The sequence below is a fragment of the Lonchura striata genome, chromosome 1A (genome assembly GCF_050655825.1).
Source record: "Lonchura striata isolate lonStrDom1 chromosome 1A, ASM5065582v1, whole genome shotgun sequence".
Classification (NCBI taxonomy): domain Eukaryota; kingdom Metazoa; phylum Chordata; class Aves; order Passeriformes; family Estrildidae; genus Lonchura; species Lonchura striata.
In genome coordinates, this window is record NC_140741.1 from 42,884,263 (window position 1) to 43,172,620 (window position 288,358).

Sequence of the window (288,358 nt, forward strand, 5' to 3'; positions counted from 1 at the left end):
ATATATATTTATGGCCTCTTTGAACTTCATCCCAGTGGAGAAGGTGACGGAGGAGCACATCTGCACTGTGCCAGATGTGTATGTGTTCCAACCATACCAAAAACAATGGGCTGGTAGCACTCTCTCATTTAGCATGTGAACAAATATTTCAGGGCTTGGGTCTGTGAGAGACTGAATGTCTTCCACCAGAGGACTGCACATGCTTCACAGCATTTCAAAAGACAGTGTAAATCTAACCCACTCTAGGGAAGGTACCTGGATGTTCCCACATACACTTGAACATGTATTAACCTGTTGAACCCCATGTTTTATGGGACCCCCACGATCAAGAAGACCTGAAGACCAGAGAGAACCAACAGGACACCTACTGGATCCACAGGTCTTGATACCTTTCTATTTAATTTGTCTCTCTGTCACTCTCTATTCACCCCCTGCTTTTTTTCCTGTTTCTTTGTGTCTCTGTCTCACATTTATTATTAAATAAAATCCTTATTATAGACTTCAGCATATTGTCTGTTTAACCTTAATTCAGGGGCATATTGATGGGAGGTCCTTCCTCTCTTACTAGAGAGCCATCTCTCTAATAAATAAAAGAATCTGATCTTAACACAGATCCTAATATGAGGGAAAATCTCCACGGTCTTCTTGGGGTTTTGGATCAACTCTCTGATGTCTGTTGGTGTATCCTTGGCAGATGTCATTGCCTCTCAAGACAGCAAGCCACCAGTTGTCAGCATCTGTGCCAACTCTCCTTCTGCTGCCAGGTTTCCATGGCAGGAGGTTCCTGTCAGAACTTGGTGCTTTTGACCCAAGCCAATACAGAGGATGTGGCTACACAACCAGCACCAGTGAGCACCTCCTGAAGACCTTGAGCCATAGCAGTGTGGCTGTCATGTGCTTGCCCCAACCCCACTGTAAGGAGGCCTGCAGAGGAGTCAGCTGTAGCTGAGCAAAGCAGGGGAGAGCAGCATCCCTAAACTGCTTCTCCACCACCACCTGACTGTGTTCAGGTGCCTTTAATCAATTGTGCAACATGTCTAAAGCTGAGCAGCAGGAGGTTTTCAGTCAAAGACATTTTTTACCTTGAGGAAGTTTTTTAACCATTGACCAATAGCTGCACTATTCGGTCAGTGCCATCTCAGATTACTCTGGTGTAGAACAGTACAGTACTCAGTAAATACACTAACTTCACAAGTAAATATAGTAAATACACTATAACTTCACCTCTAGGTTTTTCCCTGATCTTACTCTCAAAATCTAGCAAAAAAATTAATTACCTAATTCACTTGAAACCATTCCATATATTTGTTTTTGAACATGAAAAGCATGTTGGTGACAGTGAAAACTTTGCTTCTCTATTTTCTCACAAATGTCCACGTGTCTTAAGTTTTGATTCATACCAGGCAGGCAATGGCTGCAGTTTACCTTGTACTGATTGATTGTTCAGAATCCAGGTTTATACTTATAAAGTAGATTAATGCAAACCTGCTGGAACACAGCCCAAGAACACAATAAAACACAGAAACTATTTTAAATACTAGATCAAACACAGTTTTGCCTTCATTATTATGTGCATTGGGCCAAATTAATCTCTCTGTAGGATTTTCTTTTGCTGATCAGGTGTATATATTTCAAGAATATATTTCATATATGAACCTGAATTCTAATAGCTAAGAAAATTCAAATTCAACAGCTGAGAAGCTTTATGTGCAAAGGGATATTACCCACAAGAAGTGATTCAAATACATGAAGCATGCAAAAATCACTTGAAAGCTACACAAATGACAAAAACTTGCTATATAAGAAACAAAAAGATCACTTAAATGGGCCATATAAATGTCTGAATATCTATAGCTTTTCTGGGAATTGATGAAGCATTTTAAATTTCAGTATAGGAGGATTTAAGAAATTAGACCTCTGATTGTGAGGGTGCAAACTGGCCTTCTGAGCTTCAGATTTTGGAAACTGCTTCTGTTAAAAAAAAAAACAAAAAAAAAAAAACAACAGAAAAAGATTCTTGGTTTGCTTTAATCCTCATTCAAAAAGAAAACAAAGTTAATTAAAATTTCAGCAACCACATACTCAGTTTCATTCAATTTCCAGAGCAATAGAAAACACAGATGAACCTGAAATGTGAAAACTGGGACTAAGGTAAGAATTTGACTTGAATATTTATCCAAATTCAATGACCTTAATTGTACATTATATTAGGAACATGTAATATGTACAGTGGGAATCCATATTTTTTAGTTTTTGTAAAGGGATGGTTAACACTGGCTAAAGCCTCTAAATCAACATGAGTGATCTCTAGCCCAAGAAGTGATAAATTTCATGTAAGAAAGTTTGAAAATCTGGGAAATTAAAATCACCTGCTATGGAAACCATGCAGAGAGATGCCAACACTGAAAGTGATCTGCCAGGTACTGATACTGGAGGCCACAGAGCAGATGAGGGTGGGAATAAAACCACATAATTCCCATTATTGTGACAGGGATGTTAAAAGAAAGTGCTCTTGCTGCTGAGGCTAGAGATCACAACAGCAGCTGAGCAGCCTCACAAGCTTACCAAGAGAGGAAAGAATAATTTCTTCCTCACCTGCTGTGTTCTTCAAAGAAGCATCAGGACCCATCAAACTACCAAATGGAAATTTAAAATTAAAAAAGAGACTGATTTTAAAAAGATCATTAAAGTAATAGTATTATCCCTTCAGCTTGTCACCAGCAGTGCATGCAAGGCCAAATTTTAACACCTTCTTCATTAACTGACTTTGACATCCATTTGTCACCAGACTGACCTGTCTGGGCTGTGAGTTGCACATGTTGGGGTGATATGGAAGCTCTTAGGACAGCACCAACCCCACCCCTGCATCTCTTTGCACTGACAAACCATGTGACTTGCAAAATCCACATACAGCAACCAAAAGGGGAGGCTTTGCCTTGCAAGGCTGTAAGAGGAATCAGTCTGAGCTGGGTCATTGTGGTCACAGCTTATGTAGCACCCTACTACACAGAGGTGATAAAAACAGCAGGATTACATCTTTAGGTAGGGTGGTGCTCCACTCACCCTGGCTGGTTGGTACCTAAAACTGCCTTGGTCAGGATGCTCCAGCTGTGATACAGTGGAGGGCCTTCAAAGGAAGCCAGACAATCCTGCATTGGCCTTTTCAGGCATTTTTTACATTTTTACCAAACGCACTAAGAACATAAATAGGAAAATGCTGTCATTCTGTCAGTCAGATGAAATATTCAAAAGCAGCATCAGCTAAGGAGCTTCTTGTAAAAACTAAGGTAACCATGCACAAGGCTGCATCCTTCTTCTTGTTCAGAGCAGCAGTCATTAAAAGAGGACAGGACCAAGTTAACATCAGAGGGATTGGTTTTTTTTGGTTTGCTCCCCTCTCCCCTCAATGAAATTTCTTTCCCCACCATGAAATTTCACTGGAGTCTACTTTGTTTCTGTTGTTCTATTTAGATGGATACCCTCTACCTATAGTGATGCAATTCTAATTATTCTGGTTTTCATATATGACTCAGTCCTAAAATAAGCCCTTAAAAATTTATTTTATAATTCCAAGCAAAACTGATACATAAATGACACTGAGAGTTACATTTGAAGTCTTAAATGGTAACATGAAATTACTGAAAAAACAATAACTATGCTTCATCTCAAAATTTGAGTTTGGCTATCTTATGGATGAAAATTATGCGATCAATAGATTGTTATGGTTTGTAATAGTTAAAGTTGGAAGTTACAGAAATAATCTATGAACAGATTAGTAGGCTATAGGGTTGTCAATCTCCTGCAATAGTAAACAATGCTTGTTTGGCATTAGTGCAAGACCAACCTAGATGACTAATTTATTTTAACAGTTGATTTTTTATTTTTATCATTTTGCATTAGCACCTCACTGTCAAAAAAAGTTACATACACTGACATACTAGTGGCCATTCACAAGGCTGATAAATAGCCACAGAGAGATGAAAAACAGCTTTTAACACCACCTTTTTCTTTTCAGGCCCTCTCTATAATGCTTCTGCTTACCCAAAAATCCAGTGGCACACTTTATCTTTTTCTCCCAGGACAGAGGTTTGGCTACTATACTATATCAACAAGAAGCTTTTAATTTTTAATTGGAATTTAAAATAGCAACAGGAGACACAGCCAGGATTGTGACTTAATGAATATGACTGTGACTTGAATAGAACACATGACTGCAGTGGGTATTTTAGTGGTGCACTGAAGAAGAGACACAGGCCACCCTCTCAGAAGATGCCAGAGCTGCTCTAGCCCTCTTACTTGTACTACTCTGAAACATTTTCTTTGTAGAGTAGGCAAAAGCTAGCTAGCAATTTTTAGCTTAAATTATTAACTGCTTTGGGGACAAGTTAAACTGTGAGTAAGTTAAAGTATTAAAAAATAACTAGCAGAGCCCTACTTTGAAGCTGCTGCTATTTTTATCTGCCAAACCGAGGGAGTTCCCTCCTGTTGAGAGGGCATGTGAGCTCAGCACTGCCATTTGCTGCACTGGGAGCCTTCCTCACTTTGGAGAATCTATGGAGGGGAGATCCTACTGAATATACATTCTGCATTTGAAGCCAGCTCAAATGTGGCTCATGAGATTGTGCCTCTCTGAGGTGACCCAGGATGAACCTGCTGTAGGCCAGTGGAGACAAAAGCAAGATCCTGTGCTGGAAATGAAGGAGGGCACTTTTACAGCCCTCCATACATAAACACCTATTTTTAGGCATCCTATAAAAATGCAATGGCTAATAGTGCCCCTGGTAAATCTGTGGGTACTAGAAATTCACAAGTGCACAGTTAGGTCCCTTTTCAACAGTTTTATAAAGCTGCTGCATTTTGTCAACCTGTTTCACCATAGCACTGAATTCAGCATTATAACTGAAGACATCTCTGCCATTATTTCTGTAGGTCTATTAACTTAGGGCAATTACTCTGCAGAGAGGTGACAATTCCTTTATGGAAGTGACATAGTTATTGAATTTTGGTACTGCAAACAGTGCATCAATAACAAAAGACCAGTAAGACAGCACAATGTACCTGCATCATTCAGAATTGTTTTGGGGCTTTTTTATGGACTACATTGTTTAACAGATAATTTAGGCTTGGAAATGAGACATCAATTTTTAATCATATTTAAATTTACTTTTCAAGGAAAATTAAAAACAGGAGGTACTAATTACTGGCTGAACTGAACAGGAGGGAGATGGGGAAGAGGGGGTGAAAAGGAATGAAAATGAGGGGTCACCAATATGTCTTCTTGGAGTTTACTGACCTTTAGAAGAACTCCCAACTGATTAGTAACCTGAAGCATTGATAAATTAGACAATATTCACTGAACCCATTCTCATTTTTTTTATTTAGTAGAGACTTCCAACTTTGTTCAGTAGTATGACTTCTGCTCTTTACATACATGCAACACAGTGTCTCTCCAAGGATCAGATTCAAGTTTTAGCTATTACCTTATGTCTCAGTTTTTGGCTTTTTGGCCTATTGGTGTACTGCACTGTGATTGACAAACCCACAATAGCAGAAAGATCCTCCAACACTCAGGTCATGGTAGGCAAGAAAGAAAATGGATGCTTGTTTTTTATCTATACACCATTTCGGTTTTGATTACACTAGTATTGCTTTATTAGAAAAGGACTGAGAAAATATTTTGGAGATAATTTTCTTTAGAGTTCTCATATTTGTCATAGCTCTGCAACCGAAGTCAGAGGATGCACAGAAACAGATTAAGTTCAGAGACACTTGCCTAACCTGCAACTTTTCTATTCACTGCCAAAACAGGGATGCTTACAACATTACTTACAATGTTCTGTAGGGATCTACTCTACCACCTCCAGTGGTTCTCTTAAGAGCTTTGTACAGCCACTGCCAGAGCTCAAGGATTCTGCCCTTCAAAAATGTTCATTCTTTTCAAAAAAAGAACTCTGGTCTTCATGCATTTTCTATGTCTGTCTTGTACCTATTCTTGAAATAAATTGAAGTGCAGTTCTCAGAGGGCACACAACTTCTGCTAAACCTTCTCTCAGAAACAAGCATGCAGCAGCTCATGAAATCCACTGGAGATGTGCCTCAGAGTCTGAGGCGAAAACAAGACCTCCTAACAATTACTAGCAGGCAAGAAAACATTGAGAAAGCACCTTTTTTGGGGAGAGCAAACTCTCTTCTTATAAAATTGTGATTGCAGCTTGCCAGGAATAGGACAAAACGGGAAAAAAACCTGTTATTTATGGACTAGATGAGGAAAAGGTTATATTTGGTCTGGAAATCTTCATAACTTCGTTAGCGTTCAGGAACACACATAATCACGGGATATGTTTATATGCAGGTGCTTTTATTGAAGAGTTCTGGGAATCAGGGGTACAGACCCAAATCTGACTCCGACATGACTTTTGAGCTGAACATATTTTATATCCTATCATTATAAAACTTACATATTAATTATTGAACTTATATTTTTCTATTGTATACATTGACTTTATTCAAGAATGAGTTTCTCGTGATCTTTCTCAAGCCCCTCACCACAGTTTCTCATGATTATTCTTACAATTAAACAGTAATTAATTACAAAACAATCATCACATCTAACAATTATATCATTTATCATATTCTACCTTCACAGGTGCAGTTCTAGCAAGTACAAGGCCTACACTTTCCCAGGGCCTACTAAGCTTAATTTTCCTGCTAACCCCCAAATCCCCATTTTAAAACCCTTTTACTATCAACTTTATTCAATGTAAAATATCCATTTGAGACTTTTTTTTCTCTGATTTTTAGTTTCTTGGACTTGTTTAGATTATTAGCATTTGGTGGCCTACCATCTCCTGTGTTTCCTCATCCAAAAACATCCAAACCTCAGTAGACACTGAGGGTTCAAGGGAATTCCTACTGGATACATGTGGTTGCATGAGTATCCTTTGATCTCCTGCAGTACATGAAACTGAAGTAGCATCTGTTTTCAGGAAATTCTGTTTTGTAAAACCACATACATGGTCCTCCCTTCAAACTTCATATCACACAGGAGCAATATTATTGGAAGTTTTGCCTGTCCAGGTTTCATGACAATCTACTGAACTTGTAAGAGAGATGGTGAAGAGCAGCAAGGCACTTTGAAAAGAAAATGAGTACTAAAGCAGTATCTAAAGAATGCTGCCATCTTGGGCATCTTCCTCCTCTCCTGTTTTGTTTCCACTGTTTGTGATGCGTTCTTTAAAAATTCAGCCTTTTCAGCCTGCGGTTTGTAAGCATTGCTTTATTCTTTATTTTTCTTTGAGAATAGCATAGCTTTGGTCATGTAGCCTCCTTTATTTACTGTCCCAACAGAACAGTAGTGACAAAAGGGTTTGCATTTTGAACTAATCTCCATGCATTAAGACACTTCACACAAACAGTGAAAACAGCTGCAGAGCTTACAGAAGACAAACCAACCCTTGGCAGCTGGAGAGAGCAGGAACTTGGAGACGATCCCCTGTAAATCTGAACAGATCCAAGTCACACACAAAGGGTCTCTACTGACTCTGCGTGCCAACACCCCACTGGCACTTATGGGATCTTTAGGCCTGTGAATTTGCTGTTTAATCCACTGTAATGACTAATTATTTATGTGTATCTTAACAAAGATAAGACATGATAGACATGATAGGCATAAGGCTGTGCTGGGCATAAGCTCCCACATGTAGAGGAGCTACACAGGCAATACGTCACCGTATTGTCCAGATTCCCAGGAACACTGGGAGAACAAGTAACAGCATACATGAAAATTATGTCCTTGAAAAGGAAAGATGGCACAAACAGAAATTTAAGGTAAGAGAAATATTTATTTAAATTTGCACAATAACAAGCTTATACTGAACAAAGTCAATCAAGAAATAATAGTAAGTGCAGTAAAACAAGGAAATATTGATGACTTTTCCCATCAGAAAACATTAAGAAGCCATGCCTGTGCATCACGGGTTTTCTTTTTTTTCTTTTTTTTTTTTGGTTTTTTTTTTCTTGTTTTGTTTTTGTTTTTTACAATAACTTCTTTTTTTTTCAGCGCACATACTGTACATATCACATCTTAGCTGCTAGGTTCATTATTCCTGAAGGCTTCATCCTTTTATTCAAACATCTGCTAAGTTCTGCAGTAAGCAATCAAACACATTTGTGCAGTTCCAAATACGATTAGGTAAATCTGCTGCATCTGGCCAAGCGTTGGACTCTCAAAGCTCCGCAAGACCCTGTAAGAGCTCCTAGTTGATTTTAGATCTTGACATCATTATGTACAGCATTACAATGTGTCACTTTACACTAACCTAAACATTCTGCACAAGGATGCCAGACAGACAAATAGCCAGAAGAGCTGGGCCTAATCTCTGTATACAAAGGTTTACACATCTGAGCTTGTCTTGAGTCCCATAAATTTCACTCTGATTCGGGTAACTGAGTTCATCACATATCTGCACCTCAGATAGACAAAACCAACCTAATTTTAGTTTTAATTTTGAATAATTTTTGGTCTGAAGGTCTGTTTTTGTGAAGGAAAATTCTTAATCCAGAAACTGCTTGTGAGAGATAGTTGTTGGTGTCACAGTTCCTGAAGGCACTGTGGATCCACTGAGCAACAGACATGGCCATTCTAAAGGATGGAAAAACAGAAAGAAGAATTGAAATAATTTGCATTTTTTACAAAACAAGTAAATTTAACAAGCTCAGCTGTTTGCAAATACCTATCAGATTTGAACATACAGACTTGTAAAATACAAAACATGTACAGACTTGGATCAGATTCATTACATTGTCCTCATGTCCTTATGTTGCCCGAGGGAACAGGCTATTATGATTCCTCTAATTGCTTGGCTTGTTGTGGTCTGTGTCCCAGAGCTACAACACTCAAACTGAAAGAAGCTGGGAACAGTGGAAGGAATGCTCCCAGCATAAAGGTATCAGGCATCTGCTCAAGCTGTTGAACAATACAAGGAACTTGGGAATTTTATTTAGATCAGACAGAAGGGATTCTGGTTTTTACTTAGCCCTGAATGCTTCAACTTCAAGCATCCTGGCTGTAACACCAGCAAACATTAATCCACAAACTTTTTCCAAATAGTCCAGACATTCTTACAAGAATACTAAGGGCAATTAAGGGAACAGATTGCCTTTGGACATCATTAAATATTGGAAAAATAATTTCTGCATCTCTACTACTTCTTAAGTCTGATTCTTAACATGCAAATAAAAAAATGAGTATTATTCATAAATTAGTCCAAAAACATTCAGTTGACTAAAATGATGGGACTTATTAAAACCAAGGTCTGAATAGTTCAAGCATTTTCTTTCACTCCTTCTGTTACAGGAGGTTATAATCCTACTCTCCCCATTCTTGTGATTAGAATTGTTTTGTGGCTAAGTCTGCTTTAGCTGATGCCCAGGTTTCTAAATTCTTTAAGGATTTGTGTAAGCCTATTTTGCTATAGCTTGTTTAGAGAGGCTTAGACTGGAGATTTGACCTTCCACGAGATGCTTTACAAGAGAAGAGTGGGATGACACAGGATGAATGAGAAGGAACACTATACAAACTGGGAACACCACCACCCAGATCTGGAGGGACTGGGCTGCTTGTCTGCAGAGCTGCAATATTAAAATGCTGGCAATATGAGCAGATAGTGTATTTCAAAATCAACACTGCTCTGTAAGGAGAATTAAATAAGATTGGGCTTGTTTAGGGACAAGTTTAGGCAGTCACACCTGAGTCATTAAAATTATGGAGTTTGGCAGAGTATCTGTTTTAATCCTCACTATGTCCACATGGCAGCAATGGATTTGAGGAGTCTGTGTATGTATTTATACTGAATACCAATTAGTCAGTGCTTAAGGTTCATTCTGTGCTCAACACAAAAGGCCAGATGGGAGCAGCACTTAGGTGGCCATGTTGAAGCTGATACATGCCTTCTGCTTTGCCACTGATTAGCAGTTTGACAAGAGCACATTTCCCAGCAGTGAGTCTCAAAAGTGTATTAGGGAAGAACCATACACAACAGTTTCTTTTACAGATGGGGAACCAGATGCATAAGAACCTTAGCAACTTGCCTGAGCAAAGAGTAACTTTTAGCATTGAAGCTGGTGTATAGCACCAGCTATGGACCCCAAAAGTACAGGTTTCTGCCTGTAAGCCTGCTTTAACATCCTCAGGGAGCAGCTGGTTTTCTAACCATTAGCCAGTCTGTCAGATCTAACATTTTCTTCTAACCACTGACCCATTCTGACATCAGGACAAATGCTGACACTTACTTGTGTGCATACCACTGCCCTTGAAAAAGGACTATGCATTGACAGCAGCACCTATTGCACACAGTATTGAATCAAACAAAGCAGAGGAAGGAAGTGATGCTTGACAATTTCTACTACCTGATGACACAGAATTCTCCTAGAAGGAGGTGTTGAAGATAGATTTTTTTTGTATGATCACCTTTTCAAGTAGTTAATTGTACCATGTATTGTAGTTTGGGAAGCACCTTGCTTGGAAAGAACATAGAATAAAGCACAAAATCAACTGTGAATTTCAGTAGTAATTAAAGAACTGTACATGAATCCTGCTTCTTCTCCTTGGCTGCTGTGAAAACACATATTGTCACTATTCAGTATCAAGTGGCAAAAAACATTATTCACTTTATGGACTTATTTTGAATAGAAACACTATCTTAAACTTTTTTTTCTTTTCATCCTCAAAAAGAGATGCCAGAATTCACATATGCCCATAGCCATTAATTTTTCTTCTTGGACAATGTATTTCTTTGATTACAAAACCAGTAAATGTTCTAATTACGTTGATTAATTTAAAAGTACAAAAGATATATAACCATATAACTAGCCCTTTTATTCTGAAAACTATTCTTGAAAAGCAATTCAGTCAGTTTCAGTAACACTATAGTATCACACTGAACAAATTTCTTGTGCAAAGTCTAGGCTTACAGAGCCATAGTTGCATGTTTCCAAGATAGCATAGAGCTTAGAGCTCCATGATTAAACTCAAATTGAACTATCCTGGTGGAAAAGTGAAGCCCAGTACCTTGTCCACAGCATTCTAGCATGGGTGGCTGCTGTCCTGCTAGCACATCAAACTGTGCTTCTAGCACTTGCAAGAGTACAGTTAACTAAGATGAACCCTTTTACTGTCATCTCTGCTGCTTTAAAACAAGCGTAGACACCAACTGTTCACTGACCAGACTCAGTGCCACATTAACATTTATGTGCCACAGAACAAGCTGGGAAGAAGCATCTCAGCCTCATCTTTATAACCTTTATTACCTTGCACTGGCAGAGGGTGCACTCTGTGCCATGCTTGATCCAAGAAGATCCAGTGAAGCGAATGACATTGGTTTCATCCAGACATGTTTTAGTGATGTCGTTGCGGATGGTGTCGGCTTGGCAGGGGTCAGTGACACAGCGTGGGCAGCACTCGTTCTCAGGGAGGACACTGAATTCACAGTCCACCTCTGGGCATGGCAAGGGCCAGCAGTCAACTTCTCCTTGCTGTTTTCAGAAAGAACAAGATATTATTATTAGCCCTTATTTTGTTCCTCATCCATTCCTCTGAATCAGCATTATGTTTCCTAGCTGGCTATTTTTTCCCATCTGGTGCTGTTCAGAATTCAACATAGAAAACACTGATATTCACTGACTGTGGGACACACAGCAGATAAGATTGTTTTTTTTCTGTATGCCATTCAGAAAGTATATTAGATTTAACTTAGTTCAGTACACTCTCTATCAAGCTGCAGGCGAAAAATCTCCTTAAAATTATGCAATACAGGATTGTGGCCTGTCCTTGTTGGGCCCTACTTTTGCAAGAGACAGAAGTTGTAACATGACTGCAATGCAAAAGTGTACCAGAATTTTCAGTTTTGCCTAGTTCCTACAATTTGGACTGTTGGCTTGCCATAGAAAGCCCTCAAATTTATCTCTGCCATGGTTATAAATGCATTGGCTGGATTAAGGGTGTCAAACCACCAGCAGCTCAATATAACAGGGAACACCATTACATTTTCAATGAGAGGACCTCCACCCACTTACCATCCACTTAGGATATTATGAGCAGAATACCTGAAGTTCCAAACTTTATCACACCTTCTGCATGGTGGGTTTAGTACAGTCAAGATAAGAAAAGGTCTGAGCAGAGACTTGTGTTGGGCCAGAATATCCTTAGGAGAAGTTACTTTATGCTTGAACACAAATCTAAAGATGTTTAATGAATCATATCAGTTACTAGAATCTGGAATCAGCTTCCCTTCATTCCAGACAAAAGCCAAAGTTGCAGATATGCTGGTCAAAGAAAAGACTTCACAGAAGTCAATAATGTGCTTTGAGCAGGTCCATCTCTGATTTCCAATTTATTCAGCTCATTTGAGCACAGATTTAATAGTCTGGACTTAAGTGGAGCAAAAAGAACAACAGATATAATAGTCTGGACTTAAGGGCAGCAAAAAAGGAAATCAGTACATTCACAAAAAACACATCTAAGTCTTTGAGAAGGAATTTGCTATCTCCAAAGCAGAAGCTGAAAAAATATCACAGACACTTGTAATAGCTCCAAATTTCCTCCACTTGTTGCAGAAAGTATTGCAAAGTCAGTCTTTTAAAAAATTCTCATCTGGGTCAATTTTCTTCTTTTTGAATTGTGTGAGGGTAAGACTGAAAGCAATCTTTTAATCCAGTCATTGATCTTGACACTTCAATCTATTTTTTTGCAGTGATGGACAGTACAGGGAGTAGACAATACTTTGTCACCCCAAAAAATCCATGATCATTGAAAGAAAGCAGACTTTTGCTACAGAAGTAGAATCTTGAAAAAAAAGAAACATCTATTGAGATCCTAAATTGTAAGTTGGCCATTCTTTCATTTTTTAAGACATTTAATGAAGCACATGGTTATCTATTTCATTGAATTTTGGCAGTGGTAGCACTGTAAGCACAGTCTACAGAAATAGGCTTCTGGCTGTTATTCATGGTATCCTGACAAGCTAAAGCTGCTACATGGACCAGCCTTTATATTTGGAGATATCTTGTAATAAAAGCTAGTTGTTTTTACCTTGGAATTTTCTCAGTCACAAAAACTTCATGAGCAGAATTATGCAGAATACTTTTTGCTTAGACTCCAAAATACATGGTTAGGAAAAAGGTGACAAGCTTTAACAGATTTTTTTCAAACTTCATTTCAATATTTTGAAAAATGCAAGAAGTCTTATTATTTTTCTATTACTTGAAATGTCTGAATGAGTAAATATGTTTAAGTTTACCACCATCCTTGAAAATATCATGTGTGATAATAAATACATATTTAGAATTTCTTTATAGAGCTCGATCAGTCTCTGAATCAGTGAATGTGAGTGTTGCTGTGTAGATGCCATATTCAAATGACCTAAACTCTGCTGAAACCACCTTCATTATTAAGTAATTATATTATGTCTATTGTGTCAAAACATATTTTTGACAGAAACTGGACAATACTGACAAAACTCCAGGAAAACCAGATTTTAATTATACATGTACTTCAGGGAAAATTAAGTGAATGCTAATGCATGAAAATGAAACTGTTCACAGATCAGAACAGCTCATCTAGTTTTCCCTCCTGTCTCTGCTGCTGTAATCAGGAACCTTACCAGACAGCGGCACTGCTGACAGTTCTGTATCCAGGAATCACCGCTGTTATAGGAAAACTCCCCACTCTGATGTAAACACTGACTGCTGAGCCTTGGGTCACATTCAGGACAGCAGAAGAGGTCAACAGTGGGATTTTGGCAGTCGCAGACCATTCGCCGGCACATCACATATCCATTCTGTTTTTAGAAGAGAGACACACTGGTGGCAGAAATTTGTATAACTCTAGCCAAACTCCAGCCAAAATTTTATTTTTTACCGTGATTCTAAACAATTAGCAGCTCACTGGTTTTCCACTATACAGTATCTTTGGCAAAATACAACTCAAACCAAGCCAGAAACCCCCATACACACACACTAACAACCATAGAGTTCCCCTGTTGTCTAACATACACCCTTCATTCAACCAATCTCCAAATCTCCCCTAGGTGGTGAAATCCAAGGGCATCTTTCCCAAGGGTAAGACTTTAATGGATTGCCCTAAGTTTGTAATTCTATATTGTAATTCAATATAGATGCTTGATGAAACTTCCTTTAGATTTCATAGAATGTCATTTCACAGCATACCAGACTGGCTGGTGTCAAGGAACATCAACCCCTCTGTTCTGTAATGATTCACATAGGAAGATGATAGGTGATCTGAAACTAAACCATGTATGCCAAAGTCAAGCTGCTGAAATGTTCAGGATACTGTCAGCAGTGTTTTGGCCTTTCATTCTCCATCAGCATTTAGCCTGGGACCAAATTTCCCACAGCAAACATTTGAGTAAGTTAAGCTGAATTATTCTGCAGACACAGAACTTACTTCTATTTACAGACACCTGCTTGAGATACTGGCATCAGACTCCAGCCCCAATAGGTGTCTAGACAGTTTATTTGCATAAAAATGCTGTTACTCCCACCCAGACAACACAAGAGGCATCTCTGCTAACAAAACAGTACTATCATCCTTCTCCCATTACCATATAATAAACTTTCAATGAATGTTTTGCTCATGCAGGTTGGAGAGAGAAGCTACCTCCAAAACCCTGTGTAATAGATGATTTTACTTCTGTAGCTCCACACATGCACCTGAGAAGGCAGCTCCAACAGGAATTTTAGTTGGATCCCGATGCTCTGCCCTTCATCCCTACCACCACCTTGCAGAAGCAGCGACTTCCATTGGTACTGACCTGGCACGAGCAGACAGAGCATCTGTCATTCTCCAGCACCCAAATCTGACCATTGTGCTTGATTTTGCCTTCATGGATACAGTCTCCTGTGCAGTTCTTGCCATGGGGACACCGACAGTCATACCCGCCATCCAAGTTAAAGCAAACAGTATCATTGGCACAGCTATGCCTTCCAGTTCCACATTCATCAATGTCTGCAAAAACATGCCACGGAATGCTCTTAGACCACATTCAATTAACAAAAATTTTCTTGTGGCAGTCAATATAAATAATTCTTAGCCATTAAAGCCTTCAGCTGAAAATTAATTTGTAGTCCACCAGAGTGGGGAGAACTTAAAAAATAACAAAAAATATTTTACAAGTCACATCAGCTTTTTTGGATCCTGTTTTAACCTGGTATTTTGAGTTTTGCTAAACATATTTTCAAGTGAATGCTACTGAGTATGTTAGATAGAATGAAGAAACCACAAGAAACATGAGAAAAAGAATAATTCTTAGCTCCCTAAAGAGCCTTAGTTTGTGGCAACCAAACATGAGACATGCTATGTGAAACAAGAACAGCTTCAGAATTGTGTTCTTAAAGCCTTTTGCTGGCTGTCTAGCACATTTGAGTTCACTTGATGAGAATTTACTGTGAAAGGTGATGTCTGACCTGTAAGCTCATTTAAGTAAGCACACCATGCTTTAAATTTCATCATTTATTAGAAAGTAAAAACCAGAATATTTTAAATATTCAAGTCGCAGTGACTATAGCCCTTATGCCTAGAATAGAAAATAAAGAAAAAAATCATGTCTCGAGTGAATAAAAATAAATTACTTCAAAAGAAATATCTCTCAAAGAATTAAAAAGTACTTTAAAGGCCTATTTCATCAAGGCACACAGAACTATTTTGCAAAGGCAAGCTAGGAGCACACTCTACCTTCTACTCAAATAGTCTTTATTTAGCTTTTACAGCTGTTCAAATGGAGAAAAATGATCATGGAAAGAAGCTTAAAGGGGCATGAAGTAAATGGATATACGCCATAAAAATTGGAAAACAGAGTAAAGAGTAGAACTACAGTGATTTTAAATATTGAGATATTGAGTTCAACTCTAAATACAATTTTTCAACAGTATGGTCCAAGTTCTTGATTAAAATTCATTAAAATTACTGCTGTTATCATTAAATCTCCACCAGAGGAGTGAGATAAAATAAGCAATATGGTCATGCATATATCTTTCACCACCATCACAAAAACCTAAAATAAAACTCAGTTTTGGGTTCACAATGGAAATTAAAACTGCAATCCACCTCAAGCACATTCAGTTTAAAGCAAGGTAATTCAATTACCGTTTCAATTCCAAGTGTAGCTATGGTCAAAAACCAAAAAAAGTTAACAAGTTGCTAACATGAATATGAATTGGGATGAAAAACAGCAGGGAAATTATTAGAACTCCACTGTACAAATCAGCAGCATAGTGAACTTCCTTCAAATGCTTTGTGCAGTAACAGCAGCATAATCTTAAAAAAAATTACAAAATTACTAGGGCTTATGGGAAGATTGAGAGAAATACCATTTGAGAAGAAATAAAGACATGGATTGCTCATCTCTAAAAGAACACCAACAAGAAGGGATATAACCAAAAAAAGAATACTCCAAAGAAGTTGAGAGCTTTTTTTCTCCATATTGGCTAACACACTAGACAAGGGACAGTGAATGGAACTGAAAGACAACAAATTTATGCCTGATAAAAGGAAATACCTTTTTATACAATGCATAAGCATACTATGACACTCACTGCTACAGAATCCTAAGAGGCAAAAACCAATTGCATAGCCCGAAGTGTATAAAGCTAGCAAGAATATTTAATTTTCAGTGCTAACAGATTTTTGGAGAGAGAGATTGTGATTTTTTTGATACATTTCATGCATTAGGGCCCATGATACACTTATTTATGTATCAGATAATCCATAACAGTCAAATAATCTCAGAACTCTACATCTTCTACCACACTGCCTTCCAATGCATCTGGAGGCAGTCACTGCTGTAACAGCACAGATGATAACTGGGACCATGAACTTATTAATTCAGTGTGGCTGAACAGCTGAAACATCACTGGCACATCAGACAGGGAAACCCACCCCAAGAGTCAGGATACACGACCAGTGGAACAGGCAGCCCTGCAGAGGCTGTCCAGACTCTCAACTTGAAGGTCTTTAGAAAAGTAGCTAACAAGAATGGTTTGAGTGATGCCAGTTTATGCTCTCTCCTTCCTGTATTTTCTCTTAAATCCAGCCAGAAAATAAAATAATCTGGCAATTTAAAATTAAAGCATAGCCATTCTTAAGTCATGCAATAACAAGAACAGACACAAATTCAGTTTAAATGTAATGATTTGGATTAACAGCAAGATTATCTTTATTATAAAAGTAATTTTTAATAAATTACTGTCCAAAACTTGTATTCATTTGTTTACAGCACTCTTTTGTACATAATTTTCACATAGCTGTCATAAATTTATAATGTCACATCTCAGCAACCCATATACTTAACAGAAGGCAGAAATACTTAATGAGGTAACTGGACAAAGTTCAGCTGTCATGTAAATAACAAAGGTTTCCTTTAAACAACAAATGGTGATCCTTTAAACCCTTACTCTGTTTTCAGTACTTATATACAAGTCTATTTCACAATTTTCCAATGAGAAAAAGGATTCTGAGGTTTATTTTTCAGCACAGTCACAGTAACTGAAAATAACGGAGGTTTCATCATTGACTGTAGTATCGAGCCAAGCTTATCTGGCATTGAGAAATTCTGAAAATTCCCAATCTTTTTTTCAGTTGTTTGATTCATGAAAATAAATGTTCTGGATAGGGAAATTTCAATATCCCTAGTCACAGCAGGAGCTATTTACATTTTGATTCTAACCTAATCAGAAACAGCAGTGTGTTTATGATGCAGCAAGAGAAACACTAATTTTCACGCATGAAACTCTCATCTACATTATCCATCCACATCAAACTTCAGACATTATCAGCAAAGAACTTGCACACAAATCATCCATACCAAGCAAAACTTATTTCAGTTTTTTGTTTGTTTTTTTTTTTTTAGTTTAGACTTTTAATAGATGGTGAATCATGTTACTGAAATTGTGCTTACAGCCATAGCCAGCTATGGACAAGGGACACTGGATTCTGCATCTTTTGTGTTTGAAAAGGGAAGATGGTAAGGTTATAGATGACATATTCCACTATATCCAGCCACAAAGCCATTTTATGACTGCTCCCATGCTATTAACAAAACACACACACAAATGACCCCCAGCCCCCTCTCAAAAGAAACCAAAATCAAAACAAACCCCAAAGAGTCCCCCACAAACCACTCAAAAAACCCCCATACTCCTTAAGAATCAAGCAGCTTGAATGTTAGGACATTAGAACATTATGTCTTAAAAGACTTGGAGGTTTGCCTCAATAAAAAAGCCCAACAGAAATTAAATGCAACTAGTTATCCAGTGCTAAACTGAGTTCTTATTTAACTATCCTACATGAAAAATTACAGCAGCTTTCATGTCTCATTTTTAAGGATTTTCCTTTTCTTACCATCATCTCTAGGTGCAACTTAATGTTGCAATACCACAGAAGTATCATGGGAGAAGTAGTGATACATGTTACAGAAAACTAGGAGTTAATTATATTAGAAATAATTTACTGCCTACACAGGAAAAATACCAGACTAAAGCCATACAATATGGTGACAGTTCTTAGAATGACTAAACTCCATTTGCAGTATTTGTGAGACTGCAGACATAGAAAACTCCATAAAAATGGGAATTTCGATTGCTCCAGCTTGTGACCCAAGGTTGTATTTAAGAGATTCACTGTTTCTTGGAAGAGGTAGTCAAAGAAACACAGAGGGACAAAGAGCCCATTTCACTTGGCCCTGAGCAGCAAACAGACTCTGATTCAGAATGTCTCATCATTCTGATATTGGTTAGACTCTCATTTTTTAAAAGAAAAGGGGAACATTTATATCACTGAGAAATAATGGAGGAGATGGCTTAGGAAGGTGGACAGTTCCTTTGCTCTGAAGCAACTGAAGTTTCTCAGTTACCTTTGCTCTGAGGAATAGCATTAGCTCAGCAAAGTGAAAGTACCAGGATACATGAGAACTTTTTGCTCAAGGCAAAAAAGGAAGGAGTGTATTTGCTAGGGAACCCAAACTCTTCTGAGCAGAAAGTTCTATTTCTGTTCTTTTCTGTCCTGAGTAGATCTATTGACTGCTGTAATCATTCTTCAAAGAGTGAGTGAATTGTGAATAATTTATTTGTGAGTTCATGTAAGCCACCTGTGAGAGTGCTTACCAGATGTGGAAGATGAAGAGCGGAGACTTCAGATGTTGGTAACATCAGCTTGACAGAAATGTCATTTCCCTATACAGTAAATGTGTTCAAATTGCTGTCTTATAAAATATAGTGGTCAAGTTTCTGTTTTATCAGTCCTTTCATAAAAGACGAGAAACTCTGGAAATTTTGTTTTCTTCCCACACTCCAGAATATTGAAATACTAATGTGTCTCCATATCTGCCTTCTGTTTGGTGATAAACTTAAGTTGGGTTCCCAAATTCAATACTGAAGCCTTAATGCCTATAGCTCTATTTGGGGTAAATGGAAAAAACAAAGAAGTCACTTTATTTGCTGACCTTTAATGATCATGAATAAAAGCAAAAGGATTTTGATGGAGCTTTGTGAGTGCTACTAAGGTTTCCTGCTGAAGAATAATGATTCTTTATTTCCTGTTTCCCTTAATTGCTGTCAAAAATAAAGCTTCTGATAAAACTAAGTGTAGGACTCCAAACTTACAGTAGTTTTTCAACTTCAAGAAATCTCATGTACTAGTTAAAACACTGGATACAGTGTGAGATAAATTGATACTGGATACAGTGTGAGGTAAATTGAGACATCCTGACAACCAGCAATTCCTCTATCTTCCAGATCCAGAGACATAGATGTTGGAGTGACCATTTTGGACTTTGCTCAGTAAGGCTGGGGTGTATACTGAGGCTTGTACTGTGCCTCCATCCCTCATTATCCTGGATTGTTGAAAACAGACTTCAAGGCAAGCCTCAGCCTCTGAGCTGTCAGGCTGGCTGCTCTGTCACACAGAGAAGTAAGTGATTCTAATTCTGGAATCAGGATGGCAGAAAAAACCCATAAGATACTTCAGTACAGAAAATCCAAATGGGAGTTCACATATGGATAAACTCTTACAACCAAAAAAAGATTCTTTTATGAATTGGGCATTCTGGATTGATCTATCCAAACCTTTCATTTGCATCTGTCCCATTCAAAGAATGTAGTACCTGCTGAGAGTGAAGGTACATTGATCTCATATTCTATCCTAACAACAGCTGTTACCTGACAGATACTTCTGGTAAGTCCTAAGGGGCTGCCTTAATTAGGTGAGCTTTTTTTGGATGTGGATGTGTGCCAAACATCCAACAACTGCTGAGACATAACCTGCACTATTCTGGTACAAACCAATACAGCCTCCTTCTTCAACTGATTATGGAAGCTTTTAGACATTGAAAAGGACAAATTCAAAGGAATCAGGATGTTACACAGAACTGCAGGGCAAACATTAATGGGGCCTGAACTTTCTTATTTTAGGACTTTGCCCTCAGTTATTCTAGTTTTGTTTTTACTGCAATGAAGCCTGAGGATGCAATATCTACTCTCTTAGCCCAGCTCTCTTTATGAAATGGTACATAAGAGACAACCTTCAGAACCAATATAACTATTTAAAGAAACTATAAAGAAAAACTGTCAGCGACAAAGAGAAAGATAACAGTTAATATACCATACTGAATGCTATATTTACATATATAAAATGTAAGAATTTCCAAAGCCATACAGTCTCAAGAACTATATGGCTGATATTTCACTTTTCTGGAAATATAACAAGGCATACATAATTCTATTTCCAAGGGAAAAACAGCAAGTGCTGCTAAGAGATTGAAGCCCTACAGCTGCCTTTCCCGTAATTTCTCTTGATAATTTTTATAGACACCACACATCTACCTAGTGGTATAATGTGAATCAAAACTATTAGCAAAGGGATCTCTAGGTCTTCCATTGCCTCTAGGTACAATAAAATGGGATTATGAATTTTTGCATTCAAGTGCATTAGCCAAAATATTCAATATTCTCACTTGTGCCAAAGAAGCAGCAGTAGCCAAGGTCAATAAATGTGTAAAATAGGCAATTCACTAACTATTATTTCATTATCAAGCACTGACAAAGTATAGTGCTACCAAGGAGTCTGGCTCTACATGGGAATATTTAGTATGATGTCCTAAAACGGAGAGGTGCAGCATTGGAATTCTGTTAAAATAAGGCTTTTAAGAAAATGCTCCTGTGAATCTGTGATTTTAACAGAGGTGTTTCCACATAGATTTTTAAAATCAGAGGCTTTGTTGAAGGAAACAAAAACTGATTACACTGATCACTGAAAGGCAGGGGACACAAACAGACCCAGATTCAAGGAAGGCAGTGTAGAACAATCAAGAAATAAAATATTCCTTGGCTTTTAAAGGTTTTTTCCTCTAGAAGAAGGAACTTACTTCAAAGCAACTCTAAAATTTACAAAAAATTAGTCAAGTCAAGCCTATTACGAACTCTATATAAAACACTACTTTAAAGTAGTTTGCACTATTGCTTCTAAAGCTCTGAAAGCGGAAGCACTTGCACAAGACAGAAAGTTTCAGAAAATGCTGGTTCTAGATACAGTTGAAAGTGAGAATTGGAGAACTGTGATTTGAAATTTGAGATTAGTATAGCCTAGAAGCTGCAGCCCCATTAAAGTGACTGTCTAAAAGACCACCCACCAACAGCCCAATGTAATCACATCTAACTAGGGGTTACTGAACTATCAAAACCAATCCATTTTCTTTTGTCTTTAAACCCAGTAGGGAAATCTCTTACTGTGGAAAGATCTGACAGCAGAGAAGATGATTGCTTCTGCACTACTGTGTTGTGCTAGTACAAGTTCAACTTTCCACACTGCATTGGATTTTAGGCTGTCTCTTTATGCCCTTTCTGGTTTTATTTTTATCTGAGACAAGTCACAAGCTCCAATTCAATAAAAAGTGATGCGGCAAACTTATTCAAATATCCAACCTTCCTCCCCATCAAGGCCAGGCTGGATGGGGTCCTGAGCAACCTGGTCTAGGGGGATGTGTCCCTGCCCAGGAGGGCTGGAACTATGTGATCCTTAATGTACCTTCCAATCCAAGACATTCTATGACTCTGTGATCTCAAGTTGCTAAGGATCCCAATGTTTGGAGCTGCAATCAATCAAACTGGAAGTGTTCCACTGTTATTCACTAGGGTTATCAGCAATGAAGATAGTTTTCTGGCATCTGTGATTTAATTCTAATTACTTGTTATCCTCTGTGTGTGTTTAATAAAGAGCTGCTGGCTCTTTGTAGAAAAGGTCAAAACAGTCTAATAATTGCAGCTTCTGTACACATGTAGCAATCCCCACATTTCTTTTCCCTTGGCTTTCTTTCCATTTGTTTAGAATTTGCTGCTTAATTGATACTTGTTTGCACACATCATAACACACTCACTTTGTATCATGCATCTCTCTTGAGACAGCATGTGCCAAACCACTATCTTCAACCCACCAGGTACATGTTACACTGACACTGAAGATAAAACTTGAGATATTGAGAATATTTCCATAAATGCCCGGCTGGACTATTTATTTCCTGTACCATGAGTGACAGAAGTGCAATGTTATAATCAGAGGAATCACAACTTATTCTTTGCACCTTCCTGTCCTAACTCCTGACCAGCTAACACTGACATTTAGTTAGTTCTTGACACAAAGAAAGCTCGACTTATGAAAGCAGTGGTTGCCTTAAATTGCTGATTCCTCCTGGGAATACAGGCTTTCAGCTGTGATGAAAATGTGTTGAAATAAAGTATTGATGATGGGTATACCAGAAAGGTCATTCTCACTCCTGGAGAACTGTCTGTGTGTCTGCCTTAGAGAAATTAATTCAATTGCTTCCCTTTGGGACTCATGCAGCCCACCAATGTGAGTTTAAACAGCAATAAGAAAGCTTACACTGTGATCACTGAATATTTCAGCACTCATAGAAAGAAGGGAGAAAAGGTGGTAATTTTGCCCTGAGAAGTCCATGGCAAAAAAAAAAAACAAAAAAACAAACAAACAAAGAAAAAAACAAACAAACTGGCTTGCTTTGTTATTTAAGAGCAGTAGCATGAAGTATCTTAAGAGCTGAATAACATTCCATTCAGATCTGCATCTGAAAGTAACTGTGTTCTTATTAATCTGCTGTTCTCTCTAACATCATTCATGAACACAGAAAACCTTACCATCTCCTTGTCCCCCTTGTCACTCTTTTGTCCCCTACACCTTGCACCAGCCCTGCATCCACTGACCTCCCTAGTTTGTAAAGTAGGTCTGCAAATTGCTGCCTTCTAAGATGCAGTTAGCCATTACACAGGAGAAACACCACAGTATTATCCAAGGTATACGTAAGGGTCTCAGGGATGCATAATCATTTTCTGCAATGGGAAATATTTTTATCAAGAACTATTTCAGTGTATGAGGAAAACAAAGTGGAAGAAATAAGGTCTGGTTTGAGGCCCATTTCTATACACAAAGAATCTGACATATAAACAGATTACTGTGGAGTGACAGATTACAGTGCATGCTACCAGCCCGTGGGAAATCACTTATGCAAGGGACAAGCACAGAAGCAGATGCAGGGCCAGAGAAACTGCATTTTCATCACCATGCCTGCCTTTACATATTATGTTAGTAAAACACAGAAATGCTCCACTAACACTCCACATTATAGGAATATTCATATTGATATTATTTTGCCTTTGATGATGATGCTTATTTAGACTGTAATTCTTTTGGGTCAAGGTTTAAATTTCACTGCAGTTTTCAAGACAATGCTTGACCAGTACAATCTGAAACATTAGACATTTTCTGGAATTTCACTTTCATGTGAACCCTAACAGTACCCCACCTTTTTTAGATACTGACCTTCACAGGATTCTCCACTTGGTGAAAACATCCCATTGTCATGGTAGCCATCTCTGCATTCGCAGTGGTACCAACCGGGCAGGTTAATGCAGTTAGCACGGCTGTCACACTGAACAAAGCCATCCGAGCACTCATCAATGTCTGGTTATTGAGAACAAAAAAATAGAAGAAAATTCACACTGAGAAAATTGCTGTATTCATCCAAAGAAAGAACAATATCCCTGGTGTTTCTAGGTTTCACAGAATTATTTTCATTACTGATATTTGAATTTGCAGAAATAATTGCAGTGAAGTTTTGAATTGTTTCCATAAAACTACTTGGCTAATGATTTTGGGCCTAACAGCAGCAGAAGTATTGCTAATCCCAATTTACTGCCTACATAGTAACAACTCATTTTGTCACAATACATGACAGGTAATCTGACATCTGGTTAAACTGCCCCTATTATGAAGAATGTAATTAGGTCCCAGTCCATATAATAAGATATTAACTCTTTGAGTAGTGCAGGCTGCCTGATAAAATAAAGATTTTTTTTTTCCTAGGGGGTATAAAAAACATTAAATATTCACTCTGGTTCTTGCTTATGCTTTTGGTGACATCAATTTCAGCTTAGAAGGGCTTCCCTATCCTGTGGAGTTCCTATTGATTTATGCCAGCACCTCTGAATCTCAACGTAACTGACTGCAAGCTCCTCTCTAATCATCAAAGAAAACAGCTGGGTTTCCAAACAAATGCTTAAATCATGAGGGTGAAACACAACACATTCTCCTTCTCCTGGAAATTCCTTTGGGAAGTGTGTCTCTTAAACCAACTTCCACTGACTAAACTTTACAATAACAATTTATCATAGAATGTATTTTTTTAAAATACACTCACTAGATCAAAAATCTAACAAAGTATGTTCTAAAGACACCCAAACTCACAGATTAGCAGAGATGCAGGGAACTCTGTGAAATGTTCACTTCCAGTGCCTTCAGGTACAGAGTAAGCTGTGCTGAGGAACAGGTCCCAGAATATGAGTGCTCTTAACAGTTGGGGAATGCCAGGAGTATGGAGTCAAACAGGAGCAAAACTGTGTTGTTCCCTATCACATCACTGCCTTATCACTGTGTTTTATACCAGAAGTAGCATACTTATCTGAGCATCAAGCTGAGAGGTGCCTATGGAACCAACACAAAGGGAAGCACAACATGTGCAAACTGCCTTCAGAAACAAAAAGAAGCTCTAACCCCCCTCCACCATGAGTTTGAACAATGAATAAAGTCTCAGTGTACTGGCCACTCTGGCCAAAGTAACCTTTTCTTAAAGGTTGAATCTTTAAAACTAAGAACTGAAGTAACAAATTAAGACTCAAACTCTTAAAGTACATCAGCAGTTGACCTAGTATCCTCAAGGATGCAGATATGAAGGAGAGGTGTGATGTGGCCACTAAGATACATGTGAAATATGTTAAAATTCTGCCCACTATCTGTTACCTCCCATTTATGTCATTTGCTATTTTCATAGGAGATAGTATAAACTGGTAAAGAAAATAAACTGTGAGCTACAATAAAGTAAGCAATTACTTTTCTGAGAATAATAATATGTGGCTAGATAGACATACTCTTAGCAAGCATTTTGTGAAACCTATTTGAAGGCAAACTTTATAAAACCCTGAGACTTCCTCATCCATTGAGAATACTTTTCCACATTTCAAGGTAATAAAAATATTAGTGTGTGGGGAACACCTGCATAAAGTACAAGGTATAGCACAGTCACCCACATTTGGTTTTGAGTTGCGTTTTTCTTATACTCAACTCAAAACCAAATGTGGGTGACTGTGCTGTACCAGGGTATGTGGGCTGCACTCTGGGTATTTTATTTACATGCCATATAACTGTTTTAAAAATTTATTTGGAATAACTCTACAACTGTATAATGAGCGTATTGGTTTTTAAAAGCTTTACAGATCCTTGACAAAATCTCATTAGAAATTTTTGCTATGATGCATCAATCTGATTTTCTATAAACAGTATCTCTAGACAGGCAGCCCTGATGTACATTATCAGTATTTAGGATGATAAAAATTACCTATACTCCTGCTGCAATACTGCAGCAAGTGTATATTTTGCTGCTTTGTGCACCACAAATTAAGTTGTAAGTCTCAACTGAATTAAAAAGAAAATTTCAACTCCACTATGAATTCCAAAATAATCATCTGATAGTTGTGCTGCAGAACTGAGAAATGCCAAACCTTTACAATCTTCCACTGCTCAGTGTGTTCTTTCTAAATCAGTATAAACTCTGGCCTTTTTCTTGTGAGCAGCCAGGAGCCAGTGGGACCTCAGAGGTGTTTGAGAGATCAGAGGAAGATCAATGAAAATTATGTTACAGTAGTGAGAAAAGGTTGGCTTGCAGTCTGTGTCTTATCTACTGTTACTCGCTCAGAAAGCCACAGATAACTCATGAAAAAGGACAAGAGAAGAAGAAAAGACTGCAATGTGAAAGTTCCGTTACCGCTGGGGAATGTGCTGCCTGGCTGCCAGCTTGTCAGGCAGAAGAGAAGTGACCCTGCTAAGCACTGGGGATCACCTGGCCAGTACAACATAACTTGTGGTTGGCTAAAGCTACAAACCCCAGAGAACCAATAGTGCATGTCCACTCAGAGGCAGAAGGAGAAGAGCTGTTGCTAAGATTTGATGTTAATCCTCATACTGGCTACTTAATAATATTGCATTAAGACGCTGGATGGCATATACTTCTTTGGGAAAGTGGAATGTATTTATTGGTGACAAGCTGGAGAAACGAGTGTTATTTAGGTCAAAGTAACAGAAATGAATGAAAGAAAGACACTGTTCCTCTCTGCAGAAAAAATTATCTATAAGCCTTATAAGCGTAAGGGCAATATCACACACACATGTGGAATGCATTCAGATTAATGCATTAATTCAGGGAAAACATGCCATGAATGTCACATCAGTATTGGTAAAGTGACAACAAAAGCTTCTTCTCTGTATTTATTTGCAAACTAGCTGATCAATCTGTAACACAAGAAGTACTACTTGGGATGAAATGCTTTATTCAATGTCAATAAACCAAGTAATACATTCTTCTGGTTTTGTTATGACTGCATGCAAAGTTGGAGTGGAATTACATAAGAAAGCCTCATCGTAAGCATGTATGGAAGCACACTGCAGGTCTTGAAGAATGTCTTACTCCCCACAGATTGATTGCCATTGCATTGGAACCATTGCTGCATCCATGCTGAATAAGCCATTACTCCTTTCAGGATTTTGAAGCAAAGAAAAGAAATCCAAAACACTTCTTACCACTAACTTTTTAGGCCAATGACATCTTAAACATGTGCCAGCAGGTTTCAGAATATAGATGTTCCTTATGCACAGAATTTTGTTTTAATTCTCACCTAATGCTGTTTACTAATTCTAGTAGACACGTGCTCTGTAATGGCACAAAATATGACTGTTGCAACTCTGTAAAATAGGAAACCACAGCAGAAATGTGTCTTACAAAGCAAAAGTACCGAATTAATGGAAGAATTTCTTGACATTTGGATAAAAATATTTCTGTTTTCAAATAGACATAGAATGGCTCAGGAAGTGCTGCAAAAGTATCTACAACTGAAATTATCTTATTAGTATGGGAAAAGCAGACAGAAATAATTTCCCCCTGTCCAATGGTGAAATTTTCTTGGATGAATCATCTTGCAGCTGCTCAGTCAGAGGTGTGAGCTGACAAGAAAATAAAAACTTTTTGATTGAAGTTTTGCTTGGCCAGTGGCTATGGTCTATCAGTGGGCTATATGGAATACTATCAGTGGTAATGAAGTCCTGTTTGATGCTGTACTAGAAAAACATGGAAAATGAAATATTACTTTATAAAAGAAAGTTAGAAAAAGGCTTTATATTTTCACATATGCTAGTCAGCCTTTTTTTTTTCACATTTTGTAACCCATTTTTCAACTCAAAATTTTAAACTTTTTTTGCTGAGGCCTTACTCTAATAAAATAGACACAAAATCAAAGGCATTTTGAAAGTAAGAGCTGTATATCCCTAGCTCCCCTTGACATGACATTTGATCTCCCAAATATCTTCCTTATACCTCAGGATCACTCTCTTCCTTAACCGTGACAACAGTTTTGGCTATTATACCCTTTTCTCTTGGGAACACTGAGAAAACTCTGCTCCCTGAAGAGTAAAATAATATCATTAGCAAATTATCCACTGGTATAAAAAGAAGAAAAGGAGAACTAGCTGTCAGTTTCATATTATTAGAGAATTTCTGTATAATAGGGCTTTTTGAAGACTGAAAGTGGTATAAAATTGCCAATTAGAAAGATAGCAGTTCTCTTTTATTCAGCAACAGGACCAAGCTCTAATGTAGTCAAGCTGCACTCAACAAAGAACCATGGTGTAGGGGAGGGGTGTTGCTACCATTTTATATTACTCACTTCAAGACTTAAATGTTAATCACCAAATCCTTCTCTTAGAAAAGCCTGCATTACAAACTTAAGAGAGACAGAGCACAACACAGTCCATAAATATTTTCTGTCTTTAATTGCTTTATCCAGGTCAATACAAACCAAAGTCCTTTCTTGTCCAGAAGTCAACACCACAAATTGGAAGCTGTGTATATTTACAAGTCAGCTGTCTCCACACTGGAAGGTTTTTTGTGACAGAATAATATATGGCACATAGCTAAGACTGCCAATTAATAGAGACTCCCAATTGCAATATTCTTTCCCAGTGCTAACTGGGTTTTGTCATTGGATATGGTTACAAAGATTAATGAGCAGCCAGCATCTTCCAAAATGTTCAGTCACTCCTGACTCAGCCTAAATTTGTGATCTCATTTGAATGACAACAGCCTTTCCAGCCTAACACTGACCTCCTGAGCCATCCACATCCAGCCCCGTATATAGTATAAATACAGTGAAAACAACTGAAAGAAAAATAATTTCCGCAACAGATCACTGAAGAAGTGGTTTAGGAGACTTGGAAGCTGCTTAAACAGATATATCTTCAATACGTGGAGTCTTTTCATGGGTACATTTGGAATAGTCAGACTCTGATATGCCTTTGCATATGCCAATACAATTTCAAGGATATTATGTCTTGTATGTAAAAGGTTTCAACTATTCAGATTGATGCTCAGATAACAGAATATAGGATAAGGAGTATAAGGATAATGTCTGGGTTATCTATTTTTAGTAAATACATATGGAAGGAGGAAAAGGCCTTATTCAGTAGGACTAAATGAAAGTTCACTGTAGTACATGAAGTATTTGCTATCAGTTACTCAATTTTCTGGACTAGTCTTGAAAAGGGTTCATCTCTACTGCAAATTCTAGAGTCCCATTTCTCACTTTTAAGAATCAAAAAGTGTCTGCATTGGTTTTTTGTGGCAACAGATTTCTAATATGATGATACTTGAGAAGACTCTCCTGTTCAACCAGACCTTTTGATTCGAGATCTTTTGCAAAAAACATGCCAAGGTGGAGAAATGTAAAATCCTGAAAGTAGTTCAATATACTGGAGCTTTGCAACTGTTAAAACAAAACAGTAGGAATTTTGGGATTCCCATCCCACTACATTCTCATACACCATATGCATATAAATATCATAAAGAGGAATAAAACCCTCAAGAATGTAGTGGCTAAGAATGCTGCCATAATCCAGGAAGATATCAGTGACAACTTGTTTGGAATAACTTTTAAATTATTTTGTAAAGATTGATCAGCTCCTTTTTTTTTCTAACACTGCACCTGACTCCAAAAAGAACTTTCTTCCTTTGTCAGTCACAGTCCTAGAGCCTGATTTTGTTTACAATCTCACTCTGATTTGTCACGTTTGAGGAACACTTTAAAGATATGGTATCATATTTTGAGTACTAGGACATGTTTCTCACACCAAAAATGTCATTAAACCATAGAATATTCTTGATTTTAATTACAATTTCATCCTAACATTTTATTCAGTTACAAGTTTAAATCATAAAGGGCAAGATTACAGATGGCCCATGGGACACAGCAAGGAGAGGAGTCACCCACAATTCTATCCTACCATAACAGTTCCATGAGCAGAAGAACTTTCTCTACACAGCACTAGAAACACCAGTTATCTCAGATACAGCCTTCAGAGAAGAGTAAAGAATATGACACTTCCTTTCCCTGCTCCCCTGAATAATGAATAAGGCCCGTATTTGGAATGTCTTTGGAATTGCTGCTTCTATCTCAACACCTCCCAGATCTAGCAGAACTTATGGTTAAGTCATTTCAAAATTGATTCGACAGGTGGAGTCAGTGCTGCAGATGATATGTTCTTCACTAAAAATTTCCAACTGTCATGTTGCATGAAAAAATAGCTACTATTATAACAGGTCTCTTTTTTTTTTCATTTTAATCCCAGCAAGACCATGATTGCAGTTTATAAAGTACCCTGTCCATGGAAAACTAATTTAGTTACATTAATGAAAAGGAAGCAAAATGTGATTGAGAATGTAATACAGAATTATAGTTCATTAATTCTTCAAGTATGCAATTTTCCAGACTCCTGATCCCCCATTGATTTCTGCACACCCCCATAGGTCCTGCTAAATGCCAGCAATAAGAAATTCAATCGTGTTGGTATTTCATGTGTGGCAGTGGCAGTGCTCCAAAATTAGACAGAAACGTTATCAAAGGGAATTTTCCACTGACTGCTTCACCATGTGGCCCTGCTAACAATTCTTTGTTGTGAAAAATTGATCAATCACAGATCACACCAATAATTGAAACTATGCCTCCCATTGCATACTCTGTATCATCAAAGGAAGTGTACGTGTAGCAAATACAAATTGAAATTCAGAGCACCTAATTGGCCATGATGAACTAGGTGCATTCATGAATACTTTAAAATAAGAATAATTTATTTTTCAGCTCTATTGTGTGACACTGATCCTGCCAATCCTCATTAGAAAGACTAATTGAGAGGAATTGGGCCTCTATTTGTAGTTGTTGACAGAGATGGTTTTGTTTCCACAGAGTTCAACATTCTCAGTACAGCATCTCATGTTAACTGTAACACATGCTTCTGTTTTCTTATTAGCCCTAGCTTGAAAAAGAAAAGTACTTATTTTCTCCAAGATAGCAAAAACACTTTTATACCTTGACATACCTGTTTTAGATACCACTAGCATCTGAAAGTCACATCACTTCATCTGCTCATGAGAAACAGGACTAACACACTAGTTGGCAGCTGCCAAGAGTTCTAAACGAAAGGGAACTAATTTGAAAAGAGAAGAGCTAGGTTTGCCAAATGTTACTTTTTTTTTCCAGAGAGTGTGAAGGAAGCCTTCCCTTGCACAGTGTACTGACAAAAGGTCTTGGGTTTCCTCAAGTGAGGAGCCAAGTCAGTCATAACCATGAATTAGGATGTTTTCATGCAAAAGACTGATGCCACCAGCATATTCTTAGCCTTGTAAAAGGTTGTTTCAGATCAGCTCTGATCTGTTAAGAATTACAGTAAGTTTCTAAGCATTTAGTTCAGAGGCAAATTATGGAAAACAAACAAAAGAGCCCTCAAACAAACTCAGTTTGGGGAACTAGGAAGTGTTTTTGACACCCTGATTTGAGCTGGTCTCCTACCATAGTTCTCTACTCTTTAGTCAGGGTACTGCACATAGTATATGTGTGCTAAAGTTTAAGACATTCTTACCTATTTTTATTAGCAGTGGCTTCTTACCAGGACTCTTAGGCCACAGACAACTAAGTTCAGGCTACTCCTGAACTGTCAAAGCATGTGGAGATTTTACATAAGGTAAAATTGCTGAAGCACAAAAAAAAAGGGAAAAAACCCACACACATCATTCTTTCATCTACAGTTGACAACTCATCAAGAAAACAATAAATATTCTCAATATAAATATGCAAAAGCTGTAAAAACAGCTTAAAACTAAATCACTATTTCTCTGCTTGGCCTATAAACATATCATTGGCATGATATGTACAGACTGCAGATGTCCACATGTTGACAGCAAAAGGAAGAGCTCCATAGGGATACAGGACAATGACTGACAGTGTTATAGATTTTAATTCCGCTAATAGTTGAATGACTCATAATTCATGAGAGAGCTTACAGTGAGTGATGAAGGTCATCCCTATCTACCTTATATAACAGAAGAAAATTCTATTATAATGCTGCCCAGCTGCACTATTCACATTCTATATATAGCCCACTGTATTTTAAGAATGTAGCTGAAACTTTAGCTTTCATGTTTAATAAAGGACTTTTTTCCCCATAGCAAATAGCTAAGTAGTGGATTCATTTAGATTTTTTTTTTTTTTAAATAACAATAAAATCCTGTCTCCTTAGAGCTTTTTTGTACTATTCTGTCTTCCCTGGCTTCTTTCTCCCCTTTTCTTCTTTTTCTTAAGCTGCTACATATATGACCGTAGTTTTGCAACAAGCTAAAGAAAGATATAAAGAGAAAAAGGTAAGTATCAATACGTGACTCTTCAGCAAAGAAAAAAATATTTTGTGATTTAAAACTTGACACTGAGGGAGGAAAGAAATTATATGCACCCAAGAAACTGTCAGGCAAGGGATATGGAGAAAAAAACCACAGAAGAATGAAGCAGCAAGGCATCTTTAGCTATAAAACTGAAAGGATGAGGTAAGCAGGATTCATGCCTAAATCCAGAATGTGCATTAAATTCAATATGGGCATTTTTTGTTTAAATTCTGTCAAACATTTTCTTTGTGAATAATTATAAATAAAAATGTAAAGCAAAGTAAAGCAAACAAACATTCCAAGCTTCTAAAGTCCTTGTCTCACTGCTATTTTTGAGGTTCTTTTTCCTATCTGAGAAAAATTCAGGTGAGAACAGGAAGAGTGACCTTCCTTTCAAACACTGCAGCCAGGCAAAAGTATCTGATCTGCAGAATCCTGGCTTACCTCCTTGCTTGCTGCAGATCTCATTTGTTTACTCTCAAATACAAGTTTTAAACTTTTTTTTTCTATATAATGAGATAGACATTTTTGAATATGTCCTCCTTGAAGGTCAAAGGGATTTTTTTAGGTTTTACAAATTCACTGTACTTCCACTGACAAACAATATGCTATAAACCCCACGATGTTTTCTCTCAGCTATTGTAACACAGGGGCAAGGGGAGAAAAAAATGAGATTACTTACACTCTACCTGGACTTCTGCTACTGTCTTCTTATGGAAACTTTTTCACCTACTCAATTTTCCTCATGTGGCTTGATTCCAAATCTGAAATGAGGAGAAAGTGGGGCTCCATCTACCCCCCTTGCCCTTACTCTCCCACCTGCTTTATTTGGTAATACAAATAGAGCATAGAATTCACAAGGACACTCACTGGTAGTAATTGTCTGTATAGGGGCTGATGGTATTTCATGCCTTCAGAAATGACAGGGATGAAGGGATCGAGCTCTCCCTCAGCACATTTGCAGATGACAAGGAGCCAAGTGGTGCAGCTGACACACCTGAAGCACAGGATGCCGTCCAGAGGGACCTGGACAGGCCTGAGCAGTGAGCCCATGGGAATCTCATGGGGTTTGACAAGACCAAGTGCAAGGTGCTGCACCTGGACTGGGGCAGTCCCTGGTGTCAGCACAGGCTGGGGATGAACAGACCGAGGGCAGCCCTGCTGGGGGAGGAGAGGCTGGACATGACCTGGAGAACCAAAGCTGGGCATGGCCCAGAAAGCCAAACATATCCTGGGCTGCATCAAAAGAGATGTGATTAGACAGTCAAGGGAGGTGATTCTGCCCCTACTCTGCCCCTCTACTCCACTCTGGAGAGACCCCACCTGCAGTGCTGCAGCCAGCTATGGGGTCCCCACCACAAGGAGGACATTGGCCTGCTGGGGTGAATCCAGAGGAGATCCAGCAAAACGATTAGGGGGATGAAGCACTTCTCCTGCGAGGAAAGGCTGAGAGAATTGGAATTTTTCAACCAGGAAAAGAGAAGAATTCAGGATAACCTAATTGTGGCCTTCTACTACCTGAAGGGAACTTAAAGGAAAGATTGGAAAAGACTATTTACAAAGGGCATGTAGTGACAGAACAAAGGGAAATGGCTTGAAAACTGAGAGTTGGTGTAAATCAGATGTTAGGAAGAAGTTATTTACTATGAAGGTGGCAAGGCCCTGGAAGACGTTGCCCAGAGAAGCTGCCCAGAGATGCCCATTCCTGAAGGTGTTCAAGGCCAGGTTAGACAGAGCTCTGAGCAACCTGGTATAGGGAAAAGTGTCCCTGCCAATGGCAGGGGGGCTGGAACTAGATGGTCTTAAAGATCCCTTCTAATCTAAACCATTCTATGTTGTTTTTTTTTTTGATACTGTGATTCAAGTCTTGCATCATTTCACACAGATCTTACAATGTAGACCACAAGTGTTTTTTGTAGAAGTATAACAGCCCCCCTACTGTTCTGCTGGCCTCTAAGGATGTTTGATTTTTATGATACTTGAAATATTAGTTTGATATAGCACCAGCACTAGTCATTAACTTCATATTATTATACATTTTCAAGGAAAATATTTGGAAAAAGGGAAGAGCAGGAAGTTGTTTTGTACACAAACACAATGAGTTTCAGAATCTCACAAACAGCTTATCGATACCATTTATGTCAAGTTTGCAACCGACCCATTGGCTGTACATGTCTATTTTTCTGTAGCCTTAATTAACTTTTGGAATATTGTTAACATAGAGCATTCCTTGCAAGAAAGGCATACTCTCCAGCTGAACACAGTTTCTGAGATTGCCAACCACGTCTTCTTTTTCTGTTTTGAGCTTCCTCTTAATAGTAAATACAAAGACTTGGCTTTTATTGGAACATAGCTAGCTGATGTTTGCTGAAATTATAATAACAATTGAAATGACAATAATTTATGATTTGCTAGATTTTTATTAGTATTGAAGAATATGCAGTATTCTTTTTTCAGCAACTGTCCTTTCTGCATCTAAACTATAAACATCACAGACTCAGGTTTCTATGCTTATTTCTGAATAAAAATCTACAAATCTATTCATTTTTTCCATGAGGAAAAAAAAAAAAAAACTCATGGAGAAGGGTTTCAGCAGAAACTCTGTACTGTAGTTTCTGGTACGCTCTGTAAAGGATCTTGCAAATTCTTTTGAGCTGGAGAATAAACTTTAACCACTTTATGCCCTTCACACACTAATGAGTGGAGAATGTTCAGGCAAGACAAAGGTGCTATGTTGGGTTTGCAAGGCCAGGTTTTCTAAGGCAGACAGGCTACAGCAGTGGCTGCTATGAGAAGCTATCAGAAGCTTCCCCCATATCCAACAGAGCCAAAGCCAGCCCCCTCTACAATGGACCTGCCACCGGCCAAGCCTAAGCTGGGATAGTGTATTTAAGAAGGGGAAAAGGTACAACACAGTTACATACTGTATAGCTTATCAACAGAACAGAAGCTGGAAAGATGATGGCTCCTAACCTCATAATTTATGTAAGGTTTATCAAGAGGACTACAGGAAAAGCACTCTCTGTTCTAGAGCAGCCAAATGAGATTTTTCAGAAACTTTCTAAGAATATCAGATTTGACAGTACAAATTAGGCCTGTCTACCTGGAACAGTCACGCTCTGTGAGTGAGGCTATTTCTCCCTATTTATCTCTCCTGACTGGAGAGTCAGGAACAGATACAGATATTGTGCCCCATGCAGTACATCAGAAAACTACATTAACTAGAGGTATGTAAGCAGTGCAGAAATCCAAATTCCTAGAATTACTGTTCTGAGAAATTATTTCTTTGAAATTGAGGCAAGTAAAAAAAAAAAAATATATATATAATTTCCAAGTTCTGAAAGGACTCGGTGACACCACCAAGATATTGGATTACATAGTTCATGGGAGCCCAGTTCAGTATTTGAGTCATTGCTCTTATGCACATACAGTGCCTAAGTAGCTACTACATACAGTGGCTCAGAAAGTAAAATTTAATAGTTTTCACCCTGGGCAACACAAAAATTATAGTAAAGTGACTGTGCAAATCACTGTGTTGAGTTTAGTCTACTCCTTACAAGTTCTTTTTTAAATTTCAAAAGTCACTTTATATTTTGAAAGCATTAAAAAATTTTACAACCACAAGGAAAGCAGTAATATTATCACTCAGGTGACTGGTACATTCATATGCCTTTGTAAGGAAATACCTCATACAGCCATGTCCTGCTAACGTCTCTTCATGTCACCAAAAAAATTCTATCTGAAGATGCTTATTTCAAATTGCATAACAGTAATTCAGTGATAGGACTGAAGGACACAAATTACATATTCAAAAGTCATTATTAGGGTTCCATATAAACTGACTGGAAATTTATCATAGTGACATATTAGTCTAAATTAGAGATAGCCACTATACTTAAAGAAGACACAGAAGTTGATGTTATAGGATTCTTTCTGTAAGTTTGCTCATGATTCTATGATTTGCTTTTCCTACAGGCAACACTAAACACACTAGTTATGTGCCTTACTTCAATAAACCAAGGCTAGTTCTAGCTTCTGAAATAAGTAGCTGACATGCAACATAGCCATCTTTGAGAAGGGCAAGACTGTAATGCAGACTACTCATTACTCAGCCTGTGCAAGCTGAGTAGGAACTTTATGTAGCAGAGATGTAATTTATAAAGCATGTTTCAACATCCTCAGCAAAATCATTACATTATTTTTAGCAGTTGGGCCCTGTCTCTTTCTGCTGAAATGGAAACCACAGAAGATATTAATTAAATGAAAGTGTAATTCAGAAGGGTTTTCATTTCAGAGATTCAGCTTCCAAGGATAAAAAGCACAGTTAGATATTTACTGTTAAAGTTCAGCCTGTTTTAACAGGATGCTGAGAACTCTCTGTTTTTATCTACATTTCAGCTACAGCTGGAAAGGTGAAACCTCTCAACCCAACATGCCACATACCCAAATTTCAAAAGGGCAGGAAACTAGGAGACTTGCCAAGGAAATGGAGAGCACTTGGAAGTACTCAAAGAAGAAAAATGGCAGTGATTCCCCAAGGCTATAGCAACAAAGTCCAGCAATGACCTGGACATGTAGTAAAGGCAAAATTGAGTTTCTTTGGGCTCTGTTCTGGGTGGGTTTTTTTTGGTTGGTTGGTTTTTTATGCACCGAAGGAAAAGTTTAAAATAGCTCACAAACTTTGAAAATTGCTGTCATTGAAATGCCAGACTCCAAAACCTGACTTTCAGAACATAATGAATTCCTATGGCACACTGGTATCTATTAAAATGTTTTATGCTGCAAATCATGCTTAAGAACTATTTGTTTGTAGTTTTTTACAGACTCTATAGAGTAGCTCAACACTCCTCTTATTTGCACAAATTGAATTCAGATCATTAATGTAAATAAAACATTCCCTGACAAAAGTATCCAAGTATCCTCTAACTTCTATGTTTCAAACTTAGGAGCCCAAAACCAGGAGCCTGAATACTCAAGACAGCAAATTCCAAACAAGTCCAGTGGACTATGAAAATGAATGAAATAGGGGAGGTGTGCCTTCTTCCTACAACTTTTGCTTTGGACAGTCCATGCCTGCATTGCCTTTATGTTTATTCCATTCCTCTTGCTCTCTTCTTTTGTTTGTTCCTTCACTAAGCCCCCCAGCAATCCCCTCAGGATTTCAGAGAATGAAAATATTAACCCTAATATGCTTTCTGCTCAAAGAGTTTGTTGTTATCTAGCACAACTGGCTTCCCCTGCAAGACTATGAAGGGCATACATCTTACTCCAGCTTTGTGCATGATCTTGCATACTTACACCACAAATTTCAGCCTCTTGGTATTATTGTTATAAATCCCAATCTGCTATCAGTAATTTAAAACTGAGCAAATGGCAGAGAAAGTTTTTGACTGTGATACTCTCACAGTTTATGGATACTGTAGCTGAAGAATTCTGCCAAGAGTAATTTTGGTTCTTAAAGCCTTGGTTCAAACTCTATAGGCTTCAAATACTATTTGAGTCACAGCTTTACCTTCAGAACCTACCTAGCCACAAGATGATGGTGGTTGTTTTAGCTGAACACAAGCGATCAAGATCTTAAATGGAAGCAGTTCTCTCATTATGCTTCATTTTCTCATAAAACACTTCATTTTTGCAAACTCAGCCAATTCAACAAGCTTTCTGGTTACTTTGACAAAGTCTTCTTTTCCAATACCAATATAATACTTTTCCTAATAACTGGGAAACCATAATTAGAAGGTTTTCTCAAGCTTTCTTTGAAATATAAATAAAAATAGCCTTTAATAGCCTGAGGTCTGTTATTATTAGGGTCAGTGCACATGAAAAAACTAATTTGGTTTTGCTGAGAAGAGTAATAGTTATGTATATTAATTATTTAGCTTATATAGAAAGTAGCACAAAACTGACAAGATCTGATCTACAATAATTATTTATCAAAACCACTCATCTGAGTCATATTTCAGCATATTGAATTACAAATGTTGTAAGGATTTGTTTTAGCAACATCCCTTGAGGGGGAAGTTTTCCACACATGGAAAAGAAAAAAAATGCAGAGATCCAAATAATATATTTTCCTTGACTGGCTATTTCTGATAAGAGCTCAGGTGAGAGAGGGTCATCTCATCCTCATCCATTACCACCATTTTTTTCCATAAATTCAGTTACATCTTTAATTAAGCCAAATGTTAGTAATAATGTATGGCTGAATTAATGTAGAATCTCTAAGCTAAATTTTTTCTCAACTGTTGCTTTCAAAGGTAACAGCATTGTCTGCCAGCTTATTTACAGCAGCTTGAAATTGATTGTTTAGTAACAGGTGGGCATGATTCCTGCAATAACCAAGGAAAATTCATTAGCAGGAAATTCAAACAGCAGAAAATCACCAAAAAACTTGCAGCCACCTGTTAACAAAAACTACATCAAAACACTACTAGCAACAAACTCTGCTTTTTTATCTCATGCATAATTAAAAGCTGTCCATAGGAAAACTCAAAGCACAAAACAAGTGTGGAAACAAAAAAAGAAGCTGACAAGCAGCAAAAATGCAGTAATCTTGTATGCATACACTAGCAGATATGCATATATAGTAGGAGAGCAGGTCCACTCCTAAAGCTCTGTCACCAGATTAAAGGAGAGTTGCAGTAACATCAAGCAAATCTAACACAGTCATCCTGTTCTGAGTTCTAAATATAACACACTTCAAATACAATTTAAGACAGCACTTTAAAATGCCAATTGAAGAATTCATAAATTTCCAATCAAAGACAACAGTATTAAGTCAAGTATTTTGAAAAAGTTTACCAGACATAAATACATTTAGATTTACTTGTAGTCTTATTTCTGCATTGCAGAAAGCTGCTCTACTTGATAAACTGCTGGCGTACCTTATAAAACTTTTTTTTTAATATGTAAACCCTGCCTCCCTAAGCCAATGAATGTATCCCCAACATTAATAATGTCTCAATCGATATCCTTTGGGAGGAGACATAGAAATTCTCCCACTCCTTATTGTGACTTGATTACTTTTAGCCTAATTTTTACAGCTTAATACCAATTTTTTAAAGAGCTGGTATTAGCTGATATATCTGCATATGATTCTTCCACCTGCTGCCTCCTTCCACTGTCCATTTCCACATGGCACAGGTCATCATTAATCTAAAAGGCTCCCAACAGATCATTCAAAGGTGTTGAAACAGCTCTGTGCTCTGTTAACTGCAAGACAGTCCACAGTGAATATTGCACACTGAAATAGCCAGCCAGCAGTAAGAGTTGATTCTTCTTATTATATCTACAAAAGAAATGAGACTCCTACTGACGCCCCAAAAGTACCATTTTGGAATAAAAAAAATTTATGAAACCATTCTTACTTACACAGAACTTCACTTCTCTTTGCAAAAGCTGCACTGAGTTTAGGCTGCACAGGGAGGACCTAAGCATGGACAGCATCATCCCTCTCAGGCTTTGGGAGAAATATGGATACTGACTGAGTATGCAAGGATGAGTTTTGGAAAGGAAATTCTAAACAATGAGGTGCTCAACGCCTTCTTCACTTTGGTCTTTTTAGGTAAGATTTGCCTTCAGGTGTCCCAGGTCACCAAGACCAGTGGAAAATTGTGTCAAGACACATCTACCCATGGTGGAGAAGGATCAATATCTAAATAAACAGGAAAAAAACACAAGTCAATCAAACCTGATTTGATGCACCCAGGAGTGCTGAGGAAGCCGGACCATGTCACACTTGAGGCCAACCTGAACTGTCTTTGAAAGGTCAGGGTGACTGAAAGAAGCTCCTCAGAAATGGAAGAAAGCAAATGTCTTTCCTATCTTTGAAGAAGGCAAGGATCTAGGGAACTACAGATTAGTCAGCCCCACCTCCACCCCTGGGAAGATAATAGTATCCTCTGAACAGATTAAGGACAAGAAAGTAATTTGAAATAGTCAACGCCAATTTATGAAGAGGAAATCATGCCTGACCAACCTGATAACCTTCTAAAGTAGATGACTAGGTTTGGTAAACAGGAGAAGAGCAGTACATGTTGGTTATCTTAGCAAAGTCTTTGATACTCATATGACATCTTGAGACAAGCTAAAAAGTGCAGGCTAAATAAATGGACAGTGAGATAGACAGAAAATCTGAAGAGTCCCCAGCCTCAGAGAGCTCTGATCAGATGTACAACATCCATTTGGAAACAAGTAATTTATCAACATACACCCAGGTAAACAAGTGCTGGGCCAGGACTGCTTAACCTCTTCACAATAAGGCAGACAGCACCCTCAGGATGTTTTCAGATGATAGGAAACTTGGAGGATGAGTTAGTACACCAGATAGTTTTGGTGACATTAAGAGGGACCTAAACAGGCTGGAGAAACTGGCCACTGGGAATATCTTCAAGTTCAGACGGAAATGCAAAGTCCTACAACTATTAAGAAACAACTATTAAGAAACAACCTCAGGCACTAGAAGGGCAGTGGAAAAGCTACTTGATAGAAACCAATCTGGAGGTGCTGGTAGACATGAGCTGAACATGAGGCAGCATTGTGCACTTGCAGCAAAAGTGGACAACAGAGTTGCATTAGGAAGAGTATTGCCAGTAGGTCATGGGACATGATCATGGCCCCCTATTTCATGCTGGATCCTCTCTGGAGTGCTGGATCCTCTCTGGAGTGCTGGATCTTGCACTGCTTTCCGTAGTAGAGGAGAGACATGGAGGAAATCCAGTGCAGTGTAATGAAGATGATTAACGGAGCAGAGCATCTGTCATACCAGCAGAGGCTAATAGAGACTAGATGTTCAGCCTGGAAATGAAAAGGCTGAGGGGAAACTTATAATTGTGTATGAATACCTAACAGCATTAAGAGAAGCTAGAAACTCTCAGTCATGTCCAGAAAAGGGACTAGGGACATGGCAAATTTTATGTGAACATAATGAAAATAATTTTTTTGTACTCTGAGGGTGATTGAAAACTGGAATTGGCTTCCCAGAGAACTTGTGGAGTCTCCAATGCTGAAAACACTCAAAATCCAACAGGGCACAGTCCTGTAAGCCACCTGTAGAAGCCAGCTGTATTTGACCCTGCTCTCCAGAGGTCCCTTCCATCTTCATCCTTTCTTTTCTATGATTCTGAGAAATAATTTAAACAGAATTCTTAAACCACCTTTTACAGAAAGAAATGGTAAGAACTGATGATTGCATTTTCTAGGTTATTGTTGGGATGTGGACTCAGTCTCCTGCTAATTAATTCACAAGTTCAGCAGCTGCCAACAATGTCTACATAACTGTATATTTTAAGTTTAAAATCCCAAGATTCTTCAATAAGCAGTTTTAAAATAAGTGCATCATAAACAGAAGTATGTGATGTGAAATTTTAAAATTGATTTGGCAACTTTACATGAATCCTCCCCTTCTCTGTATGCGATCGCAATGGAAGACATCTGCCTAGAGAAGATTGCATCATCTTTGTAGATATAGACTGTTCAAAGGGAAGCTTCCAGCATAAATTATTTGTAGTAAAAAACATTTCAAGCCTAACGAGAAGTACCTTCAGCAAACTCTGCTACATTCACTATGAGTGTACTGTTTGAAGCTCCAGTTTTCTTTTAATAGCTGTATACAGCACCCTTTTTCTTACAGTGCTGTCTCAGAAAAAATCAGCTTTTACTATTTAGCCACCAGATATTTCTTCCATTTGCCACTCTCACCATATTTCAGACTGTATGTTTCAAAGCCACGCACAAGTAGATGGTAATCCTACTCTGCATATTAGTCTCCACATGAGGTGACCAGACCTGTGCTCCTGTGGCTGACTTTTAGCATTATTTATTTCTGCAGTAGGAAAAAAATACCATGAGCAAAAGAAATTAAACAGGAGAGAGGGTCTTCTCCTCGGAAAACTGAGCTATGAAACTGGGCTGGCAAATTGGCTCCACATCATAGCAATATTATCACTAGCTATGTGATTATCAGATCACCACCATACTAACCTGATGCTAAACATTGAGATCAAGTATTCAGAAAGGCACAAGATGTGCTCCAAGCCTGTGCCTGCCTCCCTATGTATTTCCTGAAGGGCAGGAAGGATGGGAAGTTAGGCTAGCAGTTCAGATTCTTTTGAAGGACATTTGGGGCTGAATGCAGTTAATCTAATTTAAGTTAGTTTAAGGTACTTGAATTTACTGAACTGGGGACTGAATGTCCCTGGATTGTCCTATAAAGAAGGGACTACAAACAGGACTTCCAGGGTCAATTCTAAAAAGCCAGTGAGATCTCTTTTTGACAGCGGCCATTAATATTTACTATTGAATGAGACTAAAGAGAATATGCTTCTAGTCTACACACTTCAGATAGGAGTATAAAGCTGCAAAAGATGATTATGCACTTTGAAACTATCCATGTTATATTTAGTTGAGAACAAGAGAGTGGTTCAAAGAGCATATAAGACAGCTATCACTAAAACACATTAACTGATTTAATACTTGAGCAGTATCTTAGCATACAATTTGTTCCAAGCAGTGTTACAATGGAGAGAACTTGGTACCCTGCACAATGGTATGTACAGGCTGTGAAATAGTGAGCAATACTTGAAAAATTGCTCTTTCAACATTGTTTTAGAAATAGATGAGCAATTAGGATACTGCTTTTCACACAGTATCCCTCATGTGCTCTGTGGGAATATCTGATCAAATACAGAAGAATGAAAACAACCACATTTCTCACCTCTCCAATAGACCAGATAATACAGAATTCAGACTGGCCTGTGTTTTTCATTAAACAAGATATGTTTACAAGTTAGATGAAAGCAATACTTGCTCAAATGACCTCTTTTCCACTGTTTGGAAGATTTATTGAAAGCAATATAGAACAGCAACAATAGTCAATCACAGGTGGCAGACTGCCCTTTTATTGGGCATACTGAAGCAAATTAATCTAAGAAAGCTTTCTCCCTTTACCTCCTGGAGGCAAGTATGCTTAGAATGCATTTTAAAATTCTGCAGCAATAAAGGTGCTGAAGCTATTAATTTGAACTTTGAAAAATTATTTACAGGCACTTGAAATGCTAAGAATTAACATTCTACATACTCTGCTGGGCAATATAATTTGATTAGATCCAAGACTTAAAGTTCTAAAACAAAGCCTTGTGGTACTGCCATCCTCAAGGGTAGCAGGGGAAGATAAAGGAATGCTTGTGAAAGGAGATAAAAGCAGTAGAAACACTGAAACTTGCTTTAACACTGAGTAAAGTGGGTTAATAACAAGTCTTCAAATAATGTCGCAAATGAAGGTGGATTACTGAACCAGGAACACATATACAGCACAAAAGTAATCAGTTACTCAAATTTATTTCCAGATGTCAGATTATCTGTTATTTATATGACACACCAAAGGCCATTTGAGGTGAAAAGCAAGTCCATAATAATCTTATTAATTATGAAACATCAAAACCCAAGATGTCTTAATTCATGTTCTAATTTTTGCAGTCCATGTGCTTCTAATTAGAATTGCTGTAATATATTCTCCTGGGAAGCATATAAGAAAAGTGAATAACGTTTTAGTGACAGCTTCCTCTTTTAGGGCATAACCTTAAATTCTCCTTTATTCTTGGATTACTTCAAATATCCTCCTTGGATTATCTTCATTGTAAATTAAATTATAATCTTACCAGTTTCACAGCTAGGCCCAGTGAAGCCTTGTGGACAGGCACACACATTGGAAGCAATACAGGCTCCTCCGTTCCTACACCCGTCTTTGCAAAATGCTGCAAAATGCAAAATACAATGTATGGGTAAGAGAATCACACTCAGCAATCCTGCAGGTGGACACAGTCTGCCAGCAGGCTGGCACAGAACGCCGCCTGTGTGGCACGGAGTGCGGAGACTGCCTTCTCCAAAGGATAGAGGTCACAAAGAGATGGTTTATGGCCCCCCTGCCTCACTGGCCAGATGGGCTGACAAGCTACAGAAGGAGATTAGAGTAAATCATCTGAAGACAACAGCTCCCATATGTGCTCCTTTGCATGCACTGGGAAGCAATGAAAGACAACATCTTCCCTTGGAACAGACCCTTCCTAGGGCAGTGCTGGTCTGTTCTGCCACCCAAATAAAGGCCTGAACATAATAGGCACAACTGAATATTAAACTGTCTGGTTACCTCAGTCCTTTATTAAGCAATTTAAGAGAAACAATAAAAATACTAATTTTGTCTCAAGGAATTCTGAAGAACTTTGAAACTTTTAGCATTTACAGCTTAAAGTCAATCCTTGGGTTTGTTCTTTGGCATGCTGCGCTTACATATTTTGATGTAGTGCTCTCCAGGAGTGCATGCCACTTCTTTGGACCCAGAAATGCAACAAGTTCTGCTTGAAAACATAGTAGCTGTTGTTCTGATTGTACCTGCAATATGGAATTGGAAATGCTCTGGCCAGAAGAAACTGTAGGTAAGACTAGGCATCTGGAACTTATAACCAACATAAAGAGTTGCTTCAGGGCACTGGTCTAGCCCTGCACTTGTAACCAGCCAGAGGTGCCAGGCTTTGCTTTGCAGCTGCTCTGTGTAACAGCACCATTGATGAAGTCTTCTCGCTCACCTGAGAGAAAACTGTTACAGATTTGAGCTATCCAGCTCTCAGTTTTGAGACACCAGCTTTGTGGTGCGAGACCATTGTCACAGAGACACCTAAGCTTCCCGATCCAGGACTGCATGGTGCACAGGACTGCAGCTGGCAGCACAGTGCATGAAAAGCTGCCAAAGACATGGGGGCAAGAGGAGTATCCAGGTCTCTTTGAAGGACACTGGTATGCAAGACAGGGCTGCAGAGAAGTGCATGTCTCACATTTCAATACACACTTTTAGAGCCTTCTCCTGCATACTGCCTTCCCAATATTGAGGAGGGATGGCAGGGATATACTTTTCTTTCACAGTGGGGCCAGGTGCATTCTGAACTGTCAGATCTGCAGTCAGAGCTCTTACTCAGAAGAGCTGAACACAGTGCTACAGGATTATGCACCTTCTCTTTGACCCAAAGAATCTTTTAGTAGCTGGCTCACCTCCAGCAGAAGAATTTAGGACTACTACCAAGCACAGCACAGGAGTGAGCTGTGTTCTTCTTAAAGAAGATGTTTTGGGTTTAAACCTCATCAGAATAAGACTTTCTTCTTATTCCCAAGGGAGCCCAGCACAAAAGGACATATTTGCTGACACACCTCCCTCTACTCATGTGTTTGACTGGAAGTGAACCAGGATGCCATGTTTTACTAAGAGCTTATCTTTAGTATATATAGAAAAATTGTACTGTTAATTAGGTGATTGAATAGCTAAGACCTTAATCAGACATATCAATTAAAGGAATTATTTGGCAATAGAGCAGCAGAAGGTATCTATGTGACATTACCAATGTTAACTCTGGACTCCTAGATTCTGACATCTAAAAGATCAAGAGCACTGAGGCCCAACCTCAAGGAACACTGGCTATGATAGTGCTGCATTTGTCCCACTTCCCACATCTGAGCTCATTCCCCTACAGCTACAATACTTTTATTTTCAAGCATTCTCTATATCCTGTAGTCAGAGCTTGAGAGATTCCAAGGATCTAGGCCCAGCTACCAAGTATAATTTCTTCTGATGTGAAATGCAATAGGAATAAAAGCAGCATTGTACCTCTGGGAAAGCATCTTTTTAACACTAGAAATTTTAGTTCTAATATTTAGCAGTGAACCGGAATGTTAGAAAACATGACACTGCCTCACTTGTAGTGAAAGTTTTGTATGCCCGTGTCTACTGCTTTTCTCACTTACGATATCAAAACATACCAAACAATTTTTAGCTCACCCAAATAAAATAGCAATCACTGACCATGGACAATGTAAATCTGACAATGTTTTCATAGATGTAAGTTTCTTGGTAACTTTGGGCTTCCTTGAATGGTATACCATATATAGAAACTGCTGACACAAAAAATGAAACATAACTACTTCAAATTTTAGAGCCTACTATCTATGCATCATCTTCAAATTACTGCAAAGTGCCAAATGCATAGTCAGTGTATATATGCCTGTGAAGATCATATAAGTGAAGGACCCAAGTGCCTAGCCTGGCATTTTGTCTGTCTTGTTCAAGGCAAATGACCAGCACTGCATCACCAATGACAGAGCATTTCATTCAGGTTTCCAGCAGCTTACCTTTGCAGATGGTACCATTTCCTGTGTAACCTGGCTTGCAGACGCAGTTGTGCCCGCCCACGGTGTTGAAACAGAGTGCATTTTCATCACAGTTGTGCTGGTTCGTTACACATTCGTCATGCTCTGAAAAGGGAAGCAAGAACGGGATGGTCCTGAATTTTTAAAACCACAACAAAATAGGAGCTTTGCATAGGTTTCCAGATTAAAAAGAGAGAAACACAGTAGTATTTACTGGCAATAGGGCTAGCTATGTGAACATGTAACCATAGGATAGCCAGGGTATCTATTTTTATCCCATACTAGTATGTGATAACAGCACTGCAGCATAATTCCACTTCCATTAACAGGGAGCCACCATCATTACACTTTCTATGTGGGCTACAGTATTCTCATAAACATTTACCGAAGAGCTGGCTAGCATACTGAAAAACCATATGCTACTTCTACTGTATAATTTATTCATGCAGGTTGATCTTATGTGGGATTCTACGGGTTTCCTTCAGAAAGCTGACTAATGGTGCGAGACGCACGCTCCCAACTGCAAACGCCATGGTTAGCAGAAGGCAGGTCTTCCAAGTGCAGCCCATTTTCCCTCCCCTCAGCCCATACAAAGCACTTTATTTAGATGAAAGAAACAACCTGGAATCAGAGGTCTGCCTGCTTTTCAAGGGGCTTCTAGCACAGCATGTCCTAACACTGGAGTGTGATGGATGAGACTCCTCAGTCTGGTGACTAGGACATATTAGGAAATATCCCTTTTGGGAATAAATTAACAGTCTGGAGAATGTGATTTTGTATTGGCTTGCAGTGCACTACTTAATCTGAAGAAAAAAGCATTGCTTAAGTATTTAGGTTACAGAACATCTTAATGTTTTAGTTTGTGGTTTTAAAGTAATGGTAAATGGAATTTTAAAATAAGATGCCTTAAAGTGTCATTCCAAAATGATACATGAAAAGCTCTATTATTTTCAAAATGAAGCATCTTAGTCTGTAGGAGTCAAAATAAAATGCTTCCATCTTCTGAAAATACTCCTTGCATTTTTGTTAAATCAACAGTATTAATCTATCCACATATAATTTCAGAGCCTGAAATTTAAATTTCAGGAAAAACAGCTGTTTGGGGAACATAAAGATATCCAATTTTAATCAGCACACGTAGACTAACCTGCATGTGAAGTTTTCATAGCTATCATTCTGCCTAGGTTTTAGTGAATTTTGTTAGTGCAGCTTAGACCAGTTCTGGCTTCTTAACACAAGTCTTAAGTCTGGAATCAGATGCTCTTTCTTCGCCCACTTTGATGGGGAATGCTGCTCTGAATCTTCCTCTTTATAAATAATGGCTGCACATACCCCACTGAGTTGTCAGGAAAATTAATTTCTTAACATTTGCAAATCACTATGGAAATTTTCAACATGCTATTTCAATAGCGGCCATAACCTGTAGGAGTATAAAACTGGCAGAGTGGCACATATCCAATCCATCAGTAGAAGCAAATTTTCCTTTAGTAATGGCAAAGACCTGTTGTTTAAAAGGAGGAAACATTCACCTCAATATAACTAATAAATTTTAAATGCTGCACAAGTTTAGTTTTATTTTTGTGGGATTGCTGTTGTTGAGTATTTGTTTGGTTTTTAATAATATTAATCTAATATGCCTCTTCTAAACAAGGACTTGTGTCTCATGTATCACCAATCATGCTCTCTTCAACCCTCACTGGATGCTGCAGAGCACAGGCTGCAGGCCTCTGCCCTCCAGCATGAGATTTAATTATTTTGCTCTCAGCATGAATAACTAAAATTGTTATTGTTCACCAAATGATCCAGCCTGCCTAAAATCCACTTAACAATATTTGACTCTGACCTCCTAACATAGTGAAATCTCTTATGCTGGCTGAAACAGTATTTATGTGAAACCACTCCATAGTAGAGAAATAAAGTAATGGTCATGCAAATTAGGTTCAAAAGTATAATCTATTTTGTAACAGTAACCTGGCTTTCTTACTTTATATTAATATTATTATATTGTTTAAATATGTTTTTAATTTAAATATTAAGTATTAACTATTTCGTAATTTTAAATAACACACAAGAAGAAAATAACTATGGGAAAGTGTGAAACTTATTCAGCAGGCCAAAATACCCTGCAAATCCATTATCTTGGTATCGAAGGAGAAAGAATACATCACACTGGTAAATTCAGCTTAAATAATTACATTTGACAAATTAAGCATCATGCTCGAAGAGGAAGCATAGTCATCCATCTTATGCCTTAGGAATGCAGAAGCACCCCTGGCATGTACAGCAACCCTAAGGAGGGAAAAGAGTATATTAGAGGGTAGCAGGTGATTGCAGGCTGCCACAGCAGCAGGAAGGGCTCTATGTGTGTGTCTGGAGCAGCTTTGAAAGCCCACTAAGGTTTACAGGAGCAGAGCCTTGAAGAGCATTTGCACAGATGGATATCCTTCATATAAAGAGATGACTGCCACATTTGAGTGTGCCTTCCTAACACTTGCTTTTTTGGGGGTAAGAAAAACTACTGAGTCTTTGAAGATGGATTTTTTTTTTTTTCCTCAAAGCATACAGTACCAATAAAATTAACTTTCCATCACCTAAATAGCAGGACTTGGATGCAGAGACAATATGCCTGGTATCCAACTCTGCATAAGCTTTGGGGTTTCTTATCCTCTTGTAACAAAGTTCATGGAGTATGCTTCTGTACAAACTGTATTGAAACAGCCATCACTACTTCTTCTGTGGTTATCTGCTCAAACTTTAGCTCTATTTTTATTGAAATCACGTATTACTGACTCATGAAAAATTCATGGTCTGATAAATGATTCCTGAATTGAAGTTTACATGTCATTTTTAGGAGGAAAATGTTTCAGAGAAATGTTTAGGACAAAATCTGTCATTCAATTAAAGGAGATTTTTATATTATTGGAATACAAACAAATCAGAAAAAAAAAAAAAAGGATCAGTGGGTTTTGCAATCCATCTAAATTTGTTTCTCTGTATCATCTGATCTTAGCTTCAATAACACAATTAAAAACCATTTGAACACGGTGTTTCTTCATATTGCTTTCTCCAGTGACATCGAACAGAGCAGACAGCTTACACTGAATGGCTCTTTCATGGACTGCTTACATCTGAAAAAATCCTGTACATAAACCATGTCACTACATCTTTCAGTACTTGGCATGCTATCCACACAAATTTAAAGAGACCACCAGAAACAGGGCTTATCACTACTGATAACAAGACAGATTGTTCAACTTTATTAAAACAGAAATACTTATTAATAAAAAGGGTGGTGGTCTGTTCATAACTCATTCATTCATGCTTATCACTTTGGTTTATTTTTTTATTCAAACACTTGGAAAGCCACCTTAAAAGAAACAGGAGATAATTGCAGAACCTGAGTTGAGCAATCTTAAATACCAAATCAGAAACTGCAGAAGCAGACAGGACCACACGTTACAAAGACACAAAAAAACAATTTATTGAAGAATCATTAAAAGATAACCTGCAATATGGTTTTTAAGTTCAAAAACCAGTCTAGAAAAAATATTTGCCTAATTTAGACATGTTAAAATTTTATTTCTCAAGGCCATTTATTTCAAAAATGTTTAGAAATCATGTGACACATTTATTGAACATTCTATACTTATTTAACTGCACACTATAATGGAGATAGGAACAGGCTCAGGACAATAGTATTACAGAGTCAAAAAAATATTTTTTTTTTTTTTCAGAGAAATTTTTATCATTTCCCAACCTGAACTTGCATAAACATATTTAGACCAAATGCACTGGTGTAAGTGAATTCTAAAGCTTTATTATCTAATATTTCTGAAATCAGTTTTGCACTGTCCAGGACTCATGCTCAACAGTGCTAAAATTCATAATATCTCTGTTCTGTGAATCAAACAAAGTTTTAAATACTCTATTTATATTGACTAAACTACCTCTGGAATGAGATCTTTCTAAATAGAGACAAAATTTTAACTCCAAAATTTGCTACAGTAATTTGCTACAAACAACAGTAAGTGCATAAAAACATCTCATTAAATAGTTTTTATGACACAGACAACTTAAAAAGGTAAAAATTATGTGTTGATGCAATTGATTTACTTTTGCATATTTGTGTGTGCAAATACATTATATACACAAAAATATATATACATGCATACATATACATATATGTGCATATATAGACATGTATATATGTATATACAGACATATATATCTATGTATATATATATATATAGGCACATACAGTAAAGGTGAAGAATTTTATTTTATTTTATTCAGATTTATTTTGAAATACTATTTCAAAATACTCCATGTAGCTTGTTTGAGAAAAACTTTACTTCAGAAGGGTATCTAGGGTGAAGTATTGCACCCTACAGAGTGAGACTGGTGACATAAACTGATCTGGACCCACTAGATGCTGTGATGCATCTCAATGCAGTGACAGCTGGGGACCTGTCTTACCAAATTTGTTATCTGTGCAGAGATTCTTGCTGAACTTAGTAAAATTTAATATGCTGTCCACAATGTGTGGCACCTGCCTCCTCATTCACACTATGCAACATCAGCATCTATCCTTCCTGTATTTTATGATTAAAAATAAATGTCTATATAGAATTTCCTACATGCATACTGCATGTCTTCCCAATATTTGCCTTGAGTATCCATATTCTGCAAAGATATAAGAAAAAAAAATCATAATCCAATCCAATAGCAAATAGGAAAAAATACTGAGTTGCATCCCTGACTTAGGGATGAAAAGTATTATGCTGGAAGTTTTCCTGAACCATCCACTAACAATACTGGAAAAGAAGAGCTGAGACCATCTTTAAGGTGCAGAAAAAGTTCCCAAAACTATAAATAGAATACATCCCTGCAATTGTTATCTTGTAACATGATGCAACAGATATTCATTGCTGGGCAAAGAACTTGTGAACCCAGATTAAATTAAAACAATTTCAATAAAGATAATATATTAGGTATTTTTCCCTTTTGATGTCTCTGCATTCAAAAATTGAAATTACTTTGGCCTTCTGTCTCCTGCTCATTGATTTGGTATAGAACTACAGAACCATGGTGACCGGCTGGCCATCTGATGAGACAATGACAACAGATAAGATTTACTTGAATTATCAATAGCCAGCCCACTTAAAGTTTATCTTAATTACAAGGGTTTTTCCCCCCACCTACAGTTCATGTACAAGACAAAAATTAGTAGCAATTATATGTGTAATATGGAAGACTTATTCCATTAAGATCATTTGAGAAATGACAGATGGTTAATCTCTTTAAGACTTCATATTAACTCAATTAAAGTCTAATTGGCAGAGTTAATTTAAATCGCAGTATATGCACACTCTTTTAAAGAGTAAATGCCATGAATTTATTGAACTATTTGCTGGAAAGTGTCCAAAGAAGGGCATTGAAACTGGCAAAGGGACCAGAGAACAGGTCTTATGAGGAATGTCTCAGGGAACTGGGATTGTTTAGCCTAAAAAAAGGAGGCCCAGGAGGACCTTCTCCACAACCACCTGACAGGAGGTTGTACACATGTGAGGGCTCAGTCTCATCTCCAAAGCAGCAGGCAACAGGACAAGAGAAATTGGCCTCAAGTTGTGCTTGGAGGTTTACACTGGATACTAGAAAAATATTCTTCATTGTAAGGGCTGTCAAGCACTGGAACAGGCTGCCCTGTTAAGTGTTTGAGCAACCATCCCTGGAGGCATTTAAAAGATATGTATATGTGGCACTTAGGGACATAGTTCAGCGGTGGACTTGGCAGTGCTGGGTTGGACTTGATGACCTTAAAGGACTTTTCCAACCTAAAAGAGGTTATGATTTTATATTTTTCATATATTTCTGTCTAAAATTTTGATTTATATTCCCCAATTCATTTTTCTATAGATATTTCTTCATTTAAATGAAAAATAGAAGCTGTGTTTTAATTACTCATAGAGGTACCATCACACAGTTCGCCCTTAGTTAATGCTTGAGACATTAATAACTAATGACCACCAGCAGCTTCAGTTCAAACCTGGGGCCACCAAAAGTCAGGTCTACGAGAGTTTCCTCCCTCCTAATCCTGTTACTTGACTGATTTTTATCTTCATCTATTCCCATATATCCATGCTGTTCTTGGTCCTCATTTTCTACTTCTTTGTTCAGTGCAGTCATAAATGACAATTTCTGTAGAGCACCTGCTTGCTTCCTCCCACAGCAGGATCAGGGAGAGAATCAGAAAGGCAAAAGTCATAAAACTTATGGTTTGAGACAAAAAAGACAAGTTGATGGATGAAATACATATTTCATGGCCTACCCTTATTCCCTCCATCTTCCTCTGCAGCTTTTCATCAAATCACTTTGACTTTGTTAAACCTGCCTAAGATTCATCTTCCTTAAAATGTGTTTTGTAATTTACAATTTCATGGAATAATACATATTTTTACAAAATACACTCATCTCATGGAAGCTTCTATTGCAATATTAACCAGTGTTCCTCCATGTAACATCCTGTAATTTTTATACTTTTCAACCAGTTAGTCAGAGTAAATATGTTAAAAAATATTTTGCCTGACAGCTGAAGTTAAAAAAGCTTTAATTTATCTCCACTTTATTTCAATTCTGCCATTTTCTATATTCCCTCTTGAACAGAAAAGTTTAAGGCAGAATTTTCTAAAGTATTTAGCAGAGACTCAACTGTTTCCCCTAAAGGAACATCTGTAACTCCCACTGATTACAATGGCAGGATTGTAGCATAAATGCAAAATTATTTTGAAAATCCCACCCCTTAAGAGATTTCAGTCTAGACCTTGACACCCACTTCTTCTCTGGCTTAATTCAAACTGATCTCTTAGTATATTTTACCAGTGACATTTTAAAATGAGGTTTCTATCTTTTAAAAGGTATTTCATTGAGTATACTTTCTAGATTTCCTCCACAGATTAATCTCTTTTTTTTTTTTTTTTTTTTTTTTGTTAATCTAGCCAGATGCACTATTTATTCCTAGGTAAATCTTACTTAATTCCAACTTTCATTGTATACAAAACTTCCCAGACACGATAAACTGATTATTTCAAAGTCTTCTACTACGTCATCAAAAGTGATGATAGCAAATTCTGCATCTGTAGTGGTGCTCCCTACTTTACTGCTAGTAGAACAGTAGCCAGACTAGAGCTGCAGATACAATTTCCTCAGCCAACTGAAAAATATTTATTTTAATTCTTCCAATTCCAACCCTTTTATTTACTGCTTCCTTACTAAAAGGCTCCATGTTATTACAAGTCTGCCACTAGCAATAAATACCCATTGGATATTTGGCCTCCCTCCCATACATATTTCTGTTACACAAATAAAAGCTGTAAAGTAACCTGACTGCTGTTGAGGCTGGTAACTTGCTGCCTGTTTTCATGTTTCATTAGTAACAATTTAGAGATTACCCACACAACCAGAAGGCTCCATAAAAACACTTCTGAACACTTTCTCAGCACAAAGTTAACAGAAGGTGGATATGAACAAAGTGATAAAGAAAGATGTCTCAACAATCAAAACTGCCAGAGAACAGTAATGTTCTCAAAACTCTCTAGGAACAGCTGGTACTGCTTCTATTCTTTTTGAATAGCATTGTGGTCAGGTTTGTCAACACATTTCAGAGGCTACTGAAAAATCAGTTATAACATCACACCACCATTACCTAAGTCAGCACTTGTCTGGCAAAGAAATGAGAGGCACCACAGTGGTGGATGAAATGCTGCTGTTGCTTTGATCCTGTTCTTGTCTGTAGGAATCTGGAGCAACTCACCTAATCATAAATGTTGGGAAACAATGGGCTTTTTTTCTTTCTTCTCATGCAGCAGAGAGATTCTTAGCGCATGAAGTAGTTTCTCTCATCTCCCTGACAGTGCTCCGACTCAGACACTCGGATTACTCACTGTATATCAAGGACAGCACTATTTTTGATAAAACAAGATGCTTGAGCTCTCTAGGGAGAGGAGGCCTTCTTTAAGTGTTGCTCACCTGATTTTGAAGAGAGTTCTCTACTCATAAACGGGGATGAAGTTATACTTCAGTGATGTAAGGTAGAACAATATTGCTCCTTTTCACTTTGGTCATCCTTGATGCCATCTCCAGTGACACACCCAATTTTCCCTAGCATAATTCCCCCTGATAGTTTACAGAGGCACACCAAAACAGCACAGCAAACGTATCCTTCATGAACAGCGCATATCAGCTGCCTTCCCTGGACACAAAAGCAACTGGGGAGAATGGTACAGCCAGTCCTCACCACTGTGCAACATCAGGGAGGAGCTAACACACACACCCGACCTTGAAAGCCATGAAGTGCTCCTGGCTGCTGCAGTTCAAATAGAGCTCTTGATGCCAGAAGATAACCTGCACTGAGCTGCCTGAACTGATTCTAACAAAAAGCTGCACAGCACAGTAAAGGAGATGCAATGAAATGTGCTCAATGTTCCTTCCCCCACGGCTGTATGAAACTTGACACTGGCTAACTTGTTCCAATGGGTAGATTTTCCAGACCACACATGCTTTTGTTGCCACAGTTCAATTTCTAGTGTCTATCAAGCTTACAAATAATTACTTCTGTACTTACATCATAAAATCATTAAGGCTGGAACACCTATAAGATACTTATGTGTATTTTATATTGATAAATAAGTATATGCATAAGCACATCTTAGCAAATGGCACATATCTGAAAAATTCTGCCATCAAATTTGCTGCCTTGTTTAAGGACACCATCAATTGTTCCAACATGCAAAACCACAGATATGAAGTCTACAGTATTGTTCACATCTCAAAAAGTCAAAATATAAATTTAGAATCAATCAAGTTAATAAGTAAACTTTGAGCAGATATTCCATTTTGCTGCTATTACTATAATCCCAGAATGACTTCACTTCTGTAACCCTACTTCCTTCACAAGTCTGTTCCTTGGAAAAGTTAGGATTTAAGCAGAGATGTTGTGAACAACTCTGGAGTACTTAAATCTAAGATGAAGCCCATCCTATGGAAGGTGTATTAAGGTAAACCCAAGGTATTCAAAGCAGACTGTAATATCTGTTCAGACTACCAACAAAAACTTTATTTACTTCTCAAGCATTAAAATGATGCAGACAGAATTTAAGTTCGCCCAATTTCACCTTCTGAAGGGTTAGGAACAAGATAAACTTTTCTTTCCAAATATTTGTACACTCCAAAATTTTAAAAACATTTGAACAAATTAGAATAGATACTCTTGATGAATGCTCACCTTTCTAGAAATCAGTCTTATCTTGAGTCACACTGGCCATTTATCCCTGCTTTAAGCAGCATGAAACTTTTAGTTTTGTTTCTTTAAATGCACTGTCATTTAAAGACTCTACTAAAGGTTTCCAAATCCTAAGCATCAAAGTTAACACTGTGTGACAGCTGGTGTGTTCCGAACTCATCACATTTACTCGTCTGTAACAGGGCAAATGACACAATTACCTGCTGTAATTACTCTTGCTGACAATATATTTTTCCTGGTGATTGGTCTGTGTGACTCAGAGCTGCTTATCTTTGTCAGTCCAGTCCAAATCTCCATTTCCATGTGATTTGGACATTAACTTACAAACTATTTACAAATTAGTTCAAATATCTGCCAAGACAGATATTTGGGATAGTATAAATTCATCTTTTATTGCATGATTAAGCAATCTACCACGCTAATATTATTTTGCATTAAAAAATAACTATGCATGAGTAAATTCTGTGCCCCATTCAAAGTAAATTGGAAAGGGGAATACAATGAAGGAATAAAATTTAAATAAATAAGGACATTGATATTTTTTGAAAATGCTCATTTCTAAAGCAAAACATGAATTGAAAAAAAAAAAGGATAAAAAATTTATATCCTTAATTCTAATTGCTTATCGTGACAATTTTAAAGAGCAGCTACAGAAGACAACAATGACTTTTGATTTTGAGTAGTGGGATTTACAGGCTAATCAAGCTAGCTCAATGCATGTGTTTTCTCTGGAATACCTTTTACTTTAAAAATATGAAATACATAAAATTCCTTGCACCATTTCTCCAAAGAATATATTTTAGAGGATGTGCAAAGACTGCAGCATATAACAACAGAAAGAAGCAGATACTGTCTTTTTGAGATGATTTGGAAGCTTTTCAGAATGAAAAGATATTCCCATAAAAACTCCTGTGAATAATTTATTGAAGCAGCTTCCTATTTTATTGCTAAGCTTGTTGACAGAGCTCTTAGTCCTTGATAGAAACATTGATATATTTAAAGGTTTTTTTGTTATCTGATGAGATAGGGGGGTATGTCAATTTTTGCACAACTGTTTACATGAACAGTAAAGGGCATGGTTTCAAGAAGGCAAATTGATTACTGTTCCTGAAATAATTCTGATTTTCAGCTTTCTAGTTCAGTCTTGAAGATGCCACAAACCCACTAGTGTTTTCTTAAAAAAAAAAAAATAAAACCAAGACAGAACAGTTCTGTGAGTCTTGTGTATTGATAATGTCCTCAGGAAAAAATATAAAGTATCTTTTATAGACACAGTACTTTGAGAAACACTACCTCACAAATTCAACTTCACTAACAGAAGTGATATTTCACCCCAACCCCTTAGGATTATATTGTACAGCAGCACAACACAGATAGCAATACTTCCCTTTTTATCGATGTGATTTTTGTCAAGTTACTGATGATGATTTCACCTGTCTTAGGAGCATTAGAAGATCATAACCCTAGGGATGGCCAACATATTATCTCAGTAGGTAGTATTTGCTCCTTCTTTTTGAGATAGGCTTTTTGAGTGCTGTACAGAGGTCTTGCCAAACATGCTGTTGCCGTTATTCATTCACATGAGCTGGCAAACACTGACAGAGCAAATACAGGAACTGAAACTAGTTTTAGACAAAATTAGAAGGACAGTGGAAGTGGGAGTTTGACTTGCACACTATGCATTCATACATGACCAACCACAGCCTGGCTGCAGAATCACCAGCACATTTTAGTGTGAACCAGGAATTACATGCAAAACCAAAAATATAAGCCACTCTTTGGGACTACACATAGGAAAACAGACATTGGGCGAGTCAGTGAAGTGGATAAATCCAATATGTTTACTTTTTGCATTTCAAGGTAGACTTCAGCATAATTCTGTGTGCAAAGAAGGACTAGGAAGGATGCAACTCCTGCTGTGATCAAGGAGTCTCTACTACAAGAATGCAGTTTGGTATGGTGAAGTCTAAGGTTTTGTAAGTCAATAATCAGTCCAAAAAACTGAAAAAGGGTAGCAATATTGATAGAGAACTATTGCAGAGACAAACTGTCAAAGAAGATGACATACTAAATTGCAGTGACTGACAGTATAAAACAGGAGATAAGGAAATAGTCCTCCATTATCATAAAGCAGATTAATCTCTCATAAAAATTTCACTAAAAACAAAGGACACTTCTAAGTTGTTTCAGGAGTCAGTGATTATAAGATATGCCATGTGGCATGCAGTAGGAATCAAACTGTAAAGAATTAAAGGTTTCCATACCCACAGATTGTCTGAACTGAAATAATTCAGATATTCCTATCTATCAAAACAGGAATCTTCTATATTCATTCAAAGAAAAAGCTTGCAACTATAATATTAAAAGAAAAAGCTTCTGAAGCCCTGGACAATATTAAAAAGTATTATGTCTCCCTTTACCAGTGTTGGAAGTTAGCTTTCTTACCCTTTGTCTTTTCTAAAAACTGTGTTGTCTTAGATTAGAAATGTTTTTTTGACACTAGAATTCCAAAAGACAGACATGATATCCATATACTGCCAGCAGTATCCACTACCCTTAAACCCCAGCTAAATGGTATAATGGCTATAGACAACTTATTTTGCTGTGAATGTGTAGAAAACCACTGACTTCAATACAGCATGATCACATAACCTTAAATAACTCCACTGTTCCTTTTTTAAAAACTGTCTTGCTTCATGCAGTAGTTCCAGTCTCTCTCTGACCTTGGCTGGAGTCCCTCTGAGAACAGGCAACACTCTCCCGGCATGAGGCCATCACCAGCTGGCTCAGACATGATAGATGTGAGCCATCCAACTTCCCTCACTTCTGGCTTGCTCAGTGAGACAGGAGCAGATTCCCATCTCCTGAGCCAGAAAGATCCTTATGACTTCAAACAAACTGTCCTCAAGGCTGCCTACTGCGTTTCCTGATCTTTGCAGTCTGTCACAGCCTGTGATCATCCACAGGAGGACAGGCCAGGGGAGGTCCAGCTGTGAAGGGATGTCACACTGCAATGAACCAAGGTCTTGGGCGGGATCTGCTAATCCTATCGTGATGATTGCCTCGAACCTGGAAATAGACAACTGAGCTGGGTCCACTGAATTCTTGACCTCTGTTGATCAGAATGTGAGCTTAGACAAAGACGTACATTAGGATGTCTTAACTGCAAACTAAATGCCACCTCCTGCGTCAACCTCAGTCAAATTCTAACATAAAAAGTCAATGTAATTACCTTAGTAATTAATAATTAATTTAGTGCTGCATGTTTTGTCAGATTTTCTATTTTTATAATATACTGTGTTAATTTTGCTATACTCCTACACTTCTTTCCAATCATATTGTACTGACACAGCACATAACTGCACTGTGGAAGCTGACGAGGAATGCTGAGTGATTGAAAAGCTGTAGAGTGCTTCAGAACACTGAGAAAAAGGAGGTGCACTGGATGTCTGTCCTAATGCTGTGATATAAATATCAAGCAACATCAATGCTTGGAAATACTGTAATTTCAATTTTTTACATTAAAAAAAAAGGTTTCACTCCTTTCTGAGTTACTTGTAAGCTAAGTATATTCTCAGGTTGATATCTAGAACTCCTTCAATATATTGAAAAATTCCTCATTGCACAAAGAATGCAAAATATATTCCTTGTAGAACAAACTAATCAATTCTGATGTATGCTTCTATAGAAAGATAAATTTTAAACCAAATATAGAAATCGTAGAAATGCAAAATAGAAACTGCTCCTGATATAATACCTTTTACCAGCCTTTGCTCCGAAGGTCAATAGGAAATTCGTATTATATAATGCATTGATAGATACATAGATAAGGACATACACGCACACACACGTACATTAAATATATATATATACACATTTGGTAAAAAAGTGACTTGTGTAAAAAAATTAAGTATTTAGTACTGAAAATCAAACATTTGCATCTTTGTCAAGGGAATACATTTTCTGTTTAACAACTCAAATCACATTCTACCAAGGATCCTTTAAAAATGTGTCGGATTTTGATCAGCTGAGAAATCCATCCTGCTATAATTGCATAGCCAGATGAACAGCTGTCATGAACTGGGTCAGTAACCAAGGAGAAGATGGGACCTAAAAAGTATCCTCTAGGAAAAAAAAAAGTTCACATTTCAAGTTGAAACAGACTCAAAACTAAGTTGCTGAGGATAACCTGATTCAATCCAAATAAAGCATAACTGAGTTCAGTTGTATAAGATACAGCAGATAGATAAAAATTACTTCTGTTGTTATCTTAGTAATGTGGTCGCATAGCAACAAGCTCAGTCTAAGCGATCATTCCTTTATTAGCTTTGTGAATTATCGTACCGCTAGAAAGTGGATATTGGAGAGAATTCATCCTCAAAGAAGATTGAGAGCTTTATGTAGGCTGACATACTATAAAGCAGAATGGAAATGGGGCCAAGCAATAGAAACCAGAATCAAATAGGCTTTGAGTTGAAAATGCTCCATGCACACAAGCTGACTTCTACAGTGCTTATTACTAATAGCTACCCTGGCAGTACAGCTGGACACCATTGCCTCAGAGGAGTTTGCATTGCACATTACTTCCAGCATAACTGGGGTGGGAGTGTAACCAAAATTGGAGATGGGGATTCAGATGATTTGTTTATCCACATCACTATATTCTCTGGTGGTTTGCTGAATAAAACATTTCCTTACTCAAGCTCTGGTATGTCAGTACAGTGATGGTACAGCCAGCCCTTGTCAGTATGTGTGTTTATTGCTTTGTCCCTTGCACCATTCTGAACGATTAGTCTGCTCTTATTTAAGCACTGTCAGTGAACTCAGCTCCTCTATAAGATGCAGAACTTGAGGAAGACTAGAATGTTGCTGAATTCATCAAAAATAAGTCAAGGGAAATAAACAGGAAGAAAATAGATTTTTTTTATTGTTATCATGTCTCACATTACAGCATTTTTATGAAGCCAAGTTGGGACACTATAAGCCTATGACTCCTCTGAGGTACCATTCTATTTTTTAACTTCTTCGCAGCAGTAAAGGGTAAAGGGCATACAGCAGTGCTGAATAAAGTTGAGGCCATATTTAGTCACTTATTAAAATGTGGTCTCATTTACCAATGTATACTAAGCACTATCAGTTCTTATTATCTTCAGGATAACTTGTGGATATGCTTGTGTGTCTGAAAAAAGCAGGCAAATTTTATACTTGAACTGAGGACAAGCATGCAGCTTTAAACTGAAGATAGATGACTTCATTCAACTATGGGTTACTTCAGTCTTACCCTAGCTTTTGTCCATGGAAACTCAGATAACTACATTATTCTTAGAAGACATTAGTGTTAGTGCTAAAACACAGCACACATGCCTCACATGTGAGCTAGATTTTACTTATAATTTAAAATACATAAAGGTATTTCTTTTCAGTTCTCAGAACTCATTTTGGGGATCTGAAATGTTCAGTTGTGAAAAAAGCTAGCAATACATGATATTGGAAAATACCCATGCTTCACAGCTAGCTGAAATCCTACCAATGTACACTGGTACAAAACCATTTTCAACCCCACATCAGAACCCAGAAATAAACTTTTCCTGAACATATGAACTGGTATGTGGTCTAGGGAATAAAGATGAATTTACCTTCAGCATTCTCACAAGAAATTCAACAAAACTTTTTCTCAAATATCCCTGCCATTAAACATCACTTACAGTGCACAGTATAGAAAAAAAATAAGACTTCTTAGACTGTTTATGTCCCAAACAATTGATGGATTTATAAGTCAAAAATAAACCAATGAAATCTGAACAGAAGCCCAGAGGCAGATGCACTTTTATGAACTTGAGTTTCTAGATGCCAAGAGGAATCATTTTTCCAAAGTGTGTCAGAGTACTATGTTAATAAAAAACCCCATGTGACAGGGACTCTATTTCCCCTCAAAACTAAATGTAGCTTGCAAGAAACAGAGGATAACAACTAGGCAAAAAGCTGAAGTCCTGATAATCTGGGCATCTGAATTACAAATGGTATGAGCTGTAATTCCAACAAAATTATAGGTCTTTATAACTAGAATTTTAAAGTCCTTCCAGATACCAGACTGTTTGTTCCCAAAGTGGTGGCATCTGCACTTAGGGGATAAGGATGGGCTGCATTTGCACTGCAAAGACGGCACTTCTATTTTCTCATAAGCACCCTCAGAAGAGTTCTATTGTAAAATAAGTATTAATGAGTTTAATGCATTAATGAGAAGGAGGCAAGACTCAAACTTTGGCTACACACTATATGAGAAAAAAAAGGAGAAAAATACCAAACCAAAACGTAGCTTTCTTAAGCATGGACATCACTAGTGGCATTAGCTGAAATCCAAGTAGATGCATAGGTTGTTTATAAATCACAGAGAGCTAGAAGAATAGAGCCAAACAGGAGAGCTTAGGAAAGATGCAGTTTTGCTTTCAATGGGCAAAGCAAATGTAAAATACATCCCACTGATATAACCAATTGGAAAACATTAATAGCTGCATGGGGAAAATGGCAGAAAGGTGGACAAAAGAGTATCAGACATGTGAGAGCTGAATGGGCTAAGTGTGGCAATCAGTTTATGTCAAGGTGAATTTTTCCAGTCATCCCACAGGATCATTAGCGAGTAAAGAATATGGGTCAGACTTGAAAAACTAATGTCAAAAGGTACTGGCCACATATCTGCAGGCTGGTATTTTCCTCTACATTTCCCTCTTACTATTGAAATCTCCCAAGTAATTATTAATTAGTATTACTGCTATCATAATCCCTACTTAATGCACATTCATCATTGTTATGCAACTAAATATGTAGTTTTCTCCTTAAATCTTTTCCATATGTCAAATCAATCTCCCCAGACTCTTAATTATTTTAATGTTGATCTTGGAATTCCTTCCAATTTGCAACAGATTTGTGATTTAATTTGATTTGCAAAATACACAGAGCTGCCAGTATTCCCAAGAATTAACATTTCAGGTGTCACTCAACTTACTACAACCATTTTTCTTGGTAATTTATGTGAAAACTATTATTAGACTTCAGTTTACTGTGAGAGGCTATCACAGAAAAAAAAATTAATTGCTGCTGAATGCATTGACACCATTTTCAGAAAAATGCTGTTAGAAAAATCTCAGACTCAGGTAGAGGAGGAGGGAGGTCCAGCTGGATACAGATAGTTATTGTTTGGTGTATTCAACATATTCCTCATTGCTTTGACTGGGTTTTTTCATATGACCAAGTCAAAAAGGACAAAGACCAAAGCTGCGGGCTTTGAGCAAACCGATCTAGTGGAAACTGTCCTTTCCTATGGCAGAAGGGTGGAACTAAATGTTCTTCTAAGTCCCTTCCAACCCAACCCATTCTATGAGTCCATGATTCTAAAGAACTACTTAATCTCTCCTAGTTTGACTCTGAAGGAAAAAAAAACCCAAATGTACCCAACATAGTTATGAGATGTTATATAAAATCCTTCACTATTTTCTTTACAAATCAGAAAACAAACCCAAGAGCACAAACATGATGGTACCAGGCTATAATGCACAATAATGGCCCTACAGACGTAAAATCTCCATTCGCCAAGTCTTCTGGCAAAAAACAGCATGAATTGGCTAAAGTTAAAATTAAAAGGAAACAAAAAATAATCTGAAATGGATTGACAAAAGTGGTTATGAAAAAACATTATACAGTCTGCAGATACTTAAAACACATATGTGAGCATTCAGCTCCACATTTGGCAGCGGTCCCACACAGCTCAAATGGACATCGTTGCTAGTGTGTCCAGAGCATGCTTGGAAGAAGTAACCCACAATCTGCAGCATGCCCAGTGTGCTTTTAATAATTAATCAGCTAAGAATTCATATGTATTTTCTGCCAAAGTACAGCACAATTGCAAAGTCTCACTGGTGTCTAGGTACAAAGTTGTAGATTATTCACTTCTCTCAAAAAAACCCAAAAACCAAACGCTAACAAACCACAAAACACAAACATAAAAAAACTACCATAAATATGTAATACATACTTTCATAAAACCCATAAAACAGCATGTACAAACATTAATTCAAAGATTCTGGCTTCTATACTAACACTTACATGCTCTTCTTCCAGTCAGTCATTTATCATCTTGCCCAGACCACACGGACAGGGAGAACTGAGCACCCACACTTGCCCCTCCAGTACCATCAAATGTGAAACATGAGACAGCCCCTGGGGAGGAGGAGGTCCTTGGGAGGGTAGCAGCAGCTGCATTAGCTCACCCACATCATCTCAGTGACTCCAAACCTCAAGAGAGGCAGAGCACACCACCAGCACTTCCACCAGAGCAATTTACATTGTTTATCCCTTTTATGCCAAACAGAAAGCAAAAAAATAAATAAAAGGCACATAAACAGAGCCTTAAAAGTCATCTGGGGCACAGAAAATCCATGGCTTCTCCAAATAAGGGAATGCATTTTCCTCTGCCTTAATACATCAACAGAGGAGACACTAAGTCTCACAGCAACACAGTCTCTTGCATCTTTTGTTCACTTCTTGTTGGGTTACTCATTTAGGTGAGTGGTCCCTATGCAGAAAACTAAAGACAGTTGTTGAGACTAAACATGATTGACCAGTCACTGTGGCTGGTATGAACTCTTCATTGTTAGAGCCAAGTGTGAAAAAGAGAGTTCTTATCTCTCATTTCCTAACCTCTCCCATAATAAATTGTGGAGGAAAAGACATCCCTTATGCTATGCTGCTCAGAGCAATGCTACCAGCTGCAAATTACAAAGCAGCCTGAAAGACGGGAGGTGACACTGGGCTCTTCCTTGTTTCCAGCAGTAAAACTTTCTTTTTTAAAGCCAAGAAAACAGTACATGCATTTCTGTAATCCCATGCAAAGTAAAGATGTGAATGTTATTATTTCTGAAAATAATTAAAGCATCCTGATCTAATCCCAGCTAACAGTGATGATGCCACAGCATACTAGTGTACATATAGAACTACTCCAGCAGAGACTCATACCATTATCTACCTTCCTTCCCCTGGCACAACATCATTACATTCCAGGTTCTGGAAAACAAAGTGGAAGAGGAATGAGACTGTATCATTGTAGGATACCAAGCATGGTAGCCGAGGGCATATTTTTATGAGTTCAATTTGCAGTTTGTGCACCCATTTGGCATATGGATTCAACTTAGAAGTTGTCTCTCCTTTTCATAGCTATGATTGATTTCTGAACATAAAAATCAGTCATGAACAACAGATTTCTGTGTAAACATGGTTGTGACTAACTCAATCTAACCCTGAGAATCTTGGTTCTGCTATGAATACAAATAATACCTGAAATTGATGTCTTCATTACATCCTTTGTTGCAAAAATAAAAATGTAATTCAGATCTATTGTAAAACTTGCAATAAACATGCCAGGACAAAAGAAACTGGAGCTGTTTTGGAAGCAGCTATAGGCTGTCTAAATCAGTCCTTTGTGTGCACAACTCTGACAGAGATAGATAGCACAGATTTCTTTTCAAATGTCTCGTACAGGGGAAAAAATCTTCAATGTCACTGATTTTATGGCTCTTTTCTATTTTGATCAATCACTGCTATATTATATGTACGTTCACAGGATGGAACAATAAGGTATGTTAGTCTGCCAGCAAGTTGTGGACATCAGTTACATCATAACCTGTCTAATCAAGGTCCACATATAATTTTTCAACATCTTCCAGGGCTTCAGCTAGCCTGTGTAAACAATGACATATTAATGCCAAGCTGCAGAACATTTTTTTCCTGCTTAGCAATATTCCAAAGGATGTGTTACCAGAGCTTCCTCTCCAATTTACAGTGTCAGCTATTTTATGCACAACTACAATTGCATAACAGGATTCAATCACACAGCATTACAAGAAACTGTGACTTGAAACATATTTTAAGAATTTTAACTTAGTAATACAAAGGGTCAATTGTTGTTTGTTTGCCCTATCCTTGTTACTCCTGAACTGGATTAAAAAACAGCCTCCTCCTCAGTTTTCTTGATATTTCAGCTGGCAAATTAAACCCAGAACTGCCATTAAGGCAAATAGAGACTTGCTAAGAACTTTAAACTCTGCAGAGGCAAAAAGCATATTGAATAACTACATTTCTTGCAGACATTGACAAAATTCAAAGTGCACTGGACTCTGTACATGAGTACTGAGATATTTGGACAGAAGTGCATACTATACAGTCCCACCGACATAGTCCTGAAAATATATTAATTAATGAGCCAGTGCCTCCAATGCAGGTGCTCACACAATAGTTTTGGAACCAGAAAAAATAATGCAGTTATTTTGTGACATATACATTTTGTGATGTTAGGTCACCATTCATTGAAATTCTATCATCCAGCAGGGACTGTATCCTCATCGTTGCCTGTATCCAATATTCACTAAAATGTAACACCAGAAAAACTCCATGTCCCAAATAATAGTGAGTGGCATTGCTCATACATCCAGAGTTGTTGATGTACAGCATGACTTACAGTTCAGATGGCCTAGCAGGTCTTAAGATTTGAAATTCTACAAAACTTTTTCATCTAATTCCCTTTTTTTTAGCATTGACTTTTCCCAGCTTGATCGACAAAGGTGGAAAATAAATAATTCATTTTGTCACTTATCAAGCTGATTTCACAGGAAACTATGATTTACAAATGTGGAACCACATTGCGTTTGGAGTGTGAGATCTAAAATGGATTTCCAACACCTTTTACAAAAGTTTGACTGGCTAGATCTCTTAACTACTCTGTATTTCATAACAGTATGTTTCAGCAAGTATGAGTAATGCAATGTGAGGACCCTCAAGAACTACCTTTATTATATTTATAAACACCCAATGCCCCTGCAAAGTTGGTGATGCTTTACCGTTTGCAAAGTTCAATCAGAACAGCAAGTTAAGGGAAGCCAAGCAGAAAAAGCATCAACACAGATTTAGATACAGTCAGTCCTAAAATAACCCCAATATTCACCCTCAGGAGGTAGTGAAACAATTTCTTTACTCAGTGGAGAGTGTGGAAAATGTAAGAGAATGATAAAAAACATACTGGCTGCTTCAGTAAGGACCTGCTGTGGGCAGGCTTTATAACTTGGACCTTCAAGAAGTGAGCTTACTGCAGTAAAATAGTGCTTGCTGATGTATGAGAGGAATGACAAGTACAGGTAAGACAGCATTCACAAAAACCACATAGATGTGATTTGAAATCCATGTTCCTGAGTATTGTGTATGTTCAGGCAAGGAAATCACACCACTTCATGAAGGAGCTGTTTCTGTACTAAGACATATCATTGATGCTAAAAATCCGAGACACAATGGACAGAACAAAATCAGAAATTAACTTTACAGTGCTGTCTTCACATTCCAAATACTCTCATACATTTACAGTCAATTTCTGTTAGATAATATGAACTTCAAGAAAACTTTCCTGAAAAATGTAGCCTTTTATAGAAGAAGCTAATTTGTTACTCTGTGCACTCAAAGTAGGGATACTATTTTTTTCACTGAGTAAACACATCACATAATTGATTCATATTTTCTTTATCTATGTTGTAGGGAAAAAAAACAGGAACACAGAGTCAGCCTGGGTCTGATACAGAAGGTTGTTTTAGATATCCAGTGTTCATTCCATATATAAATTACCTTGCAAAAAAAGAAGAGTAGAAGACAGAAAGTCACTATGAATCAAACACATCCACTGGCAGCAGGGCAAAAAGGGAAGATACAGAGGCAACACTGACCATGCTATCAGTGGTTGAAGGCAAGCAGAACTTGAGAGAACTGAGCCTGGAGAGCCCAAAATGAGGACACAGCCATTCTTAATATGCAGCAAATTTAACTCCACCCGAAGTTTGGTGAAGTCTTGCTGTACACCAAGAGAAGCTGTACTGGTGTGGAACATGAAAACCAAGTAAAACAGCACTATTTTCATTTGCTTATTTTTGTCTTCAGTCTCCTCCCTTCACCTTTTTAATCAGCACTCAAAACAGTGCAGACCCATAAGACAATCCAGCCTACTTTACAATTTCAGGCAAATAATATAACCTATACATAATTTGTAAAATGCATTAGCTTTCCTGTATCAGATTTTGATGTTTATTGTGTTTAACATGTCATTTTGATGTTCCATGATGCCAACAAAGACTAACTTCAGAAGAATCATATCAGTACTCCTAAATACCACATCCTGTTATTTTCTTCCAGAAATACACAGCTCTTACCTGTACAGGAATAATCATCAATGCGTATATATCCAGTTTTGCAGACACACATGAAGGATCCCGGTGTATTTACACACATGGTGTTCTCACGACAGTAGTGCCGTCCTTCAGCACACTCATCAATATCTGTGAACAAAGCAAAGAGGAACACAAATCAAATTCAGAAGTATTTTTTGCAATCTCTCAATACACTGCTGTTCACGTCCATCAGTAGTGGGTTAGATTAAAGAGCTACTTAAATGCCAGTGCATTTTGGAAAGCTTTTTGGCTTTCTCCTTTGAAAAAAACTATTTAAAATATTCAAATAAGAGAAGCACCACGAGTTTCTGTGAACAGCTGTTAGTGGAGTTACAAAGAAGATTACACTGGCTTACAGCTTTCCTTTTGAAGTGCCTCTGATGTTATTCCTATGACTTAAATAGAAGGGAAAAAAAAAAACCCATAGTTCCAAACAACTGAGCAATGACCTCAGCACTGCAATGGCATCCATCACTGCACCCTGTGCAGTCACCTCAGTCATCAGTACACTAAACACAGCTATAAGCACACTACATGCCTTTGATCTAATGGGAACTATTCTTTAGGAAGAAACTGTAAGGAACACAGTAAGATATGAGAAAACCTTAAAACTTAGTATAAATGGCTCTTAAAACAATATAGTAGTCAATTGGTATTTTTAAATATATTTAAACACGTGTATCTGTACCTGCAGATATCTACATACATATGTATATAGATACATATACACACTACCTGAAAAGAACCTGTGAGAATGTCATTCATATAAAGATCTGCTCTGACAGAACAAAATGCAACTTGATAAAATACTTGTTAGGGCAGAACACCTGTTGAAGTATAAGGTCCTAGAGCAAACTCCCAACATAAATGACTACAGGCATGTAATTCAAAACCTAATTTGTTTTGGTACTTTCTTGGGCTTCAAAATTAGACATATTTCTCGTATCAGGTTAGAATTAGGTTACAATTCAATGGTAAAACAGAGAAAGCACTACAAATAACAAAAACACCCTTCTGCATAGTATTATTATATTGTAAAAAAGAAAAGCTTTATTAATTTAGAAGTGCTCAGTAGCACACTGTTCCTGTAATAGTAATGATAAAGACATAATTACTGAGATGCTCAGTACACCTATTTATATTGTCATGCAGTGTGTCACTGAACCTTGCTACCAAAGTATGATAAAAATCAAATGGGTGGATTGTTGGCTTGATTTTTTTTCCTGCTTATCTGTTTTGATTTATTTCTTGTTTTCAATGATGTTTATAGCTTTCGGTGTTGAAAATAAAATCTCTGTATGGAAAAGCATCTTGTTGCAGAGTCTAATGATAGCTCAAGACAAAAGACTGTATATATAAACTTAAATCAGGGTTGATTTCTTAATGCCGTGATGCCTAATGTCAACATTATTAACTCCTGCACTTTTCTCCTGCTTAGGTTGTATGCTTATCCCTCATTTCTTATCTTCCCTGTATCTTTAAATCAACAGGAATTTACCAACTGCACTCACTGACTGCTCTTTTTTCCTCCCTTTGCATTCTTAGAAGATAATTGGCCTTCCTGTACAAAACAGTGTTACACACTGTGATTCTGTAGTGAGCTCTGTAGTAAGTTCCTAATTTCATTCAGTTTTGGAAAATGAATTTTCCACAGGCCCTGTGCCCAGTGGATTCTGCTGGAGAAGATGGGGGCAGTTGGCTGCCAAACATGAAGGTGTCAACTGCAAAATAATTTCATGGCTCATGTACTTTAGCTTGTAAATTCTACAGGCATAAGAGAATCACAGGTGTACTAAGGTGCTAGTTTGGAAAAGCTGATCTTGCAATTTTTACGTACATGCGTACTGGCACAAACGAGCGTGCATTTACAGAGAACACAGTGAGCAGACTAAGGCTCCAAACACGTTCTGTGAACTTCATCTAAGAACACCAAAAAAAGTGAAGCTATCATAGGACTTCCACAGCTGGTTTTGCACAGAGAGTGGAATAGGGCACAGATCTCCTGACTTACAGGTGTTCTACAGAAACACAAGTGTGCAGTCCACAAAAGCAGCCAGCAATTACAACATATGACTCAGCCTCTACAACAAATGATACAACTTGTGTCTTTCATAATTCCAGTTAACAACTCCATATTAAATTAATTATGTTGATTTGTATTTAAGTAATAACATCAGTCTTCGAGTAAGTAGAGGTCTTATGTTCTCCACTCAACAGACTGCCTAGAATCCAGCTCTGGCACCCTCAGAAAATTCTACTTAAAAATCCAAAGCCTCAGAATCATTAAATATAACTTCCTGAAAATTATAATAATGATTGTTTTGGAAGGTAAATAGCCACAGGAAACCCCAAATGCCGACAGTTTTTATTTTGCATGGAAAATCTTAGTCAAAGCTCCTTTGGTTCAAACCTCCTAATTCAGAAGTGCTCTAAATAAAAGCTTTCACTTTGCCAGCATACCACATATCGAGATTTTGAAAAATGTTTTATTTATAATCATCTTTATTTTTCGAAACCTTGCTTGTTCAGCTGATTAAAAAAAAAAAAAAAAAAAAAAAAGGGAAGAAAACTCAACCCACATCTGATCAAGCTAACTTTGAAGTGTATATTTGGACAAATCTGATGTACTGTTTTTTTCAACTGATTTGCAAAGAAATTGCTCACATTTATAAAAGGTTCACTAGAAATCAGAGCTCCCACCCAACCCACTGTTATTACTACTATCACAAGCTTATGTTACATTAGCACTTAAAGACCCTCTATACTATGGACACACAGCAGATAAGAAGATGCTTTTACAAACAATTTGCAACTTTTATACTAGATAAAGATAATTAGTACAAAAAAGGTAAAATAACAGCCAAATGACAACTAGTCACACTGATTGACTACTCTAAAAGCCTGCAATTCCATTCCCCCTTTGGCACTCCACATGCAAACTTTGGTTAAGGTATTACAGATCAAGGAGTGCTGAACTAAGGCATGAAATGAGCCCAACATCTGTTATCTTTCAAAGCTACCAAAATAAAAGCCTCTTCATCCTGTTTACTGGTTGAAAACACTGGTGTAGCCAGTCATGGTGTAAGCCCAGTTGGCAACCAAGCCCCAGGCAGCCACTTGCTCACTCACCAACCAGTGGGATCAGGGAGAGAATCAGAAGGATGGAAGATTAGAAAAATTGTGGATTCAGATGTAGACAGTTTAATAGGGAAAACAAAGGCTGTACACACAAGCAAGCAAAACCAGGGGTTCATTCACTGCTTTGCAATGGCAGGCAGGTGCTCAGCCATCTCCAGGAGAGCAGGGCCCCATCACATCTAAAGATGCCTTGGGAAGACAAACTCCAAAGTTCAAAAGTCCTCCTTTCCTCCTCCTTCCCCCAGTGCATACACTGAGCATGATGTCACCTGGTCTGGAATCTCCCTGTGGTCACTTTGGGTCACCTCTCCTGGATGTGTCTCCTCCCAACCCCCCCAGCACCCCCAGTCTCCTCCCCAGTGTGGCAGTACGAGAAGCAGGAAAGGCTTTGGCTCTGTGTAAGCCCTGCTCAGCAATTACAAAAGCATCTCTGTATTATCACTGTGTTCAGTAAATTCCAAAACACAGGCTTGTACTAGTCTCTGTGAAGAAAATTAACCCTACCTTGGCCAAAACAAGCATGCCACCTATTTATACAATGCACAACAGAAAACCTTATGCATTTCCATATCTAAGAAATCCTACAACATTTATCTTAATTTCCTTCTGCCAAAAAGCCTAGTTAGCATATTAATGCATATTCAGGTCTTACTATTCAGCCAGTAAGATATTGAAGTCAGTTCAATAGGATGAATGCACCACTCCAATGGCTCTACACATTCAACAATAAAGACTTCTGTGCTTCAAGTCTGTGATGTGATACTGAGCCACCAGCTGTGATGTACTGACAACAGTGTAGTCATGGAGATCATCAACCTGCTCTATTCCCAGTGGAACAGATAAAAGGGGCACCTCTGGGAAAACTGGTTAGTGCAAAAGTGTTTGGAATCTGCACTTCAATGATTTATTTATACTTGCAAAAACATCAAAAACAGAAAAAAAAAACTAGAAAAACCTGCCTTTCTTTATACCCCCAAGCACTCAAAATTTATGCAAAATATATAACTGAAGAAAAGTTTCCTTATATCCCTTTTTTTTCTGCACCCTAATGAGTTTGCTTCCCCAAAGTAAAATTCCTAGTTATATTTTACAATCCCATTAATAAGAACAGAACTTGACCTGCAATCCATAAATCATCGTTGGCCAAAGCCTCACACAAACAAACAAAGCCTCTCCTTAGGCCTCTCTATATACATTACTGCCTTTATCCACCAGAAAAGCCTGCTACAGCAAATGAGTCTAGTACTAAGTCAGTAATTATCAGCTGTTATAAGAAGAGGCTTCTCCCAGAATTGAATATCCTTTATGGACAGTGTCCTGCCTCCAGCTATTTCTCTTAAAAGTCAATAGTGTCTTACTTAACACCAGTGATCTCCCTCCTCACACTTAGAAAGGTATATGGCAGCCAGGGAGATCACTCGTGTTAAACACTATCAAGTTTTAAGGGAAGTGCTAAAACTCTTGCAGGACTTTTTGCAACAAATAACATTAAATACCCAGGAAGAGAGGGAACAGGAACATGAAAAGCCTTACTTATATTAAAAAAAAATATTTCATAAACACATTAAAATTTACCCTGAACACAAGAGCAGAGTAGATTAGACTTACAATTTAAAATAAAACAAATAAAACCCCCATGGATTTCATGTTAATAAAACAATATGTTTTCACAGCCTATAAATATCAAGTACCTGCTCAAGAGGCTCATGCTTTTTCACCACTCACACAACTTCATCAGCACACCTCCATCCTGATCTGAGGACTCTGCTAGTAAAAGCAATGGCATCAGCACCCTCTTCTCCTGTGAATCCTGAGCCTCACCACTGAGAGTCCCAAGGATGTATACCAGAAACCTTAGCTTTATTCCTACCAACCTGACTCATACAGAAAGACAAGCATGGAAACACAGACTCTTCTCTGTGCCCTGACTTGGAAAAAGGGCATCACAAAATCAAAAGATGCTACTCAACAATTAAGGGACTATGAAAATGAACAGTGACTGATCACAGCAGTCAATACCATTAAAAAGGTAAATGAGGATTTAAGACCTTTAGAGCAAACATAACCTATTCTGCACCTGGAACAGGATCACAGAGGAAAGTAAGTTCTGCCCATTTGCTTCTTCTTTTTCATCCCTCCACCAACAAGTCCTACTTTTCTCACTTTCTACCTCCTAACATTAAGTTTCTCTGCTGTTTTCCTCCTGCAGCCACTTTCTACCTATGTTTAGTCGTGTCTTCAGATCTTGCTCACTTTGTCTCTCCTCCTGTACTCAACCCATACCTTCACCCATCAGCTCTTACTCCTCAAAAGAAGAAGAACAGAGGATAACTTAGAAGCAAGATCCCACCAGCTTACTGATCTGTGTAAGTATTGGGCTTTTTTATTTCCACCACCAAACATACTACCTTCCCAACTGCTCAAATGTTTAGAACATGAAAATTTCCTGGCTCACTGCTCTAATAAGAATATTCCCAATAGGGTCTCTCACACTTCCTTGACCTTATTTCCAAGCTCCTACTCTCTTCAGCTTGCCTTCATTTTCATCTACTGCCTGATTTTCATATCTTGTGTGTTTTGGTTTCCATAACACTATCTTCTAGGCATCTCTTTTTGTATAAATCCTTTCTCACTTGCTGTCTAAGATGAAAAAATATCTTGGGGCTCTGGCACAACCCTTGCACCTCCTCCTCCCACTACTATTTCTAGACTCTCCATCACCTCAAATCTATGGTTTTAACTACTGCTGTTACCTCCAGTCAGTCACAAAACAATCACTGCACTTTAGTTTTGCTTTGCTCTATCAAATCCACTGCAGCAGTTTTTACAACTAACATATTCCACAAAGGATGTAACCACCAACTTCATTCAAAATTGTGTATTTTTTCACATTATTTATTCCAGCTGACAGCACCGCCATAGTTGTTATCAGGCCTACCCTTCATAGATAATTTCACCTTTTTCTTCTCATTACGCCTTGCGCTTTTGATGTTACCAACAGCCAGTAAAAAGCCTGGCCCCTACAGCAAAATAATCAAGAGGTAACATGTATACAATCTACGTCCAAAATTGTTTTTTGCTCTTGGGAAGTCTTATTACTTTTATTTTTGTCTACCTTTCTATACCTGTGTGTCTCTCCTCCCACAAACAGAAAAGCACTAGAACCTAAGGAATCACTATTAATCTAGCCCTGTGAATCAACTATAAGAACATACCCCTCATACTGAGTTAAAGCATACAAAAATTACCTCAAGCATACACAAAGACCAAGAAGAAAAGAGTACAATAACCTTCTATTATCTCCACCATGTTGGTCCCAAAAAAGAACTTGGTCGCTAACAACTCATGCAGCAATGATTAGAGAGGGTAAGAAGAATTGGGCATTTACTAGTGTATATTGATTTTTATTGAATTATTAACAGACCTGTAGCGAAACTGGGTGAGTTAGATTCTAAGTGTTAGCATTCTTGTAAGTAAACTATTAAGATGTTGTTATACCTTGACTAAACTGATAAAGCATTAATTAGACTAAAAATACATTCTAACTTAGTTCTCCACACAGTGCATGTTATTTCCTAGCCCCTAACTAAAATGCACAGTTAACACACACCTATTGGACACATCCTGGTTCTTTTCCCTTCATGCTATTTTAAATCTCTGATCTTTGCTTAAGTTCATGATTTCTCTCTTCATCTCCTGCAGCCTGTGAAGAGGCTATCAGGACAAAAAAATACTTTAAATAAAAGCAAAGTCACTCAAGGTCTACATTCCTTGACAAAAGTTCTATATAGCTTTGCAAAGACACAATACAACAATACAGCATTTCAGAAATATCATTTTTAACAGTACAAAGAGTTGTTTTTATTTCAGCTTGCCCCAGTTTTTGGAAAGGAAGACAGACTGTTGAGATAAAACTGTCCTTGTTAAAACATGCAGTAGGAGATATTGCTCAACAGTTACTCATGAATATGAGACTCTTGGAAGAAACTGCAGTCTTTATCTCAGTCTTGTGAAAACATCACTGGACTTCACACATGTGTAGCTTTAAAAATACATATCACAGGAAAATTCTGAAAATAAATATCGTCTGCCATCATGGAATATTTTATTTGGCAAACTGCATCTTCTTACTATTTAATACCTTAGAATTAATTCATATAGTAGTGTATATGTGATGAAGCAAGTAATTATATATAGTTATTTGTCAGACATAAAAGCATCCCAGGGGGCCTTTCGTTAGGCACCAAATAACTTGTCTGATACAGTTGCATACTGAGAATAAAAAGGATGTTGTATATGACTAATTAGTCAAATCTGAAAATCAGAACAACTTACTGGCACTCCAGCTCATGATCCAAACCTCTTCAGCACAGCACTTAGTTAGAAATAGGTCTTTAAATCTGAATTGCACAATAATATTTTTCTTATTTAAGTATGACAACTTATCATTTTGAACTGTGAATGTCAAGAATTTCAAATACTTGCCACTCATTATGGTTTTGTTTTCCCCTATTTTAAAAGGGTAATAAGGAGCATTAATATTTTTATACAGAGATTACAAATATCTGTTGGGTTCTTCTCAGGAAGACACAGCACAGACCATACTATACAAATGTATTTAAAACTCCCTACTGTAAGACAGTAAAGACAGTACCTGCAAGCAGTGGTAAGGCCCCTGTGTTTGGGCTAGACTCTATTTGGGTCTAAACCATGCAGCATATTCTTGTGAGCTACCTGGTAGATTACTGCCTCTTTTACAGAAAAATGCTGATATCACAACTCAGCTGACTCTCAAACTGTGCCAAGCTAGTTTTGCGTACCAGAACAGATACAAACACTGTGGCTCCTATTGCTCTGCACTCATGGAAGAATATTTGTTTTAAATTCAGTCTGCCTTAACGCAAGGCATTTCTGTGTCTTTTTTACAACTCTTGGGAATTCAGCATTTATGCATTGTTAAGAAATGTTGCACTTTTAGACTGAGGTTTTACAAGTTACAAAAGAAACACAACTATTTGGCTGTGGGTACTTTTCGCACAGCAAAAACACCTAATTTTTTCAGTAGTCAACTCCCAGCCAACAGTGAAAACTGGACTGAAAGTAAAATAAGAACACTAAGGCTTTATTTTCTTTTCTCTTTTGCTTTCAGGTCTACTTAATTTGCATGGAAACTTTCATCCTAATTTCTCATCTGAAGACAAATTACATCATATGTTTATACTGCAAGTGGAAAAGGACTGCTCTCAGTGTAATAAAACCTCTCCTTACCAGATAGTAGTAGCCGAGTTTAAAAGTTTTCAAGAAGCTTCCTTCATATGATTAGTTTCAGCTGTTTGGTTTTTTCCTTAATTGCAGTAACATAATTCTCAATCCTGGCTATGGTTGGATGATAAAATCATTCCAAACATAATTAATGCAGAAGTAAACAAAATCAAGTAACACTGAATATATCCTATAATTTGTACACATACAAACTATCTCACTGCTACAAGTGATGGCACAATCTCTACCTCAGTATGAACCACAATTTATAAACTGGTGTCAGGGATACTGCTTCTGCACTTTAAGTTAGGGATAAACTTTATTATTTTCCTTAATTGAAGCTATGGCAGACAAGAAGGATTGGTCCCACTCCAACACACTGACATATTAAAACTGCTTTTCTGATTCCTAGTATTAAGATCTCTCACTAACATAATGATGGAAATAAGATGACACTTAGTGCTTCTGACAAGAAAAAATATTAATAATATATTAATACCATTTAATATTTCATTTTAATATTAATGCCATTTAATTAGTTTTTAACAGACATTTCAAAATAAAATTCCTCCCTCCTAGAGTGAAAGTTTTTCTTTCTGCTTGATTGGTTTCCCCATCCAACTCCAAATTACTAAGTACTGACCTAAACAAACTGCCAGCTGATGGACATGGAAATCTTTATTTCTTAGCTATATGTGATACTATTGACACATTTCACTTCCAAAAACTACTTTTTCTTTGAAGAGGAAAGTGTGAATAGTCTTCCCAGGTTCACAAAGCTGACAGTACTGTAGAGCTTTTAAGTAGGACTTACTCAAAAAAAAATGGTGCATACCATGAAGACAGCTAGCAAATAGCTCTGTACTGTCTATTAAAGACTCAGAGGACTTAATAGAATATATTCTAATACTTTGAGGGCTATCTCCATTATGGAAGTGTCTTGCTTACACTTTCCCAATATTACACTTAATTTAAGGAAAAGTGTATTGTTGATAACTTTACTTAGCCAACACAATGCAACGCATATCCCACTGCAATTTGACTGTAACTATTTATCCTTTGTAAGATTTCTTCTTTCACTACCATCTGTGGAAGTCAAATTAATTTTGAAAATGTACTTTTTATAATCCAGTAGTTAAAACTAACAAGATTAACAAGAAGATTAACAACAGATTGTACTAATTAGGTAAGTGAAGAAGTGCAATAGTCATATTGTTGGGGAAGAGGGTTAATAGTATGTTTAAGCATACACATGGATAAATTAGTAAATCTTTCCAAACAGAATAGTAACATACAACTGTGTACTAAGGGACACTTGATAAGGTCTAACCAATTGTCACTTCTGACGTGCTCCAGAAATCTCTGGAAAGAGGCGATTTCTCCTCTAAGACTGCTTACTTCCCTCACTGACAATGATTCAAATAAAGCCAGCTTATTCAAAAGCATATTTCTCAACTGAAAACCTTCTTCCCTCAAGGGACAATCATCAGTGAAGCTGATGTAATTCTCAAATCCAGACAAAGTAATTCAGTCTTTGGTCTAATTTCATCTGCTACACTTGAAACTGGGACAAACATGACAAGAGCAGAGAAACTAGAAGAGTTACTGAGGAGAAAGAAGAAATTAGAATATAAATTGAAAACTGTTTCACAAAAAATTGTTCTAAGTTAACTATATTGTATACTGTGTAAACAGTACAACTAAATTTCCGAATACCAAAAAATAGACACCATGGTCCACACACCCATAACACAAATTTGTGACATGTAGAGGGCTGACCCTGGTCAGCAATTTAGCACCCAGCAACTTCTTTCTTGCTCAACCCTTCAATGGGATGGAAGGATTAACAAAAAGAGTGAAAGTGACAAAAAACTCATGAGTTGATACAAATAAAACATTTTTGATATCATAAAATAAGTGAAGGGGAATAGGAAAAAAAGGACTCAAAGGTAACCACTCTCCAGCTACCACCACTGATGCTTGACCAATCTCAAAGAAACAGCCACACTGTGCTCCTGTTTTCACTGCTGAGAATGTCATCACAAACCTAAACCACAGCACCACACAGACTGCTATGAAGAAATTTAACTCTATCACAGCCAAGATAGATATGTGATGTAAAATAGCCCCTGCATCAGGCAAAATCTTCTTGATAAAGAAGTCAATAATGCCGTTTTCTCAGGCCATGTTCTGTCTTGGTCTCCACAAAAATTATTGTATTTTCCTGTCTTCTTTCTTGAGCTTCCTCTGCTCTCTATTTAATCAGCAATCCTTGGCACTACTTCTGAACTGAAATCAGATTTTGCAGAGCGATAGTTGAAATATTCTCCTCTAGATGCATCAGATTACATTGGTAGCCAAGAGTCACAGCCCTTATCCTGAAAAGCCTTTTCAGCATAACTACAGCATCATAAAAGCAGTGGGTATTGAATATGCTTTGAAATATATTCCAGAGGGTAATCCTCAATTTGAGATTACTGCAGATGTAGCTTCAGGAAAAACTAATTACACTCCACCAGAATACCTGTTTTAGTAAGCTGTTTTTGTTAGGTAGGATGCTGTATTAAAAGCACCTATACCAGGGCAGCACAGATAATCCATGCACAACCTGCTCACAAAGTATCTCGAACTGCATAATAGCCTAAGGCAGAAAACAGATTTAAAAGTATTTGGAATAAGGCTTCCAGCATGTAAATTAAGAAAGATCATTCTTTAAGTACTGCTTTACACAGTACTCTGAAGGAAAGCTAAATGTGATGTAAATATTAACAATTATTATAATGTAACAGGAAGTTATTCACCATAGAAGTATCTAGAGACATCACACAGCTTTGGAAAAGCACTGGTTCATTCTAGGACAGAAGCAAAACTCTTATATCATTCAGGTAAAATTTATGCAGCTTTTCCAGACCCACATTGAAACCAGCTTTGAGTATTTTTATTTTTGTTCTTCTCATTAAGGAAAAGTTCTGCAAATGGGAGCATCATTACTTCTGTCTATTCTTTCAATTTTGATAGTGCTAGAGCACAAATCAGGACTGTATTTAGCTCTAACACAGAGCCAATGACATCCAATTTTGCAGTATATCTGGAGTTTGTGCAGTGCAAACACAGAAACAGCTCTCACATCTATGGGCTCTAGCCATTACAAAAAACCTTCTCAGAAAGGTTTTGTGTTAACTCAATATTTCTATACCTGGCACTGCTTGCAATTAAAGACCGAATAATAGCAGAGTGAAGAAAGGGTATCCACTGAGAAAGGGAGGTTGGGACCATTTCAGCCTTTCAAGATGAGGCACAAGACTCTGAAAAGACTTGGTGTTACACTCCTGCCATTGTGCCTTTCTGTTTGTTAGTTCAGTATATAAAATAAGAGTCTCTTTCCAGAAATAAAATCCTCTGCTCAAAGAGACATTTGAACTGAAAAAGGGATACAGGAACTGAAAAAGCACAACTCTGAAGAAACGGGTCTTTCAGTCCCCTGTCCCTTCCACAAAAACAATCCTGAAGTTTTAATTTGTAGCCTTATTTCCCATCCTTCCAGCACATGACCTCAGTCAGTCAGAGATGGACAATCAAGGGCAGGTCTGGACCCACGTACCAGCTGTGCATAGCTGAAGCGTGGTGCCGACACCGCAGCTACAGCACAGAGCCAGAAGCAAAGTCAGGATGGTTTGCCTGTTGAGGAGCTTCACCTCTGGCAGGGAGAACCTCTTGGGACGTGACCCAGCCTCCTGAGCTTTGCTCATGTGGGCACATCCTCCTAGTGTAACTTACTCCCATTATCTTCAACATGGGCGAGTGTTCCTGGATCAGGAACATTTTAAAGTTACAATTTAATGCCTATAAATGTAGTAAGCAAAACTATTATTTTTATGTAAATAACATGTCCCAATCTTTTATTCACTTATGCAATGTTCTCTGAAAGAAGTTAAGCAGATTCATGATAACCACCAAAATCAATGTCATTTGCCCATACAGAAACATTTGGGCCAAGAAATCTTCTCAAAAGATCATCATATTGAAATCAGGTACTGCACAAACTGATAAATCCTCTTATAATAAGAATGCATCAGCCTCACATATGATAATCAACTGTGTCCTCATCAAACATTTCACCCTCAGTGCTGATAAAAAAGTTTCTTTTCTTTTGTTTTGCTTATGGCATGCCTGGCAAGTTACACACAAAGCAACAGACTCTAATGTGAGAGACATGGAGATCACCAAGAAAGTGTAATTTGTTCTTTTGCTTTCTTTTGGCAGAGTGACAATAGAGCTGCAGGAAAACAAACATCTTAAAGCCCCTAAATTCACCGTAACTCCATTGCTCCAGTGACTCCTGAATATAGGGAATGGCTGATGAGTTCCCAGGAACACAAATCCACAGCCTAAGCCACAGCAGTCTTCAGGGACTACGGGATAAAAAGCAATTGATGCTACAAGTTACACAGCAGGTCCTGATGTCAGATACCTCCTGGAACATGACGGGGGCAAGGGATTTGTTTCTGGAAGAATTTTAGTTCTGCTTCTCAAAACCAGCTTACATCAGAAGGCTTTCCATAAAAATTAAGTAGAGATGCATATAAAGCTGAATTAATTATATGCTCTTACAGCCACAAATTCTCAAATGTGAATCTACGAATGAGTATACCCACTGATGTTAATGCAGCTACTAAGTCAAGCAAGCTGCAGGCATTAAGTTCAGTAGAGTTCAGCCAAAGGAGCAATCTTAAAAGGCCTCACTTTATCCCATTTACTGTGCATCAACAGAGAATAATGCAGGTGGAACTGCAGAATACCTTAAACTACATCTCCTCACAGATGCTTGACTTTCAATTTAATCTGAACAGAACTACATACTTGTCAAAGCTCATTCTGCTGCCAACACAAGCTTTATGGTGAGAATGGCCTGACAGCACACTTGTATTATGTGTTTACAGAATCAGGGTTTTCATAAGGCAGAGCAACAGTGAGCACCAACACTGGGAGACTGTGCAGAGGACTTTGACTTTCACTGTTGGAGTGGGGATGGGTTCCTTTCACCTGATGATGCTAGATTGTACAGATGATTCTCTTCTGATTAAATAGCTTGTTGCTCCCTGATACCAATAGAGCAACTCAAACTGTGAATCTCTACTCAGTGTGATTAACAGTACTAGAATCTAATCCATAGCATTTCTTACTTCCTGAGGAGAGAAAATAGGAACAAGCAGCAGTAAAAACTATATGTTACACTAATACATTTTTCAAATGGTTGAATTTAGATTGCCTAGATATCTAAAAAGGAAAATTTAAAAAAGGAAAATTAAAAAAGGAAAATTTTCCTATGGAAGCATGTTTCTAATTCAAGACCTCAGCCATATTAACTGGTCATGTGGATCAGATTTTTTTTTAATTTTCTTTTAAAGAACTTAATTGAAGAGATTATTTTAGTCGATCAACATCTAATTAATTGTATTGAATATGTCTATCCCTTTGACAGCTTTTGAATGAATAGACTCATCCCACAGTAATTTAAACAGAAGTGCTAAGCCTGTGCACAAGGAATCACCTTCACAATAGGCATTGTCCTCTCGAAGGGCTCGGAAGCCATCTCGGCAGCTACAGACAGCTCTGTCCTCTAGGTTTCGGCACACAGAATGCTCCATACAGTTATGTCCTTCAGTGCAAAAGTCATGGCCTGTACAGAAACAAGTATCATTGAGGGTTAAAAAGAATCCAGGGATTACGAAACATACCTGTCAAAGACAGTGCTATCTTTTTCTCAGTTGGGTCAAAGAATACCTTTCTATTGTCTGTGAGATACAGAAAAATAAATTGTACCAAGCATGAAATGGATGAGAGGAATAGTAAAGGCCACCAGAACAGACTGTCTCTAGGTCTTCAATTCAATTTCATGTTATAGCACTGATCTGAAGCAGCTGGATAGAAGGCTTGCTTAAATCCCCTTACTGTCTCCTTGTCATTGTTAATTACTTTTACAGGACATGTCCTAATTATATAGTTCTTGTCCTTTTTGTTTGTTTGTTTGTACATTTATAAATGAGCTTGACAGCTTAGAAACTTAGCTAGTGATAGTACTTTTAGCACTTTTAGTTCCCAGGTGTATTTATAAAATCCTTCTATATTTAACCAAAATCCTTTGATTAACATTGACTATTTTTGCTTTACTCTTCCCTGATCTCTTCCCTTCCTCCACTAACTGAATACTCTTCCCTTATTACATCATTCTTTCCATAACAGAGAATTTTATTTTTAAATCTCACCTGTTTGCCATTCCTATTTTCTTATTTTTTTCTTTTCCAATTTTTTCCTGAGTGTGGCCATTTTACATTTTGCCTTAATTATAAATGTTTAAGACTATGAAAATAGGTTGGAAAATTTAGATTGAACCTTTCCACTCAGTAGGTTTCTTTTAAAGTTTCACCTGTTTTTTTCACCTGTTTTGAAATTTAATGATTTTATGTTCTTGAACAATATTAGCTGGTTCTGGAAACTGACTTGAAGCTTCCACAGTTTCCAGATCTTTATATAAAGGTGTGGAACTTCTCTCCTTTCCTGTTTTCTCATTAATTTTATTTGTTTCAAGTTTCCTTCTTTCACTAAAACATTAATTGATCAAGCATCAGTAGTATTTTCCAATAATTACTTTATTCTCTTAAAACCACAGGAGACCTTGGGAATGTAGGTCAGGCTCAGGAGACCAGGACTGGTGTAACAGCAACAGCTCCAGAATGCAAGTTGGCATCAGGCTGCAACACGAGCCTCTTGCAAAATAGCAAAAAAAGTATTTTTCGGCAGTAAAAAATATTAGTTTTATCATTCCACCTGGTTTCTGCTTCATGTTTTGCTGTGAAAGAGCTTCTAACCCTAACCTCACAGAAACTTAGGTAAACAAGGATCCCAAGTGGGACAGTGGCAGCAGAGATGCTTGGAGGTCAGGTCAAAGAAATCTTTTGCACTTGGACAGCTCAGGAAGAGTGTGAAGAAGCAGGAATGAAGCAAAAGGAAGCAGAAGATCCCATAGAGACAAAATGTTTTAGTACTGAGACCCAGTGACATAGGATAGAAACATCACAGACCTATTGTGATATGACAGGCTAATGCTTTTCTTCCTCCTGTTGTGAGTTGTTTCTCTTGCCTAAGGTATGCTTAGGTAATGTTATTCAGACATCACTATTCAACACAGCTACCATAATGATGGCATCTAACACAGGACATTAAGGAGCAAAATATTCTACACTTTTAACTGTGCAAGAAGGTCTCCAGTACTCCTTGATGACAGCAGAAGCGTGTGAATCAGGAGCCACCTCTGGCCATGGCAACATCTACTCTTTGCCTTTTTGCTGCCCTCCTCTTTGAATCCTGAGTTCATGGGAAAGCAACAGGCTTATTTCTGGATTTCTTGGCCTGTATTGGATTGTATCAGTTTTTGACATTAATTATGATGATACATGTCATCCAGAAAGCATGAGGGCTTTTATACAGATTATTATTAAGATTCTCAACATTCATACAGCAGCTGTATTAATAGACAAAATACATGCTGCTGACTAATAGCCTACAGCAGCTTGTTTAAAGAATAAGCTCCTCACCTCATGAGAAGCCAAGCTAGCATAGCTCAGGGAGGATTGAAAATATTCAGAAAGCACTTAACCGACATAGATTAAAATTTTCTAGCTATACCAAACACAAGAAACATTAGTTTTTCTCTAAGCTACTGAAGATTTTATAGAGAATTATCATTAAGAAATTATTTTGAACTGTGACAGACTTGAAGACCTGTCTTCTCTTAAGTTCTTTTCTTCTACTTTCTTATCCCTCTGCTTGATGTCATTAATCATATCCTTCATGTTTGTGCTGAGTAGCACAGAAATAGCCATAGCTGCAATCTTTGCTGATGTATACCTGAAATCAGTCCAAGAGCCTAACACCATCCTTCATGCCAGGTATCAATTTATCTTATTTAGCTATAGAAGAAACAGATGTAGCCACTTGAAGATGCAAATGTTAATAGCTTTTAAGATACTGGTGTTCAAATCAAAAGGGTGGGCCAAGGACTCAGAGCACTTCCTATATCTCTCTTCTTTGGTAAGGATCAGACTGGGTGTAGCACGCAAAGGTGCACAGCATACAGAAATGTTTCCCAAAGTTTCTGCTTACAAATGTAGACTACAACCCCAGAGAGGTGAATGAGTTACTCACATGCTTGAACAACTGCATAGCAAGAACAGTTCTCTGAAAGAGATACCTCAAAGCACCCCAGAAAGATGCTGGAAAACATGAATATTTGTCTGGACTATTTAATTTGGACACTGAAGTGGGTGAAACATAGAAAAATCACTAATTATATATATGATTTATTAGACTCTCCACCCATTTTTGGCTGAAATAAAAGACAAAAACTTATTTCCCTGAATTTGCATTATTAAACATTCTACAAACAATTTTCAGATGTCACAGTGCAGTTGTTACTTATTCAGCTTCCCAAGATCTACAGTGATCATCATGCATAAGAGTGTCTTATTGAAAGTTATGAGAAAAAAAGTCTATTTTCATTTATAAGAATGAAAAATTACACTGAGCTTTATATATCCTGCCATTACCTTACCTTTACAGACTTTGCAGCAACTGTGAGATAAGGGGATCTGTTGAGATTCTGGGCAGTTTAAAGCTGGACAGATGTCTTTTGGAACTCGCTGCATTTTGTGGTCCTGTTAAATTGAGGTGATTGATTAATACTGTGAAATAAAGGAAGTTACAACTTTAGTGGAGTTTCAGTATTATAATGTACACAAACCCATGCCTAGGCCAAACTCCAGGTACCTTCAAAAGCCATTTGAGAGGACAGCATAGAACAATAAAAGCATTGGGAACTCTCCTACACTCAAATTTTTTCAAGCAAGGAGAAGTGTGGCAACAACTCTCATTCTTCTCTTATCCTAGCTGTCAAGTAACTTGCCTCAGAAGTTTCTCTTAGCATTATGCCTGTAAGAGTTACAATTATTTCTCAAAAACTGAAGCAGCGGATTCCACAGTCAAAGGTCCCCATCATGAATATTCTGAAGAAGCTTGTTATATATACAGCAAGTAAAATCAAACCTCTGTATCTCTGATCTCACTGCTTTCAGTGGCAGTAACAATGAAAGAAACTGGCACCAAGTCCCTTTTGGGAAAGAGATGCTTTCATCAATCATCTGGAAGTGTACACCACAAGATGGTGTCTAAGGATCTTCAGGCACTCAGTGCAGGTCACATGAAATTGTTGCAGTATGGCCACACAGAATGCTTGCCTTAGCAACCTGGCTACCACAAGTGTACCACCTTTAGGCTCCCTCGGGCCATAAATAATGTGTCTTGCAGTGCTCTAGTCATGATAGGGCAAAGAAAGAAAACAAACCAAACATGTCCCTCAGAGGCATGAAATATAAAGATGAACATGTACACAGTGGCCAATATCAAAATGACTGCTCAAATTTTACCTTAAACAATCTTGACAGAGAAATCAGCCTTAATCTTATAATACAATAAAGCAAACCATAGAGAGATGTGCTGTACACCAGAACAAACAAAACCCAGCAATCCCATAAGCTAAATTAACCTTTGATAGAAACAACATCAATTAAGGTAGTCTAGATTTAATTTTAATCTTTTATAAATTCTAATTTGGAAGCTAATTTTTCATTCCCTTATTTATAATATTCAAACAGAGAAGTGCATGCCTATAGCATGCACAACTGCAGCAATGAAAACAAAACATGATGTTTTTAATTACATCCAGACAAAATGAAAAAGTTCCATACATTGCCTTGGTAACATTATTATAATCCTTCAAGCATGAAACCAGTACCTGTGCCATTCCTATTAATACCTCTTGACTTAAAGTCATTAATTATATCCTTTTATGAGAACTCTGGTAGTAATAAAAGAATGCCCATCTATGAATTTCTTACTGATCAACAAAGTTTACAAATTTTGTGCTCTGAATTACCATTCACAAGGCTGTTCAGCAGAAACTCTATGTACTTCAGTCCTTGAAAAAGCAACATTTCAATCAGCTAAAGTCGCTGCTTATTATTTCTACCAAGACAGTGAGGCACTCTATCAGAAAACAAGTCTAATCAACAAAACACAGACTAGCCCAGCCAACAGAGGCTATTTTTTTTCATACAGTATCATAATTGCCAGCTGCAAGGAACACAAGGCAACATCAGATAACTGTTGATTGTTGCTAATTATATCCACTGACTAATCATAAAATTCATGTCCTGGGTGCCATGTTGAAAATGCAAGCTCATAGCCCTAAAAAGCCTACAGCTGAATTCCCAGTTATTCCTGGTTAGCTTCTCCTTGCCATTCTCAAAAAGGGTTTCAAAGGCCTACTGCAGCAATTAAGCTCATAGAAATTAAAATCAACAACAGTTAGACAAGAATTCCCAGTTCTTATTTGTAAGATACACTTTTTAACAACTGTATGAGAATGTTTGAGATTTCCAGAAACTGATCTGATGGACAGCTGCATGGCAAGAAGGGAGAGGAGTTGCTTGCCTCTTTTTCTCTGCTGAGAAATGTGTGTGCAGGTTTTCAACTCCAGCCTGCAGCTTTCTAACCAGAAAGGATTTTTCCCCATCCCTCCCCTGGAGAGACTGCATAACTCACTGCAGCAGTTTGTGCAATTCTTAACCCACAGCTGTCCCTGGGGTATATTTCACCCTTAAAATATATTTCTGCCCTGAAGAGCAGCTCTATTCATGCAGCAGGGCAAGACTGACTCAGCATCAGATCTATTGTGTTTACAAATAAAAACCCCAAGCCTACCCAATTTCCATCAATACCAGATACCTGGTGTACCAGCTCTTTTTCTTCTTTTCCCTCTAGCTTTTCCTCTAAGAATGATCCTGAATTTCAAACTATGCCCCCATCACATTTGTGTATCTTACACCTGAGCACATAATTTTGAACAATAACACTGCAGATGGAAACATAAGGTAATCTGCTGATGTTTCATTACTGACGGTGGGGACAGTACTTAGGGAAGAAAGAATGCCGCTTGATTGCCAAGCTGTATCATCAAAGCTTGCAGCTATGCAAAGTAAATTTATTTGCAAAAATTTGATGTAGAACTCAGACAACATAAACACAGGACCTATTAGATGTCTTTTCTGTCACTTCCTGAGGTACACCTATTTTTCAAAAGCATGACTTTGATATTTCTAACATGCAAGAATTTTTATTCCATCAAGAGTATTCTTACCTTGCACTCAAAAAGAACACAGTCCCCTGAGCTTGAGTAAACAGTTTCTCTTTGTCCTTCAAAGTAGGTTCTGCCTTCAAACACACACACCGCTTCAGAGGGAAAAAACAAAACAAAACAACACAACACAATGATTTTGTATAAATGTGTTGACACACCGCTTATAGAATTGATACATTTTCTTAAAGAGAACTGCATTTCAAAATGAAAAGTTTGATTCGGCTGCAAGAATATTCTAAACCTATCTACAGGACTCTTGGATATCATCAGCAAAAAAATTAGAGGAGAAAAATACCCCACAGAGTGCCCAAAAAAGCACACATAAGTAGAAAGGTGAAGGATGTTGAAGCAATATGGAGCACAGATAGCTACTGTGATGGTAGAAGAGACGTGTCTCAGGTGACACCAAGAAAGGTGACTGCCTTCCACACAGCTCATGGGTGCACAGGAAAATGGAGCTGTGAGAGCAGAGCCAGTGGCATTAATACATAATTGGTTTCTTGAAGAGGAATGTTGCATGATGAAGGGTGATCACTGAAGCCACATGTTTGTTACCACAGTCCTTTGATGTTTCACCACCCCACACCATTAATTAAATATTATGGATTTGTATCTTGATTATCCAAGTTCTTTATCATTACTGCTAAGGCATATTAAAGCATATGAATTTTATTGTACAGTAACTGACTTCTCATGATTGTCTTATTTTTATCCCTCAACAAAAATACAATCAAGTCTTCAATAATCAAGTGACAGATGGATGTCACCAGGATTGGTGTTTGTCATGACTTGGCACCATTCCTGCACCCAATCAGCACCAGGTTTTACAACTGCATGCCGACACAGCTCATCCTGGATTGCCCACTAAAACTCCTATTTGGTATTTAAGACTTACATAAAACATTTTCACAGCAAACCGTCTTGCCTTTTTTTTTTTTTTTTTAATGGGTCCATTACTGCAATTACATTATGCAAAGTATAAAGGCTGAGTAACATAACTGCTAGGAACAGAAAATCAGATGTCTGTCTCTGTTGCTTAGGACACAGTCAAGGCTCATCAAGTAAGCATAATCATGAAATAACAGGAGTAGGTTACAACTTTCAAGTTCCAGATTACATGTTAGATGTCTAATTTGCTAACCATTGATTTGAAGATGTAAATCAATTATAGTTTCACAGAGACATTTATCTATTCTATTTAAAGAGACTGCAATTTGTAGACAATTTAAAAATATCTAAAAGTACAAGACTTTTTGTTTAATTTATTTTTTACTTTACTAGGAATGACCTATATTAATTAGTATTATTCCTTTTATTTTCAGTTTACTTTTCTTTTTTAACCTGCAGCTCTTATTACTTCATCATGTAAAAAGTAAAGTTTTGAAACTGATGATGAAAAGTAAATGATGGGTATAGCAACAAAAATGGGGTTTTGAAATTCAAAAATATTTGTTATAATTATGTTATAAAATATAAATTACCTTGTGTGATATAAGCATCCAAAGTGCTCTCGCAGTCCTTATCTCAACTCACTAATCCTTTGTTACATTTTCTCTTCCCTATACAGCTGTGGAGGGGAGTGAGAGAGCAGCTTTGGGGGGTTGCCTGGAGGCCACCCAGGGTCAACCCATAACACGCAGTGTGTGTGACTCACAAAGAGTCATAAAAGCTCAATACTGCATCTCTTTCCTCTCCCCAAAACAAGCTCTTCTAGGAGGAAGTATATGAAATAATTCTATATAATGTTTACCACAAACTTGCAGATCTTGAATCTAGGCAAGACAAGACAATCACCCAGTAATATATATCACCTCCTGTGCATTACAGGCCATGACACTAAACTGAAATATTCAAATATTAAGTCTTTTCCCTTGCCCCATACATTTCAGTTTAAGAACAACTACCTGTGACAGGAAAAAATAACAGTACAGCATTGCCTGAGAACCACACAATGGCAATGAACTGTTAACATATCCTCATGTTCCCAACAGGCAGACTATGACTGTTCACAGAAAAGGCAGAAGACATCAAAATCACTGTCATTCTATCTTAGAAGAAAATATGCTCCTGAAGCCAAAATACTCTCAACATATGAGTGAGACTACCCAGGAATCTTAAAAAAAAAAGTAAAACAACAAACTACCTCAAAGCATAGTCCACTGAATCCAGTCTCCTTATTAATGGCAACAAACCTGATTCTTCGAAGAGACACAGAAAACAACATATACAGAAGAACCATTAAAAGGACACACCCAGCGTAGTGTGAAATCATAAAGCTATTTTTTTATTTCACCAACAGGCTTTGGAAGTCTTTGCATATGAAACCATTCTAACGCAGTGACACAGTATCACAAACACTTGGTTCCACAAGAAAATCAGCTCTTCTCCATAAAATCTTGGAAACAAACACTTAGAAATTCTGAGTCTGTGAGAGATGGCTCTGCACAGATGGGCCTTGTCCCTTTCCCATGTATCTTCACACACCCAAGGATTGTTCCTCAAAGTTTAGAAATGGTGGCAGAGTGCATGATTCAAGCCTATGTGGTTGCCAGAAATTTAAAGTAGAGCTCACATGCCCACCTCCACAATCACAACACTTGGCCACCATGCAGCTCAGAAAATTATATCTCATCCATTGAACTCCCCTAAAAAAACTATCTAAGCATTTTAATGTGGCTTTGCCAGCAAGGCTATAATGTCTCCAGTTTATCAGGGACTTGTCTACATAGAGTGACCAAACTATGTTTGATAAAAGAGAGAAAACCTTACAAACATTAAATGCCCAGTTAAAAATAATTAATTGAAACTAAATTGAAAACCTATTAAGCTGAATAATCTAAGCACAAGCTTAAGCACATCTTCTTATGGACTGCTGCTCTCACTGACAACATTCAAAAGGGGCATTCCTTTTTAAAACCATGGCTCCAGGTTTATTTATCATGACAGACACCAGTGGGTTTAGTGATGGTATAAGTTTGCCAGTGTATACTGTCTTTTCTTCTCCCAGTGATGCCACAAATGCCTCTTTTTCCCACCCTCTAGCCAGACCACTCTTCTTCCACTGCCCACTAAGGAGGCACTCTGACAAACAGTAAAGGGCAGATTTGCAACAGTCTATCTGAGGCTTCTAAAAACTTTGTCTGGTTAGGTGAGTGTTAAGCACATATGGAAAGATTTCTAGAAAGACAAGTCTATTAACATTTTTCTGCAGCCCTTTCATCCTAAGACATTGGCCCCCATGCCCCAGGTAGTGTGGAACAGAATGTTCCTTATGCCTCCTGACAGCAACTGTCACAACCAGTGAACATCCCCGATGTTGGCGATTCCTGTCTTTATATTCCTTCAGAAATAAAGATGCTTCAGCAACATGAACATCTGGACTAGTACTGTGTAAATGGAAAAGTCCAGTGAAGATTCAATTTCTGCTTGGCTAGATGCTTTCCAGGGTACTCTGCTTAGTTTGTGATTCCTATCTCTCTGGGGAAGCATATCATCCTTCATCTTCCCAAGTCCTTTCATTCAACAGACTGAGTCACAGTCAAGACATTCCCTGATTATTAGCTGTTCCAGATCGTGATAATTATTGCCTACGTAGGATTTCATCTACAGCTGAATTACACCAACCATTTCCTCTTCGCATCAAATTTCCACATTCCCCCAATACCTAAAAATAATATATATTTCAAAGCAGAGGTTTCTAAGAAGATGAAACAGGAAGCCTACAAAACCTGCTTAGAAGTTTGACTACTCTTGATCTATTTGTATGCAGATGGTAAGCATCTGTGTACAGGATCTAAAAAATTATCAGCAAGTCTGCTTATATTTACACAGCTGTACTAATAATGCAACTATCCTTTAGTATTATTTAACACATTGTGATGACATTGAATCTTCTCCATGCTCTTCCAGCAAAAGGAATCTTTCAGGAGCCCACTTGCTGTTCTGTTTGTTCAATGAATTATCAACACTTTGTTAAACCATACCTTCTCTTCCACAATCCATTCTACTTCCCACTGGCCTCCAAATGACACTTTGTTTTTGTATTATTTTAAATGTCCATGCAAAATCCATGACCCAGCGAACTCCTGCCCTCCGTTCACTTGTGTTCTCAGAATGTTAAGTAGTACATTTTCCCATTTCTGCATTTATCACCTTCACTGTCTAGATTGTGCATGCCTTCCCCTGAGGAATGCACATTTCCCCGTGGTATCTCAGCTGCTTTGGATTCAGACTTATCACCAAGGGAAAGCAGAAAGATTGGTCAACTCCTCAAACCACTTTAATTTCTTGTATTCACAACTGCCCAAAGAGTGGCGGATAGGACTTACAGTTTTGTGAAATTTGTCTGTTTATGAAATGACAACCTAAAAACTGGTAATTAAGTCTATGTTGCTTCATTCTTTGTTTACTTATGTTGGTTGGTTGGCAGGGAGGAAACACACCCAAAATTATCTCGCACAGAAAAACCCCCAAACCTGTCTTGTTCACTTAATTTTCCTACCTCCTCCTTGGAATCTCTTTGATTGTATTCTCTGCTGTTCAGAGATGAAGGCCTAGGCGTTGTGTAAGTCCCACTAATCCTACTTTGCAAGCTTACATAGCACAGAACCACAGTGTGGCTCTATCCTTAGAAGTACATAGATAATCACCACCTTCCCTGAATTTCTTTCTCTTGATAGCCACATCATTACTAGGCATGGCTCTTACTCCTTTCTCATTTATCTTTGAGATTTGGGCATTATTTCTTCTTTGCTCATTTTCTGGAAAGCAAAAGCTCCTCTGTTGCTGCAGTCAGTGAGTATGCAGACTTACTTCATTTCATGCCATCTCCCTCAACAATTCAAAATTATTCCAAATTTCAAGCTGAAAAATATATTGCAAATTCTTACAGTCAATCACTGCTGAAAAGCTGCATATATCTGATTCTGCTTCCTCAGCTGAAAAAAGAAAAATGTATTTGAAATTTTATCATGACAAGGAACCAATTACTATTTTTGTCTTACTTCTTATTAGCTGGAAAAGCTAAATGTCTCTATTACATTTAAGACACAAAGTCATTGCTCTATACTAGTCCTAGAATCACTCAAGATTATCTACAGTGTGAGACACCTCCAATAATACTAACAGGCTGTTTAGTCACAGTGGCAAGGAGTCAGTCTGAAATCCTGAATTCCTTCCCCCAGCTCTCATATTTCCTATATTTCCACCAACTGCTACCAGGAAATTACATAATTCATCTATCCTATGTGGCATTGCTGAGACGTCTTCTATAGAATTCATCACTGGCTCTTTGAGTCACCCTTAAAGATTAAAGAGGTAATCTGAACTTTGAAAAAGCAGTGAAAACATGACTAAAAACTCTATTGACAGCAGTTCAGCTGAGGCAAATAGACCTAACAGATGAGTAAAACTTTTAAAGTAGGCTGCCAGACAGGGGAGTCTGGGAAAGAGGCTGCCGCCAATCAAAGCCAATGGACACTACTTGCAGAAATGGAGATCTCTCTTGGTAAGCAAAGATCCAATGTGGACACTCTTCCATCTAAGACAATGTGTTTGATGTCAGCTTCCCTTAAAAAGGGCATTACTGCTATTCACACTGCAACTTTAGCTTGGTAAAACAGAGCAACCAAAACAGTTCTACTGAATGACACGCAAAGCGTCATTGGCTTTAGTGCAATGGACCATATTCTGGTTGTTGAAGAGAACAGGAGTATTTTGGACTATATACATAGCATTTAAAAACTTGGGCATGCCTAATGTGAACAAGATGCCCACTCATTTTATGACAAATTCACTATGTTGACAATCCCAATACCCAAACAACTTTCACAGCAAAGTGTCAAACTATAAAATCACACACCTTAGACACAAGCCTTAGAGGGTGTCAAGAGAGGAAAAGCAATTGAGGTTAATATTAATTAAATGACAAATGTATGACAATTATATTAAAGGTTTATAAATAGCAAAATAGTCTGACAGACCAAAAGAACTCCAAGGCAAATATAACAGGCCTGCTTAATTCCCATAAAGATGGGAATAGACATTATCTGATAGATTCCTCATGTCAGCTATCCACAACACCAGTGACACAGCTATATTTAGTTAAAGTGCTAATAGATATTTTATCAAATACTGACAAGGAAATTTGTACTTTGTTCCACCTTTTGTCAGCTGGACTGCTGGGCTAGTTGTAAAAGACACTTTTCTGAAAACTTTGTTAAGAGAAAATAGCAGTGTTTAGAAAACTAGACACCTCCCTAGAGCAGCTTATACTTCAAGACATGCTTAAATCCACCCATACACCCATCAGAATGCCTCAAGTCTCTGGCATTCATATGTAAGATGAAATTAAATTAACTGATTCAGATGGAGTATTGAGAATTTACTAAATTAATTAAAAACTTGTAAAGACTTGCATACTTTTGAGTCAATGTTTTGAAAACTATGAGAACTAAACAGGTATCACCAATCAGCATTAATTTACTACATAAAAAAAAAAGCTTGTGTTCTCCTTTGCCATAAATTAAAACCATCCATGGACATGACATGGATGGGAAAATGCACCTATTCCTGCAGCTGTGCTTACAAGGTGCTCCCCAGATACTTCCAACAGGTGCAGAGAGGAAATAATGTGTTCTATTCATTAGGATATTTTACCCAGATTCTTCATGAAGAAAAAGAGTGCACCAATTATGCATAATTTTAGAAGACAAATTTTTGCACATGACTACTGAGATAGTGGCTTTCTGCAGCTTTGTGGACACAAATCATGTGAACATGTTCAGTAAAGGCAAGTATCTCTGAGCAGCAGCATTGTCCCAGATTTTGACAGTTTCATTTGACAGTATTAAAAAGATCCTATGCAAACTACAAAACTACAAGCTCCACCACCATATAGTAAAGCTGGCATTTATTAAGGTGAAAAAAACTTGGAAGTGATGTTTCCATGCTCCCAAATCAAAGGTTCCACACAGATTCTGCTCAAAAAATTTACAGCTACCTCCAACAGTCATGGAGGATTTTGACCAACAGTTTGCCAGATTACTTAAGTACTCACAGACTACACTCATATTTAAACAACTATCAGGTACCCTACAGATGCTTTTATTCTCAACCAGAATATCCTTGGTCCAGAATAGTTTCCACAGATGTTTTAGCTGGAAATTTTGCACTGTGACTTTGCTGCACCCACCTACCTCCCTAGTGAAAGCACAGCATCCTGTGACCTGGCACCCATCTCACTATTTATTTTCCTTTCAGATCCAAGTGCTTTCACTTCTCCTATGAACAGCAGCCCCTGGTTAAGTTGGCTGTCACAGCAATACTCACATTTGCCTTCTTGGAGCAGGCCAGTCTAATGTGCTCAGACATTCCCAGGAGTTGAGCACCTCATCCATTGCTGTTGTTAGATCTTGCTTCTTTCAAAGCACCTGTATCTAGCTCTGTACAGCAACTGACAGGGTTTCATGCTCCCAACTCTTCTGTTCCTATATAAGGAATCTGCCAATCCTTCCATCCCTCCCTTCAGCCAGAATGACAGGATTAGTTGGCATAATCACAAACACACCAGATTACTGTATTTAATATTCTTAAGCTAAATCCTTAGCATTGGTTCAGCAAAAGATTTTTTAACACAGACAGCAGTGTAAACACATTTTTGGAAATTTTGATTAAAATTTGTTATGCAAACTGGCTTTCTACATTTTTTATATACTCACTCCCAATGTTCATGATCTAATAATATTTAACCAAAAACTAATATTAAAAAACAATCAGGTATTACCAATAGTTTGGAAATTTTCAAAAGGTAGTTTTTAGAAGAAACCGATGTACATCTAACATGCTGTTTCTCAGGGCTCCTAGAAGTTGCTATTATCCATTATGCATTCCAAACAATACAATACTTCATGCCTAAAGTCAGTTCAGGATTTGAAATAATTAAAAATTTAAAAGTAGTTGGAGCAGATGTTCACAGATTCTGCTACATCACAGTTAAGTTCTCCCAAATGTATCTGTTGATACTCCGATTCATCACAGAAAAACAGTAAGCTGGAACTCATAGCAACTGTTAATGAAACTACTCTTTTTTTTCTTTGGTGAAAGAAAGCTTTACATTTGCTGATAATTTTTAAAAAATCATATCTGTTAATACTCCTTTCTAGACATCAGACAGAATTCACACACTGTGCAGTTAAGTCTGTTTATCTACATGCAGCTGTATTCAACTCCAACTGAGCTTCGGCTGCAGCACTTTTCTCCCTACAGTGGCATGTAGCATCTCTGTATTCCTCCCATGTGCCCCGAGTTTGCTTCCACTGGGTATATACCTTTCTTTCTTGCCTTAGCTCCATCCAAAAGAAGATCCCTTTTCAGTCAAGCTGACCTTCTGGCTCATCTGCTTGACTTCCAACATTTTGGAATTGCTTGTTCCTGTGCTCTTAAAAGAGGGTGTTTAAGAAGTGACTAGCACTGATAGAACAGTGATTCCCCAAAGATATAATTCCTTTATTAATTTATATGTCTATTTTAACTTTCTACTTCAAAAATGTATTAATTTATTCCCATACTTTTTCACAGCAACTCACCAACAGAATACTGCAAAATTAGTAAAATGAAAAAACATGTGGTTAAGGGCTCACATTGTACTACCAACTCTATTCATAAAGAGTCACAGAAGACAATGGACAACAGATAAGCATTCCAAAATCATACACTACTACTATTAAGAAGCCTGTCTGAGAAATTCACAACAACCATATGCAAGATTTTTATCTCTTCTGTGCTATACTCAGATTTGATTTCTCCTTTAGGTGCCTTGAGAATCTACAAGGATTCTAAATAAAGCATGATGAAAACATCTACAAAACAAACTCCCCCTTTACAAGCCTGTAAAATTAGCCTAGAGAGAAATATTGAACTTTAGTCAATATAACTTAATGAGACATCTTAAGGAAATAATACCTGAATTTATGTCTTTCTCAAAATAATAACATAGACCAAAGCATGCCTGTTCATCTTCCCTACCTTCAAAGTATCTGAATATCACTTACTAGAAGAAACAGGTTATGTGTCTATTTTCCAGATGAATCAAGCATATTTACTTGCTTTGATTTCAGGATTGGGGGGGAGGGGGGAGGGGGGGCAGATCTTACAACTGAAACCTGGTGTCTTCTGAACCAATTTATTACATTACACAATGTCACTGTAATTCTAACACTACTATGTATGCATACACTGGACATCAGAAGAAAAAGGAAACCTAGTAGTATTTTCAATTTTTTTCATGTTAGGAAAAAAAAAAATCTATATGTAAAATAATGTTAAGGGATTTTAACAAAATGTCACAAATGAAAATGAAATTGGGAAAACAGTCAAAATTATACTTGAAAATAATTTAAAGCAAGAAGGGGGAGACCAGGATTACACTTACAATCAGAATCTTACACAAATAATTTCAACTAGAAGGTGAAAATAAACTAGTCAGCTACCCTGTAGAGAAAAGCTTAGGACAGTCTACTGCCCTCTGAAACAAATGAACTTTCTTCTTAGTGGAAACTGGTAACAAATAAAAGCCCCCAAAAAGGCAAAAATTAATAAAAAGTCTCTATATTGGCAGAACAGAGGCAGAACAGAGTTACATAAACACTTTAGACACAGTCCTGTGCCTGGTACAGGGACAAAAGCAATCTGCAGAAACTCTTCAAATAAAGAGGACTGCAATGATGTTTTTGAAGGCAACAGATGAGGAAAGCAGGATAAAGGTCTGTTATACCATATCAGACAAGATTTCCACTTTAAAACTGTGTCTCACATGGGACTAAGTGACCATTATTTGAAGATTAATATATTTTATGAGCTGACAGATGTAGAAACAGTGATCAATAACAGCCTGGAGGTGTATACATCACACTTCAGATATCTGCAAGCAGTAGTTAAGAGAAGTATACCAAGTAATAGATGGTTTAATTCACTACATATTTCCACTGAAAAAAATGTCAAACTTCTGTAGTCCGAAAGACTGAAAGCCATGAGTTTAAATTACTATCGTCACAAAAAGGCAAATAAAGGATAACAGTGTACATCATTTTATATTAATCTCACTGAATCAACTTCATTCATATTTTACCACCCCTTCCAGGGGAAATAAGATCACATTATTGACAGTTTTGTGGTGAGTTTTCTTCCAATAATTTATTTATTGAGTTTCAGCCTTCACAACCTTGCCATATTTTATTTCACAGACATAGGCACTGTCAAAAAATTGTAAGTATGCCTTCTTGTACATTCCCATATCTTCTACCAGCGTCTCCCCCAGGCCAGCTTTCCATCTAAACAATCCTTGTCAAAGTGGCAATCCTGTTCTGAACAAGAGTATGTCAAGTGCAAACTGGTCTTTGCAAAACTGTGCAAGCCAAGAATCCCATTTGGTAGGTTGGCTGGCTTTTGCAAAGCCTTTACTCCATCAGTACTCTCTGCCTCCAACTTGTTACATTTCTGTGACCTTATCCAAAACCTGTAGTTCTGGGGTTTTCAGCTATGGCTTTTCTCTTTTTTTTTTTTCTTTTTACAGCACATATCCATTGAAGATGATTGGTACCGATACTATAGGTATTTCCAAGATCTACAGGATAAAATGTCCAGGCAAAAACTAGAACATCGGCTACAAGCTGCTGATTTGGCAAAGTGCTTCTGGGAGTAAAAAAAAACAAACTCCAACAACTCCCCCCATAAAAACCCTACAACAAAGCCAAAAAAACCTCACCACGACCCCCCAAAAAACAAATCAAACAAAAAAGAACCTCACAGACCAATAATGCACATATTGAGTGACATAGGCACAGGACTGCTGAGAACAAACATATTGAAATCAACACACAGACATGTGAATGCTTACATATCCTATATTATTTTTGTAATTATAAATAGAACCAGCTTTATTAACATTATTATTTTATAGCTACTTAAGTAAATTCTGGTGAAATCAGCATTACTAAAGTTAGGGTACCAACTTATTAGAAGTTGGAACACTGCCAATCTGTCTACTCCCAGCTGTCTGAAAGCAAATATATTCATATCTAGCATATGTTAATGTTTTATTTGCACTGGAAATAAACTAAAATAATAATACGCTGCAGGTATTTTATATTTTATGAACTCCCTGGTAAAAATATAATGAAAAAGGAATGGAAAATATTAGCTCTTTTCCCACAAAACCTCAACAAAAGGAGAGTAGAGCATGGCCTACAGCAAAATTCTCCATGTAAAAAAATATTTTTAATTCTCTACCAATAAAGTTACCAATATTATGTTTCCAATTTCTTCTTTAGTGCAGATTGCTACATGTCCAGAGTAATGTATTTTAATGAATAAGGATTTTCTTAAGCATACCTTATTTTAGTATTCACTCCTTAGGCACACAGTAAGACTAAAATTAGATAATTTTACCATTAACTGGAGTTCTCCTTGTATACTGATACATTGCCTCCAGATCTAGAGTTTTCTAGGGGAGCTCCATAATGCACAGGGTCTAGAATATCTAAAAGGCCACTCAGCTAGGAGGAAGCCACACTTTGATGCATGAAAGGTCTAAGACAGGCACAAGCACTGACTCCACCCAGTCCTCCTTTGCTAACAAGGAACAACGAAATTCAAAGGACATGGGGAAGTAGTAAAGGAAACAAAATGGCAAAATATTTTGTGAAGTCCAAATACTGTAAGATGTATTTTAATATACTGTAAATGATATTTAAATGGGTTTCCAGCTCAGAGGGGAATTGCAAGTCAAAAGATTCCCTGTTTTCCTTCTAATGAGGAATACTGCCCATCTTATAAAGAACAAAGGTCATTGGAGACTACATGCTCAGCAGCAAAAATCCCCTAACAATTCTGTCATTGGCTGTTTAGCAGAGATAAACCAAATATTGCTGTGACCTAAGAGTAGTTTGAAAATTTCTATAGCTTTACAATGGAAAATACAGCAGAGACTGAGCACCTTGGGTCAAGGGTTAAACTGGCCCTGCCCACCAAAGCCAAGGGGATTCCTTCCACTGTCTTCTGGTGGCTTTGAGTTCAGCACAAAAGTCCCTGAGGATATCCTCCCAAAATGTGTAAACTCCTGATGGAAAGGACTGAGGAAGAAAAAGACAGGCTGTTCTCAGTGGTGCCCAGTAACAGGACAAGAGGCAACGGGCACAGATCAGAACACACCAAAATCCATTTGGACTGAAGAAAATACTTTGTTACTGTGAGGGTGACTGAGCACCGGCACAGATTGCCCAGGAGGTTGAGGAGCCTCCATCTGTGCAGACATTCAAAAGCTGGCTGGCCAGTCCTGGGCAGCCTGCTCAACTGAGACCTGCTTGAGCAGGAGGGTTGGACCAGGAGACCTCCAGAGCTCCCTTCTAACCTCAGCCCTTTTATGAGACTTTTATGAGTATTTAATTGGAAAAATTATTTGTGTCCTATTTCTGCACAAATATGGATAGTGACTTTCTTTCAAAGTCAGAAGAAGTAATAAAATGGTTTAAATAGTTGGTAAAGTACAATGCAATTCATCTCAGCAGTACAAGTGGTACAATATAGTACAAGTACAATAAAATGCTTTTTATTTGTCATTCCAGTGTGGTACTATCATTATATGTAATTCAAAAGCCTGAAAAATAAGGTTGATGTGAGTAATTTCAGCACAGAAAATCCAGAAAGTAGAGGTGAATGGACACTATACTACTAAGTAGCATTCTGAAGTTCTGCATGCTGGCAATGGGAGGTAAATAATACAGCTCTACGAAACAATCCATTGCTGGCTATATTCAAGATATCTTTTAATACTATCCTGAAGTAATTTATCTGAATTTTCATATTAAAAAGAAACCTCAGAAGAATAGAATTTATGCTCTATATGCAGTTATGTTCTTTAAAAAGCCACACATAAGTATTTAAAATGAAAAAGCAACTAGTTTTTATTAACCAGAATGTTGCTTCTCCTTTATTTTTTAAAGAACTATGATAAATGAGAAATCATTGTTTTACTGCTAAAAACTGCCTTTTCTTCCTCCAGTACTGATGCCTGCTCTGCCACCCTGAACCTGCTGGCTGCCCACAGCCCTCAGACTCATGCTGTGTTCCAGCCAGATTGCTGGAGATGTTCTTCCATTTCCCTTTTTCTGATTTACTGCAAGGATAAAATGACCTGTTCAGTCAGTGACTAATCATTTCTCCAAGCTGCAGCCTCTTTCTGTGCCACACTGAATGCAGAAACTTCTCCAGCACTTGGCTGAACATGGCAGGGGCTGGCATCCCACTTTGCTACTGATGGAAGTCACCTAAGGCTAGAGGATGAAAACCCAGGGGAAAAAGTGGCAATTTTGTAAAACTACGGAACTTGGTAAACAGCATAGGCCTAAGTCCACAATGCTTCAAACTACCTGGATTAATTATGAATTTCAGAGTAAGTTTAACCAATATTCCTTAAGTTTCTAAATAAAAATTCTGCACTTTTGCTGATGCTCAATTGCTGCTGCAAAGAAGGAGCAGATGGACTTTCACAGCTCCTTCTCTCTGTGTTAGTAAGCTATAAGTGCTGGAGCTTACAGAAGAGTGTCTAGCTTTTGGGGGAAAATGGGTGAATTATGAAGAGCGAAAGGGGAAATCCCTTTCTTTTTAATCATAAAATTAAAATTTTCTGCAAGACAGCAAGACAGATCACTGCATCAGAAAGCCATGCATGTTACTAAGAACTACAATGTCCATACTTGTGTTTTAATTATTTTGTTAAAAATCCTTCCCAAGTTCTAGAATCCCCTTACACAGTCTCTCTCGACACCTGCTAGCACCAGAACCGCGAGCTGATCCGGTACTACCCCAATGCTTCTCACAGTTGCTTAAAATACTTGTGTTACACTGTCGATTTGGCTACAATGCACCGGAAACCCATAAAATGTCCTGCCTCAGGAAAAAATTGTAAATATCACAGCCTGCTGATTTGAGCATAATGGCTCAGATTTTAACCTCTACTGGAATCTGTTTGGATGGATACTAACAGTTTGCTATTAGGTCAATAAGTATCTGCAGTGTCACTGGGAGGAAGAGAGTGATGAGAAGGGAGTAATTGCTTCCTGGAAATCAGTCTTTGGAGATGGGAATTATTACTGCACCAGATACTGGCACAAATATAATTTCTGGTCTTATAAAAACAAAAATCACCTAGTTTGTTAAAAATACACTTGTTCCATTTAAAAAAAAATGCATATAGCTTTTGGAGGTGATGCCTTGGTGTTAATACACTGACTAATAGAAACATTACCATAAGATCTGCTGACCAAGCACCATTTCTCAGCTGCTAAGACATTGGCAGTCCTTCCACAATTCACTTAAAATAAATGAACTTGTCCTTGTACTTCTTAAGCCAAGCCTGTGGTCTAAAGCAATATTTATAGGGTCAGTAGGAAAGCTTAATGTCTCCACAATTTGTATTGGTGCCTATTACCACAAAAAGCAGAGGAGAGAAAAAATTAATGATCATTTGCACATATCTTCTCAGAATTCTTTAAAATTGCATTGAGCATAGAAATAAGTAGTCTCTTCCTTCCAGCTCCAAACAATTCTCCACAGGAAGCTCCCATTGAACTAAAATGTACACTGTGGTAGCTGGACTGAGTTTTACATTGTCTACAGCTGAAACATACATCCAACACACTGCCCTATTCATCTGCCCTGGAAGACTGCTGCTTCTTTTAGCCCATTACAGCTAATAGAAAACACAGTGATAATTTGCATTCATTGCCATTCCCCACACTACCAGCATCGACCTTCACACAAGACAAAACAGTACAAGTTGTCTGAATGGCCTGAAAGGAAGGTATGGAGTTAGGTGAGAAGGTCAGGGTTTGGTTTTTTTGTTTGTTTTGTGGCTTTTTTCTTTTGGCTCACAAAAAGAACTGAAGTCAAAGCAATATTAGTTTAAAAAAAATATCTAAACCATTCTTTACTAAGTGTTCTTCAGTAAAGTAAACATTTCAGAAAAACATGAAAAGACCGCTTTGCTGAAATTTTCAAAGTGTTGAAAATGTCGCTGAACAAGACAAAACAAAGCTTCGCTGTCCAAAATGTAAATGCTGGACTGGGCTGAAATTTAATTCCTGGGATTTGGCAGCATGGGAAAGTCTCTTAGCATATAACTTTAATGCCAGAATCAGGCTTAAAAATCCAGCACTTTACATTCCTATCTTACATACCTGATCACATCACAGTAACTGATGTAAGAATCGTCTCACAACTTCAGCTGTCTAAAAGTTCAGTATCTGATCTAATCACCTGGGCTCTGTATACAAGCCATGGAAGGAGATGTCCAGTTCCAGAAGGCAACTAATCCCATCCTTTCCAGCCCCTCTCAGCACCAAGTGCCTTCTGAAGGTGCCAGTCTCTGCAGCTCATTATCAAGAGAGCCAAACTGGTGATGTCCGCAACTAGTAAATGAAACAAATCAGGTAAATGCAACAGAAAATGACAGCAGGCTTGAAAATGCTTGGTTATGGTGTGTAACTCTCCCTGCAGTCTGAATGTTAGCACACATCATGGCACCATGTCACACTGTACCAGCCAAGATGCTCTGAAGCAGTGCCAAGCACAAGCTGGGGGCACAGCCCTGATCAGAGGCCATTCACAGCCAACCATCTGGATGCAGATAATCAAGAGACTTCAGCCATGTGAGCCACAAGTGCCTGCCCTACTTCATTTATTAGTATAAGTGAAGCCACTTCAAATTGTATTCCCAAATTCTACATGTCTAAAGCCATGCAGAGAGACTCCATCCTCCATCACTAAGGGAAGAAAAAAAAAAAATCCCACAAAAAAACCAAACCAAAAATCCCAGAAAGCCTGCTTGCTGGTCAGTGAAAGAGCCCCAAGTGCTGTACTCTTAACTCTGCCAGCTGTCATTAAATCCAACCTCACTCTTTTGATTTTTGGTGACTTGTTTTAACACCAGCAGAAGGAAGAAAAGTGTGGAGGGAAGCACTCAGCCCTGGGGGAGTGAGACACAGCCACAAGGCTCCAGCAGCTGTCACTGCTTGGGCACTTCTACTCAAACAACAGTCTGGCAGAAACAACCCATCATCTGGTATGGGATAACAAATACCAGGAAAGAAACATCAATATCCATACATGTTCTGTCTTGAAACAAAAACTAAATCCAGCTAAAGAACAGTCTATCAGGCACCATTTTTTCTCAGCACTTATGATTGCTTATCCAAAACCAAGGATATGGCTCCATGAGCAACACTCCCTAATTGGGGGTAACCCCTTAAGCTGTTTTCCTAATTATTAGCCATCTGTGTTCGCTCTGTATTATCTAGTCAGAAGCTACATCTCTTGCTGTTGTTCTGAGCACTGAAAACAATCAAGTTATTCTCAGAACCTATCCAAATGGAGCAACTCAGCTTTGAACCCCTCCAGCAAGAACCAAGTTCAACAAGCACACTGACCTCAATCAGCTCAGACCCTGACCCGAAGACACTAAGACAGAATACAGCTGGCATATGTATATGAACTCAGAGACAACTTAGCATTTCCACCAAATTGGCCTGGAGAATAACTGAGAGTCTTGTAGCCTCCATTGCCTCTAACTTCCATTCTCACTGAAATTTAACTACCCTGTCAATGAGATTCCAATTTATATTCTCTGTCCTTTGGTTCCCAGAATTTAGCCACTGCAAAAATTGTGTGATTTATTTTAAAAATCACTTTAAATAATCTAGATGAAATCAGGAGGAAAATTTCAAAATCAATTTTTATTTATGTTTTCTGATCTAATTATTTTTCAGGTAGTTTGTCAAGAAAGTAGTGTGGGTGCATGTTATTTATAAATTGAATTATGTACTGGCATCAAATTAGCCACACTCAAAGCTAAGACACTTTGATAACATTAAGAATATGAAACAGGAAATTTCAGAGTAAACATCAGTGTGCTGTTCCAGAACTGCATCTTAATTCAAAGTATCAATGCTCTGTGACAAGGTCAGTGTCCAAATGCTCATTCACATTTCTTGACTTTTGTCAAGACTCCCAATAAAAACAACTTTGGAAGAAGTCATATGATGTGAGTGCTTCCACATTAACACATAGAGAATTCCCAACTCAATTTACAGGCAGTATATTACAAAAATATAATTCAGAGGATCAGATTTTCAAATTCTGCCAGCATGGTCAGAGATTCAAATAGCTTCAACAGAGGCTTGAATGCCACACATCTCACATTCCTGAATTACCAATTACCCTGAGTCATCTCATATGCATGGAAATTCTGTGTAGCTGGTTTTTAAAAGTATTTGAATTCTTAGTTCCTCTTAATTAGAATTAATCTACTTGAGTAAGTTAATAAGATTTCATAAAAATGGATGGTTTGTGTAACTTCTAACACAATTAAATATTAATAAACTCCTGTGGGAGCTAGATCAATGGAGTACAAAATGTCTTCCTGAGTTTTATCTTACAACATGTCACTTTAACCAGTTATGTATTTCTCTACACTTTTAGAGGTTTTGTACAGCAGTAGAACAGTGATGAAACTAGTCAAAAAAATCTCAATATTTACAGAATAAAGAAGTGTGTGTATCTCATGCTCAATTTCAAGAATGGGTTCTACCATAGTCTGAAATAACTAACCATTACATATGGAATACACATACATAATCTGAAATACTATTGATAGTCCATCTAGATAGTGGTTAAACTGAAATTCTCCTTCTCTAGCCCTACTTGTAACAAAACCAGAATACTATAAACCTAAAGTTAATCATGTATCCAATCCTGAAAGACAACATTAAATCACATTTTTCCACTTTTCCTGTAATTCTTTTATGACCTTTTGTGAAATAACTTTTCTAGCTGTCTGGGTTTTGCTGGCTTCTTTTCTCTTAACTAAGGAAGAAGAATCATAAATCTGAACCTCCATTTCTAAGCTTGATAACATAAGGTTGGTAGTACACTGTTCATGTGATAAGGTGTTGGAGACCCTGGTCAAACACCAGACAATTGTTCTTGAATTTCTAGCAACTTGGTCTAAAACATAGATATGGAAGTCTGAATAAATATTTATAAATAACTTCTTTTTCTTTTTTAATTTTGAAAATAAATATCTGTGCTAAATAAAAATAACATAACTAAAATGAAACAAAATATCCCATATGAAGTATTAAAACCTTCTGGTTATCAGTTCCCCAGAACACTTCAGAGAAGTCTAAGTTCTCTGACTCCTCAAAGCAACTATTTAACGACCAGTTCTTCCACTGACATATTTACTGAAAGGTTCATATTATTTAAGATCTCAAAGCATTCATGAGCAAGAGGCACAACAGTGAAACTTACATTGACACTCCTTGCAGCACTTGCCATCCACATAGGCCAGGGCAGAGTTAAGTGGACATTCAGCAAGGGGGCAAATCAAAGCCTCGCACTGCACAGTACCGTTCTAGGAGAACAAAAGGGGCTTAACTGGTGGTTTTATTTAGCAATAGCAGAGATGTTCTCAAACACAGGAACCTGAAAATCTATTTTTAAATGCAATGAACTTTCTAACAACATCCAAAAAAAGACAGTTTAACGTGGGTCTTTTAATAACTACAAGAACAGAAACCATACCTTCAGAATGTCACACATATAATCTTTTAATATGAATGATGTGCTCTTTGAGATGATAATGATAGATTTTTTTTAGAGGCAAATCTATTTGGAGGCAAAACAATCTGCCAATCAGCAAAAAAAAAAAGATTACTGTGAAATGACAAGTGCACAGAAAAATACTCTGCCTTCTGATTTTGTTAGAGTGTATTTCTAAAAGGTAGCAATATTATACACTGTAAGAAAAATCCAAGACAAAAATATGCAATGAATTTAACTCTAAATTCAAAGGATTTTAAACATTTATCAGCCAGATTTGATGCCATAAAATACTAAAAGCAAAATTAGTATCTCTCCAGAAATATAAACGTAAAAAATACAAAGCTTAAAGAGATCCATTTAGCCAGTTATAGATAGCTGCAAATCAATCTGAGGTGCAGTACAGACAACAACAGCATTTTCACTGGCTTCTAATGGCCTTTCAATTAAGGATTTAATGAATTCAAATGGAATGAAAGTGTTTTATATCAATGGACAACAATACAAACACCCTAGCTTGGTACCTGAAAGAATACTTGCAATCACATCTGGAGTTGTGATACCTTTGGGAATCTTCCATCCACCAAATCTTTTTCATTTGTAATATAACAAAGCTCACATATGACCCCGACATTTTACTTTTTATTACTTATTGAGATGTAACCAAAGGCAACCAAAGGAAATCAGAAACAAGGGATCTATTAGATAATTTGCTAAGAAAAAGGCTATGTTTTATAGAGACAAAAAGCAAGGAATCAGAATTCCAGAGAAACTGTTTGCAACTCAGTGCAAGGGAATAATGTGATAGCTAAGTATATTCCCTAGCACCTGTGTATGGTGACATGAAATATAGGAACTACACATGCTAGTAATGCTGAAAATATAAGAAAACATATGTATTAATACCATTCATTAGATTTGAACAGATTTTAAAGTTCTTTGTTGTTAGTACTTAGCATACATTTGGAAGTTCTCAACAGAACTATTCAGAGGAAATGCTGGAATTCCTGACTCTCCACTCAAACCATAGCCATACCATGCAAGTGCAGTTCTTACAGCCATCCGTCCAGGATTCAAACTCTCTGTAGGTTGTGCCTTTCATTGTGCAGGTTCTTTCACAATAGCACTGATCCAACTTGTTCATCCTCTGCTCAGCTTGAGACAACTGTATTTACGGTTCACAAAAATGTTTTGAATTTTTAAGTGGTTTCCACATTAGTAAAATCACAATTCAAACTGTCTCCAGGACACAGATGACAAAATAAATTAAGGAAAACACAATCAGAGACAATAAAACAATTATTCTTAAATACAACATGATTAAACCATCAGCTGTTCAGAGACTGAAATTGAGAAGCAAGACACAATGCACTTCATCTTTCTTATCATCATGACATCAGGGACGTCATGAAACAAAATGAGCAGGTCAAGATAGGTACAGCTCCTCACTTCTCATTCCTTGTATAGGTGAACTGATCAAGAACCTTGTTCCACATAAAGTACTCACAGAGTGGACAAATAAGTTCAGAACCAACAAAATGCAATTTTTTCTGCACTTGAGCCAAAGCATTTTTAACATTAGTGTATCAAAGCAGCTAGGTAACAGCATTCTTGCAGATATCTAAAGAACTGACATTTAAATTCAGAGTAGTCTATTTTCACCAGCAGACATGAATGCTTTTGGTGCAATATTCTAAAGGAAAGAAAGAAGAAAGTCCTGGTTTGAATTCTTAGCTCCTTGTCTTGCATATATCTTGTCTGAATGAGGCAGCTCAGTCTTGAAAAGTCTCAATAAGTCTTGCTGTTATAAACACCATAAGCACAGCTATCAATTCATTCTAGGCTTATTGATTTACTAGCCTTATAATTTGGATATCTATGAACCCTTTCCTTGCTCAGGTGTTTGGACGCTCTTTACTATTAAAATATATGATTCTATAAAAATATTAAAACACAAGAAAACTCTCTGAACTGAGAATCTGTATGTATAAATTAGGCACAGATACACAAAGATGTAAACAGACCATGCAGGGATGTCCTGCTCACAGCCATGTGCACAACCCCACACAAGCATGAATAATCTAAAAATACAGCAAATAAATACTGACAATCCCCATTTCTCCTATGACTAGAGTCCTAGTAAACATTACCTTAGCTGATGTTTTTGCTAAAATGTCTTGCAGTTCCATAATTTTCTGCACAAGTCCATGGAAGTCATTACAAGTTGGGCATGCTGGAATAATAAAATATGTGTTAATAAATTAATTCACAATAGATTCAATCATGCCAGCATTGACAAATAATATGCTTAAATTCAAGGTTTCAAGAAAGCTTGTAGGACAGAAAGAAGGTACAAAGCACACCTTTCATTTTATGATATAAGAATTAATAGACTTACTGCGATTAAGATCTGGGCACTGAGAAATAAATCCTTGAGGCATGACAAGTAACTGCACATCTTGCATTATGCCCTATGTGTTAGTGGAGAGAAAACAAAAGGATACATTATTTTTACCTGTCAAAATTATGGTTTTTTCATTCACCATGTAAAACATTAAAGCCCACAAGGAAAAGCTACCTGTTAAAAATTACTTATGAATAAACAGCTTCAGGTCTGGACCCAATTCAGTGATAGAAGAATAAGCAGAAATAAAAATAGATAGATGTACAGGCATACTGAATAATTTTTAAAGACATAAGATTAAATATCAAGATATAATTATTTGGCAAGAGTTTGGTGGGTTTGAATTCATTGTTATTTTTAGTTAGTCACTGCAGAAAAGCTTGCAAATTACCTTTAAAAAGTAATTTAAAAACAGCTGCAGTTTCAGTTACTTAGAAATACTCTTTTAAATAAAATGCAAATTTTTTACAAGCTATAGCTCTTAAATAAATTTGAAGATTAAAGAAACTAAAGTCAAGAAAAATGCATTAATGCAAACTCATAATGAATTTGTGCTGGTTTTGGCTGGAGTAGAGTTAATTTTCTTCACAGCAAAGTAGCTGGCATGAGGCTGTATTTTGTATTTGTGCTGAAAACACTGCTGATAACACTGGGATGTTACAGAAATTACACAGCAGCAAGGTCTTTTCTGCTTCCCCTACCACCCCCACCAGTGAGGAGGCTGGGGATGCACAAGGAGTTGGGAGAGACACAGCCAGAACAGCTGCCCCAGCTGACAAAAGAAGGGTCATATCCAAGACCATAGAGCATCATGCACAGCATTTAAAGCTGGGCAAGAAGAAGGAAGAAGGCAACATTGGGAGTGGTGGCATTTGCCTTCCCAAGTAGCCATTACAGGGCCCTGCTTTCCTGGGGATGGCTGAACACCTGCTTGCCCATGGAAAGTCATAAATGAATTCCTTGTTTTGCTTTGCTTGTGTGGCTTTGCTTTACCTATTAAATTCTGTCTCAAACTATGAATTTTCTAGCTTTCACCCTTCCAATTCTATCCCCCAACCCACCAGCAAGGGAAGTGTGGAAGTTTCTAGGTGGTACCAGCTGGGGTTAAACAAAAAATTCTGATGGGGATCCTTCCATAAAGCTTGCAAACTGCTGAGAAACATGTCTGTTACACAGCTTCAGAGCTGCATGTTGGTAAGAACTTAGGGAGGAAGGGATGGTTTCACCCAGAAGAATAGAGCCCATGCTTGCAGGCAGATTTTACATGCTTACTTAAGATATAATTAGTAGCCAGTATGCTGCTCTCCAATAGCAAAGGCCAAAGAGCAATTTCAAAACAATCCAAGAGCTGTGTTATGATTACAGAAGCACAAACTGATTGAGCACAAACTGATGACCTCCTGAGATCATCTACTCCAACTTCCCTGCTCAAGCAAGACCAACTACAGCAGATTGCCTAGGACTTTGTCCAAACAGCTTCTGAGTATCTCCATAGTTGTCTTTCTTTGACAAGCCTCACAGTAGAATTATTTTCTGATGTTCAGATTGAATTCCAGGTGTTTCAGGTTTTGCCCATTGCTTTTTGGCCTGTCAGTGGGCACTAGTGAGAAAGTCTGGATCCTTTATCTTCACTCCCCTCACAAATTCAGATATTTATCCACATTGATGCAAATCCTCCTGATACCTCCTGAGTCTTCTCCAGGCTGAACAATTCCAAATCTCTCAGCCTCTCATCACATTAAAGATGATTCAATCCCTTTAATAATTTTGTTTCACTCTTTATCTTTCAGGGAATGCATACCTTAAAATACCCATGTGCAGTATTCCTCTGTCCCAGCCAAAAGGTTGTACCCAAAGGTAAGTCCATGAAAGGCTTCTCCACAACTCTTTCATAAATTCTGAAAAAGAAGGGGAAAATAGAATCCCAAGTTGTTATCATTTAATTTACTCAGAGCTCAAATATTCCAAATGTGTCAATTTCTTATAAAACAACACTCTTCACTTACTTATTGCAGTCCACATGTAAAATCAAGTGAGAGGCACTGATTGCTAAGGAAAGTCTGTGCCATTTATCATCTGCCAAAATGTATGGGAACACTTCTGTGTGGGAGCGATGACTGCCTGAACGGTAATGCAACCTGATTTCATTTCGATGACCGCTGCTTTCCAGCTCCAGGTACCTGTACCATAAATGCATCATCATGTCATGAACCATTCTTTTCAGCACAGCAACATTTTACATAAGACATCTTTTCATCATCATGCAACAACTATTTAAAAAAGGAAGAAAAACAAGCAGATACAAGGCAAAAGTAGACCATTTCCAGATTTCCATTATTCCACTTCTCAGTGACAAATAATAGCAGGTTCAAACCTTCAAGTAACTACACAAGATTCCAAACGAAATATGTTTTCCTCTAACAAAACAATTTTCCATAACATGATCTGAATTACACTATTATAAATAATTGCCTTATGCAATGAAAGCACAATAGGGATACTCTGAAGGCATGAATGCACAAAAGACAACTCCAAGTTTTGCAATAGGGACATCATTAGTAATTACTGAGGGAAGTAAAGACTGAGATTGAACACTGCTTTGTTTGCTTTTATATGTACTGTTACATCTTCTTTCATTTTCTATAGTAAGATTTCTCAAAATATATATAAAATCAAGAAATTCTAACTCTTCAGAACAATTTATATATGGGCACTTATTTGCTTTATTAAATTAGTATGTGTATTTGTGGGGCAGGTGTACACACACACATATATATACACATCTATACATGTATATACATATATATGTAAATATGGATATATATAGCAAAAACCCAGCAATGCAGCTGTGCTGAGACAAGTGAATCTAGCAGATTTAAAACACAAGCTTTGATGGTAAAATTCCAGCCATTCAATTTAAAAAGCACTCCATAACCAAACTTAGTTCTTAGACAGGCTGTCTCTCAAATGTTGGACATCATCTGGGAAAAAAGCCTGACTAACCATTTATCTTTTTAAAGTACTAAGTTTCTCATTTTAAAATTCCCAAAGAAAATTATCTTTACACAGGAAAGAGAAACAGAAATAGAGATTCCCCTAATAATCATATTAAACCTAAAGCTAAAGAGCAAGATGAATAACGGATGGGGTGAGATACACAATAACTGGGAGAATGGACAGTTCATTTTTGTCTATTTTTTTGGCTACGTCTGCAATCAGACATGGCAGTGACTTTTAAGCTGAGTGCACATGTGTTCTTGGTGATGTCATTTACTTTAACAGACTATCAATATTAAGGAATAGAAAAGACAATGATTCCAGTTTTGTAGGGTAAAAATGAGACCAAATCAAAACTATCTTGTACAATCATCATCCCCAGGAGAAGGCTGGGCTTACTGCACATCCCTGCTTCCTTCAGGGTGTTCCACTGTGGAACATACCTAGCAACAGCACAAAAATAACTAAGATTTTTGCAAAACCAGAAAAGGACAATTTCTTCTTCCTCATATTAAGAAAGCAGTTAACTACAGTCAGATACAAATTTTATAATCAATTTACCTCCTCATGGCCCAAAAATAATTTTTACATTAGCAAGAAGGAGAAAATAATTGAAGGCCTGGCTGGAAAAATTGCACAATAGTGGCAGGACATCAATCAACTTAATAATCTCCTTCATAACTCAAGCTTCAAGGATAAAAATAAGGTTACTCTCAACCAAAAATAGAAGGGGACTCTTCCAGCAACTTTTAAGTGTCTTCACCCAGCTGCAGAAAATAAATGGAAAACAAAAGGCATGGATATGTTGAAGCATTACCTCCTGGTAGAACTAAGAGCTCTCCTTCATTCCAAGTAAAAAGCAGAACTGATGGCACACACAAAAATGCAGGCAGGCAGGGAACAAACTACACTACTAGACATACAGTCACTACAGAACGTATAAAACAAACGCTTCTGTTGCCCTTATGCATGTAAGATAATGAAACCTCTGCAGATGAATCATGGATTTGCCAATAAAAAGAAGACATTGCTGTAGAAATTTCATGAACTAAGAACTGCTGAGAGAGGATGCTGACAATCAATGATGCTGTAATAAGCAAGGAAATTTTCCTGCACAAAGCTGCACAGAAACTGTGGACACTTGTGGTTTTGTTTTAATGGTGATTAACGCACTGTTTTGACATTCACAGACAGTATCTTTTGTTCTACCATTTAGTAAACTAACAAATATAACTACCTTTGAAATGAGAAAACAAGCATCAAAATGAAAAAGAAAATAACAGCAATTAGGAGAATTATTAGAATAATCATTTATGGTTTATTAATAATCTGTAGATGCAGTAGCAAAACACAATTAGAAAAGCAAGTGAAACGACAGCCAAAGCAATACTGCTTTCAGCTTGAACAAATGTCATGATGCTGAAACACAGACGTGAAAGTGAATAATTTCCACTCCATTTTTTACAAAATGCTGTGCTTGCTATTCCCCTTTTCTACATTTGTTTAACTGCCTGGACTTAGATGGCTCTATCTTAGCCTCATGAGCTTCCAGAAATGCAAAGTCTGCCCACAGTGAGGCTTCTTGTTCCATCTGTGAGGCTGCAACACTTGGGTGCATGGTTTTCAAAGGTTTGGAAGAGTCTTTCAGAAAATACACTAAACATTAACAAACATACCTGGATTTTAGAAATTCATGTCTGGCGACAAAAACACTCTATATTTCTCTGTACCCTCTGGATTACTAATCATTTGAGAGAAAAAGGAGGGTGCTTTTAACTCCTGAAGGACTTGCTCCCAAAAGAAAAAGTAACTGCATTGTACTGCAGTCTTCTCCTAGCCAAGAATATCATTACTGAAAAGCTTCAGAGGAACTTCATCAGCTGAATCACCAGTTCCTTGTCCACATCAGCCCAGCCTAGCCCAGCCCAGTCACCACAGGGAGAGCAGCAGCCAAAGATATCCCATTTTAAGTATCACTGATGCTTCTCCCAACAGCTCCAAGGTCTTCTATGCTGCAGAAGGCAAACAACTTTTTGGAGTGAAAAATAAACCACAATGAGAAACCAAATACAACAGGAGAACCTGCACCTCTCTTCCTAATACCCATAATCTCTGTAGTTGTTTAATCAATACCACCCTACCTGATTTTAGGCACCCCCCAAAAAAACCACACCCACCTTGGGTTAAATTTAGATTTAACTTCTCAGAGAGATGATATGTGCTTAGGTTTTTCTATGTTTGACATGCAGAGAAGAAAATGCCAACCTGGGATAAAAGGTTGCTACATCTCTGTAGGTCACTCTGTGTGTGCACAATCATTGCAAAGGCATCAGCCAAGGCCACGGCATCAGATCAGCTGCTCTGCTTGGAAACCAGCCAGGCAGCAATCCCTAAGGTACTGACTACGGATGAGCCTGTCTTTGTAAGAGGAAGAAATTCATTTTGAATGCCCCAGAGGAATCTGAGACAGAAAACAGTGATGTTTGCTCTGCTGCTCAGCACTCATCTGTTGTAACTTCTAGGTTAGAGCTGGAACTCAGCAGATCTGCTCAGCTGTGGAGTTCTAATGACCATCCTGGCAAAGGACATGTGGTCACACCAGCCTAGCCACAACCTGCTCCTCGGGAGATGACAGACTAGCACAAGGGAGACTGTGGATGTACAGCAAAAATTAGATTTGGGGGGTGAAACACCAGATGGTCTCAGTGCACACAGTAGCAGTCTTTGAGAAGTATGGCCATTCCATCTAACATGCAGTGTTGACAATGCAAGGTTTTTGATGGCTCACTTATTTATTTAGCATCCTTTGTCACACAACAAATGCACATACTTTGTCCAGACAACTAATAATTTCAAATTCCATTTACAGCATGTACACAAGAATTTCAGAAGCTAAAGGCAAAATATGTCTGCTGCTTATGTATTACAGGGTAGTGGGGTTTTAAACTTTTCCTACTCACATTTATATGTATAATGCTAAAATATTTTTTCATGGCTCTTTAACCTACACTGGAAAAAAAAGAGCAAATCAATAAAATTAAGGAGCAATATGTACTTAAGAAAAATAATTTAAATCCTTATCTCCACTAGTTATAACTACTTATAAAAAAATCTTTATATTAAGATTTTTGCTATCAAAGTTCTGCCTTTTTGTTAGCTTTAATTGTATAAAACAATTTTAAAAAAGGCTATCCTACATAGTAGGATAGTAGTAGACTTCATTGCATAATAGCAGCAGGCACTTCTGCTAGATGTAGATTATGGAGATATAAAAGCAACTCATGCAGCACCACTATCGCATTCAGCAATGCATTACTTGCTATTTTCTGTGGTATCATGACTGGGCAGTCAGGAGTGTGAGCTTTGTTTTTCTATGTTTCAGAACACAATCTGGAAGTAACACTAAGTGTTCTGAAACATTAACTACAAGTTTTTATTGCTTAGTGCATCCCCTAGAACAACATGGCATCAAGATATCCCCAGACAGATAATTTTTCAACCTAAATGATTCTATGGTTTGAAAAGTCAGGTGGTTCATTTTACCTATAAGAATCTAGTTCCCATCTCTCACTTACACTACTGCTTGATCTTACTGGTTTTATCCTTTTCCATCTAGAGCTCTACCTAGACAAGAGAAAACTATCATTTTTATTATTTTCATTAGTTAAAAATTGTCTTTGTTTTTCTGGATAACTTGTAGCCCTTAGTGCAAGTGCACAATGGGCAGAAAAGCCACCAATTCAATTTCTGACGCTTCTGTTTGCTGAATGCAGTTTTAAAGCCAGACTGTAATTTTCTGACTTAGGGCATTTTTGTTCAAAAACATTGATCCATTCTTTAAAACCAAATCTTTTGACAGAAACAAACATTCTCACAGCAAAGCTTGTGGGTTCTAGGATGACATGCTTGCCAAAATGGGAGAGAGAGAGAGAAAGAGAAAATATAAGATTCTCTGGAAGACTTTCTCAAATATCATTAATACCATGATTATTACCTGTATGAAAGCAGAAATCCCAAGTGAAGAAAGCTCAAAAACTAGAAGAGGGTATTACCCATATCAACACAGACTATATAAACAGCAGGACAGCAAAACTATCCTCTCAAATTTCTATTATAAAACTGGTGCTCCACTGTAACTAATATCTATCTTGGTGATCTCTCAAACTTTTTCCCTGAAACTGGTGGGAATAGGGCTGGGCCAATGCAGCTTCACAGACTACCCTGATATCATCTGCAAGGGTAGGGTACTAACTGCAGGAGACAAAAGCATGCCAAGGAAGATGCTAACAGTTATGCAAAATGGAGAGCAGCAGGCCAGTGCTCCAGCCTGGGCATTGTTTGGTTTACTAGCAAGCCCATGCCAGGCAATGCCAATAAATCTGCATCACCACTGCATCAAGTGGAGAGAAAAAAGAAATGAGAATGGTATTCCTCAGGGCACTTAGCTCAGGCGAGAAAAAAAAAAAAAAGTTCAAGTTCCTGCTCCAAATCCAGCAGAACAGAAATTAACTGTGTGAGGAAAATGCCTCTGAAGCACCCCAGCCAGACATCTACTGATCATTCTAGCATTTACATCTCTCTTGTTTATTTTCTTCCACCACAAAAATGGTCAACCACTTCAGCTTTGTTTCATCTCAGCACTGCTCCTTGCACTAGACAGACATGGAGAACAGCTGTGGAGGAGGAAAGTGAATTCATTATATCCTCAGGTGATGGAGCCCAGTGCTGGGACATGCATGGAGGAACACCCTCCTTGTTGAGATGCTCACAGGAGAGAACAGCCAGGCAAGAGATAATAGCAGGGCAGAGAGGCATCACCCACACACATTCACCTGCACAAGCTACTACCACACAGCTTCTCTTCACACAGAAAGAAGCACAAGGTAGCAGCCAGGAAAGTGAGACTGCAATACCCTGATTTGGAAGTAGAGGTTAGGAAAAAAACATGTGAGGTAGTTCAAATCCTTTCCATCACTGTGCCACTCAGTGTCTGTACCCGATTCAAACCAATAAAGCAGGTGGGGAAAAAATGTATGTCAGTAAGATATTGCTCTTATCAACTGCTCTTATCCGATTTCAGTCGGACTGCTGTGGTCTGGAAGCCTTTGCTTTGGAAGATTTTGAAGTCAAGACCCTGCATCTCATCTGAGAGACCTCTTCACTTACCTCCCAAATTTTGAGGTCAACCACATCAGGGAGGCAAAATCTTGCCTTACCCCCATGGCAGTCTACATAGATTCTGCTGGGTTTAGTGCTATGATCCAAGACCCATGACCATCACAAGATACTCCAGCCCATCCAATGTTACAATGCAAGACTCCCAGTTGACTTTTCCACAACTCTTATGGGAGCTTAAAAGGAGCCAGAAGCAGGATCTGAGGTCTCACCAAGCTCTTCAAAGCAATCCAAGAAAATCTGTTCTTGCAAAAGGTGCTGGCTTGGTCTTGGAAAAATTCAACCACGATACTGCAGCACATTGCCCATGCCATTCCTATTTGAGCCATGGATATTAAATCAAATTCCCAAATTTAAGAAATAATTCTGAAATACTAATTCATGTCTTCAAGCAATTGCTCTCATTCCTCTCATCTCTCTCACTAAATCCATTTATCAATATATAATATATATTTCCATTTTGTTCTCACTAACACATATTCCCAAGAATATGAATTTTGCCTGCCTGAAGCTTCCTCTTCCACTAAAAATCAACAAGGGAAGAACTTTCTCAACTCAAACAGTGTAAAAACAAATGGCATAAACCATGCCTCTCATTCCCTTTTCTTGACAAAGTTTCTCCAAGGAGAGCAAGAGGACTGTAAATACAATAAACAACTTTCTAGTAGATGCATTAGTAAGAGAAAAAGGCAGTTTCAACATAACTGTTTCCATTTCCTACCCCAAAAGAATACAGATTTCTCCATTATTTGTTTGCTCATAGAAAGCCTTATAAACAACATAGGAAGAATAACAAAATCTGTCAAAACTCACATTTCAGCTATTTCAGTGGGGGTTTTCAATGTCGAAGGAAGGAACAAATCTTCTGTCTCTTATTCAAGAAGACCTGTCTCTTATCCAAGAAGGTCAATTCAATAGATTCCACATGCATATAAGCATTCTGTAAGATGTTCCCAAACTATTCATCCTGGATTAGCTGACACTGCAATGATTTACACTGGACAGGCTGGCCTCACTTGACTTAACAAAAAGTTATGGAACAGTTAGATGCATGAACTACAGGAACTTACATCCTTCTGCCATTTTTTTTTTTTTTTTCCTTTTTCTGGTCAGTATAAACTAAACTGAAGCAAAAAAAAACCCAAATCCAAGCAAGAGTGCCATGGTGTCAATCAATTTTATGATAACCTTTATAGCCAGCAGTCAAAGAACCAGGTCATTCCTAACACCATGAAGGCATTAAACAGAGTGTAACACAAAATAGCTGCTTTACAAATACTTCCATCCAACTCTGTACTCAGGGATAGAAGTTAAATCTCCCAAACCAACACAAACAAGAACTTTTTTCTTTTCTGATAAAGACCCTGGTCAAGCTGTCAGTGTCTACACAGAGAATCCTTTGTCCCACAGAATCTTCTCACGCACTGGAAAAGCAGTGAATGAATGAAAGAAAGAAAATACCTTTTTTTGACACCTTTGATGAAACATGCAAGCTGAATAAAAAGAAGACTGATACCAGAGAAGTTTAAAATCGCTAGAAGAATTCAAAAGCAATTGACTGTTACAAATAAATTCCAGAGGGGTCATAATTATTATCAGACCAGTAAGAAACAGAAATTAAGATTTAATACAAAAAAACCAAAATACAGAACATTTCAACCCTCCACCTTTCCAACAAAGAACATCATGGAGTGTTCTAATAAGAAGAAATAAGCTACTACCTCTTTTGGCACAAAGAGCAACCATATGCAGCTTTAATGTCTGCTCTGCATTTATTGGCTTAAGCGCTGAATATTGGCTTAAGTGGCAAATACTGAAAGCTTTTCTCAGTGTAAGAGTTTTGCAGCAGATTTTTGGTGTCAGAGAGGACACTTCATACACTGCAGTCCAGAAATACTGACACTCATACATCAGAAGCAGGGAACGTACAGTTCCACCTCTATTTTAATACAATGGTCAAATGAGAGAACAAAATTCATGTATTGGGAATTCACCTCTGGCAACTTATCTCCTTGTGGAATAAATCAGCACAAGAGAAAATGTCACAGATAAGTTTCTCCTACTCACTCAAAGAGGTTTGAAACTATTGTACAGTACAGCCCATTTGACAGCAGATAATCACAGGACACCAACTGCTGTGAAAACAAATGCTAAGAAATTGAATAAATTAGCAGAGATACAAATTAAGTGTAGAAAATGCCTGTCCATAATATACTATTGATTTCAGTTCTCTGTTCCAGGATATAAAAAGCACTAACCAAAGGAAAGAATCATTCAACTACAACCCAGCAGTTTCATCCTTTAAGGGCCTAGTATGCAGTATCTTCAAGAGATATGAATATAAGATTAGTTACATAAAACCATCAAACTACAAAAGGAGGAAAAAGCTTTATTATCATCACCTCCACTGTTGATGATTAAATGGAAATATATGATGGAATAGCAAGACCCAACATATATTACAATCCCGTCACAGAGTAAAATCCCTCTGCTGACTCTTCCATAAAGAAGGTGAGAAAAATTCAGAAGTGAGGAGGGTAACACACTTTAAACTGAGAGATGAAACACAATCAGAGCAATCAGTGTTTAACAGTGTTTCTACTCAGACTTTAGGTATCCCTTCATTAACACAATAATATTTACCTTGTTACGATGAAGTACAACACCTTTTAGGTAGGGCACTGTCTGTGCTCAAGGTAAAGCCCTGAAGTCAAGAAGACATTTATAACTTCTACCTTTCAGACATATGCCATATAAATTTGCCATAAATAAAAGATATGTTCAGCTGCTTGAAATTCATCTTAACAATTACTGATGTGTAATTTGAATTCCCTGACACCACAAGAATTTTTTTCTGAAATTATCGCCTCCACACAGTGCCCAAAACTACCACTGCCTGAACTCCTTGGCTGCTCTAATAAGTGGGGATAAAAGTAGTGTCTGTGGAAATGTATGGCCAAGTTAGGAAAGGACAGTTACAGGTATTGTTTCAGATTCTTTCACTTTAATTTTAAAATATTTTAATACATTAAATACTACTGAAATGCATTATCATTGTAAGTAGAGAAGTCAGCTTTGATACTCAATTAGGAAAAGAAAAAAAACATTTAAGTGAATATGAAAAGATTACTATATTTTTAGTAGATCATTTCAGGAGCATTTTTTTTGATGACACCCAGCCTCAGCAAATGCCCAAGCCTGAGACTTACATAGAGAACTTGATAGGACAGCATTCAATACATGAAATTAGAAAGGAAACTTTGTGAGACCAGCCCTGTCAACTTAAAACACAAAGCCTTGAATTGTAGTATGATAACCATGTCTCAGTGGAGGTATTCATTTTTGATGATTCTCAAAAGGGAGCCAGCAAAAAGGAACAAAAATAACTACATAAAACTGGACAACACAGTCAACAATCAGTCAACTCTGAAACACATAAACAGTTTTGATTTTATAAAAATTATAAATTTTAAAAACCCTTACAATTTAGAAATGCCCTCAATGTAAATACACATATTTGCACCAATGTTCCTAGATCCATGCAAAGAGAAGATGAGTTTTTACTCTGATTTCAAAAACACAAAGTATGAATAAATGTACTTTTCCCACTTCTTAAACATTTTTTAATTTCTTGTACCATAGAAATGGTTTTACCCTAGAACCATTTGTTACCATGAAATCTCTGTAAAATAAAGCACATGAAAAGGTACTTGTGTGATAACTAATTACATCCTTCAGTTACTGCCACCTTCAGCCTTCCTCACCCTCATTCAGCTCCTCACTGCAAAAATGTAAGAGCTAGTACTGACCTCTGTAAATTGAACTGCAAGGCAGCAGTTCAATGCTAGTGCAACTTCTTTGACATGTCTGTGATAAAAGGCTGAAGCTAGTGCAAAGGAGTGGAGTCAGCTCTGGCATTGCTGCTTTTCCCACTCTCTATGATGACTGCTGTGACAGAGACTTCACAAGAAGTTAAGAACTAAAAGGACTGTTATAGCCAAGTCCCTGGTCAGAGGTGGGCAAGGTCAGAGATGGAGATCCAGCACTGAAGAAGCAGCTATTTAATACAAGCCATCCAAATGCTTCCTTTCAGCATCTACTTTCTCTTGTCTTTATTGTCATTCATTATAAAAGAACACTAAAACCATAAGAGAAACTACACGAGACGCTTGTCTGGTTGCAGCATTACCCACACCCAGGTCAGCCCTCATTTCAGCACAGTTACACTGGACAAACACTGCTCTGGCACCAGGCATCTCTCCTACACTCTAGCACAGAAGAGACCTGAATGTGTTCATTAAAACCCTAAGGGCACATCTAATGTCATCCAAGAGACATTCAACTACCCCTTTACAGGTATGAAAGTCCTTGAATAAACCTGGCCTAATGATCGTTGGGAATTCTTGTTTGTTTTGTGGTTTGTGTTTTGGTTGGTCTTTTTGTTTGTTTTTTACAAACAGCTAAACTGCAGAATTGGGCCTCTGAGAAAGAGAAACAGGATAGAAATTGACTTGGAGCATCTTCTAGCATAAAATTATTGTCACCATGATTCCTAATGAAAACTTGTACACTCATGTAAAAGAAACAGACATTTTGCTGTGCTTGAACACTTTTTTTTTGTTATTTTGCAGTAACACTGTCAAGAAAGAATTATGGGACTGTACACAAGAAAATAAAAATAACTAGGAACCTAAAGCAGAGCTCACCTGTTTCTCATGCTAATGACTGTTAAGAAAGTGCACATTTGAAAACTCCTTTTTATTCCATCAGAGAATCATAGGGCAGTTATCCTTAATAGCTATTACTCAAACATATATTTAAAAGTATCTTATTTCTCCAGCAGTCTTTATTCTATCAAAAGGATAATCCTTAAATGCTATGTGTCATTCACTTTAGTTTTTTAAGGCTGACAATATTTTGAGTAAAGTGCTCTAACATTCATGGGAAGATATAAACCCCTAACTGGAGGAATCTTTTTTCTTTTTTAAGACTGCTTGCATTATTAAAAACAATGAAGAGGTGGATTTACAGGGCCAGCTTGGTCAGTCAGTATAGCTATAGTGACATGACAGTTTTACACAAGCTGAGAATCTGCTCCTTGTGGTTATGAACAACAATAGAGAATTGGCTTTTCATGCCCTTGGTGGTAAGAGACATGTAAAGAAAAACCCCTCTCACCTTTCCCTTGTGACTTTTTACAAATCTGCATAATGTACCTATAAAACACTATAAATATTTACAAATTATCTGCTACACAAGAGTTTTGTTCTAATTTATGTTCAATTTTTTTATGCATGAATTCATATACTTTCATTAGCCAGCAGACAGGTATCAGTACTTACCTGTGATCTAAATAATGAATAGAGAGAATAACCCCTGAATTCAAACGGGCTTGTTTTAAGGTCACCAGGATTGTGAATTCACATTTATTTCTTAACTTCTGAAAAAATATCTCAGCTGTTTCTGGAGATGCCTTCACATTTCTTGAAGTTTCTAAAATAAACATGAGAGGAAAAAACATTCAGTTTAAAATCTTATGTTACTTTACATTCTCATTCAAATAGCTTACAAAATAAAAGGCTAATTCTGAGAAGCAAAATTGAACAGGCAAAAGCAGGGATCAAAATATTTAAAACATATATTTTGCATGCAATGGAAGCCATCTAGATGAAAGAGAACACATTTTCCAGGACACCTGTTCTGCTCTGGGGAGGGGTGGTGTTTTGTTTTGATGCAGGGTCATAACTCTTACTTTCTTCAGGAGTGGTTAGATGGTACCTTCAATATTTCATCCAAAGTTTGGGCTCACTAGCAGTAAAACACAGTGCCAACACTAGACATAAGCCTAAACCCTGACACTTGACCTGAGCAACTTTTTAATGACTTCTGAAAGATGTTATACCTAATAGCATAAATGCATAAATAAATAAACTAATTAAAAATACATACAATTTACTCAGCTTTAAGTAATAGTTTAAAAATTCAACAAATTTCAAAATACTTTATCACTAATTAATTGCTCTATACTCCATTTGGGTGGTATTTTCCTGCTGCTGCTTGCACAGGATGTCATGAACATTTGTTAGGGTAGTGGCACATGTATACTATAAAGACTATTTTTAAAACTCACACAAAGCTTAGACTGATTTCTGCTGAATTTGCACATAACATGCATAGAAAATAAAAAAGGCCCAAGTTTAAAACCTCTAGAGAGATAATTTACAAATAAGATGTCAAATGCTAGAAAAATAATTCCCAATCGCCAGAATACATCATACCAGACAAAAAAAAATTAATATACATTTTTAATGCACAAAATCAATTCATTAGCATGTGTAATCAACTGTGTAAGAACTAAATCAGTTCACAGGCTTCTTGTCACAGCAATTTGACCATTCTCCTCTGCTTGGGGACAATAACTCAGGAAGAGCAGTCAAGAGCTAATAGCAATAGAACTGGTGATTTTCTTTCAGCAGCACTGGAGCTGAGCTATCAAATACACCATTCTCATCTTACAGCACTGTTCTTAAAACAGTTTTACTCTTTAAGCTGGACCTATGAAGATGATGCTCTCCATTAACCATAATAGTTTGTTTTGGTTTATAGATCAGGAATATTTTAATAACTGTTTAGGAAATGCAACAACAGTGCAATTGTGAAGCCCTAACCAAGCTCTGGAACAGTGTCACACCCAGGTGAATTTCATGTGTTTTTCTTTTCCAAAAGAAAAAAAAAAAAAAGAAAAAGTTAATTTCTACCCAATTTCTATGCTAGTCTCATAAGCAACTGATGAAAGGAAGTATATGCTTAACACCCCCACCCTTAAGGAAGGCCAGCCCATACATTTATAAGGATGCCTCCACTTCCATTCCAGCTGGGAGCTATTAAGATGCAAACACTGCTCTATAGGTGGCCAGTGCTTTAGTAAGGAAACAAACCCTCACCATCATATGGATCTCTCCAGAGCCACCCCAGTCCTCATGGCTGTGTGAGAGGCAGGGGAAACACAGAGCTGCCACAACACCCACAAGTCAGGAATAATTTATGAGGTCTCTTCATGTCACCCTGAATCATGACCTGATTGCTATACTGGATGAGAATTTTCCATCCTTTATTCTATAAAACCTTATCTGGGTACCCTATAATCATTCACTGTGGCCTCAGATACCCTTCTTGGATACAGACAATAGCAGCAAGACCTGATTCCATCATACTGGCAGTCTAAATACTAAACTTACCATCACACTAACTGCTGGAGCATTACATTGCCAAAACATATGGCCATTCACTTTTGGTATTGTAAATAGGTCAGATTATACTTGCTGCTCAAAAAAGCTACATAGCCTTTTGAATTATTACTACTCCTATGAAGCACAACACTTTTTGCTCAGGGCAGGCACCAGGTGGATTTCTTAAAAGCAAGATGACTGAAAGGTCCTTGATCTGTTAGATCCGTTCTTTTCACACTAACACAAGAGTGCAAATCCCTCCTTCCAATTGCCTTTGAACACTAGCAGTAGGTGCTTTATAGATCACCAGCTGTGCTCAATAAATATTGCTTCAGGCTTCTTAATATTTGGCTCCTAGTAATCAGTTTAAGACCCAACAAAAATACTTCACTGGAACTGGGCTTCTTCCATAATAGCTTGGAAAAATCAAATTGGTATATCTCAGACAACAATTTGCAGTTTCTCAATAGTTACATAAAAACCACATACTGTGAACATTTCTAACACACAAAACCACAGGCATAAATTTTTTTCAACTTGGAGTGCAAAAATAAGGAGAGAATTATTAGTTTGAATGAGACATTTGTCTCTAACCACAATACACATATTTTGGGTTTATATTCCTAGAATCTTGCATATGTTTGGTTTGACCACAACAATTCAAAAATCCATAGTGTCATCACTCCATCTTTAGGAACATGATAGTGACAATTAAAGAAACAAAATATACAAACTCATAAGACCTGCAGGAACTCAGCTCTTCAGAAGACAAGCTCAGCAGCTGCCTGTGCTCCCAAAAGCCTTCACTATTAGGACACATTTCCCCTCTCAGAGACAATCTGCAATCAGAGCTCTGCTGCAGACACCAACATCACACCAGTGTTTCCTGGACCATGCACCAGCAGCATACTAAATCACACTGTGGAAAAACTTAGGACAAGCCATTCACTACCATTCATTTCCAGTCTACAATAAAAGAAAACAGTTATTAAATGGAATGAGTACCTTGTCCTAGCAAAGGGCATGCTCTCAAATTTTTGAAGAGCATCTAGAAGTATACATCAGAATGAACTGAACTACAAAACAAATTCCTGCAGAACAGACTCTGAAGGAGGCATTCTGACTAATTGAGCTCCACAGTTTGTTTCATGTGCACATAATCAGCTTTTAATAGCAGCATCTATAAATCAATTCCGCATCTGACTGTAGCCCTGCTGAACTATCCAAATTAAATTCTAGTGGTTTGTGAGAAGAAGGAAGGCTGAAGGCTAAAATGAGGCTGAAAAATATAGTTGGCTCAATTTTGTTTCAACTTCCTACTCTAGGAGGGATGAGTGTCACAAGCATATATTCACATCCTGTCACTTGCCCATATTCAAGTTTTTGGTTAATATTTTTGTAACTAGGATTTCACATGGCCTTCAAAGGGCAACTGTTTACTTTACATGGTTCTTTTATTTAGATAACAAATATAAACTAAGATACACCCAGACAACCAGGCAGCATTCGAAGCCAATCCAATAGCAAAATTTTTACAAGGCTGACAGAGTACAACAGGATTTTAAGTAGGGCACAATGCATTCAAATTCAGAAGTTCCATTCCTCTGATGAAAAATGAAGATATAAAGAAGTAAAACAACCTTTATTAGACCAAAGCCTTGCTAGACGTGATATGCATTAAATCCTTCAGTAGAAAGGCTGGTTGTTTTGACATTTAAACTGATGTATAAGATCAGCTCATAAAGCATTTTGAACTATTTTACCTATAAATTTTTCTATTCCCTTCTCAAAGATTCCCAGTTGTTTCAGAGAGAACAGCAAAAAAAGCAATTTTAGTTTTCCAAAACCACATGAACCTGAGCTGGATTCTCCAAGGCTGTAGGAAGGAGCTCTGCAAGCATCTGGGGGAAGGTGTTGCAGCTCTACCTAAAATTTAAAAAACTACAAGACACAGGGTAAACACTAACCCTTTAAGACTCCCACTGGGGCCATTCCCAAAGGGTATGATTACACTACAGAGCCAGGAGCACTACCCAGTTCCCAAACCTGGGTGAACCTGAGGACTACAATCAGAATGTATGTCAGGATACAACCAGGTACATCCAGACCTATATGCACCCAAGTGGCCCCCCTAAACTGGATCCAACCTGGTCTCCCCAGAAGAAACACTCACAAATGCCAGGAACAAGGATTCCAGTAATTAATTCGCCAAGTGGCATGATCAGGACCTTGGGATACCCCAAGGGACACAGCCCACAAAGTGCCCTTACAGTTTTGACACCCCCATGGTGTGGCATTTCTGCCTTCTTATTTCCACTAAAAAATTCTTCAGCAAGGATGCATGCAGCCAGAAATACAGTAGATGGGAAGGAGAAAAGGAAGAGGGCAAAATGCTCTTCAGCTGAAATGAAACAATCAAAATAAAAACTGACTTGAAGCCAAATGATTAAATCAAATAAAAACAAGGGGGAAAATGTCACAGTTTGTTCTTGCAGAATTTGGGGAGGTTCCAACTGCCTTTGCTTTGTAGCTTCCTCTGTTCTGAATGTCAGCTACAGCTTTGGTGTGTCATCCAGCAAGGGCTTCCCTCCAGCTCAAACCATATGCAAAGTCCCACAAGTCACAACGGACTGACACTAAAGACTAGAAGACCTGTTTCTGACCCAATTACATTTAGCTGTTCATACTTATATCCTTCAAAAACTGTAATCATATCACTCCTGGCCACAACTCTGGCTCACCTATATGCTATATACTAATGTTTTAAAGTCATTTTGGCACAGCTGAGAACACCAATTTACTGCGGGACAAGAGGAGGGAAAGGTACTGAGAGCCTGGGCAACTAGGCTTGAATCAGGACAACTAGGATAGACTGCAAATCCATGACAGTCTGTGGAAAACAACAGCTGTAATATAATACATATTCCCTGTGAACTGACAGTATTACCACTGAAATCTGCCTAGAAGCATTCTGCAAGAGATAATGCAAAACAAGTTTGGGGTGATTATACTAATGGCTGGGTTAAGCCTCTGAGTTTATATACCAACCAGATGCTTCTAGAAACCAAGGCAAGTCAGATGGGATGTTCTGCAATGGATTCGGTACCACGGCTCTTAGTCTTAACCTGCCACAGCACAATGCTAAGACATTTAGACGTCTTCCATCTTTCCTTGGGCTGCACCAGGATTACAAGTGGGAATGACTTCCTGTAATGTAGAACAGCCCAGTTGCACTGCAAAAAGTCAGGCACGCTCTTCCAAAAATGTCAGGTCCATGAACAAGGATTTAATGATTTTTGGACTCAGCAGGCAAAAATAAATAAGATAAATAGTTATAGAACAGGTTCTAGTGACTGTATCTCCAATAGCATATTTCTGAGAGTGTTTCAAACCTTTTGCAAATGACATAAGAAACCTAATCGCAGGCAAACCTGAACTTTCAACATGTAGGACTCCAGATTAGAAGTCTGTATTCTCAGCACAGGAAGCTGAAACAGCTGATTTGCTAACAAGCAACACAGATCCTGCCACCCTAGATTGTTAATAAAACAACTATCAAACTGCCACAAAAAATGAATATTTCAGAAAGGAATTTTAGAAATGTATAAATCAACACAGAGGGAAACAGCACACATACAAAAGTAGTATCAGTTATTTTTAAAGGCATACATGATACAGAAAATTTCTGTTCCTTGTACATCAGAAATACTATCCCTTTCAGAGAAACTGTAATTATGCTAGATACTATCACCAGGAGACAAGGTGCTACTCAGTGGGGACCTATGACATGACAGCAAAATAATGAAGATAAAAGACTTCTGTTCTTGTTACTGAAATTCCACTCCTAGGGAATTAAAATGTGTGTTGCACAGTATACTCTGCACCATGTATTTATTACTGTAATGCTTTCTGGAGATTTATAGGTTCCAGGTTATCAATTATAAGATGCAATAGCTTTTTTGATTACCAGTTTTTCCTAGCCTATATTCCAACACTATTCCTAAACTCGTTTTAAGTTTTGAAGATGCTTTGTAAGTGCTCCCTCATAGGTAGAATCATGTAGTGCTACTTAGAATTATGTAATTTAGGTTTTTCACAGCCAATACCACTATAAAACCTACTATATTTGAACAAGGACACCAATGCAGCACAGAGTGGGATTTCTTTTGTTTCTTCATTTCAATGGCGGTTTCAGCTATATTTAAAAGGTTACAGCTGCTATAGCTTTATAAATATATATGTGTATATAAACAAACTCCCTTTAGGCACAAAACAGCTTTCTAGAAGCTGCTTTGAGACCACCTTGAAACCTGTGGAAAAAATCAAGCCTGCCTTGTTTTCCTTGCAGCTGCCATCTGTGGCATATGCACCTAGTTATGCTTGGTTGCATACTGTCACATGAGCACTTTGTGTCAAGCTGACCTAACTACAAACAAAAATATCACACCAATAAATGCTGTTAACACTGGGACATTGAAGAGCAGAAGAAAAACAACGCATCATCTTCCAGCCCTACTAATACTGTAATAAGGGCATGACACACATGAGAACCGCTAAAAGATTCATTTTATTTTCATTGTATAGCATGGCCAGGATTTTAACAGTTATTCAATTCACAGCAAAAGGGGAGGACAGGAGGAGGAGAAGGAGATAGTGCTGCCAGCCTTTTCCAAATGGAAAAGCAGGCTACCAAAGGTAAACAAAGCCTAATCAATTAAAAACAATAAAGTACAAACTTAATGGCAATAATAAATCATGCAGGCAGATTATGCTACGTATAGATCAAGCTGCATTACATGACCTACCCTTCTCTCTGAAGAGATGACACAACTCAAATTCTCAAATATATTATATTCCAGTGGTGAACTACCATACAGCGCCAGACCACATAAGATCAGCACCCACCACGGCACCTCTGAATTAGGATCATGCTTGGTGTAGGCAATCCAATTCCCTCTCAGCAACACACCATGTCTCCCCCTCACTGTGCACGTGTCAGTAAGACTTACTCATGCTCTCTGCTCAGTCATTTTCTCTCAAAACCTCCTTTTGTTGTGACGAGTATGCTGCTCCTGAGGACTTAACTCCCAGAGCCTCTCTTTCACAGATTCATTTAGGCTGTAAAGGACCTCTTGAGACCATCTAGCCCAACTGTAATCATTTGTGGATGACCCAGAAGGTTTATCTTTTTTCTCCATAAAGAATCTGTCTCTCCCACTTCATAGCTATTTGGATCTCTCATCCTACTTTTCCTTCATCTCTGGCCTTCTAGGGTGTAACTGCTTTTTGCCCACATTAGGGTTAACTGCCTTCAGCTAACCAAAAATCTATGTGTTAAGAATTTAAGTAGATTTCTTTTCACACAACACAGTAGTGAGCTTAAGAAAGTATTAATAGGAGATCATTTTGCAGATGACCACAATAATGCAGTCTGCATGAAAGATTAACTTCTGACAAAAGAGAATGACCAACAGCCACTGACACATACAGAAAGCACAAGAAAACTTAAACCTGTATCCCAACAGCAAAAATAGAGCAAGCAGGGCTGGGGGAGGGAGGCCACCACTGGAAAAAAATTGTATCTGAATATGGAGACACATCCAACACCTCTGTTGTTAGCCACAGGTCTCCAGCAGCAGACTGAGCAAACAGCAGCAGATGGGGGGAGAAGGCAGGAGACTGAACTCTAAATAGAATTCAAGCACTAGCAGAAACAGGAAGTGGCAGAGAGACCACACCTGAAGGGAGAGGTAGGACACCAATGCCATCAACCATATTGGCATACTTGGAAAAATTGCTACTCACAGGATATCTGTTTTGATGCCAGAAAAAGAAAGGATAAGAAGACTTTGAATTGGGAACATCAAAGAGGAGAAATACCAAGGAATACCATATACACAATTCAGTTTTGAGCAGGGTAGACAGGTAGAAAATACATGGAAGGCTTGAGAAAACCTTTACCAGAGATTTCAAGAAAGCTGGGAAAGACCAGAGCTCAGATTCTCCAGAAGTTCTTTTTTAAGTCAGGTATTAAAGGAGTCCATACTTCTGTGAATATGCCCACTAGCCCTGATGAATCAACTACCAGTTTAAACTCACACTCAATGCATAAGCTTGGATGAGTTATAATTATAAAATGTTTCCAGGCTCTAATTTGCTCTTGTAGGCTTCTTTTAGCCCAGAATCATCAAAATATATGTAAGTGCACCATAGAACAACTTTCAGGAGAATACAAAGGTTTGATAATTGTGTACCAGGTTTTTGATGCTACTCTGTGTCTTTGAGAAACACTCCCTGTACTAAATCAAGTTCATGAACATCCCCACTCTCCGGAGCACAGAAAGGCTTAAAGGGTCATCCACACATTCCTTAGCTTATTATCTGAACAACTGTGTACAATGACTACAGCACAGCTGAAGTTTCCTAGATATTTCATTTCATTCTATCTTCTAAAAAAATCAAAAGTATAGACTTCCACCACTTCTTTTCAGCAGCTATTCTACAATCTAAACTACTTCACTGTGAAAGTCTCCTTTTATCTTAAATCCTCCCCATTTGTAGTATCATTACATTACTCTTACCTCTAGCTCTTTGAATACTAAATAATTCCTTCATTTTAAGCCACTAAGGATCTTCTAATACTAGACACTTATCATAAAACACTTTTGTCATTTCTTGGACAAGCTGTACATGCTCAAGTTCTTTCAAAAGCTTTCTTACTAAGCCAGTCCTTTTGTTACTGTATAATCTGGTTTGCTGCTTTTCTCTTCAGTCCCTGCAATTCATTTATATTTTTCTAAAATGCAGAAACCCAGAGTGAATGCAATAACAGAGATACAATATTTTAAAAAATTCAACCTCCCAGATCTCTTACTCCCATATGCTTTCCTTATGCTAATGGTGTGTGCACGGATTCTCAATAAGAGCAACACTGAACAGGATACACAAGGTTTTCCTCAAGTCAACCCTCTTCCTTGAATGAGAGCTGAGCAAATCTAGGGACTGTTCCAAGTTCAAGGCATATTAGTTAATGTTACAAAAAATTTTAAGAGTGCCTTTGGAACAGCTGGGTCACAATATGCAAATACATGGTTAGGGAGCTACTAAAACACAGATTATTGACCTCAAAACTAGAAAAGATCCTTTTGAACCCTGCTGGATCATTACACAGCTGTATCTAGAGACTGATGGACTTCCAGACAGCATCAAGGCTGATGCATGTCATCTTTGCTTTTAGGATAAGCACAATGGATATGACCACCATCTAATTATACTTAAATAAGCATTTATGCTGGGGAAATTGTACAAACATTGCTCTAACAGAGTATAAACATAGCTCTAATGTTACAACTGGAGGTCTTGCTCTTATTATACTCCATGTTTTCAGAGAAGGAAATAGCCACTCAAATTCCACTAAAAGAGTTCTCAGTTATGGATCGCTAGCAATATTGATTGTAATGGCTCCCTTGGAAACATTACAGTCTATCATAGCAATGTTGGTGCTGCAGGAAATATGTTAATCTGCTAAAAGCCTTTTTGAACATCATGTCTTCGGAAGTCTCGTTCAGTCTACTGGTCCTTTTAGACCATGCCCATTGCTTTAGCACCTTCCAACAGCCCAAAACTGTGAGCAGCTGCTCATGAGATAACTCCAGTTAAAAATCAGTTTTCTAAGTTTGTGTGTCTCTCTGAAGTCATCAGTATCACACAAACCCCCAAAAACAAAGTATGCAGCAAAAAACAAAAGCAAGTAAAATGTTAACAAATAAGATTTTTTTTCTGGAAAATTTTCCCATGTTGAAAATGGCTACAGAATTTTTTTTCTATCTGAAATACCCAAGTGAGCATTCATAGTAGGTATTTATTGCAGAAAACATGTCCAGACAAAAAAAAATTAAAATTAAAGTACCCTTTCTTAAATTTCTCCCCAGATTTTCCTGAGAGGAATTCATTTAGAACAATGCCAAGTTGGAAAAATACAATTTCTTAAGCATTGAGACAAAATATAGAGGAATTTACAAAAAAACAGATGGACAAGAAAAAAAAAATCAAGCTGTGAAAAATCCTTTTTCGCCCCTTATTCAGCTGTATCTTAGCAGTACAGGAAGGAGAATACAGCTGCTCAGTGGATCTGCACCTTGTCACAAAACCAAATAGGATGAAATATAGGGAAGAGTCACTACAAAGAAGTAAAGTTTTTCATGACAGCTATATAAAACTTCCAGCCCTTATCCTACAGTTTTAAATAACTTATGAACTCATTCCTGTACATCTCTTAAGACTCAGTGGAAACAGTGAAGTTAGCCACACCTGGAGCTATTTTTCCAAGGTAGCACCTGTATACCCTGGAGGATACGGACTAGAAGAACATAAGCTGGGGAAGAGAGGAGAGTAGAAAACCTATTTCCCACATCTTATACGCAAAAAGTAGAGGGTAAACAGACATTGTGATTGATCTAAAAGGAATGTGTAGGAAATGCTGCTGTCCTTTGTTACATCTCACTGGAGAATGTGCCATGCTGCAATGAGGGAAGAAACCATTAAAAAAAACCTAGCAAGTCTCAGGCACACTTTGTGTTTACAGAACTATGCCACAGCAAAAGTAATTACATAAGGGTAGCGAGACCTCATTTTCCCCCATCACTTCCTCTTGCTAATGCAGTCCTCCCCCAGCAATATGGAAAGATGCCCTTGACAGCTACCTAGAAGGGTCACTGTTCTCTCTCAGAGCACATGTGCCGCATGTGCTGGGTTCTCTCTGGCACACAGGACAGATGTTGTCCTGCTGTCAACATCACATCTTTTAACTTCAGCCAACACTATTGCCCCTTGCCACACTGCCAGGAGAGGCTGCCAGGTAAGCAGCTTTCTGCACCTGCCTGCTCTTGACAGGGATGTCAACATTGAGAGAGGCTCTTTGGTCCCACTCCTGCAACCATCAAGTCCCTTTTCACAGACCAACCAGGGTTCTGCCCCACATTCCCACACAGATACCGCCATAATGTATTCCCCTTTCATACATGCCTTAGAGCTGTACATCATACTCATCTTCAGCTTCCCAACAAAAATGCCAGCTGGAGCCCTGAGATAATAAAAGCCCCAGCAAGGATTTTGTACTTGCAATACTCTAGAAGAAGCCTCATTGTAGAAGCAAATGCAATTCTGTCTGCCATTAGTCAGTATGAACTGTTTGGGGCAATACCAAATTTATAAACAATACATGGTTATTTGCATTAACCTGAACAACCACACACTCATTTAAAAAAAAATTTAGAGATTCATCATTGTCCCAGTAGAAAGCAGACCCCCAGGGACTTCAATTTATTGCAGGTATCAGATAGAACCTGGCTGTGAAAAGCACAGGCACAAGTCCACAAGAACACAGTAAAGCATAACATTACTTTAAATCAAGTCACACCCTGCTGATAAATAAATGCTGGTATTAATTTACTCCAAAGGCTGAAGTATCAGAAACTGGAGATGTTAGCTGTCCTACCAAGCCCAGGCAAAGCCACCAAAGTCATGCTGGAATTTAACAAACTGAAAGGTGACAAGAGCCCATATGAAAACACATGGAAAGAGAAGAGAGGAGAAAAAAAAGAATTGGGGAAAAAACCTAAAACCAAACAATCAAACAAAACAAAAACAATTTTAAAAAAACACAAATGACAGACAACCAAAGAAGCAAGCTTTAAAGGGAATAAAGGGTTTAAAGGGAATATTTGATCTCTGAGATTATTACTTTTCCCTCCTCAGAAAAAGCCCACTGCAGAAAATCAAAAGAAAACAAAACAAAAAGGACAACAAAATAACACTTTGTGTATAATACCTTTCCTTGAAATGAATGACAATTTTTAGAGCTGAACTTAAAACAACTCTGTTGCTTAAAACTTGCACTTCTGTGATAGTAATGCCTAATACACACTCTCAACAATATTTATTAGAAACTTTCAGCATAAGACAGTTGCAATCCCCAAATGCCATAGGCCAAGTTTTATGTCATTCCTTAACATTATTTGTGTAAACTCTGCACTAATTACTACATTCAGGGATTACATTCCATTCACTTTCCATTTCTCTACTGTATGATTACAAGCATCAGTCAGAAGCTTAAGATATTTAAGTGTTTTTTCCATAACTTTTTCCCCTCTATATTACAGATAAACAGCACAACCAGTTAGCAAACAACACAGTTTCCAGTTCTGGGTATAAATATTCACTATGGATAAGTTCATCATAGCTCTCCATGCATTAAAATTCATGGTTTAGGATGGAAAATTGATGCAGGATCCTCATGCTAGCTCATTTTTTTGGATGGGATCTTCAAGCAGCAGACACTTCACAAATACCTCCTCTTGCTACAACTACTCCTTTCCAGAAGAGGTTGCTGAATATCAAGTTCTTCTGGAGCAAGGGTATGTCTCAGAGGAGCAGCTACACCAGCAAAAGCAGCCCAGCTTTTCAGGGTTCTCCTGCTCTCCTTCAGCACTCAGCCCGGCTCCCCAGCAGCATTAATCACAATCCTCGCAGTGATTAGCCCTACGACAATGGTTACTGTTTGCACAGGTGCAGAGGTGACTTCAGAAAGTATCAGAAGTGGAAGGCAGCAAAGGGAAAGCTTATGCTGTTATTCCAGATACACCAAAACCTTTCTGGCTACCACATTGTCATACAGCAATTGTTTACATTAGGCATTTCTTACATCAAAAAGAAGTGCCTCCTGCAATTAAACTTTGATTAAAACTTGTGCTCTCTACAGATGATCTCTATGATGGAGGTCCCACATTTTCAGTGCTTCCGAGTGAAAACAGTTTGCATGCAAGACAAAAAAAAGCTGCAGATAAGTATTCACTCTGCAGTCAGCTAAGACAGTTGGCAACATTAACATCCTCATTCCCAGCTGTCTGTTACCACTCCTATGGGAGATGGATACAGCTGGAGAAAGGGGATTTTACAGGACTCTAATCCATGTCACTGCAGTCAGCCAGGTTCGCTCCTGAAGCTGGCTGATTTTGCCATCAGCAGACATGGGAATGCTCATATAATCTCTTGCTTTGGAAGAGTTATGGGGACAGTAACCTCTAGCTTCTGGGCAGTGATGAGCAGCTGGGAACAGCAGTATTTTCAGCAGGCTCAGCTGGAACCTGGAGAAAGCATCTGCCCTCAGTTTCAATGACAGGTGGCAAGGAAAAAGCAGTGTGTGTTGTGAAGTGCATAGGCAATTTAAATCCTATTTCTGTGGCAAAAAGTTTACTCGTCTCTGCTTTCAAGGCTTTTTTAGCTTCCTTATTTAGTAAATGCCGAGAGATCACCTCATGAGACAAAATAGAGTGAACTTTTCAAAAGGAAAGTAGAGTAAGATAGGGTAATATTTTCTTGCTAGTATTTAAAATAACACACTAATGATCCGGTCATACAACAACAGATAACACATCAGTTATACCAATAAGCCTATTTTAGGGGTTTTTTTTCCTGCCAGCATTTTGTGCCAGCCACCACCAATTCAAACAACCATACTGCTGATCCTTTCATTTATCCCACTGACAGTTTACATTATTTTCTGGTGTTTTATGGCACATCTTGATCCCCATCAGAATATACAATATTTTGCCTCTAAAATGGTTCCTTCTCTGAATAAATTCCAAATTCTGCATTCAGATACATAAGCTCTCACATTTTCATGGCTGACATGTCCTTTTTATCTTTTCCTTAAATGCATGTTTCTGTGTTTGTAACCATCTGACTGCACTCTTCCGTCCACCTTTCAGCCTTCCCTTTGAAGGGAATATGCACCCTTTGATGGGCATATACTGTCCTTACACATCACCTGGGTTTCCTTTTTTGTTTTGCCTCTCATCCCTTGATTTACAGTGTACCCTCCACTGCTCTCCACTGGTGCTGGAGGCAGCTGGAAGATGTCTCCATTACTACACACACACATACATACTCTTTGGACAAAGACAGTCTTGTGAACTGCATCTGCTCTCAACAAGAGAGACCCAGAAAGACTATCTAAATACTCTATCTATTTACAAAATACATATAATACAGAATTTAAAGGGATGGTGATAAAATGTTATTGCCTAGTGAAATGCCAGAGGAGACCAAGTTACTCTTGAAGCCCTTCTTTAGATTGTCACACCTCAGAACACCATTTCCTACTGCCAGTTGAAGTATCTGGCTTCACTGGGACCTTGCATGAGTTAATGTTCTATCTTCTAGCATAGACTTGAGTTAGTCACCCAAAACCCTCATCACCCTTCAGGCTCTGTGGTTGTGGTTTTGTCTACTTCTTCAAACTCCCCTGTGGTTACATATGCCAAAAGTCCTCTTGAAGCAATACGATTTCCATATTTGCATAAGAAAATACCTATGTTGGACTTTCATCTTCACCTATCTTCTCAAATCACATTAAGGCAGTATCCTAACAAAAAAGAACTATAAGAATGACAATGTGTATTTCTCCAAAAGCCTTAACTACATTAATTACACTTCAGTCCACCCATATGGTTTGGGCTTTACACAAGTGTCATCCCTGTTTTGCAAAGGGAGGAACAAAGGTGTTGAAGATTTCACTGACTTATGTAAACAGTTGCCAAAAGAGAGACATTAGTGACATAGATATTCCGACTTCTGTTCTGCTGCTCTGACCAGCAGAGGAATAATTTTACTCCCAGCATACTTTGACATAATATCTGCTGTTGGCTAGAAAGTGCTGGCAGATGTTCACATACAGCAACACTAACATTTTTGAAGACTTCCTCCTGTTTTCTATTCATAATTGTATCTTCCCACAAGCTACACTGGAACATTTTACAATTACTTTGCAAATCACATTTCCAGAAAAAGAAGTCCCTGCAGCTAAACTAGACACAGATTACAGTGGCATTCTGTTGCTACCATTCATGACAACCAAGGAGCACCAGACACCTAAAAAGCTTTAGAATCCAGCACCTAAATCTGCTGAAGTCAAGTACACACACACACAGAAAAGTCCAAGTAACAGCAAATTTCAAATGGCTAACATTATTTCTAAATCATGGCACAAGACTGTATGTGTATAATCTAAATTATCTTGACTGGACAGTGTCAGACTAAAGTTCCATTTAAAGAGTAACTGCTTACTGTCTTATATGACCTAGAAATAAAAGTACTTTTGAAAAGTCACTTACACAAGGGAGAATTTGCCAGAACAGCCAGTTGCTAAACCGTTATATTGAAAATTGGTGCTACATCTAATTAAGCAGTCAAAATTGACTTTTTGCCTAGAAACTGAAGTAAAGAGATTATTCTGCTTTAACTATATATATAATTTTCCCATCAAATAGCTTTAATTGTCTATTACCTGTTGGCAGTTGAAAATGCCACATTCATCGTTTCCTTCTAAAATAGAGAATGGCATTTAGGACTTTAATGGTTTAAGCTTATGTAAAGTAAGACTTTGTATCAGTTGAGAATGTGGTCCATCAAAAAGGCAACATAATAAAGTGTTGCAAATACGTATATGATACGAGAAAAGTTTTGCTATTGGAAGAAACCAAGAGGCAAAGGATGGATCACAATTTGGAGCTCCCACAGCAAATTCACAGATCATTTAAAGTAATTTGCGTCATTCTCACAAAATCTTTTCTGTCTAGGACCAAGGCTTAGCTGCAATAAGGAAAAACCCACATATACAAACCAATTTCAAGGCAACACACACACGTATTTGAAATTCACACACTGCAAATACACACATTAAGGGGCACACATTGCAGCAATGTTCCCAAAGTGTGAGTTCTAAGAGCAGAACAAAAATGACTAAATGGACCCAGCAGTCTGTTCAAGGAAGGAAATATCTCTATTTCTAAATGCAAGTTCAAAAATTAAAATCTCTGCTCAGTAAGGACCCCATTTACTATAAGAAAATTAGTAGTCATCTTATGCAGTAGCAGGGAAAATTATCTCCAGTCCTGCAGGGCATTAAAGACTTCCTAAGGGACACTGAGTGACTTCAACCACCATTTAGACACAAGTGTTTTCATCCTTGTTATTCTCCGATTGTTCTCAACAAAATAAAAAGGCTGCTGGGAAACTGCAAAAGTCCTGTCTTCTTTTTCTACAAATAAACTGCTAACTCATTTGGGAACTATGTACACTTGTAACTGCAAAGAACAAGGGAAAAACTTGAAAAAAAGTAGTTCTTTAGTAACCCAGTATTTTTTTTGTCCTGACACTGGGAAAATATATAAGCAAGTCTTACTCTTCCAAACCTCAAATCCAGTTACCATTGAAGACAAAGTTAGTTTTAACTTTCCCCCACTCCCTCACCCCAATAGCTACAGCATAATGGGGCTTCAACTCAGAACCATGCCTTAAAAATTACACCTATTTTAGGACACAACAGCAATCCCACTGGTACACAAATGCCCTGCCATTCTAAGCAGCAGACCCCTTCACAGAGGTTTCTGCTCTGAAGCCACAAGCCCATCTCAGATGTTTAAAACCAGCATGTGCCAGTGTTTCCTAACACATGCCCATGTGTCTCCTCATTCATGTCCATAGTGACACATGCTGGCAGTTCCAGGGAAGAACACCGCTACAGAGGTCATCTTAAAAAAAAAAAAAAAAAAAAAAAAAAAAGCCTTTGGCAATTATTAGCTTCCTGATAAATTATCTTATTAATGCAAACATGAAAAAGAAATTTCCTTTCCAGATCTTATCTCCCTTGGATCATAATTCTGTAACTGAAACTCAGCCTCTTGCCTGTTGCACTAGAAGTCTCTTCAGATCCAAGCTAAACTCCTGGCATAACAAAAACATCAGCAATTAAGTTCTCCTATCTTGAACGTGCAAGCTGATGTGGAGATTTACTTTTTTTTCATCAGATGTTGAGCCACATTCCTCCTTCTTGCTTAGTCAGAGGTTATAAGGATATTTAATGATCTATCAGAGAAGAGACTTGTTTCTAAAGGCCAGATTTAGGCTTTTTTTTTTTAATTAAGATAGACTTGGGTTTTTTTCCCTAAAAATATTGTTGATTCCAGCTTCATTTAACATATCAGTACATTATTAAAGTGTAATTCAAAAACACAGACAAAGAGCAAGTGTATGGAATGTAACCAATGCCAATACATTCAACAAGATAGTGAGAGTTATTTTACAGTCTTTTATGAATTACAATATAAGGAAGTTTAATAATTTTTAATAATCTTTAATAAAACTCCTATATTTATTTTTTGAAGATAGAAGAGTACTATTTTATTTCTATTCCCACTATTAACAAAAACTATCACAAGCACTAAAAGAGACCAAAACTCATTCATTGTTTCTCAGGAGGGGTATGTCACAGAAGCTCCAATGGGCCACTTTCCTTTGGCAAAATAATGGGGTGTTCTCATTTCCAGCCATCTGCCTCCCTCCTCCGGGGCACTTCAACATTTTGCTCGAGTCACATAAAACTTTCAATGAGGTTTTCCTTAGCTGGAACTGGATATGTTTAGCGTTTCCCAAGTAAAGCAGTAGAGTGGGTGGTGCTATTATTCATCACCGCACCCCACGACTCACAAAACATGCCATCTGCCATCCCCGTTCCTGCTGTACTTTAATTAAGCGTCTACCAGTCCAAAGAAAAAAAAAATGGGGTGAGAGGAAAAAAAATTATGAAATAATGAGAAGGGAGCGGTAAAGAAGAGCGGAAGAAAATCGAGCAGGAAGGGAAGGTACGGAATCCCGAGCTCTCAAAGCGAGCAAATCTGTGGCGGTGGGGGGACTTGGGGGAAGCGCCCCGTGCGCGGCACCGGGGCCCGACGGCCGCGGCCGGAGCTGCGGGGCCGGGGCGGCCGTACCTGAGAAGAGGAAGGCTTTGCTCCCGTTGTGCAGCCCCGGCACTTGGCGCACGCCTTCCGTGGAGCCTCCCAGCTGTAGCTCGGACAGCACGTCGATCTGCAGCGAGGGGTCCACGCCAAAGCCTGAAACTGACCAGAAAGTGCCATCACCTACGCGCCGACACCACAACTTCCCGAGCACCCCCCCAGCATCTCCGCCGCTCTCCGCACCTGCGGCTGCCCAGGGGCCAGAGCATCGCCGCTGCGAAGCTCCGCCGGCCCCGCTCCCGGGTACTCTCCCGGCGGGTCCGGCATCCGCCTACCTGGCCCCAGGCAGAGGAGAAGGCAGAGCGTGCTCAAGCGGATGCCCGACTCCATGGTACGGCGATGCGCTCAGTCCATAGTCCCCCCCCTCCGGCTGCTGCGAGCGAAAAGCCTCCGGGGCACAGGCTGGGTCCCTCTCCGCCTCTCACCGAGCGGCGCGGACCCCGCGCCGCCCCGCAGCGCGCATCACGGCGGGCGCCGCGCCGCCCCGCCGCCGGCCGGAGCACACAAAGGCGAGGGTGGGGGGCGTGCGGGCAGCGCAGCCCTCCGCCCGCGGGCAGACAATGGGGAAGCCCGGCGGAGCCTCCCGCCGCTGCCGCCGTGCGAGCGAGGCCGCGGCAGCCGCCGGCGCGCCCGTGCCCCGCAGCTCCCGGCCCGCCGCCGCCGGGCGCTGCCCCTCCGCCGGAGAGCAGCCGCAGCCTCCGCCCGGATCCCAGGGCAGCGCCGCTCTCCTCCCCGCCGTCCAGCGGGGACAGCGGCGGCGGCGGGAGGGGCCGCCGGTTTATGCCACGGCCACGGGAGCCGCCCACCGCCTCCGCCGGGCCGGGCAGGGCTGGGCAGGGCCGGGGGAGGTGCCGCCGCGCCGCCCCGTCCGCCGGGAGAGCGCCGGGCGCGGCGGGGAGCCGCGGCGGGACTAGGTGCGGGAGGTCCGCCGGGAACTTTGAGGGGAAGCCGCGGGGAGGGCCGCTGTGCCTCCGGAGGCCGCGGCTGGCGGCGGCCGGTCGGCGCGGGCGGTGACCCTCGGGGCGCTCTCCTGCCTGTCGGCGGCTCTCGGCTGCCTGTGCTGAAGTCACCGCTTGGGTCTCGTCCCGAGGTAGTGCCGTCCAGGGTCTGGCGAAGCCTCCGATCTTTGAGCACGAATAAAAATAATTTGGGAAAGGAGAGGGGGAAGGGAAGAAATCAGAACATTTGCAGTAACTGACTGAGATGGGAATGTGCAGAGCTGGCGCGGGGCTGACAACGGCAGGCTCGTTTGCCCTGCCGTAAAGGACGATTCTACACAGCGGTCCTGTCCTCTTTAACAAACCCTTACTCCCGCCCCAGCAAGTGACATTTCTGTGCCGTACTTTGTGTACTTCTAAAGGGGGCTAAGAATAGCCTTATTCTTCCCTTCCCTTTCATAGACTCGCAATGTGCAGGGCAGAAATGTCTTGTTGCCAGTTTGTCGCGTTCTGCCGGATGAAGGACTGGGGGTTATTTTTTCCCCTAATTTCACATGCATGCCATTAAGACCCAGACGTCACCTGGTGATTCCAGTATTGTATATTGACCTCCCCCAAGTTCATCCTCTATGGTCTTTACAAATTATAAAATCTTTACAAGTAACCTTTCACATCTTTCTCAACAATAACTATGAAGGCTGAAAGAGAAAGCGGTTCTTTCCCTCACTTTCCCTGTTCCACTTCCCCCCCACCCCCCGCCCCAAGACAACCATAAGAGTCCATGGTAAATCTTCTTTGTGGAATAAATTAACCAACTGAGATACTAAGCACCATACTAAGCAAACATACTCTTTCTTACAAGGAGAAAAAAAGAGAGAGAGGAGTGTCTATACATGAAAGTGGGAAATGCAATCCATTCCTCAGCCCAAATCCAGAGCATAGGCATGAGAGTTCAGTTCCAGTGTGCCCAACATGCATGTCACCCATTGAAGAGCTACAAGCTTCATCTCCAGTTGGTGGAGCCAGTACAGCCACTTCACATTGCAACTGGTCTGAAAACATAAAAAATAAAGGAACCCTGCGCTAGTACCACTCGTGCAACTGGTCACACAGCATCCCTGATGTTGTATCATGCATAGTCATCAGTGACATCCTATCCTCGTGCCAATCAGCCTAGCACCTCTTCTGCACCACAGCTTTGTCTCCAGCCTGTTGCTGACATGGAGCTGTGCTTCCAAACTCATGAAATCCACTGGCTGCCAAAGCAGTCTTAACAAAGGTTTCCTTGGGAGAGTTAACAGGCGACAGCCACACATCGCTGATTGTTTTCATGCTATTTCAATCACATTGGTTACAGATAAATCAGCCAGAAGGAATTAATTTGAGGAGAAATAGGTTCAATATCCAGAACAATAATGGTGCATAATGAACCCTGCTGCCAGTTGGGTCATACAAGTGAAGAAACAAAAAGAGGCAAACATCTGCCCAAAGTCCTTTGCAGCTGCCAGCAGACAGTGACATGCTCCATTTGCTGAGGATGCCAAAGCAACATAAGCATGTAAATCATGGGAAACCCATGCCTTTAATAATCTACTTCTTTCTCAAAAGATCTCTGTGGAGTGGCCATTCATATTCACATACATGAAAAGTCACTAATAACACCATCCAACCTGTTTTACCTATTCTCCCACATCTATGTGGAGCCCGGGGCAGACATTATACACATTACAAGGAGCTGTGTTTCTGCTACGTGAAATGTCAATAGTGACAGTAATCAAGAAGTAACTGAGCAGAAATAGGAGGATTTCTACCAATACAAGGAATATTATATTGATGATTAAATGTTTCAAATATTTGCCTAACCATGGTATCACTTCCTGATCACTCTAAAAACATAGTTTCACATTTTTTGGGGGGTATGTCCCTTCTTAAATTTGAATATTGTGGAAATTCCTGAAAGAAAATGGGGTTTATAATTTCATATACCTGGAAAAGTTCCTTTTAATGGAAATCATGTGTTTTAGCCAAGAGAACTACAAACACTTCATACTGAGGCTCACCATAATCTAGTCCACACATGAAAAGGGTGACAGACCTAAGAAAATGGTGCAGCTTATATCTCTAATAACCATGCATCAGTGGAAGTGTTTTCTATGCTAAGCAAAGTTTCTGTGTAAAGAAGCCCATTTCAGTTACTAACCTTTACACATGTCAGCAATTTTCAAGACACTCCAGAGACTAGATGTCTTAGAGGTAGTTTGGATTTTGTTTGGTTTTGGGAGATCTTTGGTTGATTGATGAGGGCTTTGTGAGTTAGTTTGGGTTTTTTTGTTGGTTTGGTTTTTGATGAGCTAAAATGGTTTTTCACCCAAATCTCTTGGGTGAAATGTCATTCTGTAATCCCACAGCAATGCACATGTCAACAATAACACAAACACATTTTGTCCAAGTATAAGCAAAAAGGCTTCCTGGGGAGACAACCCTGGAATCAATCACAATATCTTATATTTCCAACAATTTTCAGATCAAAGGAAGAAATAAGGGATGTGTTGCAATCACCAAATTCATGAATCGTTTGCTTGCAAATTAAATACTTATTATGCACATATTAATTGCAATAATATTAATTACACTCATATTAATTATATGGTAATAAACTTAGCCAAGTAGAGCTCTTAAAGCAAGAAGAAGACAATCCTGCACCAGGAAAGCATTACCTCTCTTACTGCAGCTTATGTGGGTCTATTTATTTTTAAAGAAAAACATGAATATTTTATTCAGAGTAGTTTTATCCATGTATTTCTATGCTGGAATCTGGATAGTCCATGTGAATTTAAGAAATACATAAGGAATTGTCACTGACCTACTTATAAAACACTGATGCAACTTTTTTCTGAGAGTATATTGCAAAAAACACAGAGTTGTTTACTCAACACTATAATAGTGCTTTAATGCAGCATTTATACAAAAAATATTTGTAAAACATGATGTTCTATAATTAACACTTTTTGAAGTGGAACAAGAAGAATAGTCTGTTGTCACAAAGAAGCAACTTTTTAATTTGAGTAAATTTGATACTGCTGGGCTGGAGAACTTTTTATTAGTTACAGTCAGGGAAAATGCAAGAGGCAAATTATGTTGCAGCACTTTCTTTTAATACCCTTCAATATGGACTTCTGTCTTTGCCATTATATCATTATGATCCTCATTTCTGTCTATGAAAACAGTCATATGTAAAAATGGTACAGTTGGTGGGTGATGTGTAAAATGCCACAAGGGACTAAAGTGACACCAGCATACCCATTTTCACTTGTTTTCTAAATTATGGCTTCAACAGTGAAGAACAAACTCAGATGCTATCTTTTAATAAACCCCAGATGTTTATCAGATAGTTTTTTCTTTCCAGCTTCCTAACGAGAACTGTGAACTTCTTTTGTAGCACCCTCTCCCTTCAGCACATATTCCCTCATATTTGTAATTGTAAAGCACAGAAGACTGTGCACAATTCCCCAATTCCCTGATGCTTTCTGCCCTTTAGCAAAGTCCTCTCACATGGGTGATCTCTCTTTCCCTCCTTCTCACAAACTTGCATGCACAGCAACTGCTTTGCTCATCTTCTTGCAATTTGTTGGTCTTGCAGCCTCCCCAAGATGAGAGCTAGTACCAGTATTACCATCCTGCACACTGCAGGCTGCACTCTGCCTTTCTGACCAGGAGAACTTGGGAATTAAATCCAGCACTTGGCAAAGCCCCAGCAGAGACTGACAAACTGAGTAAGCTACACACCTAACGATGACAGTATCAACCCTCTTAAAAAGCTTTGGCATCAAAGACATCCCTCTCAAGCATGCATCAGCTGAGGAGACATCACCCAATTTTAGCTACACTTATGAATGTTTCATACTGATTTGATATCGCCCCACTTGTAATTGCAAAATTTACTTGCTATCAGAAAATAGATCTGTGAAACAAAGACTATTTAAGCTATTTAAGGAATACACCTTAAGTCTCTGAATGTTTCATGTCTTCCTGGGGTTTTAGACCATCTTCACTTGATTATGCTTTACACCTTAAGCCTAAGGTTGCAGCTTTGGTGAGTGGACTGGTGCAGTCAGCAGTGAAGAAGCAGAACTAGGCGTGGTGGAAATCACAAGGTTGCTGTACAGCCGCATTCTTCTGAGTGCAGAAAGAGAAATGGAGGCAATTACATTAATGAGAGGTAGAGATAAAGGTATTTTTCAGTGTTTTCCCAAAGATTCTTTTTGATTCAAGGGCAAGGAAGAAAATCTGAAAGTGCTGGTTGTGATATCTTTTTCCCGAATTTGAACTTAGACTCTTCTGAGTTGCAAGGTCCCCACATTAACCTTCCTTGCTAAAGTCTTGTTTTTTATACTAGCTTTATTTTCTTCCTCCAAGAGAGTGCACATCCCTTTGATGTAAGGTAGAAGTGATAGACTGCCCTGCTGGCAGCCTTCACACATTATGATGCCTAAAAATGTCTTTTCACAGAAAATGTCAGCTAGGATTGCTGGCATTGTATTTGGCAAATCGAACCATATGAAATAAGAAGAGGATAGTTCATGATCAAGATTTAATTATCTCAGTTCTGTCTGTCCAGATCACAATAACAACTAGGCAAGACTAGAGTTAATTTACCTTGACCTAACTATGTTCTGTGTCTTGATCATTTTCTCATCTGAAGTATTATCCCCTATTAAAAAATGAACCAACATATCCATCAGAGATATTGATGATAACAAAGCTGGTGTGAAAATGCTTTAATATTGTATGTTGTATTTCTGTAATAAAGAAAAAAAATCAGTGCAGCCCTCACTATAGCCAGAGTACAAGTCTCTAAAAGAAGGTGGGTATAATTTTATACCACCACCTAATATAATAAGATAATTCATCTACAAGTACTAAAACTGAGATAAAATACCTGGTAATAGAAGTTTTTCTGTTGAAAGCAAAGGGAAAACACCATCTAATATCTGAGAATCAAATTAGAACAAATTCATACTTGACAGCAGAATTTTTAATGACCGCAAGAGGCTCAAGGAATTCTCTCTTTTATTGCCATTAAAAGAAGATGCTATTTTAGAGAACACAAACTTGTTTTGACACATATGTACTGGGGGGTTTTTCTACAGCTTTAAGTCATGATCAGCATTAATGGAGAGATTTCAGACAACTTTGAATCAGAGACCAAATCCAGACCCTGTCCCAAGACCTCAACTCCATCTTCAGACGCCACTCACTCAGAAATAACAAGAGACACTTGTGATGCTGGGCTCTCCTTTCCTTTCCATGTTCTCAAGCTGCCATATCAACAAATTTGCCAAATCTAACACTGATAGTTAAAAAAAATCCAGTCTGCCTGGTGTATCCTGGGTAGGAGTGCTGTGGAACAGTCGTGATCCATTTAGTTTTCAGTTGAGCAAAGCTAGATTTTGGCTCTTGCATGAAGAGAGAGGAAAAAATAGTTTAAAACATGGTTGTGACCTAAAAGGTACAAATTTTACACCTCCTAGTATAGTCTAATTGCTTCTGCAGTATTGGGAGAGAAAGTATCACAGGATCTCTTAAACTGCCTGACAAATAATAGGCTTTTCAATAGGCTTGATCTGTACAGTTTTCACACCTAAAGTTAGGGTATTAGGCAAATATAAGGCAAATATATTAAGCAAATATTAGGCAAATGGAAATAGCTTCAATGATTCTACCAGTCTATCAAATAATTAAGAAGGCTTTCAAATGGTGTAGTATTGTGTAGTAGCAGTAACAGTATCAAACTCTAATTCTTAAAGAACTTTGCATTTCTCCTGCCTAAAGAGAAAAATGTACAAGAGAGGGAGCAACCTGGGTAGTGGGGGATGTGTTTACACTCTGGTGCAGACACCTGAGCCACATCTGGCTCTCCTGCTAGGAGACCTCTAAAGCAATGTCAGCTCAGGTCCTGCAGTGCTGCAACATGCTGGGTGACTGCCAGAAACCCAGAGGAACTTTAGAAGAGCACTGCACTCTGGCAGTGCCTGGAGATTTCTGAACCCTTTGTCACTGCAGAGACTTATCATGCCCAGTCCCAGTCTCACCAAATCTCCCTGCAGCCAAAGGAAATCCTGACTTGCATTATTAGGAAGAAGAACTGCACACTGTACCTCAGCCCATACTTCCTGGGTTAGTGCTACAGGGTTAAAAGAAGCCCCAATTCCAAAGAGCCAGAACAGTCTGGTAATGAATTTGATACAAAATTCTAGAGTGTAAATGTTACATTATTTTTGCATTGCTTTTTAAGCCACAAAATTTAAATTCTTAATTCATGTAGCAAAATCATTACTGAATATGATACTAAGTAAATTTCATTATTTAAATTTTTGAACAAACAATGTATGTTTTTAAAAATTATCATCCATAGACACATATTTTAGATCCCGTTCATTGTGCCCTTAATAGCAAAAAATGTATGTAGGGCTAGGATGACCATGTTCAAGTACCTGCTTCATCTGATTACAATTTATTCTTCATCCTGGTTTGTCTCTATTTCTAGTGAGCACCTAACTCTTGAGTTATTTCTATCAGAAAATTATTTCTCCATAAAACGCTTGATTAGTCCAAAACTAAGTGCCTGTTTTTCAAAAGTCTGAGCACAAGGCATCTCTCATGAACATCATTGGTAGTTTTACTCATTACTTATTCAAACACATATAACTTTGAGATTGTGTATTATAACGCTTGGGTATGGGAGGCAGACTGTTAATCTGGACAGATGGTGGTCAATGTCTTTGGTACATAAACACTGATGAAAAAACAACTTTAGAAGCTGGAAATTCCTTGCCTTCTTGGGTTTGAGTTCTTAATAACAGTATAATCTTAAGAAATAAATTACACATGTAAAATAACATTTTCTTGGATGAGGGGGGGAGGATTCATCACAAGTGTGTAAATAACAAAAAAGTGCAGAGAAACAGAAGGTTATTGATGATTGAGAAACCAGTACTAAGTTGGGCAGAAATGAAGCAACTGTGAGTAAGAAACTCTTACTAGAAGGGAATATCAAAAGATATTCAGTGATTAGTTTATTTAGAAGAAGATAAATGCAAGAGTTAAAATGTGCTACCTAAACCACAGAACAGAATTCAACATGTGTAGGAGAAATTGACTTTTAGCACACAAATTCTAGGTCTGAAAAAAACAAATCCAGTGCTGTAAATACAGCACACACTTTGAATCAAAATGATTAAGCATGAAGAAATACTACATGTAATGGAGTTCATTAACTACTGGATTTGTTTCAGAGAGCATGGTCCCAAGTTCAATAATTACAATGAGAATTATTATGATTGATTTACATGAATATTTACCTTGAAGCTGTTAGGATTACTAGTCTGAGTGAATGGACTCATATTCAAGATCAATAACTTGAACAAAATGGCAGCATTTTAAGATGAAATATCAGCATTTAAACCAGGCCTTTTTCTGAGAAATAATTATTTTTTAAAAATGTTATTCATAACTTTAGAGTGGAAGTTATTTATAACCTGTGCTTTAGCAGATCTCTACAGTTCAGAATAAACAAGGGAAGTCATATAATTATTAAGTGGTAAAATTCCAGGATTAATTTTTATCCCCAAAGCATCTTTCAGGAAAGGATACTCAGTTAAAGCGTAACAAAATAAAATGGAAGATTTGACAGGCAAGGTACAATTCATACAGCAAGCTGAACCACAGAAAATACACAAAACCAGTCAAAGGCATGATGACAAGCAATGCAAGTAAATCAGATATGGAAAGCTGCGTAGGTTTACTAGACTGCTAAGTGTAAAGAATTAAATCACAGGGTGTGGAAAGATTGCAGTGAAGGTAAATGATTCATTTGGGTGTCAGAAAAAAAGGGCTGAGAGTGAATCTTTACTCTGAAGTTATATGCAATGATGTGAAAGCTCTATTGGGTAAAAGATCTCAAAATTACCAGTGGTGTAATAACTTCAGAAATACATGTTCCAATAACTCATAGAACCAAATGAAATTTTTTGGAGACTCTGAGCAAATCCTAAGAATGGAACACAATTTCAGCCCACATAATTTATCATTAAAATATGTAATTCATCATTAAAACAGCCACTCTTCTGGGTAACTGGAAAATGGCCAACCCTGTAGCAATCTTTAAAATAGCTCTAAAGAATGGCCCTCAAAACAGAAATCTAAAAAGCCTTAATTCATTAATGGGCAAAATAGCTGAGAAAATAATTTAAAATACTTATAAAACACCTACAGGTAGTATGTAGTAGAGAGAAAAATCAGGATAAATGAATTGAAAGTCAGCACTGCTCAGCAGAAATAAATTGATATACTTATTAGTGAGGTTAAATTGTGCTTTTCTAACCTCTTCAAACGTTACAAAGTGGTAGCAAAATATTGACCAAAAGAGAATCACAAGATATGCATTTACAGAGACATTTGATGTTATCATTCACCACAAGGCTTTTAAGGAAATTCAGTAGCCCTGGGGTAGGAGATAAGGGTTTTTATGGGTTAAAAGAGAGAGAAAAGGATGGGGATAAATGACAGATAACTGGGATGAAAAGGTGGTAAGAGTGTGATGCCTCAGGAACTGTGCCAGAGGATCACTGCTGGGATTAATTCCACTCTTTCTCTGGCCCCATCTATTTATTAATGACCAGGAAGAGAGGGAATACAATGAGATGGCAAAACTGCTGACAACACAAAGCTGTTAAATTAGATAAAACTAAGGTGTCTGTAAATAACTCTCGTGACTTGTTGCAAAGCTAGCAACAGGAAAGGATATTATGTTCAGTATAAGCAACTGCAGAGATACAGCCATTAAACAAACTGCTTAAACTGCTTATACTCATTAATAGGGTCTGAATGAATTATGGGAGAGCCTTGCTGAATTGCATGTAAGAGAGAACTACTATATTTTCTTTCTTATTCGCAACTAAATAAGAATTTTTACAGGGAGTATTTTAAAGTAGAAAATAGAAAAAATCTCCTGCTTGTCTATTTAAATAGTTTGGATTTCATTTTATCTGAACCTTTCCTACTCTCAGAGTGGTACTCCATACTCACAGTGACATACCACCGCTGAGAAGGGCAGTGTCTGCCTCTCTTTTCATAGCTGAGAAGCCTTGGCAAGCAGATGGTTCTGAACAGTGGGGCCAGCTAAGCAGTCTGTCATAGCCTCCTTCCATCATCCAGTCTCAGAGCCAGAGGACTCCTGCTGTGGGAGTTTTTATATCTCTTCATAAAAAACACCACCGACATGCTAAAGATAGGCTGTGCTAACATGGGGCAAACTGTGCACAGAGGGAAAAAATGAACAGCCTTTCCATATGGCAAGATATTTTTCACAGATTATGATGCTATTGGAAGGGGCTTTGCTGGAAGCTCCTCTTGGCCAATCCACAGAAGATTTTGCTTCCCTTTTTCTGACCCTGAGTGACTCCAGAAAACATGAAAGGCAGAAGAAAGAAGAGGAAAAATCCAGAGGTGAACTTGCACTGAAAACCTTTAGCTGGGTTTGAGCCTCTTTTCCTTGCACTAATGTAAATATGGAGTCACACCGCAAAGTTCAGCCATAGGGCTGGGAGAGAAAGCTGCATGTGGAAGGACCAGCACTTGGGTCCTGAGCTGCCATTGGCAGCACCCAGCCCCGCAGCATGGAGGCTGCTGGCATGTCCATCTGTCCTGCTCAAACTTGTTCAATCCTGAGCAGAAAGAGGATACAGCTGACAGGCATGGACTGATTTCCCAGGAGAAGACTCTACATTCTTGACTTAATGTCTTACTGTCACCATTCTTTAACAAGTGAAATAAAGGGAAACATTTCCTCACCCAATCATGAAGTTATACATTGGTGGAAAGGGGAATACACTTCTTTGCCTGTTGACTGAAATATTCCTTAGGGGATGGGAATAACTCAACAGGGACAACAGTAACCCAGAGCAGCAAACCTTTTATGAAAGCTTGGGGGGAGAGAGGAGAATGAAGGGAATACAGCACAGAAATGGTAATCACTACTACCCCATCTGACCTTTCCTGATTGTCCCTGCATTTATTGCAGTTTAAAGTATCTTTGAAACACAGATGAGCAGAAATGCATATGATCTGAGCTCAATACATTTTACCCTGATACTAATTCCTTCACAACTCTGCCTCATATTCTCACCAGGTACATGTTGGCGCATCATCTTTATCTGTTCTCATAGACATATAGCATGGGAGATCTTACGGCTATCCTATGGTCAATCAGATTGTTTAACTCTCCTTCCTCCAGTTCAGGAACCCTTTCGTACAGCAGAAGTTCTGGTGATTAGTCTTCAAGGGCATGATTTTGCACTTTGGATTATTAAATTTCATGCTGTTTCTGTTCTGCTATTTCACAAGGTCATCTAATTTTTCTTGCATAATAATCAAGTCTTTCTCTGGACTGTATTAGCTGTACGTACCAGCTTTGTGTCATCGGCAGATTTTGTAAGCGCTTGTCTAGTTCTTACACCAAGGTCACAAAGGAAAACAATGAGCCAGGCAGGTCCCAAGGCTGCCCTCACATGCAACATAACTATTGCTGTGCGCTCCTGTTGTCCAGCAGCCCCCTCCGTTCTACAAGGTCAGAATTAATCCCCTGTCATTTCTTACTCAAATATTGGTTCCTGGGAATCACACCCAGTCTCAATGTTTTCCTTAAGGCTAGAGAGATTCACTCCACTTTTTATTTGCTTTTATCTTCCATATTTCTTCCCTAAGACCTTTTCTGGTGTTCAAATAGGATTTGTGATTATCACCCTCAAACATTCCTTTCCTTTTTCTTTTGCTCTTGTCATAAAACAACATGTTTCTCTCTAGGGATGGCACTCTAGAGCACAAGAACTTTGCCACCATGTTCTGGAGACAAAAGAAGCTACTGATCAGGTGAAGTCTCATGGAAGTAATGTTTGAGCCATCACCCAATTCTACTTTTTTGTTGGTTTTGGTTCTTTTTTTTTCTTTTTCATTAAATCTTTAATAGGTTTAACAAACATGTAGGTTCAATATTATTGGGGGCATTTCTTTCAAAGAATCTGAGAGACTCTTACTGAAGGAAAAGAGCATTCAGGAAAAGCTCCCTATACTGGCAAGGACGGCGTATAGATCCTTGCAGCTTTTCCGACATGAAAGAATGCTGGGGCATTCTGGGGAAGATGCTTAGGAAAGGCAGGGCTGAAGGCCAGGCCGTACTGAAAGCAGGATGGAATTGCAGCCTTAGGACTTAGAGAGCAGATAGGGAAGAGAGGACAGGACTGCTAAGCAATGACAACAGATAAGCTCATCCCCCAAAATATGAGCAGGAGGAGCTCAAAGGAACCAGCTCCCACATCCACTGGCTCTTCAGCTGGATGTAGGAGTCAATTGGGTTGCCTTTCAGATACATGTGCAGGGCTCTGACTGCTCAGGACTTGTTTTTTATGTATACACAGCTGCCTTAGTTCATATAGATTAGGGGAGTATCAACTCTCCAAGCCTCTCACTGCCCCAATATAATTATCAGCCTGGCAGCCAGCAAACTCTTCTCACCTCACCCGGCACAGCAGTGGAGAAGATGTAGTCAGGATTAGTGCCAGCAAATTATTTTAAATGTTTGCCATGCCCATGGCAGATTGCTCAGGCTTCCCCTTTCAATATGTTCAAACCCTACAATAAAATTTCTGTTTGCTCAAGGCCATCTGCCTAACTTAGAGTCTGGGGGTGGGGAAGTGTCACTTGCTGCTTGCCTGGGCTGGAACTAAGTTTCCCACATTTCCAAGTGGGTGGTGAAGCCGGCTTTACTTCAGGTTTTCACTAAGGATAGCTCAAAATTGGATGGAGCCTCTCAAGCTGCCAGGCAGTGCTGAGTGGAGGGGCTGCATGAGAACAAGGTTTACTTTTCTGCAGCCACACTGGTGCAGCCCAGCAGAGCCCAGTTCACAGCTGCCTTCCACCTGGCCAAGCCACAGCAGCAGCAGAGCTGCTTCTCACCTGATGGCAGCATATTGTGTGAACGTGCTTTGCCTCAGGAAGGGATGACTCCCACCACCCTAACATCCTCATTCACATCCCAGTGCTATCTCTATCCCAGATCTTGGGAATGGGATTCATTTACTGTTTGGTCATACCTGGGATTAATCTTTCATTTCTATCTGTCAGTCAGCAGCTCTTCTTGTTCTCTTTTTATTTAACAAGATATAGTATCTCCTGCTATTTTTTTTCCTTAGTATTCTTCATGAGGTGCAGCTTACCAAGGCTTTTAAATGTTTTTGGTATAGCTATGCATTTTCTGACCTTTGGGACCCAGCTATCCTAACTTTCAGTTCCTTTTCCAATAGAGGCAGGTTTTTTCCCTTAAATGCTTTTGGATGGTGCTTATTTTTGCCCGGCGGGTCAGCTTTACTTTCCTACCATTTTCTCTTTTTGCCTGCAATATACAAGAAAGCTCTTAAATAATACACTGGCTTAAATTAACTCTAAGCCTTCACATTAAAATTTTTGAGCTCTTAACTCCACTGAGCCTTATTTCACACACACAAAAATTGTCATTCTGAATCTAAAACCTTACTTGTTGACCTATTTCAACTGATTTACAATCACCTGATCAAAGATGATTTTTGACAGTCAGTTACTTTGTAACTCTGTAAGATTCTGAGTTTAAAGCAGGATCACTTCTGGTTGATACAGTGACCTTATAGCAGAACATGCAGACCTTCTCACCCAAAAATACCAGGACTTTACAATTTCTGGTAGCACAACTTCCTAGACTATATGTACAAGTTAAAAACTCCTACCAACAGATAATTCTTCCATCATCTTACAGACATCTCCACCCATATCCACAGCTGAGCCTGAGGAGATCCACAACAGATGGCTCTGACAGAAGCATATTTTCTTCTCTGTACCTTCTGTTCACCACAAAGCTTCTGTTCCTGTACCTTATTCTGACCATAAAGCTGCACATGACTTAGTAGTACCTTCTCTTGCCCTTCATAATTATAAAGTTTCCCCATTAAAATAAACAAAAAACAAAACAAAAAACAAACAAACAAAAGAAACACCAAAAAAAGAACAAACAAACAAAAACACACAAAACCAAACACTTAAAAAGCAGGGAAGTTTTGATGACTATCTCAGCAGCACTCATATTTTACTTGTAATCATGGGATGTTTGCTGTTTTTCTGCAGGCCACAGCTAACAGCAAGCGATTGCATGAGACTGTTAACCTTCATTAAAGAAAAGATTTTTAAAATTAAAAAAAAAGTGGTTTTCACTTATATTTGTAGATACAAGCTTGAAACTATTACTAAGATGCAGCTGAAAACACTGAAGCAAGAAATGAAATGAGGAGACCCCTGAAATTATCTTTTCTTAAAGGCCAGCACAAGCAATGTCAAAAGATTTGGAGTCTGAGCCATGGTTTTAGAGAATTGAACCTGGGGGCAATAGCATGATAAATGGAAGGAGAGACAACTGAAGCCAGTTCAATGCCTGTGTGCACTGCAGAAAAGGAGAGGTGAACCTGTGCACAGAAGTGACCTGAAGGATCACAATCCTTATATTAAAATTACAAATTATCTTCTATCATTGGCACCAGGATTCATGAGTTGAAGCAGATTTCATGACCTTAAAGTCTTTTAAAGAAGCCAGGAAAGTTGTACAGAACATAGTTTCACATGTAAAAGGCTTTGAAATATTTTATTACAGGTGCAGTTATATTGAAAATGGTTTAATCCACTACTGCGTGCGCCTTACCTAGGGAAAGTTTACCATACTGTTAAGATACTTCAAATAAGAACATGGATCATGGAACACTCCAACATATGAAGAAAATACAAAACAGCAAAATCTTCTTTCCTTTGATCTCAAAGCTCTCTGTGATACACTGTGCTTGGAGCCAATAAAGGCAATACAAATTTTGCAGTGTTCATTTTGTGTGCATTAAGTGACAGAATAAAATCAATTGGAAAACACACATTAGCATACAATAGGTGCTACAAGTAAAGTGCACAACTTCTGACAATTACATTAATTACACAACTAGATTTTAAACCTGGACAACTAAGAAAGAGCTCATCCAAAAACACATTCATAAGAGTCTTGCTTTAATTTCTCACCTAAAACATACTTTCTCTTCTTTTCTCCTTTTTTTATTGTTTTTCCCATCCTTGGATGTTAATAATACACTTGTGTCATTTTTCATCTGGATGTAAAGACCATGTGGATGCCATCTTACCTTAATGTTCACAAGGTTATCGTAAATAAAAGAACACAGAACATTAATAAGTAGCAGAATAACATGTAATGCCATTTTGAAGAATTCATACTACTGTTATTCATCTTCTGTGACCATTTAATAGAGGAAGTGTCTGAAAGGACAGATGGGAATTGAAAGCAATGCGCTCAGAAGAAAATGGAGATTACAACTATGCCTCCAATAATTTGAAACTGATTCTCAAGCGTCTTCAAAAATAAATGCAGAGCTCAAGGTCAGAAAATGCATTACTTAAAATCAACCATTAGAATGTAGAACAGCCCACAGCAGATTTTGGTGTCTGCAGATATCCTACATTCGTCTTCAGCAGCAGCAAAGTATTCAAGTTACTGCAACTGTCTTGGAATACCAGGATCAAGTAGTTATTGATTGCAATATACAAGCTGTGCAATAGTAGCAAAACTGCAGATACTCAGCCAGAGCCCAAAGTCACAGACTAAATGAACTCAACAAACTCTAATAGGGATGATCTGCTCCAAAGGAAATATTGTCTGTATGTAAATATATATATATGTATATATGTGTATATGTGTGCATATATGTATCTATATATATAATCTCAAAGGACTGGAAGTGTGATGATGGTTAGCTCCAACATATTGGAAAGCCTGGGACCTGGCAGGACTAAAATATTATTGAATAACAGCCTCATACTGTTCTGGTTTTGGCTAGGACAGAGTTAGTTAATTTTCTCCTGAGTAGCTGGTACAACGTTGTGTTTTGGATTTAGTCTGAGAATAATGTTGATAACACATTGATGTTTTAACTTTTCCTAAATAGTGCTTAGCCTAAGTCAAAAACTTTTCTGTTTTCCATGCTCTGCCAGTGAGGACCTGCACAAGAAGCTATGAGGGAGCATGGTCAGGACCTAAACTGGCCAAAGGGACATTCCATACCATAGTCTATAAACTTGGGGAGAGTTGGATGGTAGCTGCCAATCACTGCTTGGGATGAACTGGACACTGGTCACTGAGTGGTGAGCACTTATACTGCACATCACTTGTTTTTCTTGGGTTTTATCGTCTCCTCTTTTTCTCTCTTTCTCTCTTTCTCTCTTTCTCTCTTTCTCTCTTTCTCTCTTTCTCTCTTTCTTTCTTTCTCTCTTTCTTTCTCTCTTTCTCTCTTTCTCTCTTTCTCTCTTTCTCTCTTTCTCTCTTTCTCTCTTTCTCTCTTTCTCTCTTTCTTTCTCTATTTCTCTCTTTCTCTCTCGCCCCCTGCCCCTTTTCATTACTGCTATTATTATAGTATTTATTATATTATTTTACTTTATTTCAGTTGTAAAACTGTTTTTATTTCAACCCAAAAATTTTAACTTTTCCCAATTCTCCTCCCTGTTGCCCCAAGGTGGGGAGGTGGGTAGCTGCTGCATGGTACCTAGTTGCTGTCTGGGATTAAACCATGACACCGGGTCACATGTGCCAGTGCTGATGGATTCTGCCACTATTTGGTAAGCCACATCTGTCAGTGCTGGGCAACAATACAGCAGAGAAATGTTTCCATGACAATAAGTATTACTTCTTTCTCTCCCCTCCCCTCCTACTTCTTCCTACCTCCTTCTGACTTGCATTCATAATTGCTCTACAAAATCTCTGTAGCTTGCTGTAGATACTTTTGGATACCAGCCTGTGGTATCTCTGCTCTCTGGGTGACATGCTGTGGGGGAGGTGAGTGACATGGAGAATCTCTAGTCCTGTTGGAGCAGGTAGCCAAGATGAAGCTACTGTAATAACTGAGCTCAGAAAAGTGAGGAATGAATTTCTAGCTCTCCAATTCATAATTACACCATACTTCAATATAATTCAAAATAAAATTTTTGAACAGCTTACTACAAAGTCTTGATTTCTTCAGAATCATTATTGCAATCTTGTTTTAGAAAAGAAATTTGTCTTCTTTTGCATTGCTTAGCACATTTCTATCTTGTACTGGTCTCTCTTCTCTGGTTTTGACCTGCAGTATCCAATTTCTTACAGCTCTGCAGAAGTACATGGCAAATCTAAAGTTTTAGCTACCCTCAAATAATGTCACTTCCTGTTGGAGATCTATAGACTGGGAGAGGATTTGTATTCCCACTGCCATTGTTTTTACAAAACCAGCACCAGCTTCCTTAGTAAATCTCACCTAGCAATGAGACAACCCAAGACCGAAAGCAGAAATGAAGATGGGCAGCAACAGCAGCTTTTCTAGCCCTACTTCTGCCTTTTAACAAGATGCAACACTGTTGTTGACCAGATATATTAGGAAAAGGCAAAGGTCAGGGATACATTTTTCTCAGTGTCTCTTCCCATACACTCTGGACGAGCTGTGCTGAATCCCCCCCTCCTCCCTCTCCTGCTGTGTCCCTGCCTTGCAGCCCAGCCCAGTTGCTGACTGTTCTGGAGGTACAGGGAGGCACCATCAGTACTGGGACACTTAGCACAGCAGCTCCAGTAAAATATAAAGGGAAGGGAGGGAGAGACTGTACCCTGTATCTCCAGCAAGGAGAAGAAGATAGACTCCTTATGGGCTCCTTAAGTAAATCAGAGAACCACTACTCTATGATTAAGCAAAGCAACCAAATGGGTTGCCAAGACTCTCTGCTGTTGCTTCATCCAGAGTACTTCTCTGCCCTGTTCCAGCCTTCTCTCATGCCCTGGGCTGTGTCTTTACTCTTCAGACTTAGGGTTTAAAAGCAAAAGTGGCCAAATTTCATGTCAAGCACATCACTACTCCAGTGCTGGTGGTCACAATTGTGTCATGACTGTGGTGGCCTGCTGAGCCACCAAAGAGCAGAACCTCTAGATTAGATGTTTAGATTAGAGTAGACATACAGTTTGGAGTAAAATAAAAAGTCTGCATGAGGTGAGGTCTTGACGATCCCAAGCTGCTACAGGGGCATTTAAATCACTTTATGGTTCTAGTCTCAGCTTTCTTCTGTGTAATCAAGGACTCACTTTGTGGAGTCTGGTGGGATTAATTCCAAAGGATGCAACTGAGCTCCAGCTCTTTTGTGGATCTCCAACTCTAACTGATGTGTAGTAGCTTCTCTGAATGTGAAGGGTTCTTCTTCCTTTTCTTCTTTGTCTTCTTATTCTTATTTTATTTTACTTCTTATTGGTCATAGCTGAGTGAGTTTAGAAATTCAGTCTTGGTTTGCCAGTACTTCATTGGAGTAGCTCTGTCAATCATGTATCTTTCTAAATATGGGCCATTGCAAGACCTCTAGAAAGGAGTCCAACTAGAACAAGCAAGTAAAAGTCAAAAAGAAAAAAGAGAGCCCCAGTTGGTACTGCCCCAGGAGCAGAATAGCAGCGGACCATAATACCAAGGAAAACAAATATTGAGTTTGGCTTGGAAAGCATGCCTAACTTATACATTTCTTACAACTTTACTAAATAGTTTGTGCTGTAAGAAAACAAAAATCAAGTTGTTCTCCCAGAACTAGTGGGTGTGAGGAGCAGAGCCCTACTGTCATTTGATGTAGAAGTTACACTGAAGAAATCCACTAATGAAATAAATATGGGGCCATATCCTACTGCTCTTATTTATTTTGGCACTCTCGTGAAAGTTGGTGGTTCATGTAGATAAATGAAAAGGATTTAGCTTGAGGTGACAGCAGGTAAGCCCTCAAGCAATGAGGGAATGGAAGTGAGACTGTCCAAGATTAGAAATCTAATGTTCTCCCTAGATTAATTTAATAGGGAAGACTGAAGCTGTGTGGTGTTCAACCTACTGTACAGCAATCCATCATTAAAAATGGAAGAGGCGGAGAAGAAAAATGAGGAAAAAAAGTAAGATTTCTATGCAGATGTCTTTCTAAAAGGTACATCTCTCTAAAAAAAAAAAAAAGTCTGCAGGGGTTGTATTTGCATATTTAATCATTGCTTTTAAAGATCTTTTCACTTCTCTGATATTTCAAAACATAAGGAATTTATTAATAAAATGACATTTTGTATTTAATTTGAATATATTATAGCTTAGATTATAACCTTTATACAACAAGAAATATTTTTATGTAGTCTCATTTAAAATTGATAGATATACATTCTGTGCACCTAAATGTTTAATTTGCTACAAGTACTGCCACCATTTTTATTTCTTGTAAAAGGTCTTCAGAACTATGCAGACACAGTATGGCCACCTTTATTAATCTTTTCATAAACAAGCAATCTTCTTTCAGGTAAATGTGTTAAAGGAAATTTTCATTTGTGCTGTGCGTGTTTGAGGGAAGAAATGGAATCTTGGAAAGCCTTGAATTCACTGGTCCACACCAGTACTTTTATAGTACATGTGAAAATCTGTAAAATGACATGTGATTTTCCTGTATCAGTTCACTACATTACAAGTACAATATTTAGGGATGCTGTTCTATAAAAGGTATGGGAACTAGTTTGAGATACTTTCTGTACCTTTACATAAGCCACCTTGTAGCCTGTCAGGTTCATTTCAAATGTGTATAGTGTAAATCATACTTTTCCCTTTTGCACTCCATTCCCTGTAGTTATGGCAGGAACAGCTTGCACCAAAACTGTCAGTTTTACAGCAAAAATCTCACAACGTGCAATGCATATTCTGTGCAAAAATGTCACGGTGCATTTTCCTGATGTGCATGTCATGCATTGTTTTCATCAATCTTTTAGGAGAGCTGGAAAAAAAAAGGTCTATTTTCCTTTGCAGATGAGGAAAGAAAAGAAAGAATAATTTAGTTAACTTTCCACATTATTTCTATTTTCTTCAGAAAGATGGAGCTGTATTTCATCTTCTGGTATATATTTGGCATGCTGCACACTTGTTTCTAAAAATATTAAGAAAACCACAGCACAGTATCAACTGAATGTCCAGAGTTTTGAATTTTAGATCTCCTGTCTGACAGCTGTCTTTGCAATTATCCATTGTTTGTGCCAGCTTTCTACCTATTTAGACTTCTGTGTCATACATATGCTGCTTGTGAGGAAAGAGAGTAAGTGCATGTCTTGGAACATGACACAGAACTGATTAAAAACCTGTGGGGAAAGTTAGTATTTTTGTGGAAGATTATATTTCATATCAGATTATAATCATTGCATGCATTGGAGTATCAGGTAGCAGAGTGCCACAGTGGGACATTTTGGAAGATGAGACAGGTAGATTCACATTTCATTTGTGTGAGTTTGGGGTGAATAGGTTACATATAAAGGCAAGGAGGTGACAGACGTTGTGCGTTCCCCAAAAGAACTGCAACTGATAAATAGCACACTGTGGTTTTTTTACTAGCTCTCATTTACATTGACTTTCCATTGACAAGGGTAAAACAGGTATGGATCAATTAGATGAAAAAAAGGGAAAGTTCAGAGGGACTGTAACCACCCTTCTCCACCATCAGCATGACCTGCTACAGCACAGATGCCCCTCATCCCAAGGCATAAGGCCTTGTGATATAACACAACATTCCTGTTTGCATTTGATTGGGTTGTAGCTTTATCTTTCTGAGGAGGAAAACATTCACATTTTTTTCAATATTTTTCTTGTCATAGAAGAGCTGATAAAGTGAATAATTTTTGTTACTGTAGATCATCATTAAGAATGCAACAAAACATCATTCAAGATAAACTGCATCATGACCTTTGCAGAAAATAATTTGATGTAACTGCGATTTGAGTACTCTAAGGAATTAAGATCTTATTCACAACCATCAATCTCAAACAGTCTAGGAAACATGATCCATAGAACTAAAGAAATTAGAAAGAAATTAAGGATTGAATTCTAGAGAAAATTTCTTAGCCTTCTATAGGACAACCTAGGAAAGAAGGTAGATTGGTATATTCATTTCACCTAACCTGAGACATTTGCAATACAAGTGCTTCAATCTGAGTTTATCACACTAGGTTCCCTTCATCTGGAGGAGACATTTCTAGGTCTTGAGTCATCTGACCCACTTTAGATGTTGGCTTCAGGGTGAGATGATAATAGCACAGGAGACCCAATTTCTCTGTATAAAGGAAGTCTAAATGACCTGCTGTGCTGGGTTTGGCTGGGGTAGAATGCATTGTCTTCACAGTGGCTGGTATATGGCTGTGTTTTGGATTTGTGCTGATAAAACAGAAATGTTTTTGTTTTTGTTGAGCAGGGCTCACACAGAGCCAAAGCCTTTCCTGCTTCTCGTACTGCCACACTGGGGAGGTGCCAGGGGGTGCCTGGGGGGTTGGGAGGAGACACATCCAGGAGAGGTGACCCAAAGTGACCACAGGGAGATTCCAGACCAGGTGACATCATGCTCAGTGTATGCACTGGGGGAAGGAGGAGGAAGTAGAGGCTTTTGGACTGATGTAGTTTGTCTTCCCCAGTAACCATTACGTGTGATGGAGCCCTGCTCTCCTGGAGATGGCTGAACATCTGCCTGCCCATGGGAAGTAGTGAATTAATCCTTTGTTTTGTTTTGCTTATGTGCAGCTTTTGCTTTTCTTATTCTTTGTCTCAACCCACGAGCTTCCAGTTCTCTCCCCGTCCTTCTGGTGGGGAAGTGAGAAGCATCTGTGTGAGGCTTAGCTGATGGCTGGGGTTAAGCTACAACAGCAGCTCAGTCCTAGATGTATAACAATCAGGCAGAGTAAGTTTACCAATGCTGATTATACCAATCAGCATAAAGCAAGTTATAAAATGTATCCAAGTTCTACCACCACCTTTGTTTTATGCAATGAGATATATTTACTTGCCAGAGATGTATGGTCTTTTCTGAAAGACTGAGTCATTTTAAAGGTCTTAACTGGAGCTTTTATCAACCACTGCATTATCAATCACTGCATTATCTTAAGAAATGATGTTTTCTTAAACTGAGGTGAACTAGAAGTATATACTAATAAGTCCAGTTTCCAAGTATCAACTTTGGCTTTCTCTCACATTTTAGTTTATCTAAAAAGTGATAGTTCAAAAAGATACTGTAGGAGTACTTACTCTGTTCCATTTTGCCCCATGATCTGGACAGTCAACTTCTGCAGCCCAGTTACATTGGTGAAACCATTTTTTTAAATCTTTCGTACCATAAAATTTTCCAAGTTTTCCAGGCAAACTAAATTATTAAAGTGCCTAAAGCTCTAGAGAATATAAAGCAAATCTAGTTTTTTCTTACTAGGCACTAATGAATCTCCAAAAGCTCAACATTTCCAAAGTTCTCCAAGAAAAATATAGGAAATCATAGCTGGCAAAGGGCGTGTCAGAGATGAAATGAAAGCAGAGGAGGTAAGAAAATTGAATGTTGAATACACTCAAGATTCACACCACATTTTAAAGAAAGGTCATTTGGCCATCTCGCTTTCCTCCCCCAGCCTGCTGAAGCCCCAGTCAGAGTCCTGCAGCTTCCTTTAGTCCCAGGCAGTGATTCACTGATGAGCCTTTTGGGCCACAGACCAACAGGGAGGTTGTGCACCCTGCTGCTGATAGGGAAGGAGTTTACTAAAGCTTCTTTTAATGTGAATTATAAACAACGTCCCACAATCTGTTTGCTTTTTTTGAGGCTCCACAGCATATGTTCACCTTGCAAGGAGGTTGCTGCAGCAGAGAGAGCAACTTCTCCAACAGACCTTCAGGCTTACACCCACTAGCCCCTGCTTTTTGCCATTCTCCATGATCCCTTCCCCCACACCAACTATTTTTATTCTAGTGAAAATATCAGTTGTAAACTAAATAAACTTATTTTCAGATCTCCTTTCTTTTAGAAATGGTAACATATACTGTACCCAAACACTTACACTTCATTCTATGAAGGGCTTTCAGCTGCAATGGTGAAATGTCCCAAATGACAAATTATATGTCAACTGAATTCATGTCGTTATTTCTAATATGCTCTTTGAATTTTTTCTTTATGATGTATTTACTTTGACTGTTTTATCCTCTTGCAGCTGCATTTTCTTTCTATACTTGTGCTCATTTCAGTAATTTTGTATTTTATGGGGGTTTTTTATGTCTTTCCCAATATATTGTAAATGGAGATGAAGGAAGAGAGTGGCTGAAGAAAAGAAAGTGAAGTGGTACAAAAAAGGAAAAGTGAAGTGATCACTCTTTGGCTTAAATCATTCCAATGCTTAACCATGAACCTAGTTTTGTTCTGCTGCCCTGATGTAAGGGGAGGGATCATGGATTTGGGAGTTGGTTTTTTTCCAACTATCTTCAGCAAAACAAAGCAGAAGTTGGTATGTGTTTCTTCGTTATGCTGGTGAATATGGTCAATACACCTTATTTACAATTCCCTCCTATTAAAAAAAAATACTGTATAATCAACAGGGATTTTGTGGCTTTGTTTTTCAGGCTTTTATTATCATGAGAGACTGCAGCCAGTGCAGCAGCAGCATAATTACTCTTGTTCAGCAAGGAAAAATGCAATTCTTCAGAATTTAATTGGCTACACTGAATTAATGACCTTCCTGGTCCTAATCAGAAACAATATGAGGAAAAATTAAACCAACTATTATCCATTTCCTGCAAAATCTCTCCAAATTATGTCAATGCAGCCATTAATTGCTGAAGCCATTTTATGACTGGATGCACAATAAAACAATCTAGCAATTTTAGAAACCTTTACCAACTCTCTGCATGTTTATATCATATCACCAGAAGTTCTTGCAAAAAAGTTCATCGGCTAGTGTGGAACATGCTCACAGGTGAGAGAAACAGTAACAACCTAAATCACTTAAATGTGTTGTTCTAGCCACCAGACATAATAACCTTGTTTAATGTAGGCTTAGGGTTTAGAATTGTGGGTTGAGTTTTTTTAAGTAGGTATTGACAAAAAATCCAAAATGAGAGCTTTGCAGATGTCTCTAAACCTGCATGGCTTCTTGAAAGAGGATATTATTTGATAGGTGGCATCAGACTGGGCTGGCCAGTGAAGGGGAAGACAAAAGCCCAGTAAAGATCATCATAGCAGGTGCATGGGGGTGGTCTGGGTCCTGGTGAACTAATCATTATTGCTTAGTAAGCATTTAGTAGAAGCATAAGGGAAGTCATTAGTGGAAACAAATGCACGTAATTTAAACCTAATGCTTTTCTCTGTAGGTGTTTTCATAAACATAAACAGGTGTTTTCAAATCTCAGTACATTTCTGAATATGACAGCACTTTACACCTACTTAGACTTGATCCTCTGCATACAACATATATACACAGGGGATCTCTAGAAAAATCACAGAGCAATCTGAGGAGAGGTATATTTGGAATGCTTGGATGTTTATTCAAGTGCCTGACAAGAAATTGTGGGTTAGTTGAGGAGGTAAGAGGTCCAGCCAAACATCCATGGACAGTTCATATGCATCCTGCACTGCTCTGTGCATCTCACAAATCCTGCAGAAGAAAATGTCAAAAAGGGGAAACAAGACTGAGAGAACACGAGAAGCACCATCTTGCAATGATTTGTATCAACTAATACTTCAGGAGCAGAAAAGTCAGAGTACCTGCAGAGAGTGAGGGAACGCGGAGACAGTTACAAATATGAGGCGGGAAACAACATGAGCAACCAAATGCCTTTGGGCCAGACTCTTGGAGCTTGGATCCAATATTCTCCTCTTTGGGTATGATGATGAGTGGGGTAACTAGAGAATAAAGTTTCTAGTTCTGATAGGGCCAGAACATGTTTCATGAAGTAAGCTAGATAAAAATTAAGGCTGTTGCAGGACTTCTTTATGCCCCAGACAAAACATAAGGCAGATTCTGGAGTGTAAGCTGCTGGTAAGAATGATATGAAAAGAGCTTTTGCTCAGAAAACCAGTTGCTAAAATTTTCAGAACTAGTGGGTACTTTTTCTTTACATTTTCAGGCTTATAGTCTTTATCTGAGGAATAGTATTCTGATTACCCCAAGTCCCATCTCATAGGATTTCTGTGAAAATTGTTTTGCATATAGGGGATGTTTTAATGTGATAATAAAAATCAAGATGGAAATGAAAATTTATTGTCTGAGAGGGTTCAGAATGTGTAGAAAAGTAGACCTTATCTGCATGTATGTATTTCTCTCTCCCTGATTAATAATTCTTTCCCTAATCTAAAGAAACCTTTCCTTTGGGTTTCAGTATATATGTTCTTGCTTTAAGAAAAGCACAAGAGGAAAATAAACATTGTGCAATTAAGTTTTGTACATTATAAAATCGGTAAAAAGCTTTGGGTGACATACTAAAGATTTTTGCTGTCAGTCTTAGGATTCTCTTTCCAGTACAGAGAGATATGTGATCTTCCTTGGCCATTTCCTCCAAATTTGCTCCTTACTTATTGCTGTCCTTATCCTGAGGCTATTTCTTCTCCAGCTCTTGACTAACAAGTGCAAGTGTTTTTACAACTTCTGTAGCTCTAATTTTCTCACAACTTTGTCAGTCTCTTTCCCCTCCATTCAGTACAATTGTGCTTTCTTTTACAGAAGATTTGTATTTCCACATCTCAAGTTTCTTATATCATTGCTAGTTTTACTTACAAAAGAATTTATTCCTCTCTTCAGTCTCTCTCCAGTCTGTCTCTTCCTGCAAAGAAATACCCAGTCTCAGTATTCATATTAGAATCATCCAAACTTTTCATCATGTCCTTGCTTACTCCCTAGTCTCTGGTCTCCTTCCACATACTGGTGGGCAAAACAATCTCTTTCTCAGTGAGTGGCTAGGCTGCTTAGGCAAAACTGTTAAAATAATTTTGCTGAGAAGCTATAATCTCAGGATAGAGAATTTCAAACAGAACAGACTTTAACTTGGTCATAAAAATTGATTAAAATGGTCTTTTACAATCAGGTTTTGTGCTACAGGCCCCAGGTATACTGAAGAGTTGTTTCTCTAAGATTACTGAAGCAAAAAAATCTATTGAAAGTGATATAGTGCACCAGATACACTTATTTCAATTCATAAAACAGAAAGTTTCATGGCCAATATTAATTTTCTTTTGCTGCAACACATGGTTTTATTTCATGCTCCATTAACAAGTGTAGGTGTACTTGACACTAACTCAGCTCTTTCTAATTAGGTCTCATGCATTCATGCTCTTCCTCCTACAAGTGCAAAAAAGGGGGACAAGGTGATGTTAAGAAAAAAGGGAGATGACTTATTACTCATAGGCTTGAGAACTTTTAGGTTTTATTTATGAACTAATCCCAGCTTATCAATTTCCCTAAGGCAAAGGTGGTCAGCCTGTGACTGACCAACAAAATAACTAACCCAGCATGTCCGGCACTGTCGTGGTTACAGGAGAAAGAGTGCCAAAGGTTGGGAGTAACCAAACTATGTCTTCTACATCCATCTACATTATTCCTGGTGTACTGTTAATGGTGGGTAATTTGCAATAGTTGCCCAACCCATCAAGCTACCAGCTGGGTGTTGCATGAGAAGGAAAAAGAAGCAACCCTTCAAGACAGGATAATGGGTTTTTTTCTTCACACCAATGACTCAGCCCCATTGTGAAGCTCTCTCCCTTGGTGGGAGGTACTGAACATTCCTACCTGGATTTGAGGATATATAATCTGGGGACTGGGACCACTACCACCACTGGACATCCAGAGAAGGACACAAACTTCCACAGGTGGGCCAGACGTTCCACAGGACCACTTCTTTTGACAAGACTGCAACCACCACTTCAGCAGGACTTCAACCACTGCTTAACTAGCCCATGACCACCACCCTGACCAACAAGGGCCAGGTTATAGTCTGACTTTGAGTATTTAAGCCAATTTTTCTGTATTGTTGCATTTATTAAAATCTTTCTATTAAATTGCCATTTCTGTCCTAAAATCTCTTGCAAAGTATTTGTGTGGGGTTAATTTCTCCCGCTGGTTTGCCTTCAAACCCTCACAAGCACCTGCTGTGATTTGTACAAGCACCCACATTCCTCCTTCTTCCAGACCCTCCTTGAATGCTCCCCAGCAGCTGTTCCAGAGTAAACACTTCATTCTGAGGTGGCACTGGGTCACTGTCTCTCCTGAGGCTTGGCTGCTCCATATCTTGTCTATCTCCTGTTGTGGAATGGGGTCCTCAGGAAGGTGCAGCTGAACTATCCCATGGCCCTGACCTGCCCAAACTAGACTGGGGAAGGCTGGGAGGGAACTTTGTGATTATTTTGTAACTGATAGGCCACTGCTGTCTGTATCTTGCCAGGGTCAGCCTCATGGCAGCAGCTAGGGTTTATCTGCGCACACTCACAGTGGATGCAGGAGCAGTGAATGCTGTACAGGACAGCTGTAGATTGTCCTGTAGAATGTGGCTCTTAGTGCTATGGCCCAGATGACAAAGTGGTGATCAGTTGAAGGCTGCAATCAATGATCTTGGAATGTCTTTTCCAATCTAAATATTTCTGTATGTCAAGAAGATGGAGGCAGAACCACGGGGCAGGGACTGTGGTATCTGGCCCTTGCCAGCCACTAAAGGAAGCTTTGTGGCCTCCTTACCTAGAAAGGTTTAAACAAGAAGATAAATGTGCCTCTCATATATCAACAGTGTGTTATTTTTATGAACAAGGATAAACTTTATGAAAGCAATTCCCGAAAGCTGAACTGTTTTATCAATTATAGTGCAAGCAGTAGACTAAAATCCTCTGTGCAGGTCAGTGTATCTCCTGTTACCCCCACTTACACGTGTCCTGACTGTCAATAGTAATTCAGCTAAATAAGATGCCTGTTTGTAACATTTTATGCTGCCAGAAAAAGGTGCAGTTGTTAGAAGAAAATGGCAAACTGAAGCCTTCTGAGAGGAAAAAATATCCCCATATCAGCAGGCACCTAAGTAAGGACACTGTGTAACACTGAAATAATATAATAAATCTATTTGTTTGAGAAAATGTCTTCTCTAACACAAGATTGCTAAGTCACATCCAAGTTTAATTATTACAATGATAGTGCATCTAATTACAATCTTAGCAGTATCATCATACTGCTGGAAGATGCAATTTAGCTGAGTTAATTTTGCAAAAGTACAGAAACAATAGCATTTAAAGCACTTATGTTCAAAATAGGTGATACCCAGATGAGAAAGTAGGGATGAATTGTAATACTCCTTTCAGAGATGAGGACTGACACACTGAAAGAAGAGCCACTCTCCTTGTTTTTTTCTTCATCTCCTTGACACCAAGGTCTCAGGGAATCATGGCAATGAGCAGAATTGCATTCAGCTGCTTCAGAGTTCCAAGCTCAGGCTTCAACCATAGCCCACCTAAAGAAGCTTTTGCAAATCAATGCAACAACAAAATTAGACATTTTGACATATCTTATTATACTTAATTAGATAGAATTGCGTCTCCTTAATTGCCTTTATTATATGCCGATTATATGCTGATGACAGGCATTGTGCTTTAAATTCTTAACAAGAAAGCAAGTTTTTAAGTTCACCTTTCAAACTATCTTTTGTGCCTTTGGCTGTATGTAAAAAGTATGGAAAGCTCCTTCATGGAACTCTAAATTCATACAGCTTACCACAGCTCTATAAAGGAAGCATTTGAAGGAGTGCACTGTGGTCTGGGACTCATTTTGTTACCTTTCTGCTTTTGGATAATTTCCTGAGCTGTGGTTTTTTTTTTGTTTTTTTTTTTTTTTTTTTTTTTTTTTTTTTTTCCCCAGGGCTGATCCCAGCTGGTATCTAGATGAAAACTTCTGAGCCATTGACAAAAGAAAACTAAAACCCAACAATGCTCTTGCAGTTATTTTTACATTGCAGCAGAGAGGTTGGGGAAGCTAAGGAACTGCCAGATGTCAAGCTTTAAAGTGGTCTCATATCTGGATTCCACAAAGCAGTTAGGCATACTCTGAGATCCAACTTTCTTCCAGGCAGCAGGAGATTGCATTTTGATACATGCAAAAGAAATTTACTATAATAAGCCATCCATATATATTGCAACCGTCTGGGATGCATATAAAGTGTAGCACCACAAAATCCTCTTTTTGCTGTACAAATCTATTTAATGGAACTAGTTTTATATGTCCATTAGTTAAACAGTAGTGGCGCACATTCAGACTTCAGGTGAATTATTTTGGCCAGAATTATGAGAAACAACAGTTAAAACAACTATCACGCCCTTTTTCTTTAAACTATAAAATCTTCTGGAAACAGTCTCTTCAAAGTGTTGTTTTGTTCTGAAAGTTTGTCTCTAGAAAATGAAGTTTGCTGCACGTCCGTATTGTTATCTAAAGGATTGCACTGCCATCTCGTGGCAAGAAAAGCCATTTAAAATCAGGTACTGGTTGTGGTTAAGGCGGAAATTAAGCAAAAAGCCTAAAAAAAATTAAACAAAGGAAATTAATAATGAATTACGAAATAAGTAACTTGTGGTTGGATTTTATTAAGAAGGGGTAGAAGATAACCATTTTCTCCACTCTTCATCACGTTTCCTCCAAGGGTTTCCCAAGTGGTTAGAAGTGGTCTCTTCTTGGCAAGAATGAGTTGTGACATCAAACTCACCAATAAAAGGTCTCCAATACTTTAAACAGTGGAAACATACAAACTTCTTGACAATATCGGCAGCTTGAGGTACCATCCTCTAAACAAACACTCCCAACTTCATATCTTCAGGGCTCTTTTGGCATACATTGCACTCTTAGAAAGTCTGGCTACTTTCAGAGACCCATAAGCAGCACTGTATGTGTCCAACACTTGATACCTTTCCTCACATCAAGCCAGAAATTCTATAGCATCTTTTTCTATGAGATGATCCCAATACTGCCTTCACCCCATCCTTTCCACATCTTTCTCACACAGATGGGGATACATGCGTGGTTTCACAGAATCACAGAATAAGCTGAGCTGAAAAGGACCCACAAGGGTCATCAAGTCCAACTCCTGTCCCTGCACAGACACCCCAAGAGTCATACTATGTGCCTGAGAGCAATGTCCAAATTCTTGAACTGTCAGACTTGGTGCTGGGACCACTTCCCTGGGGAGCCTGTTCCAGTGCCCAACCACCTTCTGATACCAAATAACAAAATGGAAAAAAAGGAAGAAAAGAATCAGAGGTAGGAATGGGGTGTACAAAATATGGAAATTAAATGTAACATTTCAGGACTAGAGTAATATGGATTGGGAGAGAGGATAAAATTCCTGACACCTTACAACAGTCTTAACAATTTTCTTGGAAGATATAGGACATATCATCTGGTCATGGAATAGAAGCACAGTATTATTAATGAATGCCTTGAGTAAATCAGAATTAAAATATCAGCAATCCAGAAAACTTGTTAGAGAAAAAAAGTTACAGAACTAATTAAAAAAAAAAGTGGTAAAACCAAAATTTTTTGAAAGAACAGGTGTATAAACTAATTAATAACAAGGTTGAGAGTTCTCTCAAAAAGTTTTCTTTCGCTGTACATCTTGTCATAACCAAGACTTGTTTTAAGAATTGAGCTTTTATATCCAGGTATCTAACAGAAATCAAAGACAATGAATAAAACTCTAGCCATTTAAATACTTATGTATATCCCTCATACTTCACATGATTCAGAGGAACAACTAGCCAACCAAAGTAAATAAAACTGAATTTCTCAATGGAAATACAACAGTTTTGAGGGAAAAAAAAAACCTCTGCTCTAAATTTCCTGGAGTTTTGTTTCCAAATTTAAAAATAATCTCTTTTTTTTTCTTCTTCTTTTTTTTTTTTTTAAGTTCAAACTCCTCAGTACTAATCTTGGCAAAAAAAAAAAGATTCAACATTTTAAAAAAAAAGGTGTTTTCTTGTTTGGGAGACTGGGATTTTTTTTTCTTTATTCTGAGTTACACAGTCCCTTTGCCAATCCTCTGTCAACTATCTACCTGTATTTACAGGCAGGAGGCATAAATCTGCAGTGAAGCAACTCCTGAAGCCATGACCCTTTTCCCATCAACCATTTTGCTTTAACTGCTGTAGCTAGGTCTGAATCTCAATTTCTCCTTTGCCTTTCTGTCTTTAAAAATCTATTATCAGTAACACACTAGACATGTAGGTCAATATCTGAAGAGCCCTCACCAGGACCTCTGAATTCATGTCTGAATAAAAAGCAGTATGCTGACATTCAACTCCTTGATTGCAAACAGAAGTGTTGCCTGTCACCACAATGCAGAGTGCCTGTCACCACAATGCAGAGTTAGATATCAAAATGTTCTTTCTTTTGCCATTTGGCTGAGAGAAAACAAGACCATTGAAGTGTTTAAGAATTTTTTTCTCTAGAAATATTTCACACAATTTACAGCTTGTAATAACAATGTCTGCAAAAGCTTTAATGTGTTCCTTGTTATTTTCTGTATTACATACACTGCTAGAAAAGCTACCCCTAAAACCTAACATTTTCCAGTAAATTACAGATGATGTAATTGATAAAGGAAGAAGTGTGGACCTCAGTGAGGTTTTCAGGAAGCTGCAAAATGTCTTCTTCTGTTATGCCCTTATGGCTGTAAATATGATTTTATATATTTTTTCATAATTAAATAAATGCTAAGCTCTTCTAACAAAGAAAGTGTTTGTTTAGAAGTAATTCTTTCCCTTTTTACCTTTTACATTTCTATGTAAGAAAAGGGAATATGTACACACATTAAATCAAAACACCTCTAAGTACCGTGGAGCCTTGGCATGTTGGCATTCAATTGAGCAAATATTGTTTGAATGGCTTTTAGCTTTGGCCAGATGAATATTTTGTTGTGTGGAAATCATACTGACTGATTCTTTCCTTTGCACCTGGAAACTACCACTTTTATTTAGGTTTGATTTATTCTTCCCAGAAGGACTGAAAAAATCAATCTGCTTTCAGCTGTTGAATTCCATGCAATTTCATCTGCCTTTCCACTTGTGCTAAAATGTTATGCAACTTTTATCAAAGCAGGTGGCCTACTGACTTCAGCGAGCCAAAGCAAATATTATCTGTCCTTCTCTAGTAATTCTGCCACCCCCAGTGACCCACTCTGCTCATAAGTGAGACAGCTCTCCACTTCTCTATTTAATAGTGCTCTTCTCTCCAACCTGGTCAACAAATATCTTAATAAATTGTCTGAATGATCTCATCTTTCCCCTTTGAGTTTCCATTATATTGTGTCACTTCAAACTGCTTCCCAGAGACCCTGCTGAGGATACTTGTATTCCTGTCCTGTGTCAGGTTATCCTGATAGTTGAAAATGCCACGGGGCAGACCGTCACACTGTTCCTCAGGGCTGGTTATACTTTGCCATCTCCCTTTCCCATGCCCACTATGGTTTTTTGCATCTCTTTTTTCTTGTTCCTCTTGATGCTGTGTTTCATCAGCTTTAGTGTCACTGTATACATTAGGTGGCCCAGTACTAGTTCCTGATTCACCAGAGATATTTTGCCATCACCTCCAGACTTGACATCCTGGTCATTGGTCCTCCTTAGGGTCTTCAAACTGAGTGTAAAATGCTGTGCCATTTACTCTTTGACCAAGTCAAGGGCTGACTAGGGTATGGGTAAAGGTGGCTGTAAAGGATCACAGCTAAAGATTAGCTGCTATCTAATATCCAGTCTTGCTCTGCTTCTGCTGTCCAATACCCAGCTCTCAATTTGCTGGTCTCCTCAATTTTCTCTCTTCAGAAGTGTTTTGGAGTAGTTGCCTGTAGGAGAGAAAATGAAACTCTAATCCACAAGGCAAATTATGAAATCTTCCTCTCAGAGTTGGAAGATCCACTGCTGTTAAGCAAACACAGCACCATAGAGGTCAAATTACAATGATAAAAACTAGACAGTAAAGGCAACACATACCATGTGCAAGAATAAGAAACATGTTGGCTGTTGGAAAAAAAAAACTAGTTACAAGATAAGCCACTACTGTTATACCATCTTTGTATTTATTGCTTATGATTGACTTGAGTTTAGAGGCCTTTGGTAGCCTTTAGTTCATATCAACTTCACTTTGTCATATAACTGACAAATACTACAAATTACAACAAAAAAAGTGAGGCCAACATCCAATGACAAAATATGACTAAAATTAATTAAGTATAACACAAAATTCCCTATTGCCTAACTAGAGGCTACTTCTACAGGTCAAAATTAAGGTAAATTTATAGAATAGTGGAGAAAAACCTTTGCTATGACCTCCTTCCCTTCAAGACAGTACAAGCTCTGGTCAAGATCATCCTCATTTAACCTTGCATTATGAAGTGACTCATTCAATGTCTCCTAATCATTGAAAATCTACCACATGATAAGGACACGAGACAAAAATTAGTTCCACACTTGCTCACTCTTGAAGCACGCTTATAATTATTTGAATTGTATGAGTCAAATATTTGCTAATGGGCAAAGGCAAAATATTAACTTGTTAAAAAATAGACTGAACTTCTAAGAGAGTATTTTTACATTACTTAAAAAACATTAATTTAAAGATAACATTTTCAAAGACCCTGACTTGAGCTCCCACTGACTTTCCCATCTCTTTGCTGTTATCTTTCTTTGTCCCCTTGAAAAATCATCTGATAAATGTCAGGCTACTTAGATAACAATATGACTCCAAAGCAGAGTTCTCTCCCATTAAATGATATACAATGCACATTACAGAGAAAATTGGAAATCAGCCTATTCACTAGCACTGCAGACTTCAAAACACCTCATTCTAATTTATATAATTTGTCATATCACTGTTATTATCAATAGTCTTTATTTCAAATTAAGAATTTGTTTAAAATCTTGCCTGGAGTTAGTTTTGCATTAGCACTGGGTGTGAATGAGAATCCCAAGTACAATGGCAAATCTCAGTTGAGAGTATTTAATTTAAGCTTCGATATTCTAAAATATCAGAGGCGGTTCTGCAGGACTTCCTTGCTGCTGTCAGTTCCTCAGATCACCCTATTGGGCCTGGATTCTCCACAGATGCAGAAGGTCTTGCCTGGATGTAGCCCTTAAGATTTCAGGCTTGAACTCCAAGAGGTACTCAGGAGTAACTTTAAGTAATCCTGCAGCTGTCAGACAGATCAGTTCAGCTAGCAGACATTCATAGCCACACATATATTTTCATACTCTGAAGAGCTGATGTCTTTATACTCATTTTCTTTAACAGTTTTTCCCTTCTAAAGACATACTCTACCTCTGACAAAGAAACAGACAACCACGCCATTTTAATTATTCCAGGCTTATATTACTATTCAAGCAAATAGTTACTATAACTTAGTATGGCTACTTAATGCCATACTTAGTGACTTGTATACTCTTACATACATTTACTTGACAGACTTGACAGTGGGAGAAGAGAGGAAAATATTACTATCATGTCAGGAGTGAAGAATGAGGAAATCACTATAGTTCAAAATCTATGCACATTAAAAAACCTACCAGTACTGTTCTTGTTAAGCCTTGGGTTTTGTAGCATGATGATTAATGGCCCCAAATGAATAAGAAAGATGGTGCAACAACATACTTCCCTATAAAAGTCTGACAGTCTTTGGTTCAGTAATTCTAAATCAAATATATTCCTGGCAATTAAGTTTCACTGTCAACATATTCTGTCTGTAGTTTAAAGAAATAAGCATTTCCAAATGAGTCTGCCTGTGATGGTTCCTTCAGAGTTCATATTTTCCACTACAAAGTCTAGGACAAGTTTTCACTGATAGAAATTGTCATTTCCTAAAGATCATTGATAGCTGGGGATGCACAATTATGATTTATTTCTTAATGCCAGATACATTTTCCCATTTATTTCTTAATGCCAGATACAGTTTTCCATTTGACAATGTGATGGTTCAATCATTTTTGTACAAACATCAACTAAAACACCTGCATACCTAAGAACAACTGAAAAGTCCAGTAACCCATCCATAAGAGAACACTGAAAAAAGTACAATGTTAGATTTTCTTAATTTTATTTGTCATATTATTTTATTTCCTACAGATTTCTTTCAACTGGCATTCAAAAAAAAAATCCCCAACACTATTAACAGTGTCTTGTCAAGTCAATGGGAAACTTAAATCAGAAGGAATGGGAACACAAAGGTTTCTCTAGCCTGTGTCAGAGGTGAAGAAAAGTTTGCTAATTCTTCTCATTTGCTGAGTGACAGGCCAGTCTGGGCAGTGAGCTTGAAATGCTGAACATTTTTGGCCATCTGAGATCTTCTTCCTTTCACCAGGTTTTCTAACCTCAAGCTGGCTTCCCTTCCTATTTCTCCCATTGTTTCCAAGCTTCACATTTGAGGTGGTCATTGCAGGGAAAGGCAATTAGATATATTTTTTGCAGGAACAGCTGTTAGTTTCTCTTGCTGAGCTTATGTTTTTTATTAACACTCTTTGCTTTTTTCTTTCTCAGATTTTCTCTTAGCACAACCTAATTTTTTTCTGGAAATTTTCTTTTACTTTTTTTCCCTTTTTCAATACCATAGACTTTGTTGGATTTACCAGCATGAATAATGAATAAAGTAGAATATGATTAGGATATGTTTTAGGGTAATGAACAGCCAGTCACCTACACCTTAGACAGACTTATGAAGCCCTGGGAAAGGGATAAAATTCAATGGGGCAGTTCTACCTCAAACCACACCACAAAGGTCAGTTAGAGCCAATACACAGGGGAAAGTAAATTTTAATTTGCATGACTGCTTCTCCCTTTTGAAAGGATATTCTGGCCACTCATTTTAAATAATTCCTGTCTTGGGAACAGTAAGGATTATTAGAAAATGCTGGAATTAAGCCTTAAGTTACGTTACAGTAATTTGTTATTTAATTATTTCCTTTGGCAAGACTTAGATGTCAACATATGAGCATGATAATTATATATATATATATATATATATATATATACACACAAATTACTCATTCCAATTAGTTTTATTATAAGAATGTCATATTTCATCCTTGTGAACTGTAACACATAGCAGGACCAGTAGGTTCTTAACATGTGGTAGTAGATTTATTTTTTCCAGGGAGTTTGACAGGGACACGTGAAAGACAGACGCACATTCCATGTGACAGTAAACAAATTTAGAGACAGCAGTCTCTATAAATAATCTATGTTCATCATCTTACATAAGAAAGTGGAAGGTTAGCCACTTATTCCAAATCTATTAAATGCTTTGCAGCAGTTTAGTAAGAAAACCTGCAGGGTTTCTCTCTATCTCTATGCTGTCACATGGCTGCAGTCAGATGACACAAGATTAAAGTCCATAAGCATGTGAATATAAATGGAAATACAAGTCAGTGATTTGGAAAGACATACACACACACAAAAACCCTCTGGGAACAAGAAGGAGCAATTTTTCTTTTTTGATTCTGAATAATTTGTCACTTTATACAATATTTATTGCAACATAAATGTCAAAAGCATGTGCACTAATCTTTTCTCAACATGGAGCACCTAGTCTGTCCAGGGAAGGATTCCTGAGGTTAGTGTACAGCAACTGAAAGGCATGGGGGTTTTCTCAGCCAGGAAGACTCCTTGCACCATCTTGGAAGAGTCACTTTTCCACTCAGTGCTTCTTCCATCTGTAAATGATGGAAGCACACCTCCAAACCTGTAAGTGGGATAGTGCATGCTGTTACCACCTCCTAGGAATATGAAGATCTGGTTCGCTGCCTCCCCCAACCCCTGGGAACTGTGGGTGGGGTGGGCAGGGCCTAGAAAAGTCTTTAGGTTAAGGGAACAGGATTTGTTCCACAAAATATATGTACAGCTCAAATGTAAACTATAAGCTCTGATAGGTGTTTTCTATTATTGTGCAAATTCACCCTCTTATTGTCAATTTGTAACCTTTTAGAAAAGGAAAACACTCTGTATACACACAATATAATCTTCTTGGTATTAGCTGGAAAATTTCTAACCAATTCCCCCGCCATTCAGCCTCCTTCATCCCAGAGATGATGCAGCTCTAAACTACCAGGGGATAAAAGATCTTGGCCATGACCCTCAGAGTATGCACCATCCCGCCTGCATGGCCTGTTTCCATGCTGCACTCTGAAACCCTGAAAGGAGAATATGCCTGATTCAAGCCAGAGAGGATGTGTACCAGTCCCATGTAGAGCAGTTTGGGAAGCACAGATAGAGGAGAGCAGGACCTGAATTCTCCTTCCAAGCTTCAGGTACATTCTGTCAATCTTCAGGCCTGACTAGTGAGAAAGCAAATAGAATGGGACAAAAAGTCTGGTGCAAGGAAGATAATGAATATTAGGTTTTAATGAGGCAGATAGGATAACTACAAGCTAAGTCTGAGGAGAAAGACTTATAAAATATGTAGGGAAAAGTATGCAACAGGTTGAATAGGTATCTCAAAACAAGAAGGCAGGGGAGAACTGGAGAAAATATCCATATACTAGGAATATTTGGTGAAGGGAACACCTACCATGTTTCAATGTCTCAGTACTGGAGACAAGAATGACACTTCTGTCTAATTACGGCACAGCCCCTTTACAGCTTGAGAGGGAACAAAATGTTCCCAGGTCTCAGTTAGTGCAACCTTAGTTCAACAAATATCTTCACCCTTTCCCCAGAGATGAATAATGACTTACCACTGCTATCAACTTCTTGCCTTACAAGAAAAACACCTCAGGGTTCCAAGCAGAGGTGGGTGAAACTACCTATTTTTTCCCCTGTGGTTGTGGTGGGGGAAGTATCTTCAGAAGAGCAGAGCCAAGACCTAAATGAAAGACTTTCATATTTGAGTTCAGTAAAGATATTACTTACATATTAAGCTTTTTATATATGATGTGAAACTTTTCTTCAAGTACTATTCCTGTCCTTTGAATGGCAAGTTGACTATCCAAATGAGTACGTAATTTCACTGTGCCTTTTCACTTAATATGCTGGGATAATAAATTAACTAATGTGTGTGAACAGAAATATATTTGATAGCAATAGAAAGATTCCAAAAGGAAAGTGATTATGTATTCAGAATGGGTTGGAACAGTGGGTAGTACAGAAAGCGTGAGAGCATACAGTGATCATCAGGAGAAAACCAAAATTCAATGGCCACTTGTTCAGTTGAGTAAGCCAAAGTGGAAACCATGAGAAAAAATACCATTCAATCATGTCATTAAACATACTAGCTTTTATGCACAAAGAGGGCAAAGGAAGATTCCATAGCATAGTTAGCATTTCCAGCCTCAGCAAGAAGCAACCAAATGCCTTGATAATATTTAAGAATATTAAAATAATGTAGCAGAAACTACAAAATATTTTTTAAATGGAGGACCTATATGTCATTTTGTCATGTTTCCTGTGATTCCTGCTGTGAAAAAAAGCAAAGATTGAGATATTGGCAACTCCTCTATGCAGTAAAATATTATCATGTGAGTGAGGAACATCTTGGCAACACCTGACACTAGACACATGTTAAATTAACATGCAGTTAGGTTATGTCCATACTACACTGATAAAAAACTTGGGCCTTTGGTACCTTTGACAAGATTTTCTTCTACAATGATGACTTCAATATGGTGGCAGATGGGATGTTACAATTTAAATTAATCATAATTTCAAATCTGTAAACAGTCATAGTGTCTTCTTCCCTACTTTACTAAATGCTCTAAATAATTTTATTTCCTAAACAGAGGCTATAGCATGCATTCTTTTCAGATGGATATTACAGAATTAACCCTGGGGGTTGCAGATCACTTTCAACTGCAAATGCTTATCAAGAGTATTGACTCAGCACTCAAACATCTTTGCTGTCTTTGTGACATCAGTGAACCAAAAGTAAATACGCCACAGTCAATGAAGCTACACCAGTGAAGCCACACCAGCTTCACCAACCAGCGAAGCATGATGGTCTAACCCGGTGTTTATTAAAGTCAGACAAAGCTGATTAGAGATTCAAGTGGGCACCAGGACATGGCCTTGAAAATGCCACCTACGTGTGACAGAGATATCTGTATTTCGTTAAAATTCTCAGAACTGAGGTAATGACTTTGCCTGAAATTTATCTCCAGATAATTTCAGATCATGAGATAAAGAATGTATTTTTGCTTGATGCACTTAAAAACATTAAATACATAATTCTATTTTCCTCTACAAAAAAGATTGTTCAAATACAAACCCATTTCCTCTAAAATTTAACATGTTTTTATTATGTTACTACTGTTCCTTTTGGCACAGCAGTGACACACTTCATATCAGAAATATTTGAAATACTTAGTATAATTACACCTCAGAGCACATCAGAGACATGGTAAGAAGTAGAAAGCATGATGATGTGATGATGCTCATTCATAGCTAGGGTGTAGCTTCTCTTGAGAAGATTGGTTTCCTTTATAGTGGTTTAGAGGAAAATGAAATTCCATTTTTGGATTCCCCAAATCTGCAGCTGGTAAAATATGACACCTCACCCCTCTCAGTAATTAATAGTAAGAATAATATGAATATCTGTAAATATTCAAGTAGTAGGATTCAACCATCTCTTTCTCTTTTTTAAATATTTTATTTATATATTTTAGAAATATTTTGCATTTATAAGTAAGAGCATTCTTCAATGGAATTGAACATCCCAGAATGCAGAACATTTTTCTCCTAAAGTTTCATTGTTTAAATAGTATTAAATATCTTAATTATAGATTCTACCTGTCATGCTCAAATTCAGGCTACATTTAAGACCAATTGAAAAACTGAAATATACAACATTTTATATAAAATATATAATGTAAATTTGAAATAATTTAATTTTACAAACAAAAATTTGTGTAGAAAAGGACCTAAAATTCCAAGTTAAGATTTAATAGGGTGTATTACCCTTTCAAGTTTCAGTGAAGATCAGAGTTTTCATCTATTTTTCCTGTGATTCAGTCTGTCCTCCCAAATCAATATTAAGTAAATCTTCTTTCAGATAGATCTAAATTCACACATATAAGTGAATCCACTGAAGTCAACAGAAATGTTCTCCTCTTAAAAAATAAATTGAAACAATATCCTAAAAAAATTCATAAATAATGTATTAAGACATTGATTTTCCCACTTGACTTGCACGATGCTTATTATGGTGAAAATCATTGATTTATAGTAATATCTGTTTAGCATGGCAATTTTCTGCTCAGGCACTCCATATAGACTGCAATCTGTCCTTACACAGTTGATTCTACTACTTTAGAAGGATGTAAAATAACACATTATAATAATAATGAAGGGTTCCATAACTTACAGTACCTGAATTTGTAACTGGATCTATATCTTCAGTTTTACTTAATCTTTATGTGCATACAGGTCACACTAAAATATCACAGAAGTTCATTCTCATGAGTAGCCGGCACACCAGCTAAGGAATTCATCTCCTCCAGAGGGTTGGAATAGAGGAGATGTTTCAAGAACATGTTTCTCTCTATGTGTGTGCTACAATCACAGTCACAAACAACAGACATCTCTGTAGCCCCAAGGGAGGCAAAAATGCAAAGTTGGTACGAGGCTGTCCAGCAGAGGAGTAGGAAAAGAAGCAGTGCACCGGCTCCATTTGATGTGTCAAGCACATGCTCCCTCAGCTCCTGGGCTACATTTGCAAACAGAAAACAAGATTTCTCTGCACTAGCTCAGTCTATACTCATCACCCTGAGCTCACCTGAGACTCAACAGGTAAAACCATGCACCACCAGAGATAAGTGAAATAGTGAATGGAAGCAACGTCTCAGTGAGTGAGGTTATTTAATGAGACGGATAGGGAAGGATTTTGCCCAGAATGACAACTGAAGACAAGAACCAGCTACTTTAAGATGAAAGGACTAAAAATTGTTTGTACTGTGAAGAGTAAGAGGAAGGAGAAGTAGAAAGATATAAAAGCAAGAAATATACAATGCAGAGCAAGATGAGGTTTGCAAAACTTTTATTAAAAAAAAAGGACCATTGATCAAGCAGAAAGTTTTTCAGCTTCACTCTGAAAAATCTCACATTTCCTAAAAACATTGTTTCTCTTTTCCCAGCTATATCAATAGTTCTAATGAAAAATACTATGTGTTTTTACTTACCTTGTATCGTCTATACTCCAAGACTCTGGAGTGTCAAGATTGCAACAATCAAGAACAACACAAATCAAGACAAAATCATGAAGTTGACTACTATGAAAGGAGGGAGACATAAACTGGACAGCTGTTTCCATAGAGAAGAGAGAGGAGAGAACTATGAAGAGAAAAGTAAAATAATTCTACATGAAGTGATTCTGTTTACAGAACTCAGAAAAAACACAGACCTGAGATCCAGCCTTCAGAAAGTGGTTTACTCCTTTAAGCAGGTAGCTTAATCTCCCTTTTAGGATCCAGGTTACATAATTTTCATCTTGTTTTATTCAAGAGCTTGTATTGTAAACTTTCAGAGCAGATGTGTGCAGCATGTCCCTTCTTGAGCTGTAAAATGTTCCTGTTGTTGTAGGAAAAGGTTCAAACCAATACTGGACAGTATTTGATTGAAACAAAGCTTTTCATTCCAGCTTTTACTCCTTCATGATGCAAATTCAGGAGTGATTCTTGAATTCATAATGAACTCCAGTTGATCTTGCACTATAAATCTTTGGCAAGCTGGAAGGGGCAGGGTTGCTGTTCAAGTAATTTAGATTTTCCAGAGTTGAAGTTCATTGCTCCTTCAAATCTTAAAAATATAATATTTCAAGGAACCTTTTTAAGATATGCATGTATCAGGATTTCTCCAAGACACATGAAAAAGAAAAGAAAATGGCTACTGGCCAATAAAAGTAAGTCAGTGATCCATGTGTTTCCCATATGCAAACTACCAATGCTTTTCAGATCCTGTCATATGTGTGATTGCTTGTTTTATGATAATTATTAGAATTAATTAGTATTAATATTCCAACCCTTCAGCTGGACCACAAGCCATTAAGCAGTTTATCATCTAGCAAAGAGCTCAGAGCTATTGCCCTATCGGTATGGTCCCCATTAAGAACTGGCTCAGAAGCACTAAACACTGAAATTACCTACATTGTTTTATTCATTAGGCACATCTTAGTAAACTGTTTTAAAATTAATTTTAGAAATTCTAAAAAATGAGGGATTAAATTTATCCTATATACCCATTGGACTACCAGCCTTTCAAAACATGAGTTCTTTAGAAATGCCTCTTGACTTTATGCAGAAGCAGTGGCAGACAATTACTTGTAAGATCTAGCTAGAGAAGTAGCTACCTCTACTTGTTTCCTACCAATTTTTTTAGTACCCACACAGAATACAGGTGACAGAGCTTGGCCATTTCATCTTGGCCAAGAACTAGTCAAACTCATGTCTTCTACCTCCAGAATGAGTTACAGTCACCCAGCTGCTCTTAAAAGGTGGGGAGAGAGATGATTCTCATCATTCCGGCAGTTTCCTTCCATTCTCCATAAATGAAATTGGGATTCAGGGGCTAGAAAACAGGTACATGACTCCAGCATAATGGCTGGGGAGAAAAGATAACAATTTCATGTCACATATCTCCTCACGTAGACTTTTCCCTTGGCAGTGAAAAAGCCCAGTAAGAAGGGCAGAGTGAACTAATTTTCCTCATGACCAGCATCTCAGCTTTTCTTATGTGTCCTGAGGGTTGCTCAGGATCTCATGCCGCAAAATAGAGGACACCAACCATGTCCACAGGACTTGCACCCCTTTAGGGATCCTGATCTAAGTCCTTTGCTACACTACTCCCTGAGCATTTAGCCTCATGGGATCAACCATCCTGAGGTATATTTGCACCACTAAACATGCAGTCACCAACTATTACAATTGCAGCAGTCTTACCTCCTGCAATGGAGCAGGAAAAGCAGATCTGATCATAACAGTGTGATTTGAAAAGATGGCTAAGAGAGATGAATATCATCAGACTAGGCTTCTCTCCTATCCCTCATTTTGTCCATTCTTGTCCTTTTGTAAACCCCGTTACTACGAACATGAGCAATTTCTTTTCCCGGTCTCCTTTCTCCCACTCTTACCCCCCTGGGACGGACCTGAGCACACCACTTCTGTGCGGGGGCCGGAGCCGCCCCTCTGTCCGCCCACGAGAGGGATGTGACGAGCGGGCGGCTGTGGGGGCCGATAGCGGCCCCAGCAGCGAGCCCAGGAGTCAATCCCATTTCGGCCGAGCCCGGTGCGTTGCCGAGGGCAGTGGGTCCCGTCGGTGCAAGGGGCGCTCCCGTCCGCCCGCCCAGCCGTGAGCCCCGCTCCGGGCGGGCTGGCTCACGGCGGCCGCGGGCTGCGCGCGTCAGGGGAGACACCCGTCATGGCCGGGAGCTCCCGGCATATATAGGAGATGCGGGGGCATCGCCGGCCGATCGCAGCCGCTCCGCGCGGGGCACGGGCTCCGCAGCGCCATGGCCGCGGCCCCGGCCCGGGCGGCGGGGCGAGCAGGTGAGGGGCCGGGCGGGGCCGGGCGGAGCACACCCCGGCGGGGCACACCCCGGCCCCGGCACACCCCGGCCCGGCACACCCCGGCGGGGCACACCCCGGCCCCGGCACACCCCGGCCCGGCACACCCCGGCGGGGCACACCCCGGCCCCGGCACACCCCGGCGGGGCACACGCCGGCGGGGCACACCCCGGCCTCGGCATTCCGCGCCCCGACGCCGCCGCCCTCTCCGCAGATGCTGTTGCGGCGCTGGCGCTGCTGTGGCTGCTGGTCTGCGCTCCGGGGAACGCTGGCTGTCACCCTCTGACCGTGGCCGATCTCTTCGACCGGGTGATCCGGCACTCGGGCAGGATCCACAGCCTCTCCACGGCGCTCTACGCCGAGCTGGTGAGTGCCGGGCCGGCCCCGCCGCCGCGGAGCGGGGCTCGCACCGCCCCGGGATCGCCCCGACGGGCGGGATAGGGGAAAAGGTGGGGGATGTAGGGGGGTGGTGGTGGTGCTCTCGGTGTACGTTCAGGTGTTCTTCCCCCGTAGGAAAAACACTTTCCTCCCCGTGACAACGAGCTGGGAAGGCCCGCTCGGAAGTGCCACACGTCGGGGATGCTGACCCCCAACGGCAAAGAATACGCCCAAAAAATCCCGGTAAGAGCAACGGCGGCGCTGGCGGACAGAGACAGGGCAGAAGGGGGCACAGCGAGGCTTGGGGGACGGGCAGTCTGCAGGTCACACCGCCTTCTTTCTCCCTGCCCTGGAGAAAGGGGAATATACCTCCTGTCCTGTCAGAACCCCAAAATGTCTCGTTCATCATGCGGTAATGGTCCCCCACTCCAGTCGGGCTGGAGACAGGCAGAGAGGTTTTTATGCTTCCGGAGCTTCATCAAGAATCTGAATGAAAGTTTTGACCCCAAACATGTGCACATCACAGAGGTATTGCATATAAATCTTAAATTAGTTGAATTTTAAATCTGTATGTGGTACATAAAATTGGACCACAAATACTAGTTATAATAAGGATATTGAAGTAATACTTTGTCAGAATGACTGACAGACATCCTTTGATTTTGTTGAGGCTAACTGTGGAACAAAAATTTAGAAACTTGTGTGTGTGTGTGTGTGGCAAAGAAGTTATATTAATCAATATCACTGCAAAGTACAAAAAGCAATCACGAGAAAGAAATAACAGTCATCTCTAAATTGGTAGTTAGGTAAGGGGAAAAGAACAGCAGATTTGTTTACATCACAGTTGTGATGGCAAAGAGAAAAATATCATTATTAGTTCAGAGAAGAGTAGAAAGAGTTTGCTCCTACAGAGAAAAAGCAAATTGCGATGTTGGAGATACATCAGTGGGAGAAACTTTTGCCTCTAGGAGACAAATACAAATGCTAACATTTTGGTTTTTGGATGCGGTGAAATGAGGAGCTTCCCCAGGACATCCTTCTAGAAGGTCCCCTGGAAGGACAATGGGAGATGAGGTCCTGCTCGTGCTAGCTGAAAACATGACAAATACAACTTCTGGGTGTTATTATATATATACAAATAACCAGAGACAAAGTGGTGTCTAAGTAGTCAATTGCAGATGTAAATCTTAATCCCACTGAGATTTCATAATGAGACTAAGATTATTCACATGATCTGCTGCAAAGTAACAGACATATTCTCTACTGTTTCAATTTATAAGAGAGAAGAACTAACTCACGTGATACTGAAACTTTTGCAAGCCTGGAAAGAACCACTCTCCCACTTTAACCAGCATATTGAGCACCATCAAGAGCTACCTGATGACAGCCTTAGCAAAGCTAAGCAAATCAGCAATATGGTACATGAGCTGAAGACTGGAGTCGAGAAAGTAACAGAAAAGGCAAGATTTTTTGTATAGCTTTTATTTATATCAGTTATGTGGCATGGGTGACTTCAAGGAGGGGGCAGTATCTGCTCCCACTTGGGCTTGGAAGCTCTTATTCAGCAAAATGCAGAACTTTATTAGTGATACAGTCATCTTTCTGTCAGAGTATGTGACTTAGTTATAAATTGCCAGATATGTAGATGGCCTTATAGAAGTCCATATCTGTGAGGCAACATTTTATTAATATGATATACATGAACAACACACATGATTACAAAGGCTAGAGCCCTTTCTAGCTTCATATATGAGCCAGGAATTATTTGATTTTTCTAGGCCAGTAGAGAAGATGTGGGCAGACCATGATAAATACTTAATAATTGTGTTAAGTTTTATTTGGATTTACATTCTAAGCAATTCAAGTATCACTGCTGCCTGATGCAAAGAGCTCCTTCCTGAGGCAATAATTTTATGCTGGGATAAGTTCTTCAAGACAACAGTGGCATTGCTTAAGTCTGATGTCAGTCACAAAACAATTTCAAAACTCCATTCCAAATTATGGGAGATTATATATAAACCATTGGATTAAATTCTTTGTTATTTCCATTTCGGTCTTCTCAGCCAGAAGTCCTGACCTTTGCCTTTTTTGTGCATTTATATCTAAAATTAACTGTGGCTTTGGCTGAACAAATGAAATCTGTGTGCCCATTCTCTAAAATGGCTACACTGCCAGGGTGTCTGTTTCACTAAAAAAAAAATATTAATAAACTAGTATTTTACACTAGTAGATCACCTTTCAACTTTATGAACACAGGTGGGGGGAATACAAGTTTTAAAACAGTAAGCAGCTCATCATAATAGGCTGAATTGTACCCTGCTATAAAATGCAGCCCAGCTTAAGGTGACTCAGAGTTACAAATGGAAACTCCATCATCCAAATGCAGCCGTGGTTCTGGGTTAAAATGGCCTTAAAGCTTGACCTTTGCCTCAATCTGTAGTTGAAGCAAACTCTAAACTAGCTACACACTTTTGGTGTATTTAAATGCTTTATTTTTTCTAAAACACCTTTGAAATTATTACTAAGAGGGAAATCTTTGAAGTATTGACTTCTCTGTACCATGGATATTTCTACGCAGAGTAGAAATACAATTGCAAAAATTAATGCATCTGTGTTTTTCTGTTAAAAATTAGGAAAATTCTAAACTTGCTTTTGTTGTGAAGCACCTACTCTTAGAGGTGATCAGAGTTCATAGGTTAAATAGACAGCGCTGGTGGATGCTCATGTTAGAAGCTTCCCTTCACAGAAAGCATTAAAATAAATAGCTAAAAAAATCTCAAGACTGATTTGCTTTAAGAGGAAATAAGGATTACCAAACCAGGGTTCCTCCACTTAAACTCAGATGCAGTATTCATTACTAGTGTATCAAGAAATTTCAGTCTAGTTTAAAAGCTGCAGAGATACCATAAGGATAAAAAGACAATGTTATTCTATGTAAGGATCTTTACATATACTTTTAGTAAGTATGTGAAAGATCTGGAATAGCGCAGCCCAATGGAGTGACACCTCAGTTGTCTTCTGCAGTAGTATTTTCAAGGTTTGTTGTATGTGTAGTTACAAGTTGAATTTCTATTCCTGTTTCCAATACAGATGCAGTCAATGGGGATCATCAGCAATTCATTAAATGGAATGGCATCATCTGAAGGCACTGGTTTATCAATTAGTAATGAAGCAAACATGATGAGTGACTCTGACTTCATTCACTGTTTTAGGAGAGATTCCAACAAAGTACAAAGCTACTTAAAAATTCTCAAATGTAGGATTATGCCAGAAAATAGTTGCTAAATTTTAATCCCTTGACAAGTAGTCTTCAGCATATTGCTTATAAAGATTAAAAAAAAGTAGAACTTCTAAAATATCACTTTCACAGTAATTTTAATAGAAAAGTGGTTTTGAAATCCTTTGGAAGCTGACACAGTTGACCAATGCAGATGAAATACTAAATAAAGCCTCATGTGTGTATGTCAGTTAACGTACTGATAAAAAGGAGTGCTTTAGCATTAGATAAATAAATATTCTTGCATGTTACACTGTGGCAGACTATACTGTGGCTGATTCATACAGTTTAGATAAATACACAGAATTACAGAATGGCTTGGGTTGAAAGGGACCTTAATGATCATCGAGTTCCAACCCCCACTCCACTACTGGCAATGATGCCATCCACTAGATCAGGTTGGTGAGGGCCCCACCCAAGCTGGCCCTGAACACTTCCAGACATGAGCCATCCTCAACTTCTCTGGGCAATGTATTCCAGTGCCTCACATGCCTTTGAGTAAAGTACTTCTTCCTGACATCTAATCTTAATCTCTCCTATTTTAGTTTAAAATCATTCCCCCTTATCCTATCACTCTTTACCCATGTAAAAAGCTGCTCTCCCTCTTTTTTATGAGCAATCTTTAAGTCACATAAGGCTGCAATGAGATTTCCCTGGTGCCTTCTCTTCTATACGCTAAACAATGCCAGCTCTCAGACTGTCTTCATGAGGTTCTTGTGGGCCCATTTCTTAAGCTTGTCCAGGTTCCCCTGGATGACATCCCTCCTTCTGTTGTGTCAGCTGCATTGCTCAGCTTTGTATCTGCAAACTTGATGAGGATGCACTCCATGGCACTCTTGCTGTTATTGAGGTAAACACTGAAGAGCACCAGTCCCAAGACAGAACCTTGAGAGACACCACATATCACTGGCCTCCACCTGGACATAAGAGCCACTGTTCACAATCCCGTGTGCATCCACCCTTAACCACCAAATAGTCCAGCCTTCAAACCCATGTCTCTCTAATCTGGAGATAAGGGTGTCAAGTGGGACCCTATGTGAAGTGGGAAAGCCTTACAGAAGCTGAAACGTAGGTACAAAGTAGTTGAAAGTAAGATTCAATCTGTTAAATCTTGGTACATCTGTATACTATCAATAAAGTATATTTTTACCCAAAGAAAATGTTTCCCACCATTTTTACATTCATACCTACCTGCAGAATATTGCTTAACACTGAAGAGGGGCATTGATGTTGATCAGCTCATTTAACAGCATGGCCTATGCCAGACTTTTACATTCATGTCATACTTACTGATTTCTGAGGGCTTTCATATATGTCCCATAAAATCTAGTATTTTTATTAATTTTTAATTATCTTTTATATCTGTAATGACTTCATTGATTTCAGTAGAAACTCCTAAAGAAAAAGTTTGTGAAAGTAAGTCAGAACTCTGGTCTAAATAGCATTTCAGTCTAAGGGCTGAGCAGGAAGTAGCAATAAGTCTCTTTCCCATTCCACATGCTGACACAGGACTTGAGTTTTACAGTAATGATTACAAACTCCACTGCAAATAAAAATATGAAAGCTGTCAGATATTTTAAGGAAATCACATTTTCCTAGCAGCAGGGTGGTGGTGCTGGCTATGCATAAAACAACACTTCTTAGCATTCAGAGCCTGAGACGTTTCAGCAAGTAGATATAATCAACATAGATTTATCTTTAATATTCTTGACTTTTTTTACCACTAAATGCTCTTTTCTGGCCTTCCATGATCTTGATGGTTGCTGACTGTAGCAGGAGCTCAGGCAAGCAAGAACAAGGAGTAAAATGCTGATGATTATTTAAAAATGACACTAAATTTGGGCTTGAGAAACCTAGCAGAGAAAGATGTCAAAGAAACATTTACACAGACCAGAGAGAAACAACATTTTAGTTACATGCCTGTGACTGCAAGTATCCTCAGATATCTGCTGTCGGGTAGATGGCTGTTGTACTTTTGCAGCTAGAAGCTGTGAGCTTTCACAATTAGTGTCTGCTCCCTGCTGTGTCAGGTATAGCGGAAAGGCAATGGGTTACACTGTGCTTGCCCTGAAGAACTTACTAGCTGCAGTTCCTCATGCCGTAAGATACCACGAACACATAATGAGATAGCAGCATTCATGGGCAGATTTTGAGAAAGTTATGTAAAAACAAAACACAGTTCCAAAAGAGCAAAGGAAGACTCTGAGGAAATAGACAGAACCAGGAGAGGATGCCTGCATCTAGCTGTGATCACAGAAGATGTAGTAGCAATTAATAGCTGTAGCATTAATGCTACCATCTGGTGTAGCCGCAGTCGCGGAGTACAGCAGCGCGCTGGCAGTGTGCGCCTCCCATGCCAGCGAGGGGTCACTGCTGGCTCCCAAAGGCTGCAAAGGCGACCGCCCTTCATTGAGGAGACAAGCGGTGCCAGGATAATGCCGCCGCGTCCCGGCACAGACATGCCAGCCACCCTGCGTCAGAGGCGAGGGGTGACAGACACGGGCGGGTCCCTGCGCCCAGGAGGCGGACGGCAGGAAGCTCCCCCCGGGACCCCCGCTCCCCGGGCACCGCGGACCGGGCTGACGCGCCCCGCGCTGCCACAGCCTGGGAGGCGGCCGTGCTCCCATGGGAGGAGGCCGTGCCCCCATGGTCCTGCCTGGTGGCAAGTAATTGCAAGCGAATTGCATGGTGACTCAGAAATCAGCCGTACCCGCAGCTGGCAGGACGTCCCAAGGGGCGCAGTTGAGGGTCAGGCGGAAAACCTCGCAAACGGAGCAGGTCGTTCAAAAAACTCCGGGAACGTTTTGCTGTACAGAAATGTGAAAACAGAGAAAATGAGATAGTGGGTAGAACAGTGCATCGAAATGTTGTCCCACAGTCATTCATCCTCATTAGTGTTATATTTCAGTTTTGCTTTTGGCTGAAGCGAGGCATGTTGGTAAAACAAAAGCCTTCCTATATTGCTAGCATTGCTTTGCTTCCTCTTGCGATTGAGGAAACAATTGAGCAGTGGGCTGAAAAGGGCATGCTTTTCTCTCTGGCCACCGATGCCTCAAACAGAAAAAAAGATGGTTCCGTTCTGCACTGGGGAATACTTCATCTCCTGCATGATTTCCTCCAAGACAGCAGCATAACGGGTTAGGAGAATTTGATAAAGTAAAATTGTGTGCTACTATCAAAAGCTTTGGAGTTTGAGACTCCATCACTTTTATATCAGAATATTAATTTAGGATAAACAATTCTGTAAACTAATGTAAAATCAGAAAATCAGGATTGGCTTCCAGTTAAGCATGGGCATCATGTACAACAAAATAGGTAAGTAATGGTATAATTTCCATTTCTGAAAAAATCTCTTTCCATTAAACTTTACTGTCAACCAAATAAATTTTTGAATTAAAAACATCTCCACTGTTCTTCAGACCTTATTCCATGAAGCACTACAGGATAATCCCAGAATATTGACATTTTTGTATAGTCCAATTATTTTTTTCAATTATTAGATTTGGCTTTTGCACATCAGAGATTTCCTCATATTTCCATTTTTTCAGAATGATACAACAGAGACACTCCCAGTGACTGAAAAGTCATTTTGTTCCTTTCATAATGCACTAAATAGTATTGATAGTGTATCTTAAATTTAGACTGAATATTGTATGTGACGATGTTTCCATGGTAGATCAAGTGGCTAACATCACTCACAGTTTAGCTCTTATCTAAACCCATGATTGCAAAACAGAAATAAATTGAAACAGTCTTTTTTGCACAAGATACATGCATGTTCAGATATCTGAATTCCAATATTGACCTGTAAATAAAAATTACTTGGAAAAATAGAAGAATTCCTCAAGGTTGGATGCTTATAAAAAGTGGCATTTCTGTGAGCTTTAGAAAGCACTGGAAGATCACTATAGAGATGTTACCTTCTGACATCCCTGTTCACCATGCCCAGCTTCAGCACTCAGAATTACAACCAATAAAAAAAAAACAAGGAGTTGCCATTCTCTGGCCATGAATTCTGGTGCAAGTCTTCATGGGGGAATGTCAGATCCAGGTTTAATTATCCCAGTTTACCTTCCAGTAAAGGTGAGCAGCAGGTACACAGCTTAGAAGCATGCTCATTTAAAGACTTCCTCAGGTGACAAAAATTTCATCCACTATGAACCTTTCTCTGTAGGGTATTTTATTTTCTCTGTAGGTCTCCCCATGGTTCAAAGCTGAATCTCAAGTTAATTGTACTCGAATTCCTCACTGTTCCTTTCTAAAGGCACTGGATTTACAGCTATCATCATGAAATTGGTTTGTCTTTCCTTCTAGTATGTGAAAATCATAACAAATCTAGTTGGTAGAGGGTGCTGAAGCATGTGAATATACTTAATTTATGTCAGTCTTTTGACTGCAGAACATACATTCATCAGAGAAGCTGTGTGGCTACAGTCATGGCAACTGGTATTTAAAGCCCAGTACTAGTAAATCATAGCAGATAAAACAAATCTGACATATTACTGCAGCTCAGGAGTGACATTTGACCTTTGTACTACTGTTCTGACACTGAAGTTAGTAATGCGGTTTTGTGCCTTAAAGCAGTCCTTTTCTCAGCAGATTTTAACACTTCCTGTTTGGCAAATGATCAATAAAAACAAGATAACTTTCAGGAAACCATTTTATACTGTAAATACATACAACTAAAGTTTAAGTGCTGACACACCTGTGGTCAGCAAATCCAGTTTCTAACAATGTTATATGAGGTCCATGGGGGAACTAGCTGGCCTCTCATGTTCACAGGCTCAAAGTCATTCACATGCAGTAAAACGTGACTGTGGCTGTGCCTGATATAGACTGCAAAAATCTGCATTGTGATACATTTTAAAAGTCCAAGAGCCAGGCCTAGAAGGAAATCATCAGCCTTTTCTTAGGTATCAGGGAAGCTCTTCTTCCTGACTTTAAGAATATAATTTCAAGATCCACATTCAGACCCATATGTAGGATCTTCAATAGGTGCAATAAGAAAAGTCTCTTCTGCTCCTAAGGCTGCTGGGTTGGGCAGAGAGATCTCTGTGTCAGCAGCATAGCCTGAGAACACAGAAGTCTGCAGCTTGGTAAACAAAGCAAGTACTGAGTTTTAGCCTCTCCTCCCTTTGCTTGTTGTATTCTGTATTACATTAGCATTGATAAGTTGCCAGAACAAACAGAGAGGTGCCCAGTGAGTATAAGTATCTGCTTTGTTTGCAGCCTCTGAAGAGATGAGGTTTTTGACTGTAGTTTGCAATTTGAGGTACCCGAACTCTACCCAGTCCCTGGATCTCAATAAATGCCCATCATGATACTCCACAGCCAGTAACTGTAGTCTCAAAATGCTACACATAGGAAATACCTCAGATACCCTACAACCATGCTGCAAGATCATCCATCAGTCCAAGTTTTAACCTAGGTGTCACTGGTATCTACTGTGTCACTCCCTTATACCAGCTGCACTACACCTTTCACCTCTGTACTGTGTCTGTTATGAAGCAGTTCAAATACCTGCTGGGCACTTTGCATACTTGTGCTCTCTTCGTTCTTTCTAGAACTAGTATGCATACCATATTTGAAGAAACTAAATACCAATTGATCCTTCATAAAGAAAAGACTGGCACTGTAAAAATATTTTTGTATTTGTACAGGGTGCTATTTCTCATTTACCAAGTTTTCACAGTATGGACTGAAGGGAAATTTCTCCTTTATTTAGCACAAAATCAGAGGAATCAAAATTGTGTGTTTCATGGGCCTAAATCTTAGCTCAATCAGACTATTTTAGATATAATTCAAGATTTGCATGTATACTTTTAGGATTTTTTTAAAAGCTTGGTCAGCATTTTCAGATAAAGAATCTTTTATCTGGCATACTGAAACTTCATTCTAGCTGTGGAGTAAGAATACTGATGGGAGGTGTTAAGAGATTTGGAGAACCTTGAAATGATTTAAGTTTTAACAGGCCACAGAACTTGTTGAATTTAAAACACCTGTATTATTACAACTGTGAAACCAGCACTGCATGAGCCTTGCTTGTTCTTTGCCTCAGTGAGACACCCTTCAGATGTATTCTGTTCAGCACATCAGCTCACAGTTTTGACAGTAGTTCACATTTTGTGCTTGCAACACCATGAACTGAAAGAATTTCCCAAGGAGCACTCTGAACCACATCTCCCATCTCCAAAAATGTTGCTTCTAGCACTGAGACTTCATTGACTTACAGTAAAACAATATGAGCAGATGGGAAGGCTCCCTTTTCCATTAAAGGGGGAATTAAAAAAAAACCCACCATACAGATTTCATTCAAAATGGGAAGCACTGATGAATAGATGCACATGTATATACCAACACGTGATCATTAGATGGTACTCTGCAAATACTTGCAATGCAATTTCACAACCATATGGGCTACTAAGCCTAGCTGGTTCTTCAGGCAGGAGCTGGTCAAACAGGGCAGGACTTCAACACCAAATTCATCCCAATGTGTACACAATCTGTCTGTTCTCCCCCCCACCAAATGTTTCTCACAGAATCTGAGTTGGTTCTGGGATTTCAATTGCAAGACAGGAATAAACTCCTCTCATTACTGACCAGGATATAACATGTGTTCAGGGACTTTCTGAGGGTAGGTATTGAGGCAGCTCACACTGAAGAAGAATTGTAAATGCAGGAAGATATAACTTCTTAATTCTTCTGTAATTTGTTTTTTTCTTTAAATCAAGCAGAGGAAATCACAGGCAAGGAATGCCACATAATGCAAGACTGGGATTGCATATTTGGCCACTGAGACAGCAGTACATGCACAAGACAAGGTACAAAACTTACCTTATCGTGCATAAATATTATTATACGAGCATCATCATTTCAATCTCAAGTTTTTTAGCTACAAATGTATCCAAACTTCACCTCACAGATAATACAATGTAACAAGGGGAATAATAAATCATCTATCAAAATGTAAAACATTAAATAACAACTTACTCCACAATAATTGCACGGCTTTTTGGAAGATGTACAGTACAGTTCAAAATATTTGGAGCCCAAGGCAAGAATAATCAGATACATTCAAGGCATATATGATAAGGAAAGCCAGACTAGATTATCATAATCTTTTGCCTATAAAATGTATGAATGCCAGAAAGAAAATAGTCCCTATAAAACCATAATGTTCTCCATAAGGTTTTGCCTGTAACATAAAATATCTTTAGTCTCCTCAACAAAGGCATCCATAAATGCATGAAAAAGAAAATGAATGCTATGCTCCCATTTTGAGCTATAAAGATTTGCAAATAAAACAAAGAAAAATACATCTAAATTCATAGATTGACCTCCTTAAATTGGATTAAGCAAGCAAGTAATTTTAAGTAGCTTTAATAATATTTGAGGCTTATTGTATTACATAGAATACTGTCCTGTCTTTGATACAGATATATGCTAATGTGTCCTTACTGGCACCAGTTTAAACAGCAGTAAGCCAGGAATAATGCTACTATGGTACATAATCTCCATAAGTAATTTTCTGAACTTGCTGTAGTAGCCATTTTTCCAGTTATAGGTCTGTTGCTTAGTGCATTTTTGGCTACAATTCTGTACATTGTCATTACAGTTTTGAAATACAGAAGATTCTACCAACAGCTAAAAAAAAGACACTGCACTTCAAAGCTAAGAATGCTAGTAGATTCATGCATGGACAGAAAGACCAAAGGCAGTGAACTGCACTTTCCAGTACACACTCTTATCAGAGTTACTTAAACATGGAATATTTTATAGACTAGGTTAGTTGCCTTTTAATATTGCATACTTTACCGAGGTTGTCAGTTGACCTGTGACCATGCTATTTAAAGCTAATTGAATACTGACATAGGTGAGGACAGATGGAGAAAACACACCAAAAGGATTGTATTTGTCCATATGAATCTATTGTATTATTTAATGAATTTCTAAAAGAACGCAAAACCACTAACTTTCTTGAGAGAAACAGATTCCTTTTTATCTCATGCACAGAAGAAATTAATTGGTCTGACTACAATGAGAGATAAAAGTGATTCTCTATTAGTGTGTTTTTAACGAGCATCACATACAGTGCAGATGTATAAATCAGAGTACAAATTCAGCTTCATGTTCTTCATTTTACTTACCATCAGTTCCTACTTTACTTTTAAGGTCAGTACAAGACTGGAAAAGACACAAGAAAAGACTGAATATTGAAGAATACTTCTTTAGTCATTAGTTGTTTGTAATTTTAATGGCGTTAGCATATTTTTGAAGCATAAACGAGTTAGCTTTACAATGTTCAAATACTGTTAATCTTAAAAGACTGCTCATTTGAAGCCTTCACTCTCCCACTCCATTTACAAACTGCCCCTACTCCCTTACACTTGATGATGCCTTGTTTGCAGTGTCTTGGTCAGGATACAAATAGAGTGGGCTCTGCAATGAATTTGCTCTTGGAGGTGGTTGTGTAGTAGTCAGTCTTTCAGAATTTCCTGGAGAATTCTCCCTCCACCTTGGACTTGCCCGCTCATCAGACATTTCCCACACAGATGGGCATGGGGAGGTAAAATTAATGGTGGATCTTGAGAGGTAGTTCTCCTGAAGACCGTCTTCTTGGAGGCACCTGTTAGAAAGCACTTCTTTTTCTTTGGAGTTTCGCCATTTCATCCTTCGATTCTGAAACCAGATTTTCACCTGTTTGCAAGTTAACAAGAGTTTATTATCATTCTTTGCTTTAAACAACTTTGCCGTAACAAGTGTTTTTTTCCTTTCTATCCTCCTAGTTCCACATCCTTCCTTATCTGCTGTTACAGTAGAGAACCAGTAAAGCCAGCTGACTGACACTATCTGAGAACTTTCCCATCACTATTTACTACATCTAGAACAAATATTCTCCTTGACTTTCACCACCTACAACAGATGATTACTTAGCTTAGACTGAAAAATGGACAGCCCAATAGCTAGGGATAGAAGAGTTTCCTAAAAGCAACATCCTTCTAGACAGAAGAAAATTCCCAGAGAAAATTAGTAACATCATTAAGGAAAACTAAGTGATATTACTGGTGGTGTGAGGGCCTTCATTAAACAGAGGCTGTAAGAATCATGACAGTCCCTTTCACAAACATAGCTAAAATCAGCTTGGCCATACAGCTTCAAAAAGCATGTTGTGACATAGGAGATGGAATTGAAAATTTAAAGACATTTTGTTTACCTGACTACAGTTTTCCAGAAGTTACCTAGAACCCATGTGATTTTAAGATAAAATCAACTTTTCAAGAACTTTTGAGTTCTTAAACACAAGAATTCAAAGGCATTTATGAAATGCTGGGGAAAGCTTGGGGTAATATAAAACCAGAAACTGGTTTTACAGGAAAAGAAAGGTGAGGGTGATCAATCAAATTATTCAGATTGTGTTCTCTTTTCCCTTCAACATTTGCATTTAGATCTAGTATTCTAGTATTTATATCTAGATACTGGATATGAAGACAAAAAGGGTATGGTTTCAAATGTTTGAGAATCATTGTCTTAGATGACATGTACTGTTCCTCCAACACAACTGGTCAGAAAATTGAAGAAGTAAGCTTCACAGCAATTTCTTTTCCTTTCATGAGGGGAATAAAAAAAAGAGATTAATGTCATCTGGTCTGTCACTGTCATGAAATTATATTTTCATAGTAGTAGTGGTTATCTGTGTATTATTGCATTATTTTTTACACACCCAAATTCTCTTGAATAACATGAGCACAGAAAATAATCTTGAGGAAATAACTGTAACACTAGGAATTTGACTACAGTTTGGGAATTTTTTTAGGCAGCACACTGGTGAGTGCACATTTTCATTGAAATAGTTTTCCTGCAGAGATTACAGTTCTGTACATCACACTGAGAAACACCACACTCTACTTATTTTTGTGTTTATTGTTGCAGTGTTTGCAACAGCATCAGAGTCATCAAGTTGCAAGGAACCACCACAGACCATGTTAATTTTCTGTTCTACATGACCTCACAAACTTTTTTTTCCTCCCAGTTTCCTTCAGATTTTGTGCTCTTCAAGCCAAGCATTTTTCCTTTGTTTTTATCTGCAGATAGGTGAGGCCCTGAAGATTCCAGATTGGGCTACTGCTCCTCAGCACCACTATTAATGTAGCTGTTCAGTCAGAACAACTCACGGGAGTCATTAGGCCCGCAGCTAAACTCTAAAATCCTGCAGTAGACCAACTCAGACTCATGCAAAAAATTCCATTAAATGTGAATTGGCAAGTAAAATGGGATTGTTTTAGAAGGTCCCCCTGCAAAGTTTTTCTTCTTATGGTATCTCTCAGCTGTGAAAATCTCTTTCTTTGTGCAGTCAAGTGTCTTTCCATAGGAATGGTTGCCTGTCTCTTTGGGCAGAACAGTTCCAGGGGAAGTGCTGTTGACTGCATTGTCCCTAGTTGTTCATATCTGAGTGCAAAGGGTGCTCAGTGGAATGATGGAATGATTTATGCTCTCATGTTTTATATACTGCCTTTAGAGCAGTGAGATGGAGCAGTTTCCTACCCCAAAGCTTCCAAGGGGGCTCTGTTGGACAGCAATAAAAGAGAGTTGGAAATGAAACACAGAGGTCATGTTTCTTTGTGTGAAAATTGAGACATCAATTTTTGAAGGTATACATACAGAAAATAAACCAGGAAACTGTTTAAGTATTCCCTGGTTTAAACTGCCATTGATTTACTGAGGTCTTTGCAGATAAAAAAGCAGGTAAAAGAGCTCAAGGCTGCCCCTGCACTGTTCAATTTTCCTCCTTCAAAGCTATTTTAAAGATTTTCCCCAAAAGGACATTCCTTACCTGAGACTCCTTTAGACCCAGGTTAAGGGCCAGTTTCTTCCTGTCTGTTTTACTAATATACTTCTGCTTCTGGAACATTTTCTCCAAAGCTTTCCTCTGGTCTTCAGAAAAGACAGCTCTTCTTAATATGCCTCTCCGGGATTTGGAGTTAGACTCCTGGGTTAGAAGTGGCAGCATACTTTCCTCTCCTAGTAGAAATAGATGAGAATTTCCCATGACATCTATCATGCATCAGAGAAATATTAAGTGCTGTTTATTATAATGTTTGCAGACTCTTGTCCCACTTTTGATTTGTTGGTGTTACAAGTGTGTTGTAATGCTTCAATCATGTTCATTAAGGATTAAATCCTCACTTGGATCTAGAGGTGTTGTCAGTAGTCAGGAGTTTCCCCCTGACATGGTACAAAGAAAATGAGATGAGTTCATAGAGGAATATTGGGACAGAGCCTATAATACTGCAGAATTCAAATATAGTCAGGGAGGAACTTCATTTTTCTTTGCCTGACATTACCACTGAATAAAATGCAACAAGTTTTCCTAGGAGTTTATTTACTCCTTATGTGGACTGTAAAATGAAAGAAAAGTGGTCTGTAATAATGATTCAAATAAACTAAATAGGCTTTCCTATAGATATATATCTATATCTATATCCATATATATATATATATATATATATATATATATATTTTTTTTTTTTTTTTACTAATGAAAGGGTTTCAGAGTAGTCTATTTCTCAGAAAATTCCTGGTCATTCACTTAGTTATTCTGAAAACTACAGCAATTTCTATATTAGAGCATTTGGAGAGTACTTGGACTTACTCCTTTCAGCCTGAATTTTGATCCTTTGACATCTCATAACACGCCCTGGGAGGGCAGTTTTCAGTGAATCCAATCTCATCCCCTCAATGCACACCTAGAGGGAGCCCTACCCTGGAAAACAGCCTCAAAGCTGGAGGACAGAGCTGAAGTGAAGAAGTAGAAATATACATACAAAGAGCACAGAAACCCCAAGATACATCTCTCATGTTCCTCACACCCAATAAAACCTAAATCCATAGTGCTTTCCCATGCTCTCTTTCCCTTAGAAATACATGGTATATGAGAAGCAATCCTTAGTGAGGCTTCCTATGCTTCCAGTGTACCCAGCTTCCTCAAATAATCAGGAAGCAGGAGCAGGGATCAGTTGAACAGAGCCTGTCATCATGCACGGCATGTGATAATTAGGGAGATGCAAGCAGGCCAGGAAACAGTGCACTTCGGCTCAGAAATTGTGCCATGGCTGTACAGCCACTGACACTTACAATCTTGCTGTAGGAGTGGCAATTCAGATGCAAGCTGCCCTCCTGCTGTCCACCTTCTCAAGTCCATGGGCCTAGATTGCCCTTCCAGCTTTTAGTTACAGCAGCTGCAAAGGTGCGCTGCTGCTCAATTTCTACAAAGGATCTGATCATTTTCATATCAAAGCCAAAAGCAAATTTCCCCTGAAAAGCAGGTTTTCTAAAATACTAAACATTTTTTGTGTAGAAGTCTATCTATTCTAACCAGCTATAATGGGGTGGGGGGAAAATTAAATATATTTTTTCAATTGATATAGTGCTCTTGAAAATACTAATGAAATCCAGATGCAGCTTCCACAAACTGTCCTTGGGGCTACACTACATTTCAATTTCTGTATATTATACATATATACACATGGGTACATGTATCTTTAAACACCCACAAAAAAACAAGCACACATATACTGAGGATATTGTAATATAATGAAAAGAAACTGAAGTGTGTATCTGCATGCCTTGCAAAGTTGACTAAATACTTTGTAGCCATGTGTTACTGATTTGATATTACATACACTGCCCCTGCATCCTGCTTCCAGCTCTTACCAGTAGAGCAGAGCATCAGAAGCTGAGCAAGTGTACAGTGATTATTCCCTAAAATAAGACTATCCCTGTGAAACATTACTGATTGCATTCTGTCAATTCTTTTCTTGAACTTTTCACATCAAGAAATCAAGATATTTTTATTTGTCCCTCATAAGAGTGTGTGGTAAAAATAATTATTATGATTTGCAATGTTACAGTATAAATAATCCTTAATTTATACAGATGTATTTCAATTTTCAAAATTATATGTAAGACCATATACAAAAAATCATAACCTACTGGTTAATGACCTGATATTTATTACACTGTGATACACAGTCAGACTTCATCCAAACCAAAACAAACAATCTGCAGAACAAAAGTCAAAATACCAAAATGGAGGTTTTCACAAAGGGAAAGGTTGATATTTCTCTGGGGACTTCAGAGCCCCTTCATAACCCCACTGTATGCTCCAATCATGCTTACAAAACTGGGAGCAAGCTGGGAGCCCTCCTTCCTCAAGCCTGTTTTCTGTCTTTCTTGCTCAAACTTAGTGAATTTAGGTACCTTTTTCCAGGTAGCCTCTGAGAAGTTTCTGCTGAATTGTCAGCCATTCTCAGGTTTACTGGAAGGTAAGGTCTGGCAGCAGCAGAACTGGTACCATCTCTCACCCCCACTGTGGGATGAGAGACACCAGCAAGGGAAGAGGCGTAACAGGGCTGGTCCTCGCCTCCCAGCCTCCATTCCACAATGGAGTTGTCAGCCAAGGACAGAGGATGCCAAATTATGTGACCCCTTAAAATTTGTCTTGCCTGGCTGGTTGTTAACAGTCAGTCAGCAAGGAAACAACCTCCTGCTGGAGCCTCAAGGCACAAATTAATTCCTGTACAGGCAGTATGTAGGGTCCAGCGTAACACCTATATTAGACGAATTTAATAGTGAGGCATCTCTACACTCTAAGGCACAATATATGATGAATTTGAAATGATTAACTGAACAAAATTTAATGATGAGCAGAATGCTCAGAAGCAATAACAAACAGCCTACAGAGCAAAAAATCTGAAACCTACCACCGAGTAGCCTAGAGAATTTCTTTAAAAATAAGCCATATTCTAAAATGCATTCCAACTGTTACACAAAAACAAAATTTCAGTGTGTGGATTATAGGATTTTTCAGTGCAGCAGGACAGGCAGTATAAATATACATTTCAGCAATTTTAGCAAAATTAAATATGTCAGTTTGCAGCTCATCACTCTGAACATGCAGCAGGTTTAGTGTTCTGCTGACACAAATGTGACCAACTATTTCCTATGTTACTGATTTGATTTTTGTTAAGTCTTTCCTTTGTATCCTAATATATAGTGATAAATGTCCTCTTAATCTGTGGAACAATCTTCATTTGCCTTCATGGCAGAGACCACCTTGAAGGAGCAAGTAAAAGCTTTAGTCATGGTTTCCATTTTTTCATTACAATTCAATACATTCTAGTTAAATGGACAATTAATAGGTCACTTCCAAAATAGCAGTGTATCAGTCCTGGTTAATAAACAATCCCCACAGTTGATAATGGGCCTATGTATTCAGCAAGTCCCTGTATACACTCAGCTCATCCACTAAATCCCTTTTCAGGTAGACAGGGTTATATGGGAAGATGAGCTAGAATGAGTCTATAAAAGTCAGTTTCATTCACTGCTTTATTTTTCAGTCAAGTGCTTTAAATGGTGTCCAGAAAATCTCTTGGAATGTGAGACAGGAGAAAAGACTGGCACATAGAGTATTGCTTTATGGCTATACAAAAGGGCAACTGACCCTTGCCCAGGCCTTTTCAATGTGAAATGGTTCCTAAAGTTCATCTGCACAGTGAAAAATTGTGGTGAGGTCGCGTGTGGATGAGTAAAGTGAAAGTGGTGATTGGTCATGGTGCTGTCAGCCATTGTGGGAGAGCCGAGGCCATGTAAAACGCTCTGTGGGAAAGTGTCAGCCCCCTAAAGAGGTGCTCAGAAACTTGCAGCTCATTAAACTGCCAGCATTTGCTGCCTCACTTGTCAAGAATCATTCAACTTAGCAACTGTCCTTCTGAAACATTCATAAAAAGCATGCACTTTAGTCAGGAATGGTTTGAATGCAATTGTGATAAAAAAGTATATGCCAGAGCACGTAAAAGATCCAATTTTCATTTGGATTTGACAAGCAATTTGTGCTTTTTTTTCTGTTTTGAAGACAGAAAATGCTACTTCTGTTTGCATTCCTGAGCCATAAGCACAAAATCACGACTGTCCATTCTTAAACTATTGCATGCAATCTTCCCAGTCAAGGATAAATTTAGTTTTGGATTAAATGGACTTTTAGTTCTGAATGGATAGTGTACACTGGTCAAAATTCTCTTCAACATACTTCTTCAATTTTTTACATTATGATTACAAAAGAGAAACAAAATTAAACATGTGCACACATTTGACTGCTACAAAAAGCATGTCATATAAATGTTGTATTTAAATGATGCTAAAGCTTCCTGAATCATAATTTACCCCTAAAAAACATTAAAATGCAGCACGCATTTTACGATCCTCCAGCTCTTTTCTTATTTGCAAGTGTTTATTGACACTGATTTTTAAAAGAGTTACTGATTTTAAAGAATTGTTTCTAGCAAACTGAAAACAAGGCCCTTTCCTAGGTTAGCTCTGTCTGGGTGTCTCAATGCCATTAGAAACCTCTCACAATTGCTCAGTGTACTTAAGTTTGATAAATCTTTGGAAACCCTCTGAATAGGATTGCTGTGATTTTACTAAGGAATTAGCTGCTGCCATTGCATCACCAATTAGTTTTCCAGAACACATTAAATCCTGCTGCTTTGGTTTACAGAATAACTCAAGCATTACTGATGAAGCATAAAAACTTACTTGGAAAAGCAGTGGGGGATGCAGGGTGCTGACAGGACCCACCGCAGCATGCTGAGTAGAATGGCGGGGCTCGGAGAAAAAAGTGTTTGGAAAGAGCTGCAAAGAAAGCATAGATCTAATTGATTATCCATTACGCTTAGGTGATATTCATAACAACAGTCCTCCAAAAAGTCAGTGTGTAAAGTCCTGCCCCACAAGCTCTTTTTCCTTTTCTCAACATGGTGATATTTTTAAGGCAAACAATGATAAACCAAGTAATTGCTCTTTAATTTATCAAGGCTATTTTACATGTGTAGCTTACTATAATATGCAAAACTCTCCCCATATTTATAAGAATGAAGCTCTGCAGACTAGAAATTTCCTTCTGTAATTGCTGTAGTTATGTGAGTTTTCCTAAATATTGGCATTGAACACATTGCTTCAATAGTATGTTGTTGAAACAATTAATATAATGAATCTGAAAGTTATTTAAAATAACCCTAGTACGCATGCCATCTTGCAAAAAAAAAATCAGCTGGTACTCCAATGCTGTTAACAGCACTCAAACCAATAATGTCCTCAATAAGAAACCTTTATGAATAAAATTTAGAAAATGCCATGAGATGAAACAGCTGAGCTCTATAGGCACATACTACAGGGCCTGATACTGTTATTCTGAGTGTCAACTTAGTCTTGCTGGACAAGTGCTCTAAATTTAAATAAACTACTTGCTGAAGGCTCTGCTAGATACAACAAAAAAAAATCGGCAAAGTCAACTCACAGAATTAGGTAATATTTGGTAATTTTTAAATGGAATTTTTTAAATCTCTTATATCTAAAAAGGGCTTTCAAATCATGGAAAGGTCTTCATTATCTATTTGTCTCTCAATTTTTTTTCCATAAGGCTCATGGGCTTTTCCATTAATCTTAATTACCCATCAATTTCTGCTTATACTCATCAACAATGAAACCTGGAATAATTTTTTGTTGTGAAAAAGATACATCATTGCTAGATCTGTACACTTGTAAAATGAGATCAGTATCAAAACATCTATGTCACTTTTTGTTTCCGTTTAGGCAGAAAATAAGTGGATCTAGAGCCTGTACTGTAGTTGTCCAAATCTCCAGAAAAAAAAAATTAAATTAAAAAAAAAGTAACTGCATAAGTCAGTAAAAAACTTAATAAATCAACAATCAGAAAGAAAGGTAAATAGATAAATGTATCAATGTATCTAAGCCATGCTGCTAATTTTTTTAAGTTTTTCAACTGCAATTAAAAATAAAGATCATTCAAAATTAAATTTCTGAGTATGTATTAGGACCTCAAAATAAGTTTTGTGATCCTTAAATTTGCTGTTATCCCAGAGCAAAAAAATTATTGCTGTAAAATATTTGCTTAAGAAGTATGATGCTGGTGATATTCTCATGAACAAAGAGGTTCCTGAGCTCACTTCTCAAGATTTGGTTTAGATCCTGGGAAATAAACAATGCCATGATGTCTCTCTATGCCTATAGCCAACATGTATGTCCAGTTCATAATCTTTTTTAATGTGCTGCAGCTATACTGATGCACAGGTGAATACTACATTATGTATGTGAAACTACATCCCTACATTTACTGAAGCTGTTGCATTCAAACCAATGTGCAGCAGTTTTGCAGAGTTACATCAGTAAAAAAAATGTGACATAATACAGGGATATTCAATTCTGTCTTGGGAGTTCTACACACAGAAAAATATTAATGCTTCAACATAACATATCCAAGTATATTTTTTATATTTGATAGAAACAACACAGTTCATCACATTAAATGGCTTCCACTACCTGTATGAAACTCCATTAACAGAATTAAAATTGTCCAGAATTATACTGGAATTATACCTGTAGAAATGACATAATATAGTTTTGAAAACTATATAGAGGATGGACTAACTATTATTTTCTTTTCACATACATCACAGTAACTCTATCAATATCTGCTGATCAAGAGACCTAAAGCAAACACTCCTTGCTATTCACACAAGGCTGAAAATTGCTGAGATGTCAGAATATTAATTATGCAATTTTTTGGCCAGAATGAGACATAGTAACCAAAAGGCAGCTGCTGCTCCCAAAGATGTATAGGAACCTAAAGCAGGGGCAAAATCCTAATAATTTGTACTCTGGACACTTAGGCTTTTTCTGCTTTATATCTTCATTTCATAAAACTGAGACGGTGTGAAACTAAGTTTTTCACAAAACTCAGTCTTTACAGGTTTAGCTTCACACATGCATGAAAAATATCCAAGTATGATTTAAGTGTCTTTTGACACTCCAAAAACTGTACTATATACCTTAGAAGAAAATGTATTGCATCATATATACAAAAGTATTAAATACCTAGTTTTGCTTTTTTTTCACAAAAATAATACTTTTGACACTGATGCTGTTATGCAAAATTTTATTAATAATGTTCATTACATTTACCTTTGTGAACAGAAATCATTTTACAGACAATAAAATAATACTAAACACGTAAACGGACCTCAAGCTTATCTAGTGCTAAAACTCAGAAAGCAGTTCAGATATTGATATTTTAAAATACACTGCCTGCTCTGAAAGTATTCTAAATTGAAAAGTCCTTCCACTATAAAAAGTCATACTGACAATGGGATTGGAAGTTTTCCTTCCAGCTACCCATCATTTTGAGAGTAAGGTTCCTAAATACAGCCCAGCTCAGTTATGCACTTTTGAAAATGGCTTATTATTTAAGGACACTGTTTACTCTTTCTAATTCTACTGTTGTGAAATATCAGGCATCAGGAAAGTGGGAAGGCGTGAAAGAAAAATGGCTATTGAGGGAAAGTGAAACTGATGGTAAACTTCTGGTATTATCCATACGGGTTCCTTCACTGGACATGCTGCTAGTTTACTGGGGGGCCACTGATAAAAATGTAGTATCAACCTGTGAAGAGAGCTGGAACATGTCCAAAAAAATTATTCAGAAAACTGCCTAGAGCAATCTAACAAAACTAACAACAGGACCAGAGAGACCACAAGCTGCATGAACACTTCAATTCTCCAAGTCCACATGAATTGCTTTCCACTGTGACACCTAGGTTCCAGCCCTTGCAGGAAACTTAAATGTAATTATCAGTGGCTCCTACCCTCTCCATGCCTCCTACACAGCCTTGCTATTGAGAAGATGGGAATCTACCTGTGGATTTACTATTTTTTTTCTGTTTTTGTCCTTCCTCAGGATGCCCATGTACTAGTGTGCAACAGCACTTTACCAGTTCTTGTCAAAACAGGCATCATTGTAAGTTCTCTGTCTAAAAGTTCCTTGCCCAAGTTCCTTGTCTGGGCCTCCTATACAGTCAATGAGAAGAGATAAGTAGCATCACCTTAAAACAGACACATAAGGAGTCTCTCCCTCTGTAGGCATCTCTCTGTATTAACTACAGCTTAGACAAGACACCTACTTTTTATTTAACAGGTGAATTACCATGACATTCTTCTTATCCCTCACAGGTAACAACAAAAGAATACCATCATCTATACAGGCATAAATATTCTAAAATATGTAAAAATTCAGCTAGAAAGTAATTAGTTATTTTCTTTGTTTCTCAATATAATAGAATTTGTTTAGAAATTATTTCCTCAAGCATGCAAAATTAGGGTCAGCTGCTGCAAGCTGACATTTCATTGTGTTTTCATTGTTGCAGCATTAATTCAAAATCTTACAATAGGCCAAAATGCATCATTTATTCCTGTGGTTTGCACTGATTAGCCAAAATTTTTTACCTGGAATAGTCTTGTTGCAGCATTGCTAGCTCTGAACAGACAAAAGTCTCAAGATAATATAAACAGTGTTAGAATAAAAAAAATAACACGTTATTTTTTCTTTTTTTTTTTCTCTAACAAAAGGGGTTTAGTATTTTTACATTTGTACAAGGAAATACTTTTTCAAGTTGAAACTTGAGATATTCACATAGTCACAAGGAGGAACATTCTCAACACACATTCAGAATACATCAAGAGAATATGTGCTACAACTGCAGACAAAAGCAGCCTCTCATGAAAAAATTTTGTAAGCTTTTCAGCACAAAGCAAAAGCCACTTCTCCAGAGTGATAACTCACCTCCAAGAAATACAGTCCAGTTTACTGAAAATATTTGTATGTGTAATTTTATAAATTTCAGGGTCTGACATTTGAAACAGTCTCCTACTGCTTTATGTACCTGCAAATGTTTTCATTAAAAAAAAAAAAAATCTCCCCTTTCTGCTGTGGGGTCATGACTGACCACAAAAGTACCATGTAAAACATCAGTTATTTTGAGAGCTGCTTTATGAAAGAATGCAAATCACCTTCATTAGGCAATGGAAGCAGAGAACTTGCCTTCCAAAATTTAAGAGGATTTTTTAACAGCAATACAGACACAGTACAATAAAACCTAACATCTGCACTTGAGTTTGCCTGATGAGATTAATCCTTACCAAAGCCATGTATTTTCTAAAATCATGAGGAATATACTACAGGATTTCAGAAGACCAGCTCTTTCTGCCGTACAAAATGCATTTTACAGAAGTTAATTCACTAACTGTAGGCATGACTGATACCATGGTTTCAAAACAGTCTATTTCTTTTCTACAAACTCCACCTCTTGTCTTCCTAGCAAAGCTCTGAGATGTTCTGGTAGTATCTAAATCTTGCCAAGGACGAAACACGGGATCCTCTTCCTTCTAAGAGACGGCACCGTGAGAGTAGCCAAAGGAAGTTGCAGTGTCCAGCCAGTGCTCATATTCCTCACTCAGCACAGACTGCCAGACTAGTGGCTGGGTCGGAGAGTAGCTGGCACTAGTCTAGCTCTGGCAACCTCACAATAAGGACAACAGTTTGTCCTTTAAAAGCCATTTTGCAGCCACTCTTAAAATATGCTGGGCATTCCAGACCAATTCTATTAAATGGCTCACAAAGTTAACTGGAAACAGGAAACGTGCTAGTCTGTGATTTCTAATACTTACAAAAACTTCTTTGCTTCCAAAGACAAAGTTTCAAAACAATTACAGCGTCTCAGTGCTCCTGGCAATCAGGGAATAAGAAAAGATGCCAAATAGATCTCCCCACCTTAAAGAAGCTTTCTATCTCCAGAAAACACCAAGAAAACAAGAAAATCCTAAAACTTGTCAGTCATCTTGTTGCTTGAGTTAGATGAGTCAAGACAAAACATTGGGCTCTTTCCTGTCTTTTATTTTACTTAAAGCTAGTGTTACATGTCGCTTGAGGACAGACCCTGGCTGCCAGTTGGCTTGAAATCAATAATTAATAAGCATTAATTCACTAAGAGGAGATCCAAATGGAAGAAAAAAATATCACTTAAATTTCAGTAATTTAATTATCTCCTGGTTGCCATAAAGAAACACAAGACACTTTATAAGAAATAAGATATGTTTGTAAGTATTACAGGATAGAATTGGTGTCATCACCCGAGAAGGAAAAAATTGACATCATTTTCCAGAAACTTAGCCTGCAGAAGATTTGGTTTAATTTCCTTGCAATACTACCAGTTTTCTGTATTATCTTACATAAGTCACCCCATTTATTTTTGCTCCAGCTTCTCCTCTACACAATAGAAAGCTCTCTTATCTCACTGGCACAATGTGACAATAACTGCATCAAAATATAAAGTACCCAAATGTTACAAAATGAAAAGACACATCTATAGCACAAATGTATCTGGATATCTATAAAGTACATCTGTAGATGCTTACTCTAAGTCAAATTTATATTTACTGTACAGTTCTTCTGATTTCTTTTGTGTTACACGTGCTGTCCTTCATCCTGCTCTATTGTATTCTGATGCTTTAGGCAGAAATCCCCTAAGACAAATTTCTCAGCAAGTTTTACAATTGAATTATGTGTTTGTTTTGTTGCAGCTTTCAATCTCCTTTCTCTGTTCATCTACAAAAATGCAAAAATTAAAGCAGAAAGCCAGATCCTTTCCACATGACCATATTCATGCTGTAAAGCACTTACTGTCAACCTCCACCAGGACAAATTACTTAAGAAGACAGGGATATTTACAAAAATTATTTCAGGTAGCAGAGTAACTTCACATTTCCCAAGGAGGTCACTCAGCTCCAGCGCCAGCCAATACTTCTGGAAACTAAGTCATGAGAAAATATTTGGAGTGGATCTCTTTATAGAGGTAGCACCTGTACTACAAGACACAGCATCTCAGTATCATCTGGCAAATTTTTATGTGTCAGAAAACACTGAAGAAAACTATCAAGAATTCTAATTTATCCAGAAGAGAACAGTAGGCTTGGAGTCAAGGGACTAAAACACAGATTAGCAAGAAGGAATTGAGGAGCAAAGAGCAAAGGGGCTTCAAGTGAAGTGCAAGAAAGACTGGGAGAATTCCAAGCCAGTATAAATTAGCACACCACTGCAGAAGGCTCATGAGTTTATCATATAGCAGTAATGCTCCTTCTACTTTTCCTTCCTGAGTTTTATATAACATACTCTTTGTTCATGCTCTTCTTAAAGGAAACCAAACTAATTTCAAACACCTGCAATGATTACATTGAATTTTTTTAAATTATATATGATATATGATTAAATATATATATAATCATATATACTATTAAATATAATGATGGAAAGTGATTATTTAAACTTTTACAGACAACAAATATATTTATGTCTACCATGCTTATTAGATAATATAATATTTAGGGTGTGACACTTCCTGAGTACTTGTTCAGTTTTTTATTCATGCTACTTTTGTACAAGATATACATAAAATACACATGCAGATAAGTACTTGAAATAGTCCAACTAATACTTTGAAACCTGTAAATTATGGGAAGGAAACTTGCTGATACAACTCAGTTGCTAAGGAGTTAGGAAAAGTCACCATGATCAGATAGCCCAGATCAAGAATGCCATCCCACCTGGTCTCCTTTGCCACCATGGATAAGTGTTTTCCAATTTACAGAAAGAATACAGGATTTACATTCTTTAGCACTTTTATGGAGTGTTAAAATGGAGTGCTTTCTTCATGTCTTTCCTTTGGATACTTACAAAAACGGTTCAGCTTATTCAGTTTAGTCCCTGGTGTGATTTTACACTTCTTTTTGAGAACTTTTGGTGACCTCACTAGAATTTGGGACTACATGAGTAATATACTGTTTCCAAAAAGTCTGGTACTTCTTCAATTTCCTTTTTTTTTTTTTTAATTAAAAAATAAAAGAAAACTTGGCTTATGCCAAACTAGTTTATCAGGGGACTTTTAGTCCCTGCATGACCTATAAAGCACTTGCTAGTTCAGAAAGATTTTTTGAAGAAAACTTGCTTTACAATTTTCAATAATCTTTTTTAAGACTTCAAGAAAGATTTTCTAAAATGCTATGTGATTTGGGGGTTCCAAATATGAGTTTATTCTTTAAAAAATATCAGTAAATTTAAAAACCCTACCTAGCACAAATTCTTTAGTTAAAATATCTTCACTAGTCCCTGAATGCTAAAATTTTTGTTCTGTCAAAATGCTCCTTTGCCCTATCACTGTATAAACAAGAAATATTACACACAGCCTGACCACCCCAGCCCTAGTCACAAATGCAGTGTCTGGTCTGAACAGTTTCCTCAGTATACGCCTACACCAGAGACAAGGGACTCCTTAGAAACCACAAACTGGCTCAGCAAGACAGTTCCAATCTAATTCAAATTTGTGACTGTTGAGACAACCAAGTGTCCTCATCACTTTAAGACATACAAGTGAGATCAGAATCAACAGATCCCTGTTAGAATATAAAAGTCATTGTCACAAGTGTACAGTCACAGGAGAATTTTCTTCTGGGTACACAATGACTGAGGAAACACTAGTATTTCTCCCTGTTCAAATCTAAGAGCCTGGTGCATTTACCAAGATCTGTGGGAGCTGTGGAATTAGAAGAAGAATAGGACTGGACTCAAAATCACTAGTCAGACTTATCACACTAAAATCACAACTACTACTATGGGTCGATCAAAACAAGAAATATTCCTGGAAACAAGCATTTACAAAACTTGATATTTGGGAACTTCTGCAGCAATTTACTTATAGCTATTTAAAACAAACGAACAAAAACCCAGACAAACAAACTAACAACAACAAATAAAACCCAACAAAATACCTTTACCTCTAGCAAACAAGAGTGCTGGGGCATCTGCTAGCTTTTTTTCTACAAATAAATATAGCATTTTCTCTAGAACTTTTTTTCAGGATAAGGGCAAAGGGCTGGCAAGAATAATATTCACCGAATTGCAGGATGATGATACTTGTCCTGTTCCCTGACAGAGCCTATGGTTAAACACCTTTAAGTAACTGATAACGCTTAAGGTAACACTTACCTGAGAGGTCAGGAACATTCAGAAACCTTATTGTACACTTTGACTCTCTCCTGCCTACCTTTAAAGTATGTAATGCTAAAGGATCAAATACTGCTTTGGATTTTGAAGAACAATTTGCAGGATCTAACTGAAATAAAATTATGTTTGAAAAGAAAACAATTACTTCTGTTTTCAAAACAAGCCTTTTGGTTTCGCATCTCAAAGACTTAATTCAATAAATACAATTCTGCTCGTCTGATTTTCATTGTAAATGCAATTAAAACGGCGTGATCATAAATAAAAATTCATAAAATACCGCATAATATTGGAATCATTTATGCATTCTAATAGAAAAGTAAAATACTATATAGTATTTAGTATAGACTATACAATATAGTCTATATAGTAAAATACTATATAGACTATATTGACTACAATCAGTTCCATAACTAAGAGAAGTACACACTTCTTAAAATATGTTGCTCATGCCCAGACAAAATGTATTTATACGAAAATCGGCACATTCAAGAAAGTGAATGGGTTTTGAAAACCTGTGTGCTTCCAATTCCACGGCAGGGATTCCTGCGGGCCTCTGGCGGCCGCAAGCTGATCCCCACCGCCCGGCAGGGCGCTGGCTCTCAGTGTGACACCGGAATGAACGGCTGATAACGCATCTTTACAGCTCTTTAAAACTTTTTTTATATTTCCCCTGTCCCTGGTTTTGTCAAAGCTTCCAGAAAATAGCCTGTTCTACATGGCTTAATTCTCCTTTTGACAGGAGAGCCTTGCTGTCCCCCACGGCAGGGCGTGTATAGAAAAGGGCTGCTGCCTCCCGAGCTATCGCTACTTATGAGGATGGGACCGCTCGCCGTCCTTCCAAAACCTGGAATTTCAGACTTTCCCGGAGCGCCTGTTGGCGGCGAAGCTTCTACCACCCCTTGAGGCTGCGGGACGTCAAGACCTGAAAGAACTGCGATTAGGGGCGTTTAACATCACCCGACGCGGCCATCACAGGGCTCTGTCGCGCTCTCTGCACCCGCAGGTGCGCCGGCCGGCCGCCCGGCGTCCCGCACCGCCCGGCGTCCCGCACCGCCCGGTGTCCCGCACCGCCAGCTCCTCGGCGTCCCGCACCGCCCGGCGTCCCGCACCGCCAGCTCCTCGGCGTCCCGCACCGCCAGCTCCTCGGCGTCCCGCACCGCCCGGTGTCCCGCACCGCCGGCTCCTCGGCGTCCCGCACCGCCCGGTGTCCCGCACCGCCGGCTCCTCGGCGTCCCGCGGCCGGCGGCCGGGCGAGCCCCTCGGCCGCAGTCCCGGGCGCAGCCCCCGCCGCGCCCCGGCGGCACGGTACCCACGGGGCTCGGCGTCCCGCCGCCGCCTGCGGGCTCCTCGGGGCGGCCGCGCCTCTCCTGCCCCGTCTCCGCCGTGCGGAGAGCCGGCCCGAGCCCTCGGAAAGCCCCTCGGTCCCGTCTCCCGGGCGGCAGGACCGGGAGGGGCCGGCGCTCACCTGTGGCTGCCGGCGGGAAGATGCCGCCTCTCTCCGCCGCCGCGGCCCGCGCTGGCGGGCGGCCGCCGTCCGCCGCAGAGGGGTTAAGCACTTGGAAAGCCCATCTTGCCGGGAAGGGACCCCCTGAGGGGTCGATTTGTTCCGCCGCGGGGCACAGCTTGAGGGGCACGGGGTTGGCGGGGAGGGGACGGAGCTGGGTAGGGCTCGGCGCCCCGGCCCGCAGCAAGTTCTCGATGAGGAAACTTTTGCCCAGGTTGCCGAAACCTGGCGCCGCCGGCAGGTTGAGGAGAGCCGAGGAGCCCACCAGGTCCCAGTAAAAGGCGCTGGGCAGCATAGCGAGAGTTTCTACCCTCCTCGCCCTGCCCAGCCCGGCCCGGCCGCCGCGGCCCCTCACTGGGCTGGGACGGGGCGCCGGGCAGTGGGGGCCGGGCGGGCTGGCGGGGCGCCTCCCCGAGGGCTGCGGGCAGCGGAGCGGACGGCTCCGTGAGGCCGTCCGTGGAGACGCCGCGCCTCTCCGCCGGGCTGGAAGGTGTGTCCAAGCGCATTCATTATGTCAGCCGGGGACGAGGAGTGATGGACGCGGCCAACAAAGCCGCCTTGCCCAGCAGCCCCCCGGGCGGGGGCAGGGCGGGAGCTGAGGTGGCTGTCCCGCCGTGCCGCCCCGCCATGGCGGCGGGTCGCGGCTCCGCCGAGGGGTGCACCTGTGCGAGGGGACGGGGCCAAGGGAAAGGCCGCTGGCCTCCGTCCTGGCGGGGAAGCGGCTCCGGTACTGGCCCGGAGAGATCATGTCGACCTAATGATCCCATGAGGTAATGGGAAGATAGTCATTAGCTCACTCCCTCTGGGCATTTTTATCTGGCCTTTTTTTTTTTCTTTCTTTCTTTCTTTAGTTACCCACACATAGCATGCACGCTGGATTTTCAACACTTGTCTTAATAAATCTGATTAAGATCAGCACAGTACTGTTAATCATGTTTTTCTCAAGATGCTGGACAAAGCTTTGTGTGGGCATAAACATTCTTTGTCCGGAATAGCTTGGTCCATTTCTACTCCTTGCATGTATTCTTCATTTGCTTACAAATCACATAATATGGCAAAGATGTCTCATTTTGCAGTTCAAACATGCGTGCAGAAAGTTAAAATTGGATGCTGTTCCAAAGTCCTGAAAACATCTCCCTGTTTTGCAGAGAAATCCTTTTATTTCAAAGCAGCTGTTCACCAGTCTAATCTTGAGACTATTCCCTGCAAAATCCTCTGGAGGAGGTGCATCCCTTATTTTTGTATAGCAGCAGAGGCATAACCCTTGGACATCAGGGTGGTTCAAAACTAAAACCATCTGGACCAGTGGAATCCTCTGTGCCCTTGAACAAGAAATGGGAACAATATCTTAACTGCTGTGATACTGTTATACCTTGGGAAATATAAATTAGATGCTCACATGTCCAAATATTTCCTTTACATCTTTGAGTAGGTTGGCCCTGCTAGAATTTTGGCACTTAACTCCATTGGTACTAAGATACAGTGAATGGGAGCCTAGAAATTGATAAGGTTGCTTCATGCCAAAGACCCCTGTATTTTGACCTTTTGTCTTACAGCAGTGGCTGTGAGCAGAAAGAAGTCCAAGATGAGTCTGATAGTTTTGCCCTGATACATTCTCATAAGTGTTCTCAGCCTAAACAATTTCCACAGCTTGAACACTTGTATTTGCAAATCTGAAGGCCTTCATCAAAAGATATTAATGCAAGTATTTTACTCGTGAGCATATTGAGACTCTTGCTTCTTGCTGTAGAATGGACAGAATCCAGGCTGTTGAATCCCAGACTACATCTGAAGCTACTGTGCATTGTTGTAGTATAAGGTGCAGAAATTATGTTTCTAAGGGAAAGAAGGAAGTCAGGAGGGCACTGGCTTCTGAGCATTGCAAGTAGCTGCCTTTCCAATTACCCCTCATAAATTTATTCACACTTAAGGATTTATTTTGTCTTTCATTTCACTGATCAAATTCTCAGAGAATTCCCAAGGGCTGGACATACTGAAAACCATAATTCAACACTTGGGATATACAGTTAGTCCATCCAGCTGTGCTGCATTAATAAAAGGTATTCACCAGGGAAATGATGGTTGTCAAAGACTGTAGCCTTCAAAGACAGACTTGGGTTTTGGTTTCATCTGAGGCTACTTTTGATGCCAGAGTGGCTGCTAATGTGTTACTCTCAGCTGTGTATTTTGGTAAAGTATGATTAGCAAGTTTCATGTTTCTGTGAAATATAAGCACAACACAGAGAAATACAACACATGTCTGAGTTGGAAGGGACCCACAAGGTTCATTAACACATGTAGCATTTAACTGCATGGAAGAGACTGATCGACCCACATGAGGAGTTAACAATTCATGGCAGGTTGCATCTCTAGTTCCAGGATTTAACGCATGCCTTACAGTCTGTGTTTAAGCAGTGTTTCTGATTTCATCAATCAGTGGCCTCTCACCCATGATCTGACTCTGTTGTCATGGCTGTACTAAAAACCCACCAAATCACAAGACTCAGTTTTTAATAAGACAGGAAATACTATTTTTTGAGAGATTCCCAATGGAGACCTCAAACTGGTTGTGTGATGTTAAGCAAGGGTGGTAGAGCAGAATAGCAAATCATTAAACCAGGGCAGCCTCTGAGCACTTAGTCTCTGGGACACACATCTGCAGCTCTGCTGAGCAGTAGCTACCAAATTCCATCTATCCTCTAGGAATGTGATAAGTGAGGACAGTCAGGCCCAAGAGTTGTTACCTGTCAAGAGCTGGAGAGCACAGCACAAGAAAATATAAATTCCTTCTTCAAATCTGCAGTATGGAATGATTTGAGAGTAAAACAAGTGTCATCCCTAAAATCCAGATCCTTTCTGGTGAGTAGCTCTTATTTATTTTCATTTGATTCTGCAAACACTCTGTTTTTCCTGACTACAAGTTTTCCCAAAAGCAGCTCCAATCAGCATGGATAAAATGCATAGAATTGATTTAAGAAGAAAAATTAATAATTTAAATGCCCTTTACCTTCTATTAAAATTGGATATGCAAAAACTTCAGCACACCTGCCATTTCTGTTGTGAAGACTTGACATGGTGTGAGCCATCACCTCCATCCATCCACACAATATTCCTCTCTGGCAGCCTGAGATGCTCAAACTTATGGAAGCCATATAGCTTCCATAAAGCCAAGAACAAGGATCTTGATATAGAAACAGATGCACACTTGCAGGAGACAGAGATGAGTTAATTAAATACAGGTCTTTTCTAAGGCTGTCTTTGCTTAGATGTGCTAAAGGCAGCTCTACCCAGTCATAATTTTACTGGACTCTGTGCATGACACTTTAGAAGCATCTATTTGAACTCATTAAGGATTTCCAACTTGGCTTTTCCAGTAAAAATAATAGCATGTTTTCTACATTTCTGCTTGTAAGCTTTGGAGTGACATATTATAGCCAAAGGAATTATACATTAATCCTATCAAAGCATTTTTTGTGATTGATCCTGAGTTTCTCTGGCAAAAAAGGCTTTGGACTTACACATTGAAACGTATTTGTAATAACACAGCTATCTGCCATTTTCCAAGTTTGATGGATTTTCCACACTCTTGGAGATAATTGTCTCACACTGTTTTGTCTAACCTGAGCATGTTAGACAGCAGCATTTAAAGAATGTTCTTCAATGTATTACCGAGTTTGGCAATCTGAGCCTGGGTTATGTCATCACTGCAGAGCTGCTTCAGACTCTTAGGCAGATTTTGCTCTAAATTTCCCCATTCAAAAATTCTCCTTTGACATTTTGGTGGTGATCATTTCATGGGTGTCTTGGTCCAAGAAAGTTACTCAGTCAGGTTATGCTAACCTGGATGCAAACTACTTAGGTTAATTCCAATTCAGAGATATCTCAGAACAGCAATGGTAGAAATAGTGCTCAGTAAACTAGGAGCAAAACTCCAGCTGTGCTGTCACAGCTCAGTATTTTCTCCATTTGTCTCGTAAATATTTTCTGTGCATTGGGAAACATAGTCCATATTCAGAAAATAGAGTAGGAAACAACACTGCTGTCTTGCTCTGAATGCAGCAGCAAATGGACAGCCTCAAGAAGAGCCTGGGTGGGCTTGTGTTGGATACTGGCTTCCTCTGTTGCTGCCTACACAAGCCACTTACAAGCTTCCCAATCATTGTATGCCACAACTGCCTTATGAGGAAGGAGCAAAACTGGCATCCAGCCCACAACATTAGAAGATTTGGGGCACTCTGTTGTTGTAATTCTAATTTCTGAAGGAGGCAGTTTGCCTTGACACTTACTTCTCTTCCTACCTCCCGCTGTTTCTTTTTTTACAGTCCTGACATCCTGAAAGCAATATAAACTTTGCCAGGTTAGTCAGTCTTTTGAAAAATCTAGATTTAACTAAGGAATTTCACAGCACTCCCAGCTGAACTTAACCATTCACCAGGAAACTGCTGTGCTTAGGAGTCACCATCATTCTGAACAAACACAGATGGAATCAGCATTCTTTCAATCCAGTTCCATAAAAAGCTTCAACAGCTCGATTTCAAATGACTGAAGCAATTTCTGTCAAATCTGGCTTGGCATTAGAGCTCAGCAAGTTGCAAAAAAAAATAAGTGAAATATTGAAGTGTGAAAAGAAATTGATTCCCTGTCAAGTTATGTTGCAGATGTGCACAAAATCCTACTGCAGCATGCACCCTGACTTTTGTGTATGATTTTAACATATGTTGAAAGCTAGCTATATGGATGTGACTAAACTTTTTAAACTCTGCTTCTTCCTGCAGAAACCACACATGGAATGCTTCAGTCATACAGGACTTTATTTGGAAATTTCATTTTCCTAGTTTGGAATTTTTTTTCACCCTTGTGACATATCAGGAATAGTACAGAGCATGTGAGAAAGCTTCTATAAAGGAACTTGTAATTCATATTAAATTAGATGGTAGCATGGTCTATTGTTCCCAGTCTGGTACAAAGGATTCAGAAAGAAATATTTAAACCATACAGTGATTTCACAGAAGATGATTTCTATTTCTAAGAATAAATCATATTTACAACTCTGCTGATATGAAATGCACAGCTTCCAATAGTCTGTCCAGTACTGTTTGATATACCTTGGCATGATTTACAGCAGTGTTGAAACTTCAGGCATCTGGTGATATAAAAATCAGAGCAAGATGTTTTCTGAGTGTCTTGGGTCTTTCACACAACTTCTATTTGTGTACATTTTTCCCCTGGGGATAGCGATGGTGTTAGAAATTTTAGTAATTGTTTTAGGGAAAGTTTTTCAATTTTGGATTAACCAGCTGAAATCATAGTTTCAAGCTACATTTTTACAAAAGACTTAATTATTAAATTTTCTTCTAACAATTTATATTTTTTAGTAGTTAAAGAAGGTGAGAGGGCAACAGTTTTCTCTCTGTCTCCTCCCTTTCCCACTGACTTCCTCTCTCCATTCTCTCATGTGGCCTACCTACCCCATATTTCCTGTTTTACAGCTGCTGACTCAGTTTCCAAACTTTAACATCTTCAGGTCAAAGGGCACAGCATGCTGCTGCACTGCTCTAGTAGAAGTGAGTCTGTCTCAAAGTAACTGAGACAGATGGACAACCTTTTTCTACTCCCTCTTTCAATTACTGTATTAATTTCTTTACTGTACCTAGAAGGGCCCATCAATAATATACATGCAGATAAGGCCGGTAGGGGACAAATCAGTCACCATCATATTATCAGAGGATGCATACTCTCTTCATGCTTCCTTTGAAAAAAGAAATTTCAGTGATTTTTTTTTAAACATTGTCCTTAAACATTAGAAATAATTGTTTCCCAAAAAAATAGCAGAGTTTCAAGTGCAGTTCTATGTATGAAAAAAAGAATATTTGCTCACTTATTGACATAATTAAATTCTTTTACACTTTGTAACATAATGCAGGGGAGTGTCTGAGGTGAGTTACTGCATTCAAAAGTATTTTACTGAGGTGAAGGGTCACAATTTGGTTAGGTCCCAAATGGCTACCGTGAATGATTCTGGCAGTTCCTAACTGAAGTGTTAGGTAATATAACGAAATTTCAAGGCAAAGAAAAACACATATACTTTGTGCCATTGTAAAAGAAGTAAAATCTTGACAACTAGGTTTCAACCTAACAATTACAATGCAATTACACGGTCCATTAGTCAAGCAAAAGTCCTGCTCAGGTAACATTGCATGAAACATGGTGGACTGGTTTCCTCTGATAGTTTCTCTTTACTGCACACCATCACAGGGTTGTGGAGATTGTGTTTATTTCACTGAGGGAAGCAAAGCTGTTACTAGAATAACAACAGACAAAAAAAAAAAAAAAAAAAAAATCTAAATTCAGGGTGAAGAGCCCAACATGGTCTGAGCTGGATATTGTTTGCAAGTGATGCACAAGAAACAGGTTTGGCCACATTTTGCCCAAGAACAAACAATTTAATAAAACAGCATTATTGTTGAGTAGTTTTTCATTTATCAAAGGAAAACATCTTTTCTCTTTCTGCATGTATGATTGTAACCTATTTTCAAAGGAAGAATGGCACAATTGCCAGTTTGATATTAGTAACTGAGCACTTTGCCTGCACAATTCAGGGTCCATCTTTTGTGTAGGTCTAGCCAAGGTGTTATTGAAGAAAACAGTATTTCAATGTGGCATTCTTGAAAGGTTTGAGCCTGCTTGATCCAGCTAGCTGAAAGGTTAGACTCCATGCTGATCATGACAACTGAGCACCACTAAAGTCAATATGATAATTTACATTAGTTAGGCTTATGGAACCCTGAGCCATATAATTTCCCAAAGGAAATCTCACTATTTAGCTATCAGAGTTTTGTTATATTGTGGCAATTTTTCTGCTCACAAATGTTTATTATTATGGTAACAGTAACATATTGAAGCAAAAGCCCCAAATATCCTGCTTTTTAGAAAACCAACCTTAGTGCTACCCAAACATTTTCGGAGGCTGGGGAGAGGAGAAAAGGTCTGCAAAGCTACAGCAGGGGTTGTGATCCAGCAGGAGAGTAGGTGGGGAACCTTGCTTGGCTGCTGACTGCTAGACAAAGCTTTTATACAAGTAGCATCAGGACTGGGTAGCCTGACCAAGAACTCTGACCCAAAAGGAAGTAGGATTTCTGCAAGTAAGAGAAACAGATCTCAGATTTACCCACCCTCATTTCTCCTAGTGGCCTAAGCAGGGCAAAATGACAGACCAAGGCAAGGAACATACAAAATCATCTCCAAAATTGTATTTTGCGTTTCAACAGTAGTTTCTGGGAAGCTCTGCCCGACATAGTACAAGCCTTTTTTGTATTCAAATACAAATACTTAAGGATTTTACTTTGTTTTTCCTAGACATTACTCTTTGACATATGTAGGGCACCATGCCATGTGTGTCATATCTTTCCTGCACATGATCTATATGTCTATAAAATTTCCATGATGGTCACAGGAAGGGATAGTAATCCAGTGAAATCCAGTTAAAGCTGGATTGGAAAAATCTTTCCAGATTAAATACGCCTTCATTCCTGAAAATTTTTTTATTTATGCGGTAGAGTTATCACAGAAAACATTTATTAATGCAACCATTCCTATTTATTGAAACTCTTGTGGAAAGTTTTTGTTCACCAGACTTTGCAAAAACAATTCTTATCTGGTTGTTTCTTATGCTGTAATTAAAATGATCTATTTACTTCTTCATAACAATTTCTTACTAAGAGTGCTTTCCTCTGTTGTTTGCAGACCCCAAGATACCTGAATGTTTAAGCACTTATCTCTCTGACTTTTGCCTTGTCTCACGTAAATGTCTGCCAGGAAGGAACTGGACTGTCAGCTTCATCCCCTCAAAAAGCCTTCCAGTGCCATGAGCTGAAGGCAGGTTCCAATTGTTAAGTCATTCTGGCCCAAGCTGAATTTAAAGGCAGGCTCCTGTAGCTAACGGAAGTTGCTGGAGGCAACTTCTCACCAAAAGGCATTAAAATCATATGTCTCATAATTATTCTTTTGACTCAATTACCCATTTACTCTTTATTTTTATATCCAGTGGAACCTGAGGGCAGCAAATGCTGCATAAGGGGAACAAATCCTGTATAATAGTTCTTGTTTTGGTACATTCACTTAGTGGTGATTTATTAAGGGCTGCTGAATAAGCCTGATTAAAATGCATAAACAGTTCTGAACAGTAAACAACCATGTCTAAGGATGAAAAAATGGGACCCACATGCTGTGCATGGAAATTGCCCTTAACAACATGGCCTATTGTTGAACAGATAGGAAGCCAAAGGTTGCTTGTAATCAAATTTGAAGTTTCCCATCACTTATAAAAGCAACACTTCCTTGTGTAAACGTTTCAATTTGTTGTTGTTGAAAACTGCTTCCTGACTTAATCTCTAAAGGAACACACAAATTCTTTGATTGTCATGTAGAAGGCAATTTTAGATAAAGTAACTTTTAGATTTAGACTAAGTAAAATAAATACTTTTTGCCTGAGCGTTCCTGCAGCAGTAAAATCTGCACAGTTTTCTGGGATTAATTAGAAAGAAAGGACTTGTTGCATCATTTTAATCTCTCCTGAAAATTTCCTGTGTTCTTTCCATTTAAATAATACCTAATAGGAAAGACACAGTACACAGTACAAACCCTCCTAACTTTGTACAGAAGTGAGAAGCTCTGTGCAGATTTTTTATTTTTCCCTTGATTAACAGGGTTAATTAATTACAGAAACTTTCATATTAAATATCTGATCTAATCTAACCTAAATAAAGTTGTCTTTCCATTGTCAGGGGCTTTGAACTATGCCTGGAGCAAACAGAGGTACCTTTTAAAAAATAAAAGTTGCTTTCAATTACTTTGACAAATACAGCTTTAGAGCAAGGAAATCCAAGCCCTATCTGAACTATAAATGCCATTACATTTCCCTCTGGAGGCAACAAGATCTTTGTCAGAGGCTGCCAGAGAGCCTAGATTTCACCCACTGCATTTGAGGTCTTTGAACAAAATGGTGTCTTCCTAACATTGTTAAATCTTTTTTTTTTTTTTTTTTTTTTTTTTTTTTTTTTTCCTTTTTCCTTCTGGAACAAATAGGAGCAAATTACATTTAACTATGTCCTCATGTTTAAAACATGATTCTCTATTATCTGTTGCCTTTGGAAGGTCCTAGAGACTTAAAGGTCCCTAACAACTGGAGAAGGTCAAGAAAGGCAAATACTGCAACCATCCCCCAAAAGGACAGTCTGGGAAACTACAAGACCTAATGGGACCGTGTGAGATTCAGCAAGGGAAAAGTTGAAGTGCTGCCCCCAAGATTGAGGCACGCCTGCAGCAGCCCAGGCTGGGGAACAGCTTGGCAGGAATGGCCCATCCTGGGGGCCCAGTAGGCAACTGTGTTCCATACTGGAACAGCCAGGACAGCCAGGCTGCCTCAGGTGTGAATAGGGATGCAGCCCTTGGGCTGTGGGAAGGGATTTGTTCCCCATTCCTCCATGATTGTTAGGCTACATCTAGGTGCCACATTTGGTTTTGAGCACACCAATGCAGGAAAGAGATCGATAAACTGGAGTGAGTTCAGCATTGTCCCAAAGCTGACCAGGATCTGAAGCACTTGCCCGGTGAGAAACTGGAGGGACTGGGCTTGTTCAGTTTGAAAGAGACACAGCCTCAGGGGGGCAACCAACAGCCCCCCAGTACCTCTGGGGAGGTTAGCAGGAAGATACAGTCAGGCTCTTCACAGCAAAGTATGGAGAGAGAACAGAAGGCAACAGGCATAAATTGAAACAAGGAATTCAGACTGGGTAGAAAGAAAAAAAATTCCCATGAGGACAATCGGGCAGTGGTAGAAACTTCCTAGAGAGGCTGTGCAGTCTCTATCCCCAGAGATTTTTAAGACCTAACTGGATAAAACCTTGTGCAATCTGGTCTTAACTCAGAAGTGACCCTGCTATGAAAGGAGATTAGACTATTGACTATTGGACTATCCTGAGGTCTTTCCATCCTGAATTATGCAATTAATTTATTCTAATATTCAAGAACAAAGTTCCTGATGACAGGTCCGTGTAAACAGTGCTGCAACATCAAATCAATTTTTAATCATGTTATAATTGTGAGTATTCCATATAAGGAGTAGACTTTACAGTATTTCTCTTTTCTCAAGAGAAAGCTCCCTGAACTGAGAGAAGGTGGTGAAGAAATAATATTTCTAGATCTTTTTGTACAACTTTTATTTATGGGTCCTTGTACTGTGATAGGACAAGGATCCATGAAACCTCAAGTTCTGGTGTATTTGGGCATCTTCTAGATAAAAAAATATTAATTCATATTTTTGCAGATAGCCCTTTTTAAACCAAAATACTGGGTATTTGTTTTGTTTTGTTTTGTTTTATTTTGTGTCTCACGTGCCATGTCACTTCAGATGAGCACAGTGAGGACTAGAAGGTCTGTGAGGCAGGAGAAAAGGCATAAAGAAAAGCCCTCCTCTGTGACCTGGGGAAGATTCCTCACATTCTGCTGTGGGATTACTCTAGGCTTAGCATTAGCTGTCCTGAGGCTGACGAGCTGTACACCTGGCTAAAGCATAAAAATGGGTATCATCTTGTAACTGAATGTCTTTTGGCTAAAGGAGACCCTAACTACTGGATTTAATCTAGTTTTCCATTCATTATACACACCTGGACTCTGCTGAACAAAAAGGACACTTACACAAATTCTGGTGAAACAAATCCTACATGTGTGCTCCAGTGAAGGCTTAGGTCTGTAACAGAAACTGGGGCGCCGACCTCTCCCTTGGGGTGACAGAATTCCATAGTCTGGGAGAACTCAGAGCCCATGAGGTGTTTAACTCATGCAAATACATGTTTTGTAGTTGCCCAGAAGCTGCTGAGAAATTTGTTTGGGACAATGCCATACACACAGGGGTATATAATCATGCTTCAAAGGTTATGTCTGGTAAGGATCTGGCTGAAACTGTATGATTAAAACTTCCAAGGGTTTCTGCTAGAGCTAATAATAGCAAAAACTAGTATAGTCAGTAGGTGGGTACTTGTATCTTTGGAAATTAACTATTTTATAAGCCGTGTGAACCAGCATTTCTATTTTTGTCCTAACCATAGGGTTACACAGGCTTTATGAAGACAAATATAAAAACAAAAGCTCTGTCTGACCTCTGTTATGGGTCTTGCCGAATTTGGAAATTTCACTTAGAAAATTCATAAATCAAAATTAGTGAAAAGGTCATTATCCTTTTTAGGAATACTTTTCAAATAAGAATAGTGTTTATTTTCTTGGTATACTGATGTCTTTTTTCTGACACGGGCCCTTATTTCAATCACTAAAGATTAAGATTACGCCTTAAATATTTTAAGAGTGATGAGATTCAGAGTGTCATGAGGTGCAAAGCTGTAAGCATAAATTATGCTATGGTGAAAATACAGGACTGTACATAAAAAATCCTTTTTTTATTTTTTTTTATTCCTTGCAGGCTGCCACGGAAAGAATTGCCTTTTCTGCAGATTAGAAGCTCTTTATATATGAGATACAATGTGTTACTACCTGTGCTCTGTGTCTTTTGCATTCTTTGACTGTCTGCTTTTGAAGGTGAAGTTAATGTATCAAACTGAAGCTGTTCATTTACATTTTGGTCTCCAAGAAAACAAATAAGCAAGCAAAGAAGATATTTCCTTTCCCAAATTTTTACAGGCATCAAGTATTGTATTTGAGTTTCTGTTATTAATCTAAAAACCTTTTGTCTAATTTTTTTTACAGAAATGTAAGAATAAATTTTGGCAATAAATATGGTCTAAGATTCATTACTTTAAAATATCTATATTTCAAAGATTCATTTTCTTTCTTTTCACTAGAGTTCAAGCTTATAATTTTTTCTGCTTTGCATGAGTGTGCATTTTTTAGAGTGTTTATATATTACTGGGGGAAGTTCTAAACCTAATTCTCATTACTATTCTTATGACATCCCTAAATTTATATCCATTTAATACAGTTCTCTTATTTCATTTAGGGAACCATTTTTCCCCAGTGTAAGATGCCACCATCAATATCACGTTTAATGATGGTACTTATCAATCTTTTATGTGATGCTAAATCAAAAAGCCTCTTCGTAGTCTCCTACTTCATACCTGTCAGTTTTCATTGTCTTTCCCATGAAGAAGTTAATCGTGTTAGTTAAACACAATTTTCTTTTATATCCATGCTGACTAGTGTGTATCTGTTAATGTGTTTGCCAGTTATCTTCCCAAATAATTACTGAAACAATTTTTGTGGTTTCCTGGATTTTTCTTTAATAAAGCAAATTACACATAGGTAACACATATTTGAGAGATCAATTAACTGGAATTCTGGGCCAACAGGAAGAAATTATTTAGGAAACAGACTAATGTTACAAAGAAATGTAGTTGCTAGGGAAAGGCACTCTAGCATCATTTCCATGTGTTATTTTACCTATCACTGTTGGTCATTCTGTCAGTCTTATGTACATAAACTTTGATTCTGCATTAACCACCTATAAGAACATTACTGCACTGAGTAAGCTCTATTTAAGCCCTTTTTTCAACTCATTGAAATAGAAGTCAAAAGGATGTGATCAATTACTCAATTAAGTTAGATTGTACTCTAGCCAGGTATTTGCATAGCACCTACTCTTTTGTATACAATTACTTCTCTTCTTTCTTTGCCACACACTCATGTTATTTAAATGTCTTAGTTTATACTCTGAAGAAGAAAATAACATCTTAATGGTACCATGAGAGAGTCATTACAGCTAGTCAAACACTTACTGACAAAATGGTTTTAGTTGTAAAATACTTTCTTAATTATTTTTACCTAAAAGTTCTTTAACAAAACTGAAAACTTGTGTTATGTTACTATTGTCACTTGATTTGATGTTAAAATACCAAGTTTCACACTAGTCAGTGTGAAACAGTAAAATCATCTACACATTCTAGGGGAAACACTTGCCTGAAATTTCCCTGTGGAGGAACTGATAATATCCCAAGCTGGGAATACAATTTCCAAAGGTCAGAAGTGATTATGAAATAGGTCACTTTCAGGATTTATGACTGTGTGGTTTTCTGACTGTCCTCATGCCATCTTTAATGGGAGGCCATTTTATTCTCAAGCTGCTTGAAATATAGTATTGCCAATCACTGCTACAGGATCTTTGTCATTTACAGGCTTTTCTTTCACACTTATCAGCTTATCAGTATGGAGGTTTTTATTATCTTGTCCAACTTAAAAGATATTATGCTGTTTTGATTCAAAGTCCAGTTACCCCTCTGATTTTTTCCTAGATATCAAACCCATAGCTGTGTTTTAGTATAGGAACTCATCTTGAACATGCATTTGTAATATCCCAGCATCATTTGCCCTTAATAGACTTTAGCCCTCAGTCTTTGCACCTCATGCACTAATTTCTTCTCTTCAAATGTCATGTAATCATCCTTTTCTTTGTTCTCAACTAAACCTACCTTCATTATTATTTTTGCCATTTCATACCACACTAGACTATCTACTGCTCTTATATAATTAAATGACACCATACAAATTTTTGAGATTCTGTTGAATTTCGTGTATGATTGGTGCTACACATGTATCATAGGTGCTACACATCTGGTTTATTTTTTACAAAATTAACACTGGAAAGCATCAATTTATTTTATACCTCTTCTGGTTGTCCTATTAGTTATCCTAAGTACTGTTATATTAGTCTTACTATACTCTATTACTTTTATATTTCTGGTGTTACTATAATTGGGAGGTCTAGAGATTGGTTAGTCATGGTCCATTGTACAAAGAGCTGTACATGCAGACATAAAGTCAGTATGAGTTATATTTAGCCACAGATACATTATAACTACTCATTGAGAGTGCTTAGAATCCTCAATTTCACAGAATCACAGAATGGGTAAAATTGGATGGGACCACAGTGGATTATTAATCCAACCTCCCTGCTCAAGCAGGGTCATCCTGGACACATTGCACAGAATGGTATCCAGGAAGTATCTTGAATATCTGCAGAGAGACTCCACAACCACTCTGGGTAATATGTTCTAGGGCTCAGCCACCTGCACAGTAAAGAAGTTCTTCCTCATGTTGCCTCTTGTCCTATTGCTTGGCACCACCAAGAAGAGCCTGGAAACATCCTCGACACCCTCCCTTCCCTTCAGATCCTGATAGACATTGACAAAGTCCCCTCTCAGTCACTTCTCTAGACTGAACAGGCACAGCTCCCTCAGCCTTTCCTCACAGGAGAGATGTTCCATTCCCCTGATCATCTCTCTCACCCCCTGTGGGACCCACTCCAGGAGTTCCATGTCTCTCTTGCATTGAGGAGACCAGAACTGGACACAGCACTCCAGATGTGCCTCAGCAGGGCTGAGTGGAGGGGCGGGATCACCTCCCTGGAGCTGCTGGCAGTGCTCTTCCCAATGCAGCCCAGGATACTATTGGCCTTCTCTCTGTCCCCTGTTGTTGGAACTCAAAATGTCCCTCAGACATTGGTCAGAAGCATTTGAGACCCTGGCAGGCAGCTGGAAACAGCTGTGATTTTGAGTTTGAGCCATGGAATGAGTTACCAACTTGGAAGGTGGAACAAGCAGTCACAAAGGGTTAGATGTTATAGTAGAAGTAGTTATAAAATAGAGGGGAAAATTTTTTAGTGTTGTACAGAGGGGTTTTAGCACCTGTACAGGGGGGTTTTTACTTTGTACATGGGGGTCAGAAGTTCTAAGATGGAGGAAAGTGGGCTGATCCTGTTCTTCCTCCTTCTTCTTCCTTGCCTCCATGTTCTTGGTGATGCTGGCACTTATGGATTGGTTTAGAATAGAAAAGCACCATTTAATATAGGTAGTAGGTATTGGGGAAAAACTGTAAACATGGAACATGCAGTATATCATATAAAAGACAGCAGCAGCCCTGGGCAGGAGGAGAGAAGAAGAAGACAGCAGACGAAGATGTCAGGGTGTGTGTGTGTCTCTGCCTGGGCTGCTGATCAAACAGCTGCAGCCCAAGAAGACAATCTTTTAGATAACTCGCAATAAACTGCCTTGAGAATGAACAACAAAAGGCTGCGGATTTTTTTTTTTGGAAGCACGAATTAGAGGAGAGACTTTACCACCACACGAGACCCCAGACCAAGCCCGGGGTTCTCACACCCTGTTAGTAAGCCCTCCCCTCCACTTAGTAAAACCCCACATTATCCTTTGTTTTCCTTTTGTTATTGGTGTATTTGAAAAAGCTCTTCTTGTCCTTGACATCTTTGGCCAGATTTAATTCCAGGTGGGCCTTGGCCTTACCCATCTTATTTCTACATTTCTACTTACTTTTAGGTAAGTCTGAAGAAAATTTTTCAAGTTGAGCAGTTATATCAGATAGAGCTATTTTTTTAGCTTCTCCCACTCCGCCAAGGACTTGGCCCCAGCACCTGGGCATGAAGTTCTGGCAAACACAACAGAGCCCAAAGTAAAGATCCCACTTATTTCAATAAATTATTTCAGCTAAGATTCAAATACTACCCTGAAAAATGTTGAAAGATAATATTACACCCGGCCTCTGCCTGTTTAAGAATGTAAACAAATCCATACAGGACATATTAAAATTGTCAATGACCTAAAGAGTAGGTTTTTATGCTGCTCTTTAGCTAACAAGCTTTCAAGCAGTATACATTTACTATTAAAAAGAATGACTTTTACTGGACTCCATTCAATTAACTGCTGACTTAATTCTTCCTCTGCATTGTAATTAAGACCAACAGCAGCTGGAAGAATGGCTTCTGCATTTGTTTGTTTGTTTTGCTTGTGAGAGAACAAAGTGAAATTACAGATTATTGATGTGATAGCTTCAGGAGCCTTCCTGTTTGCAGTGTCTTGACTGTGTCTCAGATTAAATAAATTTGGAGGCCAAAGGCCAAAGTCCTAGGCCGCAATCAGACATTCACTGCAGAAATGACACTGTTTAAATGCCTCTGCTCCTTCAAAACCCCAACTCTGTATCCTCAAAGCAGAGATGCCAAAATCGATTGTGTAACTGGCTCTGCAACTTCTTGAATCTAAATATCAGCAGTATCAGATCAGTTTAATTATCTCTGAAAAGCTGTTAAAATAAACTCAGTGACTTTGTAATTAAGACAGTATAAGTTTTCACATGACTCATTTTGAACATGCTGTTGTTAGGGGCGATGGTGGAATTGCTGTTAGCTTGTTTCATGCATTGTCCTTTGGCCCTGCCACTTGTTCAAGCTACTGAAAAGGTGTAGGTGGCTGCTATCTTCAAAAAATCACTATTTTCACTGCATGCTCACTGGTCATTTCAGATGACCAATGATTCCTTTCCTTTTCTACATTTCCATTTAACTTTTAGATTGCCTTCAAATGAGGTGCAGATTTTTTCATTGGCCTCTTAATCTCCTTCTGTAATCACTTTCAAAATTATATTCACTATTTTGCATAAGACTAAACAGATGAAACTTTTGTGGGCTGGGGCTAGGAAACGCCCAGAAATGTAAATTTGTGGGTCAAGAAACCTTGACCCATCTCTATGCCAACATAGAGATGGCGTAGTAACTAAAAAGTAACCAAACTGTGACCATGGAGATTTGGGGACTTAGCTTTGTAATGGCTGACAAACAAGCAGGACGCAAGCTTTTTATGCTAGGCTGTAGTAGTGAATAAATCCCACCTAATGCTCCAGGCAGGGCTCGTTGACCAAGAATTAACTGTGCACTTATTTGTCAGCAAGTGTACAGCATTCCTGAACTAGAACAGTGACCCAAATCCATTCTGGTGATTCTGAAGGTATATGATATTTCCTTAACAGACTGTTTTGTATTTATTTTACATCATATGCACTGATGGCACCAAATTGACTTACATGCTAGCTCTTTCTGAAGTAGAAAAAATAAATAGGTACTAACAAAACTTGTTTTGCTCATAACCAAAATATACAGATGTCATGCATACTACTTTTCTGTTTCTGTTTAATTAACAAATTCTTGCTGTATGTTTCTCCACTGATTTCATCGTGTAATGTATATCAACATAAGGAAATAGTAGGAGTACTCACCTAAATGCCATTTATTTGTGAACAACAATATCCCTACTTCAGATTTCACACATGGCCAAACACAAAGCTGTAGTTATTTTAATGTCTGTTGCTCTTTCTTAGAGCAACAGAGAATGTGAGAAATGACTAGGATGATAAATAGCTTCTCCTGATGTAAAGATACTTTATTGTGAAATATTAAAAGGAATCTTTGACAGAAAAATTATCTACACATTTTTTCCTGTTTGCCTGAAAACATAAATCCCTTTGGATTTGGTGTAAAGGGAGTCCCTTTGGTCTCCAAACCTGTTGTTCCTGTGTTTATGGGAAGTGTGGAAATTTTGTAAAGTATACCAAAGGTTGCCACCCAGACAGCTGGCCACTGCTGCCCAAGGCAATGAGTATCAATTTTCAAAAAATGAGAATGTATTAAAAATCAGAATTTGGGGTTTCATGTCTGAGTCTTAAATATAAAAGAAAACCCATTTAAAATATGGTTGAAACACAGCCTATGTCGTTGTGCTCAGAGACTGAATAGTGCAAAAGCCCTAATGCTCTATTGATGATACAGGGACATATTTATACTGCATGCAAAGCCATAGTGAACTGTGCTATCAGCTGCTAACAGCACACAGCATATTTGCCAAAGATGTTTTCACTTTGTGGAGACAGGTGCAAAGACTCCAGCCCAAGAACTGCAAATTTGTTTCATTAGTGGCAGAAGAGAGAGCAGTTCCTTATTCTTATCTTGGTTAGGGTCAGACTTTTGACAACCTTCTGCAGCTTTTGTAACTCCTTACTCCTTCAGTAAACCAGTTAAAATGTAGGAGAAAATAAGCATTATTCAAGGTAGGTAAACAAAGCAGAACCTGGCCCTCTGTCAGTAAATGATTTGTGAAAAGGTCTTTTAAAGATGTACTGTGAATGACTGTTTGCTTGCCTTGAGGCAGCAAAGAAAGACAACCTCCAAATCCCACTGTAGCGTTTGGCAAGTGTAATCCTAGCCAGTGTATTTCAAGTAGCCAGCTGATTTCAAATACACTGTCCTAAGTGAAATGCGAATTTTAAGGAAGGAGAGTTAAAAGATGCTGGCAAATGAATCTCTGCTACAAAGGCTGAAATGGGGGATTACAAATGAGTGATCCCTTTAGTTAGTCTGCTAAATTGGTGTGCAGGCCTGGAAAAAGGGAACAATGAGCACCTCCTGACACCAGGCTGTTTGTCTGGTGAGTATCCCTCAGTGCAAATGTTGGTACTGTGTGAGTATTTTTTGTGTTTCTATAAAGTCCTAATGAGCTCCTTGGGTGAGAGTGAAACCCTTTGCTTTTTCACACTGTGCTCAAGACCCTTAAACTTCACGGGGTCAAGCCTAAAGAAAGGGTAATGGACCATGAGGTCCAGCTTAATAGACCCGATATTAACACAGCAGCAAGAATGTCATCAAATGCAAAGTTTAGGGCAGGCGGTGAATGAAGTATTTGTTACACTTAAATAATATACAAAGATTATAACAGAGTAGTAGCACTACATCAATGTCATCATGCGGGACTTTGAAAATCCCCCATGTATGAAATAACTTTGCAATGCATCCTTGTATAATAAAAATCACAATTTACCTACAGGTCCTAAGATATTAATTACATTAATGTGTGTTAAATGTCATATCTAGCAAATAATATTTATCTCATTAATCTTTGACCTTGAAAAACCTACGTGTAAGAAAACCTCTCTAATTCTATTAGATCACAGTAAGAGAATATTTGCATATGAGAAGCGAAGAGTTTATTCATTCAGTGGCTGAGATTCCAGTACTGACAGATCAACAATTTTATCAGAAAGTGAATGGGATTTCTCACTTTTAGTTTAGTCTTGAAATATTTATTTGTGTAATTAATGTTTCATCTGACTAATGAAATTAATTCATAATTCAAGATAAATTATGAACCAATATAGGCTCAGGTGTCAGCAACTCAACAGCTTATTTAATTATTGTTTAATTTCTTTTCATAGGCTTACAGTTGAAAGTCAGAACACTGCATTTGAAATATCTCTATATTAAACTTTATTTGTAGGTAAGGAGCTTTTATTATTGTCTCTATTTTGTATGGTTAGAAGAATAAAATGTAGATATAAATAGCGATTTGGTAAGCTTTCTGAAAGTGGTAAAAACACATTTCTAAAAAGAACCCCCTTCTTTCCAATGGGCAGAATTTACTACTCTTTTAATGACCAGGCAACATGCTTTCCAATAAAATAATTCAAAGACAAGCTACAATGTGAGAAGTGTGTGTTGTCTGTTTGAAATACAGCTTCACACAAATGCTTGAAATGGGAAACAGAAAAATTAAGCAAAACAAATACTGGTAAACTTAGTAATTCTATTTAATTTTACGGAAATAAAAAATTCTCTTTACTTTGGAAGAAAAGAAAATTTCCCATGTGTGATGCGTGACAACATTCAGACCTGATATTTACCAGTATGTTCTTCAGGTGATGGGAGCAAAGAATAGCCCTGACCTGCTGGGGACTCCAGAGGGACAGAAGGGGTGGCCTCTGCTCTTGGCGAACAAACAAAAGCCATGGAGCAGCATTGCCTGCTTTTCTGCCTTAGGACAGTTGCAAACAGATTACCTGAATTACATTTTCTTCCTCCTTCTGAGGCTAATTAAAGATTGATTGGTAAATGGAGAACAGGTCCTCTTCCCAGGGTGCATTTCTTGCTACAGAGACTTTGTGTAGAAACTCGAATGCACCTGGGTTTTCCCTTCCTTGGCCAGGGAGATGGTGGGAGATATGAAACTGGTCTGGCTTGGTCCGGCATCCACAGCTGGCAAGAGAAACTGCACTAAACTGTGGCTGTCTCACTGCAGGACTCAGGTGGAGACCTCCCTGCCCAGCATGAAAACTGAGCTCATACCAGTGGTACTGCTGAAGCCAGATGATGATTTCATCCACACTTCCAGACCACTCAAGCTTGGACAGCAAGCTAGGCTGTACAATGGAGGAGGTGGCCATGAAAAGCAAAGAGACAAATTGTTTCACTGATGTATCTGTTGTGACTGCTAAAGAAAGATGGGAAGCCAGGCAATTGCCAAGGCAATTACTGATTTCACTGTTTGCTGCCTCTCACAGCAATATTAGATGTTCATCTTCCATTTTTGAAAGTTAGTGGTTCAACATTTGATTTAATCATTAGAACATAATAAAACACAATAATCCTTTAAATTTAAATATTTTTTTGTCAAGTTACTTTGAGAGAGATGGTTCTCCATGTTTTAAAATGTTTAACTCAATTTTCATGAGTAGGAAATTCAAGCACATTGAACTTCTCGTGTATTCCAATATAATTTCCCAAACTTTGGTATAGCTCAAAGCTTTGTCTGGAAAAGCCAATTAAGGCTGATCCTGTCCCTTTACAGTAGCAGCAACAATAGCAACTTACCTTAAGACCAAAGACACCAAAATTATAGTCAAGGATTCTTAATGACAATGCAGTTCTAATGCAGGAATATGCATGTCTGCATTAATTTTGAGCTTAAATTTTATCTGTACTGAGTGAAATAAAATTAACTTCTTCCCTGACATAGAACTCTGCTCCATTTTGAATTTGACTTGGGCATTTTAAAAAAATAGCTCTCTCTATCTGTCAGTGAGAACACATTCAAATATCCAGGATTGTAGTAGTCTTTTTCCCCACTTCAATGTGAGCAAAGTGACCAGACACTATCAGATCATGAGAACAAAGAGTCTTTATCATCTAAGGTTATACTATCCATGATTGGTGGACATATGTTGGCAGCCTTGAAAGAAAACAATAACTCTGAGGGTTTTAGGCTTTTATTGAAAATTTATGAAGCTAGCAAATCAAAGTCAGTTAAAATCTGAACGTAACTATCCCAGCTGTAGGAAAACTAACTACAATGAAACAATACAGTTACAATTCAAACAATGATAATCAAATTAATTGTTGTATAAATAAAATGTTATGAAGTCACAAATTATTTTGAGCAGTGGATGAAATCATCAAGGAAACACTGTATGCTTTAAATAATTAATGTGTGTAACACACTCAGACAAGGGTTTGAAGTATGCTCTCAGTTCTTGAACAAGTGTTATATGAAGTACTGAAATATGAGTATATACAAATATATGGAATATGCATCAACAAAAGAGAAAAGTAGTGAGTTTAGACTTTTTTTTTCTTGTGTTTCCCATTGGTTACCCTTAGATAGTTTCCTGTCCATCATTTAAGTCTTCTAGATCCCATTTCAGGAGCAAATTCAGTTAGGATTTGAGATGTGCTGCTTTAAGGAGGGCCCATGCTCTTGTTTGTTATGGTCTGTCTCAGACCAGATATCTCATGATCTCTCTGGTGTAAATGACTCAGTAATTAAGGAAAAAGATATTTTAATATCTTTGAAATATGAGGGTTAGAGCTGTAATCAGCCAATTTCATTCCGCTTTGCTAATTCATACTATGCAGTTTACTTTAATGACAAGGCTCCTCAGGGTAGCACATGATGTGACTTCTTGTTGTTCTCATTTGGCCTGAAGACACTGGTGTTTTCTAGAGAAAACCATACGTGCCAAATTTTCTACCTCAGTGAGAAAGAATAGTCCATACTCAGTGGCACATACTCAACTAGACATCAGTCTAGCATGCAGCAGACTGAAATTCATAATATAAAAATCCACTCCAAAATAAGTGACTGCAGATACTTTTTTTTGTCTGTCTGCCAGTTTTTTTGTGAGTAGTAAAATTCTTTTCTGAGGAATGAGCAATCTGCACATGTATATACCATATTTATATAAACTATACAACATATTTAGAAAAAGTAAAAAACCTCGAAAAATACAGGAATTGGAAGTTTATACATGTAAGATTCATTCCAGTGTATATCTCTCCAGCTACAAATGAGGGCTTGACCTATGTGTCTATGCAAGTTTTGAAAATTAACTAATTATTTTGAAAATCTTCTATAGAATGCAGAGGTCTGGAGAGAAGGAGTGTTAGCACACACAGAGTTTCTTAGGGAACAGAAGAAGAACATTTGTAAACAAGGAATGTGTAACTTCTGAGTTACATTTGAATAAAATAGTCACTTAAATAGTTGCTGTTCTACTTTGCTTTCCTGTAAATAAATTGTTAAAAAACCCAACCTATTTTTTCCTCAGTTTACACTGTTACAAATAAATAACAGAGAGCTTAAAGACTCTAAACAACTCCCCAGCATTAAACTCTGCAAACTCTCCAGGTTAAGTCTTGCAGACATATCTTGGATCTCCTTTGCAACAGTGGAACTCAGTAAATGCCTTTCCAGGAGCTTTTGCACAAGGCTGCACACTAATGCCAGCAGACAAGACATCTGGCAAACAATCATTCAGGGCTGTGGGCAGGTTTCTCACACAGCTGCCACCAAAATCCTGGACTGCAGCTTCCAGGTGGAGAAGCATGGGTATGGTGAGGCCAACTTGACTTACTTTGAACTCAACTCATAGTAGAAGGTTTGACCCCAAACTAAAAGGCTTGCATCTACCTAAAGTTATAGTGTAAAAACTGAAAGCATCAGTACTGTTCCTTTACTGGAGGTCCAGAGTCTGGTTTTTTATCATTAAAGAAATCACACCATTTTTCTGTGTATCAGTGGCAGCAAGAGCTTTGCCCACAAAAGATTTCCAAGACTATGGGTAACCTGTAAAGAAAGCCTGCCTCTTCAACAGCCAGTGTCCTGGGCTTAGATTTTCTCTTCAGTATTTGTAAACTGACAATTATTTGCTTAAACAGAATAAAAATCAGTGACAAAATGAAAAATAAATACTTCCATTTCAAACCTAATATATCCTCAAAACTTTACACTGAAATGATCAAAATAATGGATGTTCTCTTCCTAGAATGAAGGTGAAAAATGTGAAACAGTAAATATTTTCCCATTCAGTAAATTACAAGAAAAGGTCTCTTCCTTCTACACTTGAAGCAGAATCACTTCAATATCTTCCCTGGATTGTGTTGTGTTAGAGGGAAGTCTTGCCAGGACTCTGAGAGAGAGCACCACTAACTTTCCTCCACGTTTATAGCCCGTGAGCATCATTTCCCTTTAGGCAATATCAAATATCTGAATCATTCCTGCATAATGGTTGCATCCAGTCTGAATTCTTTTTATTTACAAAAGGATTTGCAGTCTGTCACACTGAAAACAGAGATAATACATTTTGAGTTTGTAAGAGTAAAGAAAAAAGCTGTAAAATACAAACACTCTAAATAAATTTCCTTTACTTCAGCACTCTGAACATGAGGAGAATATTTCCACAGCCAAATGGGGTCCTATAGAGACCTATAGGACCATTTCTTCTGTTAATTAAAAGAGGTGCTTCTACTCAGAAAATGCAAAAATAATCTGCATTTGGATTGTTATTTTCTGGGGGGAAAATAGTGCCCCTTGCAGACAGACACAGAGGAAGATATGTTAAACTGAAAATGTAGTGAACACACAACCTCTAAGTGCCAGTCAACACAAAAGTATGTGATTATCCAGTACACAGACCTTATGGTCAGAAGCAGGTTTTTTATTTGAAGAGAAAATAGTGAACAGACCCCTTAAAAGTTATTGTGTAGTCCTGCTTCCTTATCTGCTGCTAAAGACAAGTCCCACAGGAGTTTCTCTGCCATTACTTTAATTTACTGGAGGTTCTTCTTTCTCTGTAAAATCAACCTGCATTGAGATCCAACAGGTGAAAGCCACTTCTTGTGTGTCTGTGCCTGGGGTTTCCTTGGTGAGCAACAGGAGATGGGGTCAAGGAAGGAGCTTTCCAGGCACTGAGAGCAACTGGAACTTCACAGCTCTGGGGTTCTGTCTATGAGAGCTCCAGACAGACCTCACTTCAACAGGACAATATGGGACATTTCTCTTTGGGGGGAGTGGATCCAGTGTGTAAGGTTTGGAAAGGGAAGAATGTAAATTTAAGAAAAAAAAAAGTTGCAGTTGACTGAAATGTTCAGCATTTCACTCTTCATTTTCTCTTGGTTGAATTCAGCCTCTTTTTAAATACTTGGTATGAGGATTTGCAGGAGAAATAGATTAAAGTTCCATCACTGCACTAGTACAGTCCTTGTTGCAATTTTTTGTTCCAGTGTCCAGAAGTCAAGAAAGGACCAACACCATCTATTGTGGCAATCAGTTTTTCACAGTTTGTTTCTCAGATTCTTGTGTGGTGCAGAGAACTGCTGTTCCATGTTGCATCCCTGTGCTGGGTTGGTAAACCTAAATTTTTAGTGCTACAAGGTCATTTCTGCAAGTGAAGCTTTTTCTTTCTTTTGAGAAATTATCTACAAGGGACTAAAACAAGTAACTGGGAGGTAAAAATCTGATCAGAACTTGTGTATTTTTTTGTGTATTAATCCTTTGCATGGTTAACAATACCAAATCATTGTTATTCTGTGTAAATTATGAGTTAAATCCTATTTACTAAAGGAATTTATGTACAGAGGAAATATTCAAATGCAGGAGTATATTCAAATACAGAGTACATAAACCATACAAAATGCTTTCATCTTTACATTGTCTGTAGTAAAATTTACATCAAAATGTCAACAAATATCTAATACTTTTGAATTGTTTAAAGGTCTCCAGAAGTTTAAAGTAATAATTAAATTCACTTTTACTTCCCTAGAAACGTGTCACCTAATATTCTCTAGCTAAGTACATTTCCAAATCTCAACCTGTCATACTAACAAGCCTATATATTTTTTATCTTTTCATCATCTCATTTTTTTATTTGCATTTTTTCCTTTTATTTATTCTCCTTTTTTTTTCTCTTTGCTTTGTTTTCTCATTTCTCTTTTCTTTCTCCTTCTTTTCTCCTCTTTCTTATTTTCCTTATTTTCCCTAACGTCCTTTTTTTTCATGCTATTTTTCTGTCTTATTTTCTCTTTTTCTTTTTTCCCCCTCTTTTCTCTCTTTCCTCATCTCTTTTCTTTCTTCTCTACTTTCCACCTTTTTTTTTTTTTTTTTGGGGGGGGGGTGGGGCTGTTTGGTAGGGGTTGTTTTTTTTTGTTTTTGTTTGGGTTTTTTTGTGATTTGTTCGTTGTTGTTGTTGTTGTTTGGGCTGGGTTTCTTTGATTTTCTGGGTTTTTTCCCTTTTCTACCCCTCCGGGTGACTGTCCCATGGGACCGTGCTGCCGCCCGGAGGCTGCCCGGGCTCCTCCGGGCTCCGCTGCAGCCGGCGCGTTCTGCTCCGGCGGCCGGACACAGCCTCCGGCTCCTCGGCAAACCTCCTGGGGGTGTGTGTCAACAGCAGGGAGAGAGAACTACCGAGAACTACCGAGAGCTACTGCGCTACCCAGGGCTGCGTATAAATATGGCTAAAAGTGACTTTAGGGAAGTAGCTGTTAGTGCCTGCGCTGGGCATGCATGAGTAAATGTGTATTTAATTGCACTAACATGACTGCCACACGCTGAGAAATACAGTGGAAATTACTCCATGCTAGCAGTGACTGTTTCAAATCAATCAGGAAACTAAGTGCCCAGATGAAATAACTCTATACTCTTTCATATAAGACCATAACAATTTGATATCATTTATCTTACCACCAAAACAGTGTATTAGGTTTAGGAATTCTTTTTCATTCACTTTCAATAGCGATTTAAGTATATTTCTAGATTACAGATATACACATATGTATTGGGTAAGTAAGTCACCTACAATTGGAGTCACTGGAGCTCAATACGAATTGTTTGAATAGTTTTCTCTAAGAATGCCTCTGTAGAAAATGCTAGTATTACAGTTGCCCTTGCAGTCGCTGATAATGTATTTGATGCTATTTGTGGGAAAATTTAAACATAAATAAAATATTTTATCCAAAGCTAATTAGAAAGGGGAGGGGGGGCAATTGGTTTGGTTGTTTGTTTTTGAGGTTTATTTTCCCCTAGAGAAACTATCCAGTCCTGGCCAATTCAGGTAACCTTTTCCATAAATATCTACTTCTATAGGCAGACACAAGAAATTATAACAAGTGGTCTGGAAATTAAACATACTCACATTTGCAAGACTGTGAGCCTGGATTCTTTCCATTGCTTTTCCTTGGTCTATCAATAATTTGTCCTGTGGATTTGAGAATTTTGAGAATTGAGAAAAATTGAGAATCACAAGGCCTAGCTGTGCCTTGTGATCCTTAGATTAAGATCAACTAAATAATTATCATGAATTATTAATGTATGTGGGACCGGAAAGGAGTTCTGAAGCATAATGGCCTTTCCCTCCAGCCAAAATGCCTAATGGCATTCTTCTGCTGGATAATGCAGTAACATCTGCTGAGGCTTTCTAGTAACATCTTCCTTCTGACAGTGGTGAGTGATGTTACAGGATGAAGCAGTTAACAAGTGCAACCTTCACACCAACCACCTCAGTACCACCACAACACACACCATTTTATAGCTCCTAATGACAATAGTGATAGATTACCTGTTCCCATGAAAAGCCAGCCCAGATATGACTGAGGGAAGAGATTATCTTTAGTTCTGATTAGCAGTATGTTTCATCTTAAAACACTCAGATATCCATAGTGCCAGGTAGACACTTGGCTCCTTCACAGAATGCTGAGGCCATCTGATGGTGTCCAGTGTGGCAGAAAATGGGGAAAACTGCTTAAAGTTTCTAAGTGCTGACATGCACTGCTGAAGGGTCCCAAGCACCCAAGGGAAGCCAGGACACAAGATTTGCCTCTGCCCATAGCCCTGCCTTCCTGCATCCTTCCCAAAAGTTGGACAGATCCCAGCATGTTGGCTTACTTGACAGGCACCTTTCCTGGATGAGGAAGAGGCAACTTCTTGATGTTTGGATATCCAAAGCCCATAGCATTTGTATGGCTATACCTATATCAAAATGTAAATAGGAAGATTTCAAGGAATACTCCATTTTCTTTGAAACAATTTCCAAGTTTTTTTAGCTCCTAATAGGCAGTCTTTTTTTCTTTTGTAGTGCTGGTATGTATTCTGAGACTACTTTCTTCACTAAGCTATCCTATTCACAAGAGGTAGGAGCTCTCTTTTCAATTTGTGAGAGCATTGTACCACTGGCCATAACTAAAGGAGCCAGGACTATCATTCTTAATAAACCTTATACTTGAATATTATCACTTTGCTTTATTTTCTGTCTATACACTATGGATGTCAGCAGCCTCTTCCCATGTTCTGCACTTCAAAAATGTTGAATACATTTTAAATATAAGCCTAGCCTGGATTTTCAGGGCTGTGTACAACTACAGAAAGTTTCAAGGAGCTCTAGGAGATGGAAATACACCAAAGAACTAACTAGCCCCATAAGGCTCAGGCTGACAAATGCACAAACAAACTTCACAGCAGCTGCTAGTCTGTGCTTCCAGGCTTGAGCTTTCTACCTACTTTCAGTACACAGTTTCTCTTGGTGACTCATTTTATTGCACAAACTTCCAAAGGCTTTCTGCTACAACCACCCTTTCTTTTCTTACACACCATGGTGTAAGGATTCTCTTTAAACTTAGATCATTTTAATCAAAGGGATGCTCTACGGGTTCTGGCCCTTTGATCTTACAGGAAATAAAGATTTTTCTCTTCTGCCAGCGCTATGAGGAAGCCTTGCAGATTACAAAGGAAGATGTTTTCCTCAAGGAAGCCCAAGCTACTATACAGTCAAGAAACCCACCAAAGAAGGAGACTCTAATATTAGCTCAAAGCCAGACCTAGTGGCTCGCCTTCCATGGTACTTCTATAAACCCCTTACAGCTTCATGGAAGGTCCCTTATAGGACCAAAAAGAGAGTATTCCTGGTGTTCAAAACTTCAAGTGCTACTTCAAATCTGGAAACAGCTTTAATCTTCCCAATAAGGATCAGATGGAGGTTCCTCCAGGCTGATAGAGGTAGGAGCTCCTGGGTGGGATGCCCTGCTTCTGCTGGCTGGGCAAAGCTTGTTCCCATGGAGAAGTGCTACCACTGCTCACTTAGTCTCTCCTAGCTCCATGTGGAAGCAGGAAGGAGAGGTGGAGCCATTTTAGTTGAGGTATGAAACAAGCACAGGCCATAATGATATTTATCTGTTGCTCTTGGTACTTTTATTCCTGGCATAATACATTGAATTTTACAGGAAATTATGACAAGATTCTGGGGAGAGATGCTTTTCTTTTTGAATGTGAACTGCTATTCAGTGTTCAGAGTCTTAACGGAAGTTTCCTTCAGAAAGAGAAAAACAATGTTAAAGTTAGATACTTGTCTGACTTTTATCCCTTTAATGTACAAAGACTAAAACTAAAGTTATCAAAAAAGGACCGTATTCTCTAATTTTAAAATCCTTGCAATGGAATTGTTTTAGAAAGATATTTCTGGCTATTGACTTTTTTGAGGCTACGTGCCTAAAACATGCTGTAGCTATTTCCTTGTTTTTCTGATGTTTTTGTGTCAGCCTGTGATGGTTTTGCAGTCTCTTTTCACATTTATCTCCATCAAACAGTGTCTGCACCTCTGCCTTTTTATGCAGCCCAAAAACCCCACTTTTTATCTGGGACCTTTACAGTGGTATATATTGCTATGATCTTGGCAATGGCTCTTTTTTTCAACTGTCTAATTCCACGAAGAAGCTTTACTGTTTCCTATATTTTATTATGAATTAAATGCAGCTGTTACAAGCAACACCTGCAAGGAGACTTTGTCCAAGCCTTAGCATAATGCACCCTCACCCTCACTGAAACCATCATTCAGAATGAAATTCTGACTTTGAGATTTAATGTTTACAAGGTTTTGAGGAGCTCAGAAAAGATCTTATTGCATTAGTTTGGTATATCAAAGGTGAAAGATCAGACTACAGAGTCAGAAATGTTCTTCTTCTATGAAAAGAACTATAAAACCAGGTCAAAACACTGTATCATGTGACTGCAAGGCAAGCATTGCAGCTGGTCTGTGAATTGCAGACATAGAGCTGGGTTCAGCACCTTGGTTTGTTTCCCTCATGACCATGGAGAATTTTGTCTATAACTGGGTTTCTTCCTTCATGAACCAACCCATCAGCACATCAGTCTCAGCTCACAGCCAGGTGTGACTGCCTGTAATTTTAAACAGCAGTGCTCTGATGTCCTTTGCATCTCATCTGCCTGCATGGATGTCTCTCACATGTCACAGAGCATCACCGCACCTTATCCTGGAAGGCCACACCAGGAGGAATGTCCCCAGAAATATCTAGGGGAAAGTATGTTTAGGACTGTCTGTGGGACCTGGAGAGTTGTTTCTCTAAGGGCAGAAGCATCAGGAACTTGTGAAGGATGACATCTCAAGTCCTACATAAAGACTCACGCACGTAAGGGATGAAAAGGGGCCAGATTTCCCTCCCAACAACAAGATAGTCCTTGGTGACCTCCACCAAGGACTATCCCCCTCCTCTGCCCCTGCTAACAGAGAGATGGATGGATATACACAGTCCTGAGGAATGGAACAGGAAGGTTTAAAATTCCCATCTCCATCCTGAAATATTGGAGCTCTCTTCACAGCCCTCCGGACTGGAATAATGGGGTCTTTTCTTTATGACTTGTACAACCTCCTATGTCGTAAATCAAGCCCAAAAGGTGAGATGGACTGGAGATTGAAGGGCAGGGGCAGGTAGTGATGTCAGCAGGAGCTCCTTGCTGCAAATGCAAAGGTTTGGTCAGTGCCAAGGCAGGGCACTGCTGGTCCATGTGCTGAGATAAAATGCCATGTTCTCCTTGTCCTCCTCCTCTCAGGTATGACCTTGTCTTACAAAGGTCTTGCCAACAATCAAAACATAACATTGGAAAACCTGAGAGAAGTTAACAGCGCTGCATTCTTGGGTAGCTGCAGCATGTGTGTGCTGCTCTTAAGAGCTGCCAGTCACATGTGAAAGGAGAAAAATCACTCTGCAGAGCAACTAAATCCAGCATGGAGCAAGACATTTATATTCAGAGTCTGAGAGTCAAACCAGATACAAAATATTCAGTGGCAGAGATGCACCACTGACATAAATGATCAGAGAAATTATTTTATTGAAGTTTCATTCTCTATTGTAAATAATGTAAATACTGCAAATAAGTATAGATTTGTTTGTATTACACATGCACAAAGGCTGCTATTGAAAAAACTTCTACATTATGACACTAACTGCAATTACATTAAAAAGTGTTATTTTCACCATAGGACCCTTGCTTGGAATCTGTTCAGAGTCAAAACTGTTCAGTGATTTGCTTTAGCCACACTGAAGTGAATCTGAAGTGAATCTGTCACAAGCACAAATTCTTAAGGCTTCCCAATGCAGGGCTCTAATATTATTTTATTTTTAGCTACCTAAAGCTCTATTCCTGAGACTACTAGATGTTATTTAGACCTTTTTGTCCACATAATAATTATGTATAATTATGTTATTGTTGTTGCTGCTGTTGTTGCTATTTTTCCATAAGACTGGTGGGAAAAAAGGAACATGATGCTGTTTTATGCAGTGTAAACTAAAGTACATACACTGTGTAAACCCATTAAGAAAGTTCAGAGAGCCAACATTTGTCATTTCCTAAAATTTTCTCAATTAAAAACACAGCCATTTCATGTTGTTTAATTATTTTTATTGTCATTTTAGAAAGAGTGACAAATAGAGTAGTTTGACATGCTACATTCCTATGGACAAGCCAAGTTGCTTCTGCTTAAATATCTGCAGCAGAAAATAATGGATTATTGAAAATTGAAAACAATTTTAACAGAATGAACATAATTAATTAAGTCATATCCAGCTAAGGGAGGGAGTTTAAGAGAAACTGATGTTTGCAGTTTAGACATGCATAATTTAGAAGGAAAGCAATCTCCTAACAAAAAAGTAAATAAAGGTTAGTGAGCCAGGCCTAATATTAGACTTTGCTTAAATAGTTAATGTACAGGGCAATTGGAGTGTATGGCCAACAGCTGAAAACACTTAAGTGAACACAGCCTCTCTGGGGGTCCTGAGGTGTAGTGAAGGCTCCAATTCACATTGCACCCTCCCCATAAAAAAAGGAAATCTGTGCTGCAGTATTTACTCTATCTGTTTATAAACTGATCATAACTGATGGAATACAAAAACAAAGTGGTGAAATTGCAAATAAATAGATATTGAAGGTGCAGATACATGTTTCTGAAGTGAACTTTCAAATTAATTTAAGCAGAGGTTATTTCCTTCTCACCTGTTAGCAGTTAAAGGCTGTAACTTTATCCATGGCTCTGCAGGGAACCCACAAAATGGATCAATTTGTGAGGGGTGAACTCTTCACTTGAGCTGTGGTTACTGAAAACCATCAGCTGCTTTCAGGGGAATCAAAGTTCCTGATGGCAATACAAACACAGTAAAAGCATCCTGGGTGTTCTGAGGCGATATCATGTAGCAGGAACCAAGTCATCATTGAACAGTAGCTCCCACAAATGTATTTCTGTGAGTTAACGTGATTAAATAAGTTAGCCAGTGTGCCCCCAGACAGCCTGAATTTACTGAACTTACTCACTTTAAATTAATTTTGAAAGGGCCACAGCAGTAATATAATTTATTTTCTACATAGTTCAGTATCATGTGGAAAATAACACACAGGGCCATTTTGGGTTGCAAGGGCATGTTGGTTTAGAGAGAGAACTAATCAGGAATGCTACCATTTTGTGTAGTTCCTGGACTGGCTGGTTGGTCAGCTCATATCTTCAGCAAAATAAGATCAAAGCTATTCACACCCTTCTGTGCATTGGCAGTGATCTGTCACATCCCTATGCTGAAACATCAGATATAATATAAAATGTTCCTATGGTATTTGACTTTGGATTCTTCTAATTTCCTGTTTATCTAATAATTTTCCTTCAGAATGGAAGGTTAGAAAAATAATAATCAAGAAACTGGAGCTGTCTTGGATACAAGTTTGAGAATGGTCACATCTGTAAATGGGAAGGAAGATTTCTTGCTTTGAAGCTTTAATTTCCAACAGCAATAAGCTGTTGCTCTTCACAAAGCAATCACCATGTCTTCAAACTGCAGATCTGGAAAACTGTTGCAAAATGTTAAGCAGATTTTCTGGTACTTTGCAGGATCACAGTATGGATTTGGTTACTTCATGATAACCATCATTCTGGATCCTATGGTTAGGCATGTTGTTTCTCTAAGGAACTTGATGGGTACAGCACCTTTCAGAAGGAAACTAACTTTTAGATGGTAGGGGAATTGTGACAATCTTCACCTGGAAAAGTTTAAGCCACAGATGAGCATTAAAATTTGCTGTGTTTCCTCTGACCCGAATACAATTCCTTATGTGAAGACGCTCTCTGCTGCAGCCTATGGCGGTCAAAACAGAGAGAAGTCTTAACACAGCAGCCTGAAGAACATTTCTGCCTTTCTTTAGAGGAAGTCAACAAGTTCATCCTCTTCATTTTTAGCCTTTGATCCTACAGCACTTGAATCCAACTAGCATGGGGAGTCAGGAAAAATCTTCATGTTATTTCTTATATTTTTTTCCACAGCCAGCCATGGGCCCTTTCTGAGTATGGGATAGTGGCACAATCACACCTTTAGATTGACCAGCTCCTGTTAGTTTTCACTTTAACCATCAGGTGAATGCTTTTAAAGACTTTTTTTTCTTGTTCATGTAATTTCATGTGCCCACATTTGAAAGAGAGCAAGGCTCTGTTTTATTCCTCTTTATCTTACTCTTGATTTTCTCTGGATAAGTCAGAGGCAAGTTGTTTGTAAGAGGTCATTTCACATCTCAGTTGTGAGGACATTCATGAAAAGCCACATTTTGCGCTTGTTTGTCCTCTGCAGTTCTGGTGGTTTCACCGGAGATTTGATGGAGGAAATAAGGTCAGGATGCAGCTCTTAGAGTGCAATCCTGCAGAATTTATTCTGGCAAAAAACTGTGGGCTTCCTCCTCCTAATACCCCATGCAATGGAAGGAAACATACGCTCTTCCAAGTGACCATGGAAACTGGTGCCTTGGTTTCCAAGGTGATTTTCTGGCAAGTGGCCGAAGGAGGAAGCATTAACAAAACAGGATCCTGGGCAGCAGAAAGCATCCACATTCCTGGCGATGCAGCAGCCTGCACTGAGGAGGACAAAGCCACAGAGACAAACAGAAAGCTCCTCATTTTAAAATCACCAAAGGTGTCAAACACCTGGCAAAGGATGGGTAACTTGGTCTGTGGTCCCAGCTTCCTCACACATCTATCAATTTCCTTTTCTGCTTCTACCTGGTGAATGAGATCAGTCTTACCCAACTAACATCTTAAGGCTCATATAATCTCACTTTCAATAGAAAACAAGAAAAGCAAAATATCACAAGGAGATAAAAAAGAAGCTGCTTAAAATTTACTCATATCTTGAGGTAAGGAAATTCTCACTCAGTGTATATCTCTATCTATATATATGTATGTATGTATATACATGTGTGTATATGTATATGTATATGTATATATAGATACATATTTAATGCTTCAGAGTAAATAAGAGTAGTTTTCTTTCTTGGCATTTGCAAGACATGGAAGACATGTGAAGAAATATCCATTTCTCCTTAAAGTGCAATAAAGATTCTTTGCAGAGTATGTGGGTAATCCTCCTGGGGCCCCAAAGCAACATAAGCAAAACCCCTTCTTCACATTCTTCAGGAGGAGCAAAACTCTCCTTGTTTGCCTGTCAGTGTAATTCCTTCTTGGAGTAATTTTGAAGTACAGTGATGTGCAACATGACATAACAGAGTGGAGGAGGAGGAAGGACTTGTGACAAGATCATTTCCTTTTGCAACATAGGGAAAGAGGAGTTGACACAGGACGTATATGTGCTCCTCCAACTTCAGTGCAAGCATTAAAGCCTGCCACAGAATGCTCTCACATCATCTGTTGTGGACTCTACTCATTTATACCACTTACATGACCACAAGCCTGTACAATCATAGCATTTAACAGTGGAACAACCCAGAAACAGCAATGCTACTGAAGATTAGATGAAAATTAAGACCATACCTAGCAGAAGAGCAACTCATCCTGATAGAAGAAGTCTGATTGGAAAATAAAGGAAAGCCATTTAAGTGTTAAGTGTAAAATTATACTCATTCTTCAGCTATAAGTAAAGCCATATGAAGTTTGATTGTCAGGTTTTCATTAATGTCAGAAGGTCCTGTTCTATCCCTGCAGGATACAGCTATTGACAAGTTATTTTTAAAATGTTTCATGGCCACAGGATATAATCAAATTATCTTTAAAAGTGCTGGGAAGTATATTTTGACGTTAAGTCACTTAACTAATAGTGGGATTTATTTCAGAATTCCTCTTTCTTCCTCTCTCTCTCTTCAACTTTTAATGGAAAATCTGTGCTTGCAAGTGGTGGGGGAGATGTACAGCAGCAGTCACTGAAAGCACTTTGCTTACCACAAATAGAGAGCTTTACTGAAAGCATGCAGAAGAAGCACTTGCTTCTCCCACTGGAATTGCAGTTAAAATGAACATCGGCTAAGTGCTGGATGCATCAGCCACCACAGTAAGGGGAGGTGATGACAATGAGGGCAGAAGGTGTAACCTGCACAAGTAACTGCCAAGACAAGCTCTTCTGACTTTATCATTGATAAACTCCCATATGCATATTTTTTCCCCAGATAAATTCAGAAAAAATATCTATTCTACTGATAATGGAACAGTAAGTTTATGACACACATTGCTAAGTGGGTTCGGCAGAGTGGAGCTTTCTTAGTTGCTCCACTCTGGGAAGATTATCTGAGTAAGCCCACATGGAAAGAGAAAAGTTAAAAAAGTATTTTATTAAAAAAATATGGTTTATATGAGCAAATTTCTGGAAACATTCTCATTTTTTAATGTGTATTTTTGTGGCAGCTGCAGAGAAAACTATAGTATTATCACAATATTATGGTCACTCTTCAATTCTTCCAGTAAGTTTTATCTCCTTATGTTCAAAAATCCACAAATTTTATCTTTCCAGGACATACAGCTCTTATTTCAAATTAGAAAAACTGTTAAAAACTTCATTGTATACTTCTGGTAGTCAGAACATTCAGCTATGGTTGTGTCATTTCTATGTTGGATTAGATCAAACATATTTCCCAAGTAACTGAGAAAGGGACACTGTAAAAATCACTTAGCAACAAGTGTAGCAAATTATTTATCCTTTCCCAACCAGGGTGTACCTGCACTTGGACACAGCAAAGATGCACAGCATTATTCAAATTAGTTTCACCATTTCAATGGGGTTCAGGTCAGGGCTAAATGCAACTCTCTGCATTTTTTCGGAGCATTAAGACAAAAGCTGTTGTTTGCCCTACAGGTGTGGGCCATAACTTCCCCAGCAGTCAGAGGTGATACCCAGGTAGCACAGCTGGTTCAGAGCAGCTCAGTGTATCCCCAGAACACGCAGAGATCCTAGCCCTGGGTTTGAAAGGCTTGGCCACGTTGGTCATGTAGCCCACCTGGACTAACCAACACAGGTGGGTGACTTTGCCTCCCCCATCACCTACCTATGGCAATGCTGTAGTGTGTGTGCCATTGCAGGGTAAGGCAGGGTGATTGAGATTATACTCTCTCTTGAAGAATTAAAATATCATAAAACTAGGACAGCATACTGCCAAGAAAATGACTGAATGTTATTGTTCATAATTCACCTTTTGAAATAACCTCATTATCTCCCTGAAGTTTAAACATTCTGAACTGAGTTCAGATATTTGTGTTAGAAAAATAACAGTACTTGAACTCTGAGTCTACTATTCTAAGATACACAGTGGCCATGTACATACCTTTCCTAAGAATTAAAAGCTTGGTATTAGGTTAGAAATATCAGACAAAATGTTTGCCAGATGATTACCACATCTACTTACCATACTAAGAACAGCTAGAGAAAGAAGTCAAAAGGAACTCATAGGTAGGAGTCAGCAGAAGACTTGGCAGCCCTTATGAGACTTCTGCATTAAGTAATTACATGCACCACTAGTCTGAGATCCATCATTTATATCCCCTTTTATGCATTGTAGCTCACATTTCCTTGGTGATTGTTATTACCAATTCACTTCAATAGAGGGCAAAAGAGACTAAAGTTGTCATCTCAGACTAGAGGCTGCATGCAAGAGTGAGAATTAAGAAATCTGTGAGGATTACATACAATTGGAAACATAACTGAGGTAAAAGAAAAATACTAAAGTTGTACAGAATTTGGGTAATTTAATTTCCCTTAATGCTTCACTGCTCTCCCTATCTGTGAATCAGACTGAAATAAACACAAGAGCTTGATGAAACAAAATTATCTCAAAACTCTTCACAGTCATTTCTCCCTAGGCTTAAAGAGATTGCAAGCACCAACTTTACAACACAGGAAAAATATATGGTGCGGTGAACTGGAAGAACTGTCTTCTACATTTTCTTTTACTGACTGTTAATGCAGCAAATTTGTGAATAATTTGGTACACATAAGGGAATTTCTTGTAGGGAAATACCATTTTGTTAAGTACATATAATATTTATATATGTATTCTTTATTATTTATTTATTTAGTTTTTATCTTCTCTCTGATTTTGTTCTTCCATTATAGCAGGGGCTTTGCATTTCAAATGATCTCTCTTCTGTTACTGAGTTTCAAAGTTTCAGTAATGGTGTTAAAGTCCCCTGCTTTCAGACACAAAGGCACAATATCCCAGCAGTTATTAAAAAGTCTAATGTTTTATGAAATGTGAAATAATAGACTTTGTTTGGTCCCTGAGATAATTATTTCTTTCATTCCAACTGAGAATGCAGAATAGAAAGACAGCTGCTCTGCAATGAATCCCACAGTGATGAACCACTCCAACTCCTGTATCCTTAAAGAAATCCTCACATAGTGATATTTGTCTCCTGCTGTTTTTCCCAAATTTCATGTGCACTGATACAATTTTCCATAGTGGCCTTAATATATTTCAGTAATTGATAGCTTTCCCACAAAACTCCCTCCAAAGTTTTTGGGTTTTTTTGGAGCACACCTGACCTACCAGTCCTCAGAATCTTCTGTTTGCCTTCTACATGCTCACGGACTTCATTCTGCTAGGCCTATGGTTTAGGCCATATGAATTTTGTCCCCTAGCAGTTTGCTGACACCAAGAAAAACACTTGCATTCAAAATTATCTTGAAGAATGAGGAAGAACTGATCAAATGAGGAAATATTATAAAACCAAAGGTAAAAATGTCCACTTAGGAACAGAAAATCAACTACAGAAATACAAAATGGGAAACTGCCTAACAAAGAGCTTAGCTGCAGAAATTGATCTAAGACTTATTGCAGAGTGCAATAGAAATATGAGTTGACAACTGTGGAAAGACAAAAATTAAAATTGTTGCTGTGGACATGTTAGAAGGAAAATTATGTCCAAAATGGTACAGCAATAGTATCCACTGTGGGTGAGTTCTCACTTAAAATACAGTATTTGTTGTAGAGCATGGTACATTAAAATAAAGGGTGAGGCAATGAAACAAAGTGTACAGAAGTATTGACAGGTATTAGAAATATTAGGAGGGCAGAAATGAAGGATGAGTAGATATAACTGCATAAGCATGACAACAATGGACTATATTCAATTAAAAAATGAACAAATTAACCATATTCATATTAAAGGAAGGGCATAGTCCCCAACAGAAAGATCTAGGACTGTTTCCTGCATTTACCATTCCAGTCAAATCAGACCACAGAGTGCTTGCCAGCAGAAGACTCTACCTCTAACAAAAGAAAGTAGTATCACATCACATCACATACACCATTCCTTTTATTTCTATCCCATCTATAACACAGACTATGACCTTAAGGAACAGACCAGCCTTGCCTAAAATTTATGGAGGTGGAAATAAGCAGAAGTCCAATGCAAAAGAATCATTCATAGTGATTTTTGGTTCTTGGGTACAAAACATCTGTCCAAAGATTAGTTTGTCATTGCTCAAGGGAGATGATGAGGACCTGATATCTGGCATCCCTTCACAGAATCACAGAATTACAGAATAGCTGAGGTTGGAAGTGTCCTCTGCAGATCATCTTGTCCATACCCCTGGCTAAAAGAAGACCACCTGTACTGTGTTCAGGTGCCTTTTGAGTATCTCCAAGGATGGCACTCCATGGCCCCCTGGTCCTCTGTGTTGTACACAAGTGACCCTGCCCAGAACACCTGAACACTTGCTTGTTGGTTCTTGTAATTGTGTGGATGTGAGGGTGTAAAGGAATGTAATCATTGAGAAAAGGACTATGAGTGGGTAAAGCCAATGTACTTAAGAGTTTTTGTGAAACTATATCACCTTCTCCTACCATAGACTCTCACACTGCGTTTTTTACACTAACTTACAATAGAGAGAAAAGCACAGATAGTGATACGTGCTGGAAGGATGCAAGACCTGGTTTTGTCTAATCTGGATGAGAAAAGCTTCAGAGGCATTAAGTATGACAAATAATTTTTCATCATGTGCCTCACATTTTGAACATGTGCTGTTACCTGTTTGAACACCAGGATATGCTCAAACCCACCTTACTGCTGGGGGCTGGACCAGACCGGTGGCTGACAGCAAGTTTTTGATGCTTAGTGCCAGATTCTTTGTCAAAGGCCCTGTGACTCAGAGCTCCTGGTGCCAGCCCAGATCCACGCCAGTTAAAGACTTGGTGCCTGTGCCAAAATTTTGTCACTACTGGGCTAAACAATCCCTTTTATTCTCTTCCTGACCTATATTGTTACAGTTGCTATGAAACCCTTACCCATGGAAGCAATTTTTCCACTGGCTCCATGGACTGTCTCTGTTTCTCACTACTGGGAAGTTTTATTTCTTCAATAAAATTGAATACAGTCCTGCTTGAGCTGGGGTGGAGATTAGTTAGTCTAACTCTTTCATTTCAGACAACTTTTGATAAACTTAGCTAGAGTTAACCCAACTGCAATTCATTGAGTGGATCTTTTGCTGTTATCCATCTGACAAAGAGATGGCAGCAGGGTGGTGCTGTTGCATTTTTGTCTTAATTTACTTTTTTTAAAATCTGTTTTTCAGGAGTAACAAACCTGAGCTTCTGAGGCTTAGGTGTTTTACCAAAATTACACATAGAAATATCTGCATCAGGTACAAAGTCAAAAAACAAATAGCTATGCATTTTCCAACATACATGCTTTTCATGTGAATTTTACACACAATATTCTCCTTGGTTTTTGAGGTATATGCACAACTCATCTCTGTAATCTATGAAATTGAACATTCAGGTATTGAAGGCTGAATGAAGCCTACAAAATCTTTATGTTCTGTAAGTACTGAGAGAAATCTTTATGCTGGGAGCAGGAGGTGAATCCTCTACCTGTATTTTTAGTAGAATCAAGTTAAATAAAACCCCACATTTTGTTAAGGCCTGGTTTTGAAGTGCTCTTTTTTTTTTTTTTTTTTTTTTTGTTGAACTTTGCTATTATTGGATTATATTTTCATTCATTAAATGTGAAAATGGGAAGTATGTAGCCAAGGTAACAATGATGTCCCTGGAGAGTATCCAAGTGCACAAATCTCACATCATCATCCTAAACCAAGCTGTATCTTGACTGTAACCTGCACTCTTCCCATCATTTATGAAACAAGATCTCACCAGCCAGGACCACATTTTGGGGAGGACCTACAAGAAAAGGGGGCAGCTGAATATTACACAATACAGGTGCATAAAAATGTTACTGCAACTGTGTGCCAGGCACATCAAAACCGTGATGTGTCTGCAAATGAGTCATCTTGGAGTGAACACTCCTGGCTGGGAGCGACGTAACTCACTCTCTCCCCATAATCTCACAGAGCATGAAACTTGACAGGCAAGTGAGTAAGGCATGTTCTTCAGTGGTCAGAGGCAGATTGGATGTGTCGCAGGGCAGCACATTAGGTTTTTAACTTGGGACACAAAAGAACAAATCTTGCTATGCATCATTATCCCCCCACCATATTGCCCTCCTTCTCTGGTTCAGTTCTGTGAGTCTTTCCTAATCTGAGTGAGAAAAATGCGCAGTGTCAGATGGTGCAGATAACGATAATACCAGCGAGGCATTATCAACAGGGCAAAAGCAGTAGCTTCTGCTCTGATGCATTTGCAGACCACTTCTGTCTTTAAGGAGACTATGAGAGATCTTTGCCAAGCAGAGCTGATTCAAAACTCTGCAATTAATTTTCTGAACTATTTTTTTTGCTGAAAGTGCTTGCATTTAGACTTGCTGTAATGCCAAGCCCTGCTGTGACTCTAACCACAACAGACTGACAGCAGATAACTATATTAACAAGCAATGAGCTTATCTGACAAGAGGCTTTTCATCCAGTTTCTTGTGTGTACACTTTAAACATCCTGAGTCCTGTGAGTCATTTTGGTATCAACAATAGACTGGAGAGTGAAAATAGATTGCTTACAGGGTTTTTACTGCTTTCTGTAGGAAAAAAGCATCAAATGGTATCTTGTACTTCTTATCTTCTCCTTTCCCCAAATATTGCTCCTCCATTTCTTCAATCCATTTTCACAGTCTTATTTCCATTTCTTTCCACAATACCACCTCAGTCCAGTTCCTGTCTAGGCATTCCTCCAGATGTCTTGCAGTTTTAGGAACTCTTTACTTGCTCCTGGAACCAACACATGTGAGTAGATGAGTATATTGATGAGTACTTAAATCCCTTGTTAAATCCCTGCGGTATTCCTGCATAGCGACAATTCTGCATTCTCTGGGTTGCAAAATTATCCTAGATTGTGTCTGGAGGCTAAGATGGAGATGAGGACAACCTCTTCCCTCTGATATAGTCATCAGCGAGTTGAATACATTACTAGAGCTCTAGAGGTTGGCTTTTTATTCAGTACTTGAGCATTCCCCCTTCAATTTCCATTACCTTTTCCAAACAGCTCTACTTGTTGCTGCATCTGTAGGCTCCACATTTTCAGCAGTATTTTCCAGTGGCGAGCCCTTCAATGCTTGGGTGCGTATTTTGGCACATTTTTGAAAGACCCAGGGCTTCCGAGGGAGCCGGCGGCCCCGCTGGCCGCGGCGCGGGCCGTGCCCGGCGGGGCGGGGCCCCTCCTGCCGGGAAGGTGCGGGTGGCCGCCCGCCCCCCGCCGCCGCTCCGCCCCGGGGCTGGCGGGGCGCGGGGCGGGCTCGCTCCCCGGCGGCAGGGGAGCGGGCGCGGGGCACCGCAACTTCGCCGGGATGAACGTGGAGAACCAGGATGTGCTGCTGGATCTGGAGGGGGAGGAGGAGGAGGAAGATGATGATAATGATGATGGGGAGATCGGTGAGTAGGAGGCTGGCGCGGGGAGGGTCCCCCCTGGACAGCGGGCTCATCCCCGGGCGGCTGTGGCTCGGCGAGGGCTACAGCCCTGGGAAGCCCCGGCGGGGCCGGTGCCGGTGCCGCGGCGGGGAGAGCACCTGGCGGCGCCGCGCCCGGGCTGTGCCGGCCGGGGCCGGGAGCCGCTGGCAGGCAGGGAGCCCGCACCGCTGCGCGCTTCCTTCCGCCAAAACTACGGAGGATTTCTCCGCGTGAAATACGGGATGTCTTTGTCCCTGCTGGCGAGTGTGCCGGGAGTGGTTGCCTTAGGGAGCGCCGTGGCGATCCTGTTTCCGTAGCATCGGCACTGCTTGATGGGCGAGAAGAACGGAAAACTTTGCCCGTTCCTTTCCCTCTGACCTGGGAGAAACGCGTGAGAGGGGGCAGAAACAGCGCTTTGCAGGGAGGGCGATGCCGGAGAGCTTTGGTGTGGCAGTGATCTCCCAGCACAGGCACAACCCGCCGGTGCCTTGGTCCTTGGGAAAATACAAACGCGATCGCCTGCGCACGCCCCGGAGCTCGCAGCATCCCTTTTCTCCCCGCGCTGCCTGTCTGGCGTGCCTTGGCTTGACACCGCGCTAAAGAGAAGGGTGATCACAGAACGGCTTGGGATGGAGAGACCTTGAAGATTATCCAGTTCCAGCACACCTGCCATAGGCAGGGACACCTTCCAGCAGACCAGGTTGCTCATTGCTCCATCCTAGCTGGCCTTAAACACAATCGGGGAAGAGGCATCCAGAACTTCTCTGGGCAGCCTCTTCCAGTGCCTCACCATCCTCACAGTAAAGAGGTTTTTTCTAATATTTAATCTAAACCTTCCCTCCTTCAGTGACACTACTCACTCCCTCCAGAACAAACCAACAAAACAGAGTAAAATGTAAGAGGAAATTGGAAAAAGAAAGATAGTGATTTTGCTGGAGGGAAAAAGAAGGCATATTGTGTCTGCCAGAAAAGCAGACATTAAAATGGACAGAGAGTTTTAAATTCAAAGTGTATGTTAGTCTTGTTCCAATGCCAGTAGCCCAGGACAATGACATTGTATTTACTGTGGGAATGAATTCTATTAAAGTATTTCCAGAAAACAGCCCAAAAGGGGTTGTTTCTCAGCTGGTTCAGACTGAAGGGGCCTGTTTATTTCACTGAAGAGATACAGATTTACTTCAGTTCAGAAGCTGTTTTTCAGCTGCAGTAGCCAAGATAGTCTAAAGCCTTTTATTTCTAGTGAACACTTAAAATAAATCTAACAAATGAGGAATGCAGTCAAAAGTCACTTAGAAACAAGCAGAACCTGGATCTGTATATATAAATTTTAACAAATAAAAAGGGTTTCTGCTCATTATTGTTCAAAAGGCTGTGAATGTTTTCACTGAAAAGCACATATTTTTGATGATTTTTTAATATTTGGTCTGAATTTCTGCATTTGTAAAAAAATTTAGTGTCATAAACTCTCTCTGATACTCTCATTGACTCCAAATACTAATCCTTAATAATGGTAAATACAACTTGCCATATTTATTCAGTTAGCTCACTCCAGAAGTGTATAAAGTTTGAGCCTCACCCAATGTCTGTGGAAATCAGGGAATGTCTTTCCTCCAACATTATTAGCCTTTGTTTCAGATGGGAGTACCCATTGGCTTACAGTAATAGTCCAAAGACAAATCCATTTTTCCATATGAAGTGAGGCAAAGGTATTGTTTGACTCCACTCCCTGCATTTAAAGGGTGGATCAGCACTGCAGTGTGTTAATCAACATCTGTCTTTTCCATTCTTCACCCCAGAGAACAACTGAATTTTTCCTACTCATAACTCTTTATCCAACTTGGGGATAGTTCAGCTCTCAGAGCCAGCGAATCATGAGTTTTATATACTGTATACAACAGTTTGGAACAACTCATGCTATGTGGCAAAATTGCCTAAAAATTGTGCAGTGATGATTTAATGAGTTGTTACACAGCACCTGGCTTTGTCACTTTTGCTACTCTGCCTTGCAAAATGAATGTGTAACTGTCTTAAGGTTTTTATGCTAGCTATAATGACAGGAGAACTATTTTGTTAGTCTGACAAATATGTTAATCACCTCCAGTTTTATTTTGCCACTTGCATCCGCATTTTTCCCAAGGACACCATCCCTGGTTCAGGAAGTAAGCAGGATTTCTGAGTTCTTTCCAGTTATATTCAAGGTTAATCCAAAGTGTTTATAGCTCTTCAGAAAAGCATTATTATGGAATATTGAAGTTTGTAGTCATGGCACATAAAGGGAGCGATCTGTCTCATTTTGGCATACAGTTATTTTGGTTATCCATGCTGGTGACTAGCAAACCACTCTTGTCAGAAGCAGTCTTAGGCAGGCATCCAGAGAAAGAGCTGTACTCAAGTCCCAGTCCACAGGGAGGTACCAGAGCTGCTCTGCCTGTTGTACAGAGCTTGAAACTAATTGCTTGGATCAGAGCTGTGCTTAGGGAAGAAAGACTTGTCCTAAGGTTAGACTTTTTGGCAAGTTGAAACTTATTCTTTCCAATGTTTAAGCAAGATGGGCAACTTTTTGATTTGGACTCAGGATGTTTTCAAGAGGATTTTTGCATCAGTGGCATAATTTTTTTTCCATAATTTATTCTTTCCCTGGTGCAAATTTCACACCATATCCAAATTTGTTTGTTTGTGTTTGAGGATTTACAGAATATTTGAGCATGGTTTCCAGAAAAATTAACTTGTGCAGACAATAGCCAGAGGCATCCATCCTGACTACTTATCTGACAAGAAATGCTTTTGTCCTCATAGGGATGTGTTAGCAACTTGCTTATGCTTTGTGGTCTTGGTTTTACTCAAATATATTTGCTTTTTGAGCCTTCAGTCTACATCTTGTCATCTTTTGATATTGCTGCAATAATGACCATTCCATGCTTTATAGATGGCCAAGAAAAGGATGTTCATGTATCAGCCTTTTTCTTCTCACACAGTGTGCTAATGAGGATTCAGGGAGAATTCCAGCTCTTCTTTCTAAAAAGGCTTTCATGTTGTTGTTCAGGACACATTTTTAGCAACTACAATAAAAATGTACAGAAGTACTGGTTTCTTCAAGAAACATAAATTGTGGAGTCGCAGTCTAAGATAACCAGTTTTGTTCAGCTCACTGTACAACTGGAACCCTGCCCTGAGGAGTGATGTAATCCAAATGGCATAGAGTAGGCATTTTCACTTCCTTACTTTGCTCACTGTTACGTCCTCTGCTTGTTTCCTCATGGCATATACTTCATTTAGTCATGCTGCCTGGCCAGAGCTTTTATTTTTTCCTTTTCAATAGTTCAAATAACATGATGTTTCTAGTGTGATTCTACAAATATTATTGATATCATATACTGTACTCCAATATGATCATGTACCATACCCACAGTATCCTCTAAGTTACTCAATTTTTCCTTCATGATTCTATGAAGTTGGCAATTCTCTACAGAAGTCTTCTAAAGGCAATGGAAAGCCTAAATATTTAAATTCTTTTTCTCAGTAGTATGGCTTTGTCCTGCAATTTATTAGCATAATCCCTACCTTTGGAAAATTTCAAAGGGGCCAGATCTAATAATTTTTTAGCATGCAAGAGTTTATAAGCAGATTTTTTTAAAAAGTGATTCTGTTTCTGAATGGACACTTTCTTCCTTTTCAGTCTACCTACAGTAGTAGTGAGTAAAACTGCCCCAGTGGAGTAATTTTACACCTGGTTTTCTTCTCTTTTGCTTCTCATACTTGCAATCAACTTAAAAATGATTGAGGCATATTGCAGTTCTCTATTCTCCTGAAGATGGCAATACACTGTCTGATGAGCTGAGAATCAAGAATTTCTGCTCCCTGCATTCTGTCACCCTGTTCTCGTGCACGTACATCTCTGCGTGCTGTGTGTACATTCCTGTAGAAACAAGCAGGAATGTAGACACATGGTCTCAGTTATTCTAAATTATTGTTGGGGCAGTGAGAGACTCTTCCTGATGAGCTGGGACTTGTACAGGTTCGGGAAGCACTGGCCTGTTACACTGGTCAACACCTAAATTACTTTTCATGCCTTCATGTCCTTTCTCTTATATCTGTTAAACTGATGATTTACCTACATTTCTTTGTCTCTTCATACTTCGGTATTTTTCTCTCCTGAAATTCTGCTACTTCACCTTTGCAGAATCTAGGCCACAGGTGAGTATACAATACAAGCCACACAATGATATCAACCTTGTCACCAAGTGTGGTTCCATTTACACTTTTACATTTCTGGTACCACTCAGTTTTTAATGCTGATTAAATTATTTTTTCTGAAAAACTCCTAAAAACCAAATGGTAAGAATATAAATATTTAATTGCAATATAATTACCAGTTTGCAACGATTTATAATTCATAAATTCTAGAGGAGATCAGAGAATCAGGCGGGAATTTAGGAAAATTATGCAAACTTTCATACATATATCCAATTTTAATCTATTTTAAAAGAGTTTTTACCATACCTGAATTCACAGTTATCCATGAAAAATTTCCCGTATTGTGAAAGTATTCTTTGTTCTTGTGTTTTGAATTTAGCTGTACTCAGCAGATGAGTGCATTTTACAGGTAAGTGTACAAACTGTAGGAGGACTTATCTGCCAGTGTATTAGCTTGTGCAAATTGCACAACTTTAATAGTAATAGTTTTGTTTCTTTTCCTAGTTATTAAGTAATAAATTTTATGGTGGATATTTATCACAAGTCATTCCCTGAAATTGTTCCTCTATTTACACAAGCCACAAATTCCTTTAAGAGGAAAAGTACACTGTTATGCTCAACAACTTAAGATTTTTTTAAATTACTTTTCAAGCATTGCCATTTGTAAAAAAGAAAACTCATTAAATTCAATATGTAGGAAAAAGCCAGAGTTTTGTTACATGGTCCAGAGCTCCAGCAGTTCTATAATGTTACAGTTACTAAAAGTAATGCAACCAAAAGCTCACAAGAAACTCCCCTAATATCAGTTGATTTGAACTTTATGCAGAATATGAAAATGCAGCTAGAGAACCTAAATTTGAAGAGACTGGAGACTTGGAAGGGAAGATGTACACATGCCGTAACAGATGTTGTGTTTCCACACAAAAGGACCTTACAAGAGTAATTAGAGAAGAATTACTAATAAGATCTGTTACTATATGCCTGGGAAATTCTTAGAATCAAAGAAAGGATAAAATTGGAAGGCACCATGGTGAGTCATTAATCCAACCTCCCTGCTCAAGCAGGGTCATCCTAGAACACATTGCAGAGGGTTGTGTTCAGATGGTTCTTGAATATCTCCAGTGAGGGAGACTCCACAACCTCTCTGAACAAGCTGTTCAAGAGAATGGTCACTAGCACAGTAAAGTTCTTCCTCCTATTCCTGTGCATCTCTTTCTGCCCATTGCCTCTTGTCCTATTGCTTGGCACCACCAAGAAGAGCCTGGAAGCATCCTTTTGACACCATCCCTTCAGATCCTGATAGACATTGACAAAGTCCCCTCTCAGTCACTTCTCAAGACTGAACAGGCACAGCTCCCTCAGCCTTTCCTCACAGGAGAGATGTTCCATTCCCCTGATCATCTCTCTCACCCCCTGTGGGACCCACTCCAGGAGCTCCACGTCTCTCTTGCATTGAGGAGACCAGAACTGGACACAGCACTCCAGATGTGCCTCAGCAGGGCTGAGTGGAGGGGCGGGATCACCTCCCTGGAGCTGCTGGCAGTGCTCTTCCCAATGCAGCCCAGGATTCCATTGGCCTTCCTGGCCACAAGGGCACTGCTGGCTCATGGACAGCTTGTTGTCCACCAGGATCCCCAGGTCCTTCTCCACAGATCTGCTTCCCAGCAGACAGGCCCTGAGGCTGTGCTGGTGCAGTGGGTTGTTTTTCCCCAGGTGCAGGATCCTGCATTTGCCTTTGCTGAATTTCAGACAGTTCCTCTCTGCCCATCTCTCCAATCTATTGAGATCCTTCTGCAGGGCTGCACAGACCTCTGGGGTGTCAGCCACTCCTCACAGCTTTCTGTTGTCCATAAAGTTGTTATAATTTATGCCATTCAATAAAGTTATAATTAAAATCACCTCATCATACTATTTCCTCATACCGGCCAATTCCTTGGAAATGATAGGTGGCATGCTGTGCACTGAAGGTCTAGTTTGCCACTAGAAAAACCCCAAGGGAGTCTGATACTAAAATGGGTGTTTTCTGCTGTGATTTAAAAAAATAGAACCAAACAGAAGGGTGCATTTTTTTTTACATGGCATAAATTAAATAGTCTTGTACCCCTTAAAAAAGTCAAATAAAGTAGCATTAGCCTAAGTTTGGGATTAACTGGTATAGTCAGGAAAAGGGGTTACTAATTGCTGTGCTTTTTACATAATGCACAAATAATACAACTAAATATTGTGTGCTTGACATGAGAAAACCTTTAGAAAAGGTGCTTCAGGCCTTAAGCATATGGAACTGCTGCAGTTGCATGTTTAACAAGATAAATTATTTAACAGAGAGTGAATGTCAAGGAGGACAGCTCTGAAGAAGATGCAATGGGTTGGTTTGTGTGCTGTTCTTACATTGAGAAAACAAAGGTTAGGGGAGAAGTATTATGCAAGTTCTGGGCTCTGTATCTTGATTAATAGAAAAAATCAGATTATTTTTAGTGGACTGTCACTAGTGCTACAGTGCATGTCTTTGGCATGGTCCTTTCTAATAATGTATATTGCTGTACAAAATATACATTATTAAACTGATATTTTATATATATTTGTTAATATAAATTTTTTTTTAAATATTCACTAGAGGCCAAATATTCCATGGGCCTAATATCACTTGCAGTTTTTAGGGTTTTCTGCTTCAAACTTAGTCTTAGTATGAATGCAGGTGGAACAGTCTTACCTCTGAAGAGAGTGAGCTCATCTGATGCATTGGCTGCAAGGGGAGACTGCTCAGACTTTGCTACTGTCTGGTGTTCTGGTTCCAGTCTGATGGATCTGGAAGTTGAATTGAAAACTGGAGGCTGCAATGTCACAAACATCTGAAGCAGCACAAACTGGTTTGGCTACAAAAAGAAGTATACCCACCCACAGACACCCCACAGCAGCAGCCCAAGTCTCCTTGGCATTCTGGCCTTATCTTTCACTGGGGAGGCTTGGTGCCAGTGTGGTAGGAATGCAAAGCTGCAGAGAAGGACACTGCACACTTTATCTTCTTATTGCTGCTGTCTGTGGTAAATTAAAATTGGCAGTCATGCACACTGCCACCAAACAATAGATTGTTTTAGGTAGTCTAAGAATGCAAGTATCTAAGCATAGATCTATTGTCTTTTCCACCCCTCACAATTTACTCAGGCATCCCACATCTCTCTGAAGGCTTTGTGACAGAAGAAGTGTCTTGATTGTATCCCAAGGGAATATACAGACATCTGAAATATGTTTTTGCTTAATTCAATGGAATGACTTTTTTCTTACCTACCCCATTCTCAAGTATTTGATAACAGCAGTACACATATAGGCATGGTTCCCAACGGGCCTTGAGAAGTGAGCTCCTGAGGCATCCTTAATGAGTGCCAGATTCAAATTGGAAAATTAATAAAATATATTAAACTGTAAACTGAACTTTAAGAAGTGTAGTTACAAGCCTGCTGGACCATAAACATTCATTTAATTGTTTTCGTGACTCACATAGTAGAAACAATAGCTTAGTTTCAGAATGTTGTGTAAAGGCCCTTCAATTTAGTTTTTACATTAAATACAATTAAAATAATTTCCAACTAAACCACTATTCATCAACATTATTTAGACACAAGTGAAAATTAAAGTTTTGTAAGAACTGCCACCAACAGCAGATTTAGCTTTGCTTTTACTGTTTCCCTTCCTTTCATTTTTTATAGATGGAATTCATCTGGCCCCATTAATCTGGTTAGTCAGGTTCTCCAGCATTTTTTAGATATGATTTATTATGGGACATTAAATATTTGCATAGGAGACTGCTTACATTACAGTTATCAGAATGAGCTGAGCAGCAGTGTTCTGCTGTAGGAAACAGCTACTACCTCTTTTGTGTTTGGTGCTGTTTGTGACCAGCTGGTGCAGCAGGCTAAATGCCTGGAAAACTTGAGTTCCCATAGTTTGTGTCTGTCCTGCAGGCTTCCAGCATGGTGGACATAGATCATAGAATCACAGAATAGTTTGTGTTGGAAGGTTCTTTAAAGCTCATCTAGTCCAGCCCTGCTGCCAAGAGCCCCATCTTCAACTATCAGGTTGCTCAGGGCCCCATCTAGTCTGGCCTTTAATGCTTCCAGGGATGGGGCATCGGCCACCTATGGGCAACCTGTTCCAGTGTGTCACCAACCTCATTGTTAAAAACTTGTTCCTTATAAGTAGACTGAGTCTACCCTCTTGTAGCCTAAAACCATTAACCCTTGTCCTGTCTCTAAAGGCCCTACTAAAAAAACTGTCCCCACCTTGCTTATAGGCCTCCAGTTAGTCCTAAAATGACACAATAAGGTTTCTGCAGACCCTTCTCTTCAGACTGAAAGCTCTTGGTTCTTTTTCCACAGCTGCAGCAAAGACCTGTGACCTATCCCTCAACCATTACTATTTTGGGAAATTACAGTCAGATAAGGAATCTTCACTGTCTAGGAAGAGTGGGAGCAAGAAGTGCTTGTGTTGAGATACCCTGCACCTGTGTGCAGGTGTGATGATACTAATGGACTTGTGTCACGAGAAGGGGATAAGATTAGTGACTTTTCAGTGGGTGAAATATTGTGGATTCTTTCCTTCCTTTGTGAGAGGAATAGTAACTAAAAAATGTCGTCTGGGTTGCAGATCAGGTTGGAAAGTATGAGAAGTGATTTTATAACAGTGGTGTAGCAACCCTACTAAAGATGTTGGGAATTGATATTAGTAATCCAAGGGTGTGCTAACACAGTGGAGGAGTTAAGAGTCATGAGCAAACAGCCTGTGGAGAAGCTGTGGTCTGTTACTGGTCATTCAAGAAAGCCTGAGATAAACATCAGACTTGACTTTAAATCAGTGGAGAGACTCATGTAACACAAACCAAGGTCTTCCCTGAAGGTTCTCACAAAATAAGAAGTGTTGAAGTAAGTAAAGAGTAAGGAAATGGAAGTGAAGGCAAAACATGTTGAGTTCTGAGTATGGACTGAGAAAGAAAGCAATTAAAAGTGAAAGAGGAAGATCTATTGACAGTATTCACAAGGGGAGGGCTGGCCAGAGTAGCTATTAAGAAGCAGTTGTTTACTGTGGGTGGTGAGGCACTGGAACAAATTCCCCAAAGGAGTTGGAATGCCATATGCCTGGGAGTATACAGGGCCAGGCTGGATGGAACTTTGAGCAACCTGTCTAGTGGAATGTGTCCCTGTCCATGGCAGGAGGGTTGGGAAATTGTATTTAAGGTTCCTGCCAACCCAAGCCATTCTGTGATTCTATGATTCTGTAGTTATATTCACCTATTTATCTGGTCAGGAACTCATTAAGCAGTGGCATAAAGATTCTTCCAGTTGAGTTCATCAGGAAAATAAACTACAGAAGGGACTAAGGTAATATAGCTATGGTTGCAGTGAATTGAAATAATTCATCTGTGGCATTTTCATGTATATTTTTAATATATAGTAAAAATTTAAATGTGTTCATTGGTAATTTATCTAGCAGGAAAAAAAATTGCTATCTTTATAGTATTATTTATTTGCAAAAAAAATTCCACAGCTGTAGGTTTGGCACTGCAGTTAGAGATAATAAGAAGGCTGAGATGATAATCCAGAGGGCTCTAGCAGTGCCAGAGAGTTTTATTAGTTTGTGTGCAATATTAGTAAGGTTATTGGTGTTCTTTTTCTGTGGGTTTTTTTCTGTAAGTAGTCTAATGGAGTTTTTATAGTCACTAATGAATAAGGATGAGGTCAAGCAAGGCACACTTTACCCTTGTAAGCAGTCCCTTTGACTAGAGTGGGAATAGCATCATTTTTGTAAACCATGTTGGAAAAGCAGAATTAGTCCCTAATGGAGGGAATATCTCTATTAAATATTTCATCATCTCCATATATGCTGATTTATTCTAGGAAAAATAATTAAATTAATTTAATCATTCTGCTGTCTATAAAATACAAGAAGGAATTTCACACTAAAGCACAATTTAATCTAGAAAGTGATGGTAGTACTTAAGACACAACCCAGCAATAGCTTCTACAATATTTGGTAAGACTTAAACAGGTAATAATTTTTTTAAAAAAATTACTTGAAGAATAGAAGAGTAAATGCTGGAATATACTTTTTAACTTGCTCCTTGCTGATAACCAAGTGAGGAGAGAGAAAGCTTAAAGGGCAATGCAGTCCAGCTAAGGAGAGCTCCAGATGTTTTTGTATGTTTATTGGAGTTTACAAGAAAAGCAAAGTTTGTCTATCACAGAATCACAGAATAAGCTGATTTGGAAGGGATCCACAAGGATTATTGAGTCCAGCTCTTAGCCCCATGCAGGACAGTCCCAAGAATCACACCATGTGCCTGAGAGCATGGTTGAAATGGACTCTGCCAGCCTTGGTGCTTGACCACTTCCCTGCAGAGATTTTTCCAGTGCCCATCCACCCGCTGGGTGAAGAACCTTTGTCTAATATCCAACCTAAACATCCCTTGGCACAACTTCAGGCCATTAGCTTGGGTCCTGTCACTGGTCACCACAGTGAAATCTGAGGAGTCCCTTAATTGCTAAAAGTATAAAGTATTTCCTGATTAGGAAACAAAAGTACAGTTTGTTTCTAAACTCTGGGTCCAACACCAAGAATGCTTACAGGCGGAGTCTTTGTGCCTACACACAAGTTAATATCTCTAAGTTTTTCAATGTTTTTAAAGTAATTAAAAGTATCTTTTGGGACTCTCCTGTAAACCCACTGTCTAACATCTGAGTGTGGGAAATACTTAAAGCAAACATGATGAGAATCTTGTTACAGAAATTCAAATATACCTCCTTTGAGACATGTAAATTTAATAGCAGTGGGTATAATTTTGTAAATCTATCTCAAGATTTCTAATTAGATAGCTCATTGATCCATAGGCATTGAAGGCTGACCAAACAGCCATCTACAATTGCAATTAGGTTAATCGTGTCAGCTCCCAATGAAAAGGCTCCATAGCTGCTGCCTGGAGGTTTGGCATTGGTGAGGAACACCAAGGGATCAGCTTGGCTGCTAAAAAACCTGTGTTTGGAGCTTGGGGTAACTGCTGTGTGAGCGCTGCCCTCCTGTAAAACACACGGAAGGCAGGTTATGCTAGCTCCCTCTGTAAAGGGGTAGTAATTTTGACAGTATGGTTGAGATTGATCTTGGCAGATTTGTCTCATGACAAAAGCAGAAGTAGCTTGTCTTCTTTATATTTCCTGCTTCAGGACAGTTGTTTTCTTTTAGTTGATCTGGGATAAAAAACAAACAAATAAAAATAAATCACATTATTTTAAGCAATGAAGAAAACACCTTTGGATTCAAGAAGGCCCTCTGGGACCTTCAACAATGGAGGAGGTACAAAAGCAGCTTATCAGACTTTTGACCAGAGGCTAAACTCCACAGTCCCCTCCAAAGTGTTCTGTCACAGTCCTACAGCGAGTCAGCCTTAGAGTATATGCAGGTTTATCAGGCCAGGCTCTGGGCATGCATGAGACCTAGGCAGGGGAGGGAGAGTGTTCACACAGAAATAGTAAACAGCTTGTGCTGATTCTTGGTTTCATCCTTTCTGCTTCTTAAAATATCAGCAATACTGTGTTTTAGCAGCTGATTTAGAGAAGATCTCACTAACTCCTCTGAAATTACTCAGGGAAAGAAACCATAAAACCAATGTTTTTTTAATGGAGTTTGGGCTCAAGTTTCAACTCAACCTTTTGATAGCTGTTACACTGCTATCATTTCATGTACTTATCCAGGTTGTGATAGGAATACTGATTTTTACAGGATTACCTGCAGCATGCATCCTATAGTTCTCACACAACAGTCTAAATTTCTGAGGTAGCAGGCTGTTGCTCCTTTCTATGTTCCAATCCATGTAGGAAAGGATTACAAGCCAAACATGAGAACACAAACATGAGAATGATCCTTTTGAGATAAGTGGATCCAGCAGGGTCCATGAAGTTATCTAAGTGTGCAAACGTTGCAATCTTAGTCCCCAGAGCCTGGGCGTAGCTGTTCAGTAGGTGTTTGTCAGTGTGTTGTTTATTTGCCAACATTTTTCATTATAAAAGCATAAATAGTAAGACCCTATTTATCATTTGTGGTTTGGTGTATCCTTGCTTTATTTTAATTTGTTTCTTCAGAATGGAGGAGAGTTTAATTAAATGCATTGGGGATAGATGTTTATCCTGTGCTTTAAGATCAAATGTCCATCAGAAGAGCTTCTGCACCTGTCACTGTATATACTTCACTGACCAAACCCATTAACTATTTGTCTCATCAGAATGTTCCTTAGGAGCACCTTGCATGCAAAAATAAACATTAGAGAAATCCTGTTTGCTTTCATGATGAGTCTTTCTTTTCCATATCCATCACTATCTCCTTTACCATTTTCTTGTGTCACCTTTAGGGCTAGTCATTCTCTTGGCATTCAGAAGGCCAGGTTTGAGTCCGTATGAACAGATCTGGCTCGTGCAGAAGAGAAATGTCACAAGTGGCATAGGATCCTCTTCAGGTCCAAACTGCCCAGCTGAAGTGACAGCCTGGAGCAAGCAAGGGATAGAGGAATCATTCCATGATTTCATGTTTCTGTATTCCTCCAGTTTGCAGATACTAAACTAAATTAAAATCTGGAGGTAAAATCCTCTGGTTTGTGTTCAGGGATCAGACTGGATGATCTTGCAGGGATCACTGGATGACTAATACCTTCTAGTTTTACCTTTCAAAATGTGTGAATCCAGCTCCTAGACAGGAGTATTCACACATTTTAAAAGGTAATTTTTCTTACCTTGGACACAAAAAATGGAATCTGCAGTAAAGCCACTCGGGTCTTTTCAAAAATAGAACAAATCTCAGCATACTGATATCAAGGGATAATGACTAACCTCCTAACAGGTCATCACACTTGCATTTTCCCTACTGTTGTAACAAGATGCATAAGCTTTCTAATCTCAGTTTAAATGAAAAACAGCTCTCTAGAAGCTGCTGGTTGGGTTTTGGTTTTATTTCATTGGAAAACTGATTTTTTACATTTTCTCCCTTCCACAGTTATGAAGAAATGGATTAGAATCTCAGTGGAAATGAGTTTGTGAAGAGGGCTATCACTGGGTCTCTCAGCACTGGTTGTAGTCTCATGGAGATCTGTAATGTTGTACAAAATGAGCAAACCCTGTTGTTGTTCCTGTATTACTGCATCTGGTATGTTCATAACATCGTAAAACAGTTTAGCAGGATTTTTTACAGACACTAAAGTAAAATGTCTTTCCCTGCTTTCCAAAACAAAGCATGCATTTCCTCTTCTGTGGGCTTTTTTAAAGATTTAATGGAATTACACTGTGGTGTAGGTGAGATAGGAGAAAAGGAAGGGTTTGGCTTTTTGACTTTTTCCTCCTTATTATTCTTGCTGCTTGGTTTTTTTGGGGGGTTGTTTGTTTGTTTGGTTTGTGTTTTTTGTTTGTTTGTTTTTTGTTTGTTTGTTTGTTTTTTGTTTTGTTTTGGTTTTTTGTTGTTTTTTAATAGCTAAACTACCGTTCAGCTTAATCTTAATTCTAAGATTCAATGCTAGACATTTTTCATCAGGATCATTACAGTATAGTCCTGATCTCTGTTAGCTCCCTCTTGAGATACACTATCAAAATACACATACTTTTATTCTCTGTGCCAAGCAAAAGGAGACTTGTATTTTACATTTACAATTATTCTTTACTGATAAGTTCTTAGAGAGAATTTACTCAGTCTGGGATGGCTAATCTTCTATGAAGAGGCAGCAATTGCTACAGAAATCTAGAAATGGCACTTTATGCCAGACTATCATGTGCTTACTCTGCTGCCTCTAAAGCTATCCTGCTGTTCCCACTCTGAAAGTCTTGTTCACAATGATGGTGGGTGACCATACTGAAATCTGAAAGATGACTCTACCCAGGGAATAATCCTTCTATATCAGTTGCTTGTGAGCACAGATCTTAAGCTAGATACCTGATACTTCATTAACACTGTTGCACGTCAAGCAATCAAAAAGCTTTTGCTGTCCCATGGTCAGCACTGTTCATACATTTTCTCAGGTATCTTTGGCTTCTCTCTCAGAGCTTGTAGTACTGTGTAATATATCTGAGAATATTTCCAGAATATTTCACCTTGTGGATAGGTGATTAAAAACCTGCTGCTCCTCACTCACCCCAGAGCCAAGACATACAAGAAGCAGCTGCAGGCTCAAAAGCATTTAAGTTGATCTAAAAATATGTACTACTTCTGATTCTGTACAGTGGGAGCTTCCCTGCCTCTGTGGCCTCTCATTACACTTTGGAGCACTGAATGGTGGTTTTGACCCAAAGCACCATTGGATTCTCTTGGGGCCAAGAGGCTGGGCTGGGTTGTTTACACTGATGTTGTGTAAAACTAGTGAACAGCCTGAGTGTTCACTCGCTGGTGAAAAGGCACAGCAAGAACTGCACAGAAGGCAAGATGTAGGCCAGTGACTGCTGTGACGTAAAGCTGGGGTCTGGGAGCAGCATTCTGCCAAGGACAAAGGCCAGGAACAAGTGCTGAGCCCTGCAGCTGGATGACCACAAGGCAGTAGTGTGTTCCACTCCTCATCCGACAGAAAGGACAAGCCACCAGCTGGGCTTACAAACCAGATGACAGACCAGCCATCCCAACAAGGGCTGATTGCAGCCAAAGGCATGGCTTGATGGTGACATTACCTTAGAAAGCTAATTGTCAACCCTCCCTAAGCTCAATGCTTGGTCTGGTAAATGTGCAGTGGCTGATCTGTCTATTCAGTCACCTGAACCTGGGGGCTGTTAACCAGTAACTGAAATGACCAGGACCTTCAGCATGCCATTCTGTCTCCAGAGGAATCTACTTCATTTTTTCCATCCTTGTCTTGTTAGAGGACTGTAATGGCTGTTGGGATCTTACATCCTTCTACTTCTGTGTTTTCAAAGTCCAGGGAAAAAATTTTGTGTTCTCTCTGGAGCTTGCTTTTATTGCCTTCATGTTTTCCAAATGTATTTGTGTATAAATTTGCTGAGTTGGTATTTTCATATGCTTTTTTAAAATTAGTTTTAGTTGAAGAATAGACTTTTCAATGCTAGGCAGAGGGAGCACATTCTTATTTTCCATCAGGCTGCCCACATTACTCTTATTAGAAAACTGTGTGCACACATGCATCCTTCTTGTTAATGCCTCTTTTCTGAGAAAGGAACTTAGAAACCTCTGTATCTTCAAAGCCAGAGAATCTGTGGTATGTGGTCTTCTATCAGGCACAAAGCTGTCAGACCTTACCCAGCTGAAGCTGCTGGGCATCATGAGTTGAATTTTCAGCAGAAACCAGAAATTTTATTCATAGTGATTGTAATAAGATAGAACAACCATAAAGGTTGGTTGTGGTTTTTTTTCCATCATGGTACAGTATTTACACTAATTACATTATTCTGAACTGACTTTTGAAACTTAATAAATTTGATCCATGAGAAAAAGTGTCTATAGTTACTATGATTACTTTTCTTGCAGTGCATTTTGAGATTACTCTGCAGCAGCACAGAGTGCTGCTGCATATGGACCACTAATCAAATTGCCTGATTAGGTGAAATTCTAGACTTTCAGCAAAGATTCCTCATGCCAATTGCAGTAATAATTATTACATCATTTCTGCTCAAGGGAATCACTCAAATGCTTCAGATATAATTTCATTTTTAAACTCACTGTATAATTAAATAATACAGTATAGCCAGCAGTAATCTTCCTCCATATTTAAATGCAAATTTTACCAGTTAACAGCAGGAGCCATAGCATCTCTAATTGGTTGCAGCTAATAATATATTATGACTAAAAAAATGTTAGCATTAAAGTTATGAAGTCAAGCACTTAGAAGTTAGGCAGTATCAGCATTAGCATTGCCCAGACAACTTCCATTTCCCTGCCATTTGTTTAAATGCAAGTTACAGTGTTTGTGTACACAATCATTGTCCTTTTTCTCCTCTTAAGTCCACTGCCTCATTTAGTAAACTGGTAGTAATTGCAGCTTTCTTTTTATCTTCCTCGTAAACAGCATGGCTCCAGGTCTTGCTTAACTCAAATTATCCAAGCATTGCACAGAACACTTTCATTCCTTTCATCCTCTGTTTCTATTGTGCTTTTGTCACACCTGAACACTATATCCAACAGGGGTGTCAGGTTGCCTAACTCCTGTTTTTAGGGAGACAGGGAGTTTTAGGAACCCAGGCCCTTTTCATAGGAATGTAGGCTGTTGAAGTGATTAGTAAGATGTGGGGAAGGTAAAACTCATCTGAATGGATTGTGCAAACACAAGATGCTGAACAGGGAGATCCAGATTTAACTGGCAGGAATCCAGTGCAATTGCAATGGCAGGAATGTGTCTTCTGCAGGGCCACAAGAAAATAATTCATTTTCAACCACTTTTGTACAGTCAGATCTTAATCCCATTCTGTGTTAATAGTTGATAAACTCCCTTCTTTTCTTACAAAGTTGTCTAAAAATGCTCACCAAAAGCTTTGGAACATGTTTTTAACCAATTTTGCTATTACAAGTACCATACCACACATCATCATAGAATCATCATAGAACAGTTTGAGTTGGAAGGAACCTTATATATCATCTTGTTCCAAATCCTCTGCCATGAGCAGGGACACTTTCCACTGGACCAGGTTGCTCAGTGCTCCATCCATCTTGGTCTCAGACACAACCATGGGTGGGACATCCACAGCTTCTATGGGGAACCTGTTCCAGTGCCTCACCACCTACACAGTAGAGGATTTTTTCTAGAATGTGATCTAAACATACTCTCTTTCAGTTGGAAGCCATTCCCCCTTGTCTTGTCACTACATGCTGCTGTAAATGCTCTCTCTTAGTGACGAATGCCCAGCTGTGCTGTAGAAGTGCTGAGCTCCTTGCATAGCACCCTGGGTAGTTGGCTTGAAAACTCTGCTGAGAAAAGCTGGGCCAAACCTTGTTCAAGCAGCTTGCCCAACACCACATGTATTAATTACATCCTGAAGCAGGGACACAGGCCCCTTCTCTGAGGCTATATGCAAATTCTTTGACAAAGAGATAATCTTTCTTCCTTTCAACCTTCTGACAGCCCTATATACTGTCTTTTGCAAAAATTAGTTAAAGTTGCAAAAATTAGTTAAAGCTCTAGACAGATGAATTTTACTTAGCCAAACCTGAAATCATTGTCATTGAAGCCCCATCTTGTATACAAAAGAATGTAGGGTCCTGAAGTTTGGGGTTTACACTGAAAAATTATTTCTTTTGCCTTAAAATCTGCTAACATCTCCTGTGTTAGATCAAGGGGTATTACTCTGTATCTTTTACCTTTTTTGTAGTGACAAAAAATTGTGAAACAGAAAAATCAGGATCCGGTCCTTTCCTTTGTGTCTTTAAAATTAGGATTTGCAATGACAAACAGTCTTGAAACAGAACTATTTCAGTGTTCATGACTTCAAATTTGAAGTCTTATTGATCTGCTTGTTTGCCACATCTCTTTATAAATTTATTTTTCAGAAGAACCCTGAAAGCCAGTTTCTACCATTAGAGCCATATTAACCAAAGAGGAATGACTGCAGTTACTGATTTAATTCATGGGTTGTAATATGTGGCAACCTGAATTTTTATTTTAAAGGCTCTCTGAGAGAAAGAGTTGTTTCTTGTTGATTGGTAAAGTAGCTAAGGCAGTAAAACCCTCTGTTCTACTGCATAATGATATTTCTGAGGGCATCACAGGGGCTATACCCTGTCTGGACCCTAGCAACCCCCAGGGAATTACCCACAGTGCCTGACAGCGAGACAGGAAATTCCTGTTAGCCAGCAGTTGCAAAGTCATTATTTCAGTTTGCACTTCTGAATGTTTTGGCTATTCCCAAATCCTGTTTTAGAGGCCTACATCTCTTCTTTAATTCCATAGACACACATTAATATCAGCAAGTATATAGCTCAATACACACTTGGACTTTCCATTTGATGTTGAATAATATCTTTTTAATCTACTAGATAATTTTTATTTTCTCTGAAATTGTATATGATGCATCTTGTTAGTAAGTAGAGTTAATATACCATAGGGAAAAACATGTTTATTAGTTGACTTAAAGATGCTGTATACTTTTTTAGAAGTGCATTTATGAAAAATTTGCATTTAAAATGATTTATTAAGGAAGAGGAACATTAACTATAGTAATGAAATTGATGTATCAATTAATTAATTGATTCATTCTGGTCACTAAAGGCCATATGCTATGGTTGATATAATTTGGCATAAAAATCCTCAATCTGCTTGGACATTTTTTAATACATCGGCAAGAATTTATCTGTAACTTTAAATACCTACTATGTTTTGCAAATCTGTAATAATGCCCTTTGGGTTCTTAAAATTAGTCTATCTCACCCTTTGCAACCTGGATTTTATTTACTGCAACAGGAAAAAAATGCAGCCCATTCTTCTTGATCTCTTTTTCAGACTAAAACAGATTATTCCAAGTAAGGAAATTTTTCTCTCAGAACTTTCTAACAGAGCTAAAAGTCAAAGTTGTCTGTAAGCTGGTGCTGAATTCAGTGATGCAGCTGATCCCTTATGTCTTATGTTCTTTATGTGGCTGAGGTCATTCTTTTTCTCAACTCTAGAAACTATGAACTTACATTTTTGACAGCCAGGAATTATAATGTTTTCAATATTGTTAAAAATGCAAGAAATGAAATACATATGCATGTATGTATGCCTCAGTTTGTAGGAGTGTGACAGAATCAATCATGAAGCAGGCTCATTTGGCAGTCAACATTACAGTAGTTTTCTAACTGATTCCATATATAATTAAGCCAAAGCAGCCCTTAATTGAAAAATATAAAGAGGCTTGTTTGTTGCATCATTTTAATATATTTAAATTACTTACTAGATTATAAAAAGATATATGTGAAGAAGACAAAATTATTCAAGCCCATATTCCAACTTGAGATTAGTGCCTGAAAAGTACATCAGTCTGATGCCTACTGACTTAATAATTTTATTCCATTACTTTATACTTTGACAAAGCGAGCCATGTGTTTACCATGCATACAATCAGTTTACAACCGAAAAGCATACAAAATATTTTTTTTAAATTATAGCAGGTAGGTGTATTAATACATTCTAAAACCAAAGATTGTTTATCTTTAAATTGCCTGCTGAGAGATGAGAGCCAAAATAATTCTTTCTGACAGCCATTTCAGCTGAACATCGGTAAACTGTTTAGCTTGAGAAAAAATATTTGGAATATTCTAATTAGCATCTGAATTTTTGCAGTGATTTACAGTCAGCTGGAGTCGGACGTGGATACTGGATGAAGCCAGGTTGGTTCTGGCATGCACTGCAGCAGTGAGAAACAGGAGCCAAGATTGGCTTTTCAACAGATTACTCTGAAATCACAGAATTATAACTAAAACATCATTAGCCCAGTGATTTGTTTTGAAGCTGAGGCTGTGGCTGGTCCAGGTCTCACTGAAATGTTTTAGGATTTTTGCCACAGGTTTTGGGCAATTGGCTCTGTTTAAGTTCTGAACACATAAGAACTGTTTTACAATTACTGAGGCCCCTAAACATTTCAATTCAGTGTCTCTTAAATATTTAGGTACTGCTATCAGCAGAATAATTTTCAAGTCAAATTTCTTGATTTTATAACTGCCTGCTATTTACTTTATTATTTTTGGTGAACTACAATGACTCAGACTTGCGATGCCCTCTATTATGCAGACAACTGAATGCTCTCCTGCTTAGGGTTAGCCATGAAAGGACATTTATTTTTTAAAGTCATTCCACATGTTCCCATCCTTTGTTTGCACAGCTGTAAAAAAAGATAACTTAATGGAAATAATAGACTTTCAAACAAGACAGAATCATCTCCCAAGACAGCCATTTCACTTCCTTTGTGCTCCAGCAGCATCTATAGCTTTGTTATTGGCTTTCCTTGGGCTTCTGAAATGAAAATCAATATTTTCTTTATTATGTGGCATAGATTAGGTTTTGGGGTTGATGATACCTGCAGATCTGCACTATGTGAGTGCACTAAGTATATAATTTATTGACAGCTGGAAAGCCATTTTGGCATTACTACATTTTAACATTACTAATTGTCACCATGTTTCTCATGTGCTGTAAGACTGCAGGTGACCCTAAGGGAACAGGACTTTCACATGGAAGACAGCTGTGTAGATTTCTTATTAACTGTAAATGATAAGTTGTAAAGCATAGCTTGATAGAAAAATAATTCAATTTCTCTTCAAATACATAACTTTTCTGGAAGCAAAGAATGTGGGGTTTAGTAGCATGATTTTTAATTCATTGTTGAATAATTTCTTTCTAAGAAATCATCAAATCATTCTTCAATGTGGTCTACAGGTATGAAATAAAACAAATTTAAATACACTCTAATCAAAGAGTTTAGCAGAATGAATGCTACTAAATGCAAGCAAATAGTATTTGGTGGAATGGGGTGAAACCATTGATAATTTTATAATATCTGCTCTCAAATGTGCATGGAGAAAATATCATAGCCCAAAGAACCAGTAGTCAGGAAAAATCAGTATCTGGAAAAAGACCACAGTCTTTGGATCTTCTTGTTATCCCAAACGATGGGAACAGTCTGACTCCATCCAGTTCTTTGAGCCTCACTGTGGCAAACATGATATGATCTTTTCATTTGATTTTCGTTAGACACATAGACTTTACTAATCACCTTTTTTTTTTTCTTTTCTAATGTGGTGACAGTGATAGCAAACCTATCAGGAAATGTGTCAATTCAGATAAAAATTGCACGTAAATATTTCCTGATAATTTCCAGTCAGTGATGTATTGTGTTCTTATACTAATTTTATTTGCAATCTATTTGAGGCCTAAACAACCTGAGCACGTCTAATTGTGTACATAATATTCACACATTTCTATGTGCAGTGAATGTTGTTGTCTCAGGCACAGCTGTGTGAGGACAGGGCTGTGTGGAAGCTTGAATGGGGGTTTGAAATGTCATCTACTCCCTTCTCCTTCAGCAAATGCCTGCTGCCCATTCCTGCCCTGCTTCCACCTGCTGCTCTGTGCGTGCAGCCAGGTACTGCAGAGCGGCTGCTGTGCCCCAGCACTGCGGTCTGGCTCGGCAGCACCTCATGTGCTGTAACCATACTGTAATCCGCCCTCTTTGGGGAACAGGAATGGTGCTGCATGCCCCCACTGGGTAATAATTAGCATTGACTCCATGATTCTCAGAAGGCTGATCAGTCAGCCAATTTATTATATTATACTTATTAAGAAACCCATCACCCTCACGGGCAGCCACTATACAGGTGGACCCAATTGGTCCTTGAATCCAAACACCATCACCAGTGGCCAATTAAGAAATCATCCTTTGGTAAACAAATCTCCATAACAGATTCCACATGTGCACAACAACAGGTGAAGCAAGTGAAGATAAGAATTGTTTCTCATTCTTTGATCTTTTCACAGCCTTCCCCAGGACAATGCCTGGGAAAGCTGTGTGTTGCTCTCTGTGGCCGGAGAGCTGCTGTCACACAGGAACTCCACGCTGCAGGCAAGCCCCACTGAGGGGCTGAGCAGATGTCCTTGAGCACAGTGTTCTATTAACTTATTTTTCCCCACGTAAGAAGAGGATTTGGGACTTAGACTGCTTAAAAATTCTGTGAGAGACTGTCAGTGCTCTCACAAAATTTTGTGGGAAGTGAGAGGTGATGTGATCTCCATAGCAAAGCCTGGGGATTCCAGATGTCATTTCCTGGCTTTGCATTCTTGGTTGCTCATGAGGTACCATGTTCAGTGCCAGGGCTGAGATCTTGTCCTTAACAATGTCTTCACAGGCCTGTTAGATACCAGGTACTATGAGTTCAGTGTTGCAAAATCTTCTTGACTTCTCAGAATAATTTGGTGCCTACTAATTTGGGTTAATGCAGGTTATTTACAAGCCAAAAGAGTGCTGCACCTCTTTTTCACCTCTGACTATTTTCATTGGAGTGGAAATCAATGATAGCAAATGCATAGAACTTTTTTGTCACAAAAAGATTGGCATCTTCAGGCATGTGTGAAAATGTCCTTGTTATAAAGCCAAGCCCAGTTGTCTTTTCAAACATCAGCTTATCCAACATTTTTATGGTTTTCTTGTCACTAAATTTTTTTGGACAACATCTTTTTTCACTTGTGGATACTGCTTTTTTTTGTTGTTGTTCTCTTTAATTTACAGATGCAAAAATCCTTTTCATGCCTACTGCATATGTTTTGGACAGCCTCTATTATTTCACTCTTCAGACCCCAAGGAAAAGTTTAATTCTTTATATTTAATTCTTCTTTATATTTCTTACAAAGGAAGAATAGCTACTATGTCTATCAGTAGGCCATTGCCTCTCACCCATAGCAATAGGTAGAGATTGCTAGTAGCAATGTTCATTAAAGCATTTAAATTTGAATTATGTGATGAGAAATCACTGAACTTACAAAACCATCCACTGCCAATATCAATTAACTAATGAAAAGAACAGAAACTTTGCGTTGGCTATCAAGGAATTTTTTTTGGTCTTTTTTCAATCCAATCAGAAATTCTGGCTCATCTGTGTAAAAGCAAAGTTATAGAGAAAATTCTCTAAAAAAATTGGTAGAATAAACAGCAGGACTCATCTCCCATGGCCTGGCCAAAAGAATGGAATGCACATAGGTTATAAAGAAGTAGTGTGGGATTAACATGGATTACTTTGTTCTTCTGCATAGGCATGTTTGAGGGAAGGTGTGAGGTGTGGACAGCTCAGTTCAGTGTCCTGCATTGAAGAACACTCTCCAGGCAGATGGAAATACCACTGACATACTGGCAGCTCAAATAGCACCAAGATGATCTTGTAAAGTAGTTTGCTCATTTTCAGTAATTTAAATTTTTACAACAGCATTTTTTGAGAGGACTAGATCAAAGACCAACTGGTATCACTGAGCAGACACTCAGAACTATGACTACAATAGAAAGAAATTAGGTTAAGTGTTCTGACAAAAGCATATGTTGTTGGATTGCTTGAAGACAGAATTTGATATATCTGTCAATTAAAATCAGAGTATGCTGGCATAAAACCAGAAGATTTCTTTGTTCTCTTGCACCTCCTTTGATTGGCTGGGTGATAGAACACAAAGATCTAGCCTTGATGTACTGTAACTCAAATATTAACAGAAGTGATAACATTTCTGAAGAAGATATGAGTAAGAAGAACTATTATTTTAATATAAAATCTCAGCACAGTGGCCTTTAAACATAACTATGAGAACACTAGGACCAGACTTACATTTAGAGGAAGCTGGGTCTGGGGAAGGACTTCAAAAGCTCCTCTAGGCCAACCTCATAAAGGTGATGCCAGATTCAATATGGCCTAAATTGTTCTAGGATATTTAATTAATCTGTACTAAATAACCTCTGATGTTAAAGATCTCATATGACCTCACCTGACTTCCCAGGCACTCTCTTCTACTCTTCCTGCTGTTAGGAAGTTTTTCTTACTGTCTAGCACCAATCTTTTATGTATAAAATTTGCTTTTATGTAAACTTTTTTTCCTCCATACTTAAAACTGACTTTACCACAATGCTGGTGGGGAGGTAGGAAAAATAAATTAAGTGATTTTTGGGGTATAAAAAGCACTTTGTGTGGGTGCACCTTTTTCTGGCAAAGCTGAGTTTTGCACTACTGTTTTTGTATTTCTCAGAGACTAGAATGGTCTCTTCCAGATAAAAAACTGGCACAAATTGGCACAGCTGCACTTGCAAACCATTGTCAAAACAAATCTTATCTAAGTACCCATTCAAGCAGTGTCAAGGCTTTGTAGTTTTGGATTCACATGAACATTAAGATGTAATTAACTTGAGAGAAGTTCTTGTCTATTGTCTCATGAGAGTTGAGAGTGGCCAGCCCCTTTTACATAAGTTCTTCCATAGGGACAATGACCCAGGGACTTTCTTGAGCATTATTTCAAGTACAAATGTGTTAAGATGTTAAATATATACCCAATTCTAAAGTTTCCATGACATTCAGCGTATCAGGAGGAAGGTACTCTGGACAGAGACCCTGATGCAGAGGCAAATTGTAGTCACAAATTTCACAAAGATATTTCTGACCAGCCCCAGATCCATCAGGATTTGGGAAAATTGGAATTCTTCCTGTGAATGCCATGTTTCCAGCTTCAGTTCTGTCTGAAGGGTTTTCTAGACAAGACTGATGATGGGGGTGTGGTTACTTAGCAGAAAGGCAATTTTAACTCCTGATTCTGCTGTTCAGTGGCTGAGAGTCTTCACGTCTGTGTCCATACCTGCATGTTTTGTGTAATGACACGCAGAGTTTCAGAGCAGCTGTTTGTATTTCAAAACAAGATGCTTATATTTCTACTTCACTCTGCCCATTACATGTGGGGCAGATACATTCCTTCTTCTGTGGGTTTTCAGAAGTACTTTGTATCTGGATATCTTTGTGTCCACACAGAGAATAAAGAATGAAGGAAATGCAGGGAGATGTCCATTACACTGACATTGAGAGTATATATTTCCCTTCTCACCCTAGTCTAAGCTGAATCCATTAAATCATAATGATGCACATGTTCAGCAATTTTTCAGTAGCTGCTGAGAGATGCTTGTGTTTTCTGAGACTGAATGTTATTGTCTCACCATGTGACATTTGAACGCTGCACTAGTCCACATTTTCCATCTCTTTTTTTCAAATTCTGGGAATGTTTCTGAAGGTCTTAACGTTGTGAGAGCTCACAGACCTTGATTATTCAACTCAGGAGACCTTTGGGTTATGGCTCTAATATTTCAGAAAATATTAATTGGTTTGCTTTTGTCTTCTCCCTGGAGCATTTACTATCACCAGAGCAGAGATCTGGAAACTGACAACACCACCTGGAACTAAGACCCTACCAAACTCTATGAAAGGGTATTTAAACACTTTTTAAGGGTTTAAAATTAAGAATTTTCTGCTTGGAGGCCATGAGAGAGTTCTGTTGATTTGTAATCTAGTTGTGCTCTTCTTTTAAAGTGTTTTGACATATCTTCAGCTAGTATAAATGAGCATCATCAGTGAAAAAGAAGAGATTCTTAAAATGTCTTGAAAATTTGGCCATTTAGCAATGAAGGTTTTAAGCCAAAAAAAAAAAAAACCAAAACCAAATAACAAAAAAGCTAAACTAAACCAAAACATAACCAGCTGTGTTCCTCCTGGCTTTGTATCTAGTGGGTGTTGAGCTATTCTAAAAGTACTATAGGCTAATTATTTTAGAGTTTGGAGATCTTCTTACAGTATTATACTATTTTTGGTAGGTTGAGGCTATCGGTTCCAGACAGCACTGGCATTTAGGTACCTGTGTTATCCATGACCCTTCCTCAGCGCAGGACAGACTTAAGTAAGATATGTCTCAGCTTTAAGGATCTAAAAATAACAGATGGGATCCATCTGCCTGCCGTGCATAGGCAGGAAGAAGCCTGCTCCCTTCAGCTACTTGATGTTATCTTCACCCTCAGGATGTTATCTGACTTTTCCTTAAGAAACAAAAATAGTTTTGGAGAAACAAGACCTTGAAAATACCTTGCAGTATTTGTAGAGCTTCTGTAACTTACTTCCAGTGACTTTATTAGGATGAATTTTGTGTGTTATCCGGTGCTTGATTTGGTAGCCAGTATTCCCTGTGTGCTTGATAATGGCTTCATGCAGTAGCATATCTGAAAAAGTAATTTTTACTTTATGTTGTAATTTCAGGAAACCAATTCAGTTTCCAAGTTGTTCTTTTTTGACAGGTATTGATGGAATGGGTGAGGAGCAGCTGAGGCGTCAATGGCATCAATACCCACCGAAGTTGTAGGTGTGTTTTTAGGTTATCTGTTACTGAGTGAATGTTACAGTATCGCAGCCTGTATAACACTATTCCAAGCCTTGTAGAAGAACTCTTTGCTACTGTTACTTGTTCTTGACTGACAAGTACAGCCAGCATGAGCTAGGGTTATTTGTGCAGCTGGAGCCAGTCCAGGTACCCTTACTCATTGAAAAACAAACTTCTACAGTGTCCATGGAGTTTCTGAAACACTAAATAACTAGTAAAATACTAGTAGAGGGTTGCTGTTTGCATCATTCTAGTGATGCATCACTGTCAAAATGTTCTCCTAGCATTACCTTGCCATCCTGGTGTTTCACTCTCTTGCCACCTCCTGATTGTAACTGAAGTGTGGCACACTATTGTTCTATTTCTGAAACACTAAAAAAGTGCAATAAACTGGTTTCTCCACAAAGCATTAATAAAAATTTAAAACTATAAACATGTAAAAAAACCCACAAAAAAATGCTAACATATTTTCATTTTTTATGTTTCATTTTAGTCTTGGAACTGAACCAGGTGGTTATTCCCACTTACGGAACTGTGCCAGACCAACAAAACCTTCATACTCCTGAATGGGTGGGTACCTGTTACTTTAACTGTGAATACCTGTAAAATTTCCTCTTGTAGGTATGCAACAGTCCAGTAGCTGTTCCAGGAGACTAGCATACCTTTGCATTTGCATCACATGCAGTTCATTTTTGTGATGAAATCTGAGTTGCTGTTATCCCCATTTCCCTAAAGGTACCTGAAGTAATTGACTCGGATCTGAAAGTACAGGTTGTCACAGGCACTGGACTCAATTATAAGTGACCCATATAGACTCACTATAAGCTGATATATACCCATACACCTCCTCTCCCTATGTAATTTTGTTTCACAAATGTATAGGATTTCTTTGTGTGTATAAAGAATAAATAGTTCTGAACACACCCTACATATAAACACACATACCCAAGAAAGCTCTAAGAAGGCTTGGAGACACCAAGAAATTCCTTACTCCAGAGACTGAACTGACAAGAAAAAGAAAGACCTGGAGTTGTCCATTCCCTTTGTCCAAAGTGCAAGGTTCCCAGCTCACCTAAGATTTTCTGCAGCTAGCAGGCTTCTGGCTCTAGCTCAAGAACTCCTGACTCAGATCTCAGAGGAAAACCAATATCCAAAGTAACTGGAAATAAGTTGCCTTCTGGGAGGTGGACAGCCTCTACTCCCCTGACCCTGTGTGTCACAGCAAGGTGTTCACTGAAGCTGTTTAAACATTCTTGAAGCATGAGGAGCAACCAAGAGCTTCTATTTCCCAAGTGAATGCCTAGACTTGGATGCTATAAAAATTCTTCTTAGGGTTTCCTTGTGGTTCATTGCTTTTTTTAACATATTTTTATGAAGTGAAATAGCATCAAAACAGCTAGAATGTAGTATACCTTGTGGTTAGAACAGTCTCCTCTGAACAGTCTTGGTAGAATTTATTTTTTTTTCTACTGAAAATTGGTGGTCAAAATCGATTTTTATTTTTGGTTACTCATGTTTACCAGAACTTGTAGTTTCTTCTCAGTTTTAGAAGTATCTCTGCACTGCTCCTTCTGTGTCAAGTCCTCCTTGTTGATTTAGATAGTTTCATTGGGTTGGAGGAAACAGCAAGATAAAATTGACATCTGCTGAACCTCTACTAAATGCATTAGGGCTAATTGTAGCTAGAAACAGAAATTGAAGAGGAAGCCTGACTTGAAACAGTTGAATAGAAGGGAAGTACTGTGCCTTTTGTCTAAACTTAGATCATGCGTTGCAGCCAGAAGTATTCTGGAAATTTTATTTAATTCTGCAAGTTCTTCTGAGGAGCCAAAACTAAGTAAATTATTGGCTAATAGAAACAGTCCTGTTCTTCTTATGGTGCTTTCTCTAATTACAGGATCATATGCTAAGTTTGCCACAAAATCCCTGCCTCATTTGGCACACGAATAGGACAATTATCTCCAAAACTCCAAAAATCTGTGAGGATATTGTTTGTGGTACTTCATAAAACTTTAAATGTGGCAGGAAATTGCAGCAAAAGAATGAAAGGCTCTTACCACTAGAAAAACTGAGTTTGGTCCTAGATAATTGGACAACCCCTTCTAAAGGATTTTTGTGCAAGACTTGTAAAGTTGCAGCCAGATTTTCTTTTTCCCGAGTGCCAAAGAAGAAGATCCATGGCCCTGTTTTCATTTGCAAGAGAGTGACATGTGGACCTGGAACTGAGTGTATTGCTCTTTGAAGACAGAGAATTGCTGAGCTCTCTGGAAAGATGTCACTGTCCTGCTGTAACTCCAAATTTAGGAGACAGTGAACAGGTTTTGGCATAGATGTTTAGATGCCTTATGACCATTAAAATGAGAGTTATACTGTTGCTTTCTCTCCTGGGGGATCTTTTAAAATTAAGTTTCACAACATTTGTGAAACACTGAGATTCTGTGAAGAGAATATCAAAGGCATAGTCAAAAAGAAATCCCTATTTTAAGCATTTGAGCTATTTAGATGAGATGTAACAAAACAAAAACAAAACCAACAAAACACCCAATGAATAAACAACCAAAAACAAAAAAAAACCCTCATCAGACATTACATGAAGATAATAATAAGGAGTATTCCATAGCTACTACAAGGAGCATAGAAATATGGCATGTGATGTGATGGTACAATTTAATAATGTTTCATAAACAATGTGTGAAAGACAAAACTGCACAGACAGCATTAATTCAAGGTTTTTCCAGCTCATGTTTCATTTTGCAGCTTATCTGCTTTATAGGTAGGTAATTTGAATTGGCACGTAACAATAAGATTTTTTTTTTAAAGTGAGTATCTGCAGAGAGAAGTTTAACTTCTTCAAACTTTCTATTACTGCTGCCCCTCACATACAATTTCTTCTGCAAAAAGGCTTCTGGGAAGTTCAAAAGAGGGAATTTCCCAGCTCTTGCATCCAACAAAGATGGGAGTTGCTGAAAAGCATGTTTTCAGTGAGCATTTTCTTCCTTTTCTTTAAACGTAAGGCCATTTGGTCTCTCTCTAATCAGGAGTGACTGGAATTCCTCCTGCAGCCAGCAGCAGCCTGACGCTCAGACAGGAAGTCAAGTGGGTGTCTGCTCCAAACTTAGCTCAGGGGACAAAGCATCCCAATGCCTGGCCAGTTACCAGCTGCTTTTGCTGACAGAAATGCATGACTGTAGTGACACCCCATATTTTTTTCTACTTCTCTTTAGTCTCAGTTTATTTCAGTTTGTTACATAGCTGAAATTCCTTTGCATGTTGAGGAAATGAAAAAAAAAATTCTTCTGATTAAGTGCTTGCTAATATTCACATTATTGCTAAAAAGAGAATGAAAACAGTCCTCTGTTGTTATTAAAATATATGAATAATAAAGGAAAATGTTAAAGGCTCAGCAGTTTTATGACCCCCTGGAGACAGACCAGCATTATTTTGCAATATGCAAATAAACTTATATCTTCCAGTACGATCTTATATATTATATATGTATCAATATAATCCAGAAATAAATGCTTGTGTTGGTCTTAATGTCAGCAAGTTGTCTCTACTGGTTGCTCAGAATCTAAAGCTATAAAAAATCTTTTTATGTGGCTGTGATAGTAACAAGAACTTAGTATTTCTGTAATATTTTCTTCAGATGATCTCAAAGTCCTTTATAAATAATTATGTTTCCTGATACCCCAGTAGTGTAGTTTGTTTTCTTTTTATTTACTTGTTTTAAAGTTTCCTGAGCAGACAGAGAGAAATAACTGTGTTCCTAATTAGGCACTCTGAAATTTTCCCCTTCATAAAACCCACAACTGAAGTGCAACATGTGCCTGTCTCTGTGCCTCAGTGGGAGGATTTTTTGCAGGTGCCTATCAGCAGAGGCAATGTTACATAGGCTCTGCTCTGCTCTCTTCTTTCCCAGTATGATTTATTCACTGGCATGCTGCAGGATGCTATTTTGAAGCATATCTGAAAATTATGTGAGGTTGCAGACAAGTAGTTTATCCCTCCAGTAATGATTGCATTTGGCACTATTTGCAGTCACACCAAAGGCTCTTGCAGGCAAAATAAAGCACTTCTTCCATCTTTCCAGATAGATAAATCATTCCTGTGGAATCTCTTGTTATTTAAAAAATCCAGCTTACAATACTGTGCTTGTTCAGGGTATAGCAAACAATAAATAGCTGCAATTCCTGTGCACATATTTTCTTCATGCTTGTCTCTGTGCTGCCCATCCCACCATTATCCCCACTGAATATTTAACTATATTATGCCTAGAGAAGCCTGAAAAAGTGAGGCAGGTTTCTTGCAAGTGCAACCATTTTTTCTCCCTGGAACACGGCTGCTGCGGAAAGGAGCTTTCCGCCTGCATGCTCTCCTTGAATACTGCAGGCATCGCGTGTAGCCATGGCTACAGGAGCAGCTCTCAGAGAGACACGGCAGCTCCCCTCGGGCGCCAGCGAGCCTGGTTGCACTTGTGGAGGGCACACAGAATTCTCCCTCCTGACGAACTCTGGGTCAAGGGGCTGAGGAGACTTTCCATGGTGTGGGCATTTGAAGCCAAAACAGTTCCCTCAGCCTTCTGTGCCGGGGCAAGCTTGTCTTCCTCTCCCACTTGCCCCTTTTCCAAGTGCTGCTGTGTCCGGGGTCTGGGGGAGCCGGTGCTGCTGGCTGGTGATGGTGTGTGCTAGATTACCAGAGGGCAGTAAGCTCCTCATGCCTCTGCCACAGGGGTGGCCACAGGGGGACACGCTCAGGGAGTAGGGAGATAAGGTGTGTAAGGGAAGGGGGTGCATGGCAGAGGGCTGCTTATGACCAGCGCCTTCAGTTGAGTGCACCAGTGCAGCGGGATCCCAACCCACAGCCTGGCTGTGCATCTGCTGGCAGCGAGGGCCCGAGGGGGGCTGTGGAAAAGGCATTTGGTGCTGAGGAAGTGGTGTCTGCATTACACGCATTTCTGGGCTTTTCCTTGCCACAGGCTCCTCCCTGGAGTGAAGAGCCTGTGATGCTCACAGGACCTGTTCCGAACTGAGACACAGGTACAGCCACACCGCTGCCTCTGGGCTAACCCATAGAAGTGTAACCTCCGTGTTACATAAACTTTATTTGTGGCCAGGTCTTTCTTGCCTTCAGATTCCTTCTATTAAAAAAGCAACTGATAGTGCCCTGGTAGGCAAGCAGTTGGTTTTACAGCACTTGGGCAGTTATTAAAGGCTGCAGATTTTGTGCTAAGTATAATTACTATTTCACAGCTAAATAGATATATATATTTTTTTTTATTACTGGTGTTAATCAGTATTAACCTGCTGTCCATTAGAGTATTATTAAAACATTAGAGTGCACAACTGATTGCCTCCGTCAGTACTTAAAAACATGTTTATGCCAAAGCTAAAAAATTAAATAGTGCAGTAAATAGTCCTGTGTTTTAGAAGAGGTGCCAATGGGCCTGTTCATTATAATTTGCTACTGATACTAAAAAAAACTATGTATTGAAATTTCAGCCCCATTAATTTGTCTATGCATGCAAGCTTGTGTGCATTGCTATGATAGCAACATTTGTAAAACCTGTCAAATAATATTACATATTAAAAAAAGTCCCAAAACAAACATTGTCTCAAAGGAATGCTAACTTCAAAGTACACTACATCTTTTTGGTTTCCAGTCCTGTTTATCCCTGGGTACTTATGTTGAATAATATATGAATTTTCATTACCAGCTATCCAGTAGGGATTACAAAATACACCACACATGTAAGTTAATGTGGCTGTTTGGAAACTTGGCTATTACCTTCTCTTTTACATTTTAATTCTTAATTTTGATTGAGCAATACTTAATTTATTATGAGCTACATAACTATCCATTTGTGTGGGTCTAAATCTTGATCTATTAAGTAATCAGGCTTCATGAGCCAATTTTTTATTATTTAATTGATGTATAAAGTGTCTATGGAAAGGTCAACTGAACATTGCCCTTGTAATTAAATCAATGGAGATTACATATAAAAAGTTAGCTCCATAAGTATAAATTTCTGTGTATCTGGATTCATGCAGTCCGATATTTACTAATCTTTCAGCTATATTCAATTTATATGCACACAGTGTGTGAAAGAGAGAGATGAAGGTGTATGTATACAATAACAGTTATACACACACGTGACTGACAACACTTATGTAAGTAAATTTATCAGAATGCTGGTTTAACAGGCAGATTTTATTATATAAATTGGTTTTTTATAACTATTGTATATATAGTTTTTAATATAATAAATTATTTTTGATAATCCACTATTATTGATAATTGCTTGTTTGTTTTTTAAGCTTAAAAAAGACTACATTTAAAGGAAAACTACTTAGTGAAATCATGCAAACACAAATTACCATCAAATCTTCTTCTATCAAAACTTGATTTGATGTTTGCTCTTTTCCATATCTTTCTTCTCTGTCCTGAGGACAGGTCATATCAGAAAATGTGCTAAAAGCTGTAGTGAAAAAACAGTAAAAGCTATTAGTACTTTTATGCTTTCAAGTGCTTGACTTTCAGAACTAAAGTGCATGTCTTATTATAATGATGTTTCTAAGATTCCAAAGAGGAAAAAGCCCAGATACAAGATCTCGTGCTTTATGCAGTGGCAACCCTTCCCCTGTTATATATTACCACAGGATCTGGGCCCTGTGTTTCCACACTGCAGCACAGACACTCTAGCCCATGATGTGATGTGACCCAGCCTGCTGGGGTCCCAGGGCAGAGCAGCAGCTCCTGGGCTGGGCTCTGTGCCTGCTACTCAGGCACCTCCCAGGCTGTGTCCCACAGGGGCTGTTGGCTCTTGTTGGTGCTTTCCTCCCAACAGCAAGTCTTGTCAACATGAAATCATCATGGTTATGTTTTAAATGAGATTGGAAATTACAGCAGCAAGGCTGTGTTTTACACCTGCGACTGGTCCTCAGCAGGAGGAAAGCTTGTCACAGCCAATTCTGATTTCTTGATAGGACAATGCCAACTTCATCTCTCAAGAATTTAGAAATTTACACCTGTGACTTGCTTTGGCTGATAGAGATACTCGGTGTCATTGTGGTCTGGTGGCATCATCTGGAAATTTAATGCCTTTTTTTTCCTAAAACTTTATTCACAGTATGCAATTGTATGTTGATTTGGTGACTGCCGAGGTAGTCTCTAAATCCCGTCCCAGGCTGTGAAACTAACATGCAGAATGTGTGTATACTGGCCATATGTGTATGTGTGTCAGCAGCTGCTTGCTGTCAGATTTGTCACAAATCCCAACACACAGGTGGCATTCAAAGAAAACTGTTCTATTCAAGAATCTGCTCAGACTTTTGAAGCAACTAAGTCAACAGGACCTCTTTGCATCAGGTCCTAGCCTTTGCACATGCAACATAAAAAAATTGAGTTTAAACTCCCCTGAGTTTATTTAAAATATGAAATTTTGTCATAATTACAGGGAGATATATCTTGATCGCCTGTTTTGGCTCAGCCAATAAACAGTTACAAAATAATCTACAGGGAGAGGTTTTGCAAAAACAAAAAAATAAAAACAAAACAAAACAAAACAAAAATAAAAAAAGAAAATAAAAGAAAAATTTGTTTTGGAAAAACTGGCACGTGGCTCCTAAAACACTATACACTCCCTGGAACTTGGGTGTTCCTGACTGCAGACTGACATTCTTCTCGGTTCTTCACAGTTGAAGAACAACCATTTCAGGCTGCATTGCTGGGGTTTCTCACACCATAACCACATTTCCATGGCCTTTCTGTGGACCAGACATCCTAGAGCTCCAAAACCTGACCTGGCATGTCTCACAACATTTGGTCTGAACTGACAGGGAAATTCCAGGCATGGAACATCTGGAAATCATTGACACATCCACAGCAAATGCAAGAGATTATTCTGTGTCATTTTTCCTGACCTGATCCTAGCTTGGCCTACCCTCCATTCCCATGCAGCTGGAGGCCAAGGCTCCTCTGTAGTTCTGTGTGGGAGCCTTGCCAGCTTTGGAGATGTTCCTGCCTCTAATGCCATGCTGAGTCCCACTTCAGGCTTTCAGCATCTGTCAACTTCAGTGGCACCGCCTCCATTAACAGCATGGACGGGTTTGGCCAAGTACCTGAAAAGTTGGTGCACATTGCATAGCATGATTCAGATAACATTACAGCTGTATATTACCTGAAAGGAGGGGGTTGGTAATGTGTGATATTGCCCCCAGAGTACTCAAAGAAAATACAAAGTCATTATTCAAGCATTCAGGTTTCCCTGTCACCAAAGTATCTGTATCATTTCACACATGAAATAACACATTAAGATGTTATTAGTGGATATGACAATCTATCCTACTTTCCTCTAGGGACTAGATAATGGCTT

At 38.6% G+C, this 288,358-nt stretch overlaps 4 protein-coding genes and 2 long non-coding RNA genes across 11 annotated transcripts in view; 2 read left to right on the forward strand and 4 right to left on the reverse strand.

The window, feature by feature from the left end:
• Window positions 1-6,337: 6,337 nt before the first annotated feature.
• Window positions 6,338-140,509, reverse strand: NELL2 (neural EGFL like 2). 3 transcript variants are annotated; one of them, XM_021545322.4, is made up of 20 exons: window positions 140,369-140,509; window positions 140,067-140,195; window positions 122,353-122,503; window positions 110,845-111,018; window positions 110,640-110,736; window positions 108,833-108,905; window positions 108,585-108,667; window positions 107,471-107,599; window positions 106,144-106,246; window positions 87,781-87,872; window positions 85,138-85,240; window positions 82,078-82,206; window positions 68,109-68,234; window positions 46,557-46,679; window positions 44,042-44,137; window positions 23,897-24,037; window positions 14,829-15,022; window positions 13,659-13,835; window positions 11,308-11,532; window positions 6,338-8,641 (listed from the first exon to the last, which is right to left on the reverse strand). In XM_021545322.4, exons 1-20 carry the CDS (start codon window positions 140,421-140,423, stop codon window positions 8,591-8,593), a joined length of 2,451 nt encoding a protein of 816 aa, XP_021400997.3. In that variant the 5' UTR covers window positions 140,424-140,509; the 3' UTR covers window positions 6,338-8,590. The 3 variants fall into 3 exon arrangements, with proteins under 3 accessions (XP_021400997.3, XP_021400998.3, XP_085426383.1); XM_021545323.4 differs by having other exon boundaries at window positions 140,067-140,189; window positions 140,369-140,504; XM_085570257.1 differs by lacking the exons at window positions 82,078-82,206; window positions 85,138-85,240; window positions 87,781-87,872.
• A 42,645-nt stretch (window positions 140,510-183,154) lies between these two features.
• LOC110478547 (prolactin) lies at window positions 183,155-187,957 on the forward strand. Its single transcript, XM_021545237.4, has 5 exons — window positions 183,155-183,484; window positions 183,717-183,868; window positions 184,016-184,123; window positions 185,161-185,340; window positions 186,971-187,957. Exons 1-5 carry the CDS (start codon window positions 183,448-183,450, stop codon window positions 187,163-187,165), a joined length of 672 nt encoding a protein of 223 aa, XP_021400912.1. The 5' UTR covers window positions 183,155-183,447; the 3' UTR covers window positions 187,166-187,957.
• A 7,106-nt stretch (window positions 187,958-195,063) lies between these two features.
• DBX2 (developing brain homeobox 2) lies at window positions 195,064-213,243 on the reverse strand. Its single transcript, XM_021547416.4, has 4 exons — window positions 212,585-213,243; window positions 202,749-202,844; window positions 197,989-198,176; window positions 195,064-195,854 (listed from the first exon to the last, which is right to left on the reverse strand). Exons 1-4 carry the CDS (start codon window positions 212,916-212,918, stop codon window positions 195,531-195,533), a joined length of 942 nt encoding a protein of 313 aa, XP_021403091.3. The 5' UTR covers window positions 212,919-213,243; the 3' UTR covers window positions 195,064-195,530.
• A 39,798-nt stretch (window positions 213,244-253,041) lies between these two features.
• On the reverse strand, window positions 253,042-253,720 carry LOC110479859 (uncharacterized). Its single transcript, XR_002467015.4, has 2 exons — window positions 253,518-253,720; window positions 253,042-253,256 (listed from the first exon to the last, which is right to left on the reverse strand). It is a non-coding gene; the product is annotated as an uncharacterized LOC110479859 (long non-coding RNA).
• A 34-nt stretch (window positions 253,721-253,754) lies between these two features.
• ANO6 (anoctamin 6) overlaps window positions 253,755-288,358 on the forward strand; it is a 70,119-nt gene continuing 35,515 nt past the window's right edge. The window contains exons 1-3 of one of the 3 annotated variants that reach the window (XM_077783485.2): window positions 253,786-253,916; window positions 279,905-279,969; window positions 280,481-280,557. In XM_077783485.2, the coding sequence (XP_077639611.2) occupies window positions 279,942-279,969; window positions 280,481-280,557 (105 nt within the window). In that variant the 5' untranslated portion in view covers window positions 253,786-253,916; window positions 279,905-279,941. Of the gene's footprint in view, window positions 253,917-279,904; window positions 279,970-280,480; window positions 280,558-288,358 lie in introns of all 3 variants that reach the window. The other 2 variants (XM_021547411.3, XM_085570256.1) reach the window with 2 other exon arrangements.
• LOC110479858 (uncharacterized) overlaps window positions 268,265-288,358 on the reverse strand; it is a 135,395-nt gene continuing 115,301 nt past the window's right edge. For both annotated transcript variants that reach the window (XR_014952318.1, XR_014952317.1), the window contains exon 5: window positions 268,265-288,358. This exon is cut by the window's right edge and continues 35,976 nt beyond it. This is a non-coding gene — a long non-coding RNA (uncharacterized LOC110479858).

What these genes read in the sequence shown, in the direction of transcription:
- NELL2 (XM_021545322.4), bottom strand. Translation starts at nt 140,423, where the DNA reads ATGGAGTCGGGCATCCGCTTGAGCACGCTCTGCCTTCTCCTCTGCCTG. An exon ending in TCTCCTCTGCCTGGGGCCAG is followed by an intron (nt 140,196 to 140,368) that starts GTAGGCGGATGC and finishes CTTTCTGGTCAG; the next exon opens with TTTCAGGCTTTGGCGTGGAC. An exon ending in GCACCCTCTGCCAGTGCAAG is followed by an intron (nt 8,642 to 11,307) that starts GTAATAAAGGTT and finishes TCCATCCTTTAG; the next exon opens with AATGGCCATGTCTGTTGCTC.
- LOC110478547 (XM_021545237.4), top strand. Translation starts at nt 183,448, where the DNA reads ATGGCCGCGGCCCCGGCCCGGGCGGCGGGGCGAGCAG. An exon ending in CGGCGCTCTACGCCGAGCTG is followed by an intron (nt 183,869 to 184,015) that starts GTGAGTGCCGGG and finishes CTTCCCCCGTAG; the next exon opens with GAAAAACACTTTCCTCCCCG. An exon ending in TCGAGAAAGTAACAGAAAAG is followed by an intron (nt 185,341 to 186,970) that starts GCAAGATTTTTT and finishes TTTCCAATACAG; the next exon opens with ATGCAGTCAATGGGGATCAT.
- DBX2 (XM_021547416.4), bottom strand. Translation starts at nt 212,918, where the DNA reads ATGCTGCCCAGCGCCTTTTACTGGGACCTGGTGGGCTCCTCGGCTCTC. An exon ending in ATCCCCCACTGCTTTTCCAA is followed by an intron (nt 198,177 to 202,748) that starts GTAAGTTTTTAT and finishes TATTTCTACTAG; the next exon opens with GAGAGGAAAGTATGCTGCCA. An exon ending in TGGGTCTAAAGGAGTCTCAG is followed by an intron (nt 195,855 to 197,988) that starts GTAAGGAATGTC and finishes ACTTGCAAACAG; the next exon opens with GTGAAAATCTGGTTTCAGAA.